Source organism: Corapipo altera, unplaced genomic scaffold (genome assembly GCF_003945725.1).
Source record: "Corapipo altera isolate COAL_440 unplaced genomic scaffold, ASM394572v1 45, whole genome shotgun sequence".
Taxonomy (NCBI): domain Eukaryota; kingdom Metazoa; phylum Chordata; class Aves; order Passeriformes; family Pipridae; genus Corapipo; species Corapipo altera.
Genome location: NW_020884877.1, coordinates 1,523,257 through 1,788,374, shown reverse-complemented (window position 1 = coordinate 1,788,374; position 265,118 = coordinate 1,523,257). Strand labels below are relative to the sequence as shown.

The following is a 265,118-nucleotide window of genomic DNA, read 5'->3' as shown; positions in this document are numbered from 1 at the left end:
CTTCTCCCTACAAATTTTTCACATGACTTCTCTATCCCACTAAAAAATTGAAATGTATGGTATCCACAATTGAAGAACATTGATGAAAGCTTAAAGAGGGCTCAGAGAGGTGCTTGAGGGAAGATTAAGATTAGAAAATAATTAATAATGAAAGACAAAAGGATCTCGGTCTTCTTGGTTTATTGAAATAGTTAAAAGAGCTTGATTAAAGGGCACGGGTAATAGGTTCAGTAAGAAATGCTACGCAGAGGTAGAACCAAGAGAGTAGTTTTAGATTAGATATTAGGAAAAAATTCTTTGCTATGAGGGTGGGGAGGCCCTGGCACAAGTTACCCAGAGAAGCTGTGGCTGCCCCATTCCTGGCAGCGCTCAAGGCAAGGCTGGACAAGGTTTCGAGTAACCTGGGGTAGTGGAAGGTGCCCCTATCCGTGACAGGGGGCTGAAACAAAATGATCTTTAAGCTCCCTTCAAGCCCAAACCTTTCTGTGATTCTATGATATCCAGCTATGTTGAAAATTAACTCAAACTAAAACTAAAAGCAAAGAGCAGGTTTTTTAACAAATAACTGTTTGACTGATTTTCAAGTATGATTCCAGGAGGATTTCAGCAGTCACAGAGTTCTTTATAACAGTTATGTTCCACATTCAGACACCAGCTATTTCAGGACATGCTATGGCTCCCATTTGCAAAACAGTCAGACATGATCAGTGCAGTGGTACTTCATGAAAAAGATTGAAGTTAGATTACCAATTCTGCTCTATGTGGAGGTTTGCCAGTATCCTAAAGGATCCATAGAGTTTATTTGTTTACTTTTAAATAGGAGTCATTGGTCACAGAATGTTATTTCCTGAAGATTTAAAGCTTTGTTTCGAAACAGTATTTGGTTGGCAACTTCTAAACTATTTATGTCATCCCATTGTGACTATATAAATGACCTCATCATACAGTCGTTTTCCTTCAAGAGGCATAACAAGCCAACTAGTTTCTCTCTACCTTGTTCAGAGCCGCCTGCCATAAATACATTGTATTTGGTTATTGCTAAGCTGAATTCCAAGCGCCCCATTCACCCTGCTTTATAGCCTCGTAACAGTCTGGGTTATAAATGATTATCATCTCCCAAATGGCAGCAACTAGTGCTGTTACTGTATCCCATAACTTCTCGTGAGAAAGACACTGAAGCAGCATCTGCTGTAGCTTGAGCATTTCATTAGACAGGCTGTTTACTTTTCTCACAGAGAAAAGGCTGAGCCAGGTACTTTAGCCAGATCTATCAGCCAGATAGATCAGCCAGACAAGTCAGACTATTTGAGAAGGATCATTCATGAAAACTGGATAAACTAGAAGGCTCCAGAAGTGTTGCCTGTGCTCCCAAACCCTAAGGGCCGGGTACTCTTTCCTTTATACCGCCAACTAAAAGACTGAGAGACTATCCTTGAATTCAGAGCAAAATATCTTCTCCTGCTGAATTCAACAAACAAACTGACTACAATTCTAACAAGCTGAGTTAAAAACCCAGGACACCCATGTGAGCTACTTTCAGTGACTTTTTCTCCTCTGCAGGAGCACATCCAAAAAGTCCAGTATATGCACTTCATCACAACAGACAAGCAGCCAGCAAAGAATTATCTGCCCCACTGACTCTCACACACCCATTTCTAATTGCTCTTCAGCACAGCTTTTGGGGAGAAAGGACAAGGCAATGTCACCCATTCAGCTTTCTGAACGAGCACAAAGCGTGGCCAGGAGCACCATAGCAGCACTATTACGATTACAGTCAAGAGACCATTGTCCACACGGTCATGGTGGAGCACGGGACCACAGCTGGAAGCCAGAATGAGTTGGCAAACATCTTGTTCCAACTTCTGCTGTGCCATCTGGCTTCCAGTGAGGTGACTGACGTTAAATGTATTTTCTCTGTATTACCATCTGGCAGCTGCTTGTACAACAACGGAGTAACATGCAGGATTTGGCTAACAGTTATCCTAAGAATCACATCAAGGATACTTGTAACAGACTTGGAAATGAAAATTGCTTACAAGGAAAATTTCCTTAACTGGTGGCATTACACACACGGAGTATTGCAGGTGGGGAACAGGGAGTGGGAAGTTAAGTATACTTATGTTTTGCATGTGTTTATTTTACATGAAAGTTTCTATGGGAAAGGAGGGGACACCCATGCAGGTTTCCAGAGGACACAAACATTGTAGCCAACAAAATGTCTGTTGAGAAGCATCAGCATTTTTGCTATGCTGTGGAAATACAGTTACTTTTCCAAAGTTAAAGAGATGCAGTACCTTTTTTTCCTTTTTTTTTTTTTTTTTTGTTTTATTCTAGCTGTAATGTTGTATGCCAAAAGTAATTTTAATAAAAGAAAGAAATTTAAATAATTTGTTAGTACAAACACAGTCTCAAAGAGGTGGTACTTAAAGTTCATCTAAAAACATCAGGATTGCCAAATGCAGTTTAACTCCAGTATGAAGCATTATAATAATACCTGTAATGCCAGGCCTTCATCTTTATAAAGGTCACATTTGCAAAGCTTAGGGGCCATAGTAACCTTGCTGAGCTTTAAATGTAACAGAATGGGGTTCTTCAAAATATGGAGTAGGATTTTCAATAAATATGATCCCATGACAGCTTAAATCAATCAATTTTCTACTCTACCTCCTTCTGTGCACTCCTGCCTTTTTCCTTGCTCCTGTGCTGGTGCTCATATGATTCTCAAATAATTTAAATTGAAAAAAAAAAAAAAGATAATCTGGATGAAATAAAAAAAATAAAAAGAGGGGGTTTAGTTTTGTTGCCTGTTTTGTGTTTTTTTTCAACTGTAGGAAAAGTAACACTAAAATGCCAGAGGTTTGGCAGAGTTAAGCTGAAGTTATTAAATGTATTTTGTCTCTACTGTCTAAGAAGAACATTCAATAATTAAACCTCTGCTACATTTCCAGGTATTTCTATAGATTAGATGTAGGATATATTAGGTCTCATAAAAAAGGGTTTGAGTTGAGATTAGATGAAAGCAAAAATGTCTGTTTCCCAATGCATCAGCACTTCTGCTGATGGTCATCCTCCTATGCATTTTATTGAAGCATAACAAGCATCAGCTGGAATACTTGTTACACTATTTAATCATCTAATGCAATAGATTGTTATCTTTGATAAATTTCTAAAATTCACTCTGGCTTCAATTTCTCACAGCTTTTTCACAAGAAAGCAAGAAAAAGACGACGATGTGCTCAAAACCCAACGATACGAATGCAAACAGAAGTATGAGGAGTTTTGACTGCGCTGAGAGAGAAAATTGGGAGTGAATGGTCAAGCCCTTTGTCAATAATGCAGTGAGACATCGGTACAACGGGATCACACAGCACAGGGCACAGCTCTGAAGCGCGGGTTTCCCGCTGCAGACACTGCAACAGTAATGTATATAGTCCAGTCTGTACACTGCAATGTATAATACAAGAGTTATTTTATCCACACTGACCTTGCTGTTTCCAGGAACTACAGCCTCCACATCTTTGGCTGTTGTTGCCCTTGAAAATTACCAGGAGCACTGGACAGATAGTACACGTTGGCTCTCCCTCTACTAAATTTGAGGGCATTTCTGCGTCACAAATAGAATAAATTGTGCTAAAAGAGAAGAGGTGTCGTACAGTAACTCTTTGTTTTACAAGTGTAAAGTGACCAGTGTTCTCTATAAACCCCAGTTTTATGAACACAAAGTTATTTATGCAGCTTATAGGGACTAATGATCATCTGTTCCTGGTAATTAGAGACTTTTCAGTTAATATGTTCTTCTCCCCTTTGAAATTAAGTTTAGTGAATATGCTTATCAAATTTATGCAACTTGGACCTCAAAGCAGCTTATACACTCCTACTACAAGCTAAAAAAAAAACAACCCTAACTTTATGTGACAATTGTAAAAAGAAAAGGCATCCTTAACACAAAGGACCTGAGGAAGAGTGCTGTGTTGCCCTAAACTGTGCTTAGTGATAGAGGCAAGAATCAAGATACCACCATGTCCAAAAATGCATGAGCTAAAGGACAAGCAACACAAAAGCAGGGCATAAATTATTCCTTTTGCTTATTTTACCATGGTTCCAGGTACTTCACTACTTGTTACCCAGGTGATGCATCTTCCCACTGGAAGTCTGAGTCTCATACTAATGATTAGCACATGCCTGAGTAATTTTAGCTGTTTTCTTGCTTGATTTTTTCAGAGCATGTATGTATGTGCACACATTAAGACCACGCATAACAAAATTTTCTCTGTCAGAATCAGATTAAAAATTTACTTACAGGAATACATGTAGTAAACCAATAAATTATTCAAAATAACTGCGCGCTTCAACAAAATCAAGTTTTCTCCTTACACCCAGTCCTCTTTATCTGTATTTTAGTAAGATACAGCACAGTTTGCTTCACTTTTTTTCCCTGTTGTTACCCCAGAACATGCTTTCTCTTTGCTGCTTTCCTTACTTGGACTCATTCCTTCCTTTTTGCTTTAGTCTTCCCTATTCTGACCAACCATTTCGTGTTTTAGCAAGTTTGACAACCCTTGGCTATTTATTTATTCAACACATATTTTCAGAGATAAGCCTAGAATAAACTGTGTATTCTCGTTCTAAGAAAACCAGGAAATTATACCAAAAATAAAAGTTCTGAGAGGTCACAGAATTTGATGCAAAGTGGGCAAAGACTATCAGGGGATTTGTAGCCAAAAGCAACATTTGCTACCAGAGTTTTTAGTCTGCTTAAAGCTGGTTGCATTGATAGAGACCAACCCTGGAATTTTAACTTCTATTATTTTGTTTGTTGTTAGTGCAGTGTCATTTTTCCACATGGAGAATGCAAAAATATGAATAATTTGAATTCAAATCATCCATCTCTAATCTTTCTTAACTCAGGTAAGGGTGGCAGTATACTAGTTTCTGTAGATTAATATAGAATGGGAACTGCACAATGTCTAACTCTTTGCTTTGTTATTATTAACAAAAATATAGAACTTCAGGCACCAATTCTGTAAAAATCCAACATCTTGGATAAAAGATTACTAAAAAAAAAAAAAAAAAGTCTTTATATCCAATACTGATTGCCATTTGTGATGTGAATGAAGCATTTCCTGGCTTTCATTTTCACATACTTCTGATGAAAGCAATAGTACAATATTAACACCCTATACCTAAATGTCAAAGCTCTTCTTTGTGGTTTTTGTAATATTTTGTTTAAATATCGAACTGCCACAAAATTGAAATCTGGAAATGCTATGTTTAAGTTCTTTCCTTTTACCTTCATATTGTTTATAGCACAGCCATAACTTTTGCTATCAAGCCATTTGCTCATTTTGGTATAGAATAGAGTGAGCAAATATTGGTTATTCAGCTTCTCAAACTAGACTTAGGTCTTGGGCACCCTGGGTTGACTTTAAGATGCTCAAAGTGGTTTAAAATGGACCAGCTCACACACTGGAAGCTCAACTTACTGTACATTCTTGCTTGAATTCCTGCCACATTATACTTCGGATATGTTCCCAGTAATTTAGAGCCAAATACCTAAGATGAAAGGAGAATCTAGAGAGGCCTACAGGGACCTGAGAACCTGAACCCAAAAGGCTTTTGTTGACTCTGAATCCTTAAAATTGGCTCTGCCACCTTTGTTCCCTTTCTGCAAAAGGCAACTGCACTGCCTGTGTCGACGAGACACTTGCTGCATCTGGGCCTCTACCCATCTCCAGTCCGCTCCCTGAGGCCAGGGATGAGATAGCCAAGCCCTCAAGCAGGATGCCATTCCAGATACAACTGTTCCCAGTGCTGTTGTGACCAGAGAAGGCAGTTTCTGGCTCTGTATGTTGATTACTGCACCACCCTACGAGGCTGCGAGCTGTCCAGAACAGGCATTTACAAGGCAGTCTGATGGCTGCTGAATTCTCTCCACTGGGAAAGAACAGAGAAATGCAGCCTTACTTTTAATGGCAGTTTATCCCACTGGATGTTAGGATGATATAGCTATTTAAGGAATACATAATTTATCTGTTTAAATTAACCAGACTTTTAAACAAATACTTTGCCTACCTCTTTCCCTTGCCTTGCCTACCCTGCTCTTGCAAACCCTTGCAAGCACAGTGTAAGGTTGACCACTCTTGAGATGGTTCTGTTGAAAAGTGATGGTTCAAAAGTGACCAGCTCAGCAGGGTGCACTTCCACATCTAGTTAGTTTTGAACATGTGACAAGTGACTACAGTTGTAATTCCCACTCTTGCAGAAGGCAAAATTGCTTGCTTCAAAAAAATACAACCTTGTGGATGAAAGCATCTTTGCACATGAAGTTGGGTTCTGAGGCAGAATTGTTTCAGGAGTACAGATGTGTCCAGACCCAAACTCCTCCTCCCTCTCTCCATCTCTCTCTGTTCAGAAAGGAGCATTGCACATACAGCCAATGCAAAGTGCATGTCTGTCTTCAGCTGTCCTGGGAGACTTCACATGATGTCAGACCCCTGGTGAACCATCAGCTGGAGCACTTCTGAGCCTGGACAGTCTTTCTTTTACACTCCAATTGGCAAGGCAGAGCATCTTGCCAAGCCTTCACCCTCCTTAGCCCATGCCAGGTGATTTCACAGTGAGCCAGCAATTACTCAGACTGACATGTGGTCAGGTCACGTGTCAAATAAATTTATCTCATTTACAAGCAGAAGGTTCTTCAGTGAATAATTCAGGAAGAAATAATCACCTTCATGGTCCATTTTCCCAACCCCAGGCTCCGTCTCTAACAAGCACCTGCTGAACCCAGCGAGACATTTTGACTACAGAATTAACAATTTGAAAATCAGTGTGTACACTGTGCATGCAGACATCCCCCCCAGGATTTTACTGACTGCTAAAGGCAAACAGCAACCTGTTGGCCCAACCCTCAGTGAAATCACATGAGGTTTTCCTGTCGACTTAAGATGGAGCTGGACTGACTCTAATCAACTGAACCCATGGAGTTCATCATTCACAGGCTCTCATCATCACAAGTAAAATGACTGGGTTTTTTGAAGCTGCTTATTATTTTCTTGTTACCAGCCTTAGGGAACACTATGATATGGCCCAGCAGATCTAAAGCTAAGGAAGGTAAAGTTCTTGTCAGCAATGTTTCCTTCATCCCTCGTTTTTTAAATGAGATTTGCCATACTTCATAAACCCATGGCTAAGTCTGTTTTCTCCTCATTTATGCATGAATCTCAATTATAAAACTATTAAGATTGTGGAGAGAACCTATTTCTTCATTTGTATAATACCCCATTTGTATATCTCATGGGTTACCTTACCTTGTTCAAATGAAACACCTGAAATTTTGGTAATTAGTTTACGCAGAATAAAGATAATTTGTGCCAAATAGCAATTCTGAAGAAAGTGTTACAATGTAACCTCCCCCCGCAGTGTGCTTTTTCATGCTGAGAATGGCCAGTGAGTGCAGTGTAATTGTAACATCCAGTCCAAATCCTCCTATATCTGAAGGAGGTCAGGTAAGACCAAACACCAGTCCATTTTTTCCTAGCTACATCAGCCAGTCCAACAATATTATAATTCCTCCCAAACTGTGTCTGAAGAATAGCAATGTTCTTCAGGAGGAATGCAGGAATAAGCTCTAAACTTTCCACTCTAAATTATGTAGTAGATTAAATAGACCTATAGATTTTGGCTTTATGGCAAGAGGCACAACAGAGAATTGGTTTTCTGTATAACCCTAAGCTGTTTAACTGGCCATTCTCAGACTTGATGTCTCACTTGTTTCAATTTCCAGAGTTCACCACGAGACTCTCTGTATGAAATTGGGCTCACAGCACAGTGGTGCCTGAACTGAACAAGACTTTGAGACATCTCAAGCTACAACCCTGCCACTGCTCTCATTCAGCTGTGAAAGGAAGGCGAGTGTGCTCTAGTCAACTTGAGCTATTCCCCAATAACCTCAAGTGAAGAGTGCAGTCCGTACATGAAAAGTATTGTGAGCATTAAACACTTTGCCTGTTTCATCGTTACATAGAACACAATGCTTAATTAGCTTTTGATTAACACTGCCATTAGTGTAAATTAATATTAACAAGTAGCAATTATTCTCAACATTGAGAAAACATTGATGAAACCGGTCCCCCTATCTGGGTATGACAACAGTACCGATACACACAGACCAAAAGCTTCATTCTGAAAATTCAGTGGAAACTGGCACTAAAAGCTGGAAACCAGCTCTGGGTTCAGGTTTCACAGATTGACTTTACAAAGTCAGTCAAAGCCTCCACGCCTGAACGTTTATTCTCGCACATGTATGTAGATCTAGATCTCAGTTTGGCAGTTTTAGTCCACTCTGGAATTACCAAGCATGATGACATTTCATTGCCAATATAATTTTACAGAGGCACTGGTTGTTAGGATACAGCTTTGTTCACCACAGTTAACCACACTGCCTCCATTCATCATGCACCTACCAGACCATAAATCTGCTAATTAAAGAGAGACACATCTTCGACTACAGTATTTGTACAACAACCTTCCTCCCAGGCACAGATTCAGTGATATTTCCTTCACTGTACTGTGTCAGCTTGATGTTTCCTCTGGTCACAGCTAATTAGGACTGAGTGAGCTATGCTATTGTAGCTCTAAAATGTTGATGATATAAGCAGCTTTTACGCAGGACAGGAGGGTGAGAGACACAGGACTTTCCAGAGCAGCCTCCCTGCTTCCCTGGCCATAGTCACGGCTTTCTGCGTCCTCCTTAAAGCTGTCCACAAGGAAAGACTAAGCAAAATTTGGACCAGATTCAGCTGCTTTCAACTCCACAGCTCATACCCAGCTGCTGCAAAGATGTGCAGTGAATCAGATATGAAAACCTGGTAGAACAGAAGTTCTCCACATCTGAACACTTACAGAAGGGACCGTTTGACTTAGTCACCATTAAGCCACATGCCATTTTCAGTGCTGAAAGCCTATTGTGAGGAGTGTCAGCTTTGACCATAAAAGTTCCCTGCTTTTCTGTAATTATATCAGTGATAGTAAGGGCCCTTTAATGAGAGTATTTATAATCTTTGTCTGACCCATCCTCTTTTCTCCTTAGCCATTACCACATAAAGATCCTTACTTCTGCACAGGGAATTTATACCCCAACCGTGTCAATTCCTCTAATAGTGTATTGTCTGATCCTTTATTAGAGGGAAAATTCAAGATCTGTTAAAACCAAGGAAGAGATCCCATGGGTGTCAGTGATCTTTGGATTAGGTCCCCATGAACATTTTTTCCTGTCGACAAAGTGAAGTAAATTTCCACAGACCAAGAGTTATTGAGGCAACCTGTTAATACCAAGAAATCAAACATTTGCAGTATCTTCTCATCTTCTTAGGTGTTGTCACATTAACTTGTCTCCTGTGGCAGCGATGAACTCTGGCTCTGAGGACACATGCATGCTGTCCAGAACTGACGAGGAGACAGTGAACCTCTTACAAAATGTCTCTTCCCTCCAAAACAGATAAGCAGTACCATAGTGAAGACACACATGGAAGACAAATTGTGCATTAAGGTACACAGCATCCTCTTCTCCCTGCAGCGCTTTATCCCCTACCAAAAAACTCATCCAGAGTTTTCCTGGACAGAGCCAGGATTCATGCCAGGCAGAACCACACAGTCCAAGAACCACTTTTACTCTGGTTTCTCATCCATCCCTGGGAGCTCTCAGGGTGATTTCTGTTCAGCTGTACAAAACACTGTTTTACTAACACCTTGTCTATATAGGCAAATACCTTTCTTGAACAGCCCACAGATCCTTCTCCTCTGATGAGGAGGATGCTCTGTCTATGCTCATTATCTGAGCACAGACAGACCTAAAAATCCCTTTTCCTTACCTCAGCTTTCAGTGCACTGGTTCACATAGTCAGATTTTTTCAAAACTTCTCCAGACATCACAGAATGCCCTCTTATTCAACAAGGAAAAGTAATATTTTTTTTTAACGTTTGAAAGCTTTTAAATTAAAAAGCGATTTTAAATTTTCAGATATTTGGCCCTTCACTGTGAGGCCATCTTGTAGTTCGCACCTGGAATTCATTGTGGTATTTCTCCAAGGATGTTGTGCTACCCAGTTTCTCTCCCAAGCAGTAACTTCACAAATTGACAAACTATAGGAAGGGGTACTGCTGCAGAATGAAGAATCAATAGCTGTCTACTTGGATAGCCTCAAAAAGTGCTTAACTTTTAATTGAACGCTGGAAAAGAAAATGCAAAGCGCAAGAGCTCAAAACAGCACGAAGCCTGCATAATTATCTCTCTCCTTGCAGTTCCTCATGCAGACTGGAGAGTAATTAAACACACATGCAGGCCAGAAAATGATTTGCTGAGATATCTCTTTTGTCAGTTTGCAAGGGGACCTAACCGGGAAGAAGGTACTGGTGAGGAACAGGAGCCACTGCCAGCTGTCTGGTACCGTTATTTTCACTGTACCTTTGCTTTTAGCTTCAACCATCTAGAGCAAAGACAAATTAGATTTTACATCTGCTTTGAAATGAGATGAACAAAGTTCAAGACAATGGTGAACTCAAGCTTCAAGAGTAATATAAGCACATATACACGAGTTTTAAAGCAGTTTGGGGCTGACTTCCTGTACTATACAGGTATAATTTTCATTACAGAGCCACCTACCTAACATGAGCCATTATATAACACAGAAACAAATTAATATAGGAATTTTTCTTACTTTTGTTGCAGAAATACAAAAACAAGTGAAGCTTTTAATCTTAAAATCCCTTCTTTACTATTTATCCTGTTAACAAAAAGGCCTAAATCATCCATTAAAAATATATCTACTAAAGTGTTTCTCCAACATACAACCTCTACCTACCTCTTCTCCCTCCTTTCCAGGAGAAAAAAACATTTCAGCCTGCTTACCAGGGCCTTAAATCATGTCTTTTTTCACATCCAAAGTGAAAGCAGCTGCCCAGGCTGGCTCTCAGCTGGCAGGATTGAATTAGAGCCCAGCAACCACTGCCCTAATAGGAGGCAATATTATTAACTTTAATTCATTCACATCAGCATTGATCAGAAGCATTTACTGAGTATCAGGAAGACACTGGGATGTCAGTACATGGTTCTCAGGGCCGGTGTAATTACCACAGAAACCAAGGATACTGTGATCAGTGTGTAATTATAATGGAAAATTCTGATCTTCTGTGGTTTTCACCCTACGCACACCATCTGAGGACTCACATGTTCAAAGGGTTGTGGTTTCTATGAGTCTGCAGTCCCCCAAAAAATTGTCAGCTACTTCATAAACTGTAGCAAGTACATTTTTAAGGTGATGATGGCAATCTTCAAATGGTATTTCCCACCTGTGAAGCACTGTAGGGCAAGAGAGAGGAGACAGTACTGCTCATAAATTGTGCTGCACAAATTAAAATGAAACTATAAGTTATGGCAGTGTGTGACTGGCAAAATAGTTCAATGCCACTTTAGGATCCCAAGAGCTCTCATGGAGCAAGACTGGAAGACTTTGGTCTCTCCAAAAAAGCATTAGTTTTAGATATCCAAAAGCCTGGAATCCCACAAGCTTTCCTGAAAACTTGCTTGCTGTGAGAGGGGCTGTGTCAGTAGTTGGGATGGGAGAAATCTTCCAAGATGAATGATCCCTTCTCACCTTTACTGGCAATTGCACTCCATCATCATCTTAAAACCTCCCACATAAATAACTGCATCCTGTCTCCTGTTCTCCTCCATTTTCCTGGCTCCTCTTCTCTTGCCAGACATCCCCTTTCTCCTTCCATGGCTGGGGAAGCGCAGGAAGTGTTGGAGGGACGAAGCACAGGCAGATGACTGGTTTCCTTTGCTCTCACTCAAATGCTATATGGATGAAGTCCCTTTAATTAGCATCACTGCCCCACAGCCCAGCAGGAGCTGTCTGTCTGTAAACTCCCTCTATTCCCTTTCCAAAACACTGGAAACAGGCGGGGGCAGCGGGGAGAAGAAGGCTGGTTGCTCACGTGTCCTCGCCATGGCAAATACCGCGCTCAGATTCAGCTCGGTGAACACCAGCTGGCCACACGGGAGCTGCCTGGGACTACTCCATGCCATAAAATAGTCCGGAGTTGTCAGAGGGTAATTCTAATTTCAGGCGTCCCCAAGCAGAGCTGTCTCTGAGAGGTTCCCTGCTTGCCCAGCCCCAGTGGCTCAGCACCTGTAGCTCCCAAAGGATGCAGAGCTCCCGTGAGCACAGCCGGGGTTGCTGCAAGTCCCCATAGCACGGCCAATGCTGCCACCCTAATGCAAAGCAAAGAATAATCCAGGCAGGAGGAGAGAGCTCTGTACCCATCCCTGTCCCTATGGCATAGCCCTGCGGTGGGCACCCGGAGCCCCTCAGGAAACCAAGCTGGGGACACAGACCTGGAGGGTGTTTTGTCCTCTCACATCCAGAGATTTAAGACCAGGCGTGATCAGGTGATCAGCCCTCCTGCAAGGCACAGGAGTTGATCAGAAACTGCACCCCAGGCTGGCAGAAGGGATGCTCAGTGCCAGAGGCACGACCCTTGCTGATGGGGAGCAGGGAGAAGAGAGGCCACTCTCCTTTCTCAGCTCCTGAGTGGTCAAACAAAGAATTAGTAACTTCTTATGTGCTTTTTCTCACAGTCATATGATGTGAAAAATTATCACAGAGAAACCTTCAAAGCATATCCAGCAGAGCATTTAACTGATGGAAAAAAGACTTAACATTGTCTTCTTTATCCGTCCTAAGACATTAGGTAACATGAATATTTTTTTAAAAGCCTAGAAATATGCAAAATTTTAGCAAAATGGCTAAAATAAATGCTCTTGCCTATTAGTTTAATGCTTCCTCTATGTGAGCGTTTCACTAATTCCTCCCCAGAGCAGCGGGGAGGCACATGGCAATGCTGACATCTACTGTCGGCAGCCCCGAACCGCCTGCACCACCTGCCCGCAGGTGCAGCTCCATTAAATCCCGAGTCCGGCTGAGGACAAGCACACATATCAATAATCTGAGGAAACAGAACCCGTGCCATGATGCTACAACCCCAGAGAATGAATGAGCTGAAGTCCAAATATTTATAAAAGGGTGTATTGCCCTGCTCTCGGTTTTGTTACTGGGCTAAGGCACCTTCAAAGTACATATTATCAGTGCAGGTAAACATTTGATTTCTTTAGGACACCCACAGGACTTTTATGCCTTAATTCCCTCCCCTTTCTGGATTTATTTTCTCTATTAAATTTTACACTGTTCCTTTCATCCAATTAGTACTAAAAATCTTGCTTTTTTTTCATCGTGGTGCAGATAGAAAACATGTTTTATTTCCTGCAGCAAGAAAGAATGAACTGCCAGAAAAAGCCCTACGGATTAAAAATGAAGCTTGTAATGGTGTTTGTGCCTCTGCTGCGGTGCTTGAACACTGCGTCTCTAATCACTTCAGTGACATCCAGGTGCCCCTCGTGTTGTACCTTACAGGAACCACCAAGGGGGGGAGGAATAAACCACGAAGCTGCAAACCAAACTCAGAATTGAGAGGCACTGGCAATTAATAGAAGCAGAGAAATTGTGTATGGCTGTGCATCCCCAAGGGAGAATAAGCAGCATCCGCCGTTTCCATGCACAGCAAAGCGGGCAAAGTGGCTTTCAGCTGCATGTCACAAAGTTGTAAAAGTTTATTGCAAGATGAGTTATTCCAGTTTATATCTTAAAGGGTGCCCTTAGTGGAGCAGTCCTAATTATAAGCAATTAATGTACTTATAAAGTGGTGTTACAACCATTCCTGCTAGCATCTCCTCGACACACTATGCACAACAAGCAGCTATTCTTGCAAAATAAGACAGACTTTGGAAAAGATCCTGCTATTTCTGACATATCTCATCAAAAGTCTTTTGAAAATAAAAGAAGCTTAAGGCTTGTCTTTCCTCTGCATCCTTATCTATATTCTGAGCTGGTATGCAGGAGGCTCAGCTGTGGTGTATTGGCACAAAACTCTGTAAGTGCAACACCTGATGAGCATTTTAACTATAATACAAGGTGTATTTAAGCAGGGGTGATGGCTCTGGTGAGACTCCTGGGAGGACAGGAGTAGTTGGGCTGGTCAGAAATTATCCAGTGAAAGAATTTGTCAAGGAAAACTCCTCAGATAGATTGGTAATGGTGGGACTGTGGTATGCTGTTGCTCAATTTGGGCTCAAATCTCTTTCCTGCTTCCTCTGGTGTTGGTTAATCCAGAGGAGCAGTGTTTTTTCTCCCTGCTTCAGCAATGTTGTGTTCCCTTGAATCAGAAACGGGGGATCCTCAAAAAAAGCAAGATAGAAAAGTGGTATCTAGCTAAGCTGTTTTCTATCCTAGTGTTTATATTGCTACACCATCTGCCTCTTGCAACGTGTTTGCTGTACACATGTACCATAAAGAGCTGTTTGTTTGTTGGATGGATGCAGCAAGACGACTGAGGTCATGAGGCCGCCACTATCCCAGCTGTCTCTTTGTGGTTGGTTCTGATTGTCTCCTTGCAGGAGCTCACACATTCCTCCTGCACAGGAGTGTGATGTCTTCTCTGTTGATGCTTGTTTTTATTAAGTAAACACTGGTAGACCCTCAGTAGAGCGGGGAACTTTGTACTGTGTGTGCTGAGCACAGAAAGAGCTCCCATGTAGGTGGGAAGCAGGAGGAGTAAGAAGAGCTGCATGAGGCAATGAGGTGGGGGACAGGACTCTGATAGACCCCCTGCCACCACTCAGCAATGGGGACCTGAGCTTGTCACTGAAGAAGTACTCTGGGGACAGAAGGGACATGGACACTTTCCAGGAAGCTCCAGCCCTTTCCCTGGAGCACAGGACATCCCACTTGCAACCCCTAAGTTGGAGGAGACTATGGCCTATGTGGAAAAGCTGTTTTGAGGGAAATGCAGTGCTTTCCAACAGGATAACAACATAAAACCTCTCTGTCTCTAAAAGGAAAGAAGGAAGAAATGAGTGCACTCTTCTTGTGCCCTGGCTCAGAGCATTCAGCCCTATCAGTGTGCCAGGGCACCAAAACCAGCAGTGCATCAGCTGAGCTGAGACCAGGGCTGGCTGTTCTAACTCAGGTACTGCTTTGGGGGTGCCCACAACTGACACCTTCCAGCTTAAGGAGAGTTGGGGGAAAGTATTTTGAAGCAATGATATAATCCCGCTCTCTCTTTTTCAGTGTATGAGGTAATGAACATCTTTAGTGCTTAAAGGTGCTGTGAGAAGCTGCAGGGCATATGTGAATGCCAACATTTTATGGAAGGGGTGGTTTTATTGCCAACAGACTTTAAAAAAAATCTCTGCAGCTTATATTAATAAGACTGGCTGTTATTGCGTGTCAAGAGTTATTGTGATTTATAAAGTACTTCTTACTTGGTGTGTGATGAAAACCCTTGGCTCTTGGTCCCAGTCACTAATGGGAGATGATAGTGGCTTTATCTGCAAGAGACAACTTGACCTAGAACCTTCTATCATTTTTAATGATCTTTTAGTGCTGCCTTTTGCTTTCACCTGAGCTTAGGGTAGTGTCAACTTTGAGAATGTGAAAAATAGTAGGATTTTTTTTTTTTTTTAAAAAGGGACAACTGAACTGCTTGGTATTAATGTCCCAAACAGCCCTGCTCCATGAGTACAGATCCTCATTGTACAATGCTGCAGAGCTGGTCCTTTAATGACGTGCTCTGCCTGCTGTTCCCAAGCCCCTCATCCAGGACTATTACTCTATTGAGACTTTGACACATGTTAGAGATGACAAAAATATGACAGAGGAGAAAAAGGGTGGAGATGAGTGTAAGTAGATGGGTGGGTCCAGAGCTACATAATTGTTCCCAAGTGTTCTTCTTGGAAAAAAAAAAAATCCTGTATTTAACACCACAAGTGTACTGCTGTAAGTGGAGAAGAGACTCTTTCAGAAAAGGACTCCTTAGGACCGTGCTGGATTATTCTTTGCCCCAAAAGCATGTGCAGATATATAAACTTTAATAAGCAGCAAAGCTGACATGCACAGGGCTCCCTTTGTTACTGCTGTGTTGAGCTGTTCTTTAGATGATTAGGTGATGTGTGGGTATAGGTAGGTAACTGGGCATCACCAGTGCTTCAAAGGTAGGGCTGGCTCCTGTCATGATAACACAACCTGTTATGATAAAACTCCTGTCATGATAAAACTTCTGACCTGTGCATCATCTTTGCAACATGAGCTGTTTGTTTATAGTCCTGTGGCATTCCTAGGGTTAGAGCATGTGGGAATTATTGGAAAGGCAAAAAGCTCAGTAAACTTCCTGGGTGAGGAAAGGTGTCAGAAATTAGCAAAGCCCAGGACACAGTAACACTGCTCTGGCTCCATTTAGCTGCAGGGAAAGTTTTGTTTAAAGACAAATAATGAAAAGCAACTGCTGTATCCTGCTGGGCCAAATGCAACAAAGCTGCTGCATTCCCCTGGGAATTTTGCTGCAGAGCTGCATTTCTTGGCTGTGAATGCTGCATGTGGATGCAGGGCTGCAGGTACATGGGAATTCCTGCCCTTGCCTGTCCCAAGTCCACTGGGCAGCTTGTGAGCTGGCTGCTGGAAACAAGTGCAATAGCACTCTTCTCCAGGGGTAAGGAAAAGATCTTCCCATCTAGGATGCTGACAAAGCTCATAAATACCCAGAAGTGTGGTAATTTTTGGCAGTGAAGGTGGGTGATGTCACTTGATCTGGTTTGGACCTCTTGTCCCTGAGCAGGGCTGGCCACATCCTGACCCACCTGGCATGGAAAAAGCTCCCATCAAGCTCTTGCTGGATTTTCATACCAACAAAATCCCATGAGCTATTTCACTGGCAGCTGGAACATGTGGTAGGGCTGGAAAAACCAGGCTGAAAGGAATTGCTACCAGATATATTGTCACTGTGCTTGGCAATCCAGTCTTTTAGGTTGTGCTTATTTTACAGCTAAACACAAGACTAGTTCTAAGGCAGAAATATGATGTAAAAGGAGGATAAAGACAAAATACACTTAACTGGGGGAGATGAATGCCAGCCTCCTTTGAGATGGGAAGGCACATCAGGAAAATGGCAAGGAATAGTATTCTATAGAATCACCGTAGCAGCCACCAGACTCAAGGAGAAGGGATGGTACCATAACCTTAGAGAATGGCAAATATTTTACAGAGAGAGCCTCCCTCTGAAATGCAGGTGGAGAATGACCACAGATGCTTATAGGAGATTTAATTGTCCTTGCCAGCAAGGCTCATTATCCATACATAAACATATGTGCTGCTTCTCAACAGCAAAGTGCAGTTTCTTCAAGAGAGTATTTTAAATCTGAACTGCTTGAGTGTCAAATTAGTTGAGTCTGGCTCAGTTTTAATTACACCAGCCATTGGTATTGTGCTGGGGGATAAGGGATGATGTGCTACTTCTGTGGGCAAAGGGAGCTATGTTTGCAGAGTTACTGCCTATAAAACATGGCTCTGTCATTCAGCATTGCCACAGGACCAATGTTGCAGGTCAGTAATGAGCCTTACTGCCTGTTTCAGTGAGGTTTTGCTCTGGACCTCAACCAATTCTTAAGAGATTGCTGCCTTTTGTTGATTGAAACTATGTAAAGAGAGAGCTGGACCTGGAGTCTGTGTCCCTCCACCACCTCTAGTCCCGTGTACCGGAGCAGGGAGGTGGAAAACACAGCCAGGTTGGACTAATAACACTTTCTAATCCTCGTTCTGCCTTTGTGTGAGGCACTGGAGAGCTGAGCCCTAGGGAAGCAGGCAATTTCCTGCAGGCATTTAACAAGATGTGGCAGGAAAATGAAGAGAGGGCAGCACCTCTGGAGGCAGAATTAGCAACAAAGGGGTTTTCTCTCCTCGGGCCCGTTTATAACAACCTCAGTGGTGATGAAGATGAGGCCCAGGTGCTTCAAAGAGTGTATAATGTTGGGAGTGGGCTCAGAAAGAGCTGCCTTTGAAGTGTGACTGAAGGTTGGGCAGGGGACAAGATGGGCAAGTGTCCTGACAAGTGGAACAGGTTGGGTGAAAGGAGGGACAGGATTATTTTCTTTCTAAGATATTGTATCAGTGCTAACCAAGAGACCTGTTCACATGTCTTCAGCTTGGCCAGGTTTTTCAAATAATAAACTGTGGTAGTAATCAAACTGCTGGATACTCTAGGGAGTGAATTGGAGTTGAAAGATGCCAGGACACAGTTGCTGTCAGATGGTGCTGGATGAGCAGGAGGATTGTCATGGGCTGGTGTTCACTCCACTGTGTTCATGAGCAGGAGTGAACCAAACCCATTTCATCAAGCGAGCTGGACTTGGCTGGGCACAGCACCCTAAGTTTTCAGAGCTCAGTAATTCTGCGCTTCACATGAAGTTAAATAAAATCCCTGGTTATTTTACGTGTACCCCAGTACTTGGTGAAGGACCCTGGGGGTGCCACCCTTCATCAGCATGAAGGGACCCTGCTGGCACACAACCTCTGCTGTCTGCCCACAGCATGAGCATGGTGTTTCTAAAGCACAATCTCTGAGTTTTATTTTTATCTGCTAGGACTGAAAAAGATGCCCAGGACAGTAGAGATGCCTGTCAGTGAGATGCATCCTTGCATGTCTTTCTCCTGTGAGCAGAAGGGCAGACGTTCCAAGCGTTATTGTTGGGGTGTCTGACTACTTCAAATAGCCAGCTCAGTACATTTGAATGTGGATTTTTGGGGATGCTGAAAGCTTTTTAAAAGTCCATCTCTCCTTGTACTGTAAATTTAGCAGGAAAAGCTCTGAGAGTGCAGGAATGGAAACTCAATGCCTGCAGCAAGTCTCTCTAAGCTCATGCCATTTGTGAATAAAGGTTAATAATGTTTGAAACTCTTAACTCAGAGTTCAGTCTACCATCCTTAGGCAAAAAACCCCCACAAACCCATCCTTTAGGTATTAATTCAGGCTTTCCCTTGTCACAGCAAGGCCATGAACTGAGACTGCACCTCCTGATTGCTGCTTCCCAAATCTCAAAGCACTTGATACTCCTTGTACAAAAATTAGGAGAGGAAATGAGTGATGGCTGTTCCTTCTAAATCAGTACTGAAGCGTGGAATCCTGCCTGCTTGTACTTAAAATATCATGTCAGCAGGGCTGCTGTTTGCTGAGCAGTTCAGGCTATAGCCTGTGTCAGACTTTGCACAGAAGGAAAATAAGGAGCAGGTTTTGTCCCATCACCTATGAAGAACAGCAAAGCAATCCAGCCCAGATGTTGAAAACATAACAAACAAAGCCAAATTATAACTGAGCAAGCTGTAAGAGATTAAAAACAAGAAGACATGACAGCCCATCACAATCCCCACCTCTCTTCTTGCCAGTGTTACAGTGTTCAGGGCTCTCATTCCTGCTGTTTCCAGTTGAAGGTGCTCAGCTTCCACTTTTATTCTGCCTCCCCGCTACCACGAGCTTTTATTCACGAGAAAGGAGATTTCTAACTTCAGTGGGACATCCGGGAAACAAGATGCTGTCCAGAGACAGAGGCTGCAGTCCCAAACACAAGCAATGATCATACTGAATGAACTGGCGACAAAACAAAACAACCACACCACCATCCAACTTACTTTTGCCCCCCTCCTCATTAGTAAGACCCAAAACCCATCACAGATGCACAAAAGAGTCCTCTAGTGAATATGGGGCACGAGTAGCAAGGCTGTCTGTGCCCTGCTGGCTATCCCTGTTCTTATGGAGGGGTGATAACTGCACCCTTGCAGCACAGCTGTAGCTTAAAAGAGTTGGGGGGAGGACAACAGGGTTAGGATTAGGGGAGCAGTTGAGGGGTGCTGCTAATGTCTTGCCCTCATTCTGATTCCACAATCCCCAGTATTTTGCTTTTGCCATGTATTCAAAAATTATGAGACCAATCCTGCAGAAACTAAGGCAGGGGTTTTAAAGAAAAGCACCCCAAACTGGGATTTTTTTTATTGAGTTGTTGTTTGTTTTCCCTCTGGGTTTTTGGAGCCTGCTGTGTTGATGAACCAGGGTTTTCCATAACCATAAGAACTACACATTCGCCTCTGAAAAAGCTCTGAAATCACTTGGGGTACTGACAAAATGTCTGGTGTTGGAGTGGCTTTGGGATTTGGCTGCAGCTGAAGGCAGTTGCATTCACAGCTTTCAATTACCATCAGCTACAACCTGAGGACCGAGGCTTGTTAATAGAGGAGTGGTTTTGGTTTAAGAGCCCCCTGCAACCCACTTCAGAGTGCTCTCTGTGAAGGAGGGAGAGGTCTGAGCTCTTGGCTATGTGTGGTTGTGAAGCTGCTTGGTGAGTCCTGTTGTACTTATCCTTTGGGGAATTTGGAGGTCTGTTTTCCATCTGGTTCTCTGTGCCTGGGATGGTGTTACAAGCCTGGCCCTGGGTGTAGCTGGTGGCTGCTGCTCACAGTACATGGGGTCTGTCCCTTACAAGGTGGCCTGAGTCCTAACTTGGTCCTCTAGTAGTGAACAGTGTGCAAATAAGGACAGTAATAATCCTTGTTTGTGGTAATTTGGCTTTTTTTCTTCCCTCTGTTGCTTCTAAAGAGATAACATCATGATTATGATCCTATGGACTTGCCCCAGTGCTCAGCTTTGTCAGCAGAACACTTGCTGGGCCCAATCTCAGCCTGGTCCTAGTCCTGGTAGGAAAACCTCACTTGTGTTAATAAGATCATAAACCTTCTCCAGTCCTATGCTGGGGTGATTGCCCTTTTGAGGAGTTGACTTGGAGCCTCTAAAATGTCTGGAGTCTCCTGCTGTGTGTAGATCTCTGATAAAGCTGGGAGCTATCAGGATGCCAACAAATATATTGCATTTCTGGCCAAACTGTCAGAGCTTGTGTTGGAGCACAGAGTGGGTGACAGCCAGGCACTACTATTATTATAGAAAGTACCATATCTGAGATTGTATTGCCCTGCCCCTGTTCTCCCAGGTGCTGTTCACACAGAAAAAGTATCTACTTTGAGGCTCTTTCTGCTTGCCAAGGTTACATGGGGAGGAAGGGAATTGCTCCAGGTTATGTGACAGCTCAGGGCAGAGCTAAGGCTGGATGTGGGCCTTGCTGGTTGTTGTCCCAGCAGAGCTTGCATGTAGCTGCTGCAACAGGAGTGAGCTCTCTGCTCTCATATGGCCCATCGAAGGGGAGGAACATCCTGAAAAATAATTCACAGTTTCTCTTCTCACCTATTCTTGCTGACTTTCCTATTTCCCAGGGGACTTAGGTTGCCCAGAGAAGCTGTGGCTGCCCCATCCATAGAAGTGTTCAAGGCCTGGTTGGAAGGGGCTTGGAGCAACCTGGCCTGGTGGGAGGTGTCCCTGCCTGTGGCAGGGCATTGGAACAAGGAGGTCTTTAAGGTCCCTTCCCAGCCAAACTCTTTTGTGATTCTCTGATACCCCCTGGAAATACCAAAGCTGTAGTGTTTGTGCAGGTGGGGATAGGCCAACTCCAACGTTTGGGCTTATCCTGCCAAACCCTCCCTTTGTGCCGGCTGCTTCCCCTGCTCCCCTCCCGCACACCTTCCCGGGGAGCACAGGCTCAGCTCCTCCAGGTGTGCTGCCTGAAAGGGCTTTGCCAGCGTCTTGCATACAAATTGCTGCCATTGAGGGTTTTTTGTTCTCCCATAGCTGTATTATTGTGAGAATTTAAATTTAGTAAGGGAAGGACCTCAGAAGTGTCAGCTTCTGCACTCAGGGATCCAGACCGCTGCTTTTAAGGCTTTCCTGAAAAGTGCATGTTTCAGAAGTAAAACCCATGGAACCGAGGCCAGCCGCTGGCAAAGCAGCCGCCTGCTTGGCTCCTCTCTGCCGCTTTCAGGATGCTCAGGTGCTGTTTCAGGGCACACCAACAAGCTTTCTGTTGCCGGCAAGCCTGCAAGGAAAGGCTGCTCTGCGTGGGTGATTATTTTATTTTCTTGCCTTTTTTTTCTTAGTTTCCCACCCCAGCCAGAGCCTTGGCACAACTTCTGGCTCTCCTACGTTGCCATCTGACTGTAGCACACGCCTTGCACGGTGCTTGGCACGTTCAGAAGGGCAACTCGGGCACGGCTTTTAGCGGGTGATGGTGAAGCCTCTGCCCTGCCCTAGGGATGCAGCAGCCTTGGCTTCACATGTGATATCCCTTCTGGAGCTTCTTCCCTTGGGTCCTAATGAGGAGCCCCTCTCTGCACAGGACAGAGCAGGAAAAGGAAAACCAAAATCCAGCCTTGTGCAAGATGTATTGTGCAGACATCAGCTTGCTTTCAGTGGCATCATTTTGCCTCTTTATTTTTGAGACCAAGCAGAGCTCCCTCTGTATTTGTCATTGCAAACACATAACATCCAGCTCTTCTCTTCCTCCCTCAAAGAAGTTGCTTTAAAAATCACCATCGACTTTTTTTTTCTTTCCTTTAACTGAAGGGAGGCTCTTTTGTCACTCAGACATGCTCGTTGGTTATGCATATGTGTGTGTACTTCTGAGTTTGTTCAGAGGGCTGTGATAATCCTTAAATCTGCTTGTGAGACAGCCTGGTCTCCCCATCACTCTCCTGTGGGCAGCTCGTGGCAGCCTGAAGTTTGAATGGGAGGGGGCACTCAGGGATGGGCCATTATCACATTTAAATGTTTCTCCTACATGCTAGGGAGGGCCTCAGCAGGGGGAAAAAAAAGATTCATATGCTTAATTAGCTGACCAAGATAATTAATACGTGCCCAGCTTCAGGCCTGCAGGGAGTCAATGGATCCAGCTGTTATTTAACAGTGCAAAAGCTTTGCTCCATTGGTGAGGTTAGAAGTGTAGTGGGCTAATGTCTCTTCCAGCTGAAATATTTGGAAAAAGCCATCCCAACTCTGCTGGAGCATCAGGAATTAGGGAACTTTCCACTCCTGGCCAGATGAGGCTGCGTGGGGCAGAGCTTGTTCCTGCTTGACCCTGTGTGCTTGGGGCGGTGGATGGGGAGGCTGAGCTTCTCCAGGTGCCTTCAGGGAAAGTGCTACCGGCTTGGGATCTGCCAAGCCTTCCCTGTGGGTAGACTGGAGGTGAAAAACAAGCAGGTTTGTTCCACGCTGAACATGCCCACGTCTTGTCACACAAATGTGCAGCACGGATGAAAACAAAAAACAAGCTACAGATGGACACTGGCAACCTGTTGCTAAGCACAAGCCTCTAAATTCAAAATAAACATAATGCAGCAGAGCAAGCGTCTTCTCAGTGGGATCCACACGTTTCCACCATGGATATTGTAATGTCCTGATTGTCTTTGCGACGGGACTTGATTTCAATTCAGATTTCATCAGTGTGTAAGATAAATTCCTGAAGGAGTCATAAACTCTTATATCGTTTCTTGGCCCTGTAGGGAAGTGTCTGGGTGCTGATGAGGTATAAGAATGCTGGGAATTGCTTGAAGCTTGGCCAGAAGAGTCTCCTGAAGATGCCTGGATCTGTCCTGAGACTTGCAGATGCTGCTTAGATCATTCAGGAGAAGTTTCTGTGGTCTTAGTAAACACTAATAACGGAGACATCCCAGCTTCCAAGGGCAGTGAATCTATTCCCATGACCGTGTCCCTGTGCTGTTTAGCAGTTTTCCCTTAATGAGTCTCCTCACCCTCCCTTACTGCAGCTGACCCCTCTTACTTGCCCTGTTCAGCAAGCAAGCCCAGAGAGGAGGCAGTTCTCCCCGGGGAGGTCTGAGGGCTGCACACAATAGAAATAGCCAAAGGAAACTGTGCAAATGTTGTTATCCACATATATGAAACTGTCCTGGCTAAGCAAGGTCATTTCTGGAGGGCAGGAGCCGAGGCAGCCTGGGTAGGTGATGGCAAAGGCATTTCTCTAGACCTGCAGCTCTTCTGGGCTGTCTCCCATGGAAAAGTTTTTCTGGAGGAACTTAAGAAGATTTCATTCCAGCTGCTCTCTGGTGCCAAGGCTTTCTTCTCCTACCCAAGGAGATAAGAGCAGCTGCACTTGGCCAGATCTGAGCTCCCTCTTGCCTGGTATTTCATCTTTGGCTGGGATCAGAGATGGCTGAGGAGGGAAAAGCAGGCGTGTTTCCTTGCCTGACCTCACCACCAGCCACATGTCACCTGCCCATGGCTGCCAGAGCACCAAAAAGCCCCAGCCTGCCTCTGCTTGGAAAGGGCTCCCAAGTGGGCACAGGAGTGCCAAAGGGCTGTGGTGGAGCCCCTGTGACCTTCACTGAGCTCTGAGTCATTAATTGTGTAGCACGTGGATCAGTGTGCGCCCAGAGTAATTAGCTGAAGTGAAACACATGTGTTTCCAATCTTACTTGCTGTGGTTAAGGCAGCAATGAAGATGACAGTCAAAGTGAATTATGTCTTTATTAGCAAGGCTCAGGGACATCTCTACAGCTACGTAATTAATTTTAATTGTGCATGTGAGTGACTTCTATCAGGGCTTCAACTGAGATGCTGCATCCGTCTCCCATGAGGAAGACCATAACTATTAGTGTATGGGAAGGTCTGTGGAGAGTGAAGGTTTGGTGACCTATTTTCCTTTCATGTTTGAAAGTTTTCCAGCTGATGGAAATAGAGAAGCTCCTCCTGAGAATGTGCCTCTTCACTGGACAGAAGGAGGGCATTCCTGCTCATCAACAAGGAGCACAGTGTTTTATACTTGGATTTACACAACAAGAGACTGAAAACAGGATTAATGCTCTAGTCCCACAAATATTTTCTTAAAGGCTGGTATAGGGAGGAGCAGAGGCCATAGAAGGACTTTATTCTGTTCTTTTCACTACCATTAAGTTGCTTAAAAACACAGACAAAGACAGCAGCAGCTGGATGACTTTCCCTGCCATGGTTTCTGATCTCCACAGCATCGTGCAGGGATGCTCTGAGGTCTTTGTCAGACAAGATTTATTCATGGTTAAGCTGGTGGAGGAGACATACGTGAGTGCAACACAATTACACCTGGGGTCAGGGAATGCCAGAATGGGAAACTTAGAGCAAGGCAGGTCCTGCACTCACCTCCATTTGTTGTGAAGTGGGTAAAACACCATATGACACACAATTTTTAATTATTTGCATAGTAATGTAATTGTGCTAAAGGACAATGAGTTATAAAGTATAACGTTTATCATTACTCTTATGGAGAAAATATTTACACTGCCTTAGCTTTCATTTGCTGGTGAAATACCTTCTAGTGGCATTGAAAAAAAACAAACCTAAAAACCAAAGCCAAACTATGCTGTTTTAATTGCAGCCTGGCTTTTGATCAGACTTGTATTTTGAAGAAAAAAAAAAAGGAGGAGAGAGAGAAATGTGGCTTTGTGTGTATTCTGTGTTACATTATTATTCAGTAAGCCTTAAACCACAAAAGCTCCTACGGGAAGATTCATTATCGCATTAAGCACGAGATAGGGAGGGGATGCCTTGCTGGCAGCCGCGGACAATATGTTGCTTTTTTACTTTGTTTGGGTTGATCCCCCCTCCCCTCTTGGGAGCTGCGTGCTCTAGAGAAACTGTTTAAGGCACAGTTGGATGGAAAAAAAAAAAAAAAAGAGAAAGAAGAAAGGCAGACAGACGCAAGTGACCGCAGTGCAAAGCGCTGTTTTGGAGGCTGGAGGTTTCTAACGGCTCCCTCCGACTTCAAACACCTCCCCAGGCTGCGGAGAGCCCTCACCGTGCAGCTCTGCAGGCCGATAAGCATCGCCAGTGAGAGCCGCTGGTGCTCGGCGTCCCCCTGTGGTACCCGGCATCCCCCCTGGGCATCTCAGCGTCCCCCCAGGAGCCGGGCTCTGCAGCCCTGCCCCGGCCATCTCCGCCCTCTCGGCTCCTTTGCAAAGCTGTTTTCCCTGCCCTGGTGTTTTCCTCTGAAAGCTTCTCTTTCTTTCCCCAGGGAGCTGGGGGCTGTGGGGGGATGGAGAGGTCAATGGTCCAGCTCTGTCAGGGAAAAGACCTTCTGGAAATAACCAAAAATATTTGCAGGGCACCCAGATGCCCTTGTTGCAAGAAACGGGGAAATAAATGTGTTTTCCTCCCTGAATCACTCAGCTTGTGGGTGACCCATCTGAGTCGGCAGTGGGGGAAAAAGGAGCGGAGATTTTGGAAAACACTCAGCACCTGTCTTCTGACAGGAGGCAGGTTTCAGACATATCTTGTGGGATGCTCACTAATGAATAGCCTGGCAAGCAGGGTTTCTTTTTAAATAGCAGTGTAGGTCATCTTCTCATAGCGATGATACATTTAAAAAAGAAGATATTAAAGCCCATTTATTCTGCTTTGTAAACTAAAATCCGTGTGATGGAGGCCCAGCTTGGATTGTTCTTTTGGTTACAAAACCCCATTCTTCCTGCAAGGGAATTCTGCAGTTTCAAGACTGACTGGTTCCCTAATTTGTGTCTTTAAAAAAAAAAACAAAACCAAAGATACATCACTTGCGCATTACATTTTATTGATGTTACTGTAAAATACATATTTGCTTGCATTCCTAATTGGGGAAGCACAGATGGCAGCGGCTTCTGCTAGAGTGGTACGCTCTTTAAAATATCTGGTAACATTACAACAAAGTGTAGTCATTAAAATGAGTGTCTGTCTGTGTGTGCCAGAGGAGTTTTCGTTTTCAGGAGCAAGGCTCTCTCCTGTTCCAAGGGGGGAAGGCTTGTTTTAACCCATCCTTGGGCTGGTGCCTGACATTGGGATAAACCCAGTGCAGTGGGATAAACCCAGTGCAGTGGGATAAATCCAGCATGGTTCACCTGAGCATGGTGCTGCCATGCTCATTCTGCTTGAGGGCAAAATTATCCTTCCTACATAAAGGTGTTCATGAGGGGGTGATGTGCCCACAGGGTCTGGAGCTGGTAGAACTTGGATAAATTTGTTTTGTTGTCACGTGTGCGACAAAAAGAGAGCTGAGGAGCAGCCCCTGCCTCCTTGAAAATGCACTGGTGCTTACAGTGCCTTGAGGACTTGGCCCTTGGAAGGGCACTGGTGCTCTGGAAGGAAAAGTAAGAAAAATTAAAAAAAAACCTAACAGGTAGCATTGGATAGAGGCCGGTCATGTTCTTCAGAACTGTTCTAATTCTCTCTTCTCATCCAATTCAAACTGTCATGAGCAACCACAGAGCAAGTGAGCAGCATTTTCCAGAGCACTTGCAATGTCTTGGCAGCAATCAGTGAGCATGTGTGGGGAGGGAGGGGAAAGCTCTTTCAGTTGTTTCATTTTAAAGCAGTTTTGTGACGAAGCCACTGCCGTCAGGTATCCTCTGTGCTTCAACGTGCTCTCCTCCCTCACTGGGACCAGGGCATTTTGCCACTGATACCTCAGCCCCTCCGGTTTGGGGACAGCCCTGTGCACATCAGTGCCCTGAGGAGGGTAAAACACTAACAGCTCGTGGGAATCTAGAGTTTCATTAACTTTATGTTTTAAAAGGCTCCACTCCAGCCATGTGTTCACGTGCATCCCTGCCGTTATTAGTTCTGCAGTCTCCAGTGAGGCTGATCGTGTGCCTGGCTCCTCACTGCAGCATTCCCAGCACAGTTGGCCAGACACTTGGAGCCATCAGCTCCTTCGGTTTTAATTAGAAGCCTTAACTATCCAGCTTGCAGAGCCCTGCAGTTACAGGGCCTCTGTGCTGTGGTTTACTGTGGAAATTAGGGTTGGCTGGTAAAAATCCAGGCCTGTGGCGCAAGAGGGAGCGAGCAACATGATAGCGAGGTATGGAAACCATATATCACTTACCTACCCTGCCTGCTCTGCTCCCCTTTGTTGCCACAGCATGGCTATAGGGTCATTATATCCCTTCCAATGGCAAGTTTACCCTTTGTTTGGTTGTTAGCAGGATTGAAGGAGCCATAGGGAATGCCGTGGATGTAAATATGTCTTCTTGTTTAACACAAAGTGTGATTTACCACTGAGTTATTTTCGTTTTTTCCCTTGCTATTTTGTGTGTTGAACTAATTAGGTGTGTGAGGATTTGGGGGAGAGGGAGAAAAGCAGGTGGGCGAAGCCCTGGGGAAGGGTTTCCCTTCATGATGGCAGATCAAGAGCAGCCAGACTTGGGGGGGCTGGTGGATGAGAGCCGGACATGAGCCAGCCATGTGTGCTCACAGCCCAGAAACCAAGCGTGTCCTGGGCTCATCCTACAGCGTGGGCAGCAGGGGAGGGTGAGATTCTGCCCCTCTGCCCTGCTCAGGTGAGACCCCACCTGCAGAGCTGCCTCCAGCTCTGGGGGCCCCAGCACAGGAAGGACATGGAGCTGTTGGAGTGAGGCCAGAGAAGGCCACCAAGATGATCAGAGGGATGGAGCACCTCTCCTGTGAGGAAAGGCTGGGAGAATTGGGGTTGTTCAGCCTGGAAGAGAGAAGGTTCAGGGTGACCTAATTGCGGCCTTCCAGGACCTGAAGCTTGCAAGAAAGATGGAGAGAGACAATTTACAAGGGCCTGGAGTGACAGGACAAAGGGGAATTGCTTCAAACTTAAAAGATAATAGGTATAGATTAGATACTAGGAAGAAATTCTTCCTTGTGAGGGTGGTGAGGCCCTAGCACAGGTTGCCCAGAGAAGCTTTGTTTGCCCCATCCCTGGAAGTGTTCAACGGCAGGTTGGATCAGGCTTGGAGCAACCTGGGCTAGTGGAAGGTGTCCCTGCCCATGGCAGGGGGTGCAACAAGACAACCTTTAAGATCCCTTCCAACCCAGGCTGTTCTATAACTCTATGCTCACATTTTGGAGAGGGGTGCGTTTCCAATGCCTGGGATTGGGAAAGGTGGGAGAACTGACCCACTCTAAGCTTCCCATGCTGTTGATGCGCTGCTAGGAGTGAGTCAGTCAGGGAAGAAGGTTGCCCTGGCTCTCTGCTCCCCCAGGCATCGTGCCCCTGGGGCACTGGTGCCTTGCAGGAAGGACGGGGTGCTTTGGGGAGTGCTGTAGCAGCGGTTCAGCGTGGTTTGCATGGAGCAGGGCAGCAGCAGCAGCAGTCACACACAGCACTGGTTTTGCCTAAGGTATCGATACACCTCCAACCAGAGCAGACACAGCGGGGAGGAGGGTGGGAGAGAGGGGGGTGAGGTACCAGCTGCGTTATTAAGGCTCATCCCAAACCCTTTGAAGTCAATAGAAAAATTATCCTCGACTTTGATACACTTTGGATTGCGCCTTTTAAGTCATGTGAAAGACATTGGTGTTATTAAAACAGCAGCAGAACACTGCTGTTTGTTACATGTGCCTTTATTTTTTAATGGCAATGGTAGGTTTAGCCTTGGGCACTATCCGAGACTCATAAATAACCCATGTCAAGTGTAACACACCTACTGAACAGCCACAGAAGACAGAGGACTTGGCTGTTTATCTCCCTGCATTTTTCAGTAACGAGCCACTTGTACATTAGGAGGGGTAGATGTCCTCTAGCATTCATTAATAAAGCATCCTTAACAGCCAGGCTTCTCCTTGATCATGCAGGGCTAATGCGATAAATATCTTCTTTCCACACTCTCCTGACAACTGAAAGACAGGAATGCAGTCTAACTTACAATGTTAGTTGTGCAAGAATATTACAGGGCTTATTTCTTGTCCACATCTGTCAAGTCCAAGTACGGCACCCACTCGCTGCCAGGATGGCGAAAGCAGAGCAGGGAGGCCTTCTGGAAAAGCATTCCCAGTACAGCACTGGAGTCATCCACCCCCTGTGGCATTGGGGAAACCCCAAGGGAAATGGGAAAGTGTTCAGGGCCAGGTTGGACGGGGCTTTGAGCCACCTGCTCTAGTGGAAGGTGTCCTTGCCCTTGACAGGGAGTTGGAACTAGATGAGCTTTAAGGTCCCTTCCAACCCAAACCGTTCTAGGATTATATGATAAATCCAGGATCATGGCAAATCATTATTCCATAGGAGCCCACAGGGATGTGTATGTCAGCCCCAGCCTACTTAGGCAGCGAGGTGTGGCTTTGAAGGTCAGATGCCACCATCAAATTACTTTGGAGACCACCAATTGCTCTCAGGAGTCAAAGCAGGCCTAAAGCATCTGAATTTGTTCATCACTGCTTTGATACAGTCTTTTGGTTTCTTATTCCCAATGGTTCATTCCAGCAGGAAGGCCTTATGTAAATATATATTACTGATAAATCTATATCTGTAAATATATATTACTGAGATATGTATGTAAATATACATTACTGAGAGATATATGTGTAAATATACATATACTGATAATGTATAGATACCAGCCATGCAGCCATTGGCCTGTGGCCCCAGAATGTCCAACAGCAGCCACGGGGAGGCATCAGTTTAATTTAGGCAGCACAGAACTGAACTGGAGGGTCAAGAAAGACCCTCACATCACTTGCATCACACCAGTCCTTGAAAACCCTACTTGAATGTGAGCTCTTATTTGGTTTTTTTGCTTAATGAATATGTTCCATCTCTTTCCCAGCATGTAGGTGTCTTGCCCAAGCCCTCTTGTTTTTGGAGAGGAGAGCAGGACAGACTCCCCTGCCAGGAGTGCTGTGCACAGGTATTTTTTTTCTCCATACCGCTTCCCCAGCCCTTGTGTTGTTACTCATCCTCTCCCTTCCCACCTCTGCCACCTGCTAATGATCAAGGAAGGCCATACCATTCTTGAATGGCCTGGCAGCTCCAAGGCTGGCACAGCTGGGCAGGGTCATCTCTTTCCCCCCTTTTTATTCTGCTGATTTAACCACAAGGCAAAACAAGGCTTCCCACTCAGGAAGTTTGAGCTGTTTGGTCGGGAACAGGTCTGCAATGGGATGTGTTTACAGTTAAAACAGCAGGATTACTGGGGACTCCTGGTCTAGAGCAGCCTCAAACACTGATCCAAAGTGGGTTTGCTTTTAAGCTATTTAACCCCTTAAAAGAGAAAAAAAAATAAAGGAGGTCAACCATGAAAGAGAAGTTAATAAATGCAGCTCGTATATAAATATTTGCTTCTGCTCCCAAGTGCCTGATTCCTCTAGTTTCTCCTGTTAAAAAGGAATACCCATGGGATGCTTGGTTTAAAAATATTTCTGTTTCCAAAGCCTTTTAAGGACTTTATATAGTCCATACTGCTGAGGGGGAGGGACAAGGAGAGGGGCCTGAAGGGATCTGTGTGTGCAGAAGCAGCTTTTACATGTCCTCTGTTTCCTGAATTAGGGTGCAGAGGAGACACTCCTCTCTCCAAGAAGTTGTTACCCGTTTCCTTCCCCTCCCTGGCCTGGCAGGAGCCAGAGTAGCAAGCCAAGGCCTGTAAGGTGTTTTTCCCCCTTCCCGAGCAGCTTGCTCCCAGCTCTACCCTCTGCTCTGGGAGCAGCCCCATGCCATCCTCAGGGCAGCAAAATCCTCAGAGGAGCACAGTGAAATGGCATCCTTGGAACTGTGAGTGCATTTCCAGGCAGTCCTGCCGCAGCAAGGGCAGGCTGAAGGACAGAGCTCAGGTTATGGTTTTTTCCCTGTGTATGAGCCAGGCTACAGGAGCCAAAACAGGATGGAGCAGACAGGGTTTCAGACAGGAGGCTGCTTTAGGGGAGTGTGGATTAATCCCTCTCCTTAACCCCTTTTTCAGTGATCACAGGCTGGAGGGTATTTTAAAAGAAGCTAAAAAGAAGGCACTTTGCTGCTTTATCCCTATGGCTTTGGATTTTCAAAGGAATTTGAGTATCTAGAAAGATTTTTACTCGGCACAGGCCGTGCGCTCTCAGCAGTCTCCTTTTCTTATACCATCTTTTCATCTCCCTGATCCCTTTCTCCCCATCACTGAACCACATCTGGCTTTCCTGAAAGCAAAACCTCCAAAATAAAAAATACAGTTCAAGCATTCAACCTGTTCAAGCCTTCATCTTCCCTCACTGGGATTCGGACATGCGAGGACAGTCCTTTGCAGCAGAAACCTTATAGTAAAAGTGTTAATTGCTGAAGGTTTGGGGTTTGGTTTTGCTAACCGCAAATGCAAGTGGAAACAGCCTCATAGGATACAGTTGCACTGCAAGCTGGCAGGTGTTAAATAGCACACCCAGGGCTTTGGCATCCTCTGGCTCTGCAGCTTTGTGGTGGTTTCTGACTAATAGGCGCCAGCTTCACTTTTACCTTTGAGGAGCCTTGGCAGATACTCACTGAGCCACCCCCAGGGCTCAAGTCACGCTAAGTTAATACCTTAGTTAAACCCTGGGAGGCACGGTGTGTCCCACAAGCTGATGTATCAAACGGGGCTGCTCCAACGTCTTAAAAGCAGCTTTCCACTCTCTTGCATGTGGGCAGAAGCCCTGAATCCTAATGACATCTACGTGAAACTGCCTCTTTCATGTCAAGCAGTTTCCATCCAAGACATTGAACCGAAATTTTATTTTGAGGTATGAAGTGTACCTGAGGTTAGTTTCTTATAGGGCAGGAGATGGTTGCATGCAGCCATCAAGAAGCAACCACGAGATGATTGTTTCTCCTTTCAGAAAACAGATTTTTCTCAAAGACCACTCAGACATCTCCCTTCTCCCCCCAACCTCCTCTTTTCACCTCCTGATCTTTTTCAGGGGTAGGAACAAAAGTCTGTCTGCTGCTTTGATGTATTTCTAGCACCAGGTGCCCCCTGGGACACCTGCACGTGTGCCGGTTGGGAGAACCAAAGCCTGGACCTGCTCTGGTTTTACAGGATGGGGCTGTTGGCTCTAGCACACACCTGATCCTGTGTCTAAACTTTGAACATTCATGACCTGTGTGTGAAATGAGTTTTTTTTAGTACAGGAAGTTGGTTATTGGGCTTGTCAAGATCAGGAATGTTCCAAGTTTCCCTTTTAACTTCTAAAACAAAACTGGGCCAGCTGGGAAGTTCCTGATTTTCCCAAATATCAAGCATTTCTACTTATATGAAGAGGGCTTTCAAGGAGAGCTTTTTCTAGCCCTTGTGCTTCCAGCTGGAAGGCCAAGTGTGGAACCTGCATGTGTGCCAAGACCCTAGACTGGAAGGGTAGCAAGGACCAGGGCCACAAACTGAAGACGGATTTTCAGGTGGGTGAAGGGAGAACCAGCTCTCCCAGCCCTGGTGCTACAAAGCACTGCTACTCCCAGTGCAATCAAACCAGCATTAAATGTGGGACAGCTCTGATGGGCTTCCCCTGGGAAGCTGTAAGGCCAAGGCTCTCACAATGCCTGCACACAGGCCGTGGTGCTGTGACTAAGGAAGTGGCTTTGTGCTCCTTCTGCAAGTCTTGGGTACAAAACCAGTTCCTTCAATGCAGCCTTTCTCATCCAGTGCCTCATCCTGCCCCATGTCACCTCCTCACCCTTCCCCCTGCACACCTGCCCCTCTCTCTGGTGGGTTGGCTTCCTCCTTGTGCCCACAGGAAGATGCCCACACACCGTGCTGGGGGCCAGGGGACACCCCAACCACACCAACTCCCACTCCCCTGGGTGCCCCTGGCAGTGTTTAGGTCCTGTTTGACAGAGGGCTAACCACTGTTAGAACAAGCAGCACCCTCAGTTTTCATGGCTGGGAGCAGGTGGGGAGAGGGGAGGTGCCCAGGTGGGGGCCTGCTCTGCACCAGCACATCTGGAGCCCACAGCTGGCCAGAGGAGTTGGCTCCAGTAGAGGTAGCTCTTCCTTGCAAACTTTTCTGGGGAGAAATGAAAGAAGCACAAGAAATACAGAGGCTCAGAGAAGGTGAAGGGGGGTTGGTGGAGCTGGAGCAGAGCAGCTGGGGCATCCAACACCTCCTGTTTCTGTTCAGCCCTTTGCAGTCAGGCTGTCTGTCCCTGAGCTCTGGGGTAGCTGGTGGCTCACCCAGCCCTCTGCTTTCAGAGAGCTGTTTTTCATACTGTGTCTCTTCCAGATTGATCTTGGGCAAACATTCTGCAGGACGTGGCACAACAGGTTGCCCTGCAGAAACCTTCTCCAAACCCTGAGAGCTCAATCCCCTCCTCCTCCCTGCCTGCCCTCAGCTGTGCCCCTTTGATGCTGCAGCACTCAAAGTCTCCCTCAGGGGTCTTGGAGCCCAAATCCTGTATAAATTTTGAGCTGTGCATCTGGGACCCCTACCCCCATGGCCTTGCCCACACAATGGGGATGTGCAGGACGTCTCGGGGTAGCTTGTATTTTGGTCCAACAATAGGTGATTAAGCATGGCCCAGCCAAATCCATTGTCTGAACAAAATGAGACTCTTAAAATGTGGTAGGAGGGGAAGAGGAGTGTATTTTTCAGAAGCTGTTAGTACAGCATTTTTGCATTGGTGTATTTTTTTAATATATTTTATATAAAACTATAATATGGGGACTAGCTTTTATCAAAATGTCCCTTCTTGCATACCAGCCAAGGGGGAGGAAAATAGATTTAGGGTTTTTTTTACTTGCAGAACATAAAGGAACTAAAACATCTCTGCACATCTTAAAATCCTAGTTACTCCTTCATTCCCTCAGAAGCCTGAAGATGAGCAGAGTTTAATTTTAAAGCTCTCGTTCTGTGCCTTTGAAACAAACTCTCTGTTCCTTCTGATAAATGATTAAAGTACCACCAATTTATCTTTTAAAGGAAAAGACCACAGGAATTTCTGAGCTCCACACCCTGACTCAGGTATAAATTTGTCCTTGCTGAGTTGATATTCCTGTACTTTAACCACCGTACACTTCCCACCCTAGTAACACAGGGAACAAAAAGGTGTTGCCCCAAAATAATAGTTGCAGTGACAAAGAAATTGTGGCTTTAGTAAAGTTTCCCTGATATGCTTGATGTCCCACTTTCCAGTGGTGATGGTCCAAGACTGAATCCAGTAACAGTAAATTTGGTTTGTCAGGGGTTTTTGTGTGTGTGCACTTTGGCTTTTAAAAAAGTTATTACAACCAATGTTATGGACAAACTTGAAGGTGTAAGATTTTATTCTTCCTCTGCCACCACAGATAATGAAGTTTTATCAACTCCCTTTTATTGTAGTAATCTAAAACTGTATCCTGTAATAGGGTCATAAACATTTAATGAAATCGAATGCTGTATGCATAAAAACAAGAGAGAGAAACAGGATTTAGAGTGGACAAATGGAGAACAAAAGGGAATCCAAGTAGCTCTGGTGTCTCTTGTCCATAACCTCAGTGAACGATGCTTCTCCATCCTCATCTCTGGGCCAGTGTGCTGCCCGGGCACCTCTTGCTTCATTCCCAGCAGTGGGATTTTCTCCTGGGTATAAACTTTACCACGCCTGAAGTGAGGTGCTGAAATGCTGCCCTGATCTTTAGGATTTCTTTTTTTTTTTCCCCTTCCATTTAAACCCTTTATGGATGTTCTGTGGCAACTTTTATTGTACTGTTTCGCTGGGTACTTGAGGAAAAGGGGATGTTAATTCCTGTGAGCCCATGACCAGCCCAAATGCTGCCCGAGTGCCATGCCCCGGTGCTCTCAGAGAGCAGCTGTGCATCTCTGTGTTGCGGCAGTTACAGCAGCTCTGCGCAGTGGCAACGGGAAAAACTGATAATAAACATCAAACTCGTCTGCCTTTTACCACAGAGAACACAAAGTTCAAGGGTAGTGGAAAGTTCTGGGGGTTGTTTTGTAAATTACCCCTCACCTTCTGGCTCTTTAACCTTTTGCCGGGGAAAGTTTCCAGGCTGGAGAAGAGGGCAGGCAGCCCGTGCCCTCTCACATTCTGGGTTTGAGAACGGAGCTTGTGATCCTGCTTCTCTCTTGTGTGGGGGTTGTGAGGATGGTGAAGAGGCTGGGAAGGATGGATGCCATAGGCAGGTGGATCTGGGAGCTGAGTTCGTGGAAAGATGCAAAGCGTATTTTGCTCTGGGAGGGTTCAAGCAGGTCCTCTGCAAATGGGTGCGACTTCACAGGCAACCTCTGCAGTGCCATGGTTCATCATCTGCTCAGGGTCCTTCAAATAAACACACCTAAAAATATCTGCCATCCATTTAGGGTAGCCAGCCTACCCATTTCCATATGTATGTAAATGGCTGTGTGTAAATGTTATACAATAGTTGCTGAGAAGTAGCTGATATTGGACAAACTGTGATAACCTGGCCTGTTATCAAAATGTGATAACGCAGCCTTTGCTGTGCCAAAATTGGCTTACAGCACCCTAAAACAAATAGGCAGAGGAAGGGGTGGGTGATTTGGTTTTCCTACTGGCAAACATAGAATTAGCCAGACATATTCCAGTTCCTTGTGTACAGGGGCTGTTTGTTGGGAACTGCTCACGCTTGGCAATGTGAACCTTAGTTTGTGTGGGGGGGGTAAAATATGCAGAGAAAAAATTATGTGGAACACCCTGGTATTTGTGACTGTGATCTTGGTTTCATTTGTTAAATAGGGTGGCAAGAAATCACTCAATATTGGAAACTTTTATCAGAATAAGGCAAATAATTTTATTCTTTAGTTATTCTCCATGTGTTCTCATTTCACAGAGCTTTGCTGGGGTCTTCTTGTTTCTGTGCTCTCTTCCATCTGTTGCCATGCCTGCAGGTATGGATTAATAGCAAGAATAAAGATTAAAATTAACTGAAAATGTTTAATAATTTTTAAACAGAAAATATGAATATAATCCCCCCCCCCCACCCCCCCAAGTTAACTGATTTCCATTCACCATGCTGGGTTTGTTCATTGTTTGTTTTATTCTTGAGAATACTGAAGACCTCAAATCATGAAATATGTTTCCAAAAGTAGCAAACTTAAGTTCAGGGTGGACATTTTTCAAGTTCGACTGGCAGAAATGAAAATGGAGGAAAAACACCCAACAGTTCAGGATTCTGATGGAAAAGATTCCATCAAATTGCACATTTTTCTATTTCTGGAGGTATATTGTAAAGGACATGTCTTCAGGTACAGTAAATTTGCATAGCTGGTTGATCTTTTTCTGTTTCTCCTATTCTGATCTGATGACCATGACAAATTTATAGCAGTTTGTCCTAAATCCTAGCTTTTCCTGATTTTTTTTATCTTAATGGAGTAGGTTGTGATCCGAAATGGCTAATGTGATATAGAGAGTGATGTGACTGAACTTTTATTCTCCATCCACAGAGGTTTCCCTTTGGGTGTCTCAAAGGTGGGCTTTTTTTTAATCTCCTTTTTTTTAGTGAAAATGGAGAACATCATTGTGAAATGGGAAACTTTAGAAACAATGTAGGATCTGGAAGAACAAGTGCATAAATTGTCAGAGCCAGCTTTCAAAATATGCCTGTGCAAGTGTTACAATCAGACATGTTTCTGAAAGTAAACTGTAGTGGTTGTAAGATAAATGGCAGCCCAGAGGAAAGCAATAAATAGCCCAACCACTCCCTTGCTGCGCCTCAGTTTTGGGCTTCCATTATTTATGAAAAGGTAGACCCCAGGCTGCAGCTCCAAGAAACCTTTTGATCTCTGTATTTATTTTTCAAATAGCCTTTAAAATAATATTAAACCACCCAAAACAGAAGAGTCATTGCAAGAGTGGAAATTGGCTATGGATTTTAAATATGCATGAAGGGCAAAAAATTGGGATGAGTGCACAGTTTCCCTTGAAACATCTCCCTCATATCCATGATGCTGCAAGAAATTGATAGAGCACTGGAAACCAACTCTTTTCTGCACTTTACATTGCTCTTTCTTCTCTGTCCTTGCTTCTTGTGTATGTGGATTATAACAACTTTGAGCCCTTCTGTTCTGTGATGGTCATGGGAGACTTACAGAAAATATTAAGCACTGTTACTATTAATATGTGTGGGAAGGGTAATTTAAACTGGAAGAAACACTCATGGAGCTCATCTAATTCAACTTCTTGAAGAAAAAGAAAGGGCTAAATTCAGATGAAGATATTGGTTTAAGTGTTCTGTTGAATTGAGACCTAAAAGTGAAAATTAAAAGGAAAAAGTCTTAAATTAAAAGGGAAAGTATTTTACGCAGCTGAAAGGAAACCTGAAAGAGCAGGAAAAAAACCCAACCACATCTGCAGTACTTAGTTATCAAAGTAAAAACCAAGCTGTTGTCTCAACAGAAATATAGCTGGTAAAATCATGGTAATTCTGTTTGTGAGTCTATAAACAAGGCTGCTTTTAAAACACAGTTAAAACTGGCTGTTTGGGATTTCCTCCCTGAATTCACATCGTTCATAGAAACTACGTGGATAGCACTGGATGTCTGGATCTCTGTGTAGATTTTGAGCTATTGCAGTAAAGATGAGGGAAGTCAGCAGGGCTAACAGTCCTGACCTTTTTCAGGGCTTCAGAAGTGTCTGTAAGTTCTTCTCTTTTTATACTGAACCCTCATCCAAGAGGTGAGCACACATAAACACACCGTGACCCGTGGGCTGCAGCATTGTCTTTACCCAGCAGCACCTTCCCATCCGTGTGTGATCCCAGTGAATTACAGGCACAGGGGACTTTGAATGGTCTCCACGTTGCCTCTCTCTGACGGGCTTCTCAGCATCCCAACCTCCAGCTGTATCAGTGGGGGTTTGCAGAGGGGCTCCCCTGTGCATTGCAGGAGTGTCCTCCAGTCATCTGTTGCTATGTGGGAAAGGCGACCGTTTCCGTTGCTGCGGATTTATCGCTTGGGATTAATGCGACAGAAATACAGGGAGTAAGATACAAACCTCCCCATTTATGGCACAGTGAAGAGGTCTCAGTGGGCTGCAGTGGAATGGATGTGATCTCTGTTTTCCAAGAGTCAAATGTTAATAAGATCAGGGTTGTATGTCAATACCATATGCTTCATAGGGACTAGGGAATTTGCAAAGCAGAGACACCCCGCTGTGACTCACATCCAAACAGGGCTGGGCTTTCAGAAGGATGACCTGGTAGCATGAGAGAGCACAGGGACTCTGTGTGCAAACATATCCACAGATTACACGACCAAATCGGGTCCTGTGCCTCTGCAAACATAACAGCATCTTCTTGTGTCCCCATGCTGAGAGCTGGAGCAAATTATCCCTCTTTGCAGACCTTGAATAAGCAAATACTCAGGAGGGTGATGGAGTGGGCACTTTTTGAGAATTGCAGTGAAATCTGAAAGTTAAACAGCACGAGATTTGTCTATATAAACAATTCACTCCCCCAGGAATCCCACTATATAGAGACAAGTCTAGTCTGAATAAGGAAAAAAATATTCAAACAGGAGTCGGCAGAGGAAGCGTATCATTTGTGTGGGCATGAGTCAGAGTGAGAACTTACCTGTATTTTCACAACCCCATGATTACCTAAGACATAGCCTGAAAATCCCAAGACTCTTTATTGAAAATCTTTTTTTCCCCCTCCCTTTTTAAAATACAAAGCAATTTAGAGACAAATCATTCTGATGTAATGGATTTTTGCATGCCTGAAATCACGGCTAAGCTTTCAGCAAGGAAAATCAATCAATGATGTGTAGCCCTCAGCCAGGTATACGGCACCCTAGTATTATTTTAATAGTGTTATTGGTGCAGAAGGAAAGCAGGGCAGATATATCTGCTGCTGCAGCTCAGTGTTGAGTGTGGCCCCTCTCTAGATGGAGTTCCCCCCAGTGAAGCTGCAGGGTGTCCCTTCTGTCCCACCAGTGGCCACCACCTCTGGGAAATGGTGACATCTGGGGATGAATGGGCTCCTTCCTCTCCAAGTGACCACCTCATCCTCTACCTGTAAGGGTACACGTTGTAGTTTGGGAGAAACTGTAGTTCAGGCAAGGCTAGGAACCAAAGCAAGATGCAAAAAACAATACTTGTACTGTGAGGGGCAGATTGGTACTTTCTGTAACACCTCTGCTGAAGCCAGTGACCCTGTGTTTGGATGGGACTGTCCCTCCCACTCCTTCCCCACCACTCCCAAATGATTGGGCAGGCAGGGCATCTCTGCATGCTCACAAATACACCATACAGTCATTGGACAAGTAGTTTTTTTTGTGTGTCCCACAGGGACAGCCTAATGCTTCAGACCCAGGACTTGGGAATTTGGGGATGGGATCTTCCTCCCTTCTGATATTGATGCTGTGGCAATGAGCGTCCCTAAAATCTTTGGCCAGTGCCCCCTGATGGCATGTCAGGGGGATTTGTGCTTGTGTCCCCTAAGGATCTCCAGGCGAGAGGAATTTGCTGAGGCTGAAGTGGATATATATATAGCCCTAGGGAGATACAGATACAACACTGTGGCCTCTGTTCCTCTTAGAGAGGCTGCTGTCATGTTGCCTTCTACTTTTTAATTAACCCACTTTTAAACATCATCAAATAACCTTGTAACTTCATCGAGTTCCTTTAAAGCAATGCATGGAGGTGTTTTGCTCACATGGAGAAGTTAAAAGCTAACAGAACAACTGTAAAATGAAATCAGAGTATTCATTTCTGTGAGGGACCTAAAAAACCCCATATATATTTAAAATACTAGAGTAGCTTGAAAATCCTTGTGAGATGATCTGAATGAATCAGTGTTCAGAAAGGGAGAGCACAGTTTACCCCAGTTTCCTTTTTCCCTTGAGGTTGATCCAACTCAGGCACAGGTAGGAAGAGTGTGCATGGATGAAGCTGCTCAGTGTTAAAAAACTCTTCCTTGTTTAATGGTATAAGTTACTCTATGCTGCCTGGAAGCTGTGATAAGAAACAGGACAGTTCTTTAGAGATACCATGCCTTAAATTTTGAAGAATGTTCTACTGGGATGCTTAAAAAAGCTAAAGTGCAAACTAAACAGGCAGGCATAAAAGATGTGCAGGTTACATAAAATATAATAATGTATCCTTCAGCAAAGTGACATGTTGCATATAGGATATAATGTACTATATGAAATCAGTAACATATAAGAGAGTGAAGAAGAGTTTCAAAGCCCAGATGGGAGCAAGGCATAATAGCAGAGAGCAGCACATGATGATATATGACACAATGAGGAAATAAGAAAATTAGATTGAATCTCAGGCAAAATTGAAGTTCTCCATGAGAAGGCAAATATAATCTTAAACAAAGATATTTGGTAGGAAGGAGCTCCTTGCAAGGCAATCCAATCGGAAGTGCCTAAATGGATAGCAAATCAGACATGAGTATGGAATGCAAATGAAAAATAGGTGTATAAATGCCAGTGTAATTCTGGCCTGTGCCGTGACGGGGAGGTGGGATGGGACATGTCTCCACACAGCACACAGGTGACAGCACTTGGTAGGAAAGATTATCTTTGGGAGTCTTGATAATAACACTCCAGTGACTGGAGGTGACAGTGTGAAGAGGAGAGAGGATATCACAGAGAAATCTGGGATGCAGAAGAGACAGACCTCTGCTGGAGCAGAATTGAGCCAGTCTGGCCGAGTGGCCACCAGCACATGGATGGCCACTGGCAAACAGCTGATGCAGGGACACGGGGTGGACCGTGGGCATGGCAGGTCTGAGACTGTTCAAATGAAATGTCTTCTTGAATATCAGGGGGAAAATGGTCAGTAAAGCTGGTCCATCTTCATACAGAAAGAGATTGGAGCCCTGACATTTGTCATGTAAAAGGAGTTTATACAGATTCCGAGTGTTATGTCACGTGCCAGTGGTGGTTTGGGGCTACCACTGACAAAGCTGTAAGGAAGAAGAGCTGAGATGAGCTGGAAGGTTGCTCCACCTCTCCTTTGTCCTGCTCTGCCCTGAAGCCAGGACTGCTTGCAGCTCAAAATGTTTCAAGTACTAGGGGTGGCCAGTGGGTGTCAGTTTTGCTCTATGAAGCAGCTGATGGAGCTTCCCTTATCTAAAGTAAGAAACCACCTCTTAAAGGAGGCAGTGGACAAAAATGTTCCCATGGAGAAGTACAAGGTCAGCCCCACCATTTGGCATGCTGGTTTTTTCGTAGCTCTGACTACTTGAAGAGCAGTCACAGACAGTAATTCTTAGAGAAGTTGTTGTCTTAGTTTTTCATCTTTCAGTGTTTCTGATTTTAGGGCAATGACAACAAAATGAACGTTTTCAACAGAAATCTTTTGTCTTACAAAAGCGGGAGCCAGACAAATGCTTTATTTCAAAGGGTCATCTGTGAATGTGCAAAAGTCTTGCATCAGCCACCTAGGACAACCTTACTGGAAGGTTGTGATTTTGTTATCAGCCAATTAAATCAGCTCAGTATAGTGCAGAAATCACTTAAAGATCAAGTCAACATTAAAAACCTGTAGCTACTTTGGATTCAACTTCCATGGAAAACATCTTTTGATTTTAAGGATTGTTTTTAACAGATATTTTCAACCAAACTTCAGAGCTGAGTGTAAAATTTTACACTTGTTGAATTAAAACTCAGCCCAACAAAGCCAAACATGAAGCAAGACACTAGGAAAAGCATTTGCCTTTCTAATGCAAGGAGTAAGCTGGGACCTGGGGCTTCCATAGGGCTTCATAATCAGCTCTGGGAGGGTTTGGCCTGAGGAAGTTTTGTTCTGAGGAGAACAATAAACCAGTAAAAGCAATGAGGAGAATGATTTTTAAGACAGAGGTGATGACAATATCTGAAAAAGTTTTTCTATTTGTGTCCTCATTCATAATGCTGTAAATTTTGAATCTTTTATTTTTTACTTTCAGAGATTTTAGATGGTGTCTTTTCAGCTGAGTTCAGTACAAGAGACCTATTGATGTTAGTGGTATAAGCTCAGGCCTGTGTAGTGAAGAAAAGATACGTGATAAAATGACATCTTCTTTAGCCATCATTCTACCACCCAAAATCTTATTTAGAAGAATCCCTTATGTTGCTAATAAACAGAAAGTAACATTTCTTCTTCCAGATCTCAGAAGAAAATGACCGTGTATGTAGCCAGGAGCAAAAGATTATCTCTTTAATATAGAGACCAAATGATGTCTTCATTGATTTAAACCCCCAAAAGAGAACTAAAAAGTAGAAATGCCTCCCTCTTAAAAACAAACAAATAAACAGGAAAAAGGAGGCATTTTCAAACCACAAGAATGAAGTTATGTTTTCTTTGCTTGCAAAGTTATGTCTGGGTAATGTCTGGATGTAGAGAAATGTTATTCCTTTTCTACAGTAAAATAAGAATAATAAATAAATCTTTGGAAAATGGAAAGATCTTCTACCACTAAAGGAATCAGTCTCCTAAAAAACATGCTGTGGAGCACTCGGCCAGCTCTGCTGCTGGAGCGAGACACAGCAATGCTTTGCAATAAAAATTAACATGTAGCTTTAAAAGGCTGTGGTCAAACGTTGTTTCGTGCAACACTAAGGGGAGCATAAAAAGATGCTAATCATTTATTTTTATGATCTAAATTGTTATTTGCGGCTAATCAAAGTTAACCTGGCTCTGCTTTAAAACTGATTATGTGGCCAGTTAATTTGAGGAGTCTCTTTTCACAATCAAACCCCAGGATACTTCCATGATGCCACTTTGCTTAAAGGCACAAAGGAGGCATTTAAACCCCTTTTTTTAAATGTCTCTCTCACCCACTTGCATGGCTTCCATCACAGGTCCCTGCCCCTCTCCCTGAGGTGTTGCTGATCCTCAACACAGTTGACAGAGGAGAAGAAATATGATCAGCTTTATTTTCTAGGTGGAGAACGGAAGTATGAACAGGGATATTCACACACTGCAAGGAGCTGATGTAGCCAGCTGGTATCTCCAGCCTCCCTCTGTAGTCACTGGAGAAAGAAATGCTCCTCTGGAGAGTGACTACAAGCAGAAATCTAATTTTGGTGCTTGGAGTGGCAATCTGGACACTTTAGCCTTTTCCATGGACTCCAGATGCAGACAAGGAATAGAAGGCTAAGCAAGGTGCCTGTAGCAGAATACTCCCTGTAAATGGAGGGGGAAATGAATATCCTCCTCCAAAGCAAGGCATTGAAAGCCAGTCACCCACAGTCCAGACTTGGGCTTAGACCCCAGGCTGTCCTTCACCTCTGAGATGACATTGTCAGTCTTTGGCTGAGCAGTGCCACTTCTGGCTGTGGAGGGCTGGGCGTTTTTGTTTTCCCAGACTATTTTATGTTCTGACTTCATTACCCATGAGACTGATGACATACCTTTTCTGCACGGGTCAAAAGCCTGGTTTGGATGAGTTTTTAACCCCCAGCACTCACTGCAGATGTGATACTTTGCACTAACCTGCTCTGAGTCCTTGCATTTGCACTGAATTGCACTGAACAGCACGGATGGGACTGACTAATCCCTGGCCTGGGACTGCCGTGTCTATCCCCTCTGGATCGAGCCATGTTGCAGAGCCACACACCTGCAGGAGCTGCTGTCAGCCTGAAAGATGCTTTACCTGTTTACTCCCTGACATCCATAGCAACCAATTTTCAACCCACCTTCTTCCTGGCTCCCTACAAGCACCGGCTTAATGCTGCAAAAGTAGGAAAGGAAGTGGGACAAGGACTAAAGAGGGTAAAGTACATTCCAGTAGATCCATGCTGCTTTTTCTGTAGCTATGCACACTGAACAGGGGTGGTGTTGTTTTTGGAAATGTGGTGAGTGAGGAGTGAAATGAATAAACAGGACATCCTTCAGGTGTTTTGAAGAAAGGCCCTGCAACCACCCAAGTAGATTCAGGGAAAACAACCTGTTTAATTTGCAGGGAGATCTGCAAGCTCCTGCACGGTAAGGCGAGACGTGAGCTTAAAACATGCCAGTTACTCCCCTCATGCACAGCACTGCTCTTCAGCAGAGGAGAACTGGAATGCCTGACTACTGTGGATGTGGCATTTGGGGACACGGGTTAGTGGTGGGTTTGGCAGTGCTGGGTTAACAGTTAGACTTGATGATCTTAGAGGTCTCTTCCAACCTAAATGATTCTACGATTTTGTGACAGCTTCTGCAGAGCAAGAATGTGCACAGTCGGTGAGACTATCTATCTTTATGGTAAGAGCTTTCCTTGTCGTTCCTTAGTTGTTCAGACTTGAAGCTGGGTTGAACCTGTGAGGACACTGAAGGCACTAACAGACCTTAATGACTCAGCCGGGGCCTCCCCCATGACCCTGCCATGGCCAGGAGCCCATTTCAGCTCAGCCCCACGCTTTGGGCTTTGTTTGGGGAGTGCTGGTCTCCTGCATGGCTATAGCTTGTGCCCCTGCCTAGCCATGAACCTTGCTGAGCCTGACCTGCAGACTGACTTCTTGGCTTGACCTCTGACCTGCCTCATCACTGCAGACTTGCCTGAAGATCAGGGTTCTTGGTTGGACCTGGCCGTCATCTCTGGCCTGGCAGCTGTGGGATAGACCCTGGCTGCTGAGGCTCCTGGGCCACAGGAAGCCTCTGGCTCATGCTATGCACTTGCAGATAGGCTGGATTCAGTGAGGAAATATCCTCATTCCTCATTTCTTTGCCAAGCTTTAAAGAGCTGTAGTGGAAAGCTTTCAGGTTCAGAAATGTACGCCCAGGGTGGCGATATCTGGTCTGTATGTCACCCAGTGTGAGGACTGTGAATGCAGCCGTAGCACAGCAGGTAGAACCCAGCAGGTCAAGAAGCCTTACAAGACCTGCTCCCGTGATGTTTGCAGCCTATTTTGTTTTCTGTGTTGTAGAAGCCCCTGCAAACCCAAATTGCAATTTTTGGCATCTTGAGATTCAATCTTCATGTTAGCCCTGTCGTAGAGAAATGGAAGAACTCCGTTCCCACCGAAGTTTCAGCTGTTGCAAAGCCGTGAGCCTGGTCGTTTGTCACTGAATGCTCCCTGGGACTCTGCAATACTCAACATAATTGACACCTGTAATTTTGCCAAATTTCAGCTCAAGTTAACAACTGTCTATCTGCCTAAATGCCTCCAGCAGCTCCAGTAATTTAAATAGGTCCAGCACACTTCTGTATTGGCTGCTTCATGAGCTTCATAATTCTGTGTTATTCTCCATGCTGTATGGGATGTATGAAATTCTGTTGGTACTGTGGTTTTCAGACACAAGCAAAGCAAGAGTTAATTCTTATTTTTGTTGAAGTACTAAGTGGGAAGCTAGGTCATGCATAAATCCTCATTGTGCTAGGTGCTGTACAAGCAAAGAATAAAAATGATCCCAGGCTCAAGGCTGCTCTGTTAGTAGCTTGTGTCATAATTAAATTTTGTTAGGACACTTTAGAATTTCCCTTCCTCGTAAATGAAATATCCATATACATTTATATCTCCATAATAAAAGAGAAAACCTGTACACTTTTATTGTGGATGATAAAAAAGAAAATATATTACTACTTTCCGAGTAACTTGAATGTAGCAATTGGAATATGTGGGGGTGATGGAAAGGATCTTGGTTTCTTGTACACTTCTAGGTTATATAGACCCTAAGTTGTCCACTTTATAGAAAAAGGAAGAAGCACTTGTTGTGAAAATAGTCTCATATGGAGCATACAGAATTCAGGTGGAGAGCACAGAGCAGGAGCTGGTGCCCTTTAAAAATCAAATATTGTGTCTTCATGAATAAAGCTTTGATGATAAAGATAAGAAAATACAGCAACCATGTGATATATTAGCAGAATGTTTTACAAAGTCCCCCCACAAAGCACCCGCTGGTTTGAAAAGCCTAACCAGCCCAAGTGAGAAACTATTCACAAATTTAGTATTCAGATTACATACTCTGCCTTTTCAACTGCTCTCTGTACAATGAATGCCTGTACAACTACAGTAACAGACACAGATCTACAGTTTCTGTGGCCTTTGAGCTATTATGAGTATTATGCCTCTCCATAAATTACATCTGCATGTCCTGAAAATACCAACTGTTTTAATAGGAATTAATCTATAGGCTTTTATCTTGGTGAAATACACGGGGTACAGTATGTTGTGTCCCTTTTAAAATTAATAGAGTATGCTCTGAAGGTATTCAAGGATGTTCATTATTTTCTTTATAGGTCTCTCTATTGATGCATATAAACATAAAACAGTGCTTCACTGTAGTAGAGAGGAGGAGATGGAATAACAGATAGATTAGTGCTTATATGGTTTTTAGGTTGCCCAACACACAGTTAAGTAAAGAAAGGTCTGTGTTTGTCCTCTTCAAAGTATATTGGGACTGGATCCAGTTTGTCTTCAAAGTGCCCCTTCTGCGGGTAGAGAAGAGAGGGTTCAGTCTAACAGCCAGAAAGCGATGCAGGGGTCTGCTGCTCTGCTGTGTTCGCTGCTGGCCGAGGCAACAGTGTGTCAGATGCCTCTTTTTTAATTTGCTAAGTATAAATAAGTCTGCAGCTTTTGCTGTGGTGAGGTACTATTTATGTGAGCACCTAATTGGAGCCTTTGGGCATGAACTCACAGAACACCTTGACCTTATATAGGCATATAAAAAGAGGAGAATTAGAGAATTTAAACCAGAATTTACATAAAAAGTGTGGTGGTTCTTTTGAATGGTAATTCTCACACATATGCATGTGCACACGCATGCACAGATAGGGGTGAAGTGTTTAAATATTTGGCTGAGAACAGGCTGAGCTCATCAAACCTACCAAAGCACTTTGCTGTCAAATGATGAGGAATTAAACTCTCCAGCACACCGGAGGGGGATTGAGGCCCATGGAGACTGAGCAGATGCCTGGGAGGACATTATGGGTCTCCAGTAGGTGGCTGTCGGCACAGCCTGTGATCCCTGGGACAGCTGGCCCAAGGGAGGCAGGGCTCACAGGAGCTCCAGAAATGGCTCTTTCAGAGGTGTGCCAGAGTGACCTCTGTATTATGACAGAACTCTCTGAAAAAGCTGAGAATCACTCCTGGGACACTGCTTGACAGGAAAAAAACTCTCATTGCAATAATTTCTCCATTTTAGAAAAGGAGAACTGAAACAGGAGATAATGACTTGGCTGAAATTACGTGGAGGACCTCTGGCTGTGTTTGGATTTGAGTCCTGGTCTCTTGATCCCCAAGCCATCACTTGAGCCTCAAGATCATTGCAGCTGCTCAGCGGAGTTTGTTGATGTAAATCACTATGGAGCTCTTGCTGCATCCACCAAGCCTTCTACACTGAAACCAGTGATTCACCCCTGTGCTGCTGCAGCCAGGACACGCTCATCTCTGCAGCCCTTGGAGTTAACAAGCTGATTTTTGAAGGCAAGCCCTGTCACCTTATTCCCTGCCCCTTACTTTTCCTTAGGTCATTCCTACTTGTTTTCACAGCTTTGTTTGGTTTCAAAAGCTGATGGAGCAGCAGGATTAAAAAAATCAGAAATATTTACTGTAGAGGATGGGTCTGGCTTTTCCCATCAGCTTCCATGGCTCAAGCAGGTTCTAACAGCTTTGGGAGAAAAGCTGTTAGCTATTAAATTATTACCTGTAAGGAGAGCCAGCTGGAAGCTTTCAGTTTTCAACATTTTGATGAAAAGCACCATAAAAATCTTGACAACAAGACTTGTAGCATTTCAATGACATGTTTTGCATTTGTCCCTGCTTTTTAATGGCCTGTAAAAGTGATCAAAGGCTTCAAAATGCTGCCGAGACCCACATCTCAGGAATTTTGACCCCCCAAAATGAAGGTGGGGGGGAAAGCAAAACTCAGAGTGTGTGCTCTTGAGGGAATTCATTTGGACAGCTTTTGGGAAGTCATTTCCCATCTGGAGGAGACTGTCCACAGGGAGAGTTATTCGGCATAAACTGTTATGGTATAATTACCCAGCTCCAGCTATGCCAGTCTATTTGCTGGTGTAGGCAAGCCAAGTCTAGTTGTTGAAACGTAGGCGTGGGAAACAAGAAGTGTGCTTTCTAGGCTCAGCTCTTTGGCCTTGGGCCGGTCCCCTAACCTTTCTGCCTCCTTCCTATGCAAAATGAGAAGAGTTAAATGAACCCACTTCACAGGTGTGGTGTAATGACTAATTGGCTAAAATTTGTAGCACTGGGGAGAGAGAGAGCTGTTGATTAACTTCCGTGTCTTGGGCTGAGTGAATAATTTAGTGTCTTTCTCCAAAGTGGAGTTTGTCTCACTCTCAGGATTGGGTGGCTCGTTTCATGTGAAGTGACAGTGCTAAGAAAACCCGGGATTTGCCTTGTTGTCTAACAACAGCATTGCACTTGTGTGTGGTTAGACCAAGAGTTAAGGCTTTTGCTTCAAGATTTTGCAGTTAAGATTTTGCTTGAAAGCAAAATTTCCAGGTACTCAGAGCCTTTGATACACAAAGAATGTGGGTATGTAGTGATGGAGGTACTTCAGTGCATGTCCGAAACTCAGTGGTAAAGTGCATGTGTTACTCCCCTTAGTACCAATGAAAATCAAGGATAACTCTCCATTATTCCCATGGGTTGTTCTGTTGGGTGAAGAGGCTCAAGGGTGTATGGGCAGCCTGAATTATGATGCTTCCTAGTGTTTGCATGCTTAACTTTGCAAATTTAAATTTAATAATACCTGCGTATAGCGCGCATGACATACATAACCTCAGCTCCTTAATGGACAGTAAATTCTGGTGTCTCATGATGGCATTGCCACGGTCATCAGCACCTGGCAGCTCAAAGAGAAGAAACCAGGACAATGCTATTGCATCTGATCCAGGACCCGTGGAAAGCAGAGAAAACTGTGAGGAAGCACATCAGACATTCACCCTCAGCCAGCTGTGGTGGGTTTGGGTCAGGGCTCTGAGTGGGTCTGTGGGGGTGATTCCTCACTTAGGGGGATGCTCCTTCACTGTGGAGATGTTCTCTCACTGTGGGGGTAATCCCTCACTTATGGAGTGTCCCCTCACTGTGGGGGTAATCCCTGATTTATGGGGTGTCCCCTCACTGTGGGGGATATCCCTTTACTGTAGGGGTAATCCCTGATTTATGAGGTGTCCCTCACTGTGGGGGATGTCCCTTCACTGTGGGGAACACTCGAGGCTGTTCCTTCAACCTTGGCTGAGGGGCAGTGCCAGGGTTCCCCTCAGGACAGTAATGGTGATTTTTTTCCCCTTTCCCCACCACATCGACTTCTCGGGAGAGGGGGGGAATGGCACGTAGAATCTTGATTGTAACCGGGTTGTCTCTCAACATAAACGGACCACAAACTCCGCTCGTATTTACCGTGAACGTTTAATTAAGTAACAAGCCTGGCAGCGGCGCACCCCTCCCCGCCGGCCGCCCCCCGGCCGATTATAAATAGAAGTGCTGAATCATGACTCCGCCGGCCCCTTCCCCCGCCCGGCGGGCGCGGAGCGCGGTGCCCGGGCTGTGTGAGGGGTGCCCGCTGAGGGGCCGCCCCGCGGGGCCGCGGCCGTGCCCTGAGGGCGCGCGTGCCCGCCCGCCCGCCCGCGTGAGGCGCGGGGCGCGCTCTGTGGCGGCGGCGGCGGCCGCACTTGTCCTGTAATCGATTGCCGAGCGCGCTGAGCGGCCTCTCGCCGGCTGCGGGCACCCGCCCCCCGCCGCGCCGCGCCGGCCCCGCGGGGCTGCGGGAGCCCCGGGGCGGGGACGGGAATGTGTGTGGGGCGGCCGCGCGTGGGACCGCGGGGGTGTGAGGGACCGAGCGTGAGGAAGGGTGTGAATCTGTGTCCGTGTGTGTGTGTGAGGGAGAGAGTGAGCGTGCGAAGGAGGGAGTGTGTAAATCTGTGTCCGTGTGTGTGCGTGTGTGGGAGGAGGTGCGAGGGGGAGACCGAGTGTGAGGGAAAGAGCGCGTGTGTGTGTGAGACGGAGCGTGTGAGGGAGGGTGTGTGTGCGCGTGTGTCTGTGGGAGGGAGGGAGCGCGCGTGTGTGTGAGAAGGAGGGAGTGAATGAGCGTGTGTGTGTGTGAGGGAGGCAGTGAATGAGCGTGTGTGTGTGTCTGTGTGTGTGTGAGGGAGGGAGGCAGGGAGGGAGCGCGGCCGCCGCCGCCGCCGCCGGATCGGTTTCTCGGGGTTTGACCAGCTGTCCCAGGCTAACCCTCTGCTCTCTGAAGATGGAGGAAGTAAAAACAGGATTACCCTTAGCTACGGCTCCTCCGCCGCCTTAGTCCCCCCACAGCCAACTGCCGTGCACAAACACACCTCCACTGGGCAGAGGGAGCCGACACTAATAAACACACAAACAAAAGGGGGATGGAACTGACTCACTGCCTGCGCGGCTGAGGTAAATCTGCGCCTGGCTTCTTATTATTTCTCTCTTTTTCTATTTTTTTTTTTTAATTTTGTTTTTTCCCTTCCTCCCCTCCTCACCCTCCCTAGTCCCCCTTTCCCCGGCGGGAGGAGGGACAGCTCCGTCCGGTGCCGGGGGTACGCGGGGCTCGGTCCGTCCGTGCGGGTCTGTGTGTGCGGAGGGTCCCCGAGCCGAGCGCGGCTGTGCAGCATCCCCGCGGGCGCCGATGACTTGTTGCTGGTAGCCCAAAAAATAAAAAAATAATTAAAAAAACCCCCAAACCACAAAGACCAGACGAGCCTGGGGCCGGAGCCTTGGCGGGTCTCCCCGGTCCGTTACCCAGCCCGGCCCCGCTGCCATTTCCCTCGGCACCCGCCGCCACCTGCGCGCCCCCGGGGGGCTGCGGCCTGCGGCGGGGGGAAGGGGGAAAGGGAATGGAATGACAAGCGAGGCAGGACTTCCATGACTTTGACAGGTTGTGGCAGGGGTGGGGAGCGGCAGAGATGAGGCGCGGAGCCCGGCGTCGCCCAGGGCCGGAGCGGGGAAGTTGGCCCGGCTGTGGTGCGCGGGGTGTGAGTGCGCCCGCCGGGCCCCCTCGCCCCATCCCGCCCCGCATCCCCTCACCCCATCCCGCCCCGCATCCCCTCCGCTCCCCCCGATCCCGTGCCGATCCGTAAGGAACCGGTGGATCAAGTTTTCCTCTTTCTCTCTCTCTCTTTCTCCCCCTCTCTCTCCCTCTCTCCGCGCTGGTTAATCGCATTGCTGTAGCAGCGGCTGACCTCCCTCCCTCCCTCCCTCTCCCTCTCCCTCTCCCCCTCTCTCTTTTTTTTTTTTTTTTTTGTTCTTCATCTTCCTTCAAAAGTATGTGCCATTCCTGAGCTCCTGAGCGAGTTTCCCCGTCGGCTCATCCCGGGGCTTCCCGGCTCCCCGGCTCCGCATGCCCCACCTGTAAGTGCCGGGGGCGGGTTTCTCTCCCCTATCCCTCTCTCCCTCCCGGTTTCTCTCTCCCCCCCCGCTCCTCCCGCCTATAAAAAAAATATTTTTCCTAAACTTTCTCCATCTTTCTGTGTCTTCAGCTCGAGCGAAACACTCTCCCTCCATTCGTTGTGGAGGGAGAGGTTTAGCAGCTGGGATTTGCCATCACCAGCCTAAAAATGGTGACCAAACTTTTTCTTTCCCCCCTCCTTTTCCTTCTCCTCTCCCCCTTGAAGAAATAAAAAAAATTAAAATCAGGCCGTGTTTTAACTTCGGTTATGGATGTTTCTGTGTTTCTTTTTGTCTTCCTTTCTCTTCCTCCTCCCTTCCTCCCCTTTCTTTCCTTCCACTTCATTGGCTGGGATGATCTTTCCCTGTTGCTTCTGATGTTTCTTTCTTTTTCTCAGTGTGTGCCTGCCTACCTGGACTAGGGGGAAGATAAGGTAATTTTGAAGGGCTTGAGGAAGTGGCTTACCTGTTCTGAAAACTTCTGGGGGTTTTTGAGATTTCTTTTTAAGAGTCATGAAAATCAGTAATTGAAGAGTTTGGTAGCAGCTGGGCAGGTTGAAATTTAAGTGTTATGTGCTGAATGCCTTGGGAATTTGATCTGCTTTATACCAAAGAAGAGCACAGAGAAAAGTATTTATTTGTTGGGGAAAGGCGGGGAGCAGGGGGGAAGGAAAGAGGGTTGAGGGAGGGGGAGGGAAGTGGTTTTGGAGACAAGAAGTGAAGCTGCCTGTTTTCCAGTAAGTAATGGAGAAATTCCAGGAGCCAGGGCTAAATATACTTGGCGATCAATACAGAAATGGCTCATTGTGAATAATTTAGCTGCCTGGTGCACTGAGAGTTTTGAAACTAAAGGCAAAAAAGAGGCTGTGGAGGGAGAGAGGAAATAAAATTCTCCTCTGGTCATGTCAGATTCTTAACTTTTCCACTTAAAAGAACATAGTTATGATTATTGATCCCTCTCTTATTTCCCCCCCCCACAATATATATCAAATGATAGCTAGGGGGTGTCATTCTATACAGTTACTTGGGTTTCGGGAAAGTAATAGCTTGTTCTGTGTCAGCAAAGTGCTTCCAGAAACTTTAAGATTGCTTCACACCACAAAATGTATGATCTGGGAGTTTTAAGTGTGATGTTTGGCCCCGTGCTGTGGTAGATAAATAGGGTTGGAATGAACAGGTGTGTGTACAGGTGTGTGTCTGCACAGAGGTGTGAGACAAAGAGCTGGAACAGCTCTGTTGAAGGGGAACGGACACAGGAGGGTTTATTTTGTTTAGATCAGGATGGAGTCTCTTGTAGTGTGTGTGAAAAGAGCAATTGTTAAAGGTATCCATCTCCTCAAAGTCTGTTCTGGCTGCAAGAGCGGATAAAGCGTTACCATCCCAGCGTGAACAAAACAAGTGGAAAGTCAGAGAAAAAACTCTCAGATCGGGCAAAAATGTGAGTGGGGCACAGAGAGAGGGGGATGGTCAGATCAGGATGATCCCAGTGCCACCTGCCCAGGAGGCAGCTGCATTTCTTTACTCACATAATTTACAGGAAGAGTTCAGTGATTTGCAAACGAGCACATGCAATGCACTTGTGTGTTTCTCTAGGCAGTGGTTGCAACAGCAGTAAAATGGGCAACTACTTAGGGCTTTAAGTAAGTTTAATCATTTAATGGTTGATACTGACAGGAGTCTCTGAGGGTGTACTTTTCTGCCTTGCAGCACTGCACTTTGACTATGGAAGCAGAGGCTGCTGATGGATATATAACATGTAAGTAGTCATTTCATTTGATTATTCTGAATTACTTTTCTTTTTCCCCTATCCTTTCTATAATGCAGTCACCTGAAACTTTAGGTTCCTTGTATATGGTCTTTGCATTGATACTGAATTAATAGCATTTAAATATAAGCTCTCTGTATGACTGAGAAATGCATGGGGATAGGTGCATGGTTGAGTATCTCTAGGTTTAAATGTTTGCTGAGGGTAAATGAACTTAGCAAATGAGAGAAAGTTTGTCTTCAGAAATTCAAATTGCAGCCAAAACCTTTTTATGCCTTTCCCTGTGCATTTCTCTTGTTTTCTTTGTGGGGGTTTCTGTAAGTGCTTTGTTTGACTGTCAGTTAACCCTGAGCTTTGGGAGGAAGGTCTGTATGGTGAAGTACTGTTCCAGTCTTCCCCTGCCCAGCCTGGATTGTCGGTGTCTGCTAATGGAAAAGTAATCCTAACTCACTTGAAACCAAGCAGCTGGGGCAAAGTTTGTCACAGGTGTGTGTGTAAAAGACTGATGGCAGTGGGTATGAGGGGGCCCTTAAAAATCAGTCAAACATTTGTTTGTGTCCAGTGGGAGTCCAGATTTTACAAGCTCTGGGAAGACCCCACCAGTAAAGGAGGGAAGGGCAGGGGTGAAGGGAGCGAGCGGGTTGTGGTTCTTGATCTTTGTGCAGCTCTGCTGAAGGAGGGGATGGAAACTCATGGGGAACTTGTTTTGTGCACACAGGTGACAATGACTATTCTCCTGAGAGGGAGCACTGTGGCATGGCCATTGACCTCACCTCCAGCACTCCCAATGGCCAGCACGCCTCCCCCTGTCACATGGCAAGCAGTAAGTCTCCTCTTAAGCCTGTTTCTCTCTAGCAGAGGGTTGGGTTGGTCTGGTCCTCCGGGTCCTCGGCTTGCTTACCGGGTCTTAACCACTGCTGTAGGCATTGCTAATAGCAGAGGAGGACAAGGGGATTTTGTTGGGTTTTGTTTTTTTGGTTTTTTTCTTTCTTGTTCATGCTGGTGTCTCATCTAAACATGAACGGGATTACTAGTCTGAACTATCCTAAGGTGGCATTTGAGAGCTGGTCCTTACCTGTTCCAGGTAGGAAAACACTAGGCTTGACATATGCTGGTTTTGTTTCCTCAGGTTTTGAAATCCAAATGGAAGCTGGTGTTATTATTACTTACTGTGCTTCCCAAAACAGCTTGAAGTAGCTTTATTTGAAAACAAACACATTTTATTTACAAAAAAGCTTCACTCTGGCAAAAGTATAAAGTTAAAATATCTGGGTTTGATGACAGGTTGTATTTTACTGTTCCATGCGGTAACTTCAGCATCCTGTTCATTACTTCAGCTTTGCCTTTGCAAGTCCAAAAGTGGCTGGGATAATTGGGAGTTTATGGCACTTGGTCGTTGACTCTGACAAACTGAAAGGATTTTGGTTTAGAATGTCGGGGAGAAACTGAGAAAATGTAGAGTTTTGGGAGTCTACTGAGAGTGTCAAGTGCTGATAATATTTCTGTAATTATTCTCATGCTGTCTATCGGAGGTGGATAAATATAGTTTACACAAATTTCATAAAAGCAACATTCTCTCTTTTCGGTGTGTGAGTGCTGTAGGTTGTTTTACTGGTGGCTATGGTGTTACATCAAGATATTTACCTTAATGTAACCTCTCTACTTGTATTCAAGAAACCATGTAATATGCTTTGCTTCCAACATACTTAATTTTCTTTCTGGTTTGTGTGTTCTATAGATACATATCTATCTTTTTAAACAGGGTAAAAAACTGTATTGAAAAAAAAAAACTAAAAACTGTATTGAAAAAAAAAAAACCAACCAAAACCAGAGCTTTTAGGGTTGCTTGCTTGAAAATACACAGTATATTGACTTCAAAGTCTTTCTGATTGAGAAAAAGATGTTACTTTCCTTAAGAATTCTTTCCTCCTGCAAATTATGAGTAAAACATAGTTTTATGAGCCTTTAAAAATGAGGGTTATTACAACGATCTCCCAATTATATACATGTTGCTGGAGAATATGATTGGTAATACTGTGGACTGAACTTTATATGACAACCTCCCATAATTCAGCATCTTTAGACAATTCCAGTTGTATGGCTCTGGGAGTCTGATATACTTTATTATGTTGTAAAAGTTTTACTACTCACTTTCTTCATTTTCTTTGTTTCCTTTTTATTAATGGGAAGGCTTCATTGGAAGGGAAAAAATCTCTGTGTTTTAAATCTTCTTTATAATCTAGACCAAAAAGCATAGTCAAATTGGGGAATAAAAAGATCTGGGATGAAGCAATGCAAAAATTCTGTAACCTATTCAATATTTCCATGTTCATTTTGTTAACATTTTCAATGGTTTTTAAGCTTTGTCAGTTCTTGGAACACACATGTAGCTGCAGCCTCGGTGAATATCTTGTTTTTTTAGAGGTGTTTTTTGGTCTCTCATAGGTGTCTCAAATGTTTTCATCGCTGCTGCTCTGTGTTAAGCATGTGCCGCTGTTGAAGAATTAAGGGCTCTGCCTGACTTTCCCAAACCAAGCAAAACTCAAGCTTCTTAAATTTGTTGTAATTTATTTACTCTTTGCAGGCTTAAGAATGTTTTTCAGAGAGGGGGTTTGTGCTGCCTTAAACATGGGAGGTATTGATCAGAGGTTGTCGGCTTTTGTGGCAGCTGTTATGTTGGTTCATTTAAGGTTTTTGGCCAAATCTTGAATCTGGCATGTGTAGGCTAAATCTCCAGGCTGTGCTTTAGAGCTTTCCACCTGTTTTGCAGGGCATGGGAAATCCTTTTAAAGGTTTGGTAACCCAGGGACCCGTGACCTCTGTTTTTTTTTTTTTCTTTTTTTTTTTTTTAAGGAGTGGTGGGGAGGGCGGGTAAGGAGGAATAGCTGTTTGAAATATTTTTTATGAATTCTATAGCTCCAAATGGATTGATCCATCATCCATAGTTTTAAGTGGAGGAAGTAGCAGTGTTATATTTCTGTATGGTTTGATGTCCAGTGGGTCACTGGAGACTCAGCGATGTTGGCTGCTGTTATACTGAAACCCAGAGCACATCATTCTGGCTGGGTAGGGCTTCCTAATGGAGGAGGTGGGGGATCAGACCCCAAATTCCAAACATTTCACTCCTGGTTTGGTTGCTCGTCATCCCCCTATTTGGCTGTGTGCTCTGGATGTGCACCTGCAAGGTAGAGATCTAAGTTTTCACCTTTGTTCTTGCGTTCCATCAAATTGTTTTGAACCACAGCTCTTAATTTAGTCTGAATTTGTGTCTGACTCAAAAGGAGAAACACCATGAGAAGGAAATTTCTTGGATCTGCACCGAAATGACTGAGTAGTGCTCTCCCAGCAACAGCAAAATTATGTGCTGGGTAAAGAGTTTTTTAGTTCATTAGCCCTTGGCAATCTGTGTTACTACTTCTGTCTGGGCTACTGATGTTTTCAGGATTCAAAAAGGTTTTGGGTTAAATGTTTTGGCTGCTGCATCCTTTAACCTATTATCATTTTCAAGTATCTAGATTATATTTGTAGGTTATGGATGGGGCTGACACTCAATTTTCCTTGTGAATGAGGTGATCCTGAAAGATGAATCATGCTAAATCGCCTGTCATAGCTAACTGATGATCTTACAGATACCTGCCTTTAGCAGAACACTGCATGTGTGTTGGCAGATGCTCTGTTCTAAAACACTCTATTGTAGTTTTATGTAAGCAAAGATTTCAAATACATGTAAATAGTCAAATCTAATAGGTTGATAGATCATCTCACTTCTCTCTACAGCGAAAGACAAATTAGTGTTGTACCTGCTGAGTAAAGATGATATATTTACATAGCCCCAGATCTGGAAGTCCAGGTTTTCTTCTGATCTTCTGCAGGAAAACTCTTCCAAAGGCTGACATCCAGAGCTGGGCGTCAAAGGCCTGCTCAATTAAGTTTGTGTTGGTACTAGAGGGTTCTCTGCATGGCCCCAAGCCCTCCTGCAGACCCCACCGAGTTCAAGGGAGTCAGTCTTGTTGCCTTCAGTGAGTGTTAAACTGGGCTATAAGTGATCAGAAACCTCCGAATGGGAGCTGGCATGCTAATTAAAGGCTAATGGGGAATCCTTATAAAAGAGGCTTTAAAAAGAAATAATTCCCAGTCACCTCCTCATAATACCACACTGAGTTCTTACTGCAGTTATTAGAGAGATTTTTTTTTCCCTGTAGGTTAAAATGGACCTAGAGGAATGTCTGCTTTAGAGACTGCAGGGGCACAGTCATTCAATTAGTTGACTCAATCAACTCTTTGTATAGGATGAAGGATACTTCTCTAAGATCACTTGCCTGGTATCATATGGAAAACAGTAACAGCAGCTATTAGCATCTGACAGTCAGTGGCAGAGGCAATTTCCCCTTAAATTAGGGACTTGACAGTGGGTGTCCCAGTTAACTTTCTTATCTTTCCTTTCACAGACAAAAGGAGCCCTTAAATGAAACAGAGTCAGAACAATCATAAATATCAAACCCAACATCTGATGTTTTAAACTGATTAAAATTGTGGTACACTTTCAAGAGGTGTTTATAGTAGCTTGAAGTGTTACTAAGTTATGAGAATTAATTTATTAAGAAAATGAGCCATGTCGGCTGACTCTGTTGCAGAAAATAATGAGGGGGACTGCATTTTCTTTGTGGTGGGTAACAATCACTCTGTCTGACAAGATGGCTAATTGGGACAACAGTATTAAGTGTAAATGATTTCAGCAGCGATATTTAAAGTGAACTTGGGCAAGGTTTTGTTATAATGTAACCAATACTATATTCCCAGTGATCAGGGTGGACTATCAGTTGCACTGGTTTTTTGTAACATCAGAGCCCCAAATCTTTCTTGATTACTTTCATTTTTCAACTCTGAATTGTCATACAACCCCTGTTTTGTCACAGTTATGTTGCCCCTGGGAGAAAGTGATGTGTACCATATCTCTATCAGCACAGCTGTAGGGATAAAGAAACGTAACTGTGGAGCCTGCCTTTTGGAATGAAACTGCGTAAAATTAGAGATTGTTCCATGCCTCCATGGCAAAAAAGCCTTACCATCACCGGAGTGCCCTGCCCAGGCACATGAGGATGGACCTTACACTGGGATTCTTTTTGACTCAATATGTGTTGTGGTTTTTTTAGTAGGATGAGGTGATGAAGGCTGAACCTCTGCAGGAGGCTTTTCTTTAGGGAGGATGGTTGAAGCTGGTTGGATTGGGCTGCAGAGGGGGACTGAATTGGTGCTTTGAGGCAGTCACTCCCCTGACATGTGCACTGGGGCATGAAGAATTCCGTCTCCAAAACTTCTGTGCTCTGAACTAGGGATTTAGGTCTCCAGTTCCTCCAAATATCTTGGAAAGTGTGAAACATGGCATATGGTGCTAAAAATTCAGACCAGATTACCTCAAGATGCTGAGGAATCTCCTCTCCTCAGCAGTTAAGGAGTAGGGTAGGTCTGGGTATCTTTGATCCTGCCTCAGTGCAGAGAGGTGGACTTTTGACAGTCACTTGAGATGTCCTTTGGTCTTCTGTGTCTGACTTTGCAACCTTGACAGTTTGTTTGGGGAGCTCAGCTGTGGAATCGCGCGATGATGCCCGATACGGACGTACCTGTGGTTTTGCAGGTCGAAGGACAGTGAAGATGGACTTTGCCAAGATGAGCTCAGACATGAGGGATGAGCTCAATAAAGTCTGGCAGGGAACTGTAAGTAGTGAGGTCCTTTGTCACTCACAAGAGCACTGTCTGTGCTTCAGTCTTTTATCTTAGACTCCCTGAGAATTTCCAGGGCAATAATAGTCATCAGAGTTTTAGCCAATGGATTTAGCTTTCTTGAAGTTTAAGGATGAAGATGAAAAGGTGATCACTGGCCTTTAAACAGAAACAGAGGTTTTTGTCCACACCTAAGAAAACAAAGCTCTGCAGAGTAGTGTTACACTGTTTCTTGGGGGGGGGTGGGTGGAAAAAAGAAAGCCAAACAGAAAAACGGGTTACCTGGAAATTAAACACTCCTGAGATGTACCATGAATTGTTGTACCTCTTGATTTTTCACACTGGTGTGGTTGAAATCATGAGCTAGTTCCTGTGATACAAACTGTGTGTAAATGAACACCAAGTAGTCACTGAAACTAGTAGATGTTTGAGTAACTACTATCTATGTAGCTCACACTGCATCGGTGAAAGGCTCCCCTATGTATTTATCTTCTGTCACAGTCCTGGCATTCCCTATGGAGTCAGATACTCGGCTGCAAAAACATTCCTCCCTCTCAGTGAGTGTTATAATGAGGGTGGAGTGAAATGATCGGTTAATCTCATTAAATAGGTTTTTATTCATTCTGATGGAAGTCTCATGAGAGGTCATCTGCCAGGGCTTTGTTGCAGTACACACCTTTCTTTGGGAGCTTCTGTTATTCTCTTGGACTGTCAGGTTCAGTTAACTTTCCCTGGTACACACCCTGTTACAACACTCAGTGTTCTTGCTAGCTCGGTAGTCAGCAAGTTTTCAGTGTTTGCTTCTGGAATTTCAGTTCCTTTTCAGACATGCCAATGAGAGGAGCAATCCTTGTCTTCCATGAAATATGACACTTTGATAGCAGCTGGACAAGATACCCATTGGAGAGTTCTCCCTCTTTCCCATCTCTGGATCTGGGGGAAAGTCCTATTGAAATCAGTGGGTATTTTCTCCTGGGAAATCAAGGCTTGTCTCCAGTTCCTGTGAGCCACAGGCTCTGTCTAGTCCTCCAGCTAAGTGGCATTTTGCAGGTTTGCAGGACTAAGTTTTAGAGTCAGAGATGCAGCTGACTGTACCACCTTTGTGCAGTACTCACCCTCTTTGCAGTGCCAAGAGGACACCTTGAAGTGATGCTATTCTAGCTGGGAAGAGAAGGCATAGCTCCTTCTCCTGCTTTTTTTTCAGTAATCCCAGTGAATGAAATTCCTTGAGGGATCCACCTTGAGGCAGGTCTGTAGAAAATTTAAGAGAAGGCTGAGCCACTGTAGTAACCAGACCTGTTGAAAGTCCAGGTGAGGAGACTGTTGTCTCTTGCCTGAAGCAGTGGATGCTTGTTTGGAGTCTGGGCAGCTGACTGCTGCATCCCAATGGAGGGAAGCAGAGCTGTGACTATCACTGAGAAGCGATGACCATGACAAGTATGGCTCTGGAGAGGCCCAGTCCATCTCCCAAGTCTTGTCATTGTGGGGGAGTCCCTTGGTGTTTCTGTGCCTTTTTTTCCCCCCTCTTTTAGTTTCTGAGTCACAGAGGCCAGAGGTCACTTAGGATGGATGCTTGGATGGTACATGTTAGCCTTTGTCAAAAGGAGAAAATTTTTTTGCAATATCTACTTTGCTTAGGAGTTATTTTACAGTTAATTTTTGCAGCCACACAGTGAGATGCATTCACAAGTACCTTAATACCAGTGTAGCTTATTTCCTGTCCCACACAGGAGTAACTGCAGTGGTCCTAAAGCAGCCTGTTCTGGTGTGATTACATCAGAGCAACCATAGGATTTTAACTCTTCCCATACGGCTGAGGGTTACCAGGTCTGCGTGTGGACAAACCCCTATTCACATTGCCCAGCAAAATGTGCCCTTGATCTGGAGCCAGGTCTACATTACTGGCTTCAGCTGGCACTGCTGTGTCTGCCTGTGGCTTTGAAGGACTGTAATCCCTCCCAGGCGGAGAGATGCTGGCAGAAGCTCCTGCTCTGAGCAGAGCCCTGGCTGGCAGGGTCACCTGCAAGTGCTGTTACAGGTGTTACAGTGGAGAGTGCCATAAAACAGCAGACGCTGTTCCTGGAAAAGCAGAGGGATGATTGATCCCCCTCATTTCTGTGCTGATAGGTCATGTCAGCTTCTGTAAATTAGAATATCTTCTTTGTTTGTTGTTTTTTTTTTTTTAACTGACTTTTGCTTTCTCCCTACCCCTATTTTTGCTTTCCAGTTTTGGGGTTTATTCTTGTAATGCTGTGTGACCAAGGCATGGCATCACAGAGGTGGTGGGCTCTGTGTGCATTGTATCAGCTCCTTTAGCTCTCAGTTGCTCTGTGTTTGTCCTGTCCAGAGAGGTCACTTCCCTTTGGTGAAGCTGAGGTCGGTGGTCAGAACCCTGTGTCCTCTCAGGGATGGGAGGAGGTCAGCCTAGGGCCAAAGCATGCTCCCAGCCCATGTGTGGAGGATGTGAATGTCTGCACCTGCCAGCTGGTATTGAATAAAAAAAGACAGCAGAGTTTAAGTGCATCATCTCCTACACAGGTAGGAGACCCTCTTCTTAGAAGAGTGTGGGTTTTACAGAAGGCATGAGCCAAGGAATCTGATTCACTCTGGACCTGTCTCTGCTCTCCCCACCATGGTTTCACGTTACCCAGAGAAGCTGCACAGACTGGTTTTCTCCACCCCCTTTTTCTGCTGTGGTGTTGGTACCACCTGTGATGCTGTTCTGGGCACAGGTGTAGTCACTGCAGTAGGAGAGAGAAGGGGAAGGTTAGTGGGGGTATTAAAGTCCTTTCCCTGTTTCTGGCTTGGAGAAGGCCTTTGTGGGACTCAGCTACTGTCCACCCTGAAACTTAATGCAGTGGGGATGGAAGACCCAGCCACATCTTGGTGCTGCTGTTTCCAGGCCCTTTGTCCTGGGGATTGGAAGTCTGAAGCATTTTTTGAAGAAGGTAGGACATGCTGAAGTACCAAAAATCTGTTCAACTTGTCTGCCTCTCTTGTCTGCTTCTCATGAAGCTTCTGCTTATGTGAGGGGTTAAGATGGTCTGTGTTTCCTCTCCAGGTAATGGAAGATCTGGGCAGGGCTTACAGCAGAGATGCTCCACTGGCGGTTAAACCGCATACGTGACAAAGACTGACATCCCGATGAGGGGGTATTTTCTTGTTTATCCCCTCTGTTTCTGCACTTGAACAAAATAAGTGTTAGACTGAAGATGTCAGTGCTGTGACCTTCAACAGTAGGCTGGAGTATTCTTGGCTCCTTTTTAATGGTGTTTCCCTTGCATTCCCCTCTGCCTCCCAAACCCCCTAATTCTATCAGAAGGAAGTGATGATGTCCTGGTTTTTCTCAGGGGGCTTGTGTTCCCTCAGTCTATGAAAGTTTTATGTTGGTGAGTGGCACAGAAAGCTGGCTGGAGAAGCCTGTGATATGCTCAAGTCCATGCTAATTTTTCTCATAATTACTCTTTGATCTGGGAATGCGTGTGTGCAGTTGTGTGAGTATTCACACGTAGTCTTTCTTAGACCTCATCTCTGCTTTCAGACATTTTATTGTTGCCTTTTCAAGATGATCTAGCCATGAAACACAGACTGAGAGAATTTTTGGTAACTGTATCTGTGCATCTTTTAAACTTCAGCAGCATGAATAAAACACCCACTTTAGTCTAAGGAGCAGCAAACAGGATGGTGTGAATTCCCTTCTTTTGAAAATGAAAGAAGTTGCTTCTTTCTGTATGAAAACAGCAAGTCTATTTACACAGAAGAGGTATGAGGTCTATTCATTTGAAGATGAGTGGCTGTTCTCTTTAAGTTGTGGATGGTTTAAAAGTTTCCAGGAAAGCATTGCAGTAGACTGAAGACCTTGTTCTGGTTGGCAGCCAGGTCTCTGATATAGGGAGATGGCTCAGGCAAAAGAAGAAAATGGCATTTGGTTTTTAATCTTATTTCTTGAGAAACTGATATCCTGCAGGGTTTGCCTTGTCCAGATAACAGCCCCTGAAGGAGAATAAATCTTATTAATTAGTGGTTTCATATTGTGCTTTTAATTGTCCGTTCCTAGGTACAGGCTTTGTATTGCATGTGCGCTGTCGTGGTGAGGGGTCTCTCTCCCTGCACCTCTGGAGAGTCTGCCTGAGTGCAGAAATATATCAGAATACACTACTGGGCCTTAAATTCACTCAGTGCCTTAATCCTCATCACCTTTCAGATTTAGGCATGTCCTAGACATAGTTGTGAGTAATAGTTTTACAGTTTAATCTCCCAAAATTGGGTCAACCTTACCAGTTGTTTTGACCTTGTTACTGGCACAGGTGGTTCCTGGGTGAGTTTAATACATCTCTGTGCAGCTGTGTGCAACAATCTGGGGTATCAGCTTTACTTGAAACCCCCTGTTTGAAATTTTTCCTCTAGTTTAAATACGCAGGCCTCTCTCTCCATCACTTGGGAATTATTCTTTGGATAAGCTATTTTTCTAGAGGGTAATGTAACAATGTCTCCTTGTTATATCATGCTTTTTAAATTTTAAGGTGCTTCACAAAGGATACCAGTTGAAGAAATACAAATGAGTGAATAAAATTATAGGCTGAAGAGGTGGAGAAAAAGTAGGGAAATCAGTGTTAGTAGTAATTCAGTTCCTGTGGGTGGGAGGCAGTGATCTTCATCATTTGTGTATGTGACTTCAAATTATCAGAGTATAGGTAGCTCTCAAGAGTTCAGAACGGTGTTCTAGTTGTGTATTTAAGGGTCAAGTAGCATATGACGTTAGCAGACCATGAGAGCTCTCTGAGTTTATTCTTGACCTTCTTTTAAATTTGTGTTCTCTGAACGTCACAATTTATTTTACCAAAATCCTGTGTACTTACATGCGAATCCCAGAGCGTTCTCAGAGTATAAATGCTATGACCTGTCAACTACCCCCAAATTACCTAATATCAAGTAGAGAATGTTGGTAGCTGAAGAAAAAAATAGGAGAATGTGTTTGGCCCTGGTTTCCTACAAGCCTGTACATGTGCGATGTAATAACACAAATGGAAGGTGCTCCGAGAGTGTTTCGGTCACAGACAACAGAGAAGTACAGGCTTGAAAAATATTAGAATCATGCAATTCTCCTGAAATTAGGAAGCCAGAAAGAGGAGAGGTGTGTGAACTGTGCCTCAACTGAAGGAAAAACTATTAAGCACCACCCTTTGCAAATGTCAAATGCATGGGAAAAAGTTGTTGGAAGCCAGTCTCCACTAAGTCTGCCACTTGCAGAACCTACTTTTTTGTTAGATGTTTGTGCAAAATCACCTTGCTGGTCTGCCTGTGAGACCAGACATGACTCAGGCCATCAGCATGTAACATGGTTTCAGGTTACTGTCTTACTGCTTTTGCGCTAAAATGCTGTAAAGAACTATTTGCTTTTTTCTCTCACTTTTAGAGTGCTTCATTTATTCAATGTCATTAGAGCTATTGTTACTTAAATTTAGCTTCTGACTGGTAACCATTAAATATTAACAGCAAAATCGATAGTAGTAAGATTTTTGCTCTAGTAAATATATATCACATATATACTGAAAACCAAAGCAAACTGCAGTGCATTCCAGGAAACAATCTATAGTGCTGCTCTGTAACACTTTTCCTCATCTTTGTGTCAGGGTGTTTTATCTGTGTCCCAACTGCAGCCATGTGTGCACTGTAACCCTGCCTGTTCTTTTTGACAGCCTTGAACAACAGAGCCTTAGTAAAATAAAGTAGCATTTTCACTGTAGAAATGTGAAAGATAATTCATGATTGTAGTATAATTATCCAAGATTCCTTCACGACTGTGTGTATGGGGAGATCCTTAGGTTTGCTGGTCTATCTGGTGGACAGCACCCCAGCAGGAGCTCTGCTGGAAGCAGGGAATGGCCCTGTGGTGTTGGTTCTGCTGTGCTGAGGCTGCTCACTGTCATCCACTGTTTTCTCAAACACGGGAATGTCGCTCAGTGCCCCAGCTTGTCGTGTCCTCCTCGCCTCTGCTGAGGCGTCTGGACACCCTTATGAAACGAGTGGGGTGAGAGAGTCCCTGTGGGGAGTCGCTGACGTGTCTCCTGTGGGGAGGTCAGTATTCAGGTCTGGGTGGAGACAAAACCAGCCCTGCATTCAGGAAAGGTTTTTGAGAGAAGGTGGTGATGTGGCAATGGAAGATGATAGCTTAAAACCACTTAAAACCGATGCCTAATAAAGCAAATCTAAGACTATGACCTTAAAGTGGCTTCAAAGCCAGTCTGGGTTTCATTGGAGGGGTATGGACAAAGGTATGAGATGGATAGCACACCCAGTGTGCACAAGGCAGTCTATCCCTGAGTTTGGGTCTCTGTATCATTTTCTTGTGCAACTGTACATGCAGTAGATCTTGGTAGACCATCGAAGGGGTGACCTCAATTCCTTGCTCTGGCCAGGTGTTTTGGAATGAGGAAAACATCCTTATGAGTTAGCAATGAAATTTCAATCTATAATTATGACTGTAGTTTATAATAATAATTCTAATTATATACATATAAACAGTTTAACCTACTATAATGTAATATGGTAACATTTGCTGAGCTTTGGCTGCTTTCAAATGGTGAAAATGTGCTGGTGGTTATTGGCTGGGATTCAGAAGCATTTGTCAAAATTTTGTGTGCTATGTGAACAGCAAAATTTTGTGTGGATTAAGCATTTATTAATTCTCTCCCATTATCTGTCAGATAAAACTACAACTAACTCATTAACCAAAATTAATTGTAAATAAAGCCGATCTGTTGTTGAGGAGGCTAATTAGAACAGTAATTGTGTAATGATGATGCATTTAATTTCAAAGAAGCTACTGCTTTTGGCAGTGATAGAGCAAGGTGTTCTGAAATGAAGCAGGGTGCTTGTCACTGTCATTGTCCTCTTAATTAATGCCACCAGGACTGCTTGTGTTTTGAGCCTTAGTAGTGTCCCCTGTAGAGCACTCAGAAATGTCCTGATTCTTCTCACACTGAAGTCAGTGGTTAAATTGGCTTTTTGCCTCAATGGGCAGAAGGTGCTGTGTGGAAGTGGTGATGTAGGACATTGCACACTCCTGGGTTTATTCCTGCAACAGCTCATCCTCATGGCTGAGCTCTGGGAATAGTGGCTGTGCTTTGGGATTTGCTACTGACTTGCCATGGAGATAGATCTGGAGTTTCAGGCCAACAAAACTGAATTGTGACTCAACGTTTTAAAAATGATTGAGTGAGTAATTTTCCATGCAGTTTCATTACAGTATCTTTTGCCCCAAGGATTATTTACTGTAGAGGAGCTTTCAGCGTTTTTTCGCTGCTATTTGTAATGTAGAATTTTAATAAGAAAGGAACTGTTCAAGTAGGATAATGTTTTTATCCTAAATTGCCTGGTTGTAATGGTAATATTGGTATCACAAGTAAAATCAGCAGTTGTACCTGCTAGGCTGTATGTACTATTTCTTGATTATTTTTTTAATCTGTTTTCAAAATGTATTAAATGCTATTATGAGGTGAGTGGAGTATGTTTTATTTTAGCCAACTACCATTTGAGTCATTAGCAAAGAAATGGGCACTGGGTACAGAATATATGGTTCACTGTACACAGTATATGATTGAGGAGGACCACCAAGTCCATCAGAAGGATGGAGCACTTCTCCTATGAGGAAAGGCTGAGAGAATTGGGATTGTTCAGCCTGGAAAAGAGGAGGCTTTGGAGATGACCTAATTGTGGCCTTCTAGTACCTGAAAGGGAGCCTTCAAGAAAGATAGAGAAAAACTATTTACAAGAGCATGTAGTGACAGGACAAGGGGAAATGGCTTCAAACTGAAAGAAGGCAGGGTTAGATGAGATATTAGGAAGAAATCCTTTCTGTGAGGGTGATGAGTCCCTGGCACAGGCTGCCCAGAGAAGCTGTGCCTGCCCCATCCCTGGAAGTGTTCAAGGCCAGGTTGGGTGGGGCTCGGAGCAACCTGGGCTAGTGGAAGGTGTCCCTGCCCGTCAGCGGGGTTGGAATGAGATGATCTTTAAGCTCCCTTCCAACCCACACCATTCTGTGATTTATGATTCACCCTGTCCCATCATTTTTAATCACTCTACTGATTTATTCATTTTTTTTTTCCTTCTGACTTGGTTTAGAGGGAATTACACAACTGAAGCCTTGACTTAATCTTGAATGTTCCTACTTATCAGACTAGAAGGGAATATTGAACATACATACATTTTACCTATTTTATTTCTAACTTTTCCTCTGTAAAGGTTTTTTTTTTTTTTTCCTTGTGCTTCCTGGTCCATGGGGAGAAAAACCCTTTGAGCACGTTTTAGTTACATCACTAATATTAGAACTGAGTAATCAGGTGGCTTTGGCAGCAGTCTCGTTTATAAATTGTTGGTGAGCAGATGGCTCACCAAGTTGGCATGCCAACTCCAAACTTTCACAATCATGAGTCAAGTTTTAAATCGCAAGATTGCCTTACATGCCATGAGATTTTTTTAATGTGTGTTTGTTTAATAAATGTGATTCTCGATGTATCTTCTCATTCCTGAGCTGTGTTTTGCACTGAAGCATGGCTTTTCAGCAATCCCTGGGGTTGGGAATGCCTTTTTTTCTTAATTTAATGAAAGTGGAGACTTTTGTAGTCACTTACCTGGAAATCTTGCCGCTAAGAAACACCAGTAAATATGGGGCTAGGGGACACAGAAGTGAGACTTGTCAGTTCTGGCTAATGTCAGGTAGTTCAAACGTTTGAGATCATTCCCAATTAAACTTAAAACAACTTCTGGTTTGTATGGACAAATATTTGTTAGGAATAATTTGCAGATATCTGTTATCCTGGGTATGCAAATCAGTGCCAATTTGTTTGTTTCCTAGGTGCAGGGCTTAAGTCATTAGGCAGCATGGAGTACAAATGTTACATTTTGAAATGCAGAAGTGAATATTTGCTGTAAGCAAAATGTAGCAATAAGAAAACAGAGCCGAGCTGGAGTGCTCAGACATTCTCCCTGTGATCACAGTGACGTTCCAAAAGGGTCAGATCTTGATCCACTTGAGAATTTGGACAAATATTACTGGAAGAATTTCTGCTTTTTTCTTTATCTTTTTCCTTTTTAAGCTATTCCTTCAAGTAAATTAACACAGTATATGTGGGTTATAATGCATTGTGGGACCTGTTATGGAATGATAATTAGACCTTATTTCTAAATGATTCCACACAAAGTGTGCTGTTGTAAATGCTAAACAACTGTGTTTCATCCACAGTCATGTAATTGGTGTGTGCAGCTAATTAGTGTGTGTTCAATTTAGGCCCAGATTTTTTGGAAATGTCTACTGTTCTGGTCCTGATTTAGCAAAGCTCTTAAACAGGTGATTAACTTCCATTGGCTTTAATAGGACTTAAGCACATTCTTAATCAGGGCCATTGTGTCAAATCATGTCTCTTTGTGACAATCAGAGCAACCTGCCAGAGCCATAGTAAAAATATCTATAGGTCCTCCTTAAATTTAGATTAATCATTTCTTTAACTTGTGAAACGCTTTGTTTTAGAATCTGAAACTGTGCGTAGATCTCTCCCTCTTTCTCTCTCTCTCTCTGTTTTTAAGCAAATGGTTATTGTCACAATCTAATTGTGTGTATAAAGTTTAAAGATTTTAACTAGCTTGGCAGGAGGCTGTTTACATCAAATCTGCTCAATACACCTTTGAGATGGAGAAGAAGAAAATAGGCATCTGAGAGTGCCTCACTGGAATATAAATGTCACTGCTGATAGATATCTATGATAGAAAATTTGTGTGGGAGTAATAATTTAGTAATAAAATAGGTCAAATTAATTCTTATGCTGAAGGGGATACCTTACAATAACCATTTTGTAATTTTATGTTTGACAGTTTGCTCTGCATTATGTGGATAGGTGGAGCTGAGATAATGTAATCCATTTCCAGTTGTAAACAAGATTTCTTTAAGAGCTGCAGTAGTAAGATACATGTTGGCTGACTTTAAGCTGAAAGGTAATTGCCTCTGAATATTAATGTGCATGTGGGGATTTTGTTTTTAATTCTGGGATTTCATCTTTGCCCTATAGCAGCTCTGAAGAGGCCCTTGTTTTCCCAAACCCCACTTTATGCTAATTGAAGCTGATGGCAAGTGTTGCATTTTGGGCCCTTTGCTTTTATATTCTGTGGCCTGTGTACCTTGGAGAATGCTGCTTTCTTTGGCTGTTGTCTTTTTTTGTTAACTACCTTTTGAGTAGAGGTTTTTTGGAGGTGCTCTTGCAGTCTTACAGCAGCTATGACTGGTTCCTGGGATGGAGGAGGAATTATAGGTTATGAGAAAGGGGAGAAGTTGCTGCACTAATTTAACTGTAGCCTCTTAGAGAAATGAGAGTTAAGGTGCTGATCCTGTGCTCTGTAGCTGGAGAGCTTCCTCTGGAGTAATTTAGGACCTATTCAAAACTCCCTGTGCTTTGTGGGAGATTCACTTTGTGGTTCCACACACTTTTGGAGCAGACCCCTATCATTGTAGGTAGTGACAAGCGTAGTCTGGGAGAGCATCAACTGGCTGCACTTGTGTATGAATTTGTTTCAGACATGGAAGGGAATAGCCAGATTACAATCAAGCTGTGCCCGAGCTTTCCATTTAAATTCCAGCCCTTGGCTTGTACGAGCTGTTCCTTTCCCCAGTGCTTCCAGTGAGGCTTAGCACTGGGAACAGTGGGGTTGGTGTTGAGCAGGGTGTAACTGCAGCTCTGCTCCGGAGCAAACTGCGGTCAAACAGTGCTGCAGGAGCTTGAAAATCTGCTGTGTGCTGGGCTTGAACCTGCGCGTGTTTTAGCGGCACCGAATGTGTGGGCTGTCATCAGTTAGGACTATTCAAAGATGTTGTACCTGGCAGGTGCCCCAGACGCCCTTCTAGCAGAGATGACTGTTCCTAAGGCAAGCATTCAAAGCAGGGTTCAGCCTGCCTTGTTCCCTGCAGCAACGCCAGCAGTTTTTCTGATAAAATAAAACCAAACAACAAAATGGGGTATTTTTAGCTTGGATCGATTCACTGATCCAGTTTGCTGCTCAGTCTCACACAGTGAGAGGGTGGTGTCTGAGCAGGGCTGGGAGCTCCTGGAGCTGTTGTTTCTGCGGAGGCAAAGGTACACTGCACTGTGCTAATGCCTGGCACTGACTGTGCGGTCTAGAAGGCAGCCAGTTGGCTTTTCTGCTGCCTCTGACCCAGTGAAAAGGGAGGTTGCCTCTCTTGCAGAGGGAAGATGAGTGGTGGTATGAGGGGGAACCGCTACAGAAACATTCCTGCACCTTACACAAACTTTGGGGTGTTGAGGTTTTTTGGTTTAGAATGATTTTTTAAGTTTCTGTAGTGCTCCATCTCCAGTGATTTGGTCTGACACTTCCTGAAGTCAAGGGGAGTCTTGGTGATATTTCAGTCATTTTTGCAAGATGATGCTGCTTGTAGCAAAGTTGTTCTATGGATGCCTTTGCTAAAAAATTACTTAGCTACAGCAACATTTGACTGTAGGCTGATGAGCAGAAAAAGTGAGGGTGTGTGGGTTTGTGAATGTGTGTTGCCCATTAAGGAGTCTCACTCAATGCTGGGTGCTTCATTACTATGATAAAAATAACATAAAAGGATTCTAATAACTAATTAGCTTTTTCACTAATGGCTCAAGCATTGTCTTAAGGGCAGTAGTTTAAAAGAGTCTGTTTAATGCAAGTTGACTGGAGGTATGTCCTGTGGCTATTACAAACTTTGTTTTATAATAGCACGTATTTTTCAGTAGCTCCTTTCCGTGCTGTAATGTGGTTGGAGTGGGAGAAATTAGAAAACTGGCCATTTCCCGGCAGATAGCGATAAGTTTCTACTCAGTCAGAATGCTCTATACACTGTGATAGGTTTATAATTATTATCCTAAGATTGATGTTTTTTGGGGGGAGTGTAAATTTGTGCAGCAGTAATCCATTAAGAAATCAATAATCATTCCATCCTGAAATGCAGTTTCTCTACAACATTATAAATACACACCAAAGACTTGAAACTCTGCCTGTTTCCCCTTCTCTGCCCCCCCCCCCTCCCCCCGCTTCCCTGAAATCCAAGTTCAATGTTCTTTGCTGTGTTGGAGAAGCAATTACGTGGTAGGACTTTTCTGATGGAAAAAGAAGAGTGGTAGTATTAGTGTGATCCTGAGAGTCAGTGAAACTTTTTAGTGTGAACTTTGCTTTTACCCTTTTTATCTCGGGGAAATTCCCACTCTCCTCTGCCAGGGTTTCATCCCTGGTAGATGGGGATGATGAAGACTCATGCCTTGTTCCTCTGTAGAGAGCTGTGGAGATGAAGTGTTGTAGAAGTGTGAAGTCGTGCTATGTGTACATTTCCTTTTCCTCACTCCTCCTCGTTCAGACTTGGTTCTTCATGTAACAGTTCAGAGGTTTGACTATCAGACACCACCACGTCCTGCAGGACTTCCTTTTTTTGCTCTGAAATCTCCCCAGCTGGGCAAACACGGTTTTGAAATGCTGCTATAAGTTATCCCCTCATCTAGAGAGCTGGAAACCTACTTTATCTCAGAGTAAAGATGTTTGTAGCTGATAAATAGTAGCTGCATGAGGGAGAGTGAGAGTATTATTTATGTTTCTTCATGGAAAGATAAATTATATGGAGTGAAGTGCTGGGTCAGTCCGATTTTGATCTTGCCAGGAAAATTGTGGATTGGGCAGGGAGGTGCTATTACTGTAGCAAGAGGCACTAAACGTGGAATACTTTTACTATTACATTTTCATGTCTTTTATGTTAGTTCTTCCTCTATTTTGTTTTTGTTAGAGTTGGTTGAAAAATATCTCCTGTTTCCATTTCCGTTTAAATTACTATTATTTTTAGCCTGCTGTTGGTTGAAAAATGAGGCATTCTTTAATGACAGAGTTGTGTCTTAGATCCATGATAGTTCTTGTCCTTCTTTCTCATCTGCCCCAATAAAAGCGTGCTTGGCTTGGAGTGGCTGTTGTAACTCAGACCTGCCTTTTCCTCTTCTGAGAGCATTGTCACCTAGTGAAGTGAGGTCACCAGCCTCTTCAGCTTTGACAGGGAGAGAAAGAGTGTTCATCACAATTCTCCTCTTGAGAATTGAGAATCTCAGGGTATGTCCAGAGGTCTAACAAGTGTAAAATGTGAGTTTTGGTTGTGGTTTGGCACGTGGATACCTTGACTTATCAGAGCAGGCCAGGGGAATACCCACATGGGCAGAATTATCCGTGTATTTCAGTGTTTGCAGGCAGGGAGTGTGGAGGAGCTGGTGATGAGCATACCTGGACACTGAAGCCAAACACTGGTTCTTCTCTGTGTAGTTTCTTTAGAAAAATTCAGGGCTGCTGCTGTGGTAAATTCGCTCACTGTGATCCTGTGTGGGGAGAGCTTTCCCATGAAGTTTGACTGCAGGGCAGCTTGACTTTCCCTGGTTCACACTAAAAAGTGCAAAGTTGGATGCTGATAGGAAAAGGCCCAGATATGAGCAAAAGAAAGAGCTTGTCAGTTGTGTTCAGTAGTTTTTCATTCAGCATTGACTTTTTTTCTAGTGAATTTGCTTCTCCTTCTTTAAGGCCACACACCCCATACTGGGTGCTTTCCCATCAATAAAGAAGAGTTCTTCATTTACCTAAAACTGTCCCTCTTGCTCAGATGTTGGTAGCACTTGAGTTTAGCAAGGGCTGATGCTTTGTGGCCTTTGACTCCTGTTAATTCAATACCTTGTAACTTGCATCACTTCTTTGGCCTACATGCTCATCAATGGCTTTTATACACCACCACAAATGCTAATTTTGAAAATAATTTTTCCCCCTTCTCCCTCTCCCTGGTCAACTTGTGATATATAGAAGCAGCAGCTGATTGACAGCTGATTTTTCTGCAATGATTTGCTCAAGAGTTCATGTAAATGACATGTGGCTTTTCAGCGAAATAGGAAGACTTTATCACATCTTTTTTGAGTTTTACCCATTACCTTTTTTTTTTTTCCAGTGGTTTGCAGAACAGTGAGTGCTAAAAGCCCAATATCAGCTCACAGGATGCTGAGTTTAACAGATAGGACTTTATTAGCTCTCGGTTGCTTTTGTCTTTACTTCACAAGTCTCTATTTAGAGTTACCTGTAAGTGGTTATTTTCCAGTGCGGTTTTCAAAGACAAACCATTTTTTTTTCTTATTGTTGTTGCTGCTGTTTTTCGAACTACTAAAAGCTCATCACCATATATATAACTCTTATGTGTCCACTGATAGCTTGAGTGGCAAGTTACAGAAATGGGTGTAAGTGGCTCTTTGGAAAGAGGATTCTTCAAAGAGAAATATTTAACAAATTGAACGATTAAGAGATGCCATCTCAATCAATAAGTTAGAGTTAATTGGCTGTGTACACAGCATTTTTAAACAACTTCCCTGAAGATTCTGCATATTGGGCTTAGAGTGCCTTTCTAGTGAAGCTAGACTGTGAGGCTACTTTCAAAGGCTGGTTTCTTCTAAAAAGTGCTTATTTTCAATTTTTTTTTTCTAATTTGTAGACCCCGTACCATTGCCTGTTGGCAACGACAGTGCTGCTAACGTATTGTATTCAGGTCTCTGTGTCACCTCATTTTTCTGTTTCTGTTGCTTTATCTGTTCATTATCAAAGTCCCCCAAGTGCAACACGTTGACCACAAGCCACATGTTGGGGCCAACAGTCCTAATCTGCTGGTTCAACTTCATGCTTGTGGATGTCCGTTGTAATTAAAAGGGAAAAAGAACTCCAAACCCCCTTGATTAGTGCTAGCAGGCTATGGATGAGGTTCTGAGAGGATGTTTAGTCCAAAGCCTTCAAAGCCCCCTTTAATGATGAACAAGCAGCTTTCTCTGAACTTTCAGAGGCTGGAGGTGGAAGAAGAGCTTATTCTCTCTTTTAGCAAGAACCACCTGTCTTTGAAATGCCTCCCTTGGGATACTGTAAACCTGACTTTTAGAGATGGCAAGGATTGCTAGGCCATTTCAGAATGGGTCAGGGATACATGCAGTGGGACACTTGAAGAGTTGATCTAAATGACTTGGCTGCTGCAGTGAGGCAGCGACCGAGCCGCAAACACGCTGAAACACCTGTCTTCCAGCTATGAGTTCACTGCACCAGACCAGTGTTTCTTGCTCTGTGGGTTGTATAGAAGTGTTAAATGTGTTTAATGAAGCTCCCTCCCTGTTTTGTTTTCTTGGTTTTTTTTTTCTTTGTCCCTCCACCCAAATGTCACCTCTGAAAGTCACAGTAAAGTGTAAGAAAGAAAGAAATCCCTAGCATAAAATCAATAAAACTAAGTAGTTCAAAGCAAAATGCTTTCTCTTTCTGAATGCTTTTCCTGGAAATTATTCTTTCCTTTTGGCCCACCAAAGGTCCTCACTGTGACTTGTAAGCTGAAGGAGTGTGATTCTGGGTAATAGTTCTCAAATAATTTGAGTAATGCTGCATTCAAATGGAGAAATGTTAACAGATTTTGTCCAGGCTGATTCTCCCTAGCTCGGTTGGGTAAAGGAGCAGGGAGTAAATCATTGAGTAGGTATATCTTCCATTCAGCAGGAGCTGCACATGATGGGATTATTAGTATTTCTAAACTAAAGCCCCTGACAGATCCTTGGATGCTTAAAGCTGTTGTGATGCTTTACCAGATGGTTCAGAAACTCAGACTGGAATATCTCATTGGCTGGTGCTGAACAATGACATTTCAAACCCACACGTTTGTTTGGATTTTAATTTTCAGGAGGATTAAAGCTTTTTGGGATATGGACTGTCTCTTTCCATATATATGCTCAGCACCTTATGTAGTTTAGATGCTTTTGCAGTGTGATTATAATTCATCAGATACCTTATGAAAGAGCAGTTTGAACCGTTGCACATTTTTAGCCATGTGGTGCAAGTGCAGCCAGGGCTGAGTGTGCAAATTGTAACAACCTGTCGTAATAACAAGTTGTTGGTAAGTGTTGCCTCGCTTAATGCAGTGAGGGTATGGACTGCGCCTGCTTTGTCTTGTATCTGGTAATTGTGTGAGCAGGTGATTATGCTGAAATGTGCCACTTTTGATGCTGTTCCCCTCTGTTCTTTTCACTTCTCCAATCTTGTCTTTGAAGCCCCAGTCCTTTAAATACTAGTGTGTTTGCATAACTGGTGTTCAGGGCAGTGTCGATGTTTATTCCTGCTGGATGTTGAACTGTTCGGTCCAGACTCTACCAAATACATCGAATGAGACCCTGCTGCTCTGGGGAGAAGATCAAAGAAAATTGGTTGAGTTTTATTCCCTTCCAGTCCCATGACATTTTGAAAACAGGATGGAGTGCCCCTCTGGCAAAATCTAAAAAAAGTTTAGGGCCTGCCAAGTTAGGCAGTCCTCCCTAGCTGCCCATATATCTGTCCTGGTTAAAACTAGGACTTTTCTACTACTTTTAAACTTCCTTGGAACGAGGATGGGAGTATTACCCATATGAAATTCCTTAGGGCAAAGATTGCTGTTTTATTGTGTGCAGATATATTGGGTGGCAGTAGGTTACCATGTGAAAATGTGCACACATGATTTTGGGATCAGGAGAAGGATTTGAGCTTAGTGTTTGAGGAATGGAGAACTTGTATATAATGCTTGTTTAAACAACAGTGTTAATGTACATTCTAGAGAGCAGTGAACCAGGAGGCTTTGCCGACAGTTTGGGAGGGTTTGCCTTTTTTAGCCCTTTCTTACCCCTGACAACTCTATTAAGAAAATAACATCAGTGAGAAAAGAGTTTGGTTATGTTGAGAAGCAAAAGGACATTTGACATAATTATTTTTATGTGTTAGACTGGTACATTCTATCCCACTGTTCTCCATATGATTCATTCTATTTGTGCATGACTGTTGCACAGTATTAAATAATGTGCTTTTTTTTCCCGTTAAACACGTATTCCCTTAGCTTGTCTCAAAAAGCTGACACATGTTCGTTCTTCACTCAGGGAGTTCTGCATCTGTCGACACTTCAGACATAATCAGTTTAGATTTCAGCAGCTGATTAGTGTTCACCTCTAACCAAACTGAGAAGCTGCTCCTCCAAATGGTAACAAATAATATCCTAATTAGTCCTCTGCATAACGATAGTGGGAGCCTTTAGCTGAAAGCTACTGATCTCGGAGGCCTCTCTGTTTTAGTCCACTGGCTTTACAGACTGTTGGATCAGCATTTATGCTGAGCTTTTATTCCCCCTGCCTCAAAATGCCTCTCAGAGCAATTAATTATGCACCTGAAGATAGACATTAGCCACGCAACAGTATTCCACACACAGTTATGAACGTTTCATTAGTGCCAGCTAATTTATGTGTGATTATGAAAGCAAGAGCAGGAATGCTGGGCAGGACTCCAGGATTATCCTGTAGCGCCTGTAGACGTTGCGTGTCCCTGTGAAGCTGTTTGACCTGGCCAGCCAAGTGCAGCTCACGCTGCCTTAAATACTGCCCTGCTCAAAGCAGGAACCCACAGAGAGCACGGAGCAGCAAGTGAAGGGACGAGGACAGCATGGAGAGTGACTCCTCTCTACTCCAGTGACTGGCTGGTTGTGACAGCCCCAGGTTTTACCAGGAAGTTTTAAATGGGTTTATGCTTTTCTGAGTCTGATTAGCTAGCTAGCAAAACATGCCCATCCCTGTCTATTAAACTCTGTGTACTTCCTCTTAGCTAACACTTATTTTGCACAAGCCTGTTTTGTTTGGTTTTGTTTTTTTTTTTTTAAGTAAATCAATGTCTACAGAGGCATAATTTAATAAATACCACTCACAGGGATGGCACAGTAGCCACTGGCATCTCTCAGGACAAAAGTCATGTGAACAACTATAGCTGGATTAGTGTGACCTCAATAGTACAGAGAATTGAGGAAAGAAAAGAGAGAGGATGGGGGGGGAAATGCCTTAAGATGCCTTCACGAAGCTGTGCAACCAAAGTTGTCCAAAGGCAGGCTGAGCAAGCTGAGCCAGAGTTCATAAATATCCATTAGTTTAAAAAGGAAGTTTTAAAATGTCAATTGGATTTTCAGGTTCAGTTCAATAACTTTTTAAAACCCGCTCAAATTCGAAACTGAGAGGGTCTGTTTTAAAACATAAATCAACTGTAACAGAAAAATCACTTAAATAACAGCAAAAGTGCTGCTTAAATATTTGCTTCTGAAATGTTAAAGAGTGTCTAGCTGCTAAAATTGGGAATGTCAGAAAATCGGCACCTAAAAGCGGAGCTTGTTGCTGGAAGTGCTTTATTACTGTAGTTGTTGCTTTTTTCCTCTTGTTACAGGGATTTTTTCTTCAGTTTATTTAGAGTTCAGTCAAGGGGGATAAGACGGCTAGTAGGTGGAGAAGCAGAAAGGTTTGTTCTTGTCTGCAAGCTGGTGAATAAAAGCTGGTTTGAGAGGTTGAGGCCAATTCCAATTTGCATTCAGGATAAAGTTGACATAAATAATGAATTTAAAAATCATTTAGGAAATGAAGTCGTTAATTATCTTTAATATATTAGCATGTAAAACAAATGTGTGAATAAATGAATGTTAAGCTTTTTAAGTAAGTGTACAGTATATCCCCTGAGGTAATAAAAAGTGCCTAATCTACTATAAAGCTTCCATTTATTTGCAAAATCACTGGTCTCTGTGGCTAATAGTTTTTGCTTAGAAAATAACTGAGAAGTCCAAATACAAGATAAGATAAGCTACAGTATTTCAGCTGAAGTTTCCTGGCTGCTTTATTAAGCCCAAGCTTTAAAAGATGATTAAATCACTTGATTATTAATTGATTCTCTATGTCTTTCTCTTTAATAAAATATATTTATCTTGGAAACAAGTAACAGAGTATACCTAATCTATCTGCATTTTGGTACAGCAGCTGGTGTGATTTACTGAGCAAGTTGTTAGTTAAACTAAGAAGGTAGAAATTGATACAGGTATTATCAAGTGCCTGAGAAAATGTCTGAATGGAAGCTCGTGGCAGGCTACAGTACATGGGAATTATCAGGCTGCAGGAAACTGGCAAAGCTCCCTTGGTCTCAAAATGGGTTTGTTTCAAATATTCGTTAAGGAATTGCCATTAAACAGACAATGATGGCTCTTCTGAGTCAAATGAAAGGCAATATCAACGTGATAAAGAATCAGAAAATTGTACTGGAAGAGCTGACACACTTGGGCTGGAGCAACGAAAATGAGATGACACGTGATAGTGTGCGGTGCAAGGCTGGACGCACGGGGGCTAACGAGAATTTCTGTTGTAACCTCCGTGCCTAAAAATGACAGAGGAGGAAAAAAATGGGTTTAGGTCACACAAGATGTCTCTCTCGGGCACCAACATGATAAAGTTTTGAAAAAGGCATGTGCCATGATGTGATCTTGCAGGTAAATTGTTTCCAGCGGAGAAGGGAAATGCTGACGCTGTTTTACCAGGCTGAGACGCAGGGCAGCTTAGCCTGCACAGAGGTCTGTGCTCCAGCAACCAGACAGCTTTTGTTTCATGAACTCCCTTTTCAAACTGTCTTGGGAATCTCTCTGTCAAGAAGTAAAGGTGTATTCTGCCATGTTTAGTCCATCTGGTAAATTAAACCTTTTGAAAGGGTGTGGGATTGGGCCCACTGAGAAGTACAGGAAGGGGTAAATACCAGGCAAGGCTATTTAAACTTACAGAATTGTCACGAGGAGCATCAGACAAGGAATGAAGCAAAGTTACCCTTTTGCTTCTGCCAGAATGTGGGCAGGAGTCTGACACATTTCTGAATGGGATCATATGGCACCATGGCCTGACGGTGCAGGGCTCAGAGTCACGTAGGGCAAAGAGGCGTCTTTTCACTTCATAGGGGTCACCAATTGTGTGCCTGTCTGAGCCTTAAGCAACGCCTTCCTCATCTTCTCAAATCCTCACTCCAAGGCTGGTGGCAGTCCCTCTCTGCTCTGAAGTCCAAGCCAAGGTCTCCAATGTCTGTGCACATACATAAACTCTCACTTTTCATGAGCCACGGTGCAGTTGTGCAGCAGCACAAACATCTTTTCCGTGTTCTTTTCGTGACTTTGTGCAGCTCTAGCATGAGTTTGCTACTCTGTTGATTGTCAACAGTTGTAGTAGGAAAACCAAGGTTTTCCTTGGCAAGACCTATACTATGGCAAGGAAGCAGTTGCCTGAGGAAGGCCTGGAATGGGTGGAGCCATGATTCTGAACTCCCTTTAGCTGGATGAGATGTTCCATATTAGAGTTGGGACAGGTTGGAGTTAGTGAGGACTAAGAGCCTGTTTCTTTTTTCATTTGCTGTGCTGCAAGGCAATGCAAAACCGCAAGTCTTCGGACATTTGCATTTTAGATGAATGAGTAGCAGCAGAAATCAAGGCTCAGAGCTGTGTCTGGACCACTGGAGATTTAACTGTCCTTTTGCTAGCTGAAATTCTTGTGACTATGAAAATTTTGGCTGAACCACATACCACTTCTTTATGAAACTTACTGCAAGTTTTGTATAAATATTCTGGCAAATTGGCTTTGATTTTTATGGAAGGTGTTCGACAGAATGAGAATCCCCAGCTGGTGCCAAATTTTCATTTGGTGTAAAATGCCATAAGCACAGATCTAATAAGGGCTTCTGATTGAGAGCATCTGATGTTCTAGTTTACTTACTATTGGTTTTGTGTTTGGTTTTTTTTTAAATGTGCAGTCATTTTTATTTAATATAAAGCTCCGTAACAAAACATGGTTTTGTTTCCTTTCGTGTGTATTTATCGTAAGAAGACAACAAATGCCATTCTTCTGTAATATGTTGAAATCATTAATTCACTCCAGTGATCAAAATTCAATTTTACCATCTACCTCTCCTCCACTGTGACATAGGATGGTGTAATGTCACTTCTGTCAGACAGACAAGGTATGTAGCCCAGGTAGGAAATGAGACAAGGGATTAACTGGAGTTGGCTAACTGGAATTTTTGGACGATACTTACTAGGCCAGTGTTTGCTTACAAAGAATAACTTGTAATGTCTTTGAAATCTGTAAATGTGCATGTTAATGAGAAAGAAGTCTGGGATATATTTTCAAAGCACTGTTCACTAATCCTGTTAACAAATAATGTGATTTATGCATGTACCTCCCATGAGCTGCTTTGAAAACATAGCTTCAGGTGTCAAAAGTTTTCTGGATGCACATTTACTGATTTCTTAAAATGCTAAGAGTAGGGATTTGCCAATACTCTCAGGTTTGATAATATCTAAAGTACATACTGGAAGAAACTACTACAAGTGACTACCTCTTTTGGTATATCATCTCCTAGAAAAGCTTGACTTTTCTTGGAGAAACATTTCTGTAGGGGCACATATCTATAGTGCTATTCAGGAGAAAGGCCATTCTAACCACTCTCCTCAAGATGTCTTGTCTGTCAAACCTGAACAATAAGAACTTGTTCATGTATATGCATGGAATATAACTTGGTGGTTTGGTGTGTTTTTGAAGGGGGTAAGATTCGCCACAGATTAGTACGTGCTCACCCTGAGATTTGTTCTGGAATGTGATAATTCATTATCTCATGGACAGCGTGACAAATGGGAATTGTTTCTCACAAATTTGTTTCTGTGTCTACACCTCTTCTCACTGCTGGGTTACTATCACTGCAAGGGCTGCTTGGCAAGAGGAAGGAAAAGCACAGTTTGGTTGAAAACCATTGCTGACTTTTTACCTGTTTCCTTGAAATGGAAGAGTGATACATTATCTCTTTTTTTTTTTTTTTTTTTTTTTTTAATCAAGGAATTTGTTTCCTGGAGGCAAGCTGAAAAATGGCACCTGGTATCCATGTGTGCCAACACACCTCAGAGTAATTGCAGCATCTTTTACATATTGCAGGGGCAATATTAGGAAGACCTGATGGGTACAGGATTTTTCTGTGCCCTGCAATAAAGCTGGAGAAAAGTAAAACAGTTGAGTTGAAAAAGATGCATTTAAAAGCCAGGAAGTAGAGAAGTGTCTTCCTCTATTCTCTTGGTAGTTCTGCTGAGTAATCACTTGGCAAATGTCCGTGACATGTTAGAGGAGCTTACAATTGCTGTTTAGGTATGGGGTCTTTTGAGAGCCCAGAGGCTTTCCTAATATTGAGTTGGATGTAGGGCATGCTGTGTGATAAGAATGGTAAATTTCCTTTTTTTGTAAAACCCTGTCTGTGATCTGCAGCATTTGATGTTCTTAGCTCAGTGCAAATGAGCAAAGTTGATATTTTCGTCTGCTTGGTGGTGTTGAAACTAGGAAAATTGAGGGCACTTTAGGGAAAGTCTGGAATAATTTTGGTTTTCACTTTTCTTTCCTGAAAAAAAGTATCAGAGGGCCTATACTCACTATCTTTTATTCTTTTTGAGCTCCTGGAGCTGAATATTTTGCTCTTGGCTGGCTTTTTAGCAGAGACTGGTCCAGCACAAACCAGTAGATCCAGGAGCTTAGATGGGTTCATCCAGAACTGCTATTTAGTAAGTCTGCTCTAAGCTCAGTTAGAAACTTGTTTTCTTCTCCAAGTTACATTTGCTTGAGTTAACCAGGCATTGAAACAGATCTGTGTACTTCTGTTCTTCTTTTTACACTGCTACTTCGTTGCTGGACCTTTTACCACTGTGAAACAGTTGGCGTGTGAACGATGTCTGTCCCTCCCATACTGATAAAAAATTTCAAAAAGGTCTCCTCAAAATTATCTCTTCTACTGGGAATCAACCTGCCTCCTACAGCAGTTCTTGCAGTGTTTGGGATTTGGTATTTGGCATTTCCCTGACTGCTTTTCATTGGACTGTTTCTGGGATTGTAATAATATGTCCTTGAGAAAGTGAACTGGGATTTATACAAGTTAATCAATATGGGTATTTAGCAAATGTCTTGGATCTGATTTTGGTAGCACTCTAAAAGCAGCATTGGCAGCAGGGGAGGGAGGGATTCTGCCCCTCTGCCCCGCTCAGGTGAGGCCCCCCTTGCAGAGCTGCCTCCAGATCTGGGGAACCAGCACTTGGGAAGGACATGGAGCTGTTGGAGTGAGGCCAGAGGAGGCATCAAGATGATCAGAGGGATGGAGCACCTCTCCTATGGGGAAAGGCTGGGAGCACTGAGATTGTTCAGCATGGAAAAGAGAAGGTTTCAGGGTGATCTAATTGTGGCCTTCCAGGACCTGCAGGGGGCCTACAGGAAAGATGAGAGGGACTGTTTACAAGGGCCTCGAGTGACAGGAGAAGGCAGAATGGCTTCAACTGAAAGTGGCAGGGTGAGATTAAATATTAGGAAGAAATTCCTCCCTGTGAGGATGGTGAGGCCCTGGAACAGGTTGCCCAGAGAAGCTGTGGCTGCCCCATCCCTGGAAGTGTTCCAGGCCAGGTTGGACAGGGCTTGGATCAACCTGGTCTGGCGGGAGGTGTCTCTGCCCATGGCAGGGGGTTGGAATGAGTTGACTTTAAAGTTCCCTTCCAACCCAGTGGTTCTGTGAACATTTGTGTGCTTGTTTGCTCTTGAGTAATCCTCTCCCTATTCCCCAGGGGTCTGAAGACACTCTGAAGCCCATTTGTCTGGTGTCAGCCTTCAGTGTGCACCTGAGAGCCTTGTTCAATGAAGCTTTCTAGAAGGATGACCATGTACTTGCTTTTCACCGGTCCCATGTATGGTACTGGCATTTCTCAGCCACACTTCTGCCACGATCCCTAGTTCAGAATGGAGGAGCCTCACTGACTTTAGCTGTGGAGGAGGAAACAGTGGCTCCGTTCCCGTAAGCTCCATCTTGACCTTGGCTAGACTTTTGTCCCACTCTCCTCCACAGCTTTTCTGTAACAGTTTTAGTTTCCAGAGCAAACGTCTTTGTGACCCGTGTAAGTGCAGCCTCATGTGTTGTTTTTTTCCCCTTGTCTGATGTGCTGAGTTGTGGTTTTGAGTGCTCGTGCTTACTTACCCCCAAGTATGAGCAGTTTAGGCACACATGCTGTGTACTGATGAAGCTATTTCGGGCTCACATCTATCAAACATCACTTGAAGTCTGATGGCTCTGTTCCTTCACTGATCTAGTCTTCTTTCAATTTAGTGTCATTACTTTGCTCTTTAGCAACTGCAAAATGATGTGCAAATGTAATACACTGAAACATGGAAAGGGAGAGTGAACCACAACCACATTTTGGACTTACTAGACTTTTGTCAAACACATAGGCAAGAAGAGCCTGTATAAATAAATAAGTACCTATGTATTTTTTAAAAGAGGTTTAAACTGACCTCTGGAATGATCATTTGATTTTATTCCAACCTAAAATATTTTCACTTTTGGTACTCTTTGGCTCCCGCCCTTATCTCTGTTTAATGTATAGGCCCCTACTTAGATCTTCTTCCAGAATTCTTCACCTTAGCTGTTGCTGTCTGGTGCAGAATCTTGTGAAATGCTTTTCAGCGCTCTGAGTATACAACATCCCCCGAAATTCCTTCATGTCACTGCAGTACAATCCCTGAGAATTCCAGAGGCTTTGCTAAGCATGACCTCTTGTGCCTCAGTCCAGCCGCCTCAGCCTTAAGCACATTGCTTTCCACATTTTCCAAGCATTTCATTCTTGTGGCATGCAGTTTCCAAAACTTTCTCACCACAGTTCATTTTCAGCATTATGGCTGATACTGTTGCCTCTCATCTCTTGACCTGATGTAAGACAATACTAAACTAAAGGCCTTTCTAAAATAATTCACTGAAAATTAAGTGTGTTGTAGAAATTTTGGTGTGGGGTCATTTGTGTGACAGCATCGTTCTTGTGATGGATTAGAGTTAAGCTCCTATTTCTTTTAAAAGAAGTTCAATATGAATAAAAAGGTTTGTTGGCTTGTTATTTATGGGGATGCAATTTTGTGGCCTTTTTTTTTTTTTTGTATGGTATTATCTGAAAACAACATAATATGCTTATTTCTGGTTTGCAGAGAAGGCATTTTTAGAGCAAGCTGATAGTGAGCCAAAGTCTCTGAAACCTTAAAGTTGTGGTTAGCAGACAACCAGTCTAGGAAATTAGGTCACCATTACCTCACTATTTTATGTTTTCTTTATATTTTATTTTTTAAAATTCTGTAGTATAGCCTGTAGTTGACACCTTTGCTGTCTTAGCAGTGACAGCCAAGAAGGATTGGATCCCAAGCTGGCAGCAGGAAGGGTACTGAAGGAAGGGGGTCTGAGGCTTCAGAGAGGTGAATTCAGAGTGTGAGGTTGGTGCTAGGAGTGGAGAGCAGTGGAGGATGGCTGGCTTGTTCAGGAGGGAATGTCTGAGCATAACCTGGTCTTTGACAGTGTTGGGAGTAGGTTGGGTTTAGGGACCCGGGTGGTTTTCGGAGCTCATGGTTGGAGCCACTTCCCTGAGGACTGGCTCGGCAGGGTTGTGCTCCTTGGGGAGGCATTTGCGGGTGCTCCTCCTGCCTGAGTGGGTATTTGCCCCAGCACTCTCAGCTGTCACAGCCTCCACTGCAGCAGAATCATCCCTGTGTGGGTTGGTGGGATGAGGTGGGAGCCAAAGTAACTTGAAAACCCGTACCTATTTATATAGATATAAAAAAATTTGATTTTTCTTCTCTTGGAAATGCTATTAGCGGAGTCTGGGAGTAGCTGAAAGCTTTATTCCCATCTGTTACACTGTGCATGGCTCTTCTAAGGTGTGACCTTATCAAAGCTGGAATCAAAACACAAAGTAAAACTCAAGGCAGGCTTGATCTAGTTGAGATTCCCTTCAGTAGACCATGTCAATGGGGAACAATGGATGTGCTACTAAAGTTCATTCTTTCCTTAAGTGTGGTTTTATCGGCAATTAGTGTGTAAAAATCGTGCCTTGTGGCTTCAGGATCCTTCTCAGGCTTTCAGATTTGCATTTGCTCACTTTACCCAAAATTAAGGGAGATTTCTACTCCAACTGTGATAGTGACTGAGCCAGGGGAGTCATAACAGCCACCTTAAAAGAACAGGTATTTGTGCCTCATCAGTGGGATTATTTGTTAAGTTCCAGCTGCAGATCTTTTATTGGTGAGTTTTCTTCATGGGCCAGGAGCAATTTAACCTTAAATTGTTCTTCCAGGCCCAGGAAAATAAATCTTTTCAGAGAAACCTATCGTATCTTTACACAGAGCTGGATTTTTTTGGTTGCTTTTCAGGTGTGCTTTCTGTGCTTTGTGAGGGCTTTCATGAGTCAGTGGGAATATTGGGACTAACTTGGTCATGTGTTGTAGGGAGAAAAGAGACTGGAAGGGGAAAGGAGGGACCCAATGGGCAGACTTTATACTTACTAGTCTGTAATGCCCTGACTTCGGCAGAGTAGCAGACTGCTCAAGCAGGTGAGGGCAAAATTGGCATCTCCCCCTTAACCCGAGTCTCTCAGCCTGCACTTAGTGCCTGGGGAAAATGTTTGAACCTGGAGATTTGGTGTTTTGGAGGGGTGGTTGTTTTGGGGGGGGGGCAGATCCTGATGCAAGTTGAAAGATGGGAACTGTATTATGTATATTGTTGAATTAGCTCTTAGGATCTTAATAAATACTGCAGCATCAGTCTTCACTTTTTCTTTTTTCCTTTTTTTTTTTCCTACTTCACCTGTGACAGCTTCACTTTACAGGCTCCATTCTTCTTGTGGAAATTTTATTGTGTGACCGTTTCCTTGTTTAGTAATACAGTGGCTTGGGAGGAAGCAACTTTATACTTTTGATCTAATTTTAAAGCCTCAGAATAGGTCATTCACTCCTCCGAACAATTTCTGAAGATTTTCAAATAGGGCATAACTTGATTTAGAAGGTGAGGAGTAAAGTGTCAGGGCCAAAACTTTGAAGGAGCTTTTATGTGTAACCTTATTGGGATTTTTAATGGGCTAAATACAGCACTGTAGGCAGAAGCTGTAAGCTGAGAAGCCTTCCATCTCAGCAGATCCTTGGGGATATGCCCTTGGGAGGGTTTCAGACTGCAAGAAAATGTGGAAAAACAAGAAGATTGCTCTGCAGGGATGGACATAATGTAGGGAGAGGTTGGGAAAGATAAATCCTTCTGGCCCCCTTCATTATGAGAGTAAAACGACACTTTTGGCTAGAGGCCAGTGAAACCTGGGAGATCTAGGATGGTGCAGACAGGACTAGCAACAAGTTTTGTCAGGGAATGGATTGGATGAGTGCAGATCTGCCTCAGCGCTGTGGTTTTTGTTCTGAATACAGAGCGTTAACCCCTCTGCTCCTGCTGCTTTCCAGAAGCAGAAACAAGGCTGAGCTGCTCAACCCCTCAGAGCAGACAGGGAAAAAATGCAGCAGATTTTAATTAAACTTGGAAAAACAAGCGGAGGTAGAGGAATGCTGTGACAGGAGGTGTAGGATTGCTGGAGGAGCATGTTGTTGTGATGCTGACCCGACATACAGAGGTTAACAGCCATCCCGGCTTCCCCACGCAATCGAAATTCAGCAGCATCGTGGGGAGGGAGGGAGGGGGCTGCCAGGCAGATTTACTCACAGGGAACATTGAAACAAACAAAGAAACAAAAAAGTAGGGTTTTTATCAAAAGACACTGAAAATTATTTTCATGAGAAATGCTGCACTCCGTCGTCCTGAGAGGTGGTGATTTTGATTTAAAAATTTGACGTGCCCTTGTGTTGGCCCACCAAGGTATGGCTGAGGTGGTGTTTTCCAGGAGACAGGGAAAATGCCAGTGATCTTGAAAGCCTCAACTCTTAAATGAGCTGAAGTGCAGCACCTTTCTTATATCTGTGGAAACTCATGCTTCTGTAAGGGTAAATTTGTCAGGCCTGTGGTAGGGGAAAAAGTTTGTCTTTGAAATTAGACTTTAAGCACTAGTTTTTCAAAAGAATTTGGGGTTGTTGTGCTCCTCTCGGTGCACCTACAGTGTAGTCAGAGGTGGGAATGCAGCTTCTGGGCTGGCTCCAAATTAGCTGCTGTGTAGAGGTAGGGAGGGCCAGCCCTGCACCCCGACATCACAGGTTTTGAGTATCGACCCTCCCCGCCCAGGGCAGCTCATGGGCAGTGCAGCTGTGTCCCGGTGCCCATGAGGGCAGGAGAGCAACAGATGCTGCTCAGAGGAACTGGGAACTGCTGCAGAGCTGCTCTGGCCAAGCTGAGCTTGCTTGGGAACCTGTGGGCACGATCCCGTGATCTTCAGGGGATGGTATTTAATTTTTTTTTATGGGAGTTGCGTGTAAACATGAGAGGGTAGAATTTGGCCTGTAAATAGGATCTATTTGGGAATAAGCCTTTTCCAGAGCTATGTAATGATAGTTTTCATTTCTTCAGTTAGAAACAAGTGAGGGCCACAATCCTAAAAAGGCTTACATGGAGGCTTTATTTTAAGATTCACCAAATACTGAAATTAGCCTGTAACTTCAGGGCTCTTGAGTGTGCTTTTTTTCAGAGCTTCTGCCCATAGAGCGCTTCACCTGGGAGTTTTTGTACTAACTGCTGTAAGTCTAGGCATGGTATCTTTCTGTTTGCAGAGCCTACAATTTATTTTCAAGTCCAACTTTTTACAATCAGCAGTTAGCAAGGGACATTACTTTATAATGACATGAGATAGAGCTGTCAGGTTTATTAAAATTTCCTATGTCTAACTAGGAGGAATTAGCAGTTGTGTTTTAGAATAGGAGGTCAATGATGAAAACACCCACAAGGGATAACTCTGAACAGCCTGATGTCGTTGAAGCTTTCAGCAACCAAAACACCTAGAAAATAAACTTTACAAGATTTAAGGACACCAGGCATTTAATTTTACATCCCCTGGGGTTTTGTACTGGCAGTGCCCTAAGGAATGATACCATTGATAAAGTTGGGCTTTTGCAAGGAGGACAAACGAGTAAAAAGGGTGCTGAGATGTGAACTGGTATAGTACCATGGATTCATGAATGAAATCTGAATTGCCTTGTATCTGAAGGCTTCTGGGGGCACTGGAGAAGTGTGAAAGGAGTTGCTGATTGCAGTCAGGTTGTCATGTTTAGCACAGCACCTCAGCTTCAGTCCCGATTTTATGCTTTTACTTGCTTGCTTTCAAATATTATCAACCTCCACCCTTCCCATGGTGCTGGTTATAAATCGCACCAAATCTTTGAATCCTTGAGTCACTTTTGTCTGTGACTTTTCCTCCTCTGTGGTATGAAGCACATGTGAGTTATCTGCCCACCTGGAGCAGACCTGAGGGGTGGTGGGGTCTGCAGGAATGAGAGCTGGGTTGGGAGGAGGGAGGTGGTGAAATCTGGCTCCTGGAACAGGCTTAAGCGAGCCACTTCACCTTTCTGTTTCCTTTGACTTCCCTCGGCAAGGAAGGGGTGAGCATCTTTCCCTGCTTGCCTCCAGGGCGGGTGTTGAGTGGGTAGTTAATTAAATCCCCCCTGAATGCGGGACATGAATGTCCTTTAGTGGCTGTTAGCAGTGGGCTGGTGCACATCCCAGGGGCCTTCCTGCCTCGCTGGGGTTGGTCTGCGTGGTGTGTGTGTGCTCTGTGCTTTCTGCCTTCCCGGTCGCGTTTTCTCCTGGCTCCGAAGAACAAGATGTCAGCTGTCTGTGCACTTCAATACGGACCCACATGACCCCAGTTTTCTGTGTGGGGTGCCTTTGTGCTCTGATATATCTTTGGTGGTTCAGTGTGGTCAAAATGTGCATGTCCACTGAACACCAAAAAGTCACTTAGGGAAATCCTGGCTCTTGCTTTTGGCTTTCTTTCTGCAATTTTGTTTTATGAGCACCTTTCCTCCGGTTGGGGGAAAGGCTGGCAAACAAACATCCTCTCACCTGCCAGCAAGGACCACACCTTGGCCTTCCTGAGAATCATAGCAGTCAATAATTTATTGCAGGGAGTACAAATCTGTTTTCCAGCTCTACTCAGGCAGCAACCAAAGAACTCAAACCACTGGTGATAATGCCTATTAGAATAACCTCTAACCTGAGCACAGCCGTTCTTAATAAAAGCCAAATAATCTTTTTTTTTTAAATTTTATTATTCCCTTAAATAGCACAGAAAACCTGTTGATCCTTTGCAGTTTCACTGTAGGAAGAAGTGATTATTTTTTCCATCCCTCAGATCAGGACCCAGGCTGGTGTGGTATTGCCATGCTGTTGTTCCATTCCTGACAACAGGGAGAGGACAGGACAGGACCCTCATCCCTTACCTGCATGTTCTCACATCCTTGCTACCACAGCTGTGCACTGCCTCTTCTTTTGGTTGAATTATGTGGGACCAGGCTAGACTTCAAAAATTGGAAGAAAGCCTGGAGCTGTGAAAAGCCAGAGTTTAAAAACCAAAAGACAGCATTTTCTGCAAGAGGATCTTTTTATTTTTCTAATTTTCAAGTTTGCTGATCTGGTTTAGAACATGGTCAGTACAGCTCTCTAACTAGCTTTTATAAAAATTACTTAATAAGAGTCTTTTAAATTTAAATAAGTGATTTTTCTCTATTACTTAAAAAAAAAAAAGTCCTAGAAAATATCCAAACGTGTTTCTTTAGGATCTTTTTTCTGTCTTTTTATTTATTTTGGTTTTCCCCTCTCAGCAAACCCATAGGGTTTCTTTTCTGTCTCAGTTTATAGGTCTCTTCACCAAGATTGCTCCGTTCAGGGAGGGTGGGGAACTGTGTGAGTCAGCTTGCAGGACTTCTGCCCTAGCAGTACTTGTGGAGTGAGGAGGAACTCCAGCTTCTGTTAATCCGCTCTTTTCCAGCAGTGTGCTTTCGTGCATGCTCATAACCTGGGATTAAACCGGGCCTTGCTCAGCGTCCTGGCTGGAAGCTTGACGGGAAGGCAGACTTTGCCTGATGGATGGCCCAGTGCAGCTGTGTGTCGTGGTATTTTCAGGGCAGATCACGACATGCCTGTAGTGAGTCCTGAGTTAATTACATTGGTCACAGCGTTAGGGTTCAGGACTGTCCCCAAAAGAGCTGTTGTACTTAATGTGCCTGTTGTTTACAAGGGAGTGGAAGAAGTGGATCAGAAACCCTTAAACTCCCTGTCCCTGTCCCTTGCGGAGAGAGCGTCAGTGCTTTAGGGAAAGGGAACAGCCAACAAGCTGTGGCTTCTGTGCAGGCGTTGAGAGGAAAAGCTCTGTGGGTAGAGAGGTCAGATCAGGAGATTGTGACAATCTCTTCTGATCTTAATGTGTCTGAATCCTGCTGTTCTCTGGACTTCTCAAACCATCCCACTCCCTTCATTTTCCATTCGTCATTTCACGGGGACTTAACAGTAGGTTCTGTCTCCCCATGCAGTGCTTTGTGTGAATGCTTGTAACCTCAGTGTAAAGTTGTAGATTATGAAAGCTTCCATAGGTCAGTGTGTCTCTCCATGTCTTTTTCCCTCTTGCTGTTTCTCACATGGGAATAGGGGAAAGAAAAGGGTCTGTTTTTTATCACTGAGGAACAGAAGAGTAAATCTTGGGCATTATTAAAACCATCATCAATGGAAGGATTTTGACCGTATGTGGAAGACAAGTGCACGTTATCTTTCCTTCTTCCCAGTTGAGTCTGTATTTCTTTTTCCAAGAATCAATAAAGTAATTAAGATAAGTACAATATTTTTTTTCTGCCACAAATTAATCTGTAAAAGGGAATTTGGTATAAGAAATCCCAGTGACATAAAATACTCTGACTAAAACTATCAAATCCAAACAGGACCTATAATACTGTAGGAACTTGACTTGAACGCCATATGTAAAACATGGAAATGGAGGCATGGACAAACCATTTAATTTTAGGATTTTTGAAGGGACAAAACAGGCAAGAAAATAGACAGGAGGTGATGGTAGTCTGAGCATCCCTCCCAAAACTGGGAAGGAATAGCAAGCTTTGCTTGATATCTAGTGAGCATGATTTGTTCTGAGGATGATTTAGGACTGTTCTTTTAGTAGTAAATGGTTTCAGCTTAAATGGATGGTAAAAGATTTTCCAGCTTCTGTGTAAGGACCTATGAAGTTCTGCACTGAATAGTGCTATCCACGTGGAGTTCATTTCGAGGAACATGAACCTTGCAGAGGAGAGAGATCTAGTCCAAACTGGTTGTTTCATCTTGTTCTGTAGGCTCCTCCAGAAAACATCATCTCACAGAACAGGTGGGTTGAAATTATTTGCCCTCCGGAGATGCTTATTTATTTGGATTGACTTCACAGGGAGCCTAGACAGTGCTAGCAGGGACTTGGATAAATAGCTGTTAGATGTGTAAAACTAGGTGGCGTAAATTTGCCCTCACAGCAGTAAATGGTGAGGTGATGGTTAAACTCACCATGGAGAAAGGACCAAGACAGACGGGAATGCATGCACAAAACCATTCTGGAATTTCAGGATGGCGAGGACACCTCTCCCGTTGGTTACTTTAATTGCAGTGGTTGTTTTGATATACTATATGCCCATAACAGTAATGATCTTTGTAGCAGCATCCAGAGTGCTGTCTGCTAGTGGAGCTTATGTGCTCTAGAGTGAGGAGTTTGGTTAAATACACACATCACCAGATGATCGTGTCCGAGACTAAACTGGGGATAAAAATGACAGACTTCTCCGTTTGCTCGAATGATACAGCAACTGCTGTGCGTACAAACTTGATAATGCATTATTCCTTCTGGTATTACTGTGGTACCTGGAATCCTTACTGGGCAGCAAAGTGCTGAGAAGTGTTTATGGACCTTTATAAATATGAAACACTTTCACTTTCCTCTGCTTACTTTGCCAATATGACAAACTAAACTAACCAACCCCACTGAAACACTAACACTGCTTACGCAACACTTCACTCAGCCTTATTCCTCCTCATCTCCCACTGCCTATCTCCATTCTGGTTACCTAGTCTTTGGAATTTATGGAGTTGTCTGAGATTTTTAAGGAATGGGGAAAAGGGTTGCAGTCTGGAAAGGGCATAGAGTTACATCATGGTCAGAAATATGTCAAGGGTCTTCCTAGTTCTTACATGGAAGAACACCTCGCTGAGTAGGACGGGTGCCAGTTTTCATCTCCTCGAGGAAGTGACCACACAAGCATCACACCCCACTGCCTTTAGTTCTGTCTCAGTTAAAGCAGATACTCATCTACTCAATTGTTTCACAGTGGCTTTAGGCTTTGAGTCTTCAGTGTGTGCCTCTGGATCTGTAGCTAAACAGCACAGCTGCTTTGCAAAGGGCTGGTTTCACTGAAGGAATCTTTGTGGATTAACATCCAATTTAGTGTTTGTGAGGTTGTCACAAGTGGTAGCCCAGCCTGACAAACAGCATAGTGAATAAAATGATGCAGTGCCTCTCTGTACTGCAGTTCTCTGTCCTCGATGAGGTACAGAGTCAAATATTGGAGTTACTACATCTGAAGCTTCTCTAGATCACTAACCTGTCAATACAGAAAGACTGAAGGTAGTGGGGTGTAGCCATATGTAAGACCTGCCACTGCCAAGTCTGGGCTTGTGAGTGCTGGTCCTGCGTGTGAATGATAGAGAGCTTGCTTTATTTTAGCTCATAATAGTGTCCTGCTCTCTGCTGCCCATAGCTACTGGATTTTTTTGAAGTGGAATTTCCACGGAAAACATGAAAAGTTTGAATAAATAACGAAAAAACAGGCCAGTCTGTTATTTTCAGTGCGTTTCCCACTATCTCTGTTGCATCTTCAGATATGTATTTGTGCAGGCTGACTAGATCTTTCCTTCCCCCACACCCCCTAACCCATCAAACCACGTCCAGATTGCTACAATTCTGAGGTTTTCTGTTGTTACTTCATTTCTTGGGTTTTGGGGTTTTTTGAAATTGGGACTAGTCCATATTCTCAGGAACAAATGCACCGACACCCACTATCATAAGTATAGAGCCCTGGCTACTAATTATTTGTAATTTCTTTTAAACTGTTTTTTGTGAAGCTCCATCACAATATCCATAGTTCCTTAAGAAAGCAGCTGGGTGTTAACCCAGCGAGCAGAAAGGGTGCAGAGAAGCTGCTGCAGCCTTTGACCGGCAGCGAGCAGTCCTGATAGCATCTGTTGTGTGAGGATAAGGATTGGAAATGGCAAGGCCAGTTTTGGAACAACTGTATCCTTGTTTCTCAACCCTTGAGGACGAGGGGGACAAGTGCCTACATGTGTTGGATTTTGTTAGCTGGATCCAGTTGCTGTGTTGAGTTAATGAAGGTCATGCTATTCTGTGGAATGCTGGGAAAGCAGGAGAAGCCGAAACTGAGCTGGCCCATCCCCAGGCAAACTGGTTTTAACCAGGAAAAAGTCAGAGAATGCGAAGAAACTTCTTGTACATCACCTCAGGCGGTTATGTATTCTGTTTCCTAGTTACATTTTTTTTTTCCTGGTATCAATTCCAAAACAAACAAATGGAGAGTGAGAGAGAGAGAAAAGCATTCCTTAAAATAACCCTTTAATATCTTGGGCCAAATTCTCTTCTCCTTGGGCCTGGAGATGCAGTCTGTCTGTGCTGATATTGATAGAGAGCACCCCAGATCTGCGCTGCAATGATTGTAAAATGAAACTCTGATCTCTTTTTGTTTATTAGCCATAGTAGTGGCTATGACTTGACATGTTTTAGGCAGTACAGTACATAACAGGAGAGATGAGTGAGCACTGCAGGTACAGACCTCCTGACTTTTTGCTGTCTCAGCTTTTCCTCACGCTGGGTAAAACAGTACCTTGCAGGAAGGGACCCTGGCACTGTTTAGGATCTGTAGGCACAAGCTTTGATATTCAAGCAGTAACTTGGTTATTTAGAAGTAGTTGTTCAACATAAGTGTTTCCTGTTGGGCTCACTGGGAGAAATGACATGGCCAAAGGCCACTCCCAAATGCTGCAGTTGTCTGCCCTGCCTTGGGAATGCTGAAACCTCGGGTCTCCAGTACAGACTGCACATTTTCCCTTCACTGGGGCGTTTGCATTGCATGATTGTCATACTGCAATGCTTGAATAAACCTTCTTTTTTTGTCTGTGGGCGAACACATCCACTTTCCCCTCCTACTCTGTGTTATTCTAGTCTTTCAGCTAACTTCTGCCTCCAAAAATTTAGGGAGTTGATCATGGCCCACTTTGGAACTGACCATTTGATCCGCTTGAGAGCAAAAGTAGAAGACATTTCTCAACTTCCCTGCACCACTACCCTCTATGTCATTCTGTTTGGAGCTCCTCTATACAGCTCTCAAAGTGCTATATAAGGTTCTGAAGCATATCACGTTGCTTGGCTGGGTGCTGAAGGCAGTAGGGCACACAGCCTCTCTGGAGTGCTCCCGCAGCCAGTGGAAACAAGGGTAAGCCAGCTCGTGTACATCTTAGCTTTGGCAAGGATGAGCAGAGCTGTAGCTCAGCAAGAAATCAGCATTCCCTCTGCAAGGGAAAGGTCAGGAATGCAGAAAGCTCGCTGTCTTTTTAAGAAGGTTGAAAGTTTTGAAAGTTTGCCCACCCTTCCTTACAAAAAGAGGACAATTAGGAGGATAACAATCCCGTTTTCTGCTTTGTGTTTTGCTGGGAATGTGTCATTTAATCTGTTTAAGGAACGGTCAAGTGAAGTATTTTGAAAAATTGATAACCTCTGAGTGAAATCTGTTCCATTTAGTCCTGCTGTTTGCTTGATCACTGACCAGTCACTGGTGTTGTTTGATATCCAGCTGACATCCCTGTTCTTTCCTGCACCTAAATTCTCCAGCCCACAGTTAAAGATACAACAGAAACAAAAACCACCAGCATAGACATTTCATCATTAAAACCTGTGCTGCTGGGCTCAGAGCAGCCAGCGTTCTGAGGAGTTCAGGCTGCTGGGATGTTTTTCAATCAAGGACATCCAAACTCAAGCAAAGAAGAGAGCATTGCTTCAGCAGCAGAAGCACATTTATATATGTGTGTGTGTGCACCTCTTCTATCCAGAAGCACTGGCACAAACGCACTGTTATCAGTCTTGCTGCGAGAGTGGGTGGGAAACTATTCAGAGCAGCTTTTTTCCCACTGGAAGCCTTTGGTGTCTAGAAATCAAAGCTCTCCGCAGATGTGTGCGAGTTTTGATGAGATCTAAATTGGGAATTCTGAAATCCAGATGGAATTTGTGATGAAAACAGATGCGTGATCAACACCCTTTGCCAGCTTAGAAGGCAGAGGCTGTAGCAGTGCCACGGAGAGCTTGGACTTAGTCAACCTGAGTAAGTGCTCCAAGCATCTGGCAGACTCCAAAGGCAGGTAGAGGTTCTTCATTCCACTTGAATCAGGGTCCCCTTCGTCTTTATGACTTTCACAATGTCAGCCTTGATGTTTTCCCTATAATGCAACCCCTCTTTAAAGCCAGCACTAGTCCTGGGCTGTGTTTATAGAGGGAGAGGGTAAAATGTATTCAATATTATATAAGATTTTGTTCCCTGTCTCTTCAAGTAGATTCTGTTTTAGCAGATGTTGTTACTTTTACTTTCCAAATTACTATTAATTACCTATTTTGCTTTACATTCACATCCAGATGCCGTGTTTTTTAATTAACAAATTCTGTTTGCAATAAAAGAAAAAAATAGAGTAGTGAAGCAAAATAATTTCTCTTTCTTAGTATAGGATCAAGCCATACTTTTAACATGGGAAATAGTGAATCATGGAATCAACAGCACATGATGTGGTCTTTGTGAAAGACATCTCAACTGACATGGGGTCATGTTATAAGACATTAGCGTTAGAAATTTCTTCCCACTCGCTCGAACAGTTTCTCTTTTGTGCAAACTTACACCGAGACCTCCCTGCCTTTCTCTTCCTCGCAGCCCGTGTTATACATCAGTTGTTGCTTGAATTTATGTTCCAAGTTTTTCTGCATTAAATTCATTGAACCCAACAGTAGGTAATTCAAAGGCTGTAGGGAGATATTTTTTTCTGAAGGGCTCATAAAAGAGGCAGACTGCTACTTCTAGCCTGAGCCAAAATATATGGAGTGAAAATTGTGCAAGTTTCTTTGCAAGCAGATGTGTCTTGTCCCTGATGGAGAAGGCACTGGCTTTACAAATGCCAGGACTCCTGTAAGCAGTCTATGTCATGCTGAATTAGGATTTGTTTCTGCTTCCATTGACTTCAGCACGTGAACATTAATCTCCAATATTAATCAATTTATTGTCACTGAACCCTCATAAGGTAAAGAATTACACCCTCTATTTTTTAGATGAACTGAGTTGCAAAGAGATTTCAATTCCTGTTTAAACATGTGTTTAGGCACCTAAGGATGCAACTAGATGCCAAGTAAGATTTATGAAAGTGCCTTAACTGATCTTGAGTGGAAGTTTAGGACCCAGAGAAGTGAAGGGATTTATAAATTCAGCAAGGCACAAGTCAAACTGACTTCCCTGGTCTCACCCATGTTTGGGAGCAGAGATAGAGCTGAACCCAGACTTGTACCTGGTGGGCAGAAAGAGCATGTGGCGGAGGAAAGCTGGGGCCTTGTGGAGCCTGTGCCTGGCATTTGGGGACAGCACTGCTCACACAGACACATCCAGCCACTATTACCCCTTTCTGTTTATTCCCACCCTTGTAATTCCATCAGCAGCCCCCTTCCCACCTCAGGTTAATTTTCAGGTGGATCAGTTCCAGATGCAGCAGAGATACAGCTCCAGGACCCAGGGAGGTGTAATGACTGCAGAGTTCCTTTGTCCCCATTGTGACTGTGTAACCAGGAACACAGGGAGGGATTCTGAATTAACCCTCTGTGCTGAAGAAAGGCACAGGAGGTTTAGCTGTAACACTCCCCAAAATATTATGTAACTGCCATCATACAGTTAAGCACATATAGAGATTTCAAATGTTTGCTTTTTTAATTTTTTCAATTTTTAAAAAATTGTGCCTTTAGTTTTAAACAATGCCTGTTTCAGAAATTCATAATTTAAATGAGTTCAATGCTTCCTTAGTTCCTGATTCAGAAGACTGGCTTGAGACTGGTTTACTGGGAACGAGCTTGCTGTGGAAACCACTAGGTGGAAATGACAAGTAATAAATTTGTTGAAAAAGGCAGCTTGTAAGCAGGACCAGAATGAAATTTGAGTCAAGTTAGATGAAAATGTTGGGGCAGAAGACACTTCAGTGACACTGTAATGGCTTTTAATGTTTGAATGCAGAAAACATTTCCATGTTTGTTTCAAAATCATGTTTTTCAACTCAAAAGGGCCAGCACTTAAAGGGGAAGGTTATACAACTTAGAAATGTTTTATTTTCTTTTTATTCAAATAAATGCCTCAAGTCAACTCAAATGATTTTCATAGCAAAAGGAACATTTCTGTTGGTTTGACCCATATGATTATTTCTTTTTGTCTTCGGTAGTGACTGCAGAAACTCTGTTTTCCTTATGTCTCCCACCAGAACTGAAAGTTGGAGACTGGAATATTCCACCTCCATGTGTGTGGGGTGCAGCTGCCTAAAATAAATCCCCAAGCTTTAAGCATCTTAGGCTCTGCCTCATAGTAGGTGCTTTATTTTTGCCCTTGAGTGAGAATCCCATGTTGATGGTATCTTTAAGGAAGCAAACGATCCCAAAGCCCCAGGCCAGAAACTTGGCAACAGAGTAGAAAACGAGGCATTGCTTTATGAACAAGTCACTGTCTGCAAAGACTCTTTAGCATATATGCACAGGTAATGGTGGTTGTGAATGTTCCAGAACATTAAAGGAAGTCAATGGATCCACCGAGCACATGAGAGTAGGTAAATGAAGTGTGGCATGTGATATATAAAATTATATGTCCTCCCTGAGAGTACCCACAGCGCCTTCCCGAACCCCTCAGATCCAACTGGGCACGGGGGTGGTTGAATCTAACACGGTTCTGACCGTAACCTTCACTACTAGAATTGTGCAGGTACATACACTTGATAAGAGTGTGACAAGGGGAAATTGAATGTAAAGTCTGCCAGACAGCCAATAAATTTGCTTTATATCTTTATCTTTTCCTTGCTCGGCAATTATTTCAGCAGGTACTGAACTACTTTCTGCCTGCTGTAAGCGAGGGGACTCAAATGACCTACTGTAAATTCTTGATATCTCCTGTACTTATGAGAAGATATAATCATCTGAGAAACTTGTATATTTACTGTGGATTAAGATGATTTTTTTTAATAATGCCTTTTTTTTCTAAAAGCCCAAGATTGGTCATAAGTAGTGTTGGGTTGCTCAGTACTATATAACTGAAATGTGTTCATATTGTCACCAAATAGATAACAATCTATTTTTAAAATAGTGGGGTGGAGTTGCCACTCAGGTCCTTCCACATTATTTCTGTAATTCAGTGTAGACAGTTAATGACAGCATATAACTATTAGGTTATAGCCCTCCTAGGTTATAGTTTTTAGAACTGTAAAGCAGGAGTTGCAGGGTTTCATATGTTGATTACAGACAGGTTTATTGTTATTCCTTACACTTAAATCTGCTAGGTAAGTTAAAACAGCCAAGTAGGAGATCTGGAATTGCAATGATGTGCAGTTAAACACTGAAAAATTCCTACCTCTTCCATAGAGTACAGCTATTAAACTATTGCTTATTGGACATAAGTATTCCACATTTGTTACCTGCAGAGCTACTACAGGCAGTAGTTTGAGCAGGCTTTTACTATTTCTGACTTCATGCTACGGCGTTCTCGCTTGTCTGCACAGTTGACCCGATCCTGTATGTCATCAGGGAGGAGATGTTTAACTTGTGACACTACTAATCCTTTCCTGAAGGCTTTTCGTTCTTCCTGCACGTTGTCCTTTCGTTGCTTTTGTGAGCTGGAACATGCTTGCTCAGCCCAGTGATGAATTCGTGTAATTACCTATGTATGTACCGAGGTCCTGTTGACTTTAACGTTAAAGATCAGTGATTGCTCAAGTATTGCACTGAATCAGGACCCCCCAGGCGTTTTCACATGCACAGGCTAACTTGGGAATTGGTGCACCTCATTGTAGTTCTGCACCGATGGGAATGGAGAGCAGGCAGGGGACACTCCCGCGGCCCCGCCGGCACCCGGCTGCAAACAGGCATAGCCCTGCAAACAGGGACAGCCGGGAGCGCAGCAGCCCGGGGGGGGGGGGGACTCCTCTGCCCCCAGGTCATTCTGCAGCCCACAGCTCACCTGCAGGCCTTTGCACAAGTGGGATACGTGGAAACAACTCATGATGTTAGACTGAGTTCAGTGTGGGTATTTGGTTAATCCATTTCCAGAGGGTTAGTCTGTGTGCAGGTGTGACACAGGCAGAAGCACATGTCCGTCCCAGTACAGCTGTGTGTGTAGTTGTACCTCTGCAGAAACCCTGCTTGGAGGAGCTCGTGTAGCAGCGTTCTTCCTTTCTCAGCCAAGTTCTCATGCAAGAATAGGGATGATTTTCTGTGTGTCCCCGGTACATGTGCTTGTCTCCATGTTTTTAATGTCGCTGATATAAGTGCAGGTAACGAATGCATTGTGGTAGTGCTGTGTTTCACAGGGAAGGTTTCAGTGCTGTCAAGCCTGAAGAGTCTAGGTTGGTCTTGGTATGTGGAGGCATCAAGTCTTCAGAGAATATGATTGTCCTCAGCTGGAATGACTGACAGTCCTGGGAATCACATTTAAGTTACAAAAACCTTGGGTATCCAGTACATGTGTTGTCACAACCCAGTAGATACATTATATATTCCCCACAGCGACTCATTTGTGTTCCTTTCTAATACAGTTTGCTCTCAGAGTAGTGTTTGCCCTTTGAAAGAGGGGACATGTTGCTGTTAGAGCAGTTCCAGTCTGGGCTTCTGCCGGAGCTCTGTGGCCTTGCTTTCCCAGGTTGATGGTGGAGGGGTGGACCTTTGCTTTCTCCATCCCTTCAGAAGCCATCCCTGCTGCTTCCTCACTGCTTTGATATTCTGCCAGCTGAGGGAGGGAAGAGCCATTTATAAATATTTCTGGTAATACAGTAAGTACTCTCACATGTTTTGCTCACTCATTTTCCGTATCCAGAAATCTATCCGACCAGAATCAGTTCACTCTCTTTTATTAGCAGAAATAGATCCACAACAATTAAAATTGATTAAAAAAAAAAAAAAAAGGAAGAGAAGCAGTAGCAGCGGCAAGCACAACATCGTATTGACTGACTGTGTGTATATTCACACTGGCTTCCAATCCATGGATAATTACCCCTCAGAGATCATGTGCTGTGTACAGTATGGTGATGGAATTATGCACTTTAAAGAGCTTTAGTGAGCCCCTTAGGATGTCAATTCCTTTCCCCTTTTCTTTCTTTTTTTTTTTCTTTCTTTTTGTTGCAGTGAGTAGTGATTTTTAAATGCACATGACCCACCCTCAAAACCAAAGTAAGGTATGTCAGTGATGTTTTGTGTCTCTGGGTCTCACTTTTCTTGAACTGATGCAATGGAAGTGTACCCATGAGATGAAATTGCATGGTCAGGCATTCTCTTGGGATTGATGACCATCATTAGGGAGGGGAAAGGCGAGTAGAACTTGGATGTTACTCATTCTGTTTGGCAGCAGGTACTCCAATTGGAATTCCTGCAAGGAAAGAAGGCTTGCAAGAGATTATGGGTGCAAATCCATAGGAGAGCAGACCTTGTTACTTTGTCTGGTCATGGATCACCTGACCTGAACGCTAAGAACCAATGATGGTGGTTTCTCTGACCTGTTTGTTGAAGTCAGTTCAACTGTTTTGATTTGCAGTTTCACGCCAAAAAAAAAAAAATTAAAAAATTAAATATTGCGTATACATTTCAGCCTAACTTGTTTTTGGCAAAGTGAAAAGCAAGTGAAAAACAGGGCCTCATCGTAGGAAGTGTCAAGCCATCTTAATTTTAGGCAGAAATACCAGCTCCTCCTAGAGGAAAAGAGCCAGTCTGTAAATAGCTCGAACAGATCCTTTACCCAAGCAGACAAAAGGGTGACGTGCAGGAGTTGTTGCTAATGACAAATTTCATCTTTCCAATGGGAATGTGTCACACACCTGGGTTTGGGTTTGTCAAAGGTGTGACTTGACATTCAGGCAGGAGTGTTTCTTGATGTACTCAATGAACAGCTCTCCAGAGCCATTGGAGCTCTTGGGAGAACATCTCCAAAGGCGCTGGCACAGGAGTTGAAAAAGGAGGCACCTACTGAAACACAGTCATCAGGGCTGATGTTGCAGGGCTGCTGTACTCCTCTTGTTCTGGGACTGTGGCCGTGTTTATGGATTTTTATCTGTTGTTGACATCTTTAATGAATGTTTAGTAACAGTAAGAGGTGCTGCATCCTGTTCCAGCAGGCCCTTGTGTCAAAGGGAGTGCTCCCTAAGACAACTTGTTGACCAAAAAGAGACTTTTTAGCTTGGATAGACTATAGCAGCTGTGAGGTCCCCACAGCTGCCCAGCTCCTGCTCAAGGATGAATAAAGGTGGGCCTGGGAATGCTCCCAGAAGTAGGTTGGTGTGTACAAGCCAGGCCTCTCCTCCCATCCCCTCAGGGCCCTGTGTCCCAGGGGGTGCAGTGTCCCCCCAGTCCCCTGGGCTGCAGAAGCCAGAACTAGTTCTGCCATCCATCATTGTCTGTGTGCACAGCTCTGTGTGGTGCTTGGACACTTGGTTTCCGCAGAGTAGCTGAGTTTATGGGGCATGTTTGGGAAAAGGCTGCATGTCTCTCCTGAGGAAGTATCAGATGCTCCAGTGTATGTATCTGTTATGTCTCTAACTTCCTGACTCCTCTGGAATAATGCTCAAAGCCACTTGCAACAGCTTTTGGCTTGTTGGGGGCTGATGTGAGCCCCTCAGCAGCCTGAGCTGTACCAGCTCGGGGTTCAGTCCTGCAGTCCCCAGCCTGTGGGGGTGAAGCAGTCAATGGGGGGATCTGCTCAGTGCTCGTGGGTACTCTGGTGAAAAAGTGGTGGGTGCTTTTTGTGTTTCTGTGGGTGATAGAAAAAAATGTGTGTGTTTGTGTCCCTGTTGTTATTGTGTTAATCTAACTGGAGGAGACATTCCTTACTTATTAGAGATGTAAATTTTTAAGTACCTAATTATGTGTTTTACTTGCCAACTCCCTCCAGTCCCTTTCTTCCATGATCCCACCACCCTCTTCCTTTCTCATTCCCTTAAATATGTGTACATGATGAATAGCAAATCTTCTCATAGAATTCTTCAGGAATATTTAGTGTAGAGTGTTGCTTTTGTTTGCTTTTCTGGTGACTTGGAGATGGCATGGTGAGAAAAGAAACATGTGAGCTAAACCTGTTGGTTTGAACATTGTGTCAGAAAATATCCATAAATTGCAAGTTACTACACAGATGTATAGATTTAATGAGACTGTGTAATGCCATTTATTTATGCTAAAGAATCTGACACATACGGTACTGAAAAAAGTTAATACTCTAAGAGTTATTTTATATTTTTCCATTGCCATCTGTCACTGCCTACATAATAATGATACAGGTGAAAGCCTAGCACTGCTTTAAAAAAAAATCAGAATGAATAGTCATTTAAATGTCTTGCTGCTTTAATAGCTGGTGTGTTTTAAGTTGTGGGAAGGAGGCACCAGAGATACCCTCCCCCCATTTTTAGTATATTAAAATTTGGGCTTAAACAGATTTAGGTTCTTGAAGTGACTTCTGAAAATGGAAAATGATTATAAACTGTTCTGTCCTTTACAATTGGAAAAGTTAAGGGACTAAACCGGATTCTGCCGTGCTCACAGTGTACTGACAATGTCTGGCTCTTGGAGTAACCCTTTCACTTGGACGTGGAGATGTGGGTGAATTTTTGTGCTCTTAGTCCTGCCTTAATGGGCTGAGTTCAGAACTGCTGAGGTCCCTGAACTGTGAGTGGGTCACTCCAGATCCCCAAATCCTCATCCCTCTTGGCCATCTGAAATCAATTAAAAAACCCCCAGTAATTCAGGGAAATGCACTTTTTTAGCCATCTCAACTGAAAATACTTGTCTCAAAGCATTACTATGCTGACAGAACTCGGCATTTAAGAGACACTGGCTTTTAAGTGTTTTCCTTCCACATTACGCAGTCACAGTGTGGTTGGACAACGCTGCCTTCCCTTTTTGTTTCTCTTAGTCACACGGGAGTCCAACACAGCAAGGACTGTGAAGGGCACGGGAAAACGTCCCTGTGCTCAGACATTTGCAGTGATCCAGGGCTGCAAATGGTCCCATACCTGGGGATCTGCACATTGCTTTGTATCAACCACCTGCCTCCGAGGGTGCAGGCAAGGCTTTGGCTCAAACAAGTAAATGAAACAGGTTTTGTTGTTAATCTCCTTTTTACAATGTAGTGACAAAGACAGAAAATATTTTCATGGCAGGTGCTTATCCTATAATTTTCCATGGGTTGATGAGTTGGGGAGGTGCCTCTTTTAGAGGAGGACGTGGCTAGGTCAGTTTGCATTAAGATGATTTAGAGTTTATATAATGAGAAATAAATAAAACTTTTCCTGAAAGCTGTGAATGATGGTGTGTAACTTGGTAATGAAAGCCTTTCACTGATTTAAAATAATGTCTCTAGTGGTAAAAATGCCAGAAAATGAAGCAAAGTACCTGGTCCAGACCCAGAGAAGTGATTCCCTTGGCTTAAAACAATTTTTTCAGGTGTATTTCCAAATATAAATGCAGATCCCTAATGTAAGTTCCTTATAAATTAAATAGTCATTACTATTACAATTACTACTCTTTGCATATGCTGGAAAGCATTTTAGGAAGTCCTGTACTTTTTAAGAAGCAGAGATGACAGTGAGTGAGCAATGAGGTTTTGCTCTCTTCAAATGGATGTTATAAATCACTTTATTTTTGTTTATAAGGGAAGATCCATATATAGCTGTAGTTTGTCAGCACTTTCCATTACAAACTTCTAGTTTTGGTACTATATAGAGCTCTCAGCACCCTTTTATCAAATCCTCTTGGGGTGAATGTTGTATCGTTGCTCAGTGAGTGTTTGTTCTGCTCTCATTAGAATCTGAACTGGTCTTAACAGATAGAAAGGTGTTCATGGTTTAATGTTTTGAAAGACTGTTTCACTACAGGACTGAGCCTGCTTTTATTTTTCCTCCTCTTTGTGCTTTTCAGTGTGCATCAGAAGCAACTCTTCTGAAGTATAAGAGAGCTGTGCTAGGAGAGAAGACAGACAGTATTTAATGTACACGTTGCAGACAATAAGACTTGCTTTAGGGTGGCGAGGGAAAGGGCTGTGTGAGACCCCCCACAGCACCGAACCTGCCTCCTGCACTGCACACCGACTGTGAAATGAGAGTTTACAAAAAGAAAAGGGGCCCTGGAGAACATCTGCTGAGCACCACAGCCCCCCAGCATCACCTGCCCCTCCGAAACAAGCCTGAAGTCATTGAAACAAAGGCAGAAAGTCCTAGTGGCTACAGGAGAGAGCAGGGGAGCACAAGGGCTGGGCAGGTGTTGTGTAAAGGCAGAGAGTTTGAGAGATAACATTTGTCCAGGAAAGCATGTTTCATACAACAGAAAAAGAGAGACAAAAAAGCAAAATCCTACTCCCTCTCACCCCACCAAAACAGCTAAAAAAAGGTAGCAGAATAAATAAAGATATACCCAGCAGTTACTCCTAATTTGACCTTAGGGAAAAATCCCTGAGTCCAACAAAACCTAATAACTGGCTTAGCTCGAGCTTCCATGGAGGGGGCAGCATCTAGGAGCAGAGTACCACTGTATTCATTCATCTTTCACAGGGATCAGGTTCTGACACTGCAAACGGATAGGGAGGATGGGAAAGGGAAGCTCCTCCTTGCATCTGTAGGGCTTTGGCAGAAACCTCGTATTAAGTTAAGCACAATATTTGTTGCACCATAATTGCTTTATAAGCACAGGCAGAAAGGGAGGGGGAGGCTGGGTCACCAGGAGTACTTTTCCTACCCTGGGATATGAATACATGACTCTCGCTTGTGTAAGTACAAGTTGCGTAGATGCATTTGTGGGTGAAATTTGGCCTGAGGTCTTTCTGGAGAGGAATCTTGCGACACTGAGCAATCATATATATTCAATTAGGAGCTTGTACTCTAGCCAGATGGAGCTATGCAGCATGGGTGACCTATGGTGAGCAAATGATCATGCCTAAAGGCTGGGCATCTGGGGCAAATTCTGGGCTGGATACTGCCATCCTCACACCAAGGTACTCCTTACAAGGTGTCCCAGCCTCTGGACTTCAGCAGGGCTCTCACTGAATGTCACATAAAAATCATTGAAACCACAGAATTTGCTCCTGTGACAGAAAAGAGATCTCAGGTCTTAATGCTGCTCTTGCTGGGATGCTGTCTGCTTAAATCAGAGCCCTTCCAGCTGTACCTGTGGTCTTTTCAGCTTCATGTTTGTATAAGCTTTTATGGCCATTTGAGCATAAAAGTTGTTCCACAGGTTTCACTGCTGCAGTCTTCATTCCTTGTGTCTGGCCCCGGTCAGCTGGGCTGGGAGAAGCCGCCTGGTATTTTAGAACCATTGCTACTGAAAGCATGCAGTCACATCCAGGGTGCTGCTCCACATCAGCCAAAGCTGGTTGTTGTGATGGCTCAGTATCCCTGGTCAGGGGCCTGATCCAGCTGAAAACAGTGGATTTTTCTCAGGAGGATCAGTTTTTAGCCAGATTGGTATAGCACCAGTTTCATGAGCACTGGTGCCGGTATAAAAGATGGAAGGGACGGGGATCGAGGGAGGATGGCAACCACAGTTTGTGTCAGCTAAAACCTGACTGAAGCTTGGCTTAGCTATGCAACCACATCCCAATTTAAACTAAACTTGGGTGTAACAGACCCGTTAGTCTACACTTACTGCACACACCACCTCCAGAAGATATGAAATAAGTCTTCTGTTGCATTTAGTGAGAGTTTAAATTGACTTCAGAGGTAACAGGCTTAAACTGAGACTCTTCAATGTGAAAACTAAAAATTTCTAAGGATCCCTAAATAAGCTGATCAGTTCTCACTGAATTTCTGGCGCATTAACCACCTCCATGTGGGCTTGAAGAATCCCATTTGTGGCATGCAGAAGAGGACTCGGAACAAAGCTTCTGAATCATTCCCTTCTCCTTTTCATTAGTTGTGAAATATTTGGTTTGATTTAACTGTTATGAATGGACAGAACCCTGCAGAGGTCACTGTGACAAGGCGGTGTCACCATCTAAGATTTGCACTGGCTCAGTGGCCAAAAGCTAAATCTTTGGGAGTTTGCAATGAACAAATTTGACACCCAGCATTGGGGATGTCCGTGAGTAATGGAAGAGGCCCTGCTTAGGCTTTTGGCACTTGACTTGAGAAAGGAGTTGGGTAATTCCCCTCTCTTTGCAGGTGACGTACACCCTCATTTGTTCCATCCAGATACAGCTTCATTTCTGTCTGAGCCTCCAGAAAGCCTCAATCTACTGTGAAAGCAAAACCGGCTCCCTTGAAATACACCTTTTTAACCCTCAACTGAAACATCTCCCATTTTGGTGTTGGTACGACAGCGTTGCCCACAGGTGTCATTGAAGAGACCTCTTCTCTTCTGCTGAGGGTCACTGTTACCAACCCTGCTGGTGCCCTGAGCAGGCCTGACTCTCCTTTTTCCTCGGCACCACACCTGTGCAGCCTTGGAGTGGTACCTGCTTCACACCAGTGCAGCTCGAGGAGAAGGGGAGAGGCCTGCTCCTTTCTCAAGAACTAAATAGCATTTGCTAAAGCTAATTTGTTTTCTAGTGTCAACTTGTTCACTAACTACTTTGTGGCTATGAGGTGACGACAGAGCTGATTCTGTGCCTGGTTCTGCCACTGCTGGCCTGGCATTCTCAACCCTTCTGTGTGGGCCTTTTTAAAAAGGGAAGGTTTATTGGTGCTCTCTTGTTTACACATTTAATAGATCAAAATTAAGCTGAAAAGAACGTGAAAAGCCTTGTTAAATAAGACCCAAATTCTACCAGCAGCAAGAAACTCAGAGATGAAGTTTTCTTTCGGCTAGGACCATTTTGTATTATCCCAGGAGGAAAGTATGTTTGAACACGTGTTAAAGTCTCTCTACACTTTTGGAGTGATGTAAACACCCTCTTTAAGGACCCTTTTTGCTACCAGAGTGCTCTTAGACTGAACAAGAGCCAGGGCTCATTGTTTCCAGCTTTTGGCATTCCTTACCTTGAACTTTCAAAATCTATCAGGACTGGAGGGTTCTCCCCCCTCACCTTAAATTTTCATTTTACAAAACACTCATCAGTTTGCCATTCCAGCTCTTAAAATTAACTCTATTACACTCAACACTGCTGAGTGCTTTCAGTAGTATAGAAACAGGGAGTTTAATAGTATAGGAGTGCTCCACCTCTGAGGTTTGCCCTGTGTAAGAACTGGGTACCTGGGTTCAAAACCTGTGAGAAGCTGGGTCATTTTTTATTTGTCTCTAGCTGCCAATTAGCAATGTTCATTAATCCAGTGCCTGGGAGAAGTGCATGATTAAAATAGACAGTGTCACTGACCACTGACAAGACAATATGCAGAAGGCTGTGCTGTAGCTGCCTGTCATTGTGCTGCTGTAGTTAAAGCTCGGTCTCATTTTCCAGGGGAAGTAAGAATTTCTTCGTTTCTTTGCATCCTGGTGTAAAGACAGACACATCATCCAGGCTTTGGACATTGCATTGCATTGTGCCCTGGGCAGGGAGCCTGCAGCAGACCCTGGGATTGCTTGTGCACCACCTGCCAGCCGCTATCAGACAAGTTTGGTTAGAGAACACGTTGTGTCCACAGTCACTCAAATGTCCTTCGCTGTGTTCGCCCACAGACTCATCCAAGGCTCCTTGGGGGCGGCAGATTTGAATTTTGCCTCCTCAAGGATGAGTATCTGAAGCTGGGTCAAAGCTTTGTTTCCTGCTGGTGAGAAAAGAGGGAATGGGGGAGGAGGCGTGGGAGGGCTTGAGGGGTCTGGCTTGATGTGCTGCTCTGGGGGCAGCAGGAAGGGGCTGGTGGTGCATGGCTGCTGCCAGGAAAGGCTAACCTCTAACTCAAGACCACAAACCCTTGGTGGCAGTGGCCAGCTTGGTTTTCCAAGGCCACAGATAAAATAAGCAATGACCTAGGACAGCAGACAGTGGAGGAGACAGAGGGGCACAGTCCTGCTGCCTGCTCCCTGGTATGTTGGACAGAAGGAATTTTGTTCTGTAGTGGGAATTGCACTCTTGTTTGCTTGCTTAAGAAAAAGATGACCAGTGCTTTAATTTACACTCCACCTGGGGATCAAATCTCTCAGTAAGACCAAAGGGTTCTTTTCCCCCAGGTCTCGCTTTTGAGGGAAGGAAATTTCCATGACAGAGGATGAAATACTAGGAATACTTTTCTTAGGTGGATCTTCCAGCTTCTGGTTTGTAGCCACACTAATTTGTGAGTGAAGGAAATATTTTGGTACTGAAAACTTGCCAAAAAGCTGTTTAACAGGGAATTGCAGTTTAATTAGCACTTATGAGACATTAAGAATAATTGTATTCAATTTGGCCACTCAGGATAAGGTGTGATTCAGGATCAGCTGGTTGGCACTCTGAAGAAAAAAGAAAAAGGAAAAAGAAAGAAATATTGCTGTGTGGACTGGTGAATATGTGCCATTAACTGGGAAAAAGTGGAAGAAACTTGTATTAACTGGAGGGAAATGGTTTGACTTCAACTTCGTTATTTTGTAGTGAGCTGGATTACAGTTTATCCCTGCTATCTCTTTCTCTGTGATTTTTTTTTATTTAGGAAATGTGCCAAAAACTTAAAAAAAAAATCCATTTACTTATTTATGCTTTGCACAGGAATGAGAAAGCCTACCACTTTTAGCAAGCATGTGAACTAGAAAGGCAAGGGAACACAAGGTGAAATTTTATGTGGAGGCCTGTGTATAAGGAAGGGTAGCCATCAACATCCCTTGAATATTTCTTTTTTCTTCACAGCAGAGTTCATTGTGCTCCCTGAGTGCTGTAGGTGAAAACAAAGACAGTGCCACTACTAAATGAGTGCAGTTTCAAAGGCTGGCTGAGAAAAGAGAAAACAAACTATATGCAATTTAAATGCCTGTTTGTATGCAAGCTACCACACAGGCTAATACACACACCAGTGTGATGTAAGGCAGTGGAGATGACCTGATTAGCAAAGCCCTTGCAACGAGCTGAGGAGATCCCTGCTGCACCAGTGCTCCCTCCTTGGGGACCTGCGACTACTCCCAGCCGAAGAAAACCTTTCCCCAGCTGCCAGGGGTTCTCTGAAAATGGCAGTGGCAGTGCTCCGTGTGCGCCTGCAGGTGAGGGAAGTAGGAAGAGCAAAGAGCCAACACAGCCCCGCAGAACAGCTGGGATGTTGTGAAGGATGCAGCATGAATTGCTTGGGCTTTGTGAGCTCCGTTTGCAGGAGTTGAGGAGCGCTGTGTGTTTGGGAGGCTGTGCTTCAGCAAACAGCTCGCACCATTTGGTTGTGCTGTTCATCCTGTTGCTTGAAAGCTGTCATTCAGTGCTAGGGCAAGATAAAGTAAGTGGTCTTCCCGTTTGAAGGCTCTTGCAGCTTTGTTCTCTCATGTGTGCCGAGCAGGCAGAGGTCCACAGCTGTGAATGGGAAGTCGTGGTACTCAGCACTAACTGCAGTCAAGTGTTAATAATTCCAAGTCTGAGAAATAGAGACAGAAATCTATATACGTAAGAAGACACATAAGATCCAAGACTTTCTCTCTCTCCTGTGAGTACATATAAATATACACACTGGTATGTGGGTTTTGGTTATTTTGTGCATTCCTGTGCCAGGAGAGTATGCAAACTTGTGGCAGTGACCCGGGGTTTTGGGTGAGGAGCACAGGGCACTATTTCTGGCTCTGCCATAGCTACTTGTGTGGCCGAGTGTATTAAGTCCTGCTCCTGAAGCCAGCAAACCATTTATTCGGGCTTCATTCTCAGACTTGCTGAATACCCCAAAAGGCTGCTATTATTGGAGAGAACTGCCATTCCTTAGCTCTCAAAGTGGGCTTTCCATAAATCAGCAGCACATGCTTTCCATGGGGAGGTGGGTCTAGGACCTCAGCTTTCTCCCTGCCAGCCCATGGAGCTGCCAGAGCTCCTTCCCCTCTGCTCTTCCTCCCTTCTGCTCAGCTCTTCCACCAAAGGTAGATCCTCCTGGTCAGGAGGCTGTTGCTGTGCCAGCCACCATACCTTGGGCTCGCCACCAGCATGGGATGACTTCCCATTGCTTCTCCAGCTGCCATGGTGGGACAGGCCCCCTCATGCTCCCCATGGAAACGGGCTCCTTTTGACCTCTTTCAGCCCCTGGCTGCCAAATGGGGCCAGGTCATGCTTGTTCCCTCAGTCTAGGCTGCTTTTTCCTTTTTTTAAAACAATAAATGCATCTTTGTGGTGACAAAAATATTAATTATCTCCTATAAATGATTCACTCAAATATTTCATTGTTGCAGACTGTTTGGATGGTGGTGCCTGTGCTGACACAAGTCTGCTGTGATGTGATCCAGCAGTGTCCTTGCTGAGGATGGGCTTTGCCGTAATAGTACTTTCATTCCTTAGCTCCCATTAGTGCCTTGATGAATAGTGGAAGATGTTTCAACAATTTTTTATGATTAAAAAGCAGCATCTTACCGTTGCTTGGTCTCTGGTGCCTTTACCCTGTTCATTATGCTTTGCCTGGGAGTAACAACAGTGATTTAGAGTTGCAACATCAGTCTCTGAACCTTGTGTTTTCTGGGAAGGGGAAGAGAGAGGATAAAGGAGGAAGTCTAAGTAGTAGGGTTTTTTCTTCTGACATTTCCAGACTGGTTGCTTGAAACTGTGATGCCTCACAGTGATTAGACACATTTATCATAACTCTGACATTGAGTTCCTGGACAGGAACCCCCTCACAGCTACTCTGGAGCACACCTGGACAGGGTTTGGAGACACCAGCCAGGCCCAGGGCACTCGTTTGTGCTCCAGGTCCACTGCTGTCACTGGCACTCGTGCTAATGGCCTTAGTACAGAGGTCAAAGACTACTTAGATATGAAGGCTGAATCACCTCCTTGTTAAACCCCTCAGCAGGATCAAGGCTTAGGGAAGCAAACACGTGGGCTTGCCTTCTGGCTGACACTGTGGATGGAGGCTGTGACTCTGAGATGGACCTTTTGGCAGGTTCAACCTTTTGGCAGGTTGAGGCATCAAAATGGGGGTGTCTGGTGATTAAAACACCCCTGCACTAACACCCCTCTGTGAAAAAGCCTGGTATGTTCATTTCCTTTAAAGACTTGCTGATCCCACAAGCTCTTGGTGGTTAGAGGAGGTTTATCCTGTCACCTGAGGATCACAGAAATCAGCAGTGAGCCCGTCAGTCTTACCAGGCAGATGTGAAAGATCTTCAGCTGCGCGCATTTCACTTGCAAATATAAATAATCCAGCAGTGTAGGTCTAGCTGCAGCCCTGTTTGCCTTGGCAGTGTCCCATTGATGTGAATCAGAAGGTGGGAGCAAAAAGCACTGGAGGCTCATCCAGAGCCTGGTCTCCCCTCTGTCAGGGAACCTGTCCATGCAGGCAGGGTGATTTGGAGATTACTGGCACAGCCCACAGACCTGACTTCTCTGGGTCCCTGCATTTTGAACAATCCTGCCTTGTTTCCTCACATTGTGCCTTTGGGAACCTGCCTCTTGGGGCACTGGGCAGGAGTGACCTGGAGGGAGCAGCTGTGGCTATGTCCTTTGCTCCTGTGGCTTCGCTTCCTTGAGAGGAAGAGAACTCCTGTATTCCAAGCTGAGAAGCAGGAGGTCAGTTCTTAAGCCTGCTGCATCTCTGCAACTTTTGGTAGGTCTCTGGATCACGCCATGCCTGAGTTTCTAAGCTGTAAAATAGGGATAGAAATAAGGAATTTTTTAACGAAAATAAGGGCTTGAATAAATAAGCAGCTGTAACTTGTGATGCTGTCACCACCACAAGGCTCTCATGTTGATTTGAGCTTCAAGGCTTTCATTTAATACTGATAACAGTAAAAAAGTTTGGTATGATATTAGTGATTGGAAACTTAGAAACTGTTTTTAATTTTAACATGTTTTTAAATTTTTTTTATTTTTTATTTCAGCAAATTCAGTAAAGCTAGAAATGCAAAGTGATGACGAATATGACAGGAAGCCCCTGAGTCATGAAGATGAGATCAGAGCTCACGATGAAGGAAGCAGCCTGGAAGAGCCCTTCATCGACAATAACGAGATGGTGGATAACAGAAAGATCCAGGAGCTATCAAGCGAGGGAGGAATCCGGCTTCCGAATGGTAAACTGAAATGTGACGTCTGTGGCATGGTTTGCATTGGGCCCAATGTGCTAATGGTACATAAAAGGAGCCACACTGGTAAGCAGCTGAAAGAAAACCTGATGACTGCCTGTGGCGTCTGATGTTGATGTTACCTGACAACTCTTCTCTCTTCCCTTTTCATTCTTGGGGTTCCAGGAGGCTGGGGGGTGGGAAATGGGCTACATTGGTTTTGTTCTCTTCCTGCTCCCCAAATTCTGGTGATGCTCTGTTTCTGGCAAGCATGGTGCTTCCTTGACTTTGATTTCCAGCCTTTTGTTCTTAAAAGCAGCACTAAATTCTGGAAATTGCTTTTCTTACTGTTCTTGACTGGGGGCAAGATGGTGAGAGTCATTCTGTGGCATGGAAGGGGTGTGTATGTGTGCGTGTGTGTGTGCATGTGCAAGACTTTTGAACCTTTAAGGTGAGTCTTAGATGGCCTTCCCTTGGAGGTGCTCACAGGTGGGCAAGGCCAACAGCTTCCTGGGGATCTCCCACCTCCTTTGCAAGTGACTGGGCCTGGGATTAACAAAGCCCACCGGGGGCACTCATTACTCATCCGTCCTGTTGCCAGGGTGGGCTTGCTGCTCACTGTGTGGCAGCTCCATCAGGGAAACCTCACCTGAACCCCTCCTGGGCTCCCCCACACCAACCAGATACCATTCTGGGGGCAACTTTCTAAGCTCACTCTCTTGCAGCATTTGTATTTTTATTACTATTAGTATTACTGCTCTTTGGAGACCAAAACAGCTGACCAGACTTGGGGGTGCGAGTTCAAGAGATGGATGGAACCTTTGCAATGTGCTGATTGAGTGGTCTGTATGACTTGAAAGATGAAGCCTTGAGCTTCAGGGAATTTTTGGGAGTTATGACTAATATGATACAATGGGATGCCCAAGAGGCTGGTAGTCTCTCCCCTCTCCTGAGGAGTGACCTCAGGTGGGAATGACAGTCACCTCCAACAGAAGTACAGGTGGTGCCAGAAGACAATGCTCTCTGGTAGTGCCTTGGATTCAAAAAAGCACTTAAGCTTGTGCTTAACTTTTATGAGATTTAAGCACATGTAAGTCACCTGAACTGCTTCAATATAAGCTTAACTTAAGATACACACTTAAATCTTATTAAGTTTAAGCACGGGTTTTTGTGGTGGAGCCTCAGTGGGTGATTTTTCTTCATATTCTTTGGACAAAGTGAAAGATACTTGGCTTTTTATCTTTGTCTACTATTATTTAATGGGGTCAGAGACTCACACTGACTGAGACATCTGCAAAGATATAAAAAGTGGGGGCTTAAGGTAGAGAAAGAAAGACTTTAGTAATTCCTTTGTAAACCTGGTAGATTGCAGTCAAGGATGCTCTTGATGGGCAAGAAATCAATAGAATTTCTGTACAGAGAATTAATAAATATATATTACACAGTTAATGCCCTGTATATAAGTTGTATTGATAATAACTTAACATAAGTGTATAATGCAAAGCATGGCAATATCATTTATGATGCAGTCCTGATTTTAGACAGGAGTTACGAGAGGGGAAAAGCATTAGCTGGAGAACCAAAACCTTGATTAACAATTTGACATACTATTGCTAGGAAATGGAAAGGGAAATGAGAACATAACAGGCTGAGTACCCAGCTTTCAACCTCCCGAAAAGTTTTCGTTGGCGCTTGCACATATCCGAGCATATGTACTGTAGGTGCATCAGAGTCCACGTATTTGAACTGCAGCAGCTAAACTAACCCTGCCAAATTTAGATTTAGGTACCTAATTAAATGGTCTGCATTTTTTGAAATACTGAATAGCTAGTGACAAGCTGCCCTTTTCATGGTAAAGAAGACATGTAAATTCCAAGTGAATGGAACAAAATCTCATCTGCGTGAGGGCGAGATGGCTGTATGGGGGTGCATGGGCAGGAATTGCATAACTGGTAGCTTTTTCCTTGGGGCTACTGCTGGTTCCTCGTAGAGCTCTGACTCTTTTCCCATCAGAGCAGAGGAGCTGGGATGTACTGTTCTATACAGATGATTTCAAGCATATAGAAATGGCATTTCTTTTAATGTGCAGCTCAGTGCTCTGCTCTCAGTAAACCAGTTGGCAAATTTTGCAGGGGATTTTTTTTCCCTCCACTTTGTTTGTTTTTTAATGCGTGCTGCTGCTTCACTGTCCACAACAGAAGGAGAAGTTTTCTTGGATTTCCACATCCTTGATTTTAAGGAGTATTTTTAACACACTGGTATATATCTTTTAAAGTGCAGTATTTTAAAATATATTGCCACTTCCTCGGCAGCTGGGCTGGCCCTGGCTCTGGAATGAGCCCTGACCTGTGGGAAGGCTGGTTTTGCAGCCCAAGGGAGAACGGTGGAGGGAAGGGAGGTTGTCCCCAGTGAGTGGAAACGGATGACATTCTTCATCAGCTAATGCAACTGGCATGTGCATCCTTGCCTCTCAAAGCCAAGTTAAGTATGTTTTGGGAGCCGAGTCCTGCCTTACTGTCCTCTTTATTTGCACACAATCAAAGCATGGTCTGGCCAGTTGTTTGCATTGGCAAAAACTGAAGTCCTTTTCCCTTCCCCGAAAACCTGTCAGCATTCTATGTAAATCACCCAAAATCCTGTGGTCCATAGCGGAGGCTGTAATTTGTGTGTGTGCTGGGATGAGTGTGGCTTTCCTTGCACCGGGGATCCAGGCTTGGCAAGAAGCTGTGCCATATGGCTCTGGCTGCACTGTGTGCATAAAGGGGCACACTTTCCTCTAGCCAATGCTCATCTGTTCTTGAAGAGCAGTTGTCTTCCCTGCCACATTATGGTAGTTCAGTCAAACAGACATAGGGGTAGGGAAAATAATCTGTACCATGGATGAGGCCAGAGTAGAAGAGCTCGGTGTCCCATCTCTGATCGTTGCCCCTTCCTGTGATATAGACCCAGCTGGGAATTTCCCATTTATCCTGCCTTGTGCAAGTGATGGTCTGGTCCACGGCACTTCTGTCACGAAGCCCGTGGCACTGCTCATCTGATTCTGCCAAACACAACATTTCTCTGAAAAACTGATAATAGAGGTGAAGAGTTTTTATAATCTTCATGGGCATCAGGAGAACACCTCTCTATTTATTTGTCATTGCTGACAGAAAATAAATAAAATGCTCAGTGTGGGAAATAAGCATTATGCACTCCCTGTGTTAGTGAGCAGGGTAACCCCCTGCCTCATGTGCCACGTCCTTGTGTCAGACAAACAGCATGTGTCAGGTTTGATTTATTTTCCTCCTTTCCCATGATATGTTCTTTTGGTCAAAATTTCATATTCCACAGCACATTGCCCAGGTTGCAGCATCTTTAGCAGAGTTTTATGTTACAGGAGTTGGCTGATCACATAATGTTGCCACTGGATACTCCAAGGGTTTTTGCTTGGGGATGTAGATGGAAAGGCAGAAGAAAATAAGGTCAATAATCCAGATTTTCTGAGGTAACAGAAAGGAACTTTAGTGATTTCTCACCTCTTTATGCTAGTGGGCTAGAATTAAAATTTCCAGCTAGTGGGCTGGAATTAAAATTTCCTTGCTTTTTGGTAAAGCAGAAACCATTTGCTGGTACAGCTATGCTGCTGCCTCTGTGGTCTGTGAGGTCCAAACAGTGTTCTCCCCTGTGCTGTGAATTTTGATCTTTCTTTATACTTCTTTTTCTCCACTGTAGTATCCAGTTCTTTATCTAATCCACTGCTGGATTTTGAAATACTTTTTAAGGGAGGGCTGGGATCACAGAATCACGGAATGGTTTGGGTTGGAAGGACATTAAGCTCATCTTGTTCCAACCCCCTGCCATGGGCAGGGACACCTTCCACTAGACCAGGTTCCTCCAAGCCCCATCCAGCCTGGCCTTGAACATTTCCAGGGATGTGACATAGACATTTTCTCATCTTCAATGTTTTAAAAACATGCAGAGGTGAAACGTTTCCTCTGTGTGGATGCAGCGGGTAAGTTGCAGAGTAAAACCAGGTCCCTGGGTACCGGGCACAGCACAGAGCCAGCAGGGATGCCAGCCTTGCCCCATCCTCACCTTGGGCTGCTGGTAGGTTATTTTTAGGCTTTTTTGAGGGGTGTTAACTGCAGGAGGGTCTGAAATCTTTGCTTGGACTCAACATGCACTTTAGTGCCTGAATCAGTTAAATGAGTTACATTTTGTGCCCATGAGGGAAATCTTCAAGTTCTGTCGTAGTGTCCGTAGTGTTATAACTGAACATATGCAACCCTGGAAGTCTGAATGCAATTTGTTTTTTCATGCAGAGTTCAAGTTTGTGGGACACAATTAATAAATGAGGAAAAACCCAGCTGTGCTGTTCCGTAGTAAAGACTTGTATGCCTAAAGCAGCTAACCAGGAACAAATTTAAACAAATGGCCATATTAACACATTGCATTGGTCTGCCTCTCTTATTTTGTTCACAGAAAGGTTATATTTGGTTTAATTTCTAATTTGTCACCTCGTGCAGGCTTCCTGTCTGTAGCAATGTGAATTGATTTGGCACTGAATCAAAAATCATAGGGCTGAATATCTGAAATTCATATTTTCTACTTAGGTTTTGAAATCTAACCTTTTGAAAAGCCTCATTTTCTACTTAAGCATAAGGAAGGGGAGCCGAGATTTTTGAAATCGCTCTCTGCAGAAGACCCTTTTTACTTGCAGTACTCAGTAACTAAACTCTTCTGATATTTTTGCCGGTTCACTTAAAAGATTTTTCTGCTGTAAGAATGCGGTCATAAATTTGCACAGAGGACACTTGGAAATCACCCAGGATTTCCCAGGAATTTTTCATGAGAGATTTTGTCACTACTTTTTTATAATAAATTGCCCTATCTGGCAGCAGGTTTTTCCCAACAAAAAAACCCTACTAAAATCACTGATTTAAAGTGATGTGCAGCCTCTAAGTGAATCAGGTAGAACAGTAAGTAGGTATGCAGGCTAGCTATGGTCCCTGGAATAACAAATACAGGACAGGAATGGAGCAAAGTCTGCTGCTCTGTGTCTCACTTGGGTAAAGGCAGGTTGGAACTCGCTGCTGTCAGTGTGTTGGGAGCACAGCTGATATTTCATTTGTGCTCCTGGGGCAGAGCAGAATCAGAGCAGTTGCAGCATCTAATGGATCAGGAGAAATGTTTCGTTTTAACTGAAATATTAACAAAAAACATGCTACAGAAAGGTGAAAATCAATATTATTAGTAAGAGCAAATACTTTCTGATGGCAACACGGGCACTGTAATTTTACGTTAAGAGACTGGAAAGAAAAAATCCTGTTTGAGAAGTACCTAAGCTACACTTTGCATATCAAAAGTATGTACCGCACAAAAAAGACTGAGATCTCAGATATACATTTAGCCAGGACAGATTCTGAAGTCCCACTGGACCTGGTTTTTATGTAGGACTGCTGCTTTAGGAATAACTAGGCCTTGATGATAATGAGAACTAGTGCAGTAATTCGTGAGTCTCTCTGTTTAATTTCAAAGGGACAAAAGTTACCAGTCAAGGGTTATGAAAATCTAAGTCTCCTTGGTTGCCAGGTCTATGGGCTCTGTGTCCTCAGTCACATTTCTGTTTTGATACAGAAAACATTGTTGCTTTGCACCGAAAATATCAGTGTTTTGCACTGGTCTGAGATTCGAAGAAGGGTAACTCATACCGAAACTTCTGTGCAGCACTTCCGCGCCGAGGCGGGAAAGGAGTTATTGTGCAGGGAAGCTTCCAATTAAACAGAAAAAGGAGTTGGTTTGCTTTTTGAAATAACATTTGACATATGTGAAATCAATTAGTAGGAATTTAACAGTTCATTTGCCTGGTTTCAGGTCTTATCAGGCAGACAGTGCTTGTAACTTGTGCTATGGAGTCTCCCACCAGATGCCATATATTTATGATGCTATGAAAGGCCCATGTCTTGCTTGCCCTGACTTCATGGGTCCAATTCACCTTTCATCTCACAATTTGTTTACACAACAGCAAGTTAACCTATGTACTTTAGATACTGGTGTAGCTCAAGAGTAGTAATATTTCATTATTATTATTCATTATTATTTTTCCTGGAGGAGACAATGAACTGTGAGGTTTCAGGAGTATTTTACTTAATTTACAAGTAAATATTTGAAATCACAGCTTTTAATTAATATTTTGTTTAACTGTAAAATTATAAAACCCCATGGATGTATTTATTTATTAATGTAAATATACCCTGGCACAAACCCCTCTTGCAAAGCCTTTAGGAAAGGTAATACTTGGCAGCTCTGGTTTACCTTGCCTAGCCCATTCCTGAAGTAACTTTAGATAATTAAATTCCCTGTGTTGGAGGGCAAGGCTTTTAAGGCATTCCTGGTTTTGTCCGGCTTTAGATTCTAAATCCGCAGTTGAAAAGAAACATCTTTTTTGTTTGGTTAACTGTTCCTCCCCCTCTTGCCACCCTGAAAGTCTTTTTTTCCTGCCCCACTCTCTCTTTTTTTCTTTTTTTCTTTTTTAATCACTAAGGTTGGAGGCTTTTCTGCCCTGGTTTAGCTCAATAATAGAGAAATGTTTAATACTTAAAGTAGGCTAAAAATATTTTGCAGTTATGTTGCAGTCACATAGTTTCTAGTCCTGCAAAGCAAAAAACTCGCTTAGTCACCTTTCGGTTGAGTTCTTATTTTAATAAATCTGTGTAAGTACATAGAGTCAAACAGTAAATACATAGCTATAAATGGTGGGAAATGCACTGTGCTTATAATTGTCGTTACTCTCTTGTAGTCGTGTGTGCCACCTTTAATAGGTCTGTATTTTCTAGTGTGTCCCTGCTACCATCACCCTCAAAGACAGGAAAGCATTTTAAATGCAGTCAGGGACTGTCACATAGAGACTTTTTGTGAGTGGATGTTTAATTTGAAGTATGACTGATTTTAGCTTATAAAACCCTTTAGTTTTCACAGAAGAGTAAGGGAGGTGAGTAAGGACATCAGGGTTGTTATTTTGTAACTAGGAAGTAATAATACTGGAGAACAGCTTACAAAGTTACCAGGAAAAGGCAGCAGGAGAAATAATTGGAAGGCAGTCTTCTCAAGGCATTGAAGTGATAAAGAAGGCTTGTTTGCTAGTGTCTGGAGTGGGCATCAGACAGCACAGTTCTTGGAAAACCAACAAAATCTTCTTGCAATTCAGTCTTTGCTTCTCTTTGTGCACTCTTCTATTGGATAATGGCCTCTCAGATTAGCTGTGCTAAATGTAAAAGCTGCTAATCAATAGCACGAAGGTGTGACCAAAATTGCATCCCACAAGCCTACAGCTTAAACAAGGAGCTGGAATCGAATGATTGGACAAAAGTGTAACAAACAGATCAAAGCAACTATTTACCCGGAATGAAGCCAGTAGGAAAAATGAATTCATGCTGGCTTTAAATAGATACAAAGGTTATTTAAGGTAAAATGTGCTGTTGGAGTCTCTTGTGAGAGAGGAGCAGACTATGGGTGATTTTGTGGTGAGTGTTTTCATGTCATCTTGGCCACTGAACTGTGTTGCAGTGGCTATTGAATTCCAGACCGAAGGCTTTCAGCATCTCTTGAGCAGCCAGTTTATTGAGGAGTAATACGCGCTCATATGGGGCCTCCAAAATGTCAGAATAAGTGGGTGATGTAGTGGGTAAAACACAGTAACTGCACAGTTTTACATACAGCAGGAGTAAAAGACTTCAGACTTGATAAGAAACGTGCTACCTTCTTTCATGTTGTCATCCTGAAACTAAAGCTATCATTCCAGAATACTCAGAAACGTGTCAAAGGAAAGGGCTTTGCCTATTTTCTCAGACAGCGAAAGCAAAACAGAAAAGAAGAAAAAACCCATGTATTTTTCTACTGCAGTCTCTTTACATATCTCTGTTATGGACATTCTGAAGTGATATAAAAGAAGATAATGGCTAATCAGATCCTTTAAGTATAGTGTGGGAGTTTGAAAGGGAAACCACAAACTCTTTATCAATTCTAATGAGTTTGTGTTCAGTGTATTGGAAGAAGAGCTTCATACCGTGATTTTTTTTAATCATTACCCTGTAATGTTCTTGATGAGATTGTAGGAACCTTGGTATCTTCTTGAGTGCTTCTTCAGTAGTCTCAGATATGATTTCCAGCTCCCACATGTGAAGTCAAGTTGCAGAGGTATGACACATACATGTCACACCTACCTTCTGCTGCCCTCCTGGCAGTGATTTAAACCACTGAGACAAGAATTGCTTGTGGACATCTGTAAAAGCACTTTTCCTTCCTCTCTTTCCATTTGAATCTCCAGACGTATTTTGGACTTCACATTAGACACAAGAAGTACTTTGATAAAAGCATTTTGTCCAGCAAGGGAGTAATCATTTTAAAGCAATAGAGAAAGGCTTTGAAGAGATGTGAAAGATCACAGAATGTGTTTGTTTTTCCCAAGATCTGTGCTTCAGACCATCGAATTCAACCTCAGAAGTCCTACCGGGATTCGACCAAGGCTCTGTAATAGGTGATGCACTGAAAAAGTGGACAAGGTTGCTTACATCTGAAATCTGATGTTCAAGACCTTGTTGAAATGGGGCCCTACTTGGTGTAAACATGCTTTAAATGGAAGAGAATAGATTTAAATTAGATATGAGGAAACAGTCCTTCCCTGTGATGGTGGTGAGCCCCTGGCACAGGTTGCTCAGAGAAGCTACAGCTGCCCCATCCCTGCAAGTGTCCCAGACCAGCTTGGATGGGGCTCAGAGCAACCTGGTCTAGAGGAGGGTGTTCCTGCCCGTGGCAGGGGATTGGAACGAGATGATCTTTGAGGTCTTTTCCAACCCAAACCATTCAGTGATTCTGTGTTCTAAAGTCCAGCTGCAGTAAAGCACTTGGGCAAGTGGCAGCACAGGTACATGCTTGCATTCAATTGATTTGCTCAACAGGACATAAACAGAGGATTAGAGCTGCCCAAGAATGCTGGAACAGTCTGAGTGTCCTCAACAAATGTTGACATAGAGTACGGTTTTAATAATATTTCACAAAACCTGTGTGAGTTTGTCAGGGCTTTTCCTCTAAAAAATAATTACAAAAAAAAAAAAAAGTGGTTAATGTCTGCCCAATCCCCACTGTCTAGAGCAAACATGAAGGTTTAACGTAAAAATAAGCTTTGGTTGTGTGTGTGTGCGCATGTGTAAACACATGGGGTGAAGGGAGAGGGCAAGGTCTAGAGTTTCTGTTATTTTTTCATCAACTGAGTCTTTTTAATTTGTTTTATGTAGAGTGCAAACTTGCTTGTTTCACAGTTTAATGGTGAAAGATTTTTCTCGATGTTTGCTTCTGCCCAAAGCTTGTGGGCCCGATCCTCACTTGTATCGATTCCCTTCGTGCCACTCTGGCAGTGCAAAACAGCCTTTAGAAAGGACTTTCAATTAGAGTATAATGCAAGCAAGAGCTTTGTTTTGAAGCAAAGACCTTAACACCTTCACTAAGGTCCAATTGTTATGATCAGTTCCAAATACTCATATGGATTGGACCTATACTAAAAATAAGTGCAAACATTACAAATAAGCCCCACATTACAGATAAGTGCAATACCCATACAAAATCACAATTACGGATCTAAATTTTCAGCAGAGCTCATCTTTTATAAAGGATAGAACCTCTGAGGTGAGGAACTTTCAAGAAAATCAGGCTGCACTGATCACCTCAAGTAAAGATCCTCAAATCCCTATTAGAGGCTTTGCCCATTGTGCAAAAGAAATGGCCTCTGACTGTAGCAAGTGCCATGTGGTGGTGGCAGTGGGGACTGTACCCATGTAAGAAGGCACTACTACAAAGAGCAGGATAATGGCCTCTGTGCATCCTCTGATGTGTCTTGACAGCTCTCTCCCTTCCCCTTCCCTTCCAGGTGAACGCCCCTTCCACTGTAACCAATGTGGAGCTTCTTTTACCCAGAAGGGGAACCTGCTGAGGCACATCAAGTTGCACTCTGGGGAGAAACCGTTCAAATGTCCCTTCTGCAGCTACGCCTGCCGGCGGAGGGACGCCCTCACAGGACACCTCAGGACGCACTCTGGTGAGCCCACCTTGGCTTCTCTTCCCAATTCTTCCTTCCTTTGTCACTACCGTCCCAGCGAAGCAGGTAGTGAAAATAACCGTGTGTTCCTGGTGGCTCTGGGTCTGTACCATCCTCCTCAGATAGTGCAGCTCTCCGCTTTGGGAAAGCCTTGATGTGAATCAGAAAAGTTGTGGTTCAGCCACACCTCTCCTTTTGTGTAACTGAGCTCCTCTGCTGATGCTATCACATTTCCCTCTGAATGTCTCCTTGGGTGTATCCAGGCTCCCCTGGCAGATTGTTTTGACGCTCTAGGCCCCAAAGTGGCTGTGAAATTCCAAGGATCAGAAAGGATAACTGTGAGCTCTTGGAAGCCTACTTTGCAGTTCATACCCATTTCTTCATCTAATAAATGCCATATGCTGGTGGAGGTCAGACTTGTTCATCTTTCAAAAATGTCTGAATTGCATTTTTGATTCAGTTACTTCTTGCTGTAGAGTCCTAATTCGTGGCAGCTGCAGCAGCCACCCTAGAGCAGAAGGTGGTCGAGAGAGATTCGATTTCTCTTGCCTTGTTCAGTGATAGTATCTTGTCTCTATCAAGTCTACTTGATACAGTTGCTTGATATGTTCCAGAGAAATACGCGCCACATAACTGCACTCTGGTAGTCACGTTGGAGCTCCCATGATCAGGATCAGATGTGGTTTTAGTCCCTGTGCACCAAGGGGCTGCAGTCTGCCCACTTACTCATCTGCGTAGGACTCCTGAGTAAGATCTTAACTTGCTGCGCTTTTTATCTCCTAGAATGTTCAACTCGTGTGTTCAGGCCATTTATAAGGGGCTGTGTTTTTCATTGTTGAATGAGCAGAGATAATTGGACTGGTTACAAGTGACAGCATTACAGATGAACTTCTCTGAGTTGTTAGCAAACGTGTGACTGATGAAACTCAGTGACTGGAGTGCAGCTGCAGACAGAAATCCTGCATGAGCTTCCTGACTCTTCCTGTGTACTTCTCCTGCAGGGTCAACCTCACTTCATTAGAAGTTGCTGTTTTATGAGCAATAAGTTGGACTTAGGATACAGAGTTGCCTTGGCATTTCCAAGAATAGGAAAGGATAAGCTAGTAAGCTTCTCCAGGTAAACTGGGGAGTATGCAGGAGGCTGTATTGGTGGAAAGTGCTTACAGAAAGCATGAGCATCCAAAGGAGTGCAGGTGTGAGAGAGAACTGCTTGAGTTGTCAGCTGAGCGGATTTGATCTGGAAGTCAGAAGGGAAAATGTCTGTGGAAGTGTGAGGTACAATTTTCACACATCTGACCATAACTGTAGTTTCAAACTTGAAATTTAATAAAAACCAAAGCACGATAAAAATGTTCACAATGAAAATTAAAATGGAGTTGTGACAAGAAGTATCCCACATTACAAAATGTAAACATTGCAGTTGAAGATTTTTTTCATCATATGAATATGGATTTTGTTACCTAGATAGTGCCATTAATAGAGGTTGTTCTTCCTGTATGAAAAGCACATGGCTGATGGCTCTACTTTTTGCGTGAGGATGAAGTGTAGAGGTGTGGGATTTTCCGAAGGCACCTAAGCTGCTTAGCACGAGTTCCGCTGGAGCTCCTTCCCTAAGTGACTTAGCTCGCTGACTTAGCTGTGTTCAGCACTGCTCAGTTTGTGATTTCATGCTTTGTTTTCCGTGGAGAAAGTGTCACCCCCTAAGCACTTAGCTACAGCAGCTTTCAGCAGAAGGCCAGCAGGAACAGACAAGTGTTCCCAAAATACTCTCCAAGAGTAGGGCTCACAGATGAAGAGTTAAAACTTGGATTATTACCCTAAAACCTAAATTCTACATGAAAGTGAAATGCCACTCTGGACGTGAGCATGGTGCCTTTCTGTCCCTGCCATGTAGACAAGCTGAGTTGGCTTATGCACATCTATGTGAGCCTGGATCATGGAAAAGATGGGTAGATGTTCCCTAGAGACTTAAAACAGTTTCATGTCAGTGTACTATAAGAGCACTCTCTGCTTTAATAAAGCACACATCAAGGTCTGTAAGTAGGCCTGGAAGGTACAGCAGATCTAGTAACTGCATCCAAGGCCTTTTCCAACTCAAATAATTCTATGATTCTGTCAATGTTTACATCTACTACTTCTGATCAGAAAAGGAGATATCAGATAAAGTATAGAAAGAAGAAGTTGAAAACTGTTTTGAAATATGAGACTTCAATCAGGTCTCATTCTTAATGTCTAAATTGAGGTGTCTGAATATATTTTTATATTTGTAAGAGGAGAGCTCTATAGATCAGATCCTCAGCTGATATAGGCTGGAATTATATCCCCTAAGCAAGAAAGTACTTCTGTTTTACACCAGTTGAGAATCTGGCACGTGTCATCATAAATGCAAGACCAGTTTCTTTTTTGTTATGTTGTACGTATGTCCTTTTCCTCTTTAAATAGGAGAGTGCTCTTAATAAAAAAAACCAAAACAACTCCTCGAAAAACCAAACAAAAACCTCACCAAAGCAAAACTCTTTTCTCCTTCCCAAGAAGGTCTTAAACTACTGTGGAAGGCAAATTGTGCAAGAAAGGAATTGAAGAATTTTGTTAGATCCTCTTTTTTTTTCTCCCAGCTAGTTTGATTTGTGGATTTTAGAACATTTTGTGTCACCACTTCAGTCAGTGGCACCCTCTCACTACTGCCAGTGTAGTCAGTTTTTCCTCTTCTTAAAGCAGAGTTTTCATTTAGTACAACAGGAAAGGTGAAAAAATAAGGAAGTGTAATTGCAAACAGAAATTAGCAGAAGCATCTCTAAGATATCTCAAATAGCTGATACTACCCGTTAACTTTAAAAAAAAGATAGCTTTTTTTGTTGTTGCTTTGGATGAATGTTTTGTTCATGCTTTTTAATAATAATTCCTGTTTATTTGAAAATGTTTCTAAGCATCACAATCTATATTTTGCCTCCCCTTCTCGTGCAGAATAATATCTTACTGAGTAAGTGTTCCCAGGACAAGTGATTAACAAAATATTGCTCTGCATCTGTAATGCTGCTGCTGTTTAACCCTAAATAATTAAGGACTTATCTTGCAGTGATTTACTCCTGCAATTATTTACCTTTTACAGACATATGGAGTTCTGATGAACTTTGTGTCTGTATTTTCCTCCCACATGCAGCTGCTTTGATTTCAGGAGTATAATGATGCCTTCAGGACGTAGTAGGATAATGCCTGGGGAGAGATTCATGCACAGAATTACACTAAGAGTGGGCATGAACCTCAAGGTACTTACAGGACTTTCAGATGTTGTTTTCAGAATTAACTCCATAGTTTCACAACACAGATAACAGAGGAGAGGTGCCTGAGAGGGCTTCCAGGACAGGAATGTAAGGACAGGCTGTGGAGAGCTGGGGCAGAAGTTGGTAGTCCCCTCCCACAGGATGCACTGGAAAAACCAGCGGGGATTGGCTTCACCTTGCCTGGCTTTTGCCATTTTTAAAGAGGAAAACATCCAGGCAAATCCAATCTGCTGATGGCAGTCACAGAGTACCTGCTGTCTCACCCTGAGACGTGCCCATCTTCTCCATCCTCGCTGGAATTACACAAGACAAAGGCAGATACAAACTAGATGAGACAAATTCTGCTGTAGGCAATTAATGAGCATACCCCAGAAGTTTTAAGGGAGACAGTTGATCTGACAGGTCAATCTGATGGTTAAAGCACCCACATAGACCTCCATACTTTGAGAGACATGAAGTCCAGCCTGATGCTGTTTTACCCCAAAAAGCCAGGCATCCTCAAATGGGCACATAAAATTAGCAGTGAGGTTTTGACCTGGATTTCTTTTGTGTCTAAAGCAAAGCCAAGTCAGCTGTCCCCCCATAATGCTGTTGTAAACATAAACAAGGCTTTGACAGTACTTGAAAAAGTCAAGGCTGCAGTGGTGAACAATCTGGAAGAGCGCAGAGCAAATATGAGTGCGTTAGTTTTCAGAGCAGGGCTTGGGCAGTAAGTGGTAAATGAAGGATGGGGTCACTTGCTAAGGGGAAAAAACCTCCACAGAATAGGTTTTGATTAAGCAAGAACTATCCATCCATTGCACTAAGCAAGGATGGTCCCGTGGGCAAATTGTTTTGTCATTAAAAGACTGTCTTGTTGTGTGTACACACAAAATGGCCACATGAACCTTAATTCTGGAATTTCCTGATTTTTCTTTATGACCTTGGTAGCTTCAGTCATGTTTCATTACTGTGGGAGTATGTAAGCGTTATTCGTATATAAAAGCAGTTTTACTGTTTATTTCTTTCTAAAAAAATGGGTAGCCAGATCATTATTTTTTCCTGTCACAGAAACTTTTCCTCACAATACATTTTAAAATTTGCTTTCAAGCTACTTCTTTCCTGCCTAGAAAATGCTTTTTTCTACCCCCTTTTTTCCCTCCCCCCTTCATCCTGCATTGCTGCTGCACGTTGTTTGCTACTGCCCAGTTCTTCAACAGCTCTGAGCTAGTGGTACCACTTTATTGGCAAAAGAAAAGCAGAAAGCATTTGTTTTGAAAAGAAAAGCTCAGGCAAAAACTCCCAAAAGCACAATCTTAGCAAACTATGTACAGCGTGCAAGATAAAAGGCATGTCTAATTAGAAAGGAGAATGCCCTGTTCATGGAAACTCTTTCCATGTTTCTTGATTTGCAAGTCCATCTTTCTTATCTCTTCTTGTCCATAAGGACTTTCCTCCCAGCCCTTCCTGGGTGGCAATGAGCCATTCAAGGTGTCCCACACACCTGCAGTTGTATGGCAGAATGGGAGAGTGGTATCTGTGTGTGCAGATGTTCTCAGAGCTAGAAGGAACCTGTTTCCTAACCCTGATGACATGCCTGCCTCAATATATGTTTGGGAGAGTCATCCCATCTGTGAGTGGCTCAGCCTGGCTGAAAAATTGGATGAACAAGTGTCAGAATACACAATGCTGTGTGTGAATTCCTGGCTGTGAAAAGCCAGTGAGAATTACTGAAACAGTGGCAAGGATGGTTATTAAGAATAATGAAGAGTCAATGTTTTAAACTGCTTTTTTTTATCTTGAGGAGACTTTTACCACTACTAACATCTCCACTCTCAAAAGGCCCAGTATCTACTCTGTAAGAATGTCATAATTAGAAGAATCTTGGGACCTGAAATTCTCATTGCACTCTGAACTGGACTGACTGAAATACATTGTGAATGGAGAAAAAAAAAAAATTGAAAAGTGAACACAGGTGAGGGGATATTTTGCATACAAATCCCATCTCTCCAAATGTGTTAACAAACAGCATCTTCCTGGGGTTGTGATGAGCTGGCGGGTATTTATTCTGTTGATCTGATACTTAGAGTTCTATTTAATCAGGGAGAGCTGCTTTTCCTCTCAGGTTTTCTTGTGATGTTACAGTTAAACTCGGTGGAATTAACCTCGTCACAAAATCATTTTGGGTTTTTCTTATCATTCTCTGGGTTCCAAACTGTTATTAGCATATGCACAGTACTGCAGCAGCTCTGCTTTCTCATTAATGCTTCCAGTACCCAGAGGCCTTCACTCTGTGCTGTAGAGTGTCTCAAATCTCTGCTATTCTGCTTCCCATTTATTTGTGTGTGAATTTTTACAAGGTAAGCTCCAAATGTGTACCAGGGTAGGAGTTTGTTATGCTAGGTCTTTATGCCCTGGGGATCCTTGTTTAAAATTTAATGCTCTGTAGAGACAACTTGTATCCCATGCTTTTGCTTAAGCCCTATCTGAACTTGATCCTTTAATTAGGGGGGTCCTCTTCACCACCAGAGCACTACTGTGATAAATATTGGTATCAAGTATATGAAAAGATCATCTTTTATGGGCTCAGAATTATCTCAGTGTAGAAGCTTGGCCATGCTAAACCTTTTCTACAGAGCATAATTACCACTGAGAAATCTTAAATCAAAGAAATTTTTTGTTTAAAAATGCTGTGTGATCATGATCATCCCAGCAAAAGTACATTTGGGCTTTGTTTTTGGAGGAACTTGTGGAAAAATATTGTTCTACCCAAAGACAGGAAGCGTTCTCTTTTTGCTTCTTGGACTTTTGAAAGTCTTGAAATTCCATAAAGATTCCCTCTTATCTGTGGTGGTTATGGATCAGGCTTTGACTGTTCATCCCAGGAGATCTGTTTCTGGCAGATAAAAGGGAGAAGCAGGAGAAGTGGTCCTGGCAAGCAAAGGTAGATGGGCTCTGTATCAACCTGGTGAACACCTCCCCCTCTTAGGACTGGGTATCAGCTTTTTTCTTTTCCCACCCCTCCTCCCTCTGGGATGTGTGATTGAGATAAGGGGAACAGATGCCTTGCAGCTCCCTGTTTCTTGTGGTGCCTCCGTGTAAGCAGGAGGTGACCTGTTCCTTTAGTACCTGGGGGCTGCCTATAAATGGGCTGGTTAAGGAAAGACTCACTCTCCTGGAGATGAGACACCAGCACCATGGGATTATTCTCATTCTAAATATCAGTTCACAAGAAGATTAGTAGGTGTAAGATTTGTCTTGGTGTCTGTGGGACAGATCCTGCTGTCTCTCAGTGGACCATGGCCTTGCTGTGTCTCTGTCAGGTCTACCAGCAAGTCCTCCGTTCTTCAGCAGAGAGAAGGACAGAGCAGGTCTGGAGGGAGGTTGCATTGTCTCCTTCTTTTCCTGATCCAAATTTCCTCTCCTTAATGAGATGGGGGGCAGAATTGGTGTTTGGTGTCAGTTTAAGTCTCTGGACCCTTGGCAAGGGAGAGTTTTCTCTTAAAGCAGGAGATCCTGCACCCTGAAATGGAGAACAGTGCTAATACTCCACCACTGCAGCTTCACCATGAGGGGGGAGATTTCCCGGGGCAGATTTCAGTTCTGCAGTGCAAAAAGGTGGGGACAGGGTGTCCTTTTCCCCTTTCTCTCTCACTTCATCCAGAGGTCAGACAGCACTGCAGTACATGGAGATAACAAGGTCCTTCTTTAGACAAGCATCATCATGGTGTAGGATTCACACGAGGTCATCCCTTGTTAATTTTGACCAGTTCCTTTCTTCCTTATGGAATTCCTGTACCAAGATGAAAGTGTGTGTGTTTGGGATGGAACTGCTTAAGTCAGTTTTCTTCCTGTCTTCTGTCTCTCCTCCACATTAGCAATTCACATCCCGGTGTCATCAGCCAGATTGCGTCCCTCTTTGTGTCCCTCAGGCCACATACAACCTGAACAAAGCACCTGGGCCTGCCCTACTGGGCTGCACTTTGGAGAGCAGACAGACACCTCTCCAATGCTGGGTGATACCAGTTCTTAGGCCAAACATCCTACTCTGGAAGCAAATGAGACAGTGACTTTCTTTTTCCTCTGGGTTTTTATTCTGCCACAGGGCTATATGTGGGATTTCACTGGCATCAAAAAAGCATGAATGTGGTAAGACTTCTGCAATAGAACAGCAGTCCTTCTAAATAGCATGCCTAATCTGTTTTTTAAACATCCAGAGACACTGTTTCTATCACCTCCCTAGGGAGACAATTCCGCTTCCCATCTGCTTTTTATAGCTGTGACTCTCATCCTGATATTTAACCTTAGCTATCCTTTCTTTTGTTGCAGATTATTGCTCTTCCTAACACTAGCTTCTGTGACTGTGAGTAATTTCTGTGCTCAGTTTACACTGTGACAGGCTGTAGTCATAGGTCTGGCATTGATTCTGTTCTAGTCTGTGTTTATCTTCCAATCCTCTTGTCTCTTTTTTATTACTAATTTTGAAATTTTTGCTACTCTTATTCACTTATTTATGGAGGACCTAAATTGCAAAGTCATCTTACACTTTGGAAACACAGGCCAGTATAGATGCAGAACCCTTAACCTTATCTCTGCCTCAGTTGCCTGTCAGTAAAACAAAATAAAGAGCACTTCTGCACCTAGTTAAGATGGTGAAAGGGCAGCACGCTCGAGTCCTTGCAAGGTGCACACATATTGCTGCAGTGAAGGTCATGTAGGTACATCATGGAGTATTCAGTGCTGCTGGTGCCCCTGCTGCACAGCGTTGTACATGATCTCCTTAGTTTTACTTAGCCTTTGTGCAGTAGTGAAATGAGATAATTACAAAGTGGAAGGAATAATAACTTTGTATTGTTACCATAACCACTGAGGTATTATACCCTGATACCAGTGTGATTATCTCAGACACAATAGTAAGGTGATTATTAATAATACTAAAGGACTTACTACTTAGCCTGCAATTTCTGCGTCGTTTCTTTTATAAACCCTATCTATTCAGCCCCAAGCCTGTGTGAAGTGGGTATGTGTTGTTGCCTCCTTGTTGTCCGTTTTTCGGTGATGGGAAAATGAAACAGGAAAAACCCCCATGAGACCCAATTTGCAAATTGAGGAACCCAAACACCAAGGTATCTTTGTGTGCATCACTTGTCCTTCTGCACCAGAATTACGACGGCAGGCTGGCAGGTGAGGGTCTAGTAGCTCTGGTATTTAAAGATCTGTGGTCCTTTGCTCCTTTCAACTCAATCTAGAGAAGCCTTGTTTTCCTTGCTGTCAGGGATTGTTTCAGAAATGCACTATCTTTACGCTTGAGTTGGCACATGTATGCACAAACCCCGACTGTAAGGTGCAGGTGTTGCGTGGTTGGGCTCCACACCACATCGGGAAGCTGAGTGTTTCATTGCATTAGAATAAGCTTGAGGGACACGATGCAACCCATCAGGAGCCCTCTTGCTCCACAGTCAGCCCACCAAGGTGGTTTTTGCAGACTGAGATCCAAAAGGTGACAGAGAACTTTTTCGTGCACTTGAGACGCAAACATGGTTTTGACTTGACAAAGCCACGTCTCAACAAAACCAAGATAACTTCTTCCATGTACTCTGAGCAGCAAAACACCACAGCAGCTCTAAGGAGGAAAAAAGTGTTGGTTTTCTTTTTTCCCCTGAGAAAATTATTTTCAAAGGCAAAAAACTTCTACTTACTGCCTCTGAGGAAAGGAGAACCCAGGATTTGGAACTGGTCTTTGACAGTTTTTGAAGGAGTTTGTGTAACCTTTCAACCTGAGAATATTTGAGCTTGGAATCAAACAGTGGTGTGAGGCCTTCTTTCATATCTCAGAGCTGTGTTACAGGGCAGTGTGAAATGGAGAACCACCATTTCATTTTTGGTAATATGAGAGTGTTTTAAGGTATAAGAGAGGTATTTTTGCCATCTGGAAAGGAAGAAACTAAAGAGGGACAAAAATAACCCATAACCCACACCACGGCAGGATTGTGGAAAACTGCTACTGATATATTCTCCTGAGCTCTCAGCAACCTGTAATTATGAATTGGCTTACAGCTAAGATATTGATGGATATCACTTCAGAAGGAAAATGAGAATGTCTAGATTTTTTTGCAGTGAACCTGTACTGAACTCTGTGTGACTCTCCTCCTATTTATAACCCTGTGTGAAGTTCAAGGAAACTTGTCCTGGAGGTTTCCCATGAGAGGGAACTGTGTTTTTACCTGACTAAAGCTCTCTGGATATATTCCCATTTTTTATTTGATCTAAGTGTGAACTCTCTCCACCCTCTGCCCCTCCTTCCTTTCTGGAGTGGTTAGAGAGGTTGATTGCAGCCAGGATTACACAAGAGATGCCAGTTGCACACATGTTTTGCATAACTGTGCTGTGTTGATTTCAGACAGGGTGCCCCAAGTTCCCTCCCTGCCTTGCGACAGCAAGTCAAGATCTCTATCTTCATTCCTGGAGCTGGAGAAATGCTGGTGAGGCCTCCACTATTGAAATTTTGACAAAGAGACCTGGCTGGGACGCTCCCCAGCCACACAGCTATCCCTAGGCTGTGTTTGGAAAGCCTGTACTCTAAAGTCATTTGGGCTGTTTGTATTAAAGGTGCAGGAGTGGGAAGTGCTGCGAGTGATCCGTGGGACAGTGTAACTGAGTAGGATTTTCACTGTAAGCCAGCAGTGTTCCCTGGGATGCTGAGGCTGCTATGAGACTCCTCCTGCCTGGATAGCCAGAGGCTCTGTGTTAAAGATGAGGGAATGTGCTCCCCAAGCATGTGTCCTTTCCTTTTCCTCCAGCAAGACAGACATAAATATTCTCATGTGGTCTGAGATGGTCGAGGGCTTGTGGTGAGAATCCTGACTGGAAAATTAAGACAAGTTCATCCCAGTGCTTATTTTAGGCTAGTTCCATGTGGCTCTTATCTCTAAAAGCAGTGCAGTCTGCTTGATTTCAGTGAGAATAAGGGGCTTTGGCAGCCTAGGTTTTAGCCTGTGTTTTGGTTCCTTTTGCCAAGAAATAGGTACTTTCTTCCTCCGCCTCTTTTCAACTTGGAAGTCAAGACCAAGCTGAGCGGGGCTTTGAGCAACCTGGAGGAGATTGGAACTAGATGATCTTTAAGGTCCCTCCAACCCAAACCATTCTGTGATGACAGTGCAGGGTGTCCCCTCAGCTGAACAGGACTGGGGCTGTCCCAGAGCTGCCCATGGCACGGTGCTGTATCATGGAGTAGAGCTGGCCTCACAGGTAGACAGAGCCCAGGTGATTTAAGGGCTTCAAGGTCTCACTAAAAAATAAATCACATGCAAAAAATACACTGCTCAGAATCAGATGATGAAATTTTTATATAGAAGAGTGACATGGGCCGTAGACTCTCTCTCACTTGGATACCCTTCATGTGCCTGCATTCTGCTCGTCTCCTTGGAGACAGTGTCTTGTCTGAGAGCAGTTAGCCTTGACTAGGAAAGGCCTGACATTTCTGGGATAAAGCTGTGCTGATGAATTTTCCAACAACCACAAAGGCAGGATTTGATACAAGCATAATCAGTTCTGTACAGAGTTATCGTGTGAGCATCTTTCTCTAATACCTCTCTGAGGACACCACTCAAGTCCCTAGTGGGAAAGATGGGTTCAAAGATCTTCGAGGAGAGCCCAGCAATCCCCATCCCTCGGGTATCAGAAGCACTTGAGAAATTTCTCCCTTCCCTTTCCTTCTTCCAAAGAGCTGAGTCAGCTGGACTGGCATGTCTGGAACTCTGTGGCACCGTGGGCAGGCAGCCTGCCAGCTCCATTACACACTGCATCCAAAGGAACACGTCACTCCTCTCCCTCGCTCTTTTTTTTCCCTTTGCAATCTCCACCCTCTGCCTTTTATTTTTCCTTGTTGATCCGTGTAGGTGAGTCAGAGAAACCTGCTCATCCACAACCTGTTCCTTCTTGCCAAATCCTGGAGCAGCACTCCCAGTTCTTGTTAGGTGTCAGGAATAGGTTATGAAAACAAAAACTGATACAGTCAGTGTACTGGGTATGGAGCCCCTACTGTAAATGAAAATTAAATGCATAGTTAATGTACCACTGTATATTCCTAATAGAGTGATATCTTTTATTAGATATTATATCTAATATATAGATATAGATATAGAGTGATTTTATAGGAGACAATTTACTCTGTGCTTCATAAATAATGTTAGAGTTCTTCCTATAAAATACCAGAATGGAACAGGGAAATTATTTAAGGCATAAGTTAGAGAACATTTAGGGAAAAAAGCCATCTTAACTCCACTGAATTTTAAAATAATGTAAGAGTGGAAAATTTCCAGTAGGAAAATGTGTGGTTCACACAAGTGGTTTTTTGTCTGAGGTTTTAATATCAATTGTAGTTTCACTAATCTGAAGAAACTCCCTGGCTATTGACACAAGTCCTCAGAGCTTACACTGTTGATGAGTTTCTCAGCCCGGGAATTAAAGCATCGTGAGTCTGGATCCCTGATATCACAGATACTTACAAATGAGAGCCCAAGGTGATAAATTAGTCTTTTTATTTACCTTATGATACTTTTTTCATGAGGGGGAGGGAGTGGGTGCCCAAACATACAAGCTAACTTTTCCTCTTTGGTCAGCTGACTCCAGGAACTGGGAACTGGAGGAAAACACAGTATCATGTCTGCCTTGAGGTGAAACTGCCCGTGTTGGTAACACTGTAGGATCAGGTGTACCTCGATATCCCCAGCTACATTTCCTTCAAGCAGCATCAAAGGCTTGATTTTTGGCATCTTGTGTTGGAATGAATCTGCCTAGCTGCGAAGAATAGGTCATCCACCAGGAAAGGTGCTTTGTTGGACTTTTACATGCCGCAGTAAAATGTCCACATTAGCTATATTGTGAAAAATACATCCATTATGTTCATACACTGGTCTTCCTTAAGCAGTGAGTTTGTCCCGGGGGCTAATGATGAGCCAGCATCAGGAGGCTGCAAGCAGAATTCTGGTTGAGGTGCATGAGACTTCTGCCTTGATCAACATGGAGCACTGGTGTACAGTCACTGGGATAGGATCCCACCACTGGAGAAGAGAAGGGAAAGGGTCATGGTGAGATACAGTCATTTCTCAGACTTGAAGCCCAGGACAAGAAGAGAGGAAGGTTTACAGCCCAGTCACCTTTTGCAGGGGATGAACCCAGAGTAGTGACAAGAAGGGGCTTCACAAAGGCGCTCAAGGCATCAGTGTCACAGATGGGAATGAACCCAGATGTCCTAAATCCACATCTGCTGACTCAGTTACAAAACCCTCCACATAAAGAAAAAAATAGATGTAAGAAAATGAGAAAAAGATAATTTTTTTTCTCCCAGATATTGAGAAATGAGAAAATTTACATCCTTTTGCTCTTGATTCGGAATTCTTGGTGAAATCACCTATTTTGAAGAGCTTGGTGAAGCCTTCAGTATGATTTTTTTTTTTCCCATCAAGGAATGCATTTAAGTCTGTTCAGAGTTTCCTAAATTCCCTACTCTTACAGGAAACCTTTTAAAAGTGCTTCTGGATACTTAGAGAGCTGCTTTCTGTTCTCCAAATTTTCTGCCTTTACTTTCTGCCCAAGCAGTTTCTTTTTCTTCCCTTCTTTTCTTTTTCTTCCTTTTGGTTTAATTTCACACCCGTATTTAATTTCCTTTCATTGTGTCTACCTCCCTTTCAGTCACGATTACAGTTTTTGAATCTATCCAGGGCTTGTAGTGCAAAACTAATTGCACCAAAAAGGAAACATTCTAAAACCCCAAATCTTTCCTTCCTCCTTACCTTCCTACTAATTCTCTCCACTGAGGAAACCTAAAAAATCCTAGATATAAGAAGTGCTCTGGAACTGTTGTTATTTATTTTTTGTGTTACAAAAAAGTACAGCTAGGAAAGATATTGAGACTAACAGGAATTGCTGACTTTTATTACCTAGAAAACATTAATGTAGCTTCAATATCAAGACATACACACTTGATGTAGATATTTGTGCTAGAACAGAAACTGTCCAGTATCCCAAGATCCTCTCTCAGAGTTAAAGGATCCCAATGTCCTTTAAAAGGTATCTTTATAGTCAGTTTTGGTTGTGCTAAGAATTGTTTTCGTACAAAAGGGTCCTGACTTCCTCCTGCCAAATACTGTGGTAAATTTTGAACGTGGAGCAGGGAAGACTACAAAGTGTAGGTGATGAGCACGGTGAGGAAATGAGGCATCTATCCATCCCTAGTGGCAGCATTTTCATATGCCTTGATGAAGCTGGCATAAATACTCTGGGTACTGGGAAGAGCATTTGGGAACAGCGAGCTGGCCCGAGAAGCCTGGAGGAGACTTTAGCATATGAGGTTTCCCAAAGTATGTGGCACAGCTTGGCTCAGCACCATCTGCTTGAGACAAGTCCCACCCTTATTTTGAGTTCCTCTGCATCGTTGGTGGTAAATATATGTGTTGTGAGGCGGAGAGCAACAGGGGGAGATGGGAAGGCTGCAGAGGTGAAAGGAGGCAGTCAGCTCTCTTCCTGATTGACCTCGTTTGACACTGGTGCAAGACATGACACAACCACATGCTTGAACAACAGATCTTGATGAGGGTTGCACGAAGGCATGGGCCACACTGAATCCTGGGCGGTTTAGGGAAGTGTGAATAAAAATTTTCATGTCCCAAAGGAGCCCATTAGTTTCACAGCCTGACCTGCTTTGGGAAGCAAGATTCCCTTCACTACTGGCCTCGATCAAAATAAGTGAGAACTCCCAACTTCAGTGGAAGGGAAAAGAAGAGCTGTCAATAGTACTCTAACTAAGTTGCTGTTATCTTCCTGACAGCTGGCTCTTAACAGTCTGTTTCCAAAACTTTGTTTCTGACAGTGACAAGAAAAGGGAAAATGTACAGGAAGGGAACGTGTTCTTCCTACTTGGTAATATGAGACATAAAACTGAAAGGTGTCAGGTGCTAAAAGAAATGCTTTTCCTTGTGCAGGAAGGTATAGGTGGAACAGTGGAACTCATTGCCATGGGATAAAAAGAAATGAGCCAGTGTTCAGGGTTTGTTCAGTGGTTTTATGCAGAAGAAAACTATCGAGTGCTGCAGTGAAAGTTAAAACGTTGCATATTTTCTGTTTCCCGTTGTTTATCTAGTATAAAATTCCTGGTAGCACTGTGTTAAGCACTGCCTGCTCCAAATAATGCATAGATCCTGTTGGCTTTGTAATGTTCAAGGGCTTCTGCAGGATATGCAAAGGAGCTGCACTTGGAATAGACACAAACTGTACGCAGCTGATGTGGATTGGATTCAGGGCATTGCTTCCGTTGACAGTACTGATGAATCTGGCACAACATCTACACTTGTTTTACCCAAAGAGGAAACGAAAACCCCCAAACAAACATAAGCACTTGTGAAGGGAGTGTTTGTCCAGCAGCATTCCTGATCTGCACCGAGCTACCCACACCCTGCACTGACCCTGTGAGCTGTTCCTCCCCACCTGCTCTCCAGTGACGTGTGGATCTCCAGTCACTTCCTTACATTCCCGCTGAGCTGTGGCTCTGACAGGGAGTGGACAGGGCAAAGGAGAACAACAGACCAACCTAAATTTGTTTTAATTTTTCCTGCTCACTCTGTTGCTGGGTTAAAATGAAGAGAAGCCAGGAGCACATTTGGGAAGGTTTGTCATGTGAAGTAATTATCACTCTGCTTATCAACTCAGCTTCATATAATGTTAAAGGTCTGAAGTGGAGTGGAAAGTACAGAGCTGGTATGTAGAGTTAAGGTTTAACCTCTGTCTTCAGATGGTTCCCTCCCACATCCAGATAGCATGGAGACATTGCAGGGTGGAGGCTTCTTTCCAAAGTCACCTCTCGTATTCCTTGGAGGGCCTCTCCCCCTTTAAAAGTAAGTGATGGTAAACCTGGCTGCTTTAAAGTGATTTTGAAGCCAGACAGGTGATAAAACACCAATTATTTTGTGGACTTCCTGGTTTGTATTAGTTTATCTCAGCACCAGAGTGCAATTTAAACAGTCTTCTTTCAATAGTATTTAACCGTTTCAGAGTTGATGTAGAACTCCTGGGAACCCCACCGGTGCTGGGGTGCCTGGCATTCTGGGATGTGTTGGTGTGGGACTTGGACAGTGCACTCAGTTCAGTGGCCTTGAAGCGTAAGTGCAGAATATTTGCACTTGAAATTTTCAAATATATATATGTGGGGAGGGGGGAATCTGAAAGCTTCATTGCCATTAATATAAACTATGAACGTAGTTTATATTAATAAACATTTTATTAATATAAAATGACTGTCGGGTGCCTTTTGGCTTCAAAGCTCCTATATCGAAGGAAATGCAGGTAAGCCAAGAAAAATACATAAGGAGAGCTTCTGGGTGGGGCAATATATGTTTCTTGAGATGTGGAACTGGAGCAAGTAACCGTGAATTTCGTCTTTTTCAGAACTAAATGCAACAATAATGTCCCTATCTGTGTTTTCCTTGATTTGATGCGTGATTTGTTTGCGTGGTTTCACAGAGACAGGAATATTTTCCTTCATTTGTCAAACATACACAGATAGAACATACAAACCTGCAAAGCAAACTGTTTGTCTTCTGTGCTGCAAAGGAAGAAAATGAGGTGTAAGGTCCTTGCTTTTCTGTTTTGAATTATTTAATGTGTGCTGCAAGACTGTGGCAGGAGCCTTAAAAGTATCTCTACAGTTTGGAAGATTTCAGTAATTCTGTGACTGTGCCAATGAAACAGGAGTTTGTTTGTTTGTTTTGTTAAACTTCTGGCACAAAAATGCCACCTACTTATTTATAACCCTTGTGGCAGATTGAAACATTGTTTTATTTGTAAAATCCTGCAGATCAGTTAATAAATGAATACAATCTGATGAATCAGATTATATAACAGAACCACCAGTAGCTGCAAGATAAGTTGTAATAAACTATTAAAGTTGTAACAGGCTTTAGGCAGAACATTCTGAAGGTACAAATAGAGACCCAAGCCCTTAGATACTGTACATGAGCACTGATTTATGGTAGATTCTGGCCCTGTGCTTATACACAGACGAGGTATAGATAGGAGAAGTTTCTCCTGACTAGTGCATTTACTTGTTCTCCACGTGCATGTGTTTTTGTGGGTCTGTTCTAGCCAAGCTGTAGCATGGGTGAAGTCCTCAGGGTTTATATATAATCTGGTGTTTAACACTGCTTGCCATGGAAGATCGAGGGAGAACTGAACACTGGTACAGTACTTTACTGTTTGCTGCTTATTTTACAGTGCTGTAAACAACTGGCAGGTAAATGCAGGTGTCAAGCTGCTGTTTTGTGTCCTGGAGGTATTTATAGGAGAGGCAGATGTGTCTAGGAAACAGAGGGGTTGGAGGTGGAGGTTTTGCCGCTGTTTTACTCTCTGGTGATGTACCGTGACTATCTCGCAGTGTTTCACTGCTACTTGCACAGGGCTGCTAGAAGAGTACATGGTAGCTGTCAACAGAAATAACTTATTATTGACTACCACTGTGCAAAAGATCAGGGCAAGCTGGTATTCATTTGCTGGGAAGCTCACTAAATGTTGTGGCTGTTGAACAGCCACGTATATATCAATATATATAGCAATAGGCAATTGATAATAATGTTGACTAAGAGGCATTGGGCCATGAGGTCTCGAAGTCAGTCAAGTGCTCTATTTCGAGCTCCAAGTCAAGAAAGTACCAGTTGCTTAAAGACCTGTATGTAGCTTCTCCTGTTGTAACGCTGCATTTTGGTTTTTGAACCTTTTGAGTTGTCCAGAAACCTTTTTAAGTGCAGATCTAGTTGTATGGTTTCCACTACTGCATGATCTGGTGACCCTGTTGGTTACCATGTGACTTCATGAACCCTAAGACTTGGCCCAAAATATGTTAATCTAAAAAGTGCTTGTAGAATGGAGACATCAGTACTCCATTAGATCCAGAAATGTATCTGCATAGCTCAGGTATTGCTGCCTCTGCTTGGACTCCAACATTAAAAGATTGAGGTGAAATTTTTTTAACATGACTAGAGATTTTGTTCTTTCTGAAAATCAGACTGCTTTAAGATGTCACAGGTTGGGCACTCAGAAGTGAGTGTACTTGACACCCCATGTCTCCTACCCATGTGTTTTCGTGTGCACTGCCAGCCTGGAGCCTTATTTTAGATGTTTCCATGTTGTGACTTCTGCATGCATGTTGTCTTGGACAATCTTGGGCTGGCTGTGGGACTGGATGTTATTTCTGAACTCCAGTATATACGATTGTAGTGTGTGTGTGTGTGTGTATGTGTATTCTCACAGGCACAAAAAAAAAAATCAATGCATCAAAGAGCCCCCATGAATTTCAATTAACACATTTACAGTCGTTAGGCACAGCAGCATGATGCAGCATCAGAGTGGGAGGCAGTTCCCTTTGCAAAGCTACGTGCTGCTCAGAGCCAGCATGGGCTTAGGTCTCGCTTTAATTTTTTTGTGTGATTAGTTCGTTCAGGGGTCTATTATTCATGTAAATATTTTTGTGTGTGAGGCTCTGAACTGGGCAGCTGTAGAAAAGCTGAAGTACACTGTTTAATTACAGTAGCGAAGCGCAGGGACCGTGTGTTGTGTCTCCACATCCTCAGCCCTCCTGCTGAAACCTGGCCCTCCCTGGCTCTCACTACTGTGTCCTTGGTGTGGGAAACGGAGGTGGGAAGGACTGCAGCAACTGTTGTATCCCCCTTTCTGTGACCATTGCATGCTCTCCTTTTTGTTCTGTGTGGTGTGAAATGTCCCCAGGCTCCAGGCATTTGACATCTCCCTGGGTGGACTGTTTCCCAGTCTGAAAGGACACTGTGCTGCACATGCCACATGTTGGGTTTTTTCTGATTTGGTTTTCTTACTATTCCTGCTTTATCCTCTGCTCTGTGACACCATAAGTATCTCCTCCCACTCTTTAATGTTCACTCTTATATCTAATAAAATCCCAGTGTATTATTAAGTCCTTAATTTCTCAGTAGAGATACAGGCCCTATTTTTCTGTGTCTCTCTACTTGTGTGAGCTCCACCAAATTCGCTTCTGTGCATCTGGCAAAGTGCACGAGTTCATTTACATGCTGCAAAGAAAGGAATGATTACCTTAATCATACGTATGAATAACTGAAGCCCAGGAAATCAGAGTAATTTGCCTGCAGTCACAAATTTGTAGTGTAACCAAGAGTTGAACCCTGCGCTCCCTGGTCCCAGCCCAGCACCTTAATCATATTTTCTACCTATGTGTTAAAGCTGCTTGTGCTCTGATAAGTCCTTTTGAAGGCAAAGGGCTACTTTGTGGTAGCCACTGTGCAACTGTAGAACAGTCCCCTTCACCCAGGCGCCTTCCAGTTTTAGGGAAGAAAAAGATTGATGAATTAATAGGGATTATGATTGTGACAGTGGATTCTACAGCCTTACTGATAGGTGTAAGTATCAGCCCAAAAGAACATTTTAACTTCAATGCTACTTCAGAAAGCTTCAGTCAACAAGTACTGGTGTTTGCTTCAACTATGGGAGCTTGGGGCTGAGTAAGAGCTCAGATTTTACAGAAATAAGCCCCACTCAGTGCACTGCCATCAGAGGGTCTCCCTCAGACCAAAAGTAGCTGTGTCAGATGGCCACGTAGTGCAGAAATCCTGGCTGGCTTCGCTTCCATGGCCTGGCTGGGGCAATAGTGCAGAAGTAATGGAAATCTGATCCAAAGCCCAGTGCAAAGTCTCTGGTCCGTGGATTGGGCTGGCCTAAGTCACACGGCTGCAGTGATGCCCATTCCTGTATGAGCAGGTGTGGTGGTGGTTGAGCTGTCACCAGGGCTTGGGACACAGGCAAAGGGATGGGAAGGGGTTCTGCTCTGCATTGCTTCAGGAGAATGTGCTACCCAAAATAGGGAAATGTGGGAGTAGTTAATCCTGACTGCTGAAACCAGCGCATGTTTTGTCATTTATCATGAGGGAGGCAGGATTTTAGCTCAGCAAAGTGTGTCGTAGCTCTTAACCTGTTCCATAAGCCTTTCTCACTTTATATGCTTATGGCAAGGTGTTACCTGAGATACCTTGTTGTTTCCCTTTGACTTACTTTATATTCTACTCTGCACTCCCATTTCTTTTGAGAGCAAAATGCTGCGTGAGTGCCTCACAGTCTGTTTTACTGACCTTTTTTATGACTTTAGAGAAGTTTGTCTAGGTCCTAGTCTACTTTCTGTCTTGAATATTGACCTTAGAGTTACATCATCTCATTGTTGCTGCACGCAGACTTCTCAGCTACCAAAGTTCACCCACAGGACTCAAAGTATTCCTAACTCAGAAACACCTTGCTTTTATGTCCTCCTCCTCTTCCCCATCCTCCCTCCACATGAGCGTTTTAATTTCACAAGCAAACTCCATTTCACTGTGAATTTCGACAAGTGGTTCACCTGTTTCAGGGTAAAAATTGTACTTCAAATTTAAATGTCTTTTTCACTGTGACTGTCATAATATTTTCCATTTGAGGCTGAGATTCCACCGTGGGTTTTCTGTGCCATGTTGTCATCTGTACAAATCTGAGCTTAAATGTGTGGAAATTCTGACATTTCAGTAAGAAATATAAAGTGGTTTTTAAATGTTCTTTAAGTTAGCTGTTTCATAGGTGTGGCCACTGGGTTTTACCCAGTGCCCTGGTCTTTCCCAGTTCAACAACAGACCGAAGATTTCTCAAAGATTTGGGGCTTGTTTGTGTTGAATGTGGTGTGTCATGTCTATGAGAATAGGTTATGGTAATTTTTTATCTGATTGTTTTTCCTGAAAAGGTACTGACTTTGCCTGGGTGCTGCTACCACTGTCAACGGTGGGTGCGTACAATGCCCAGTGCGGTGTCCGTGTACCATGGTCTTCAGTGGGGATCTCGGAGAAGGCAGCTTCGTGTCAACCAAACTGAGCCAAACTTTGAGTGGTTTCACAGTGGAAAGACCTGCTTTTAGTGGGGGCTTGCAGGGGGGTTTGGTAGGTGTAGTGCTGTTGGACTCTTTACCTTCAATTCAATGGCTTATAGGCAAAGACTGCTCGTGCCCAGTGGTGCGAGCCACATGTTTTGGGGGCAAATTCTGAATATTGATCTGCCCTAAGGTATTTGTCAAGGCTGAAATCTCCTTTGGTACTCATATGTTTTCACGTTGGCTCTTCTGCGGGACAAAGTACCCGGTTGAGATCATCACCGGAATTGAATTCTCTGACACACTGTTACAGCTTTTTGTTGGGTAACATGAAATACATAGAAATGTACACCCACTGGCAACATTCATTTCCACAAATATATATATATATGTATTGTCATTGACTACTTTGAGAATACAAGGGGATATTTGCAGCTGTTTCAGTGGCTTGACATTTGTCACAATGACACGATTTCTAAAGTCTAGACTGTAATTGCCGCCTCGACTCGCTGCACCTCTGACCAAACAGGCTGTGAGATTTGCTGGTGACACAAACTCCTGCTATCAGACCTGATTCCGTTGTGGTCTGACCTGATCAATTGCTCCACAACCCAAGTCACAGTCACTCTGTCATTTTATAGCGTAAATCAGATTTTACACGTGTGGGGCTGTGATGGGATTGCATCTCTAGAGCCAGGGGGGACAGAATTTGGAAATGAACCCAAGGGAGTTGTACTTGATCCTACTCAACTCGTGCTCACAAACTTCATTCTTCACAGTTGTGTATTAGGCAACATGACTAACATTTGCCACATGTTGTTTATTCTCTTATCTTCTCCCAGAGGAGGGAGCGTGTGTGCTGGGACTGTTTCTTTCCTTGGGGAATTATGTTCCTCAAATCCCATATTGCGTGTAAAAATCATGCCTTTATCATTAACTTTTATCATCTCTATTAACATTGAAATTTGATGGAATTTAGGTAGATGACCATCCTAGATATTACTGGTAAAACTCTGCCATGTTGTGTGTGAAAAGTTACTGAAATGGTTGCAATGCAGGGAGCAACCATTTGAAGAGGTCTAATAGAACCTCTTTTTTGATTGTTGAATCAATTATTTTTCTGTAATGTGAGCTTGTAGCAGAATATTTCTGTGTTAAATGATAATAATTTAATTAATTATGTCTGCCTTGAATAGCTGCAAGCAATCATCCTTTTCCTTTGTGTCTTACAGTTTATCTAAATTGCTTGATAACCTGGTGTGGCCAAACTGGTTCAGCTCAGTTAACATGATCCCTTCCATTGCACTGGATTTTTTTTTTATTAGACACCATATTAGCTTCTAATGAGAGCATCGGACTGACAGACATTGATGCCATCTAGATGCATGATGAAGCGTTGTAATGGTGATTAGAAAAGTCTTTCCATCCTAGGGAGCCTCCAGTGAGTTTTCCTAAAGGTGCCTCCAGAATGAGCTGGCTGGTTTATGTTTAAGAGCTGGGGCTTGATCCAGATCATTCACATCAAGGGCAGTTATTCTGGGAATGATAATGAGCCTCACGCTGGGGCCTCCACTGAGATTTCCATTACCAGCATCACTTATGGCAACAGTGTAAAGCAAGTGAGCAAAGTAAAATAAAGGCCACAATGACTCTTTAGTCTCAGACACACTTTGTTGATGATCTTAATCTTATCTCTAAATAAAAAAATCCACAGTTTTGATACTTATTAAAAGCAGCTTTTTTTTTTTTTCCCTGGTGGAAGACTTGGTTGTGTCACTGAACTGCACACACAAACTCCTTGGGAAAAACTGAAGCTTTCTGCAAGCATGTTCATTTCATCAAATCCCTTTTTTTCTGAGATAAAACCATGTGAAACTGTTGGACCAACTCTGGTTCCTCAGGCTCAGGCTTTTTCATTTTCCATTATGGGGTGATGTGGCATGTGCTGGTCCTGCAGAGGGCCCAGAGAATTGCCCTGATTCCGGGTTTTCCATGTTTGGGGCTCCAACCCCAGCACCAGGAACCCTCTGCCCAGCTTCTTCTTGACTGCAGCTGTCCTCCCCACAGCTTCCCCTGCTTTTTCCCTTCCCAGGGGTGACGGTGCAGTTTGGCTTCAATTAGTACAGCTCAGATTTCATTAAGTAAATGAGTGTGAAAAGCTTTCAGTATTGGGACAAACCCAATAGAAACATGAATATTATCCAACAGAGGATGTTCTCAATTTCTTTGACCAGAAACTAAAATTCTTACTGAAGATTTTCAAAACTCTGGGAGAAGTTTGACCTTCCCCATCCCTCAGCCAGCTCTGAAATTCACAGCCGATGGTGTTTTACTAGACTTGTAGCACTAACTTAATAGCTCTTTAGTTATTAAAGGATAAATGTTCGTGTTCTACAAGTTTAAATTATATTAAAAGCCTTTATTAGCACCGCTTGGCAAAATACCTTCTGGCTAGCTTTCTGGCCTTGGGCTAGGCCATTCTTGTGGTTTCTTAATGACATGCTATGAAAAGGATATAATTTATGAGAATTTGGTGCCAGGTTTTGCATGTATTAAGAAGCCTTTGCCATTTGTGCATAATGCTGCTGAGCAAAACAAAAAAAATATTTAAAACTGGAGTTACATCTTGCATTCATCTGGCTTGATTTTAATTGTACATGGCTTTTATATTTTTACGTATATATGTTTAGATGTATATAGATTTATATAATATATATTCAATATTATCTGGTCTCTGAATTACTGGTGGTTGCTCAGTTGTGACATGTAACAGTGCAGTTACCAAAGTTACTTTCTGTTTATTTTCCAACCTTCCCTTAGTAGTTTTGGCAAAGTTTTCTCAGTGAAAGAACTCCTCTGGGCCATGTAATGGGTTTCCCCATGATTGGGAGAAGAATTAGGCCACTGGGGCAGCTCGTTTTTGTTCATGCCATGGGCAAAATATGTCAGAAGTTTCTTTCCCACGAGACTTGGTGACACGCAGGCAGTGCTGGGGTGTGATTCAGCTGGCTGGTATTTTTTCCCCTCTCAGCATCTGTTTATTTGCTTTGCAACCAAGTCCGCCTCCTTTTCCTTCTGCTGATACAGCGCCTCAGTGTGAAAAACGCATGGGGCAAAGTACCCGGCGGGTGGGAGGAGGTGTGTGCGGTGGGAAAACAGGGCTGGGGAAAAGGCCTGGGACTCGAGTAACCTTTCTTAGGTGTCTTTCCACCACAAGAGAGTTGTTTGTGGCAAAGGTGAGAGTCTTTCTGATTGCAGAAGCGGGTTGGAGTGGATTTGACCCCATGCTCTCATTCTTTCCGCAGTGGGGAAGCCTCACAAGTGCAACTACTGTGGCCGGAGCTACAAGCAGCGCAGTTCGCTGGAGGAGCACAAGGAACGCTGCCACAACTATCTGCAGAATGTCAGTATGGAGGCTGCTGGGCAGGTCATGAGTCACCATGGTGGGTGCAAACCGTCTGCTGAGGGCACTTGGACTTGGAGCATCTCTTGTGGGTTTTTTTCCGTCTTGTTTTTCTTCCTTCCTTTCATCTTTGTATCGTTTCCAATTTAGAGATTGTTTATATTCAGATAGGCAGAAGGAGAAAAGATAGGCTAAAATCCTCACTCTGTCCAGTTTAACAGCAACATTTTTGCTGGTTTTGTGTTGTCAGTATTTAGCTTTTTAGTATGTAAAAATATACAGAGACGAAAATGAAGCAAAGTCACCTGAGAAAAATTACCCTAAAAGTCATGTCATAGAATCATAGAACAGTTTGGGATGAAAGAGACCTTAGAGATCATATAGCTACAAACCCCTGCCATGGCCAGGGACACCTTCCACTAGACCAGGCTGCTCCAGGCCCCGTCCAGCCTGGTCTTGAACACTTCCAGGGGTGGGGCAGCCACAGGTTCTCTGAGCAACCTGTGCCAGGGCCTCACCACCCTCACAGGGAAGAATTTCATCCCAGTATCCCATCTAACCCTGCCCTCTGTCAGTGTAAAACCATTCCCTCGTCTTGTCTCTCCCTGCCCTTGTCCCAAGTCCTTCTCCAGCTCTCTTGCAGCTCCTTTAGACACTGGAAGTCCTCCTGAGGCCTTCTCTTCTGCAGGCTGAGCAACCCCAGCCCTCTCAGCCTGTCTCTATATCAGAGGTGCTCAAGCCCTCAGTGCGTCTTCATGACTCAGTCCAACAGGTCCACATCCTTCTTATGTTGGGGGCCGAAGCCATGTGTAAAATGTGTGATTCCCTTCCCACTCCTTTCTGATAGTGAGTAATAATTATAAGGATGGTGAAAGTATTCAGAAGTCATTATTTCTACTTTCTGTAATATTATCTTATCCCTCCAAAAAAGGGAGGGATAGATGTAAAAATCACTAGAGCAGAATGGAATTTGATAGAGTTGTTGAAAGCAATTATAACCAAAAAATGTTTGTATGCATTTACATGTGCTAGTATTAATATGTTAACTAACACTGCATGTGTTAATATACATAAGGACTGAAGATTGCCAAAAGATTGTTGAAAGCAAGAAATGTCAAACTCTGTGAATTTGTTTTCAGAAATTTCTGGAGCTATTAGTATGGATAATGAGCATAATGCCTCAGATTGCAGAGTTGAAGGCTTAATCTGTAGCACTAAATGCTAAATGGTAGCTGTCCAAAAATGGTTACAATTTAATTCAAAATTAGTGTTTCATAAACTCTTCTAAAACTGGTCATCTCTTTACTTTTAAAAGTTGTCTTTAGATGTTTGGTACTTGAAGTGTTTAAAATTTCATACTATTCAGAAAATATTAAAATTGTACATTTTCCATTTTGATTAAAAATTATCATATACCTAAGAATACCCAAACCAGTTAGATTGTGGGTGAATGAAAAGGCAAAATACCACTTCCACTTTTTTCCCTTTTGCTTTTCATTGTTGAGTGGAGTCATATGGCTTCATTTGGAAAGTAACTCTGTAGAAGTTCTGAAAGATCATCTCTAAAAACCTGAAAATCCAAGCTGAAATAAAATATATTCAGCATTGCTAATACAGGCTATATTTTGGCGACAAAAATCTCCAAAATATTTTAAATAGTCCTTTTCCATGAACAATTTATTCCTATAATGGTATTTTAAATATATTTAGTAGTCATTGCCAAAATGTTCATACAACTCTATTAAGTAATTACTCTCTTCATAGACACCCTGGACACTAAAATCAACATTTAAAATGTCATGGGTGACTTTAAAGGTGTTGAAGTCAGTGATTATCTGCCTGAGGTGGCTTTTTGCTGGCCAGTGGGCAGGCTGATTTCAGGGCTTTGCTGTTTGAAGGTACCTGTTGTGGGCTTGGTCTGTTGGAGCACTTAGAAGGAGTTGAACCACTGAGTTCATTCCCAACAAAATACACACTCTTCATGCTATGAGGGTGTGCCTGTCTAGTTAACCAGGGAGGTGATGACTTCAGGCAGCCTTTCCTTAGGGAATAACAGTAGGCTGATGTAGCTATGACAGCCAGGAGGTTTGAGACCCCGTTGTGGAGGAGCTTCCCAAATTCCACTCAATGTCTGGGTTTATTATTCAATTATTTGTTAAAATTAGGTTTACTCTTGTTGATAGATTTCTGAGAAAATCCAGAGCTTTTTCTGAGCTGCCTAATGCCATGACGAGAGGGGCAAGTCTTTAACCTTGTCTCCCCAAAGAAGCTGCAGTGGCTGACCTTGCATTGATTTTTCTACCAACTGAAGTTAAACCAGTGCAAACCCCATGCGGGACAGTTCTTTTCTTTACAGCCTGACTGACTTTGCTTGGGCTTAAAATAGAAATGTTCACACAACCACTTCACTTTTCTCAACAAAATTAGCTTAAACCAGCACTTTGAATTCAACTAGTGCCTCTTTCTCCTCCGGGCAAATATGTCTGTGCCTCCCCTGGTGAATGTTTAAGGGGATGTTTGATCTGCTATCTTCATTTCGCTGTTCAGTGAGGGCACAGTGAGGACAGGCAGCGACAGGGAGCTCCACATTCAGCTGGGACCAGTAGTAAATCTCACTTCTCATCCCAGCATTGCTCCCACCCATGAAGCTCAGCATGAGAGTCACGAGCACCAACCTGTAGAGCTCTGCAGCAAAGTCCTTTCCCCTGGGACTGTAAAGGCACCAGAGAAGAGTACAGAAATGATTACTAAGCTTAAAGCTGGGTCTTAGAATAACTCTGAAAAAATGTATTAATTTCCTTCTCTCCCATGTCACACATTGAAATGATATTCTTGGGGATGACTGAGAGTATGCTTTGGAGATTTTGATCACTGGTTTATTTTGCATCCCATTGGGGCTGAGTTTTCCGGACTCTCTTTCCAAATACTTGGTTTGGATTTTTTTCAAGCATTGTGCTCAAGATGATCAGTTTGTAGGCATGTTACAGACATGGGTGCTTTCACCATGGCCTGATCAGTCCTTTAATTTCAATTATCTCTGTCTTGCAGATGGCTAAATCACCTGACTAAAGGCACAAGGGGAAGCAAGAGGAGGGGCAGAAGGGCTAGTTTTATTGTGTGGGTAGGAATGTGCAAGTTTGCATCTCACTCCATCCTCTTGTGGGGTGCCAGTTGCTTGCTGAGCTGCCCCTCCTTGTGGTCCTGTTGCCTGCTCAGCAGGACAGATGCTGCAAGAGAGCTCCCATGACTTGGTTGTTGGCAATTTTCAGCCGAGCAGTGCTGGCCCTGGAGGGAGAAATTAGTCTGCAGTCTCCTGGCTAGGGCATATTGGGGGTGACAAAAGGGACAGTCTCTGAGTGCCAAGAACATGACCTTTGCAGGAATGAAGAGGGAGAAATGTTGAAGGCTAGCGATGATTTACACCCAGTTATGCTTTCTTCTCCGCCTCCACAGAGCAAAAAGTCCAGGGAAATTCTTCTGGTGGGATGGAGAAGGATGCTCTTTTCGGGAGAAAGAGAAAGAAGCCCATCCCTGGGCTGTGCTAAGCTCAGAGGCCAGCTCCACAGAAAACACACAATGGCCTTGTGTCTTTCCCTCTTACATGGTTGCTTAAAACATCGTTAAAATGCTGGTCCCACAGGAGACTTCACACCAGGGTCCATGGGAATATTTCCTGTCATTTCTCTGCACACACACACTTCTTTTAAATAGCAATATTGTGAGCTTCAGAAAGGAAATTGAGGTTGATGGAGTAATACTAATTTATACCAGCTGAGACTTAGCCCAGTGTCTGGTGTTTGCACACAAAAGTATTTATCTGCAAAACACACACTGGGTAATTTTTTTACTTCTTTTTCCCTCCTCCTGTTCATTCCTCACTGGAATGATATAAACTTTTTTAATAGTTCATGTGGTTTTTTACAAATAAAGAAGGAAAAACTCAGAGATAGTCACTTTGAGCTGTATGATTGAAAGACCAGTATCATCAACAAAAGAAAGACTTTGTTCTGAAGACTGTAGAGGTTTGTGAATTGAGAGTTTGGGCTTAGAAACATTTCATGTTAACTGCTATTGAGCATATTTACAGTGTTAGGGATAGTGAATGTTTTCATGGGCAATCCAGGAGCACACCCTGATAGCTGATTAAGAGCATCCCTGAACAAAAACATACTCATGGAGTATGTTTCATGGGCTTTTCATGGAATATAAGCTTGATTTGTAGAATAAAAAAAGTCTTCCTGGGCTGAGACTGTAAGTTCTCAGTGTAAAATGAGTTGCTCTAAGCTAGTTATGACCTGCCAGCTGTTCTTTGGTTGCTCCTGCTATGACGTGTGATGAACTACAACAAAAAAGGAATTGCATTTACTGCTGAGTAAATCTGTACACATGAGCTTCTACCACAGAGCAGCTGATTGGTGAGAACTGGTGGTTGTGTTTGATTGGTTTGGTTTTCCCCTTTTTTATTCTGTGTTTTCCTTCAAAACAAAACAAAACAGAAGTGATGCAAGCTGAGCTATTTTTCCTTTATTTGTATACCTTTTAAAATTGAAATGAAAATTAATGTACCTAGAATTGACAATGTGCTCCTTAGCTTAAAGCTTTGGGTTTCTGAAATGTGACATCTCACCTGTTTGGTCCAGTTTTGCCTGTCATTTAAATGGTTTCAGAAACTAGACCATTTCCCTCTCTCCCTTCTCCCAGGAAATCTGCATAACAAAACACGTTCTGCTAACTTATTCCCATCGTAACACAAATATTGGTGTGATTCATTGATTCTGTTGCAAAAGAGCCATGCCCTGGATTAGAGACTTGAGTTCTGAGGTGGGAAAAAGTGCCTGCAGCATGAAAGGTAGAAAAGAAAATGCTTTTACTCATGATGATTTTACTTTTAAAAGGAGTCCGAGTAGGATTTTTACCTGACTTAGAGAAGAGCAGATGTCTTTTTTAGCACTATTCATTTTTCATGGAAGAAAGGTTTCAGATTCTGTGTAGGAAATTTTACACACATATGCCCAGCAGTAGAATTATTTAATTATTACTTAATTGTTATGAGACCCTACAAATGTTGTTACATTTGGGGCTTATTCAGGTGGCAGTGAAACTAGTCAGGAGGTTTTGAGTGGTTTTGTGGATAAGTGCATTCCTGCAAAGCCAGCATGCTTTGAGCTTGTGTTCCTAGGAGGGATTTAGAGCACCTCCCTGCCACACCACCAGCCTCCTGTGTCCTGTCCCTTTCCAGGGGCTGGAAATCTTTGAAGTGTCACTCAGGTGAACCCGGTCCATGGCAGTGAGTGAGCAGCCAGGGTTTCATGCGTGTGTGTGCATGCATACACTGAGTTTGGGTAAGCCAAAGGACAGTCAGATCCAGTTCCCAGTAAAAATCAGCACACATAATCTTCCCTTTCTTCCCAAATCTCCTTGGTAAATACTCGACTATTGCAGATAGCTCCTGACCAAGCACAGTGTTTAATTAACCTTAAAACTTTACCCTTAGCTATTAAAGTATTCCAAACCTCCCAGTCTGCATTGGGCATTAATTAGGTCACTTGAACACTGCATCCCATTTTGTTGCAACATTAGATTCATTTCATATTTATGGGATTTTTTTCCTCCCTTTCAGTGATGCCAGCAGGACTGCCTTGTAAATGAGAAACCATTGTATTTCTCAGGAGGAGCATCCTGTACAAGTAAAAAAGCAGCAGAGTAAATCATTTTATAGCATATGGTAGATTCCAAGCCTCAAAGTACTCAGCTTTCCATAGCAGCAGAGGCACAAATGGAATTAAATGAATAAATTGCCATGTTTTCTTATTACAAATGTCTGAATTGAGAAGTTCACCTGAGCAGATATTATGTTTTGTAATTGCCTGGTATTTGCTCTTCCTTACTAGAAAGAAGGCAGAGGCTTTTAACACCCCATTTTTCATATATTATGTGCTAGCAAACAGCTGAGTGTTTAAGAACAGGGGACTGATTGTTCCATGTCAGGATCCTGAAGGTGGTACGGTTACATGGGAGGGAAGTAGTCTGGTGGTGTTCATTTATGGCACTGTCTCTGGGAGAAGGTGTCTGTGACACAAAAGGCTGCTATGGTGAGAGACAGGAGGAGGGCTGGCAGAACACATGGGTGTGAGTCCTCCTCTACTACCTCTGCAGTACCCATGACTTCACTGGAAGGTTGATCTAATGCAGTTTACAAATTGTAGGAACTCTGAGCCATGTCATCACAGTTTCTATTTCTCTGCCATACATTCTTCACCTCAAATAATTTTATTGTGTCTCAACCAAGCCATTAGCACATGGAATAGTGGCTGATACTTGTCAAGTTTCTCTTGCCACTTTCTGAAGATGACTGCAGGACAATTAGGCCAGGTATCCCATTCACAGCAGCAGAGCAGAGCTATATGTGGAATCACACTTGGTATATTTTGCAAATGTCTTGGCACTTAGTGCCATGGTCTAGTAACCGCAGTGGTAGTGGATCAAGGGTTGGACTTCATGATCTTGGAGGTCCCTTCCAACCCACCTGATTCTGTGATTCTATGACTCCCTGGGCCTGATCCCCAGTCTTGTACCACTGGCCCTTCTTGGTGTTTATAAGAGGATGTTCAACAAAAACAGAGCACTTTGTTGGCACTTGGGGAATAGCTCTGACCCCAGTGGCATGAAACCCTGTATGAGTCACTACCCTGATCAGAAGCCTGTGCAATTCCTATACTTTTGCTCCAACACCTTATTCCCTAACCCAAGAAGTGAGGAAGAAGAAAATGAGTAAAGTCAGAAGGGGTCATTGATTTCTTGTTGTTGTCTCAAAGACAATGTGTGAGCATTCCCTTGATGTAGTTAGCACAGGAATGATCCCTGCAGATTCCAAAAAAGTGGTAAGACAGATGCAGAAAACCTCCTTTCACAGGTTGTTAGATCTGTGTTTGAGGGGATAAAATATTAATCAAAAATTGATAGTTTCTACATCTGATTTTGAAGGGACTTTCCATGTGATGTTAATCCTGTAATTCCAGTACAGTGTGTGTTGATTTTACATTCTCATGTGCAGAAAGAGGAATCATGGTTTAGCAAACTGATCCTTCATTTGAGAAGACTTGTCTTAGGGAACACACAACCAGGCCCAGGAAACACAACTCGTCGATGCCTTGTGTGATTTTTAATCATTGAGATTAGTGCAAAAATAATAATAATAAGAGTAAGTATTCTGTATGATAAGTGTGAAGTTAATGGAATACACAAAGAATGATAACTAAACATTTACATTGGTGACAGGTGACCATGTGGAAGGGGGAATAATACAAAATGTCATCTACAGAGTGAGTTTTCAGAAGTGTCCCCTCCTCGCTGGGGATCTTGAGTGTCCATAGCAAAACAAGTCTTTTAATATTGGGCTTCTGCTAAATAAGATGGTCCCAATGAGAGGTGTTTTGTAAATGTGGTTCTGCATACAGGTGATCGCTGTCTTGATGCCCAGTGTGTTCTTGCACCTTGCTTTATGTTGTGTTGCACTTGTTGCACAGTCAGCAGAGCTCAAATGATTTGTGTTGTCTGTGAAGTGTGGACCAGACCTGTCTGATATGATTTTTTGGTTTTGTGTAGTACCTCCTATGGAAGATTGTAAGGAACAAGAGCCTGTGATGGACAACAATATTTCTGTGGTGCCTTTTGAGAGACCTGCTGTTATAGAGAAGCTGACAAGCAACATGGGAAAGCGTAAAAGCTCCACCCCACAGAAGTTTGTGGGTAAGCTGGAAATATGCCTTTTATTATTTTTAGTGAGTAGGTGTAGGCAACTTGTTGTTTGTAATAGCCAAAAGAACAAGGGGAAAAGTAGTAGCGCTCTTGGAACTTGGTTGTGAGACAACAATGGAGAGGGTTAAATCACAGCAAGAAATCCTGAAAATCATTGAATTAATTTTACCAACCCAGAAAATTCAAAAATTAGGCCCCTGGTATCATGCAAATACTGTAGAAGACCTTGAGCTTTTATCTTAAGGCTGTTTTGGTTTTTTTAAAAAACTTTTCTCTGGCCCTTTTGAGATTTAAACTTGTCATCTCCCCTCTCCTTGCTCCAACAAAAAAACCCAGCAAGCTAAGACTGTCATATAATTATCTGTCTCTATATGTGTTAAAAAAACCAAACAACAAGTATCTCAAGATGTATTAAATTCCTAAGAGTTGGCAACAACTGGTCTGATAATACTGGCATGAGGAAGTAAATTGCATCCCTTGTGTTGGAAGAAGTGCTTGCTCCAAGTGCAGCACTCTGCACACAATAAACTTACTAATGCATGAATATAAAACAGCATTGGATGGCTTTTGGTTATCAGATTTAGAATCATAGGCCCAGAATTCATATTTTGCTTTGTGTCTTGACATATTAAAATTGCTCAGCTTGTAACAGGAGACAGTGTGGAGAATTTTACTTGGTTTGAGCTGCAACTTAAAGCTTCTTTTTACTGCTACTAAAGCAGTGCTAAACTTCTTAGGAGGGAAGCTGGAACAGAGAATTATTTGGGGTAAGTGTATGCTGCCAGACTCTAAAGTCATGTAATAGGCGTTTTCCATGCTCACTCCCTGGAAGGACAGTCACACAGAACATCAGGGTGTCACATCCTCATTCTGAAGGCACTTAGAGAGAAGATCAGAGAATGTAAGCAATTAACACAGCCATTTAGAGAAGTTGTTGCCCCTCAGCTAAATGCAGATTTAGATGGATTTGTTAAATCACCACTGAGGTGGTTGTAACTAACCAACAGGGTTTGGAATAGTAGGGGGCCAACAGCATGCAGCAGCTCACCTACGGGGCTGACACACTGACCTGGCTGCTCTGGGTCAGCTGACCATTCCCAAATATCAGTGCTGAGCTAAGGTTAGGTCAGGAATGATCCAACCCACATGAGGAATGCTGGGAGACATCAGTATTTCCTATGTTGTTAGTTCTTCTGAGAGGAAAGCTTAATTCTTGGACTGTTGTCTTTAAAAGTGGTCTGAAATGAAGTGCTGTATAGCTGATAAGAACTGCAGGATTTATACTCTCATTTAATTTACTGCTTTGACAACAGCTGGGGTTGAGGAGGGTGGTAATGGGAGCACTGCTCTACTGACAAGCCACATACAGCTTTATGAACTGGTAAACATGGCCCCACCACAGCAGGTTTCCCTGGTGGTGTCTCAGCAAGCTCTATGGGTTCCTGCGGGCTGGGATCACCAGGGGCAGGAGTTAAACACGCTGACACTTCAGCTGGTGCTTCTGAACCTCGGAGACCTTACAGCCTCAAAAGGAAGAAGGACAGTTCACACCTCTCGCTCTTTTTTCTCCCAGCTCATCCATGGAACAGAGCTGTGTTTGCAGTGCCTGGCAGAGGTTATCTGTGCAGGGCTAGAGACTGCATCCAGGAGAGCTGGAGATCTTACTGCCCTCCCTAAAGTCCTGGCATACCCAGGCCTGCTCCCATAAGCAGTGCAGCTTGCTCATGACCAGGATCCCTCACAACTGAGGCAAGCCACTGTTTGGATGGTATAAATTGAATCAGTTTTTGGAAGCTGTAGATGGTAGGTTTTTTTCAGACCAGAAAAGTGATTTTACTTGTCCACTCATGCGCCACTGACCATCTGTTGTTGTTGCTGTTGTCTTCAGAGGTAAATTTACTGATGGGAAATCCTTGCCTGAGAGATGCACATTATTATTCTCTTCAACAGGTTATACTATCTTGTTAGATAAACATGTTTTGTCTATAGGTCTAACAGATTATTTTAGTATTCCATTTTTCTGGAACTAGGAATTCAAGGTTTCAGTTTTTTATCCAGATCTAACTGTAGGAGAAAAAGTGTCCTCTGTCATACTTACTATATCATATTTTTCTGCCTTTTCTGATCTTTAATGACATCACAGTGTTTGAGTTGAATAACAGCAGTCTTCACTTGGCTGCCTTTTTTTTTTCCGCCATGACCTCACTTTTCTTCCCTTTTTCTCCCCAATGAAATATTGTTCAACTCCATCAGGAAGAACTTGTTAATGGTTCTCTTGCTTGCAGGAAATTTTCCTGTGCATACTGCAAGTATGGCACTTGTCCAAAACAACTTAATGGTGTTTATGAGAAGGTCATGTAAGCATAAGCTAAAAATCTTTGCATGCTACATCTATCAATGCTTTACTGCTCTTTCTGATCAGCAATCTCCAAGGGACCGTGGTTATGGACCACAGTCTCTACTCTGGCTGATTTTTGAGGAGGAAAGGAAACAGCATACAGCAAATAGAATTAATTTCTGTGTGAGAGATGTGGTTATGTATCTGCTATTGAGGTAGTAGTCTTACCAAACCTGTTGAAATAGTGGAGGCAGAAAGTATAACTTACGAAGTGCAGGAGTCTGAGTACTTCTTTTTGCCTCTCGTTCAATGAGGGAGAGGCAGACACCAGTTAAATTAAAAGCAGACATCTTCAGGCTGATCGTGTGGAGCAGATTCATGTATTTTCAGTTTGAATGTGGTGCTTACTCTCACAGAATGTCACTGAGGTTAAGAACTGGCAGGATGCAGAACAAGACATTTATGTGGCTTACGATAAGACCATGGTTGTTAGAATAAAAATTAAAAATACACAGGCATCTCAGAACAGATGAAGATCAACCAACATCAAAATTACAGTCAGCTTCCACTTAATGGGAGTCAGGGAGAAATTTAGCCAGGGGTTAATTCTGTAATGGCTTTCTCCAGGATTTTTTTGCAGCTTTCTCCCAAGTGTCCAGTGCTGCAGCGGCTTTAGCTACTTGATGAGATGGACTGCAGGTATCACAGGACAGCTATGTCTGTGTGCTTTGATCTGGCTTTGAGGGTTATTTGAATGTCATATGAGAGACTAACATGAGAGACTGTTTCTTCATCTGCTTCACTAATGTAGGGCAAGAATAAATAGAATTTGAACATAGTTTTACATGAAAATTCAGAATAATTAGTCCGATTAGTTATTTTTAAGTATAGATTTGGCTAAAGAGGAATTTAATTTGGAAACCACACTGTAGTGGTTTGTTGGACTCTTTGTCCAGCTTCTGAGCTCATATTTGTTGGTTCCTTCCAATGTTGTCATTTATTTTACTTTTTTTTGTCATGCTCCATTTCTAAGGCTCTGAGATCTTTGGAACTGAATCATAATTAAAGGAATAAATAATTCAGGTCACTGGCAATTTACAACTTTCTCTACTGTCTGTGCTGGAGTAACTAAACATGGATGATAAAAGGAATCAAAATAAGGTTTGCATCGTTTATCCAAGTAGTCCATAAAGGATAGATAATATTTCTTGATCTCTACAGCCTACAAAGAACTGACAGTGTCTTTCTTGGCTGAATCAGACCCTCAGCAGATCCATTTCTTTATACAAGCACGGGAATGGCCACAGCAGGTGACAGGGACCATTTCCATTTTCATTGCTTTCTCCCACTGTGACAAAGACACCAAATGCCTCCTGGAGCTGTCCTCCAGTTCCACTTTAGCCCCACTTGAGAAGGAGCTGCACTGTTTCCTGGTAGGCTGGAGCCTTGTCCTGTTTCAGAGCTGCCCATCCCATCTGCAGCAGGACAGCCATCACAGACTGCCAGAGCACAGCAGAAACATGAAAAGAGGTGTGATGGCAAGAATCATCCACAGGTCACGTTAGATTACCTAGACCATTGTTGTAGCAGGGAAATGTTGTGAGGTACACAACTGGAACGGTTGGTCCACTTGGAAGCATGTGAACAGTACTGCTGAAGAGAGTAAGAATATTAATGTGCTTCACTTTAGACTTATATTTAATTACCTTGCTAATCAGGGCTAAGTTCCCAAGCAGAAGTGATGCATCATCTCCAAGGATTACATGGCTGTTCTGTATGCATCACTTTAGAATAAGTCACACTGAGTGGACTGAATTATTACAGTCAAAAATGAAATGTGGAGTGATAGCTATGTCGAAATGTACTAATGCAGTTTGGAAGAGATTTTGGATTACAGTTCTGTTTCTTATGGTGTTTTATACACATTGCGTTCCAAGCAATTTTGGCAAAAGGTGATAGAATATTCTTGAGTAATTTAATTCTTGGATAGCCAGACCAGTTGTAAGTAGCAACTCCTTGAATTTATTAACTTACACTATTGAAAAAAAAATCTGGTTTTATGTACCGAGGCAATGAAGTAACAAAGACAATAGAAACCAACCAGAATTTATCAGACTTCGTAAAATCGCCTTTAAAATTTAACTGTGAACAACCAGCTAATATTTGTATGTGTGAACACCCATGAGCACGTACATCTTGTCTCATATACATATAACCTTTTCTATTTAAAAAGAAGTTGTTACATGAAACTTTCCTTGTACAGCCACTCCAAAGCCATCACTGGAAAAGCAGTTGTGCTGAGCCCTGATGTAAGTAGTGGAGAGCTTCTTACAAGGAGAGATGTGAGATGTAACAAGCTGCCCTGGACTGCCATAATTTACCAGCATGTGGTTCTGGTTTCACACATCTGTAATGCCATTGATGTAAAAAGGTTACAAGGATGTGAATTTGGATTCACACAGTGAAGAATCAGCCAGCTTCAGCATCATTATGTATTTATTTAGCCTATGTCAATGAACAGTACTTTTGCCTTTTACCAAAAGCTGTACATGTGGTTTCTCTATTTGTTTTCTTGCCTAAATAGGCACCGGGAAGGGAAGTCTGTGTGTGTGTGTGTGTGTGTGTTTTTTGCTCAGTCCAAAAAGGATAGATTCTTTTATTTGAAGGGGGGGAAACTACAAAGATCAGCCTCCAGAGCTCCTGTAACTTGCTCCGTTCTTGGCTACATGCAGTCATTTTACATTTTTTTCCGCTGGCTAAAGGATTTACATATTGTGTCTCTAAAGGCACCACCATAACAGCCCCCTGTACCTGTTGGTTTGGTTTCTCACTAGGCAACCCTGTTGTAAGGTAGGTATGATGCACCTTGGGCTGTAGGAGGTGTGTGGTACTGCTCCCTTGAATTTTGGGGAGAGTATGTCTAATGGCATCAACTGTCAGACCTTATTGACCTCAGTATTTCAGTCCCATTATCTACCAGTTAACTTGTGTTTCCCAACTTAAAGCACGAGTGCAGTCAGGCACAGTGAAAGGTTTGGAATTGCTCTGGAAGTCACTGCAGCTGCATGCATCACCTGGAATAAAACAAAAAAAAACCTGTTGGTGAGGTTGCTGTTTTACCCATCCCAGGACAGGAGCTTTGTAGGAGGTTAGTAAACAAGCAGAAGGTTAAGTTTAGACTCTGGAATAATTTCACCCCAGGTCAGGGGTTTTCCGTCCCTCTACCCCTTTTAAGTGACACGTTGGAGGGATTACATTGATTTTGCTCATGCATTTCTCTTATCTCGTAGGTGAAAAGCTCATGAGATTTGGCTATCCAGACATCCCCTTTGACATGAACCTAACCTATGAGAAAGAGGCTGAGCTGATGCAGTCTCACATGATGGACCAAGCCATCAACAATGCAATCACCTACCTTGGAGCTGAGGCACTTCACCCCCTGATGCAGCACACACCAAGCACAATTGCAGAGGTGGCGCCGGTCATCAGCTCAGCTTATGCTCAGGTCTATCATCCCAACAGGATAGAAAGGCCCATCAGCAGGGAAACAGCCGACAGTCACGACAACAACATGGATGGCCCGATCTCCCTCATCAGACCAAAGAGTCGAACCCAGGATAGAGAGGGCTCCCCCAGCAATAGCTGCCTGGATTCTACTGACTCAGAGAGCAGCCACGATGACCGCCAGTCCTACCAAGGAAACTCTGCCTTAAATCCCAAGAGAAAGCCAAGCCCGGCTTATATGAAGGAGGACACCAAGGCTTTGGATGTCACAAAAGCTTCTAAGGGCTCTTTAAAGGATATCTACAAGGTGATCAACGGAGAAGGGGAGCAGATTAGGGCTTTCAAGTGCGAGCACTGTCGGGTCCTTTTCCTGGACCATGTCATGTACACCATCCACATGGGCTGCCACGGCTACCGGGACCCTCTAGAGTGCAACATCTGTGGCTACCGGAGCCAGGACCGCTATGAGTTCTCGTCGCACATAGTCCGAGGGGAGCACACATTCCGCTAGGCCTTCTCATCCAAAGGGGACTCGTATGAAGTAGAAGAACTGCACATGAAGAAATACTGCACTTACAATCCCACTTTTCCTCGGACATTGAAACGCCTATTTTGTTGTTGTTGCTGTTGTTGTTGTTGCTGTTGTTTAATTATTATTATTAACCTTATTTTTTGTGGACCCAACCTCATTTGCTCTGCCCAGCTTAAGAATAGAAAGAAGGAAGGGAAGGGATAAAAGAGGGGTTTGTTGTTGCCGTCACTTTCTGGGGAGTGACCTGCGTCGCTTTCTGTGGGAATTGGAAGGCAGTCCGTGTCTGTCTCAGTCAGTTGTACACCATGTCCTATTTTGGGATATCACTCAACCCTTCTAGGTGCTTTCAAGTCCCAACAAGATGCCACTCATTTACAATTTCAGAGGAATAGGTAGAAACATTTCAGAGGAGAGTGTTTTTCTAACGTGTAGTTACTGTGCGGGGTCTTGGTGGCTGGAGAAGAGGGGGGGAACTTTATTCTGCGGAATGAACAATTATTTTTAAAGCAAAACTGTTAGGGAGTTAGGAGCATGAATCAAAGTTACTCTCAAGGGAGAGCTGTTTTCCTGGGTTCAGTGTGTATTGCCCCTCTAGAATGTAAATAAATTATAAAAAAAAGAAAAAAAAAGGAAATGTATGTCTTAACACTGTACCACATTACAGCAGTTTAGTTTCATAAGTCTGAGGGCCTTCTGTGGTGAGTCTGAGGCTTTGTATTTTTATTTTCCTTAACTTATGAAGCACCTTTTTTAGGATTGTTTGTATTCTGTTACTCCATGCCTATGTGTTGTCTCACTGGCTTCTAAGAGAGAGCATTTAGGAATAACATTTAAACTTGCTTTTAGGACAGTAAGTGGCCTAGGAGTGGCTGAGAGTCTGTAGTTTACTCAAGAGGTTCTGCTGCTCTTCTGAAATAATTTTGGTTTAAAATTATGGATTTTAAAATGACAAAAGTACTAGTAAAAACATGTTCTTTAAATATAGGTATATATAGATATATCATTATGTAAATACTTTCTCATTCTATTATCACAGTGTTAACCTCTTGGAAACAGCCTAAACTAAGACTTGCAGCTGGGAAAGTGATGGGAGCCAGATCCTTGGCCAGCATTAATCCTCTTAGCTCCATGGAATTCAATGGAACTGCCCCAACTCCTTCAGCTACATCAGGATCTGAGCCTTGACCGGTTTTTCTCCTTTTGACATCTTATTTGCTAATTTGCTGAACCGGTGATTTCCTTTTGTTTCTAAGTCATCAACTGTGCTTTAATTTAGGGGTGCAAGTGTCAGCAGGTTTTGCTGGAGAGCACAGAAGCCTTTCAAATCAACAGGATGCATATGACCTTCCCTACTTCTTCAGAAAGTAATTAGTGGAGATACAGGTGCCCTGTGTTGATTTGGATTTGCAGATTTCGTTTTTATTCCTAATATATTAATTTCACAGTGGGGAAAACAAATGGAGAAACACACTCCAGAGCAAGTCCTTGACCCACAGACTGGACAAGAAAAAAAAGTCCACCGATCTGTTTTGTTTCCTTTCTTTCTCTCCCCGTAAATAACAAAGCCAGTAACCACCCAGCAAGTTGCATCAGTAAAAGCTGGGCTTAAACCTACAGGACAGATTGCCATTGAAACCCAACTGTTTGTACCAATCACAATTGAAATGTTGTTGTTTGGCAACAAGAGCACAGCTTGAGAATGGAAAGATCTGCATGGGTTTAACCCTCTCTGTGCACACGGTCTCCATGCGCCTGGGAGACCTTTTCCAAAGTATAAAGTTACTAAAGTATAAAAGAGAGAGCAAGATCAGGCCATAATGAATTTCCATCTGCTCCCTTCAATCTGTGCACTCCATGCATATGCCAGTTTGCTGTTCGTTTTGAGGGTACCAGGTTTTTTTCTTTTCTTCCTAGACCTGGTGTATTTGAAAGTAGGAGCTGAGTGGTATTGATTGAAATCTTTTTATGGTGACATTCTTGGCAGCTAGAACCTGTGTTTAGAAAGGATACAGTAGATCATGGCCAGATTACCTGATGACTGCTTCCCAGCACTGCAATGCTATTAAGTATTAGCTGGTAAAGTCTTGCAGTAGCCTATTAATTAGAATATGGAGAGAAATGTCATCTTGTGTAATGTGAGAGCTATCAAGGCTGGGAATATACAGGCTTTGGAGAGACAGATTTAAAGATCTATTCCCAACATTGTTCTTAGTGTCGTTGGGTTCCTCCCCCTCCTTTTTTCTTCATCCTAATGTAGAGGAAACTCAGGCAAATGAGCCACTGCCATCCTCCAGACCATTCTCATTGTCTTGTGCCTGGTGTAGTGAAAGGAGTTTGTGCAGGAGAAAAGCAGAGAAATGCTGGAGGGCATCACTTTTATTCTGTATGGCTGATTCTCTGCAGCTAGGAAGGTTGGCTTAGGAGGTGGCTGGCCGTGTTTTGCATCAGGATTTGCCTGGAAATTCCAAAAAGAAAGAAAAAAGTGATTGTGATTTGCTGAGACAAGGAAGGTCTTTTAAGAGCAAGGCACAAAGAGGAAGGTGCTGGGCCTCAAGGTTGCTGGGCTTGTCTGGGCCTCCAGAAAGACACGTGCCCAAGCCAGAGAAAAGGGTTGCCAGCAATTCCTTTCATTCTCTGGGGGCAACACTCCATTTTCCCCTCTGTGGTCAGTGAAAAAACATGGGCTATGGTTTCTTGGAATAGTTAGCGCTAGGGAAAAAGTGTTAAAAATTTCTGCCTTTGTTTGGTAAAGCACCGGAATACGGGAAAGGCAGAGAATCTCTTGTGTATCCACAAAGAAGTTGGCTGTAATTGTATCTGCAGTTCGTTAGTGTGCACTTTGGTTCGTGTATGACTCATTGATACCTCCTGTAGGGTGTATTCTGTAGATGTTTAAGGGATCAGATGGGGAGGCTTGCTGGTTCAGCTAAGCCCAGCTTCTTGTTCTAAGGGTAGCAAGTGAGATCTGTATGTCCTGGTGTCATGGGCATAGTGAACTGGGGAGGCACTGGGGAGTTATCTTCCAAAACCTATATTTTTTTGAGAATTTTACATTCATTTTTATTATCAGTGTCCTTTTCTGAATGTTCATTAAAGATTTTCATCCTAGAGCTAGGGAAAGGAGAAAGATTGAATTCTAGTTCGAATTTTGAACAAAATTTTGGATTAACATGTACTTAAGAATTTAATTCCTGCTGAAAATTATTGGAGAGTTTTATGTAACACAGTTTGTCCCTTCACAGAAGTGTGCAAAATGGGGTTGCAGAGATTTGTTTGGGTTTTTCTCTTGCTTGCTCACTGCAGATTTCTAAGAAAAGCTCTTGACTTTTGACGAGTTCGTTAGTCATTCACAGTGTACTCAGAATTTCAGTAGCTAATCTTTGGCCTGCACATCCATTTGTTCTGAGTATTTGGTGTCGGAAATCAAACCTGACTGGTTTTTATCGGACTCTTCTGAAATTCTTGGAATCAAGTTTTCGGTTAAAACCACGCATTTGCAAATCTAGACTTGACTTCCTGTGAGCATTCCTCATTTTCATTAAAAATAATTTAAAAAAAAGGTCATTTCCATGCACGTCCCTACCAGTAAACCCTTTTTCTTCTTTTACGTAAAAAATGGCAAGGTTCTGCCTCAGTTTAGAGGATTACAAGCCTAATAATTGACGTAGAAGTGTGACTGCTTGTTCTGTTCCTGGTGTGATCCATATCCTTGGAGCAAAGGGCATTATCTATATATCTACGGTTATGGCCGATGAATTTTACAGCCACCTCTCTTTGCAATCGGTTAGGAGTGCACATCAAAATATATAGCATTTTTCAGTAAAGCCAGCTCTTCACTCAGTAACTTATGAGATTAAAACAATTTTAATCTCCTTAAAAAGTGCTTTCATCCATGCTGTGATGTGAAGGTGTCTAGGCATCAACCTGTATCAGTCTGTATTAGGGAGAAAGAATCTAAATTGGCTAATTGGCTTGGTTTTTAATGGGGCGAGTTTCTGCAATGCAAGGACCCAGCTCACAAAATAGCCGTGTGGAGCTAAAGTATATTTACTACAAGGTGAAGAAATTCTCAGTTGTAAGAGTTTCTAAATTTCCTTCTGTTTACAAGGGCATTCCTAAATTTGTGTTGTCAGGCAGGAGGTCAGTAATTAAATCAAACCCTTCAAAACTGGCCTTTAATGGGACATTATTGCTGTTGTCCAGGACCTGAGCTAGCTTGCTCAGATTTGAAAGAAGCCAGACAATAGACACTCCTTCTTCCAGAAAGAAACTTTGGAGATAATTGAGGCAAAGGTGCTTATTTCAGCCAAGGACAGGAGCTACAATAATACAGTTCCTTTGCTGGATAAATTCCTTTCTTTAACTCTTGCTGTGATTTTAATGTAATGAGGAGGGAGAAAGGAAGCTGCACTGATACCAGAATCACCTAAAGTCAGAGTGGGATTTCAGGAAAAGTCTGATGGAATTGGCTTTGCCACTAGAAATTTGCCACTAGAAGTCTTAACTTGGCTCACAAGCTTTTAAAAACAAAAATGGATGGTAGGAATGGCCTATGGTCTGGGGCAGCTGGAGAGCTTGAGAAAGTATATTTATATATATATAAATATATATATATGGTATTGTATAGTTAGATATATGCTTTATTGTATATGTGCCTTTTCCAAATGCATTTTGGGAGATCATGATGTTGTTCATGATATCCTCCCATACCCTTTCAGAATGCACGGCAAACACCAACCCAAAGGCAACATCCCTTCTCCTGCTCTGCACCCTCCTTGGCAGCTTGACCCGGAGAGAGGAGTTGGTACTTTGCTGTGAGATTTCCTGGAGTCAGCTGGCTTTTAGGAGAGGGAAGGGCTGAAAACTACTCTAGCAAACTGCATTCCAGCTGTCCAACCAGAGGTGGTCTGGGAGCTGGTCCCAGCCGGCGCAGCATCCCCAGCGCGATGCCAAGACCTGCCGTGGGAGCCCCCGGCTGCACCGTGCGCTGTGGAGCGCCAGGGCAACGTCTCCTGTTTTCTCCCCCTCAGAGCTTTAAATGAAGCACACTTGGAAATGGACTTTTCTCTCCTTTAAAGTTCCCACTTAGGAACGGGAGCAGACTTATAAGCACCTACTACTTGCTTCAACCTGGAAAAAGAAATGCGGTGAGCCCATTGGAAGTGGTTTACAAGTCTGCCTGTCAGGCTGCTGCCACCCCAATAACTGGCATAAAGATGAGAGAAGCCCATCAGCAGAAGTTGTTAGGGGGGTTCATCAGCTGGATTCATTCATTGCTGTAGTGATGAGCACGGTGTTTCAGTACTTTCCTGGCAGGTTGGTGACCTAGTTTCAGGTCTAATTATTCACCCTGCATAGATGCAGTGTCTGAGTGTGCTGGCACAGCTGAGGTGTGGAGCCTGCTGTGGGGAAGGTGGCTGGGCCAGCATGTTTTTGGTGAGAGCCCAAGCCTGGTGCCAGCTCCTCGGCACTGCTCTGGGGCGTCTGGGCCTGCGGCAGTCACAGGGAAGGGGAGGGGAAGGATTAGGTAGAAAAGAGGCAGGACTTGCTTCATAGTGAATAGATTCCCTTGTATCCCATTGATGTGTTCTGAGGTATAAGCAAAGGAGAACATCATGGGTTTCTCATTTGACCTCCTACAACTGCGCCTGAAGGGGCTGTTTGTGTTCTTCTCCACCAAGGGTCTGAATTGACCAGAGGATAATCAGAAGGGGGGGTGTGCTAAGGCTTTGCCATGCTGCATGCTTAACAGGCCAGGAAAACAATAAAAATGGTCTCTGTTTAGTTCACCTAGCTTCCCAGTTGATCATGCAGGCAAGCATTCCCAGTTCCTGTTCACTTCCAGCCTTTGGAAAGGTGGTTATCGTTATGCTCACTTGGATCCTCAGCTGTCTCTCTCCTTCTGTAAAAACTTTTCCTTTTCATACAAATCTTGGGACCTAATTAATTAGTGGACAGAAATTACCATTTTAACAAAGCTGTAGTAAAACCCAATATTATTTACAGTTGCAAAACAATAAAAATACTGTGATGTTTTTACTGGCAGTATGTGAAGTATTTCAAGAGTGAATGACAATGGAGTTCATCAGATCATGTCTTCAGAGGGGCTCGTATCATGTGGACACTGTGGGAGAAAGGGAGCAGCCTGACCCAAAGCTGGGGCTGATGCTTCCTTCCTCCAGCATTGTTGATTTAGGCAACTGCACTGCAGCCCAGGAAAACATTTGAGCATGATCAGCCTCCTGGCATCCCCTCGGTGAGATCTGGAAGTGCACCGGAGCCTTGCAGTTAACTGTGTTTAACCATTACCGTGGGTTGTGAGATCAGGGCAGTGGGTGCAGCACAGCAGCTCTGGGCAGGTCTCTGTTGTCAGTGTTGAAGGTGCATTCCCCATTCCCTTACTTTTGTGTAGCAGCCTTAATCCCTGGCACTCGGTGGTACGTGGGTACCGGCAGTCTCTGGTCTGTACTGCCAGTCGTGGATAAAATATGGATGCCTCCCGCAAGGCGTGATGGGGAGCATGACTCTGTTATGGGCACAGCGGAGCCAGTTTGCAGTAAATCGGGCCGTTTAATTTTACCTCAAGTGACATCGAACACGAAAAGCTTCTTGCAGGGGTGGAGGTCACTGAATCCCTACTATGCACTTACTGGGATTTGGCGTTGCTTACTGGAAATGGATGTTCGTTCCTGAACACACTGTAACAAGGGAAGGACTTCTTTGGTTATTTTTGTAGTCGTTTGGATTCTGAAACTGTGATCAATTATTTGACGAATTGTCAAGTGTCCTCAGAGCTTGAACACGTTCACTTCCTCCGCCATGTAGCAGTCTCCTCTGGCTTTCCATGCTTTTCTCTTTCCCCCTTTTCCTTCTTGGAGCTTTAAGTCTGGGCCTGCTCTTATCTCCTGTAGCTTTGGGCTGTCTGGGGGCTTGGGGGGGTTGTTTTTTGGGGGGGTTTTTTGTTCATTGGCTGTACAGTCTGTTTACATATTTTTGTACTCAAGTGTAGTTTTTTATTAAAAACAGGAAAAAGAAAAAAAAACTAGTTGATTTGAGAAAAAAAAATAAGGTACATACTCTTTGTAACACTTTAAAGACCTAGGGTACCTTCAAGATGACTCCACAGTGATGTAATTATAATACTGTATATTTGCCTTCCTTTTTAGTTGGTTTTATTTTCTGTTTGGTTTTTTTTTCCTAAAATATGTATCTTTTTATGAGAAACTGGAAACTTTTAATGCAAATGTTTAGAAAAATTTAAAACTGTAAAGTAAAAAAAAAAAAGGTCATAATTTTTTTTTCCTGTTGGAAGAAAATGCTTTAAAAAAAGTTTTACTACTGTTGTATTCCAGGGTGGGGGTTACCAACCCCAAATTTGCTTCTTATGCTTCATTCTTGGATCCTGCTTTCTAAACGTGCTCATTGCAGACATGGATGATTTGCTTATATTAGTTTTAAAAACAAAAATCACCAAGAAAACCACCTTTTTGGGCAAATTTTCTGTTCAAGTGCAATATTTTCCCTGACGTCTTATTAGTGTACAGTGGTTTCTGTGCTCCTTCCTCAGTCCACACAAATCAGTGAAACAAAATGCTCTGTCTTAAATACATTCAAAGGTATGGTTCGAGTAAATTCATATCGTGACTGACAAAACATGAGGAACTGTAAATTTAAGCTAAAGCCCATAACTTACCTCCTGCTTTTATTTGGCTTTGAAACACATCCACATCCAGAATTAAGGACATACTTGTTCTTGCCTCTTCCTTCCTCTTCTTTTCTAATTGCAGCTTTCTTTTTAAGAAAAGCACTTAATATTGATGTTTATTAAAAACAAGAAAAAATAAAAAGATCTTTTGGTCTGATCTGAAACCCAGTCAGTGGAGACTTCTGTTGACTTCGATGATGGATTTTGGATTAGGCCTAATCTCTTAGCTGGGGCAAAACTGCCATTTACTGTAATGGGACAGATTTGCCTGTGTAAGAATTACAGGACTCGTGTCCTTTATCTACCTGAGAGACCAGAAAAGCTTCTTTAGAGTTGTCCTTGTCTTATATAAGTTTAGATGGGACTTGTTTTACATATCATACATATTTATATATAGTGTATTTTTAATGCCTTTTTCTCCCCCAGTAGACCGAAGCCGCCGCTCTGTAAATATGTATTTAGGTACGTAATAAAAAAAATAAAATCCCCTTGAGATTTCTTTGAAAGGCAGTTACTGCGCATGCACAGTAGCCACTTTTGTCTTTTAAATTTGTATTTAAGAGATTTCTTTTTAATAATAACAAAGGTGAAGAGACTGTATCCCCTTCTGATTGATTGCCAAAATTATCTCCCAGACCCTTGTGTTTGAGGTCAAGAAGAAACACGCATTGGGTGGGTGACTGCCGTGGTGCCCACGGGGTCATGGTCCTTGGACCAAATTCTGGAACCCCCCTGGGGTGGTTTGGGTCCTCCTGCAAATGGGGACCACACTGGGGCAGTGGGATCAGAGCAAGGCAGCACCGTTTAGGGAACATAGGTTCAGGTCGTGGATCTGATCTGTTTGCATCTTCCCTGGCTCATACACTGCCCATTTTAGTGCTGTTTTCCTAAAGAAAGCCGGGTGAGTAATCTGGCAAATAACCCCTTCTTTCCCAGGTTACGATTTTTTCGTTCTGTGATAGATGTTCTGAGCTCAGATTGAGTAATCTTTTAAATTAAAAAAAAATAACAACTAAAAATATGAAATCAGAGTTCTTTCCAAAAGGCAGTGAAGACACTGGGAATCGTCCCATTTCCAATGTGCTCATTGGAACATGCTCTTATAAAAGGAGTTCAGAAATGATCCCTATGACAGTGGTGCATGTGAGCAACCCTAATGTAAACCTGTATCTCTCTGCTAAAAATGTTTTGCCGTTATAGACTGAACTATGGGACTTGTTGTTATTTTTATTTTCTTCTTAGTATACATGCATACATATGGTTGCACATCTGTATGTGTGTACTCTGTACCTGTGTGAGTGTTGTACAGCCATGTGAGAGTGGGAGTCTGTATGTGTGTATAAATAAAGAAGCTGCAGAAACTTTGTAATACTTTGTGAAAAGGATTATATTATAAAGGTTTGTACTGTCTTGAGTGCACAGCTACTGGAATAAATGTAGGGAATCTCAGGAACAAGCATATAATTTGTCCAAGAATTATTTCTTCTCAGAAGTGTAAGTGCAGTTTTTAATTCTGTATATTATTTAATATTTTACCAATAAAAATAAACTTCTGACACGAAAGGGTTTTTCCATTCAAGCTTTCTGGAGACACTGGGGTATGCATACACTTTTCTTTCTTGCAGCAGGAAACACATGTGGTGATTATGCACCTCCCAGGAATCACATTTCTACCTGATAACAAATCGTGTTAATTAACTAGAGAGATTGAGTTGGGGTTTTTTGAGTATGGGTTATGAGACTGGTGAATTGGGCACAGACCTGTTTTTAATATTCGTTGAAGCTAAAGACATTCTTTTCATCAGCTCCAGCATCAATTAGAGACGTATGACTGTAAGATGGTGGCATCAGTCACCTGCCACTCACTTTGTCATGTCTTTGAACTCAGTTACTAGCCCAAGGTCCAACTTTTTCTGGAAAACACTTGGACTGCATACACAATTCCTTTAAACCCTTCCCTCAGCATGGGTTTTTGGCTGAGTTCCCTCTGTTGTAGCTGATGGGGATCTTCCCAGTCAGGATTTATTGGGCATTTCACATCGCCTAAGTTGTTCTTTCTTTCATAATGCAGCTATCAATCTGGTAGCATTCACAGTACAAACTCTTCAGAATAAAAAGATCTTATGAAGCTTCGTAAACTGTTTGTTGTCTGTTTTAAGAATCTCTTGTAAATTCCTGGTTAAAGATTAACCAGCCTCTCCCCATAATAAAAGTGTTCATCCTTCACGTAAGAATGGAAACTTCTTAAGATATCATCTGAATAAAAGTTAATCTTCCTTTAAGTCATGTTTTATGTATATTGTCTCCAAGGAATGCTTCTGTTCAAGGAGCAGAATTTCCCTGGATTTGTCTCACTCAGGATTGCTGTATTACTGGTTTTGCTTCAAGCAGACTCAAGATCAGCTCATGGGACAGTCCAAATCCTTAGTGCATGGGTGAGAAATCATGTTGTGCTGTTGTAGAGCAGAAATGACTGGCTTGACGGTCTTGCCTCAAGACTTACTGGAGATGGTGACGCTCTTTCAGTTGACTTCAGATAAGGTCTGAGAGGCTGAGGGGAGAGCTCATAGGCAGGAACTGAATGACTTGATAATCCTTAAGGCTGTTGAGCCATTTGCAGGGGTGAGACTGTGCATGGCCTCATGTTATTAAGGAAGCAAGTCTTGAAAATCTCCTGGCCGTGATTCAGGGCCAGCATGTTGTGCTTGTGTCTCAGAGTCACACCACGGGGTGCCATTGCCTTTTCCTCTAAATCACCCTGTCAGTAGCTGCAAGAAAATGGCAGGTTGACTTCACCCATTCAACTTTTATGTAGGCAACAGGGAATCATGTCTGATCCCTCCTCTGCAGCACTTTTGGTGGGAAATCCTACTGTATGGAAAATAACCTTTTCCTGCTTTATAGCAACAGACACTTAAAAGTTACTCCAGTGATCATTGTCTGCATAACACTGTCATCGCCGAGTCTTACTTTGGTCTATGGGAGGCAACTGGTTTCAAAATATTTCATCATTGTCTTTATTACTGGATCAAGTGATGTAATTACAGTGGGTCTTTCAGCTGCAGCATCACCCTTCACGTTGGTTGACTGGATCAGTCTCGTAGCCAGGTAAGTGCCATATTTCTGACCTGCCAGTCCAGCACCATTCGAGCTGCAATCCCCCTTGTCACAGACAGGCACGGACGGCACAGGTGAATTTTGAGCAGTGCATTCTGACAAGGGCCTTCTGGGGCTTTACCAATACCAATATAATTTTCTCAGTTAATAAAAGTTAAGTGTTGGTCCCTGGCTTTGGCTTCTATGGCTTCTATTTTTATGCAGTACTTTCAAGAACTTAAGTTTCATCTGAGGGTGAGTTTTGGTTTTCAAACATGGTGAATCAAAGTACATTTTTTTTCCCAGTCTTTGTGCTCAAATGTCAAATCCCAGCCCTGCCATGAATCATTTCCCACTACAACACTGCAGAATATATAACAGAGCCCGTGCTAATGGGAGACAACGGCAGGGCCTCAAAATCCCATTATGAAACTTGCAATAATCGAGGGACTAAAAATAAATTTTGCTTGGATTGCAGTTTGAACATGCTTGGGTTGTTTTTTCTTTTCTTTTTAGTCAATCCTAATGTAGTTAGCCCTCAATAAACCCAGCTTTACCCTTCTGCCCTTCAGTGCTTATTTTTGTCTCTTCTTGGTGCATCGTATAAACATGTAATAATTTCCAGCATGCAATTATAAGTGTTTGTTGTTTGGTTTTTTTGGGTTTTTTTTCACAGCAGAGTACCTCAGGAGACACAGTGACTTCTGGATTCAAAGAAATATGAGATGAAAGGATTACTGTGTAAGTACAGAGTTGCTTAAAATTTAAGACAAGGAATGAAAGCTCTTTTCAAAGGAATATACTTGTGAAATAGCCTTTGTGTTTCCTGTTAATACCTGGTACAGAGATGGAGACCCAGAGCACGACATTTTCCAGGGATTTCTGTCAGTGGAGAAACTGAGCCCTTCTAATGAGACTATATAAATGCTCAATATTATCTCATTATTTTTCATTAATCCGTGCACACCAGCCCGCCTCCACATGCTGTAATTCCATGTTACCACCCATGTTCACATTAAAATAGGAACAGATTATTCAAGACTCCCACACAAATCGTGAACCTCTATCCCTTCTGATCTGTCACTGGCCATCCCTGGGACAGAGGCACCTCTACCCTAGGCAAGAAGTTATCTTTAAACCCAGCAACCCAGCCCTTCAGAGCTAAATGCCTATTTTTATTCCTGGCAAATGCTCCTGTGGTATCCAACATCCGAGCCTGGATGAAACTACCTTGTCAAAACTGATTTTTAACAGAAAATTGCTTTTCAATGAACCTATTCTCTATGGAAAGTGTCTGCTTTTCATAGATTTGGGAGGATTTGGGGATTTTTTTCCTCAATAAGAAAGCCTGAAACTCTAAACCCTTGGAAGGTTTCTGGGTTATTTTGTTTGGTTTCAAGAGGAAATACTTCCCTGCCCTCAACTCCTGTTTTCATATCAGTTCAAATAATGTCAAGACACCCTTTGCTGCTCTTTCCCATTATTTTTGTTACTTTTCCTGTTTCAGGCTGCCTGTGTGCAGTTGATAGGGTGTGGTGAGGAATGTAAATTATTATTTTCACATAGGTGTGGTAGCTATTCAGTTGTAAATCCTGTTTTCAATTCTTCTGACTATTTATTTGTGATCTATAATATTGATCTATCTTCAGGGCAGAGAAGGCTGCAATTTATCAGGAGCAGGGACATTTATTCCTTGCTAAAATAAAGCATTCAAAGCACTCCCAGAAATTTCCAAGATGGGAAAAAAGAGATTTTCCTTGAAACCTTTTTTTCCCTCCCCTCTTTGAAATGAGTTGAGGAATTTGTTTCTGTGGTTGATTATTTTTTATCAGTTAGTTGCAAAATCTGACCAGCCTCTCTTTCCAGATCCATCTCCCAGGATAACCTGCCACTGGCTGTCGCTTGAGAACCGACTACAAAAAAAAACAAATTTAAAGGTTTGCCTCTGAATGCGATTCAGGATGATGGAGAAACACAACTAAACTACAAGAGGGAGCTCTGCAGTTGCTGTTGGACTTGAGTAAAGTTGTCAGGCTGTTCTCAGTTCCACACGAGCCGTAGCAGATGTGCCTGAAATGCAGCTGTATTTTCCCCAGAGCTGTGAAGAGGCCTTTTGGCACCCTCTTGGCAGATGCTCCTGCTCTCCAAACCCTCTTCCAAACAGGTCCTACCTTAAGAAGGGTGAGCTGCTGTACAAGGCACAAGGGGGTACATCACCTGCAGGCCCAGATCCTTCACCAGTACAAATCTGTGCATCCTGAGCAGCCCGGCAGGAGCTGAGCATCACTAAGATGTGAGGGCTGCTCTGAGCTCTCTGGGCTGTTGTGTGTGCTCCTAGGGATATGCTCTCATCTGTGCCTGTCCTCTCCCAAGGACCTGTTCTGGTGATAGCCATTATAACCATAACCATCGTTATAGCATCTGCTTGTGTTAGTGCAGCTTGATTTCTAGTTGCCAGTTCCATCTGTACCTCCTTTATGGATAAATCCGGACAGTCACTGCAGTTGTTTTTTTTGTTTGTTTGGTTGGTTTTTTGTTTGTTTGTTTGTTTGTTTGTTTGTTTGTTTTTTAAAATTTTTTATTGTTTATGGCTAGCTTTAGGCCTGTAGCATCCCTGTGCCTGAAGTTTTGGCTAGTTACAGTCATTGGTCTCCATGAAAACTAAAGTTTAGGCATCACATGCCACATGCTCAGAACTGATGACCACACTTGCCCATTCCAGCCAGTGTACTGTGAAGAGCATGGAACACAGTTGTCCTTGGATACCTCTGTGTATTCTTATCTATCAAAGAGGTGTTTCAAAGGCTGACCTGAAAACAACCCACCTCATAGCAGCTTGAAAAGCTTCTCCTTTTCCTGGAGTGGTGTAAATGTGTAGTGTTTGGGCACCGGCTCCGTTTCCCGAGCGGCGAATGCATAGTTGGGATGCCTGCAGTACATACCGAGTGCTATGCTGCTGCTGTGTGGCCGTGAGGAGGCATTTAAAGTGCTTTTTCCTGGGAGTTCTTTTTAAAAATTAATGTTCTCTTTGTTTGCCTTCAACTTTCCTCCCCTTTCTTCCAGTAAGAAAACAAGAAGTTGTCACTAGGCATTAGAACACAGCAAGATTTAATTCAATACAGGTTGATATTGATTATTTGCATTATGTTAGTTCCTAGAAGACCTTCAGAGCTAGGTGGTGTTCTCGCACTGAGCAAAAACAAGTCCTAGCTAACACTAATGAGTTTAGCATCTAATTATAAAAAGAAACCCAATTTCTTCTCATTTTTTAAAGTCCAAAGATCTTTCTGTAATGCTTCTCTCCTTTATTTGTCCAAGCCTGGATACCAGACTTGGAGACAGAATTCCAGTAACTGTTCCTCTGACATCTTGCTGCTCCTAGAGACTACTCCCTCTGTCCTTACATATGGATATATACAGAGGTAGGTCTCCTTGTGTCCCCTTGAGTGGCTCTTCGGGGTTTGTGGGGCAGCGAGCTGTGCTCTGCAGTGAGTTACCCTGCCCGTCACCCCGAGCCAGCTCTGAGCCTTGGCTGAATCACTGATGCCAGAATGCAACCCCCTGCCTATAAATGGGACCAGCATCGCTGGGCCTTGGATGCCTGACCTGGAGCTGAGATGTCCTGAAACACGTGTTGGTCAAACCAGTCCAGCTGCCCAACAGATCTGAGTGGCTTGGGATAACTGACATCCTGATCTGTATCGTGCTCCCACACATCTGCCTCATCTGCGAACGTTACCGTTCATTTCTCTGGGGTTTTTTTGTTAGATCTTTTGATAAGATATTAAATTATCTGGGTCTGAACCAAATCTACGTTGCTCAAAACACTGCAGCTGGATGTTGTCCAACTCGGAGTTTCTACTGAAAACCGGGACATAGGTGGGCTGTGATCTGTTTAATTTGTGAGCATGGATGGTTTGTTTTCTCCAGAGAGAGGCAAAGTGGTAACAGTATCAATAGGATAACAGTTTTACATTGGTCATATCTGCTGGAAAGGAAGTTTTTGAGCTGGAGACGGTGTGATGCACCCTGTACAAGACACTTCAGCTGCTCTTAGGAGTCAATTCTGTGTAACAGAGGAAATGTAAAGGACTTTTTGGGTTTGGTATAGGCTCAGTTATAAAGGAAATCTTAAGCTCTCAAGGACGAAGAGGTTTTGAAGATAGCCTTACTAGCCAGTTCATTCAGCTTCACGTGAAATCGCTGATACTTCAGTGACCTCTGGCTCACCTGTCCTGCCAAGTTCAGATCACTGCAGTACTGCCCACACACTTCATTTCCTGGTATGTACTGCTGCATTGCCAAGACTTCTTGGAGACCCTTTGCTGTTACTGCAGGCTGATCTGTGCACATCTGAGCTAGGCTGAATAAGCCATAGGTGACCTCTGAATGTAGTTACATCTTTAGTCATTTGTCCTGTTCCACTACCAAGCTTGCACACAGCCAGAACCCCCATCCTGAAGTTTCTTTTTAGGGGAAAGAGATGGCAGAATAAGCCAAATGGCAATTTTTCCTGCACAATAGTCCTCCCACTGCTGCCCTGACAGGATGCCCTCTAATTCATTATTCTCAGAGCCTTTGCACCACTTGGCTTATCCCCAAACAGAGGGTTTAGTGCAAGGCACCATGAGTCTGTCTCGGGAGGTATTTAGGCAGGAGTATTCCACAACAGCTATTTTGGGCTGTTTCCCCACATTGAGAAGCTCGAGTGCTTATCTCGATGGAACGAAAGTCAGGCCTGTTCTTCTAGATAAAATGCTTTCCCCTCCAACTGCCTGATGGCTTATCTTTGGTCTTGCAGAATCCCTTGTAACCCTTCTCCTGACCCACTTAACTTTGTGCTTTCAGAAGAGTTGGGGTGGGGGCAGGGAGACTCGATTAATGAGTAATATTTGCTTTCTTTTAATATGAAATACTCTTCAACTAATTAGGAGAGAAATCTGTATTCTAAATCAGCTGATAATATCTACAGGCAAACCTTTAAGAATGTATTTCAGGTGGGTTTGCTTCATATAAGTTATTGGATTTTAAGCATTTTTAAGAATCTCCTGACAAAGGATTTTAATGATATCATTTGACGCTTCTCACCTTGTTTTCTTTGCCTGCTTAAAAAACAAACCAAAACTGTGTTATCTCTTTTCCATATCCAAAGTATTTTCTATGAAATCAATATTTTAGCAAGCATAGCAATCTACTTCTGCTTGCCTTTTGAGTGTCAAAAAATAGATAAGGACTGAATATATGTAGTCAAGGCAGTTAATGTGTTGTCTCTCACATTTCAGTTTCAACCCAGCAGCAGGTACAGCCAAGGCAAGCTTGTTTGTTAATTTATTTGGAATGAAGTGGATACTTTAAGCCATTTCCTAGTGAATGATTATCTATAAAAATGTTTTTGTCAGCTGGAACTGACTAGTATTAATTCATATAGTTTTTTGGAGAGCCACCAGGTGTGTAGTTAAGGAGAATTCAGTCTGGCTTCCTTCCTGAATATTAGTTTTTATGGTTGCCTCCATTCTATGCAGTGTGGCACAGTATGGCTCAGGCAATGCTCTTCCCCCTGAATTTGTGTGCAAAGAAATCCAATGGTGTGAACAATCCTGTTCATTCATTGCCTCCGGATGATCTGGTGAAACAAGGGAGGATAAAATTTCTGGCAGTTGTGAGTAACATTATTAAGTGGGGGAACTCTGACCTTCCAGGATAGAGTTCTGGAGAGGAAGCCATGAACATTGCAGTTGCAGACATGATTAGGAAGTGGGACTAATATAAGGAGTTTGCCCTTCCTCCCCAGAGCAGTTTAAGGGACTGGTTAGGGGGCTGCCAAGGTGCAGCTGACCAGACGCTTGGTTGACTTCATAGTTTCAGCTCCAAGGAAAGAAAGAAAGGGGTGTACCCACGTGCACATCAACTCCTCAGGGTTGTCACTGGGTTCTCCTTCTGGGAAATGGCAAAACAAGCAAGCAAATCCGTTAATGAAACTTTTTGCATGGCACACAGCCTTTCATGTTCTTGCATTTGCCTTCATTGCTTCCATTAACCTTGTGAAATGTCACCCACTGCTTCCCAAGGACAATTTCACACGTCACCTTTGATTTTATTATTTTTTTTCATACATTCATTCATAGGTGGAGAGGAAGAGTGAAACCTATGTTGCTTAGCCAGCATGGAGCTATGATTTCACTGTGCTGGCATATTGAGTTGCAGCCATGTGTCACAGATCTTTTGCTTGTCATCTCCCATGTTCTCATTATTCCCTGTCACTTCAAAATTAATTCATTGCTAATCACTTACTCCACCCAGACAATACCCATATTCTTCTGCTTGCAAGGCACCACCTAATGTTTCATTTGGGGAGAATGGAGAGAGGGAAAAAAAAGCCTGACAATTGTGCTGTGAACCAATGAAATTAATATATCCCATATGCAAAATTTAATTTAAACAGTATGAATAATGCTCTTTGGTCAGAGCATTGCTTCTCCAGATATTGTAGTGCAGTTTTGTCTATGCAAGGGAGCAGAAAAAGGAAAGGAGTCAAATTTTCCTTTTGAAATTTTGATGGGATCTAGCCCTCCCAGCTCTTGGTGTTTGACTGGGGAAATTTGGTAGTAACACCATGCAAATCATACTTATATTGAAGAGTGACCATCTTCTCTGTGCCGTTGCCAAAGTCACTTCTGGTAGAATCACAGACTGGCTTGGGTTGGAAGGGACCTTAGAGATCATCTCGTTCTAATCCCCAGCCAGGGGCAGGGACACCTGCCACTATCCCAGGTTGCTCCAAACCGCGTCCAACCTGGCCTTGAACACTGCCAGGGATGGGGCAGCCACAGCTTCTCACCACCCTCTCAGGGATGAATTTCTTCTTAACAGCTAATCTAAATCTTTCTTTGTTTAAAACCATTCCCCCTTGTCCTCTCACTTGTAAAAAGCCACTCTCCCTCCGTTTTATAGCTGTGCTCTGAGTCAGGCTGGAATTCTCTGAGTCACGGAATATTTGAGGTTGGCAGAGACCTCAAAAGATCACCTGGGCCAACCCCCTCCTCGAGCAGGGCCACCTAGAGCAGGTTGCCCGGGGTTCTGAGTGTCTCCAGGCATGGAGTCGCTGAGCAAGGCATCCTCCCTGAGCAAGCCATGGTGGTGTTCGACCACCCTCAGGGCTGCAAACATGTTTTTCTTGTGCAAAGACGACGGCGGTGTTGGGAAACAGGATGCCCGCGTGGAGCAAGGTGGAGTGTTGCGCGTGCCGGGTGGATAAGATCAGGGCAGAGCTCCTCTCTTCGGTTGGCGCCAGTGGCTGGGCTCCGCTCCCGGCCCGCAGCACGTGTAGTGTCTTATCTACCAGCCCTGAGCAAGGAAGCCTCAAACCGCGGCTGGGAACATTTTGAAAGAGATTTTTGTCACCCCAGAGGAAACATCATGGGGGAATAACAGGCCCTTGTAGCTGTAAACCAGTGATGACAAGATAAAGGCACCCAACTCATCCTTTGTACCTGTTTAATAGTGCAACAGCAATGAATTTTAATCCCTTTATTTCAGGATGGGAAGGAACAGGGACATTTCTCTTTCTCAGCTCTCCTCACTATTTTGTTTCCTGATGTAATGTATATGTACACCTATTTTTTAATGTATGTATATGTAGGGGGTCTGTATGCACACACAGAAGACTGGGACATGCTAAATGGCGTTTTTTGATGCAGAATTTGAGGAAACACAACCATAAAAATCCACAGAATTCCTACTGTGTTGTGTGGAGCATCTCGGTACCACTCAGAGCCCAGGGCTTTGTTGGGCTCATTTAACCTGTGACCTTTGTACCAAAATATCTCTCCCTGCTCCCAGGATGCATTATGCTTGCAGAGAAGTTCGAGAAAAATGTGGGTGTTGGAAGGTGCCAAGAAGAGGCAAAGTGTGGTTCAGGAGGGGTTCTTCAGGTTGCAAGTTGGGTTGATCTAGTGAGTGATCTGGTGATTGACAGCTGTCTCTTCTGTCCTCACTGGAATAAGGGACCAAGTGTTTAATCTCTATGGAGAACTGGAAGAAGGGAAGCCAGAAAATCCCCCACAAGTGGAATGAGATCGTATAAAAAGCTGCAGAATTCCAAATGAAATTGATTCACTTTAGTCCCAAATAAGCACCTGAATTGGTATGAATCAATACAAATGGCATCAATAAATGTCTCGCACTTTGTTCTAGTTTAGCATCTATTTTCAGAAGGCTCTCAGAAAGTATTTTGATACACCAATGCATGAAATACTGCTGTCAGATAAATTCAGATTATCCCAGATAAGGGTATTATATCACAGAATGAAAAAAGGCAGCAGAGATGTAAAAGCAAAGAAACTGTTAGTGCAGATTTCTTGGGAAATGTCAAAAAGGGTGACTTGAGCAGTGGTGGTGTTTGAATCCCAACACCCATTACTATTTGTATTGCTGCTGTTTGCCCTGTGCTGCTGCAGCAGTGAGAGAAAGAGCTCAGTCTCCAGCGGTACCAAATAATACTATTTTATTTAATTTTGTGAATTTTACCAATACATTAGAACCTACTCTTGTTTTCCTTCAGAACTTAGTCATCTCTGGCACACCTGGAACCACTTCTGTTTTGAAAAGGGTGTTATTGTTACCCGTATTGTAATGACTCCTGAGTTCTTTGAAACCTAATTGCAGAGTACGTTCATCTGTTTTTGAGGTGTTTTCTAACATGAACTGGTGTTGGTGCATGTTTCTACTCACTTTGCATTGTGTGCCACCTAAAAAAGATGAAGTTAACGTGAAAGCCAACCAAAAGCTGGACTAATGAAAAGGTCAAATACATTTATTAAGCATTAAAATTCTGAGAAGTCCCTGTTGTGCAGGAGATCGTAACAAGAAGAGGAAACAGCACAGCATGAACCATCTCTCCTGATAAAGATCTGGTGAGCAGAGAAGAGTGGAGGAAGTGGAGAACGTGTGGTGATTCCTGTTACAGGACGTGGCCCTCCTCCTCCTCCCCATGAGGCAGCGTGCTCAGGGCTTTGGCTGAAATATGCTGGGATTTGGTTAAACTCAGAAATAATTTAAACTTTTTTCTTATTTTATCAGGGGAATGGAAACCTTTCTTTTTATAGTTATAGAAAGGCATCTGAGGCTGAAGTGACCCAATACCAAAAAAGCATCCTCTATTCCTCTAGCTCCCACTGCACTTTGGACATGGCCTGGAAGTAGTCAGTGCCTCATCTCTCCAAGATCACCTTCTCTGGACTGTACCTCGTGTGTAACTCAGACACCTGTTTTCTGAGGCCTGGAATGGGTCTCAGCGTCCTATTTTGGCACCAAACAGGTACTCAATTGCTAGTGACAAGTAGGACTACAAACAAAGACCCTGTTTAAGCTCTTGTGAAAAACTGTAAGGGTTTTGAAGCTTCTGTTGTCATTGTACAGCTTGAGAAGGTTTGCAATATTGAGACTCAGGCTCTAAGGGATGAGCAAAAGTTGATTAAGTGACCTCAAATATAAAGAAATAAGTGATTATTCCTGTCACTCAGTACAATCTGCTGTGTCCCTCCACTGTGAAGGCTTGTTTTTTGTGTCTCTGAATCATTACTCTGCTTTTACCTGCAGGTAAACCCGATGAAGAAGGGGAGGGGGTAGATGTTCAGCCATGTCCATCTGTCCTGCCGCTGTAGCTCATCCAGTAAGGTACACGTGCCAAGTCTCAGAGGATGCAGTGAGAGAGCACAACTCTTCACATCCTCTACCTCAGACTGGCCCTGGGCAGGTGACTGGATATGACTGAATCTCCTTCTCTGATGAGGACACTCAGCAGGCTACAAGCAGGTCTTCCCCATGCCACCAGATGTTGGATTTGCTGGTGAGGTTTTGCAGCCCTGCTGAATTGCACAGCAGCAGTGGGGACTTTGGTGTTTCTTGTTTTTATCCCCTGTGAAGGACACAAAAAAGAGAATTGAGGAGAGGAGGAAAGCAGTCAAATTTCAGCTCAGAGAACAGCCATGGGTGATTAATAGCTGAGAGCTGCTCAGACAGACTGGGTGGGGTTTGCTGATTCACCCATGCATGCAGTCTCGCTGGGGGATTGGGAGAGGTGATGGCATAGGTATGTGTCATGAAAGGCGTTTGGGACAGCAAGGACCTAAGGGAAAAACCTTCTCTGTGCCCAGAGAGGAGAGGCATCACCTCATCTATGGCATTTGGAAAGTGCTGCTGCGTGCACAGAGATGCAGGCACCAGCCAGGAACCTGCATTAACTTAGGGGAGTTTTTGACATGTATAAGGTCACTCTAAAACTTGACTGACAAAAAAATAAAAGGTGAAAAAAGTCACTCCACCACCTTCACTCCATACACAAGTTTCTATCTGGCTCCAAACATAGGTTAGAAGCACAGAAACATAGAGCTGAAGTGGACTGTAAGAAGATCAAGCAGTCTAAGAACACCACAAAGAGACAACAAGTTTAACTGTCGTGATAAAAAAAAATTAAATAAGAGTAATATTTATTCAAGCCTTCATGCAGATCATCTGCAGGGGAGATTTACCGTGCAAAGGGGCTGAGGCCCTGACCTGGCTCAGGCCACCTTCACAGGTGGAGACAGTAAACCCTGTCACTGTGTGGTTCATCACCCCAGAACCCTGACAGGTGCTCTGCTCCCCTGCTTTGTGTTCCCCCCCTCGTGCCCCAGCAAAGGTCGCTGCTGCAGGGCAAGAGGGGGGAATCACCCATCTGGACCCCAGGAGAGGTCTGTGTTAGAGCCAGGCTGCACAAGGACTGGGATAACAGGAACAGGTACTTTCAGGTGCTGTTTTGCTAATTAGTCAACACTCATCAAGACAAGGAGAAAAGTAATTGTGCAGATTGTATCAGAAAGTTTGCGGTTGGCTTGAACTGGTGCTTTATTTTGCAGATACAGGAACATGCAGCAGTTTTAAAGGGCTGGACTTTTTAAAAATGTTGATATATGAGTTTTGGTTTTTTCCCATTCACCACAGAAGGAAGAAAAAAAATCCGAACAAAAGTCTAATCAATGGCTGTTGCTTTGCTTCCTTCCATGCTTTTATTTCTCCTTGTAGCTTGCTACCTAGTGTTTTCCCTGCCTTTGGAGATGCCTCTGAAGAAGCAAAATAGGAAGTAAAAACTCTGGTGATGCAGAGTTTCCAAATATATGTTGCTATTTGGAGATGAAAAGGTAAAACTTAAATCCAGCCCTGAGATGTTTCAGTTTCAGGCTTCCAAATAATGCTCTAACCCTCCTGCAAGCACGCTGGGACAGAAACTGCGTGTGTAGATAGCAAAGACATGATCATTTTCTGGCTGTACTATGAGAACCCCTTACTTAATGCTGCCCTACCCATCACACAACTGGTTTAAAGATCCATGTGATTTATCTTTTTTAAAAAAATAGTCATCTTTCAAGAAACAAAGAGCTTCCTTTTACCTCCTTCAGATGCCTTTCTGACAAGGGCTGGTTTTAGGTCAAGAACCTGCCTCTGTTTTCAGGTGGCAGCTTGTCAGGCAGGATTTTTTTTTTTTTTTTAATTTCCCCCCTCCCCCTCCCCATGGATGAATGATGGGCCTAATTCAGGAACTCTAAAATTGTTATTATTCTCTCTGAGCATGAGAAACACACCTGTAATTTCTCACAGAATATGCTTTGTGGCAGAAAAATCGCATTCCCTCCTGCGCCGGTGCGTGAAACGTATCCTTATGTAAAGAGCAGCTTAGCTCATCTGTTTATTGCTCCATGAGGCTCCCGGCGTATGGAAACGCCTGGCGTGTTTGTTTGTGTGCCGGTGGTTAATGCTCATTAAGCAGGGAGACTAATAGCACTGCCTGGAGCCAGGCAAAGTGGAAGGCACTTGTATGAATTTCCCCAGCTTGATTTGGCAGGCGCGGGCGGTGCTTAACCTGCGGCACCCCTGCTGCTCCTCTTGGCTGTGGGAGCTTGTGCCGGGAGCTGGGATGGCTTTAGGAACGGCCTCTCCCTGCTCAAAAAGGCACTGATGACTGGGTGGGCTGCTGCTGTACAAGGGATAGTGAGGGAGCCATCCCAGCAGTCCTGCTCCGCCTGGGTTTCCTCCGTTTTTCCAAACCATGGTCCCCTCTGCTGTCTGCTGCTCCTCCCAGCCATCCTCCACTCCATTTTCTTCAGGCTTTGCTGGCTAATTTCTCCCCCATCATCTTCTTTTGCATTTAGGGGATTATCTGTGTGACAGCAAATGGGAAACTGAGGCATCTGGCTGTAGAGAGTGTCATGTGAAATATGTCAGCAGTGGTGTAGTGCTAAACTATGAGAAAATATCACCAGACTGACAGGTCAGAGGGAGATCAGGGTGCTGATAACTCACTGCTCTCTCCAGGCAGGAGAGACAAGCCAAGGCTGAAAATCTGGCATAGGACTGGAGGCAATGTGGATTTCCCCAACTTGTTTGCATCTCATGTGCTTAGAGAAAAGGTTCAGTTGGGGAAAAAGATGAGAAGCACTTCTGAAGTTTGATTCACAGGGATAAACAAAATTTAGGTGCCCAGAACAGGTTTTCTTCCCCCCCCCCAAAAAAAATTGTGCCTGTGAAGTGGGGTGTCTGCTGAGCTGGCCCATATCTGTCAGTAAGCATGAGAACAGCTGCGGTCGGAGGTGTCCGCAGAGACAATGCCCAGGGGATGTGCCTTATTGAAGGCATCGGATCCCAGCTCTGACAGCTATGAAACCACCTTGTCAGCTGCACCGGGTGGGTGAAATGCAGAACAGACACTGCAAGGGAGCCAATGTGTTATGTGGTTATCAGGCCGGGCTCCAGTCAGAGTCACTCATTTCTAATGTTAGCATTTTACTGAGGTCACACAGAATCACAGGATATGCCAAGCTGGAAGGGACTCACAGGGATGATCAGGTCCAACTCTTAGCCCTGCACAGGACCATCCCCAAGAGTCCACGTAAAGCTTCTTGAACTCTGGCAGGCTTGGTGCTGTGACCACTGCCCAACCACCCTCTGGGTGAGGAACCTCTTCCTGATATCCAACCAAAACCTCCCCTGACACAACTTCAGGTCATTCCCTCAGGTCCTGTCACTGATCACCACAGAGAAGAGATCAGTGCCTGTCCCTCCTCTTCCCCTGATGAGGAAGTTGTAATTGCAGTGAGGCAACTACAGTCTCTTCTTTTTGTTTGTCATCTTGTTCAGGCTTGGTAAGATTCAGAGAAGTCTTGTCTTGTGACAGCAGTTATGGCAGGTGTGTGTGTGGCCAAGGCTGGGGTCTGGCTTTGAAGGTAAAATGTAGTGTGATGTTCCCTGATGAGGCTGGAGAGTTCCCAAGGGATGCTGGGGGACATGACACAGAAGAGCCTGGACAGGGGCTGGCAGCAGGGTACCGTGTCAGTGGAGAGAGGGCTTGAGGCGCTGTGCATCACTTTGAAGCGAGGGAGAGCTTTCTCCAAGATCCCCTGGGAGGAGAACAGCTGAGGGGAGTCTTCACTGAGGTTTTGGGTGCTGAGGATTGGGGTGGGGACAGAGGATGTGGATGTGGCAGGGAAGCTGTCGTGACTATGCCAAAGAGGCCAAGCTTTGGTCCAGGCATGCACAGAAAACCCCACTTGTCACGCTGGTAAAAAAAAACAAAACAAAAAACTCCCAAACCCCAACAGCTAAAGAAAAGCTAATAGGTCTTGGTGGGTGTGATTTGGGATTCTGCCATATGTGGAGCATCTGGCTTTAAGTCTCTTGGGATAAAATCCATTGCATTTTTCTCTTATAGAAAGGGGAAGATCTCAAGTCCATCAATAAAGACTCTGCTGGGTGGATAAAGAAAGCAAAAATGAGGTCCGGAGAGGATTGTCCTCCAAGCTTATGGTTGAGCAGTTGGTTAAGATGGAGAGTGTTCATACTAGAAAAGCTAGGCAGTGCTTACAGCATCCATAGGGTATTTACATTACAGCATCTTCAGAGTGGTTCTCTGAGAAGCTGTGACAGGGATGTACAAGAGTGTCTGAGGAACTTGGGCACCAGAGTCTCACTCATTTTGTGTGACAGCTTTGGGCTTCTCAGCCTTCTGCAAACATCACCGTCATTTGTCTAGATGAGGAGTGATTATGTTCAAGTTACTGTCATTAGGTAACTCTCATCAGGTCATTAGGTAAGTCTCATCAAGGGATGATGACTCCATAATAAAAGTTGCCTTTCCTCCTCAATGAGGTAGTCTCAAGTGACAATTTCACTTTTTCACTCTGCAGAAAAGATGCATCTCCAGACAAGAGGCTGAAATTAGGTCTTATGTTTGGTAAATATACTTTAACCAATGAGATACTGAATGAAAGCTTTTTGCTCTTTCCTTCTCTTTTTTTTCCTTTTAGATGGAGAAATCCTTCAATGCTCAAATTCTTAATCTGAAAGATCGAAGTGCTGCACTGAGGAGTGAATCTTAAGCATGATGAAATCCCTGGACTGCAGAGTTATAGGGAGGTGAGATAAGACACCTCCATCCTCATCATTCAGTGAAGGTTTCCTAGTCCTTTTGTTGAACTGGGGCAACTGCCCCTTGTTGTGATGCTTGAAAGGATCTTGTCTTGAGGTGTGCAGGTCTTCCTGCCTGTTCACAGCACAGGGAACACCTCCATCCACTCCACAGGTTTCTGCTACGGGGACCAGCCTCTGGCAAGTCGCAGAGCTCCAGCCCTTCAGCCCCTTTCCAAGAGCTTGATCTAGTAAAGTAAATTAAGATGTAGCCACTGCCTCTGAGAGCCTTTGGACTCACATATATCTAGAAGCATATCCATAAGATTCATGTACTGAATGCAAACTATAATAGCACTCATTCTGGAATAAGAGTTGTTTTATTTTATCTTGACTTAATACATTTTCTTATTCTAGCTTAAGAGCATCCAGAAAAGCTCTTCTAGTCAATTTTCAAGTGTCAACAAGCTGTTTTTCTTGGTCTCACAAACTCATCTTTGAAATGGGAATAACTTAGTCTCCCATATGGTGTTGAAAGCTACTTCATAGCGGAAATCTCCTGTATATTCATACAAAATTTTAGAGGAGCAGGTGGAAATTATCTGGCAATTAAAGTTAGTGCTATGGAGCTAGGACTTGGAATGACACAGTCAATCTATTCAAAGTTCTCATCTCCTACTGTCAGCAGTTGGTTACGTGACTGTTCATCGTACTGTTCCTCAGGGGGAGAAAAAGCCCTCAAAGAGATGGCAAAAGATTTCAGCTGATTTCTGATAACTGCCTTTGAGCAGATGATGACATTTATCTGAAAGGAAACAGTTAAAAACGGGTTCTTTAGCAGCTCTGGCTCTGACATCGTTCTACAGACTTATTGGGGTATTAACAAAGAAAAGTAGCTTTCTGTGAATGCAGGAAGTGGCCTCCAGTAAAGTTTACAAATTTCACAGAAAAACGGACATAAAAAGGTCAAAACTCTCCCCAGCCATTCATGTCTAATTTTATTTCTAGCATTAGATTCCTCTACTCACTTAAAATACTCAGGTCTGAGCAATAATATAGGGTGGTTGCCATCATCCTGAAGTGTTCATCATCCTCTTGTAGCAGCAGTCAAAGGTGTATTCGTCACCATTTTTCAGAATTCCTCGGTATTTTCTTGAATGTTTGTAGCTTGTGTTAGATCACCAAAGAAACGTTTTCATCTGTCACAAAAATCACAAACTTATGGGGTTTTGTTTGTTTGTTTAGGTTTGTTTTGATTGGTTTTTTTTCCCTCTGACTTGTTTCAATTTGTGCAGAAGTAGTTAATCTCATGCCTCCCTCAAAGGTTTTGCTCAAAATTTCCAAATTGTCTTGAATGGAAGACCTGATGAACTATTTCACTTCCAGAATGTGTGACTTGTAGGGAGATATAAACACATATAAACGGCTGTTTTGGCTGGAAGTTTGTTTGAAATATTGTTTCAAATATATATAAAAATGAAGCACAGCACTTCATGGAGGCCCCATTAACAGGCAGGAAGATTTGCTACCTATGCCTTTTACATACTGCTCCTGTCTAAATTTCTCTCTGGTGTTATAGTGAGGAGCACTGTGGCATTGCTGTGAAAACTCTGCCATGCATCAAGAACCCCAGGTGAGACCAGTTCCCTGTAAAGCAAATGTTCAGGTGGTTTCCACTGAGGGCCTGGTGCTTATGGAGGTCTCTCCATCCTGCTGAGGCCAGAAGATGATTGGGGAATTCAGTGCTTGGCATGAGAAGTCTTGGAAGAGGGAAGAGTTTAGCTGGCTTAAAATTAAGCAGTGGAAGTTAAAGGGAAACACGATCAATCTCAGCTGGAAGTTGGTGCGTTTTAAATATGGGATGGTTCTTTTTTGCGACCTGTGTAAGAGTTTGCTAATGAACCTGATTTATTATAGAAGCTGAAAGAAATAGCTTTGCACAGCAAGATAAGCATGCTTTTGACTTGGTTCCAGGTATGACAATAGCTGAGAGCCATCAAAAGTAGGAAGAAAATAGCTGCCAACAGTCCTGTCCAACTCGGGTGATCCTGAATTTCTTCTTACTCTGTCAAACCCTGCTCACTCAGTCCTCTCTGATGGAAGTGAGGACAGAATGTACCTTCAAGAGCAGCTTCTGTTCCTAAGCATTGACTGTGCTTTCTTTGTAGGATAATGGAGAGCCTTGGAAAGTAAACTCTCTCCTCTGCCATCCTCTGCATCTCGGACAAAGAATGCTGGGTACCGAGCATGGAGGACACATGGGATGGAAAGAGGTTCGTCCTCTAAGGTTCAGAGTATGCCAGCAGGTATCAGCAACACATCAGAGGTGATAGTCAGGAAGGCATTTTTGAGGAAAAAGGTCTGCTATTGAAGTTACTGAAGAAGTCTTGTCTCCTGCTCCTGACTGCAGCAAGTGGAATTACCAGACCAACTCTTTCTTCCCTTCTCCCTGAAGAAGACAGTGAGAGGCCAGGTAAGCCTTCACCACACCTTGGCAGGAAAAACCTGTGCTGGGGAAATTGGTATGTGTGGACTGGGTGAGTGCTAGAAAATGTGTACTCTTAGACTACAGGATTATGGTCTGAAATAAACTCAGAACCTGAGCTTTGAGGATTTTCTGGCACTGAAAATGCAACTGTTTATGGTGAGGTTTGTGTGTATGCTGTACCAATGCAACTGGATTTTTATGGAGCTTTTCCTCTTGTTCTGGGAGGAACACCTTGCCAGAGAGGTCAAGGACACTTAGCTATTTGGATGACCAGAAAGATAAAGTGATGTATAAAACAAGAATGAAAAATATGACATTCTAACTGGAAAATACAAACTTTGGGAATTTGGGCACTTTCACAGTCTTTTAACAAAACCTGGAAACAAATGGTTAAAAGTTGGCTAAAAATATTTACCTCCTAGTCAAAATGTCTACTTTTTTTCCTTGTTTCCCCATCAGGCTGTTTAAACCTGCTAAGAGATTAGTTTTGGCTATGAGTTTTCATGCATAATCTGAGTTGTACACAAGGGTTTTTTTCCTTCTAATATGGATTTTGAACAATGTTGTATATTTGAAGCTAGTCACATATATAACTAATAGGTATGAAATTGGAGGGAGTTTCAGGTCACTGTTTGAGGGTAAAGATGCTGAAGAAAGACACAATTTGGAGCAGTTAAAATACTTTCTCAGCTGCAGCTTTTGCTCTGTTCTGTGGATTTCCAGGACCCTACCTTTATGTGAAGGCTTATTTTGAAAATTTGAGCATTCAGTCTATGGTTTTAAAGGAGAGGATGAGGGCTTTTTGCCCTGCTTGAGGAATTTGATCTTGATCTGAATGCTGTAGCCTTTAAAAACCTGGAGTGGCGATGTCTGTCTTTCAGAAATCTGTGCAGGTGTGTAACTCGGTACTTCTGTACCCAAAGGCATTTCTTCATGTGTTTCTTCACTAAGACTCAAAATTTCCACACTGAAGTGTAATAATATTGCTTAGGGAAACTGAAGATAGCCTTGCCTTGAAATCCTCCTCATTGCTAGAAGTGCCTGAAGGTGCATGTAGAAACTGCCCTTATAGACATAAGCTATGCAATTATAAGCTATATGTAGTTATAAGTAGCTATAAGCTACTTGGATACCCTAAAAGTAGGGTGGAAATGATTAAAAGTTTCAGGAGGGTTTGGGCAGAGGGAGGAGTCCATGCTCAGGAACACGTCTCCCCTGTTACACACAGATGTGCCGGAGGGAAAAATGGAAGTGGAAGAGAAGTCCCCTCTGGGTTTAAGGCTGGGGGGTCCTTGGGGTGCTGCTGCCATGGCCCCAGGGTAGTGTCCAGCTCTAGCAGGGGTCCAAACCTTTTACTGGCATTTGAAGGTTTGTGTCTGCTTTGGAGTGAATTTTTAAAGTCAGTGCAGAGTGTAAGGTTTGCTGGTTTTCATTTTTAAGGAGAAGAGTAACGAGTTTGTTCATCAGCTGCTGACAACTCTGTCTCTGGGCAAAGAGGGAGGGGGACAAGATGTGTACGTTGGGATAATGACCCCCTTTTAAGACTATCCTGCCTTGGCCAGTAATTTCTGTAACTTTACAGCCAGTGTTTAGTGTGTGGATGGAGATGTTTTCTTCCCTTCTCCACAGCAAAATCCCTCAGTCTCATGCTCCTTTCCCTCCAAAATTCCTTGTGTTCCACTCACCTGCCCCACACTAGGCATGCAGCTCTGTTACTTCCCAGCCCCTTGCTTTTCCTTCCTCTACACCTTTCCAAGGGAGTTCAGGTTTGAGACGTAAGTCTCTTTTCTCCCTCCCTTCCTTCACTGTGGTGGATTCGTCCCAGTCTGAACCTGAAGCCTGAGGTAGCACCGAGATTGGCAGAGCGAAAGTGAGCTCATGCCCCCTGTGGCATCCAGACAGCATGGGTCAAATTCAGCTGTCTGGCAAACCTGTAGTCTCCCCAGGATGCCCCACTGTGCTGGCTGGCAGGGAGGAGGGGCCAGATGATAAATGAGTCACAGAAATGCTGTTCTTGGTGCATAGTGAGTGCCACAGGGCTCCAGAGTAGATCTGAAAACATAACTCCTGGGTATGTGCAAGCCGTCTCTCCTGAGGCTGGGAATGGTTCCCTTGCTCTCTGGCAGACCGAAAGCAGCTGGGGAAGCCATTGTAGTCACAGTCATTATTTATTTTGTTATTTTATATCAGAAAAACTTCTGCTGGGAGAGACACACAGACTGTCCAGTTCTCTCTTCCCGCTTTTAACCCATCAATGTCCTTAAAAACACAGTCCAGATAGACACAGCATCCTCTTTTGAGCCCCTAGCTACAGGTGTGCAAGCACAGGTCCTTCATGGACCCTCTCAGGTGCTTACCGTTGATCCTGAAGATGAAAATTGGCAGTAACTGAGAAGATTTTGGTTTTCCTGAGGTTAAAAGTCACATTTTGTCAACTCTAAACTAAGACAGGTTTTGTCTGGGCGGTATCTGACACACAGCTTGCCGCCTGCTATATCTGAGATTAAGATGTTTCCATCAAAACAAAATCCCCTTATATTAAGATATTTTAGCTCTGTTTTTTTCTCTAGGATACTGAATAGAAGCTATTTAAAGGTATTTTAGTGGGAAGCATCCATGGATGCTGATCACAGCTCTCTCTGCTATCTGTTCATAGGATGCAGACGTTCTTGTTCAGTTTCTAGACATTACATCTGTTTGTTAAACTCAAAGATTGAGTTTTTCTTGAGCTTTTTAGGTCTGACTCACATTGCTCAGGGATCATGGTGCAAATGCTGTTTCTTTTTTGCAAGATCAGTACAATCAAGCTGTATGGTCTGGCTGCGCTCTATGGTCTGGCTGTGCTGGACTGAGTGGCCACAGTGTTTGTCCCTGAGTGTCACTATTTCATGGAAGAGATGAATTAGGCTCATTTGGATTTTGTTTGTGATAGTCTCTGTTACCTAAAGACCACAAGGCATGTGCAGGAGTGTTTCTTTGATGCAGATCTAGCCACACTTTTAAGGAGAATCCCCTGGAGGCTTGCAGTTCACACTTGATGTTGCTTACTAATATTTATTTTCAAATGCAATGTATCAGCTCAAAGAGGAGACTCTTAATATGGAAAAAGTGAATCCAACACTGGATCTGACCCAGATTTCTGGCCAGAAACTCTGATCAGAGTGAAGTAACTACCCTGAAGTTCCTGCTCTCCAATTAGGGAGATGTCAGTGAGCACACAGCTAAGCAGCAGTCTGGTAAACATAGGGATGTTTTTATTAAACAGCTTTGGGATGCAGAAGTATTTATACTGACCTTGTTTTCCAACTCTTCAGAGGCCCAAGGAGAAAGCTGGAGGTTCTGTAAGAAGTAAGGCGCCTTCATTATGTTGCTTCCCATCTGTCGGGTTAGTTTTTAGGATCTATATGTATTCATCTCTCAGGGAGCACTGGGGATTTCACAGGCGAGGAAACATGTGAATGAAACTTTGTCAGTGAAGTGTCTAAGAGCACCTCCATGTATCACAGGGACACGGACTCAGTGACAGGTCAGGGGGTTGCTGGGAAGTGAGCCAGCTCATGCTGGTTTGCTGCTGTACCACGTAACCTGTCACTGCTGTGTCCAGGGCATGGATGGGGGGGGTGTGTGTGAGGTGGGACCTCAGGCTGATGTGCCAAGAAATCAAAGCCTTTGGGCTGCATGAGGAAAGAGAGGTGAGGTGACCTCTCCCTTTGGTGTCTATGACAATAATTTCCTAAAGACATCGTATATGGTTGTGATCACCCGGAGCAGTTGAGAGGACGACAGGCAGTAAGGAATCTGATGGTGGAACCAGTGAGAGCAAGCCCTAAGCCTGGATAAAGGTTATGATTTTCCCAAGCATTTGAGAGACTCATCATTTCCACTTTAAATCCTATGATAACTTAAAGGGATATGTTTCCCACTTTTCCTTTTTAGTGCCCAGTAAAGCTTCCAGTGGGTTAAAGCAGGAGCACCCACCACATCAGTGCCACATGCCCACAGCCACCTGGGGGGTGTAAGCCAGGTCCTGATGGGATCAGCTGGGCACAAGGCTGTGAGGAGCAACCTGGGCTCCCAAATTCAGTGTGGCACTAAGTGCAGCTTCTCGTGAGAGGTGAGGTGACACCAGGCTTGACGAGCGAGTGCCTGGTGGTTCGTGTGTGATTTAATGGAACTATTTAATACCTTTTGGAAAATGTAATTAAAAGTGAAATCACCCAACTGACATATGGTTTATTGGCTCCCTCTAATTAAAGCCTGCCTGGGAGAAAAGTGCTGCGGCAAGTGCAGGTGGGATCCCAGTGAAATCCTACACCTGAAATGCCTTCCCAGGGCATGTGCAGACCAGGGGAAAGAAAGATGGAATAAAAATAAATAACGCTGGCTGCAGGAAATGAGTGAAATGATTTCCTAGTACACCGAGCTTAATTCTACACATTGCCTTCCCAGTGAATAGAGTGGGGCAGTGCTGCACTCACGAGGCGTTGCCCAAGCCGCACTCAGATCTGACAAACATGTCATGAGTTTTTATCATCCTTCTACCCCACAGAGGCCCCATGTAGCTGTTTGCCTCTTGCCCTGCCATTGATAGCCTTTCAGGTATATCCTTGTGACCTCAGTAAGCTTGGTCAGTCCTGTGCCAACGGAGGAGATCTCTGTGGGACTTCACCTTGACGTTGGTGTTGGGCAGGTTAAAGTACACCCCCATGTCAGGTGTGTTGATGCTGATCCTTCCCTGTGCAGGGACAGGGAGGGCACATCCCTCTGTGCACATTTGGGGCACGTGTGGGAATTGCAAAGCCAGGTGCCTTCCTTGGGAGGGAAGGCAGCTCTGGATGCCATTAGGACCAGCTTTAAACCTGACAGCAGCTGTGGTGCACACTGTGCAACCTGGGTCAGCTGTCAGGCACTGAGTAGCATCAGGTCATGTCCACCGAAATCTATTGCTGGAGGCTATGCTGACATCACTGCCTGTGCTTAGGGCAAGGTCACCTGTCTGCTCAAGGAGCTGCAGTATCAGTCTTCTTGACCTCTTTTACTGAAGAACCTTGAAATTAAGGCAACACCTTAGTCCTTTAGAAATAGACTTAAGTATGTTAGGAAGTAGCATCTTGAAAAGAAAATTGTATGCATCCCAATCTGTTGCTTTTCCTACTCAAACTGAAAGACATTATATGAATTTAAAGGAGCAGTGAAACACATGGTGTGGAGCCATACTTGGGGACATGGAAGTTGTCTCCATCAGCCTTTTCCTTAACACCCTTTAGCTATCTGGTCCCATGTGCTGAGGTGTTGCAATAGGGTGTTGGTTGTAGCATGCATCACTAGAACAAAACAATTTTTATTTCAGTATTGCCCTCACAGGTTTTTTTCCTGCTCTGTCAGTGCCTGGTGTTTCACCTAACACCTCACTTCAGATAACTGATGGAGCATGGAGGACTTCTGCTGCTGTTGGAAAACATGGGCTTGCTCAGGTGGCTACATCATCACTTGGCATGAGTAAAAACCTTGATAAAGCAGGAGACAAGTAAACTTTGTTCCCTGGTTCATGAGTTTCGAGGCAGTGTTGGGATTCACTGATGAACAGGTGGTTTGTCAGCTCTTAAAGGCTAAGGGAGTTATTCCAGTAGGTGCAATGATGGTCTGTACCCATCTTCTTAGAGGCAAAGCAGTCGTGGCATCTCATCCTCCCGTACCAAGCCACATTCAGCCTTTTCCATCTCTTTTTCCAGTTCTCTGTGGCAAATTTGCTCTAGACTAAAACAAACTTTGGAAGGAGGAGACAGTGAATGAGGGATAGCTCTGCAAAACTGCCATAGTAAAGCAGGGAGAGCTTTGCTTGTGCTTGCTGCAGAGCTGGGCTCTTTGGCACCCCCCCTTTATTAACCCTTGCTCTTACACCTGTTCTTGTTCTCGCACCTCCGGCGCTCCAGAGCCACTTCTTGCACCTCCCACAAGTGCACATGCTTGTGCTCCAAGAGCTCCCTGGATTTCGGACCTGTGTGTGATCAGAATGAATTAGACTTGGCTGAGGGATGGGATTATTGCAGACCTGTCACTTCACAGTATGTTCCTGTTACAGCCCACACTCATGTCTGCTAGTATTTTAAAGTAAACTTTAATTAGCATCTTCTGAAGAGTGTGAATAAATTGTTTTATTGTTGTTTTGGGTTCGGTTTTGTTTTAAGGCAAAGAGTGTTTACTCACCAAGGACATGTTTCCAAACTCTTCATCCACGCTAGTCCTGGTTTTTCTGATATGTCACTGTGTATCACTGTGAAGCTCTGCGTGGTGCTGTTGGTGGGAGCAAGGCTCCTCAGAAGTGGGGTAGGACATACTGTGGAGGCACATGCAAGTGCTGGAGTGTTTTTGAGTCATGTTGGAGCAATGCTATCAGACTCCTGATTGCCATGTGTCACCCATTTACTAGCAAACTATTCCAGGGGAGTTGCTCCAGGCTAGTTACATCTGTGTCTGCCTTGGTTTAGTGTAGCAGCTCCTTTACCTGAAGTCTGATGGGCATGGCTTGGGTTCAGTGACCTCAAAGATCTTAAATAACTTGTGTCTAACAGTGCTGCAATCCAGCAACACTGAAGACATTCTCCCTTATTGTAAATAACGTCTGTGGTGCTCTTTGCAAGGGGCACTGGGCATGTTTCCCAGACTTCAGTCCAGAATGAGTGAAGCAGGTGCCTAATGTGGTCCAGAGATCTGCTCATAGACAGCAAAGGAATGGAAAGGATTTTTTGTACGTGGCTGAATTCCTGCAGAATTACTTTACTGCTGAAAATAGGTACACTAATGACGTGTAAAAGTTTCTACCCATCCAACCCATTTACTGGACTGAATCTGTGAAAGTGGTGGAATAATAGATTGGAAGGGATGAGCTGCAGACCTGTTTGTCCTCTTTTGTGGAGAGAGCATTAAGGAAGGGCTAAGAAATCAGGCTGGGGTTGGGGTGTTACCTGTGAGTGCTGGCACAGAGTGTGATCCCCACCCCATCCCGTCTGTTTTTAAAGGTGGTGTGTGATGTGAGGAAGGTAAACCTGCTCCCTGGAATACCAGAGGCAAAGAGAAGTAAACTAGCAGCAGGGGAAAAAAAGGGTAAATTTAAAGGCCTGGGTGGTAAGCAAAATTTTTCAGAGGAAGAAGGTGTTGCCTTGGGTGAGCTGTGAGGACTCCATTGGCTTTTGCATTGCAAGGAAATGTACTTGAGCAAATGGGCTGGTATGAAGTATTCAGGCACAGAGATTGACTCCTTTTAGTTTCACCCATGCATGGCTTCGGTTCCACCCATCTTGTTTAAACAAACATACTTGGTGGGGATGAGGCAAGGAAAATCCTGTTCTCTGCTTGTGTTTGTTCTTCCCTCTGCTCTTCCAGCAGGGACACTCGAAACACAGATGGAGATCAAGGCGTTAGGTTTTAACAGATCCAAGTCAATTTGATGTGTCCTTAAAAAATCCCACAGTCATTTCCAGTGGCATCCACAGAGCTGCTAACAGCTGAGCGTGTGCCCAGTCACTAGTTGCTGCATGTATTAGTTTTCTCATATTGAAACCATTCTTTTCCTGTCATGTGGAGGCTTCCAGTGTGGCTTTTTGGTGGCATCAACACAAGAGCATGTTTAGAAATTGCAAAGTGGTGTTATCTGGAGGATCACCATGGGAGCAGCAGGGCGGTGGAAACCAGGTTGTCATCTTGTGCTTCTAAGCAACTTGTTCCCAGTTTTCTGGTGAGACCTCTGTCAGTGAGTGCCACATAAAAAGGCTCCCTGTAGGTTGCCAAAAAAAGGCTACCACCTGAGAATCACATCACCCAGTTTTCTGACCCATCAGTAGTGAAAATAGGCTACCTGTACAGCTCAGCCCTCAGTCCCTTCCAACAGTTCTCCAGGAGACACAACCTACTTGGCAAAGGAGAGCCCTCTGCCTGCTGGGAAGGTCTGGGGAAGAGTTGCCTGCCATTGCTTCCTAATAGGGGATGGGGGATGCAAGAGAACTGGCAGCCCATGCTGTGCTTACCCACCAGTGTGTGGCAGTGTCCTCATTTGCATGAAAATACCTATTTGGTGACTTGCAAAAATAACAAGAGACTTCAAAATTGGAAGGATTATTCTTTTTATGCCACTTCTGCTTTATTCCTTTTTTCCTCAATTACCCCAGGGTCTCATAGAATTGATGGTGGGAACAGACCTCAGGACTCACAACTCCTCTTCAAACCCTGGGGCCAGGAGCCTATAGAGGGTGATTCCAATTTCTCTTTTCTATTGGTTTTGTGTTCAGGAATGATTCTTTGTACTCCTTGGCATTGCTACTGGAGGAGAAAGGGGGTTTCTGTGGCCATGACCTCCCCAGCTGTGGAAGAGCTGTACCAGATCCAAGCCCTGCAGGAAGGGTGGGAATGTCCAACCTATGCCAAGTCCATAGGGAAAACTGTTTCTTTGAAGAAGAGTTTACTTCCTTTCTTCTGTGGCTTATTCTACCAAAATTAAAGAGAGAGAATTCAGAAGTTATTAACATCAATTATCAGTAAAAAGGATTATAAGGGACTGATCTCTGATTGGGAAGCTCTGATGCACATTCCCAGTCTTTCCTATTATTTTACCCTTCTTCTGACTCACCTGGTCTGGTTGCTATGTCTTGCTCCATTCTGGGGCAAGCAGAGCACTCAACACGTTGCTCACCTCTCCTGTGACCTCTCCAGTGCCGCACCTTTGTTGGATGACAGCAACAAAAACAGTGCAGAGAATTCCCAAAAGGGTGAGGACTCCTTAATCCCTTCAGAAAACCAACCTGATACTTTGTGGGTGGGTCCCAGCTAGTCTCAGAGTAAATTAACATCTCCTTCCTCATCCACAGCTCTCTGCCTTTCTGATCACACTAAATGCAAGTGCCAATCCCAGGTGCCTTTGGCCTGTCTGACTCCTTGTTTGCAATGGTAGTGCTTCATGGGATCAAGGGTCTCACCCTCTTAAAATCCAGATGTTTTCTCTTTTCCTAGTTCCACATATGGCTATCTAATCCATGGGTCAAGGTGCCTGCCTAGCAGCCAGCAAGAGTACCCTCATTGCCACTGGCTTAGATTAGTTGACAGTTTTGCTGCTTCTTCAATGACCTCCCTCAATGTTTTCTATAACTCTGTTTCTCTTTGGGCTGAATCCTTCATCTCTTTATTTAGCGTCTTTCTTCCATCCTGTATTTTGTACAGATGCATCACCATGGTACCAAGGCTCCCTGTGGTCAGTATTAGGCATTAATCATTGGAATGTTGGAGAATTTGCCTCCATTTTCGCAGGAACAGGCTAAAAGAAGTCAATTTTCCATGTTAGGTGATAGTTTGCAGGTGAGACTGGACTCACAGACCCATGCTTTCCACTTGGGTCTTCGAGAAAGACATGTTCCATGCAGCAGACTCCAGTCCTTGCGTTAAGAAATCTTGATGTTTTCCCTGGATCTGCAAGGTTGTGATTTATCAAGCAAGAACATAGCAAACCAACATCTTGTTCCACATCTTCACCACAGGGATGATTCATATGGGCTGCTTGTGGCATCTGACACTGCATTTTGGCTGTTCTGCTGGAAAGAGTGAGCCCTTTGTGGATATCTGGTCATTAGATGATGAATTTTTGCTTGCTCCCACCTGAACTTAATTCAGGCTTGGTGCCAAACATCTTCATTAATCCTCTTAGGCCTGATTTGGTTGCACCCTTTCACCTGAAAGCAAGGAATTTGATAATACAGCGATGAAATGAGCTGCAGAGATCTGACATTCAAATCCAGACAAACAAAACTCTCTCGACTTGCTTGGAGAAAACCCACATCAATTACACTGTCAGTTGTATTTACCTTGCACAGTCCTGAACCATCCCAAGGCCGGGAGGTGTGCTGTCACTGTCTGGGACAATGCTTCTGTGGTTAAGGATGTGCCCTGGTTGCTGGGATGGACCAGGAGCACAGCACACAGAGGGGTGTCCGTGGGCTTAACGAGACTGTGGGAATGCTAAGGAGCAAAGCCTCCAAGAGGCAAATGCCACAAAATCTGACTGAGTTCAGTAAAGCACATACTGTAAGCTTGGGCTTGCTGGAAAAAAAAAAAAAATAAGGAAAGGAAAAAAAGAAGGAACCTGCTGGAAAGGAGGAGTTTCCGGAGTTCCTGCATTCCTGTGCCATAAGAGCAGTTCAGCCCAGAAATGCTCACTTTGTTTGGTTTTCCCCAGCATTTGCTTCTTGCTCATGGCCAGCAATTTGCAATGTGCAGCAGAGTTCTCTCCAGTTCCTGCTTAGACTGGAAAATGGGCTCCCTGCAGTAAGCTGGAGGTGACTGGCTGTGCGCTTGTTCAGGGAGCGCAGGGAAGGCTCAAACGCTGGGCTTGTGACACCCATTGCTCATCTCTTTTCCCAGAGCTCTGGTGTGTCCCTTCCCTGAGCTCAGAAACCTGCCATCACGGCCTGCAGAGCCCTCTGTGCCGATGCCGGCGAGCAGCGGATAAGGAGGGCATTGTTGGGCTGTTGTCTACCTCGGCACGTTTGATGGGGAGAACTAAAACAGACACAGGAGAGGATTAGGTGTCAGAAAGTGTCTAATTATGGCTTATGAAATTATCAGCTCAGTGGCTTACGGATGGAAATGTACAGAGGAAGCCTGTATCAGTGCAGCCTCCAGCTGATCCCAGAGAAAAGGGAAGGGAGCCAGCGCACCAGAACAGTCCTCAGTGGCTGTGGAAGATGCAGACAGTCCAGATCCCATCATGTCTGGTTCCTTGGGAGCAGCGCGTGTCCCATGTTTCAAAACAGCCCATCTCCTGGAGGACAGGAAAAGGCACACTGCTGTTCCCTACACAGATTCCCTCTGCCCACTCTCAGCTCCATGGAGCACACGATGGGGATCGACACTGTTCTTCCCACAGCCACAGTGCTCGAGGGCCATGCCTACATGTACAGTGCTCCAAGTATTTCAGAGAGAGGCCTTTACCCCTCCAAATTTGATGGCTTAATGGTTTTGGTTGGGTTATTGTTTAATGATACATAATGATTTAATACTTCTCACTTTTATGGTTTTCCATGAAATGCAGGGATAACAGTAAATGCATTTTGCTTTCAGCTTTGAGCACAGTAAGTTTTACAGTACAGCAGCTGTATGTTTGTAGCCTGTAGGGCAAAGCCTGACCCCAGAGTTGTCTCCCAAGGCATGGCAAGGCCATGTGAATCCCCAGTGGGTCATTACCTGCTTCCCCAAAGGTATTGGAGATTTTGACAGATTTTTTGTGCATATGAAATGCATAAACACAAATAGGAAGTCATCAGGGTTTTTACCAGCAATGCCTTTAAGCCTTTCAGAATAAGTGTTTCAGTGAAACTTCAGAGCAACAACAGGAAAACTAGGACAACTTTTTTTTAAACTTTCTACAAGGTAGCCAAAATCTGTCATTTGATAAGCTGCATCCTTATCAATCAGAGATCCTGTAAGACTCCCTCTTGGTAACTAATATCCCATCTCTGGTACGTTGTATCCATCTTCCTGACTGTTGAGAAGCCAATGCTGCTGCCCAGTCTGAGGGCCAAACCTTGGATCAGCTCACACCGGTGCCATACGGACCATACATGCAATGGCTTTTCCTCGTAGTGACTCATGAAAATAGGTGTGCCCTCAATTTCTTTTGGAGCACTTAACTGGAATAACTCAACTGGAATGGGAACGCCTTGTACTTTGCCTTGTGTGCTTGTACTGGTCTTGTCAGAGCACTGGTGGAGACCCAGAGTTTTAGTCCTACCACAGAAAGATTCTGGGTGCAAAGTTGCATGGGGAGTTGTTCAAACGGGGTTAAGTTTTATGGGAAACAGTGTTTGGTCATTTTGTGTTTTAAAATGGATTGCGAGGGATGTGTATCCCTGGGCTTCAAATCTTTATCCTTTGATTTTTTTACCTGTGCAAACCTGATGAGAGTTTTACTCAGCTTTTCTATGCCATTTCCTATGATGCCTTAATTTTGTAACCAAGATGAAGTTCTCTTGGAGAAAATCCTTGAGCTGCTACAGCAGGTACATAGCCTGGACCACTACCAACCCTCACAGTAATCAGTCAGAAAATCTTAGTAACTTTGAAAGCAACTGAAATACAGCTTGTCAGATTTATGGTGCAGCTTCCTCTTTTCCTTTGGTGCAAAGTTCTGGGGTTTTTCCACTAAAAATTACCTTTTCATGCGCACATCTGCTTTCCACCCCAAATCTTGGTATTTATGTATCACACTACTGACAACCAAGCTGCTCTGGCTGAAAACCAAAGAATTTTTTTGCAAAATAACATTAGTTTGTCCCATGGGAACTGTGGTTTTCTCTACCTTCTGCTTCCATTCTCCTTTCTGGACCAAATTTTGTTGCAACCTGCAGCTCCCAGGATGTGCTCCCAGCTTTCCCAGACAGAAAGAGTGGGTGTGCTAAGCTAGGAAAGTTGTTAACTTTTGAGGTCTTATGAATTTGGGTGAAAAAACTTAGGCTACAAAATAAAAATTGGAAAAAATAAAAACCTCAGGGACAAAAACTGAAGCCCAGTGACACATTTGAGTCATGACATTTCACTGAAAAGTATTTTTCTCCTGTGTAAAATTCTGATAAAACCAGAATTGCACATCAACACTTTCTGGAGGAAAATACCTTTTCTTCCTATTTTCATCCAGTCTATTCCTATAAAAAGAAAGAGGTTTCCACTGTAGTTGGTTTATGTGAGATTTTAACAACCCAGCTGAATGTATCAGAAACCTTCAAAGTGTTTCATAGAAAAGTTGTATTGAGTTTCATAACGTTTGTCCAGCGTCCTGAAAGCTGGGGAAGTATTTTGATACCTGAAAAGTTTGTGCAGAATCGCTGTGTCAGATGTGTAGCTGGCTGGAATCAATGCAACTGCACTGACTGGGGTGCTGCAGTGATTTACAGCGTCGGGCGAGTGTCGCGCGGTGGTTCGAGCTCACGGTTTGCCCCGTGTACAGTCACCAAAACTGGGGGCTCCTTGATGCACCCCGGCTTCTGCTGCTTTCTTTTATCAACACAGGGAAAGCAGTATGATGTGGCTGAAACTTTTTACAGAGGTATGTTTGTTTTCCCTGAAGGGATAGTGCTTTAATTTTTTTTTGTGCCTTTTTTTTTTTGAGTTTAACTTTTTTATTTATTTATTTTTTTTAAATTTAGCTGTCTCCACAGTAGTGATTTTCTGATATTAACTGATTTTGTGAATTATAGCAACTCTGCTGACATACTGAGAACTGGGTGTACGCTAGTCCCATCTGAGAAAAAAATGGGCTTTTTTCAATTACAAAGTTCTTCTTGGAGTCAGAAAACAACGTGTTCAGCTATGCCAATCCATGGAAATCACTGGTTGTGTTTATCCAGCAATTAAAGGGGGATTACAGCTGCCTCAGAGCTCGGCATCCCGTCCCCTCCCCTGCACACACCAGGAGCCTCAAAGCCACATTGTTCCCTGTAGCCGTCAACGCCAGCCCGGGGACAAGGCGGGTCGTGAAGATGGGAAAGGGTAGGTTCTGCCAGGGAGTGGGATTAAAAAAAGAATAAATAACAAAAACAAAGGAAAAAGGGTGGGGGAAGGAATGATAGTTATGTTTTCTTCTTCCAAAGGTGTTTTCTGTGTCCATCCTTGGTGCAGGGCAGCAGGAAGGGAAATATCCCTTCCAAACACACCCTGGCAATCTTCTTTCAGGGGATGTTGTGGAAGGTGCTGGGCAAGAACATGGGCAGAGGTTGTCCCTTGCCCTGAAAGCACTGACTTAGCATGAAGGACTGTGGTTGGAGGTGACATCCTGGGGGCCAAGGCTCCTGCTCTGCTTACAGGTCTGGCCAAACCCTCGGAGTGGGGATGGGGTGAATCACAGAGGTGAATACCTGTCTCTTTGAGCAGGATCCCTCAGGCTCTGTGAGGCAGGACGGCCACCAGCAGAGCTGGATTCCTGCTCCCCATGGAAACAGCCTCCCGTAGCGCCCATCCCTGCCTAGACAGCCCTAATCCTCCCTCTGCGGTCACCCTGAGAAGCCTCCAGCTCTCTTATCAGCAAGGATCTTTTTTTGGCAAATATTTACAAGAGGCTGCTTTGCAGAAGAGGCAGTGAGCCAGGGTGGGTGGCAGGGGCCCACACTGAGGAGAAAGTCCTGGCAGGGATGGGACAGGGGTTATAGTGTGGCCATGGGGTCCCTGCAGTATGTTCCCTGTCGCCCTCCTGTGTTGGGGTGACCTGGCTGTGCTTCCACGGGTTCCAGAGGGAAGCAGAGGAGGAGGCCTGGGCGCTAGGGACAAGGACACAATGCACACATGGTGCCACCAAGTTTGGATAGAGCAACTCCAAGTGTGAGACTGTGAGAAAAGCTTGAGCAACCAGCAAGAGATGATCCTGCCAGCAGTGTCTTGGAGAGACCAGCAGGAGCCAAAGTGAATCACGAGGTGCTTCCTGCCCAGCCCCTCCATCCATGGGAGGTGCATGTTGGTACAGATCGGGCTGCAGGTCCAGCCCCCAGAGCTCAGTTTTTCTCAGGGCTCAGATCTGTGTAGCCAGTTTTGGAGCTGAAATTCATATTGAAACCTGTGCTCACCCCACCCACAGCACACACGAGATTTGGGCAATCTCTGCAAAGAACATAGAGATCTTCAAAGGAATTGAAAAGGAACACACCACCACTAATAAAACCCCCACCCCAAAGCCCCAAAACCAAGATTTGGGCAAGTAATGAGTCCTGTCCCTGCTTTTGATTTGACCTTGTTCATGGCCACAGATGCACCAAACTCTGGTGCCTCACTTCTAAAGATGACAGCACCTAGGGCCATGAATGCCTGTGCATACAGCTGTAAGCTTACTTTTTCTTTCTTTTCCCTCTGCAGCCATGCAGCCAGTCATTCCTTATGAAGGAAAGGTGAATGTGAAAGCTCAAGAAGCTTTGTTACCCTGCCAGTGTGTAAAATAAATGGGGACCTGAGAAGCATTGAACTGGAAGCAATAATCAGCCTCTGTGATAACATCCCACTCCCTGGATAGGCAGCATCAGGAGCATCTGTGGAAATGAGTTGATGCTATATAGTCCATTACAGTAAGTAAATGATATCTGGAGCCTTTCACAGCATTTGTTGGCTTTTTGCATCTCCCTCTATTGCTCTTCCTCATTGTGCAAGCTGGCCAGTGGAATCATAGAATCATAGAATCAACTGGGTTGGAAAAGACCTCTGAGATCATCAAGTCCAACCCTTGATCCAACACTGCTGTGGTTACCAGACCATGGCACTGATGCCACATCCAGTCTCATCTTAAAAACTTCCAGGGATGGTGAATCCACCACCTCCCTGGGCAACCCATTCCAATGGCTGATTACTCTCTCTGTAAAAAATTTTTTCCTACTATCCAACTTGAACCTCTCCTGGTTAAAGCTTAAGACCGTGCCCTCTTGTCCTACTACTGGTTGCCTGAGAGAAGAGACCAGCCCCTACCTGGCTACAACCTCCTGTCAGGGAGTTGTAGAGTGATGAGGTCTCCCCTGAGCCTCCTCTTCTCCAGGCTGAACAGCCCCAGCTCCCTCAGCCTCTCCTCACAGGACTTGTGCTCCAGTCCCTTCCCCAGCCTGGTTGCTCTTCTCTGGACCTGCTCCAGCACCTCAATATCCTTCCTGAACTGAGGGGCCCAGCACTGGACACAGCACTCCAGGTGTGGCCTCACCAGTGCTGAGTACAGGGGAAGAATCACTTCCCTGGTCCTGCTGGCCACACTGTTCCTGATCCAGGCCAGGATCCATTGGCCTTCTTGGCCACCTGGGCACACTGCTGGCTCCTGTTCAGCTTCCTGTCAATCCAAAATCCCAGGTCCCTTCCTGCCTGGCTGCTCTCCAGCCACTCTGTGCCCAGCCTGTGGGGCTGCAGGGGGTTGTTGTGGCCAAAGTGCAGGACCCGGCACTTGGCCTTGTTGAACCTCATCCCACTGGAATCAGCCCAACTCTCCAGCTTGTCCGGGTCCTTCTGAAGAGCCCTTATACCTTCCAGCAGATTAACACTCCTGCCTAGCTTGTAGTCATCTGCAAATTTGCTAATGGTACACTCAATCCCCTCATCCAGATCATCAAAAGAGATGTTAAACAGGACTGGGCCCAACACTGATCTCTGGGAGACACCACTGATGACCAGACACCAGCTGGATGCAGCACCATTCCCCACCACTCTCTGGGCCCAGCCCTCCAGCCAGTTCCTGACCCAGCACAGAGTGCCCCTGTCCAAGCCATGGGCTGCAGCTTTTTCAGGAGAATGCTGTGGGAGACGATGTCAAAGGCTTTGCTGAAGTCCAGGTAGACACATCCACAGCCTTCCCCTCATCCACCAGGCGACTCACCTGGTCATAAAAGGAGGTCAGGTTGGTCAGACAGGACCTGCCCCTCCTAAACCTGTGCTGGCTGGGTCTGATCCCTTGACCATCTTGTAGGTGCTGTGTGATTGCACTCAGGATGATCTGCTCCATAACCTTGCCAGGCACTGAGGTCAGGCTGACAGGCCTTGGAAAAGGAGATGTGCCTTCCCTTGTTCAACAGCACAGGGACCATTAAGGTTTTGGGTTGGTTCCGAAGTCCCTTTGGGCACATACAGAATCTTGGAATAGTTTGGGTTGGAAGGGACCTTTAAAGTCCAACGCCATCTTCAACTAGATCAGGTTGCTCAGAGCCCCATCCAATCTGACCATGAATGTTTTCAGGGATGAGGCATCCACCACCTCTCTGAGTAACCTGTCCCTCTCTGGGCCAGCTCATGTCCCTTGTTATAACAAGGCTGGTTACAGAGGTAACAGCTTTTGCTGGTTTTTTCCCTGGCTTTTCCCTCAGCTTTATGTCTCCTACCTGCGGCAGCGGCAGTGCCCGGCAGACTGTGTGGCTTGCAGGGGCATCTAGTGGCTGAATGCTGCAGGAGTGATCAGGACCATACAGTGATTCCCTTACCCTCCTCTGATATCAGCCCTCTCCTCCTTACACAGCTTACTGACCTACAATCAGCACCTGGAGATCATTAACACTGCCAGTTATCTGATGTAAAAGATACGTCTCTTGCCATCCCCCCCAGGTCTTCCCAAAATGCCTGTTTTGGGCAAGAAACACAATTTTGCAGGTGGCTTTAATCCTCCTTCAGCTGAAGGTGTGGCACTAAGGCTTAATGGCAGTGACATCCCTGCACACATTGCTGTGGCTCCTCCATGTGCTCCGAGGAGCTACCGCCAGGAAGCCTGGACACAAAGATCACTTTGGAGGAAGCCTACTACTGCTCCAAAATTCTCTATTGTGTGATTTATTTAGCTCAGCCATATCTCAGCTTAAAAAGACCAAGGAAATCACAGAATAGTGATAGGGAGGAAGAAAAGCTATGATACAGGTGACTGGGACCAACTCTGCTGTTGCTGGCAGTGAGATGCCTGTGGAGAGCCGGAGGACAGGAAGAGGACGGCGACAGTGCGGTGACACCGAGCACTGCATTCACTTTCTTTAAATCTCCAGAGGACGATACCTGTGTCAAACACTCCTTGAAAGAAAGATCACAATATAGTGTATTGGAGGCTGATAAACAAGGCCCTGTGACTCATGTCTCCCGGATTTTATAGGAAAATGCACATAAAAGCAATTACTGGGGTGTGAATTATTTCATTTCTTAATGGCCTGACAGCTTTGACAGTTTCTAGCTTGTTATCTATCACAAACCCTCTTGATCTCCTAACTTTAACATGACTTTTAATTATACTTTCATAGGAGTAAAAGGACAGACAATCTGCAGTCTGGTTTCCATTCAATCAAACTTATTTAAACAACAAGGGAAACTTTTCCTCCTGGCGAGTGATTTGGATGTCTAATGGGGTTTAAATATATGCTTAAAGAGATGTTTAAAAAAACCCCACAGATAGTTCAGAGTTTGCTCTTTGTATGATTTCAGGGTGGAAAAACAAACCAAAAAAAAAGTCTTTTAATTCAGAATTTAAAAATTAAGAAATCATTTGATCCCCACACGCCTGAGTTCCCAAAGCCTTTGTGATGTACCTTTCTGTGAGTGCAGTAAGCTTCACTACCTCACCTGGAAGACCCTTTTCCTTTCCAAAATACAGGCTTGTCTTCCTGGTCTTGCCAATTCTTGGCAGCATCTTGGCCCCCACGGCCCGTGTTCCTACTGCTCAGCCCTGGTCCGAGAGCAAAACCAGTGCTAAAAAGCTGGATATGTTAAGGATTACAGAGAACTTGGCAGCTGTAGAAATGGACATCATGTGCACTGAAAGATGCGAGCTGGAAATCAAGTGTAAAGCAAAGTTAGGAAGGTTACAGTAAAAGCCACAATGAACAAAGTTACAAAATAAATTTACTGTGTTCTTCCAGGACAGTCATTTAACTGTTAGGAGGAACCATGTATGTATAACCTATTTTCTTTCTCCTTGTGTATGTGCATTAAAACACAAATTTGCATTTTTTTTAATGCAAATATCATTGTATCATATATATCATATTTTTCTATATGACCTATTATAAGCATCTCTTACAATATTGGAAAAGAGTACCATATATGACCAGGAGGGCTCTGGAGTTGCAGAGATATTAAATAGACCCCATACATCAGTTGTTTGTTGATCTGTCTAGTGACAGGCCACTGTTTATCTTATGATAAAATAGCATGTTAGGGAAATGCCTCTCTCAACTGCATTTCTATGGAAAATGTTTTTGTAGAGAGAAGATTCAAGGAAAAGGTAAGATGAGAAAAGGGAAAAAAGAAAAAAAGTAACTCGAGAAATTCAGGGGCAATAAATCACCACACCAGATGGTATTCATCTGTGAATGCTGTGCAGAGCTATCAATTTAAAAAAATTGCACAGGAGTGTGCCATTAAAATGCAGACAAAATATCTGCCCAGTTTCACTGCCCATCTTTGTGGTGCCTGGGCAGGTACGAGGTGACTTGGTTCCACCTGCCAACATCTCTAGATGCCTCAGAGCCCACTTAGTGTCGCCACTGCAGCCTTGGAAACTTGATTAATGGGTTATGTGTCTATTTACTAACTAATTCTCTTAATTATAGCGAGAAAGTGCAACTAAGTAAGCGTATTCTGAATAATATTTTTAAAATCCAAGAGACGCTGATTTACAATGATCTTTCTGCTGTGACACTTCTGCAGAGAAAAATGCTTTGTGGCGAGCTCGTATACCTTTCATCCTAGGTTTTAGAGGGCTTTTGGCTGTGTTGGCTCTGTGGATGAGGAGACAGCCTGTGATCCACCTACACGTGGTTCTGAAGGTCAGGAATGAAGTCTCATGTTGCCATCTGTGTGTGATCCATCAATCTGTGATCCAGTGGAGGATCCTTTTGCTGTCAGGACCACTCTACAGACCCATCCTGGTCTGGCTCATCAGGTAATTCCCATGGCTGGGGTACAGTGGGTAGGAAATAACATGGTTTAATCCAGTCTTGAGTCTGCAAGATAGAGCATTGTCAATGAGAAAGCATTCCCAGCTGGTTGGTGGGAGCTGCCTGCACTCCCAGGGAAACATGTTAAGGACTAAGCTGTAAAATACTGGTAGGTTCACTCAGTGTGCCAGCTATAAGGACAACAACCCAGCTTTATCTAATTTGGGATTTTTATCAATCCTTTGAAAGCAAAATAATGGACATAAGGGAATCCAGGACAATATGCAGAAGGTAGCAGATGGATTACGATACTTGCACTGAGAGCCTGGGAAATTGTAGCCTGCACAAAGTGGGAGGTCAGTGACATTAAGCAAACCCTCTCATCTCTTTAATCCTATTTTCTCTCTTCCTTACCTTGCAGATCGCAGGGTGGGGATAAAGTCTGTGAAAGTGTGAAGGTGTGGCAGGTACACAGCTGCATAAAACAAGGGACTCTTTCCACTTGGTAACCTGTGATGTGGTTCTGCTGCCATTTAAGATTTGGTAAAGAAAGGGAAAATAAAGACAACTGTGGATGTGGTGGTGCACAGGCATTTCTGCTCCTTGCACTCGGAGCTCCCTGCTGTGCTGGTGACACAACTTAATAAATGGACTGAGAAATGGGGCCTTGGGGACCAGCTTTCTTCTGGTGGGGAGGAAGGGGGAGTGGTGTGTGTGTGTGGGGATGCAGGCTGAGCTGGGTAAAGTCTTTGTATTGGCTTAATTGGGAAAATATTTCCCCCCTTTTAGTTTGAAGTGGGAGGCGCTGGCTTCATGCCCCGTGAGTCCTGTTTAGAATATATTCAGTGTGGGTACTGGTTTTTTATATTTAATAAAAATAAAATAAAATAAAAAGGTGTTATTGCATTCTCTAGTCCAAAAACGATGATTTGTAAAGAAAACAAAATTGATCTAAAGGCCACGGGAGCAAATTGAGGGGTCAATTTTGACTTTAATTCCAACAATTAATTAAGGAACTTTTCTGGAGAGGTTTGTAAAATGAATATTGATCTCAAATCTCAGGCGCTCTGCAGTCATGTCTCCGTCCTGGTTTATATCCTCCCATCTTGATTTATGGACTAGGTTTAGCAACAGCAGAGCTCCATGGCAGGGCAGCTCAGCAGCACCGTGCGAGTGCCCATCCCAAGAGCACACAGCTCATCCCTACAGCGGAGCTGGCAGATTTTAATGGGCTGAGCCATCCCTGTTTCACGTTCAGCAAGTGCTTTGGTGGCCAGGTGTCATCTACTGCTGTCCTGCCCCAGCTCACCCTCTGGACTTCCAGTAAATGTTCATCTGAGCAACATTTTTGTCTGCACAGCAGTGTAAAATGAACTAAATTCTGGATTGCTGGGAAGGCAAGACTGCATTTGATATTGGAAGATGCAGAAATAGTTGACAGCCAGTTGATAGATGGGGAGGGGTCTGGAGGACAAGTCTGATGAGAAGCAGCTGAAGCAGCTGCAATTGTTCATCAAGGAGAAAAGGAGGCTCAGGGGGATCTACAACCTTCTACAGCTCCCTGAAAGGAGATTGTAGTGAGATGGGGTTTGGTCTCTTCTCCTAGGTAACAAGCAACAAGACAGGAGGAAATGGCCCCAAGTTGCACCAAGGGAGGTTTATATTGGATATTAGGAAATATTTCTTCACCCAGAGGGTTGCTGAGCGTTGTAACAGGCTGCCCAGGGAAGTGGTGGAGTCACCATCCCTGGAGGGATTTGGAAGATGTGTGGTGTGGATGTGGCACTTGGGGATGTGGGTTAGTGGTGAACAGTGCTGGGTTAACAGTTGGACTTAATGATCTTAGAGGTCCTTTCCAACCTTAACAATTCTACATTTTAAAGGAAAATTGTCTGTAGAAGGATTGCCAAGGTTACTTCAGGATTTTGAGTTGTTTTGCTCAGTTGGGTTGGGATTCCTTCAGGGCAGGGCTGGGTTCTGTCACTATCAGGTCTCTGTGATGGCTGAAGAAGGGGTACTCAGGGTGGGTGTGGGTGTGGGGAGGCAGAAAGGCTCCTCGTGGTACCTGCTGCTAATGAGTTTGGTCCATTTGGGTGTCCTGCTCCACAGCACGGGCACTGTAAGGCTGGGCAGAAGTAGAGCCTTCACTCCTGAAGAGTGTGCCTTTTCTCTTCCAACATCCCATCCTATCCCTCCCATGCCATGCTTGGTAATAAAAAGGAAAATACTGAAATACTTACAGAAAATTGAAAAAAAAAAAAAGAACACTATCTCATAGGTGATTTTCTCTTTCATTCTCTTTTCTGTGTTGCCTCTCTTCTTCCCACTCCTTGTGGACACTTGTTCTAAGCTAAGAGATGTCAGAGGGGTGGATTTGGAGTAAAGGACACAGCTCTGTTTTCAGCCTCTGTGTCACAGACAGAAATTTTTAGGAAGGGTTAATCTGAGCAGCTGCCCTTAGCACTTCACCGGTTTCCCTTCTTCTTGCAGATGCCCTTTATACTGATTACAAAGCACAGATTTCTCCAGCCAGGTGAGGTGAGTTTACCAGGAAAATTGTCTCCATGCAGAAAAAGTTTGGTGATAGCTGGACATAAACCAAGTAGCATCAGCTTTAACAATATTACTGCATGGAGAAGCCTGGGAACCAAATTTCCAGCCTCAGAAAATATTTCTACCTGCTCAATATAAATCATGTTCACTCTTTGTGGGAGGATAATCAGATTACCAGGTGAGAGGTATTTAGCATGACTTTAGGAGATTAGGTGGAATTCTAGTCACAGTATAGCATGTAAGCAAAAATCAAGGGGTTTAACATTGGGAACTGTTTTGTGGCTGAAAAAGTACCCCTGACTATGAAATACAGCTGATATTTAGTGTCTTACTATTTTATTTACTACTGCATTTACAGCACACCCAGGTAGTTAGCCAACTACTTATAAAGCATATTTTATGTTTGGAGATACTCAGCATGGCTATAAAATTATTTTTAAGGGCAAACATGGTATGTTAACGGCATTACACACACTTGAGGTCCCTCTGGGAAAGAAAACAAATAAACGCCTGTTTTCTGAGTAGACTCAATCATCTCGTCCTGAGTTTTGCAGATGAGCTACACAGCTCAAACTGGTTGACTTCCTGGCACTTGATGGGAACCATTTAAAAGAATAAACTTGAAGAGATCAATACCCCTTACATACTGTAAGTGATGTAGCACCAAGTACTACAGGGTTGTTAAAAATTCTGTCATAAAGGACTGCTCAGAAATCAAACACAGTGGTTTTAGGGACTTAGTCCCATTTTAGTGTGGGGGGGATTTACCTGCAGAGTTGGAGGCTGATGATAATCTTCCAGGCAGGTTTTCCTCAAGTTTTATTCCTGATTTATATGGCTTGCAGGGAAAACAATATCGGATGGAAAGCTTGTGAGAGGGCAGAGATGAGAAGAGGCGCCGGGGAGAGAGGCACCCACGTGTGTGTTTATCCATTTATGAAAATGGGGAATCCAGAGGCAAACAAGCTCAGCAGTCCCTCGGTGCAGGTAATTGAAAGTGAGCGCTGCAAATGCACACTCCTCTTTCATGCTCCAAGGGTTAATAGTCTTCTGGGGCACATAAGAAAAAGTTCCTTTGAGATCCATATGATATCTCCTGCTTATCCCTCAGCCATTACTTTGTTTCTCCTTTCAGTAAATCCTTATTATTTAGGACAGAGTGTTGTTTTTTTCCCTGGCAAACTCATGCTGGCTCACCCTTTGCATATTATATTCATCAAGAGGCTCTACTGCTTTCCCTAAGGATCTTTGCTGCTATTTTTCCTGGTAGTGTGAGGAGGGACTGGGAGTCCTGGGAGAACTATCAGTTCATTTTGAAAGGATTGATATGAACCTGGCCTTCTTCCAGTCTCTCCACTGTAGAAATTGTAATTTATCATTGAAAAGCACAAATTATTTTTGTTAGCAGTTCAGCTCCTTCACTCTCAGTTCCTTCAACTTTTCTGGATGGATGCCATGGAAACCTAAATGATTTATTATAATTCAGTGGTTGGGATTGAACAAGCACCTCTTTATTGCTATCTGTACAGCTCCATCAGCTCTGGGCATGGCACAGAGCAGGCCAGCCCTGACACCCGGGCAGAAGGGATGGTAAGGTCTGACATATAAAACCAGGTCTTAAACTTGTTACCCATTTTCTAAACAACTCTTCCTTCTTTGCCTTTAGGCACTTCTTGCTGTGTATTGGCATGGAAATAGAAACAAGAACAGAGTTCTCAGTGAACACTCCCTCCTCACTGATGTTCACAGACTTTTTTCCAGTTGCCTCATTTTCTTCAGCTCAATAGAAGAATCTTAGCAGAACTATTACAATAAAATAAGCATTGACACTGTACTGGCCTGTTGCGTGTAGGAACACTACATGTGCTACACGAACAAATTTATAAGCCAGAGTAATGCAACAAGTGTGCTGTTACCTCACCTCTGTATGCATCTTTGGACAGGTAACATGTAGCACTCATGATGCTGCCTTATGTTAACAGCAGGATGTCCAAATAATACAGAACAGCAAACTTTCTCTCCTGAGATTATTTTGCTGGTGCAGACACCAGGACTGAGGCATTTCAACGAGAAGATGCAGATCCCTGAGGCTTATCATAAAATATTTATATGAAGAGACCAGGACCAATAAATTTCAGTTATAAATGTTTACAGCTGAAGGTAGTAATAAATAAACTTCCAAAAGCAATATTTCAGTTTGCACTTATTGTACTTTACTACACGTTGTATTTTCAGGAAACTATAATAATTATAGCAGGACATGGAATTAGCTCATGTTTAATGAATGATTACCCAGTTTAGTTGTGATCATTATAACATCAGGGCACAATTAAAACTGTGAAATGTTGTTTATTCTGGAGAGAGATGGGACTGTTTCTCCACAGCTACCATTTATATGTCCAACCAATGCATAATCTGTTCATTAAATTGTGAGTGAGGTGGGTACACTTTAATGAATTTATCAGATGACTCATAATTCTTGCATTTCCAGTCCTCTAGCTTCAGCTGTGCAGGCTTCACATGGTCTTTGGCAATAGAGGGTTAAAGCCAGGAGAAAATTTACTCTACAGTGAGCTTAGTGCCCACCTCCTACTGATTTGCAAGAAACCAAGTTCTGATCATTGCAGGTCATTCTACTCCTTCTCCTGCCCTGTGTTCGCTGCACCCAGAGTGGCTGCTCTCCCCTCACTGCTTTGGGCAATGCTGCATCACCTTTAACCTGTGTGTCTCTTGTAGGGCAAGGCATAGCTTTGTTTCAAGTTTTCATCTTGCAATTAAATGCTTGGGATGAGTTTTAAAGAGAAATACCTTACCTGGTGACACAGAGGGAAATGCTGTGCTGACATCTGTGTTGAGTTGATTCAGCCTGGCCTGGTGCAAGTGGAATGGTTTATGCTACTTAAAAATGAGTCACTCTTGGTGCCAAGCAAGCACCTGGTAGTAAATTTGGTTGTCTGTCTCATCTTCTGGTGACTCCAGCTGACCCGTGACAGGGGCCAGTAAGCTCTTTCCAGAAGGAGAGAGCTCCTGGGTTGTCTGTCTGGCACATCAACCTTGGATAAGGAGGGAGATAATAGTTACAAATAACTCAATATTGCCTTCACATGTGAGCCGGAGGACTCTTATCTAACCCAAACCCCTAACAGATGGGCTTCCTCTTGTGTTAGGAATGGCAGATAGACAAAATTGTTAAGCACAGTCCTCCAGCTCCTGTGGGCAATGCAGAGACATCCAGTAAGGATGATTTACTCTACCTTGTCATAGGATGTTGTGTTTCTCCTCCTATGGAGGCTTCTTGCTTGTTGTTGGCTGTAGACAGCACTCTGCAGTGGTCTGTGACTGATCACTGCTCACCAGGCAGACAGCTTTTGTGTGGCTAAATATGATGAGATGACATCTTTTGTCTCTAGTGTTTTTAATATTCTTCGAGTGTCTCCTGCCTAGTTGCACATTCATAATTTTTCTCTTCTTTTTTTTTTTTTTCTTTTCTGTCTGTCTTTCCCCAGAGCTCTGTGTCTGGCTGCCTTTCTCTGGTCCACAAGTCTCTGTGGAAAAAAGACTGACTTTGGCAGGAAATGTGTTCTTGGCCCTTCCCAGAGAAGACATGGCATACTGCAAGAATAGATGGGAGCTGTAGACAGCTTGAACCATGGTGCAAGGTGCCTCCAAAGCCCTTCAAAGGTAGGTCTCAGCAATGACTTGGCCGTTCTGGTATTTAGGATACCCCTGAGTATATGGAGATGCCTGAGGGGTGATACTTTAGAAGTGAGGCACCTCTCTAACTTCAAGGCAGGAGTCTTCATGATAGTGCTGTGACTGTGTTGGTTTAAAGATATGGGTGAAACGAGGTCTGCAAGGACCAAGTATGGTATTGAACAGGCTAATTCCTGTTTTCAGGAGGAAAAAGAGATACCTCAGGACACGTAAGCACAGATCAGAAACAGCTTGTTATTAAACCTGCACCTTTCAATGTTTAGATGCAAGTTGAGTGCTGTTCCTCCATGTCTAGTTAGATTAGCTGAGAGAAAATGAGATGGCCACAAATACAGGAGAGGGTTTACTGGTGAAATGAGAGAGGTGGCTGTCTCCTGAGAGGTACCAGCAATCTCTAGTGCAGACAACTTTATACGTTTTTCTGCCATTAATAGATGTTACAAGTGTTTCCCAGATGATGTCTAGATGCACTTGGCGGGTGTTGGACTGCTTCACCTGCTCCTCATGAAGCTTAGCTGTTTGGAGGCTGGGAAGGGACAGCGATGGAAAAATGGTGAGAATGAGTTTACTTTTCTTACATTCTTCCTGCTACTTGATGATCTTCCTTGTCTATTTTTTTTTTTTCTTTTCTGAGAAGGCTGCCAAATTTCCCCCCTCATAGTTCACATCTCCCCTCATAACTACCTGAGATAAATTTAGCCAGGAAACCAAATTGGTTGGGTTGCTTTCTGGGGGAAAGCAACCCATCTGCAGGCTTTGATCTTTGCTATGGTGTTTGGAATGTGGAAGGAGACAGAAAAAGGAGAAGTGGGCAAATATTGAAACACCTTCTGTGACAGCTCCCTTTAGCAAGCACTTCACCCAAGAGCCCTTTGGAGAGCTTTCAGCTGCATTGTCTCAGGAGTGGCCCTGGAATGGGCAGATGAAGACAGCAAAGGCTGGACTAAAATTGTGGCTGCCCTCCACAATTCTGAACAAGTTCTTGTACAAGGTTGTGACCCTTGTACTCTAAAAAAGGGTTTTTCAGACAAATTTTTCCTGTTAAGAAAGCAGAAGGAGTCCTTCCAAAAGCACATGGGTAACTCTGCTGCTCTTAAAGTCAAGAGCACAGTTGAATGCTTCGGTGTGTTAGGACCTTGGAGTAGATTTGAGACTGTGTGCTCTGCACCTGCCCTCACAAAATGATTCACTTCAGGCTCTTCTTCTGCTGCTTGTCAGTAGCTTTGTGCAGGACAGCAAGACAGATGGAAAAATGGGCAAAAATGATGAAAATATTAATACATATTCAGGTTCTCATTAATTATTGAATTACTAATTCACTTATTGAAGGATAATTATTAATATTTATAGCATCCAGATTGCTAATGATAGTTTAAATGTGATGGCATAATTTAGCAAATATTTTTAAAATAAAACATTTAACAAATAACATTTCCACCATTTTTCCATCTTAAGAAAAAGAAGTGTGAAGGCCTCATGCATATATGCAATCTTTTCTGATTTTAAAGCATGCTTTTGAATATTTTATTATTATTATGGATTGCTTTATTGCAGATTTTGTCCTCAGGTTGTTTCCAAATGAACTTATACACTCTCTAATGCAGAAAGAAAACTTGTGGCAAAATAAGCTTACAGTAACAGCACTATAAATCCACGGTGTAAGCACAGTAGTAAGTAAATGAATAATATGGTTCTATTTCTTTCTACTGATTTCTCTTTCTGAAGTCTCTGTAGCACAGTGATTGATGTATATGGAAACCATTTAGCACATATTAAAGTGGGGAGTCAAAATATTATTTTAAAGTTTTCCAAGATACATTGATCTGAATTTATGTCAGAATCTCCTGAAAGGTTACATTGGTCCGTGTTTTTCACTGTAAAAGTTCCTATGTGACATGGCAGTAAAGTCTAAGTTATACATGGGTGCCAAAATGCAAAATTCCACAAGTTTCTGAAACAAAACAGAAAGGGAAATTTGCAGTTTCTGCAAAATGTCAGATTTGTAAAGGCTTGTTTGTGCTTCTTTGTTAAAAAATGATTTGTTAGGGTTTTTATCCCCAAAAGGTTTATTTTATTGGAAAAAAATTGGTTTTGAGGGAGGTCATTCACCTGATCTTACAACAAGCCTATGCCTGCCAAATTCTTAAGGCAGGAACTCTTCCACCAGATGTTTGCTGTGAGTGATATTATAATGTTTTCTCAAAAGAATTTAACTGCAGTTCATGGGGAAAAGCGATTCTTCGGCTTCCTTCACAAAAACATCACGTCAAAAATAGACTTGAGATCTTGTTATTTATATTACTGAAGTACTGAATGGCCTTGCCTGAGAACAGACTGTTCGAGCCTCAGAGAGTACCAAGTTACGGTGGGAGATGGTCTTTGCTCTGAAGAACTAACACTTGAGGGAAACGAGAGAGCCAAAGAGAAGGCAACAAATGGAGCAGCCTAAAACTGCCACACGGAAGGGATGGAATACAAGTGTGCAAACCTGAGCCATTTTACAGAGAATCCCACCATTTTCTGCTCATTCATCTCTCCTCTCCATCCTTCCTCTCTGTCAGCCAGGATGGGCCTGGGATGTTGTCCTGGTGACAAGAGGCAGAAAATTTGCTTCAGTGGTTGTACTGAGAAATGAGCTCGTTAAGGAAGAAGACCTAGAAATGTCCCAGGTTGTACCTTGTAACTCAGCTGAATATGAGCTGATAGGGAATGAGGATGACTAAATTTATTCAGTCAGTGGGTGGACATTCCTGTCTTGCAAACCATGATGACTGATCCATCATAAAGAGTTGGGCTATCAAATTGCTATATAGCAAATACCAGCTGAAACACCTCTTGAACATCTGAAATGATGCCTCTCTGCAAGGCCTGGGGGTCTAGCTGGCCCACCTTGTGTGATTGCTTTAGTTAATTCTTCATAGGCAGTGCTAGTGAGGCTGGTCCTTTAGGAGGTCATCTACCCTGAAGCTCAGAGAGGAAGCTGGCTTGCAGGTTCATTTTATTTAAATGTGTCTATTATAATTTATTTATTCAGGGTAGGAAAAAAACAAAACGATTAACTGAAAATGTGCAGATCTTCCAAAGCACTTGGATAAGTTTCTAATTTCCTTGTTGGTGCTCTTTTCAAGCTTCATGTGCCACTCCATGCAACTGCTCTGGGCTTCAGTTTCTTTTGCCCTGGGTGATATCACAGCTGTAGAGTCCCTGCCATTTATTTACTGGAGGTTATGTGGAGTTTGCAAATAATATTTCTTTGCCTAAAGGACAAGGTGATGCTTCTTTAGCAGCTGCTCTTCTTTGAACTGATCTGAGGGCTTTGTCATCCAGCAAACTCTCTTTGGGATTCTGCTTCCTGGTATATATCAGAGGCTATTTCTTGGCATGACATAATTAGAAGCAAAGCAGTTTTACGGCGGAAGGCATGGAGGTGCTCACTAATCACAGCCTTCTCCCTCCTCAGTGCTGTGCTTGCTGACAAACCCCTCCTTGCTGGAGGCAATTGTGTTTTCTGGGGCAAATCAGGTCACCAAGACCCCCACGCTTCCTTGTGGCTAATGCAATCAGCTGGAGCTACAGGAGACGGCTCGTCAGGACGGCGCTCACTGTGGGTGAATGTTGGCACCCTGAGAGGGACAGGCGGTCATTACCTGCCCACCTGGCAGATTTTGGGGATGGGAGTTGTTCTGGCAGGGTGTTCATTTGCAAATAGATGCTTGTGTTCATCCAGGCATGAAGAGGGAATGGGCGTTATCTTCTCCAGAATGAGAGGTTTTGCCAGCCAGGTTTGTACTCCACTTGAAGGGAGGTGAACTTTCACAACAGCTCCTGCAGAGGGGAAGCCGAACTACGTGAGGCTGTCACGTATCCCACAGACAACACCAACGTTCCTCAAACCACTGATCATTTTAGAAACACTTCTGAATAAACAAGGTGGTGACTTTGAGTCTTTTTACTCAGGAGTGTAAATGTGAATTGAGATTTTCTTTGTATGGGATATAGGTGAAGCTCAGATGCGATGCACTAAATGTCTGAAAAGCCTGACCTTTTTAGCTCCCTCCGCAGTTCAGATCATGGTGATCTTCCAAAACTGAAGCTCTTTCCACTCTGACATGTAGAGTTTGAAACTACTGCTTGTCTCAGCCACGGGACTAGGATGGGTCTGCCACGCAAAGACCTTGTTTTCTGTGAAGTATTTGTAGGGAGATGTAGTTTGTTCAAAGAGACAGCAGTACCCTTCCTCACCTTTATCATTACAGCTAGAAGCCAAAATGGAATATTTTGGTTTTTTCAAGTGTTATGTTCCTGCAAAGAAGATTCAAGTGAAGCTTCGTTTGGTAGGACTTCTCCAAATGATCTTATTTAAGGTTTTCCATAGAGAAGCTGCTGTTTTTATCCTGCTTCCCTGCTTGCACAAAGGTCATTGGTTCAGCACTAGGGCATGGCTGATTGACGCAGTTTCTCAAGGGCTGATGATGCTCAAGGGCAGACACATGGCAAAACATGGAGGTATGGGAACAGCCAAAAATGGTGGCAGTGACATAGCAGGTTTTCCTGCTTGTACCTGTTCTTATTCTCAAAGTTAAAATCTAGCATCTTCACAGGAGGAGCAATGCAGGACCAGAGCAGTGCCTTATCCTTTACCAGTAGAGTCACACATGGTGAGGAGGAGAAGAACCATCAAGAAAGTAGTTTTCCTGGAGAAAACATGTCTTCCTGGTAGATGGCTTGGCCAGCCAGCAAGGATTACAAACCTCTCTAGGAACCTTTTCTTTATGGCTAGTGAGAAGGTGATATTGCTAGTGACAGCGCAGAAAGATTGGCTGAAATAAAATAAAGAGGTTTCCATGGTGATCCCTTCATATTGTAGTAAATTTTCATCTTGCAGTCAGCTGGGTTATGCTTCTTCCCCTGGAGGAAGAGTCCTCAGCTTCCCCCACATTATTAGTTCCTACTGGTGCCAAGGAAATTCTGGCAGACCCTGAGTAAAGCCATCCACATGGACATCTCTGCAGTGGCCTTCTTAATTATCCTAAAGAGTTTGGACTGCCTGGGCAGCCTGCAGGTGCTTTAGAAACAATCTTGCTTTCTGGTTTGAACTGTAAATAGATAAGGAATAGATACAAAGATGTGGCTGTGGTTAAAGATAAGAGAGGAAAGAAGGAGATCTCTTCTCATTTTACAGCTGAGGAAAGAATCATAGTTCAAATGGCGTAACTGCCCCAAAACCAGAAGCCAGGTCCTGTTAGAGGAGGGAGTTAAATTTGTAATTCCCAGACTCTGGCACAAAAGACACCTTTTCTCCCAAGGTTAATGCAGGGGAAGGCAGTGACCTGCAGAGAGCCCTCAGGCAGGGAAGGGAAGCTCTTTGCACTTGGGTGACCAATGCAGTGTCACACATGAGCGTAGCAAAGGGCGAGAGAGCCTCCCAGGCTCTGGGCTGACAGGGGTGAAAGCTATCACACGAAAAAGGACCTTTCATTTTGGAAGATGAGGAAACCCCTCCAGCCGTGGAAGCCACTTGCTCACAGGTTCCACGTAAGTGTGATCTCTCCTACCGTGCTGATAAATGAGCAGCCGCAAGACGTGTCTCACTGTGGGTAGGCTCAGCGACGAGTTTCCCCGCTCTCGTTCCTGGGATGATGGCATCTTTCCATCTGTATCTGAATTGGAGAGTCATGAATGCAGTGCTAGTCAAGCTTTGCCACCCAAAACATGCTTAATATGAAAAGCGTTTCCCTAAGAAGGTGTTTCATTGAATGCAAACAAATGCTGCCTTAAGATCATGTTAATTTATGCTACAGAGCAAATCTCTTCTATCTGCTTCATGCACCACGAAAGCAAAACATGGCCACATTCAAATATCTGTACCTTTGTACTGTTTGCTGTATATTACATACAATTCAAATAATATACTGGAGATGGAAAAGCAAAGAGGGATGCATGGCAGAGATGTTCTGGCTGCTGCAAGCTGCAACGTTCCAGGGTGTGCAGGGACTCTCAGGAGAGCAAAAAAAGGTGTACGGGGGTGAGTTTCTCCTAAACACCAAAATTGCTGGGGTCATCTACCTACTCCTGCTCTGCTGGGAACTCATCATAGAGAAAGATAAAAGGAATCTGCTTGAACAATGGGAGCTTTTTGCTGGATTCTTTCTTATTCTGCTGTTTGGAGGAAAATTTAACTCCAAATTGGCTGGAGAAATGGACCAGCGCTTCACAAAGATGTCTTTTGGGAGGACCCAGGACAAATGGGAACTTTGTTGGGAAAAGGAACTGGCATGAAGTTGCCACTGTGAGCAACAAAGTCATCCCATTTCCCACTGCTGTCAGTGTGAATTGGGGCTCAACCCTCTAGTTAGGGTAGCTGCAGTAGGGCAGCTATAAAAACCTGTTGGGCAGCCAGTATTTAATGTGCAACCAGTGATGTTCATATTATTATGTTAACAAGAAGCTATGATTCTTTCTGCAAAGAAAAGAGCTTTTAAAAATGGGGGGGAAAAAAGAAAGAAAATAGAAAGCAGTGAGAGATCACATGCTGATCAACTCTGCAGAGAGAGAAAGTCTTACTTTAATAATAAAGAAAAAGACATAGGTTGGAGGCTGTGATCATTCTCCCAGTTCAATGCTGTTGAGGTGCAGTGTCTCAGGGCCTGGTCTGCTTGGGGTGATTGCCCATATCTCCCCAGGAGTGTCATGTGGGTATTACCGGGGCAAATTTGCTTTGCAAATCTACCTTTGTGTCTTTGGATTAGCTTTATTTGCTCAAGGATTTTGGAGGTAATGTGGAGGAATATTCATGCTTCTATTAGTTAAAAATCTCTGCTTCTTTTTAACATCATACCAGCATGTCATTCAAGACAAACATCCAGAGTGGTTATATTGGGGATTAGAAATGCAAGGTTTTTTCTTTGCTTTGAAATAGTTTCTCTTAAAGTTACTTAGCTATTTAGTTGCTTGCCTTTGCCAGAGGAGCCTTGTAATGGTCCCCTATCAGCCAGTTTTATTCCCAGAAAAATGGTTTTTCATAGATTTCTTTATTTAAAGAAAAAGGAAACTCCTTCCAGTAGGAATGTTCGCCTCAGACCAGCCCTGTCTCCCTTCTGCTGCATGTCCAAAGTACCTGGGACAGACTAACATCCTTAGCATGTTGCACCTTGTAAAGGGGACTTTCTGTCAAAGATCACAGGCAGATTCAGGGAAGAGTCAGAGGGTCCTCAAAGCACAGGAGGAGGGAAAGAGAACCATTTACAGTGTAGTCAAATACACTGAAATTGCACAAAATTGTGAGATCTGATCGCAAAACTATCTTTGGCTACATGGCAAAAGGCATCAGTTTTTTCACAGGCAACACTTCCTGGAGATGGACTAGAGCTAGTAAAGCAGCAGAAGAAGAGATGAGGAGTGGGCTATTGCCACAGAATAGGCCATAGTGGACTACTGTCATAGAGGGAATTCTGAACACCACACGCATTTTCTTGGTACACCGGGGTGAAGCCAAGAAGGTACTGCATTGCCCTTCCTCAGGCTGCAAAGCATCAGAGCTCTGCTTGGTCTTAGCACCAGGCTGGCTGCCTGGCACCTTGATGGATATGGTGGCACAGAAGCAGGAGAGCTGCAGGAGAACATTAGCCAAAATATACTGCTTGGATGGCCCAGACCTCAGGGTTTATCCAGAGAACTACACAAGGTAAGCAAAGTAGTTTTGCTGAATCTCTGCTTTCAAAGAAGCCCTGAGGTGCTTTCTGATACCTCGGGGTCTCTGCCCTCGCAGGCTGTGAAACCAGAGAGGGACTGTGCCGCCTGCTCTGCTCTGGGAGGGGACTTTGCTGTTCTCAGGCACACAGCTCACATGGTCAGGGTTGGCATCCATCCAGCAGAGAGCACAAGCACCATGCTCAGAAATTCCCTGAGGTAGGCAGTCGCCAACTCCAACAACGTAGCACCTGCAGGAATTTGTTACTCTTTATTAAAAAGAAAAGGGGAAATTTTTTTACAATTCCCATTTGTTAAAAAACGTGCAAGCACCTCATTAACTCCAATGGTGCGGTATTTTTGGCTGGCTACATTGCTGAGCATGTGTTAAGCTCCGATGAAGTGCAAGAAATTACCTTTTAAACAGCAGTGGTATCTTCTAAATGCAGTTATCGCCTCCCCAGCACTGATAAGGTGTGAAAAATGTTCTTCCCATCTACAGTTGTGTAAACTGAATGCAATTAGCACCTCTACATGTGTTTAAAATCATGACCACAGGTCATAAGTTTCGTCAGCCTGCAATACATTAGCACTTTGTTCCATCTTTGGGAATCAAGGGAGAAAAAAAATCTTGGCAAAATTAGTGCAATGAATACAATTAAGTGCCATTAACATTCCATGAACTATTTTTAATGAAGTAAATCCAGCCCCAGATTTGTGAACCTTTTGTAGCTCCGGACAAGAGTTGCCTGCTGTATAGGAATGTGTCAGAGGAAAATCGCTTTAGTCCTTGGTTAAACAGCTCTTTTAATCTGGAGTAGCAAAGACAGACTTTTCCCTTCATCCTTAGGCTACAGGCACCCCAGGATGCTGCACAGAGTGCAGGATGCACCTCCTTAAAACGCTGCCTTGTTTGAAGGGAGAAAATGGAGAGAAAGAAGGAGAAGAAAAGCACAGTAGGTATTTTTTCCTTTGGTCCAAGTAGAAAAGTTGTGTATTGATCATTTATTATATCCTTCTCAGGCTATTAATCTCTAACTGCACTAAAAGAGATCCCTACTATGTCTCTGTATGGAAGTCTCTGCTTGTCCAAATAATTATTGTTTGCAGTCTCCAAACTTCTTTTCCTATTTTCTCCTTCCAAGTTTTGCTGATCAAAACTTATTATATGGACTGTTGGTGTGATTTACAGAAGAGCTTCAATAATTTTTTTTATGAAAACATGGCATATAGAAGGTCATCTTCAGACATCAAATACTTGCACTTTTCTGATGAATATTTGAAAGGTGTAAATAAGAAGGCAATGCAGACACACACCTCAGTGTGACTGAAAAATACTTTCATCCCAAACAGCCTTTTACGATAAATATTGAACGAATGATCAGTCCAGGCTACTCCCTGTGCTGGGACTTGTCTGGTCCTCTTTACCCAAAACCATGCTTTTCAAGAAGTTTTGCTGAAATCACTGGCAACTCTCCACAGCAGTGAGTATCCCTACAATGGAGCTGGAATTGGAAGCTGGATGCAAAAGCAGCAGCTTCTCTATCTCACCTCTATTTGTTTTTTTAAAGCCAGATATTGATTTTTCACTTTCGAGAGGTATCTCCAACAGCTGTGATTTTTCTTTTTCAAATTTTATTTTATTTCCCCTTTTTCACTAAATTTGTAATTGAAAGGGACAGATCTCCATTTGGGACACCTGACAGTGGATGTACAGGACTTCTCCCACTGCTGGCAGCAGCCTCATGCTGGTACAGAGACTCTGCCTTGTCAGGGCAGAAGGAAACCCCATGCCCATGTCCTTTCACTCCCTGCATAACACAGGGCATAAAGGCTTACTCAGTGATCCCTGCACAGAGCCAAATAACTTGTGGCTGAACTAGGGCATATCTTTGAGAAAGACACTCTGGATCTCGCTGGGATCTGTTCTTGACCACCCCTTATTTTCTCTGCATTTCCACAATTCAGGGCAATCTGCACAGGATTAACTGCACTGAGAATGATTAGCAAAGAGCTCTCTGAGAGTGATGTCCTGGTTCTGAATGAAAATCCAATCCAATGAAGCAAGAGAACTCAGGTGTCTAACTCAATGGATCAGCAGTTAGGTCTGGCTGTTGTTGGTTTTGCTGTCTCTTTGACTGGCTGGTGGGGCTGATATGAGATCTACAGGTCCCAGCGTGAAAATAATCTCTTGGGGAAGTACACCTGTACTTTTTCTCTTATTAAATCATGTCTTTTAGCAGTTCCCTTACTGTGTGAGGATAAACGCTTCTCTGCTTTGTATTATGCATGTGTAGTGATACCCCACAGTGTCTCAACCCTATGAGAGTGAGAGTGGCAACATCAATCCAACCATGCTCCTTTTATCAGGGCAATTCCTGCTGGATTCAGGCTCTAGGAGTCATGCTGGCTGCCGCAGTGAGACCTACCAGTGGAAAATAGCATCCAAGCATGATGAGCTTGCACCTTCTAGGTAGTGTGGTGCAAAGGTCCCTGCTGGCCAAGGGGGAATTTGAGGGACAAACTGACTGTGCCAAAGTGTTACCTCTTCACCTCTCTGAATGGCAGTGCCATTCAATGGTGGTCGACAAAGTAGGTCAGGAAGAAATTAATCCTTTTGAAGGAAAAGTCCTAAAGCTGGAGTTGAGAAGAGACAAATCAGCACTATTAAGAGAAAGTGGATTTGGGGCTGTGTGCCCGACTGGGGCCTCCTGGCGCTGTGGCAGCCTCTCGCCTGGAGCGCAGCGTTCTGCAGTCCCACGCGGATGCAGCCGGGAGAATGAGGCACTGACAGCCATCCATTCTGGAAATTAAATTTCACTCCCTCGGTTGTTCTCGGCTCACGGCCCTGCTCACTTGCCAAAGGATTTCTGATCTTGCAGATTATTGTGGGCTGAGTCCAAAACCTGTGAGATCAGCGAGAGAGGCTCCAGTAGCCCAGGGAGGGAGCTGGGTGCTCCAGGGGTGGGTTTCAGCTCGCACATCTCCAGCTGTGGGCAGAAGGGGTGGGATGAACTGAGGGCCTTCCTCTGCTGCTGGAGGGCTGCAGGTTAGCCTATAAACCATTGGATGTTGTGGGATCCAGGAGCCAATCCTGCTGTCCCACTACTTGAGCAGGACAGGACAGGCAGTATTTCCCTGGAGCCTGCCTGGCTTCCCTTCTTCTCCACCCCAGCGTGAGACCTCTCACCAAGGACTGAACTAATGGACTGAAGAGATCAAAGAATCTTGTTGAAAGCAGGGGGAGGGGACTGCAATCAGCTGTAGGGTGAAGAATTCCTCCTTGAACGGTGGAAATCCCAGTTACAATAGCCTACATCTGTGAGCTGAGGTCCCTCAGAATCTGGGAAAGGGAGAGCAAAATGTGAGCAGTTAACTGAGGCTGGGAGAGTACTGCTGTGTCAGCAGGGCCTGAGGGGACCTTCTGGCCTCAGAAGCAGAAAATTCCAAAAGCCAAAAGCACGATCCTTGCTTGTGAGTCCTGCTGGGTTTTCCAGTGGTACACTGGGGAAAAACAGTTAATTTAGGTTAATTGCACAATGCAGATATTTATAAAATGGTATCTATTTAAACAGAGGAATGTACTTTTTCCAGATGAGGTCTCTGCAAAGCAGCAGTGTGTCACTTGACCCAGGCCTTTAACTGGAACCATCTTGGCAATTTAATGAAATTAAATGTCTGGACTGTGGGGAGTTCATTAGTAAGTAATCCAAAGGCTAAACCTCTGCGAGCTAGTTCAGCTCTCAAATGCTTATTTGTATTTGCCAGATCCAGTAAAGTGAAACCCCTTAATAGGCACTGGCAGTATTTGTTACATGCTCTCCTCCGGTCTGGAGGTGGTAACACAGGCACTGGGTGATTTCATATTTCTACGTGAGATTTTTATGAAAAAACCCCTTGAGGACAGCCGCAGGATCCTCTGAGTGTCACTGGGCAGGCTCAGGTGGCTTTGCAGAGGTGCTTCTGCTGTTCGATGCCTCAAACCTCTTACTTCTGGCAAAGCAAGTGAGGGAATCTCATTTCTTTCCAAAAAAGCTTTCAGAGATGGTTCTGCTGCCAGCAGTGCAGCACTGAACCTGTGAGGGACTCTGGCTTTCTTGTCACGCTGGGCCATGGCTGGGATTACGAGCTGTTTTATTTCATGCCGTTTGCCCAAGGGTTTGGACCAAGGATGTAAAGTGCCTCTGGGATTCTGGTGGGTTGTTAAAAAGGATGATGAATTGCTGCTTATTTCCTTTGAGTGGGGATTTAGAGGAACAAGGAAGGTACGGATCTTCCTCCTGCTGTGTAAAGGATTTCTGGATTTTCAGAAGTGGATGTGCTAAAGTTTCACTCTTTAGTTCACCAGGCGTAAACAAGATTTACAAATAAGTGATCTGTGGCACCACTAAAAGTTTGAAAGGGAGCTCACTAAACAATAGTTGATATAGTGAAAGGAATAGCCTAACTCCAATATAGCTGAATTTATTTTTCAAGGTAGCATGTAAAGACAAACCAAATCCTGTGTTGGCCCTTTGGGCTTGTCCACCATGAAAGCCTTCAGGGAAGGCTCTGTACAACCCATCCTAGGAGTAGCAGTTAGTTTTTAAAAAACTCTCTAAAGCTCTTGGTGTGAATTTAGTGCAAGTCCAACACAAACTCCTTGGGCTGGAGTCGAAGGGCTGTGGATTAGATCCATGCAGGAAAACTTTCCTGACCTCACAAGGAAATGGGGTTTCTGTAATAAAATCCATTTTGGGGGGAAATTCTTTTGGGGCTTTACTGTAGCTGCTGCACAAGTTCTTTAAAAGTAAATAATGTCATTGGTCAGGTGCTTCTTGTGAAGAAGTTGAACACTGAATGTTATGGATATTGCATCAGTCTGAGCAATATATCCCAAATATTGTCAGATCTGCAGTGATGTTAGCAGGGCAATTTTTGTTCTGCAGTGTGCAAAATGCTCCAAGAGTCAAGTAGATTTCGAAAGGATGGTCACTGCCAAACAAGCAGGAAAACTGTGTCTGGTTACTGGGGGTGCCTGAACCTGTCTTGATTTACACCACAGCACTACATCTCCAAAGGCCTTGCACTAAATTAGGAATTGCCAAACACAACTTCCATGTCTTAAATTTACAGTGTGGAAAAAGACTGGACATTTTATCCAGAGGTAGGATGCAAAATGTCTTGTGGCAGATACAGGCTGAAGCTCATGTAGCAATCCTGTTTTCTCTTCTATAGGCTTGGGTTAGCTGCTGAGCTTTGCAGACACTTCTTCTCCTTTTCCTTCTGGCTCAGTGAAGTTCAGTGGCTGATAAAGAGGAAGAATTAGCCACAGCTCTAAAAATCTCCATTCCCAATGTGGTATTGGGAAGAGCATTCATGTTCCCCTCTCCGTGGGTCCTGCACAAGCATGGGTTTCCAGCTACAGCAATGAGAGAGGTGCTTTTTCATTCCTAAACCCTTCTGTCCATATAAAACAGCATCCCGGCAGCCACATTCAAGCAGTCTTTGTGTGGGGCAGCCCTGCTCTCAAGGTCCAGGCAAGACAAAGTCCTCACACAGCCCAGCTTGTGTCTCAAGGTGTTGCTGCAAGTCCTGCATGTCCACGCTGTGGCCATGGCATGGGAGGCCCCATGTACACCTGCTCACACACTGGGGTGAGTGGCTGGAGCAAAGTGTGGGTACCTCTCCCTCAGACTGGTGTTTTAGCAAGAGACAAGCCAGTACTGTGGGAAACCTGTCCCACGCTGTCAGGAGAGGTGTGGGGCGCTCCCGAGGGAATGCCTGGAGCACACGAGTTGGGGTTTGGGTGGGAAAGGCAGTGCGTTTCCCTGTGAGGGAAGCAGTAGGCAGGAGGGACAAAAGCAGCACAGCAACGACATCTTGTGATGCACAGCGATGGCTGCATGTGCCTGCTGCTGGGAAGCCCCTTGTCCGGCTGCCCAGCTGGAGCACTGAATGGTCTTCTTGCTGGAAGGGCAGGGAGGGTGGAGCTGATAGACAGGGAGGAGTGTTGTCCCCACCCAGAGCCAAAGTAGGATTTTAGCAACAGTAGAACAGGGGTGGGAGTGAAAAGGCTACAAAGGACAGTCCTGCAATCTCTTTTTCCATTTTTCTTTCAGTATGTCATTGCTGCAAAGCAGTGGAATCTCCCAGGTGCTCTGTTGAAGCCTGCATTTAACCCACTGCAGATATCTACAGATATCAGGTACACGAGGAACATTTCTTTTTTTTCCAAGAAGTATGTTAGTGCAAATATTCTGTCTTATGTCTGGGGATCACTGTGGCTAAGGGTCCACTTTGAAGATGTAGACCTCCATTGTATCCAAAACAAGCTCAGTAGTACTCTTTCCTTCCCACTTTGATCGCACCAAAATTACTCCAGACTTGCACTCTGGGATTCAAAATTCAAAATTTCTAGTGGAAAGGCAGCAGCAAAGTCTGAAAGCAGGTTGGGTTGGTGCCTCACTGCTGCCCAGCTGCTGAAGAGCAGCCTTTGTAAAGTGCCAGCCCCACCCACCAGGCAGACAGTTCTTCTTGAGACCCTTAGTTGAATTAGGATCGCTTTTATACTGAACTAATGCCAAATCAACACGTTTTGGAACTTGCTGGTGGATGAGTTTCTTTTCGAGGCTTAGTCTTTTTTCCCACCAGTCCTTCTTTGAAGAGCTTGTCAGATGGAGGTCATGCTTTGAGATGTGTCAGAATTCAAGGAAAGCCTTTGCATGAAGTCCTGCAGCATTCTGCTGCTGTGCTTTAGGCCATCATGAGCAGAAAGCAGCTCCTGTCTGACCCTTGCTGCATTACATCTCAGGGTAGGATTTTTAGAGACTCCTGCAGCACATACCAGCAGAAGTGCTGCTGAAAGTCAATGAGACTTTGTTCAGAACAGCCTCAGGTGCTTTTGAAAGGCTTGTTCTCTTGTGGGTTTCTTTAAAGACTTGTAAATTATAGTTAACTCCTATGGCTTAGGTGTATTAGTTGATAGAGCCCAGGATTACGTTCCTGTCCTCTTTAGGATCCTGCCTATGCAGCCTGGATTGAAAGGTTGGCAGGGCTCAGGAGTAGCGGCTCCTGCCTTCAACTTCAGTGTCCCATTCCCCATCCTGGAGGATGGGTCTGCCTGCTACAGCTGGGACAGCGCTCCTCCACCACAAGAACTGAACATAAGCTTTTGGGGAAAAAAATAAAGTTGATTGAGCTGTGGTCATCATAATCCAGGTAACCTCCAGCTGAGAAACTGTGATACTGGCAAGGCACCTCTGCAGGGAAAATAAGACCAGCTGTGGTTTTGTCTGGTTTGTGATGCCAGCTCCTCTCTTTCCTGTGGAAATTGAGGTGCCTGTTGCACTCAGACTGATGAGAAAAAAGAATGCCAGCAGGGATTGTAACAAGGCCACTTGCCTACAGAGCCATCATATGTGCCTGTGAGGGTTTCCTTACTGACTTTAGTTTGTGGGTTTTTTAGGGAATATCAGTCCTTCCCATGTTCTCCACAGATAACCAGGAAGACGTACCCCCCATAAATGAGTTAAAAACCTGACAAGTTCGTATTTGACCTATTGTTCACTTTGGAGCAACTTCTGAAATTAGTTGCAGGTAGTGAAACAACTGCAAAGTTTTTATCTTCATCATTGGGTTTTCCAAACTCCTCTGCTCAGAAGTAGCTCATTGCCTGCCTCAGCCAAGGCTTTTGTTTCAGGGGCAGATTAAATGTTTTTGGTCTGAAGGTCAATCAGGTAAAACATGGTCTACAGGGAATAACAGAGGACTGAAGGTACTAGGTGAGGGGTGATAAAAGTATTTTGCAGAAAAGTCACTAGTTTTGTCTGAAAAACAGCTCAAAACATCATAGGCAAGGGTTGGTGTTTTCATCTGGATGCTTGTGCAGCACCTTGCCTGTGGGGCTATCAGATTCCTCAGTTTTGTTGTGGTGTTGGACTTCAGTGCTGGACTCCCACCAGAAAGGAGGCACAGTTGTTCCTGTCCTGTGGGCCTGAAGGGAATGCTCAGTGCTCACAGGCCCTTTGCAGTATTGTGACAACATGTCTCAATTCTGCTGAAATTTCACAGAAAAACCTCAACAAAAACCTTAGCTGCCTAGCTAGATAGCTCCACAGGCAGGTTTGAAATGAAGGGTTGTCCTCTCTTTGTGTGCTGCAGTAAAATACATATTCCAAAATATATCCAAGTGGTTTGCTGCTCTAAATCTTCCTCTGCTGGAGTGGAAAACATCTGTATGATTTAATTTGTAGTATGCTGGGGGGACTTCACAGTAAATGGTACTGAGCAGAAGACAAGGAGCTCTTGTCTGTGTTCCAGGTCGTAGATGAATTCTTTGCGATGATTGTTGGGTTCTGTGGGACTCTCCCAGCATGGTTGTCCCACCCCTGGATGTGACATTGAGTAATGGAGCTGCAAGTCAGCATCAGACCCTGGTTTGGAAACTATTTTAAGATTAGGATTAGGGTGAGGTTAGGGTTAGGGTGCTTGACTCATTGCCTTGACCAAAGCACAGGAAGAGCAATAGCCATGGCTGCTCCCTTCTGTGTTTGTTTTCATTGAGGATGTTTGAGAAGTTGTGGATGCCCCATCCCTGAAAGCATTCAAGGCCAGGTTGGATGGGGCTTTAAACAACCTGGTGAAAGTTGTCCCTGCCCATGGCAATACCTCAATGGTATTTCATGTCCCTTCCAACCCAAACCATTCAGTGATTCTTTACTTACTCCAGAAAGTGGCCTAGGTAAAATCATACTGGGGATGCAGCATGTCAAAGGTTAGTTGTGTCACCTTCTCTTTTTAATCTCTGCATACAGCTGCTGATAAATCAAGAAACAGTGATTCATAGTTTAGCTTTGCACTGAGAAGAAGCTGGTACTGTGTCTTAACAGTGCCCACACTGAAGACTAAAACCTTTCCACTGAAATTGGGAAGGACAGTTGGATTGTTCTTAGTCGTCTCCAATGCCTGTATGGATGGGTTTGAGGATGGGTGACAGTTGTGATTCTATATCTTAATGATTTTTCTTTTTCCCTTACACCTACAGATTGAAGTGTCTGCGGTGTTGTTACTCACACAAAGGGCCACCTCAGAACAGTGCTCAGAGGTCCACAGGTGCTCAGGCTTGCCCTTGGGACTGTGAGGGCAGCAGAAATAAATGAATAAAAACAGGAGAGCCACAAGAAAAACGGTGAATAAGTGCACAAGGCGTTGTGGAACAAAACAGGGCTTAGCTGACCCTGGCACACTGTTGAGGAGATGCCTATCTGGATGCAGTGGGAAAAGCTTGCCAGGTGAAGTGCTTGTGAAGTATTTTAAGGTTGTGGCATTGTTCGTCTTACAAAGATAACTGAAGTGTGAAACCCCTGGTGGATTTTTTATCTCTTAGAATAGATACTTGCGTGCTGCTGATCGCTGCACCAGTGGTGCTGTATTAATATAAAATATGTCAGCCACCATCCAGGAGAGCTCATTCCTTAAACTACGGTGCTTGGGCAACATCTGGTTCTGTGAATTCTGAAAACAAAAAGAAGTCTTGTGCCCACGTGAAACCACTTGGTCATTCCTTGGGCAGACCTGAACTCTTTGCCTGATTTCTGCCCCGTCTCGTGACTTCTCCAGGCCTTATGGAAAGTTGTGTGAAGTAGCTCTCCCCACAGAGGGTCCACAGGGAGGGACTGGCTCCTGGTGCACATTCACCTTTTATTATTTTCCAACAAATTCAAAACAGAGGAGGCTTCAGTCATTTTGCTGCTCATGGAACTGACTCTTCTCTTGACTAGCGAACTACTTGTATAACTGAGCAGGAGGGAAAACCCGCCCAAACCCTCTCTGTGCTGACTGCTGCCTATGAAAAGATCTTGACAACCTCTCCTGTGAAAAGCTCTCACACCTCCACTCTGCAGCATGCCTTTCATGCTTTAACAGGTGGGTAGTCCTCAGGCTACTGAAGTGCCTTTCCCTTGTTTTCCGTGCTGCTCAGGTCCTGCCCACCCACCCACTCTCCCACGGTGGAGGTGGACCCCCTGGATGCGTCTGGAGCCCTCACTTCCAGTGATACAGGAGTGAGGAGGTGCTTGAGAGGCCCTTATTTTGCTTGGGCACTACGAGCTTGTCAGGTGCAGTGACTATAATCTGTAGATCATCGGACTTCTGCGGAAAGGAAGATATTTTACACTGAAACTAAGCTTGGGCCAGATCCTCCATCCTTCCCTGGACAGGAGTTCAAAGCAATCCCTTCTCTGATCCTCAGTTCCTGCTTCATATTTGACTGTTATAAAAGAAGTGTCATCCACTGATGTAATGGGATCACAGAAAAACAAAGAGGCATGAAATTATTTTCCTTCTTTCCTTGTTGTAAATTAAGCAGTTTACCCTTTTAATTACACGTGAATCACCAATACCTGCTTGAGTCTGCTGTTAATAATGAGGAAGATTATCCAGGACAAACTTGCAGACCTCTTGGGTCTCTCTTACTAATGATGAAGTAATGTCCTTCATAAGATTTTACCACGGAGACCCCAGGGAAGCTGGGAAAGGAGCACAGCGTCAGCTGCTCTCAGTGTGAGGAGTCTGGATGAAGTGATGATATCCCCCAGTATGAGTTCTCCATGAACAAAAGGAAGGTTCCATTCAAAAAAGCTTAGGATTAGCATAGGATCAAGTTGTCAATGCAGGCAAACCTTGGAGGAGGTGGACAGACAGCTATCCTGAGCCAGCAGGAGCATCCCCTCACTGGGCTCTGCCAGCAGCAGAGCTGGAGCTCAGGACAGGGTGTCCTTTGATGGACTTCACTAAGTGACCCTGCAAGGTGAACTTTTTGTTTGTTAACCTCCCAGGTGAAATCTGAAATTACTTGCACACTATAGCAAATGTAATCAATTATAACAAAGCTAACAGAAACACAGGATTCATCCTGGTTTTCACTGAATTGTCTTTCAAAGTGAGTTTGAAATACTGTTTGTTTTACACAGTGGGTATAAATTCTCTTTCAAAGTGATTGAAGCGTGGTGAGAGTTGTCCCTGTGGTTTATCCTCTGAGAAGGCTTGGCTGTAAGACAGGAGGGGTAAGAGATGACAAACTTATTATTGAGAAGAGAAAGAGTTGAGCTGTTCAGACTGCTGAGTTCAGGATTGTCCAGTGCCAGTGGCAGGAGTCACTGAAGGTTGGATCGGGCTTTGAGCAACCTGGTCTAGTGGAAGGTGTCCCTGCCTAAGGCAGGGGCTTGGAACTAGATGATTTTTAATGTCCCTTCCAACCCAAATCATTCTTTTATTCTATGATTCTGACTGGTCAGGTATTAACAGGGTCCTAACAAAGATACCAGAAGATGACTGCAACTAGCAGGGTTCGTGGAAGAAAGAGGTTCTTGTTTTATTCCTCCAGCCACAGCTCTCCTGGCCTGCCATGATTCAAATTGGCTGTCATAGATTGTGGGTTGGAAGGGGACCTTGAAGACCATCTAGTTCCAACCCCCCAGCCATGGCAGGAACACCTTCAACTAGACCAGGGATGCAGAAACATTTCTGAGGGCAGCACTTCCCGCCACAATGAAACACTCTCTAGAAACTAGATTCAAAGCTGATGTTATATGTTCTCTTAAAGCCATGTAACCTGAGGATCTTATTGTTAATTAAAGATACTTCAAGTATAATTAAAGATAATTGAGTATTCATATCTATATATAAAAATATATATAGATTAATTATATGTAAGTGTCTATATATAGTTATAATAAGTATAATAATTAATAATAAGTAATAACTAAAGATAATTTAAGATTATACTTTTTCCAGTTCTTGGGCAGTGTTGGTAGAATTGGTGTTTTCCTTTCAATCTGGCTTATAAACTGCTTGTCTCATGTCTTGGTGGGTGTGTAAGGTTGTCTCCAGGCAGATATTTGGACTAAAATGTTTCCAAAGGCATTGAGTGGCTCTTAGATTATCAAGACTATGAACAAGGTTGGAAATATAAAAGTTGTTGCCCTGGTGTTCGTTATGGAGGCAGCTTATGCTTCCTGGGGGAAGAGAAGTTCATTCAGGTGCTGATCTGGTGTTTGGCAACAACCCCTCAGGATTTTCAACAGTGAGGAAAGCCCTGACATCCCATAAGATCTTGTCTCTTTGTACATGTCTCAGGGCTCAGTTTTAAGAGCTCTTTAGTCACCTGGTGCTGAAGTGCTGTTGGAAGTTCAACTCTGGATTTCAGTGGGTTTCTTATCTTCTGGTTGATTTAACAAATGGAGTTTGTTCACCATTGTTGTGGGTGAACATGTGGGTTCGTGAACATGTGAACCCCCACGGTGCATCCCGCTGAACGCTGCTGCCCCACGTTACATCCAGCCTTAGATTCATAAGACTAAACCAGACTCCTGGGCTTTCCTGCACGCTGAGCAAAGCCATTCTGCACTCCAAGCTCTGAGCCCTCCTTTTGTTGGTACACAAGTCAGGTACATTTTTCCTTTTGCAAAAACTTTCAAAGGTGGGGAGATAAAAATACTACCCCACTTTATGGGAAAGCAAAAGGGATGAGAGTCACAAGAGGACTGCAAGATTCAGGGACTGAGTCTTAACCCATGCAATGCTCTTCAGTTTTAGCAGCATGTCCTGCTTCTGAGAGATGATATTGATGGACACACAGCTTAGAAAATGATTTACAAAGCTATTGTCGACCTACCTGTTCAGACAAATAATGGGTGTGTCTATTGCTTAAACCTGTTTTCAGAAGCACTAACGTAGTATCAGAAAGCATCAGCTTCATGGATACATCAGTTTGAAATGTGGCATTAGTTTTTCCTATGCCTTTCCATTACCTTTACTTTTTTGGAAGCAAAAAGTTTAAATACCAAGGAGAAGCAATAATTTGGGACTCGTAGTCTAGTTTAGAAGAATAAAGCTGAAGCAAACCTTAGTCAGATTTGGAGCTTGATGCTGATATTAACATTTCTCCTCTTTGGTGGCATGAATGCTGCTGTAACAGCCTCATCCGCAGCTAAAATGCCCACCTAGAAGAAACAGGATGCTGAAATCACAGCCTTTTCTGGGTCACCCACTCCCTCTCTGCAGAGGCAAAATGAGTCCTAAAAAGCATCTACCAGGAATGGATCCAATGATGGCTCCTCACCCTCCCTAGCCACCTGGTGTTTCTCACTCTCATCATCATCCATCTCCTTATTGTATGTTTAAAGCTCTCGATACTTCCACCATTCATGAGCATCTCGAAGAAATCATTTTCTTCCTGTCAACAGCAGTGATTATTATATTGTATCCTCTTCTTCAGACCTGATCTTCCACTATTTCTCCTGGACCGTGTTTCCTGGACATGTGCTCCTGCCTGTGCTCTTCTTCAGTCTGTGTCTTTGTCTTAAAGTCAATGCAGTGCTTATCCAAGGGCTGCTTTGCTTCTTAATGATGATATTTAACCTGCAATAATCCTGCAAGAGCTTCTTCTACCTCATATCAAGGACAAATTTTTCAAATTTTTATCCACATGTTAGGACCAGCCTACCTCTTTCACAAAAGCTGGAGTCAGCACGAGAGATTGAAGTTAAGCAGCATTTTTCCTATTCCGTAAGATATCTTTGCTTTGGACTTGGAGTAGAATTAGTTCTGCATTTATCACAAAAAGAATGTAATTTTTCTGCCTAAGTTAGGAAAAAATGCCTGATTAGTCCCCTAAAAACTCCCAAGTGCCTATAACTCATGGTCATGGCAGACAGAGGGTTCAGATCCAGCTCCATAACAAACTGCAGTGGAAATCCTACCCTAATGCCTCTGATTGCTTTCAGATCATTCCCCTCATCTACGATTTAATTTGATCTAACTATAGCTCCCTGGCAAATGACAATTCGTAGTTAGGTGATTTTCAAAGTCTAATTGCTCCAGAGTTTTCTCAGTACTTCAGAATTTCTTAATTGTATTAGCAAAGGTGAGGATAATTGCTGCTTTCATATCCTTGAAACTCCTCATACAAAAGAGGCTTATGCAAGAATCTGCTCATTCTCTCCAATAAATGATCTCTCTGTTATTAAGGAGCATGTATTGAAGGACTGCTGGGAAGCATTCCACTGCACCATTATGTACTTGAACAAAACCTGAAACTTGCAGGTACAAGACTAAATTATAGTCTGGGGCAATCATCAGAACACTCTTTTTTTTTTTTCTCCTGGAGGTTTCAGAAGAAGAATAAGCCCCAAATCTAGAAATAACCTAGTATTTTGCATTTGGGGGTCTTCTGGGTGGGGAAAATATCTTATTTATAGGTCAGTGGTGCTCTGACATTGCTGCTGGTCACAAATAGCAACACTATTCTTTTAGGAACTTCTACTGTGTGCGAGTCATTGGCTTTATTTTTTGTTTTGTTCATGAAATCCTTGAGCAGGGACCATTTCTTCCCTGGGTTTGTATATCTTCAGGATCTTGAGCAATAAGCAGGGTTTCCAGATTCCTCGGTATTGTAGCCATGTGCCTGTGCCTCAAGTGCCATAAATCCACTCAGGCATGGAATTAGGCGTAATGGTCTTCCTTAAACTGCAGCAATTAAGCATAAACATCTACGTGTACAATCAAATGCCATGTATCACTTCTGGGGCTACAACTACCATTAGAAAAAGAAAAAAGAAGACGAACCATGTACTTTCTAACATGCCAATTTGATACAGTTGAGTGTGGGAAGGAAGAATTCAATGAGGCAAACACTTAATCCAAGAAGCAAGTTCTACAGAAATTGCTGATAAGGTAGACAAATTTCACACCCCCTTCTGGGGGAAATACTATATTTCACGGTGCTTTACAGATGATGAGAAATCCTATTAAAATCCTGAAAAAATATGTATAAAATTAAATGTGGAGATTTAAAATGATCAGTGTTTTTGGATGCTGCATAAAAAGTAAAATGGCCACCTCTTAGGATTAGTCTAGCAATAATAAGTGTCATAGGGGTTTTACACACGGTGCTTGGGAAGAAGTAATTTTATTATAGCTACGGGACCAGTATCTCTAGTACCACATGAAATAATGCTCAGAAATGGTACAGGTATTTCTTCCAGTTGCCAGACAAACTCAGAGGATAAATGAGATGGAGGCTCTAATGGTGAGTGTTTGAAGGTCTGCAAGAATATCAAACCTTTCAGGTTCACTCCAGGGCTGTAAATCAAGGTGGGCTATGCCATCACTTTGAGGGAACTGAGCTATAATTTAGGAGCTTTTTCCAGTTACCATGACAGGCTGGAGTACAATGGTATGAGCTTTAGAGAGGTTTAAATTATTGCTTTTTAAAATCAGATGCCAGAGCTCTGACTGCAGAGCTGTGCTGATGCAGCGAACAGGAATGTGCCACCTACTGTATGCAATGGCCATCCGGGCAGGAGATGGATCCACACCCATTGGTATCCACCTCAGCAGCTGTGCCTTTTGTGTCAAACACTTCTGTTAGAGATACTTCTGGATCCTCCATCTACATTATGTCTTTCCAGGACTAGATATGTCTCAAAGCAGCTCTAAGACACTCGGTAACAATGTGAAATTTGTCCAGCTCTAGAGACCTCTCACCCCGAGTGAGCTGCCCTTGCTCTCCAGCTACATCGGTGCATTTTCCTCCACTGTGTTGCCTGATCGTGTTTGGTTTTACACAAACCTCCAGAGTCAGGACTGTGATAGGCTCTGGTTTCTGTGGAAGAGAATAGGCTCTCTACCAGAGTCCTCCTGGGGACACATTGACCTCTGGTGACCAGCTGCTTCTGTACTCCAGGAAGACTTTGCCCTTCTCACACATTTAACCCTTAACACTGGAAACCTCCTGAACACATGGAGTACTGAATCTCCCCTGAGAGGAGCTCCTCCTGGTCACTGCAAGACTTGGCATTTAGGGAAACCCTTACATTCCTGGGAGTTAGTGCCGTGTAATGACCTAATGGAGGAACTCTGCTCCTGAGGGACAGATGTTTATGGAGGCCACAGCCAACATTTTTGGGAGCTTTTCTAGCACTTTTTCGAATGTGAGTGATGTGAAGCAAGAAATTCTCCTGTAAGAGTGTGACACTTTGGATGAGAGGACAAACATGGACTCAACTCAGCCATGCCCTGATTCCTTGATGTAAATCAGGTACTGCTGAATTCCTACATTCCTGTTTTTGTTATCTGTAGTACTTACAGAAAATAGAGAATATTCCGAGGCATGATTCCTAGTGGTCTGACAAAGACTGTAGCAGATGAACTATATGGCTTTATCCGCCATGGATCTAGGAGAAATCGGTTTCCAGCAGGCTTATCCTCCACCTTGGCACATCAGCATGCTCCTAAATCCAAGCAGGAGCTTTCCTGTGATCTAATATGAAACTAATAGCCTGGAATAATTTGCCTTGGAAACTTAATTCCAACTTCTTTGCTGAACTTCAATAAGGACCATCGCTTCTTCATGACAGTAAGTACTGGGAGGTGCTAAAATGGTCATAAATGACCTTCTCTGGTGAAGGATGACAAATGATTGGCTTGTGGGGACTGTATTGGTTATCAAACACCCAGAAATATTCGAGGAGAAAAACTGCCTCCAAACACAGATTAGTTTACTAAAAATAGCACCAGGAATGTCTCTTTTGTCAGATGGTGTGAAATGATGTAAAAAACAAAGCCTTTTTGAGAGCCTCTATTACAAGGTATGTATGGGATGCTGCTACAATAGTCATTTATACAGTTGCCTGCCAGAAGATCCATATATTTGTTACCAGCAATGAATGTCCATGCTCTTGGGGGAAAATGTTTGTCCTCTAATTCTGGCAAGATAGGTTACCCATTTTGCAGGGAGGGAGAGGCTCTCAAACAAGAATTCTGAGTTGCTCCCTCTGCCTCTGGAAGCTCTTTCCAGAGCATTTCAGGACTGTGCACAAGCCAGCTTTGCTCGTGTGAGGTTTCACAGGGCTACATTGATTTTGGGAATGGAAAGAGGACATTCAGATGAAAAATTTGACTGTCATTGTTCAGACTGGAAATTCTGGTTGAACCCAAGGAGATGAGACAGGCAAGCTTACATTTGTAGCTTCCAGGAGGGCAGGAAATACAGCCTGGAAGGACAAAGAGAAGCCTTATAACAAGGAAAATTAGAGCTGCTGGAGTGTTGTGGTGGGGTGTGGAGGGGAGATGAGGGTGGCTTATCCCCACCTGTTGCTGTACTGGAGGAGCAGGAGAAGGGAAAGGAGATTCCAACAGGATGCAGTGGCTGGAGGAAGCCCAGGAGAGCAGAGTCTCTGCTTTCTCCCTGCTCTGCTGGCATGGCTACTTACCTGACCCATCTATCACACCAGGAACATTTAAAAATTTCCATTTGAAAAACTTTTAAGAAGGGAAATATTTTTAGTCACTGTAGGAAATTAAAAGTAGACTTGAAACAACTTTCAGGCATGATGCTGGCTATTCAGTTGTGAAAATACATGGCTGTAGTGAAGAAGTATTTTTTGATTATTTTCAACTGAAAACTAACTCAGTGATGAATGACAGGAGAAAACACCATGATGTGCTTCCCAAGTGTGTAAACATGCACTTAAAAACATGCTCAACTACATGAGGGGTAAAAGAAGATAAAGGTTGGCATGAAGTAGCAAAAAACTGGCAAGTGACTTTTGGCAGGGGAGCTACTGCCATCATTATTGAACAGAAAACCTTAGGAACTGGTTTTGCTCTCAGGAAGTGTGATGTCTGTTCTTATAAATATGCTCAGAAACATATTTTAAGCTGTTTGTACAAAGTGAAAGGGGCAACTGTGGGAGAAACTGTAAACCCACTTTAGATACCTTACTCCTGTTTTCCAAGAGAGCTGAGTGCAAAGCCGGACAATCCTCCTGCCAACAAAAACTGTTGGAGAGCTTCTGAGAGCACTGAAACTTCTCATGATGAAAAAGCTGGATTTGCAGCTAATCAGCTCTGCCATTTCAGTGAAGGACATTCTCAGGCATTTCTTCTTTTGAACTTCTCTTTTAATAGCATTTTTCTTACCCTCCCGGAGATACTTTCTCTGCCCTATTAAATCTCCTGGAGCACCGTTATCTCCAGGTTGCAGCAAGAAGACCATGGAAGCCCCAGTGGTGTGTCCCTGGCTTTAGGAGACTTCACATGGTCCTCACTGCCCTGCCATGCTACAGGGTGTGTAGATGTAGTACTTGGGGACATGGTTTAGTGGTGGACTTGTCAGTGCTGTGTTAACACTTGGACTCAGTGATCTCAAGGGTCTCTTCTGACCTACACGATCCTGTGATTCTGAGATGATGTGACACCTGTGATAGGAGAAGAGGAGGAGAGGCCAGGACTCCTGACTGGGGGATGGTTGCAGGTGAAAGTGATTTGAAAATTATGTAATGACATGTGGCTAAAATGAGCAGGTAGAGTGTTTATTCTTGATTGCCTGTATGAGTTTTAAGCTGGGGGACCTGGCTGTGTCTCTTTTCTTGGCTGTGACCTAAGGCTTCCTGTCTCTTTGTATGCGATCCTCAAAGAAGGGGTACCTTCTGAAGAGGTACCTTCTGAAATATCTGTCCTTCACCTCTTAAAACATTTCTGCCCCCTCGTAGGGGCACCTTCAGCAGAGGTGATGTGGACCTGTTTTTTCCCAGCAGCCTGCTCACCAGCTATGGAAGAGGAAACATCTTACCTGGTACAAAGTCCTTCTTAAGCTAGGGGGATATAGGCTTCTCTCCTACTTCTTGTCAGCCTCAAAGGTGGGCAGAAATAGCATGTTGTGGCTTGGTTCTGTTTGGGGGAGCAAGCCAAAATCAGATCTTATCGAGGTACCAGGCTTCCACCAGCCCTGGGAACTTCTGAATAAAGCACCTTGAGTGCCTATTCATACTGCTGTGATTTGTGCTGTGTTGCTATGCCTTCTGGAAGTAACTTAATGGTCCCTTTATGGCATCTGAGGAGACAGGATTTGACATACCTTAGTCAGCGCTTTGACGAGGAGAATGTTTTTATTTAATTAATGCTGCTCTACAGTAAGGGAGACGAGGCCGTGGAAAGCTGAGTGGGGAAGAGAACAATGTTGCCCAATCCAGCAATGCAGAAAGAAATTATAAGTTTAACAGGGCATGAAATTATCCATTCTGTTTTCTTCAAAGTTAATTGTACTTCACAATACAGCCTGCTATGGCTGACAAAACCCTGTCAGGGTTGCCCACACAAGAAACCCAAAAACAATTGCCTTCACTGTAGGACTCTGATGTGTAGCTCTGAGGACTGTTAGCAGATTATTTGCCCCTGACACCAAAAAGGACCAAAGACTGCTCCCTGCTCTGCAGAAGAGTTATAGATCCAGATAGAGAACCTAGAAAATACTGAATTTCCTCTCTGAAAGTGCCAATGACATTGGAAATGAGAAACTTCATGGCTCTCTTAGAGATGATAGATGATAGTTGGTAGTAAATTGATATGATGCTCTAAGGAGTTGGTTTAATTCTTCCCAGGGAGAGAAGCTGGGTGGCTGAGTTGTGCGCTGCTTTGGGCATACAGATGAGAGAATGGAACAAGGATGTTGCTGCATATGTGGAACAGGGTTTTGTGTCTGCATCCTCATTTTGTCCCATTCAAATAGTTGAAAATTTGCCTAAACATGGAACTGCTTCAGTGTGAAATTATTTAATTCCAAGAAGTCTTAAAATGTAAGTTATAAAACAAATGGCTAAAGGTCCAATAGCTGGATGAGTGAGAAAAGAGTGAGCAGAAATCCTGCCAGCTCACCCAATCCAAACAGTAGGAAAGTTTCAGACCCTTGCAGTCAATTTCTAACTGAATATGAAGTAAAAAAAAAAAATCTTTCCAAATACTGACTTCTATCTCAGCCTTGAAAATAGCCCCATTCCCACCCCATTTTAAAGCCACACTGCTATTTTTGACTCAGCATCCTTTACCTCTGTTGTCTTCTCTATGCTATTGGTGGGAGGTGCTTCAGCAGAAAGGTTTCATGACAGGAGGATTTATTCCTTTTGCTATTGTGCAGATGGAAAACTGGCTGCTCATCCAGTGTTAATTGGACATGGACCAGTGGCAAGTGGCCCTTTTCTGCAGTACTGCCATAAGGAGAGATACTATTGAATGTGATAGAAAGAGAAGGAACCTTTGAAGTTAAAATATAAACATAAACCACTTGCACATCCGTGGCAATTGGCTGAAATTACAGATGTTAATGATCTTATATATTAAATTATTGGGAACCCCTTGCTTAACCAGCCCTGTAGGTCTCACTGTGATTGTTCTCTCAGTGATTTCCTGGGGACCAGGTAAGAATGCTTGGTAAGTCTCCTTTGTTGGAGACTGTAGCTGAATCATGAGCAACACTTTAAAAGGAGGAAATAAAACATGGGACAGATCTACAGGTGTTTCTACAGAAGCCTACCTTCAATTGTGCAGGACAGTGTGGATTTCTGCCTGCTTCTGATAGGAGACCTTGCCAGCTCATATTTCTTCTGTGCTTTAGTGGTCTCCAAACCAGGAGACCTTTTTATAACTGATGTCTTTAGACAATAGTAGGATAGCTGAAGGCTCTTAGTTTTGTCTTGTCCAAACTAGCCTGATTATGAGAAATATGAGGAGTGAGTAGCCTGCAGCACGTGGATTCGTTCTGCATAGCCTGGTAGAAGTGACTGCAAACCAAAGGTTCATGGCTGGTTGCTTATTCATGAGACAGGAGAGCTTTCAAAAAGGAAAGGCTGACAGAACCACAGTTTTCCTTCAGCAACACTTTGTTGTGATCAGGCGTTATTTGACGCTGGTGGGAACTGTGGCCATAGCAAACCACACACCAGGTGCTGACGAATGGTTCCTGACACAGTTTAAAAATAAGCTTGTTGTGGATTGTTAAACTCTTGCAGTGTCTGTCTGCTGCCTCTGCTTTTGTTCCTGCTTAGCTGACTTGGCTTTTAAATAGAGACTGGATTTCACTACAACAAATTGATATTTTGTCCTATGATACAAAGTTGAATTGTGGTTGATTGCTTGATTCATTACTTCCAGCCAAACAACAGCTGAAATATCAATTTATATTGTCCTTCCTTCAAACCTATGTTAATAGTGAGCCTTTGAGCCTCTGTTAAAGCAGCAGAACAAAAGGCATCTGGGGGAGATCTCCGGTCACCTGCTGAGAGAGCAGGGACTCTGAAAGCCACGATCCAGTATGCTCTCCATCTATTTCTTTGGAGAAACCCCTTCAATGTGTCAAAAAGTTTTTAAATAAAAAGCCACACTCCGTGTTAAAAAGGGAAGAAATTCCTTTTTCCTTGCTTACGCTCCATCTTGCTGGTCCTGGGTCTGCCTGACATACCCTTTCCTCCCTGAAAAACTCTCTGCTAAGCATAAGTAGCAGATGCCATTCTTCCTCAGCACATCTTGGGATATAATGCAGCCCATAGCAATTAAATTTGTTTTGACTTGTTCACTCCACACTGATTCAATACTGGGATTCTCCAGGCTGAGGGAACACTAATGGTTTTTCAGCTTTTGGAATGCGATGGATCATTTAGACAGTCACTGATAGTTTCATTTTGGTTTGGTTTTTTTCCTTACTCTTCATAAAGTAGACCAGAAAACTGGATATTTTTTTTTTTCATTTTTCCCAGGCTTTTTCTTAAAAATAAACCTTAAATGTAACATTGTATTTGGCTGTATTATTATCTGAAGTCCAAAGGTCCTTGATATATTTTTGTAGAGGGCAACTTAGCCTGGGATTTAATTTCAAATATGAGTATGTCCCCATCTTTTCAGTAAAGTTTTCCAGTTTTCCTTACTTGCTTGGAATCTGTACAACCTTTGCAACACTTCATTTATGAACAGTGACATAACAAGATTAACACTGACCTTTCTGTAGCAAAGGTACCCCCTCTACCTCTCCCCCAAGGACCATAGGCTGCTGTTGAGTACAACTAGCACCTCATACTTGAAATTCCATATTAAACATAATGCATAGGTAGCCTGGTTAAAAAAAAAAAGGAGAATTTATTTGGTTTGTGGAGCCAAATTTCTCATGCAATGAACACGTGCAAAGTAAGATAGAGCATACATAAATTAATGGACAGTCACCGTGGGGTTATTGCTGAATTAAGATAACAGAGAAACTACCTTTAAAATTTGAAGATGGTGTTTATCTTTCTTTCACTCCTTTTTTTTTAATTTGTTTTGTTTATTGTTATAGTTACTTCACTTTTTCTAGTATATGAGTACTCTGAATGGCAAAAGACAATCTGTTGCAGTTGTCAAGCATGGAGTACCTTTGGTGGTCGAAGAGGGAGTTGAGAGGTCTCTCTCCTTCAGCCCTGTGTTGAGGAAAGACTGTGAGGAAAGGGGATTTGGGGAGAGAAGCAGATGTGATACGTCAGAGATAGGACCACCTGAAAGGCGAGAAGATACACATAACTGCAGAATTAGGATATCTCAGGAATTTACATGGGTTAATTTAAACTGTATTTGTGCTGCAGTCCAGCCTCAGTCAAACCAGTAGTGCTCATGGCAATTTGCTACAGCCTTTATTTCAGAAATCCTGCTCCTCAGGGGTTGGAAAACTTGATTTCAGGGAGATATAAATTTAACTGGTATAAGGCAGCCACCATGGGATAATGTGTCAGGAAGCTGTGATTCATTAATAACCCCACAGTGCCTGTGCATTAGTAGACAACAGTTTCCTTATAATAAGATTTTTCAGCTTTGGGCTTAAAAAAACCCATCATCCAAATGTATGCAGGCATCCTGCTTTTGGGACCTGAGGTATCATCTCTGAAGCTGGCTAACAGTAACACGCTCAGCAGAAAGCCCATGGCTCTGAAAGCCTCCCTGTGGTCTTCACCATATGGGAAAAAGTCTGGGTAGATCCACATCCCAGCTCTGCATGGCTCGCGGTCGCACAGACTGCTGCTTTAACTGTGAACAGAAGTTCACATCGGCTTCAGAACCCTGCCTGAACTTCTGGAAAACTAGAGGAGATGTGTCCTTTCACCAGGGTTTTGGGCAGGCGGGCAGCAGGGTTAATGCAGTCCTTCTCCTGTCGGTATTGCTGTAAATCTTGGCTGGCACCTTGGCCAAGTGAAGATGGGACAATGGGTACGTGGGAGGCAGAGTAGTGTAAGAAGTCGTTAGTTTTTGAGTTAGCAGTGAAAGTTCAGAGCATTTTCTTGTGTGTTTGGACAGAAGCAAAAAGCTTATTTATGATCTATTTTCCTTTCCCCCAGATTTTTAAAATCCAAGTTTATTTAGAAGTCCTTTGAACAAACATACTGTGTGTGCAAAAGGAGAAGGGGTAGGACTATATTTTAAACCATGTAACATTTTGGTAATCTGAGACTGAGATGACAATTTAATACAATATCCCTGCAGGCAATTTTTCTTAATTGCTTGATTTGAGAAATTTTTGATTTTTTAGTTCAAACCAGAATGAAGGTGGCTGTCCCTGTTTCATGATCCAAATGTTTAAGATACCAGCTTCAGTTCATGTTGTCAATATGTTTGAACCTGTTTTGTTACTTGAACTAAAACCCAGTTTAAGATCTCAGTAAAGTTGCTACTGACAACATTATGAAACTTCTTCTAATAGTTAAAAAAGATCCAATTTCTTTTTCCAGGTCAAAACCTTGATGAATATTATGCAGCGTAGAAAAAAAGATTTCAAAGAAATGGGTATGTTTCCTTCCTTGTATTAAAACTTCCTGCCTAGGTCTGTTGAGCAGCTCTTAGCAAACAGGAATATTTCATTACTGTTGATAATATTGGCAGGTACTTTTGATATTGTACACCTGTTTCACTTAGCTCTTCCTTAAACTACTGAGCATAAACAAACTGGGAAGAAGGGAAAGTTCAACTTTCTTTTGGAAATCTTTTGGCCACCTGAGAGAAGGAGAGATTTCTATCTGTTTGGGTGGGGCCTTGGTACTGAAGATACTTTTACATTATTTATTTATTTATTCATTCATTCATTCATTTATTTATTTATTTATTTATTTATTGGTAACTCTTCATCCCCGTGACTGGAAATTTCTGCAAGTGTAGGTAAAACACTGACATCTAGTGCCTAAAACAAAGCATCCAAACATGATCCGAGACTCCAGCTTTGGGTCTGCTGGACTGGGTGCTAACTGCCCACTAGTATTATGGGCCAGAGTATATTATGGATATTATACTAATGTTTAGCTCTGGATCAGTGAAAGGAAGCCATTGCTTTGTGCATTTGATGTCAGAACATGCAGCTGGAGGGTGCCTGGGGAGACAGAGTGGGAGACGAAGGTCTCTGTCTACTGTGGTGCTGGAGTGAGGGCAGCCAAACACCAGCAAAAACAAACCTGTGCCTTATGGCTTATTGGTTCTGAAGATATATTACCTTTGAAATTCCTTGTGTTATTAAATAGTAATGAAACACATTTAAATACAGAATATAACAAGGGAAAAAAAATCTGGGTTTGTCAAAGAGCTTGTTGTAAAGATTAGCACATCCCTTGGAGTCTTGCTAGATTCTGAATAAGCAAACAAGGTGCTGATCAGCCTGGGAGGGCACAGCTCCTCCTCTGAGCTGAGGACCTTGCAGTTGGTCTCCATTGAGTAATTCCCTGTGTAGCTGTGCCAAGCTCCACATAAGAAGTGGCTCTCTCTTCTGGCCTGAATTTTGCCTCTTGGGAGCTGTTCCATAAATAAATTATTCTAACGATGGTTATCTAATCTGTTTCTAAGTTCAAACTTCACATATTTGTAGCCATCTAGAGTGACATGGTCTTGTGCTATTGCTAACCATGCCTTTTTCCAGACAGAAGGAGAAACTGAGCTAAACACCAGGTGACAGGAGCAAGTTCTTTAAGTGACCTGTCTCACCAGATGCTTTGCCATCTCCTCCGAAAAAGAGTCTCCTGATCTCTTTTGGAGTTGCTTTTGTCTTTCTGTAGCAGTCTCATGCTGGTGGTCCAGAGGCAGCCTCGAGATCTCCTAATGAGCCACCAGAGGTTTCCCATTCTCAGTTTCCAGCTGATGGACTCCTGCAGCAGAGCTGCAAAATATATTACTTAACCTTTTTTTTGCCTTCATTATTACACAGGTCCTTAGAACTATTTATTTCCTTCTGTTTATGATGACATATTTCAATGATGGCTTCTAGCAAATGCTTCCAAAGAATCTCAAAGACCTACAGTGCCAGGGACCAAAACTCTCAGGAATTAACTATCCTGGCAGCAGGACTTGTCTCTCCAGCGTCATTCTTTAAGCTGCCCTTCAACATACAAAAAACAAGCAAACAAAAACCCAACCAACCAACCAAAAACCCAACCAAAAAAACCCACAAAAGCTACAGCAAAACAAACAAACCCCATAAACTATGTTTCTGCCCCTAGATTTGATCATTTTTTCCCCATTATGAAGAAGCCTATGCAAAGTCTTCTTAAAATGCTTTTCTTGCCAAGTGAATTGTTAGAACTCTTTACTTTCCTATTTCTCATGCTTCTTATTATTACTTTCTTCTTAAGCCAGGACTGCCAACTGGTTTTTAACTGGCATTTAAAAATTATTATTATTTTGAATAGTAATTTCGAAACCATTGTGAAAATGGCAGAAGAAAGCTTTTGTTTGCTTTGTTACCATTGCCCCTCATTCTCTTACCCCTCCCCCCTTTTTTTGTATGCTTAATGAGATTCTTTTTCAGTCATTCTGCAAGAGGAGTAGTGCAGACATGCACAGCTAACAGCTAACACAGGTTTGCAGAGCTCTTTTCTGTAGTTCAGGGTTTAGTGTCTGGACTGCTTAAAAACATGTTATTGTGCCCCTGCAAGACCCCAGATCATGAAAAAAGCTTCTGAAATTCATGTTCAGGCTGATAATGTACCGACTTAAATGTCTTTGAAAACAAAGGAAACTTTCTAAACAAAAATCATTTGTCAGGAATTTCCATGTGCAGAAATCAGCAAGGCAAATATTAACTGGTGTGTTATTTCTACAGGTGACTCTGTACAAAACTGAATGAAGCCAAGTTGCTTTTGTGTAGACTGCTTTCCTAAAAATCGTTTATCGGACTTCATGGATGCAATGTTCCGGAGATCCTTCACCTTATTCCTGCTATACTGTGCTGATGGGATGACAGAAGCAGAAAAGCAAGCCCATACCATAGGCTGGGAGCCACAGTGAGTGGGCTATTAAATCACATAATACACCAATAGTTGGCTATACTTACTTCTCAAGAGGAGGTAGTTAAGCCTTTAAATCAGCTAGGAAACCAGCTCAACAGCCTGGAATAATTATAGGACATTTCTCACTCATTTTTATATAATCCATTAAGTATATCCTGTATTTATCTTCCTATCTCTGCTGTTATATGTCATTTGCAGTTTCTAGTCTAAATAACTATATTTATGGGATTAGCCAGCAGACAGGCTGATGAGATTTGGTACCTGGGATCTAAACTCAGGAGCAAGGATTTCCTTCAATCCCGCATGAATAACCCATTTTGTATTTGTTTTGCATCTCTTGTTGTCTAAATGAAAGAGTAAGTATGTTCTAGATACTTTTGTTTTATTCTGGCCATTAAAAGTAGGAACTACAGAAGCTTTCTATGCCAGCCTGTCTTTTAGGAAACCTGAAATAATATCTGAGTTATTAAAGTTTAATAGCTAGTGGAGGGAGGAAAGTAATTACTTCCCATAACATCTTTCTCTATCAAGAATTTCGTTGTAACCCTTGCTGTAAAATTACTGCACTGGCATTATAAACTGCCATGTAATGTCTTATAATGTTACTTCTTACTACCACGGAGAAACCTTTGTTATGACTTAAATTATACATTCATAACCTACACCAAAAATGAAGATGAATATAATGAAACCAGATAGCTAATGTGTCAAGGTGGCATTTGAGCTGAGAATTATAATTTTTGAATACATATATAAGAACAAGAAATAAGTTGGCCAGATTTTTGTCTTGCCAAAAAGGGGCAAAACTCAGTTGTCTTCAATGGCGTTTTACCCATTTTCTATCAATAACAGTGTTAATAAATTTCAGATTTCCTTTTGACTTCACTGTTGGTTTTTTAGAGAGGTTTTTTTGGCATGGTTGCTGGTGATTTTCCTTATTCTGTTACTTTAGATAGGAGGTGAAAAGCCTGAAGTTGGGTTTGTCCTTCCTTTCTTGAACTGATAGTCCCTTGTTTAAAGTCTCCCTTCACCCTTTGCTTTTCCACCCTTCCTCATACCACAGTATTCAGTGTCATTCCCCTGGAATAAAGCCTGGCCAGATGTGGGTAGGATGGCAGTGAAGAGTTTCCCATGAAATGTTTTGCTGTTGGAAAAGATGGGCTTTGTTCAAATAAAACAAAATGAAGGAATATAGATGTAATGTACATGTCAGATGTAATCAGCAGTGGGCAGAATAATGTCATATATTAAATCTTTATTAACCTGTTAATTCTGAGGTTGAAATGCTTCACTTGAACTCTCTTTAATTTAGTTTTGACTTTCTGCTTCTTTTTGTTTAAACCTTAAATATAGGATGTTGCACTGAAGACTTCATAAGATAGGAAAATAGGATTATCTGTATGAAATTTCAGCTTTATTAGAAATTATTTGGTGGTTTTGATTAAGACTATTTTTTTGGCCTTTTTTTTTTTCTTTTGGGTCTTTGATTTGTCCTTAAACGCTGTATTCTTGGGATGGAAAGTTAATTTATGATCTCTTCTGGACCACCACACCAGTATGAAAACTGAATTGTTTTAAGGGCATTCAAACACATCAACTTCAGGTTCTTCGGACTCAAAGTAGCTTCTCTCTGTCAGCTACAGCCTGAATCACTTTTATGTTTTCTTTCTTTCTTTCAGAAGCAGCAGTCATATTATAGCAAGGTTGTTTGCCTTGCCAAAAAATTTGCTAATGCCCATCAGCAGATACAGGTTTCTGACACACGCAGTGATTCTGCTGATGGTGTTTGAAGTGACCCATGTAATTGGTGAGCATCAACTGGCAGTTGATGCTCAAGTTTCAGCATTAAACTTGAACTTTGCTCATTTGGGGTCTTAATTGTGCTTTGAAATGTTTGATGGCTTGGCTGACCTTTCTCTGGGTTGACTGAAGGCTGAGATTTGTCTGCCAGGAGAGAAGCTGCTGAGGAAACTTCGGAGCATAGCACTTGATTGGTGTCAGTGAGGCAGTGTGGTCTGGTATCTCTTGCTTTAGAAATGCCCTGAAGCTTTTTATGGGTTTTGAATGGAGCTGTAGGAAAAAGAAGACACTGGATATTTTACAAGAATTTTACAGAGTGGGCGATGAGTATAAATTGAAGAGCTACGTACATTGAATGCAGGGATTGCACACTGTAATCCCTTTCTGTACTTGTAAAGCATTTGTAAACCTTCCTTTCCCTACGGGAGATCTCCCAGGGGTGTGGCAAATTTCCCTTGCTAGTGGGAAAGTCCAGCATTACCATCTACCCCAGACTGCTTCCCTGCTGCCCCGGGGATGGGTGCCCTGGCTCCCAGTGCTAGGCGAGGGCATATCAGGTGGGACGGGGTGAAAATCCTTATGGTTTCCAGAACCCTCCCTTTCTGACCCAAAGCTGTATGGGAAATCAGCAGTTTTCTCCAAAACGAACAATTTTATCTTTTTTTTCTTCAGGTCAGATTCAACATTACATAGAGGGACAGATGATGCCTACAATGAATGCAGATATTGCATCTGTAGACTTTCTCCCAGCCCTATGAATGTTTGATTTCCATGCCAGCCTTCTAGCTGTGTGCTGACATTTGTTCTGCTGGTCCCCACGGAGCTCAGGTCTGGCACTGTGTCCTGAACCACCCCGTGGGATGCAGCCCCTCATCACTGTGTAATTAGTCTGGGAGCCACGAGACACAAACCTTGCCTGGCCATGTTTGTGCAGGAGGCAAAGGGCAATATCAAACACAGAAGGTAAGCAGCAGGGCAGGCAGCTGAATTCAGGCTGAGGGATGATTTGGGGCAGTGTGACTAATAAAGGGGGGCTCATTTGAGGAGGCTGCAGTGCCTGCTTGTCACTGGGGGCCAGGAGACAAACCATCCCTCGGGTTGCTACTCTTCAAACTACCATTCTCAATGACAAAAGGGAATTTGGGGCCTGAAAACAAATCCTCTGAAGTCCTGCAGTAAGGATGCACAAGCTCATCCCAGGTTAGCTGCCTCCCAGCCTGCAGGTACTATATATATTCCCACTGGACTTGTGAGCCCTCTCATTAGCAGCCCCCAGGAGAGGGAAAAACCCTATGATGCTGGGAATGACATCGATAGCCAGGCATGTTGCACATTTTGGTAGAGATTATGAAATCACCTACTACTAACCTTGATGCACCTGAGCTGGCATCTTACCTGGGACTCCCCGAGAGTCCCACTCTCAGCATAGCATTCCTATATGTTTAAAATCCTGTCCCCTTGGCAGACACCTTGTTAAATATTGGCCTCCTGCAACAATACTTTACCTTGTATTTATAATCCCAGAGCATACAAAAGAAATACTGAGATGAATATAGTTGATTACCTTACCTTCATCCTTCAGAGCATTGGGTTAAGCCCAGCCACTGAATAATTGCACCTGGAAAATAGGTTTTATTGGAAGAAACAAGAGTAGAAGGACTCTGCGGAGTATGAAGAAGCGGAGATCAAGACTGGTTGCCTCTGTAAAACTATTTCAAGGCTCTTGGCTTGAGACTATGTCATTAGTTTGTGTCAGTGATTAATTTGAAAAATATTTATTCAGTAATGGACTATCTGTAGTTTAGTCCATAATCTACTTACCTGCCATTGCCAGTGCATCGCGCAGTAGCATTGCAGCCAATGCTGAACAAAACTCTGTGTGGTGCAGCATCACCTTCTGACTTCTTCACGTGCCATTTATTTACTTAGCAGGGATAAGTCCTGGAAATCTCAGTCTCTCAGCAAACCAGTTATTTTTCCTGCTCTGGCAGGCCTTGATCCTCAGCTGACTGGTGATGCTCTGTTGAGACTGTGGTTTAAGCACTGTTCAGTCAGAGCCACTGTGCAGCAGGGCAGCGGCAGCGGCTGAGGAGCAGAGGAACTGGAAGGCCACAAGTCTGCAAGAGGACAGTAGAAGTTGAGGGCCAAAGTTGTTCATTGAGTTGCAGATCAGGAAAAAACCTGAGTGGAGAGACTGAAACATTCTTGTCAGTTAGGCTGCCAGCATTCAAGTGTAGCTTGCACTTTTACCTGCCTGTTATATTTGCTGCTCAAGAGCCTGAGCTGTGCAACAGGAATGGCTGTATGGTCCATTTTTAGTAGCATCATACGCTGCTTTGTTTCCCTTCATCCCAGCTGTGTCTGCTGCCCATGCACCCTGAGCTGTTTTCCAGGGGCCTGGGGCAGCACCCAGCTCAGCTTTCCCAAGTATCTGCAGCAGCAAATCCTGCTGCCTTGTCATCCATCAAGGACACCACCTCTGAGCAAACATCTGTTTTACCTGAGTTTAGCACTGACTTGATGCTACCAAGGAAATTTTTCCATGTAGAGAAGGAAAACAGTCTCTTTTCAGTTGGCATACCAAAGTCAAAGCAAGGAGAATGTGTGTCAACAGCACTCAATGTTGTGATGGGCTCTCCGGGTTTTTCTTGTGGGTGTAAACCTGGGGTGAAGGGGGCATGGAAGCAGAGTGTAGGACCCTGCCAGGGATGGGTAATTGCCTCTCTCTTTGGTTCTGTGGCCACATGTATCAGCAACAAGTGGCTGCGGGGCAGGAATCAAACCCACCCATCCCGCCTCCAGCCGGGGGGGCGGCTGAGGGATGCGAGGGGCTGGATCCCCGCAGCGCTCTGCTCCCATAGAAAACAGGGTGCACATCCCAGCGGTGCCAGAGCTATTGAGAGGAGTAACCCGTTTTTCAGGCTGCGTTTGTGGCCCGTAAGCGTTCGATTTGGGCAGTAGAGGAGCCGTGAGAGGGCAGTGTTGTACTGCGGGAGCAGCAGCTGCGAGAGCGGCACCGAGACCCGGCGGGCTCCGGGAGCGTCTTGACTGTGTTTTGGAGTGTCAAGCCTTGGTACTTTGCGACTGAGATTAGTTGTAATAGACATTCCTTTCCCTCCTGTCTTTCTCCTTTTTATTTTCTTTTTATTTTTTTTCTCCTTTCTCCTTTTTTTTTTCCTCCTCATTTCTGCTTTTCTTTTGAGGCAGTGCCCAGACCTTCCAGCAGTGTTTATGGAGCATCCAAGGGCTGGAGGGTGACTCTTTGTCAGCTAAACATCCGTGGAATCACTGGCTCACAGGTGGCCCAGCCAAGATATCCCTGATGCCCCACCACATCCCGTGTGTTCCTGAGGTTTTTGCCAGCCAAACTTCAGCATCACAGCCACCTCTGCTGCATGCCCGATGAGATTACCCTCTGGCTGTCAAGCCCTGGAGTAGGGTTACGCGGAAGGCTTTCCCTCATTTAAGAGAATAAAAAGCCACACTGGTCGCAGCAACTGAAACAGGTGGAAATGTGCCATGTTATTTTGTCTTGTGCAGTGCAAAGCTACCCCTTTCCCTACCCTGCTTTGTTTTATATCATTTTCAATTATTAAGTGGTTGCAAATTATCTTATTTGTTTTCCTTTCATTTCCTGGAACCCAAAGCTTTCTATAGGTGCAAACTATTGCACATGTGATGGTGAGCTGCCTTCAGCTTTATCTGCTGCTCTTGGACAAATGAATCCACGATACAGCAGAGCACTTGCAGATAATTATCTTTCTTCTGTGAAAATTTACCTATCAGTATAAATGGCATCTGGAGATGGGAAACCAGAAGTTCGGATACTTCACCTTTCTTTAAGGAGATTGTGATTTTTCTTGTGCTGTGGTAGCAAAGCCACGAGCTCGTTTTTGATTCCTATTCTCTATGACAAAAATAAGAGTGGGAGGGAAGGACAAAGTTTGGAGGGACCAGCTCTGCCCCTTGCACTTATTGAAGGGATATCTAAGAAGGGGGGTGGGAGGCCAGGTCTTGCCAAGGCAGACAATACGATCATCTCCTGTGCTCAAATAGCTTAAATGGGTCCTTACTGTTCAAGCCAACCTCTTATTTCACTGCAGTTGTCTGTGTTGTGGAGGCTTTCCTCAATATGTCAAAAATCTGATGGACTAAACAGCCCCAGCAATGTCTGGATCAAGAGTTATTCCTTATCTAAAGCATACCTGCTGAGGGGCACTCTTTCTGTGATGTTTTTCAGGCTAAGAAAAGTGAATGACCAACACAAGCTTATTCCCCCCCCCCCCCCCTTGTGTTCCTTTAGGTTAAGGTTTTGAGAGGATAATCTCTGGAACTGAATCCTGCTTCTGAGCTGATTGATGCATTGCAGGCCCCACTCCCTTTGCACCCTCAACAGGAGGAGATACCAGAAAACCAACCAGCGGCAGCCCTGTGTTGTTGGAGATAATTCATCTGCAAAGGCAGTGACATTTGTACCATCACCTTTCCTTGATGGCTCCCAGAGCTCTGCTCCTGTGAGGGAGCTCAGTGCTGAGAGGTCATGAGGAAGACTAACATGCTACTTTGTGAAAATCAAGAAGCTGTGCTGAAAAAAGCCCCTTCCAGCACTGAGTTTACAGCAGTCCAACTGGCTGGCAGGTGCTGTTTGTTTTACCTGGTAGCTTGGTTGCTTTGATCTTTATTAAGTCTAGCAAACCTTTAAGAAGAAAGTGGTTCACCTGTTCTGCATAGCAAAAAAAAAAAAAAAAAGGTCCACCCCAAAACATGGTGGAGGGAATCTCTGCTTATCTATCTGCATCAGTAATGCTAAACTGGTATTTCAGTGGGAGAGGGGCTCAACCCTGGGCAGGTTTTCCAGTGTAGTTGAAAGGAATGAGGTGGTATCAGAAATGCTACTTGCTCCGTGTGCTTGTGGCTTTGTTAAGCACAGAGATCAACAGAAGCGTATATGTAACATTTCTCTTTACCCCTGAGACTGTGAAGAGAGGATGGGCTATTTTAATGGCTCTCTGTTTTTATTGAAATCCATCTTTTTTGGGTATCATGGGGTTTACAGTGACTTAATACCTTTCCCTAACACATCTCTCTATCAACAGAGACATCTGTGTTTACGGGGCAACATTTTTCACTTGCTTGTCAGCATGTCAAGCACTACCAAAACACACAGTCTCCTTCTGAATCCCATAGCAAATCATTCATTTATTTAAACATCATGTGGTGTCAGTAATGGTATTGGAGATGGGTTAAGACAGCCACGATTCTGCCTACCGATGGAGAGACAACAGGCTCAGAGCATCTACCTGGGAGGGGCCATCAGTTAAGACGGAAACTCTTCTTGGCACTGTTTTGTTGTTTAATTTTTTGTTTGTTTGTTTGTTTCCTGTGGTAAACTTGAAAAGGAAAAGAAAAAAAATGCTAGCTTGCTATTAGCAAGTCAGTTTAATGTTCTCAACAGCACTTTTTGACATAGTGGGAGGCGTCATCTACTTAATATCCCACAGCAGAACACCTTTTCAATTCACATCTCTTTTATAAGCACTGGAGGAAACGATTCCCCCAGATATTAAAGCCTTGTGTTTCATTTCTGAGGGAGGCTTATTCATAACAAAGGAGGAAAAAATTGATCATCCAATCCACAGAGGGGAAAAAGCACATGAGAGGATAAATTGCAAGAATTTAGATGGGCAGACAGATTTCTACAACTCATATACGTAAAAATCTGTGCCTGGTAGACTTTAGCTGTGTTAAAGGTCTTGTCATTTTAGATGCAGTTCTCCAAACCATCTAAATATTTCTGTCCATTGGGAGAGAAGGAAATTTCATTTTTCATCAAAGCACAACGGTGATCCCATTATTAAAAACAGAGGGAAAAGATATATTGAGAAGTCAAAGCAGTTGCAGCCACATAGTTGTTTTCAATAACCTGGTGAGTCACTACATACAACAGCCTTTCATTTCTCCCTGTGGTTCAGACTAAATTGTTTATTAAGATTTCGGTGCATTATTTAAAACACACACACTCACAAAAAAAAGGAAATTGGAACTCTTTATTTTAAAGACTGCTGCAATAAAAATTTAGATTATTCAGATTTGTCAAGTGCATTGTATAAGGCAGTAAACAGCAATTTTTTTCTTAATACCACAAGATATCCCCAGCTTTTCCGTCTCGTTCATTGTCATACATGAGCAGGCTGTTCATGAGGCGTTGCTACAGGGAGGAAAAATATTATAAAAGTGAAAACTTGATCCAACCAATGGCTGGAATTGCAACGAAAGACCTAAGTCAAAGGTAAACAGCAGCTTAATGTGATTCTTTAAATCCAATTCTTGAAAAGTGATGCATAACAGCTGCAAAGGGGGATCTGTACTTCAGATCCTCACCCATGCAGAGGTGTGGAATAGAAGTATAGCTATATGCATAAGTAACTGTAATACACACTGAGCAGCCAAAACAAACAAGAACAAATATTTGATATATTTCACTGTTTTTTAAATCACAAGGTCGTGAACTTGCTTTTTGTTTGTTTTTGTTTTTTTCAGAAAATTTTTTTCAGGAAAAGGAGGCCAGCTGAAAGTGTACTAGAGCTCTATGATGGTTTCTTATGCCATGTCAGGGAAGGATTTGCTGTGCTCTCAAACGTCTAAGTATTGTTTGGGGCTTGTTTTGTTTTTTTTTCCTAACTCTGATGCTTGTCAAGCAAATTGAACCTTACAAACTTAATTAGCTAGGGGCTGAACATTTAATCTTAAATTCTGAGTCTTCATTAAGTTGTAATTCAAACCTTAGGAGGGAGGCTTGCTTGTAAGGACAGATGTAATTTGTGGCAGGCTTTTATGGCAGAAGAGGGAAACTACTGAAATTGGGAAAGCTCAGAAAAACTGTGCTGAAGGCAGTAAGTGGTCAAGTGGTTGTGCCATGGATAGTGGGACAAGATGTGGACTCGAGTCACCTCTTACATGATCAAACCTGGCCTGGTTGAATGGGGCTTTGGACAGCCTGCTCTAGTAGAAAATGTCCCTGCCCATGGCAGGGGACTGGAATGAGATGGTCTTTCAGGTCCTTTCCAACCCAAATTGTTCTGTAATTCCACAACTAGGAATTTAGCAGAGTGATATGGAAGGGCTGGAAGGCTTGGTGGGTTGCAATACAAGAGCTTTCCCTTCTTATGAGGGTTACTCCAAATCAGGGTGGGCTGTCTGGGGGTCGTTTGTTTTCTTCCTTTGGGTGATCTTCCAACAACAGCATTGTAATTTTTACGTGAAAAAGGGACAATTTCTGAATTTGGATCAGTTTTAGTCCATTGAGATACTGTAGAAGTTGAGATAAATTTCTAAACTAGAGATGGTAGAGAGAAAAAAACTAGGGAGGGAGAAAAGTCAGATAAAACAGAATGTTAGGTTTCCTTCTACAAGCACTTCTATGACCTGGGAAGTTGTGAAGAAATGTGAAGGTGCTGTGATTTCTCCTACACCTTCCTTTCCCCTTTTTCCTTGATAAGAGCTATCAAGTGGCATCTTTCTGAGGAATGTGCCAGACTCTCTGCACATGGAATAAGGGCAAAGAAGCAGCAGAATGAATTCCTGTGACTGCTCATGCCAAATCTGTTCTCTTGTTCTGTGTTGTCAGGGTGGTGAGACCTTTGTCATAATTTGAAGTAGCACTCTTTTTTTCCTGACTGCCAAATATCCAGAAAAGCAGTAACAGAGGTTAAAAATAATTATGAAAATCAATTTCAAAATTAAATAACAAGACTTATATAGTACTAGTACTTGCTGAAAGTTTATTTTTCTAGTGCATGCTCTTAAAAACAATAAAAACAAAGAAAAAGTAGCGCAGGAAGAGAGCAAATGGCTGGATTCCAGGAAAAAAAGAAAAAAAAGAAAGGGTAAAAAAGGGAAAAATTGGGCGGAGATTTACATGGCTGCCCGCAGACAAGGCAACCAGCTGGCCTGCTGCCTGCTCCTGGCCTGCCAGTGGAAGTTTTGCCCTTGCCTTGGCAGCAGCACCCTGAAATCCTGCTCATCTTTGTGCTGCGGTTCCCTGTGGGCTCTGGCTCCAGGGGGAGGCAGGTGGGGGTGCCCTGCATGGGAAACCACCCACATGTGAGGCACCTGCCAGGCAGTGCCCAGACCACCAGGTACCACCTCAGCCTCAGTGGCACAGCCCCATTGCCTCGGCTTTTGCCGCTTGGATGAGAGCAAGGGATTTCAGTCCCTAAATTTGTAGCAACACCTAAATCCCCTTTGGTGCAGTTTGCTAAGTTGAGTGCTTCTGCTTACATCCACAGCTTCACGACTCCTACAGCTACACAGAAAATTAAGAATTAATAGAACTATTTAACACAGGAACAACAACCTGAAAGGATCTGACTGTGCAGTTGTTCCTACAAATCAACTCAGCACGTGCTTATAAGCGAACGGGCTGGTCCCCTGCAAGCTTGTCCTGGGCACGTTAACTGCAAAGCTTGAATAACAGTGGCTTTTGGAAACTGATTTTGATAACCAGACTCAATTTGTAAGGTATTTGGAACTAATAAAGCTACTGTGGTCCTGGGAGTGCCCTTTTCCTCAAGCACAATGGGAAACTCTTCTCATTGGGATTGCTATAGAAACAATGAATTATCAGGCAAACGGGACCATCTGGCAAATTGTGCCAGACCAGGGATGTGTGCTGATAAAGCAGCAGCATTAATTTTCTCTATTTTGTTCTAAGTAGACCTTGCTTTGCCTATAGAAATATAAGGAGGCAGGTGAGCTGGAGGGTCTATTATTTATAGACACATTTTGTGCTGTATAAATGAATTTTTCATAGGAAAACTTTGTGTGAAAAGAGGCTTCAGAAACTGCTTCGAAAATAATCGTGACTGGGAGCTTCAAGTGTGCTTTGGAGAATGGGTGGATATCCTTTAGTCCCTCTTAAAATTTGTCAGATGCAACTCTGAACGTGTTGAAAGCACTTGGGTACTTTGACCCCAGGGGAGAAATCCCAGCCCCATTATCGTCAGTCTTTAGCACTGGGTTTGTAAAATATTGAACCATGGCTTGTATCACCTGCCATCTTGCAAAATTGAGTCACCCATAAGCAAATGCAAATATTATTAGTATGTTGATGTGCTTGTGTGGCTTGAGAAGTGATATATGAGAACCAGACTGAATTATGATCCACCATGAAAAAAGAAGCAGGAGCCCTTCTGGTATCAAGTTGGATGAACACTGTTGTCTTTACTACTCCACTCAATGCCATTTGGGGAGAAGTGCATTTATTTTTAAAAAGAAGGAAGATGTGAAATATGGCAGGAAATCATTGAGCTGAGAGGAGTTTGGCTGCAGATGGGAGACACACCACTAGGATCATGAAGAAGGTAGGGGGAGAGGTAGGAAAGAAGATGAATGAGAGAGGTCTCGGCAGGAGTATTTGGATTTCATATATGACTCCACTGGGAGGAAAACAAAAACATGCCCACATTTTGCACAAGGATGAGGTACTGCAGCTTCTACTGGGCTGAATGAGAGTGGTGAGGCACTGGCACAGGTTGCCCAGAGAGGTGGTGGATGTCCCACCCCTGGAAACATTCAAGGTCAGGTTGGATGGGGCTCTGAGCAATCTGATCTAATTGAAGATGTCCCTGCAGGAGGGTTGAAAGCACCTTTAAATCCAACCCAAATTACTCTGTGATACTATAAAATGTGAGGCCCTTGGAAAAGCAGGTTACCAAGGAGCTTGGTATATACAGGAGGACTGAAAAAAAAAGGAACAATATGATGTCCTAATTCAGAGTGGACCTCATAGACCTGGTTTAAGCCTTCTTAAACCGAGAGTGTACTTAAATCCTTTTGCTAAAAAACAAGTACAGTCTAAAATGTTTTCTTGAGATCAGACTTTAGTTTCAGAAAATACAGTTATGAGGTCTGTGTTGTGTTGGGTACTGTTGAAATTTTGTCTTTATAAGATATTTTTTTTATGATCTAATTGTCTGGCCTCTTTCGGGTTCCCAGAGTACTCTTTGTGCTCCAGGGGAATTTTTGTTACTCCCCAAACAATAATTCTGGAAAAAAACCCCACAAAAAAAAGGCAAACTAGTGCATTGCACCACCCCACAATGGGCCCACTGTTGATGCCAGATTAAGTGTCCCCGGTGAATGGCTGAGCTCACATCTCTCCTCCCGCCTGGAGCTCCTCTCTGCTCTGCCTCTGGGGTTATGATATCATCTCTGAGGTCCTGCAAACACAGCTGAGCTCCACACTGCTCCCATTGTGGATCCCACTTCTCTAAACGTGGGGATGGGGATCTCGGCCAAGCGGCAGAGCATCTTCTCTGCAGGAGGTGGGGATTCATCCGGGCCACTCTTTTTCTCTCCACAGATGTTTTTCACAGTTATCCATGAAGGCAATGTACTTCCAAAGCACTGCTCAACTGGGCGTGTCCATATATATCCTATATTTATTGTCCTGCTTTTTCATGTGTGAAGGGAAAATCCTGCACCTATAAAGAAACTTCCATAATTGCCTTGACATCAGTTTGAGGTGGGCCAGTTGGCACTTCCCAGGGTCCCCACTGTCTGGAGGTGAGAAGTCATCTTCTTCTTGCACAAGCTTTCTTCTTGCTTGAGCTTTTGGCTGCTCATCATGCGTAAGTGAGGCTGTGCTGGTAGACAAGAGGATACCCAAGTGAATACTTCTCTCACCTGAAATGTTTGTATTTGTTTCAGGGCTGCTTGCAACTCTTTGCTGACCCACTCTGTGCAGAGGTGGCTGCTTCCAGCTTTATGCACTCTGGCACGTGTTGCCTAATGGACCAAGGCTTCTTGTTCAGCACAGCTGACAAGGAGCATCTCTGTCACCACAGCTGACACATGCTTGCTTTGTTAAATGACATAAGATGCTGCTGTGCAAGGCACAAGTTCTCCCACGCTTTCAGCTAAACAATTTACTACTGTGCTTTATATATCCTTCTTTAGCCCAGCAAGCCAGAGGGACCTGGAGTTGGTTATGTGTGTGCCAGCCTAGCCAGCTCTGTCCCACCTGACACAGCAAAAGCAGTGGAGGCAAGGTGATGCATTGATCAAATGCCCTACATGTAAGATTCCAACCTGCTCTGCATGACAGCTCTCAAACTGCCTGCTGGGATTTAGCCCTGCGTGGCATTTTTTGCTGTGCTCCATTGTAGTTTCTCCAACCCTCCTACCTCTGCACCATGTCGGGCATAAGCAAATCCAGGGGTTTGGAAAGCACGTTTGTGGCTGCAAAATGCAGTATTTTCTGCAAATCAAATGTTCTTCAGTGACTGGGAACACAACCAAAGAGTTGGGGGAGGAGAGGAGGAAATTAGGCTTGATCCCACAGAAACCACAAGCCCAGTTTTTCCTTGGAAGGCAATTAGCCAGTCACTCATTTGGTTAGGGTGGCTGCGCTACTTTGTAAAACATGACCTTTTAATGAGCTTGAGTTTAGATCTGGGCAGTGGATCCGAGTTACTGCTGGTCTGTTCTGGCAAAGGAAGAACACCAACAGTAAATTATCATCAGGAAAGGGGAATGGGGTGATGCAGCTGTCAAAACCGTCTCCCTGCACATCCAAGTCATACAATCATATGCTCAGTCCTGCACCACCACACTCAGCCTTCCTCCCAAAGCCATGGGGATGCTGCAGCATCCTTGGATGGGCAGTGCTGACTCAGGCACACGGTCCTGTGCCCAGTCCCTGGCACTGCTTTCCCCCGGATATTTTACAACTGGATATAAAAATCCCTGAGTTCACGGCTGCAATCCCTGCAAGGGGAAGCAGTTAAAAGGCTGATTTTTGCTCTGAACAACAAATGCCTTTTATTGCTTTTTTTTTAAATGTAACTGTCTTGGCCTTAAATGTCTAATTGGTTTCTAACAGTCCCATGGAAGTGGTAGGGCTCTCCACAGGTTAAAGGTGGTGTTTTTCAAGAGGATCAAGTTGTCCACCAGGTCCCCAAAGCCCCACTTGCCCTGGTGTGGCCGCTCCTCCTTCTCTCAGTGAGGGAAGGAGGGCAGCAGCAAGCTGTGTTCTGCTGGCATGGTCCAGCACGTTCTCCCAGCCCTCAGCTTTCTGGGGTTGTCGGGGGGTTATTCCATCACTCAGAGCATTCCCTGACAGTCATGGGAACTGCTGCTCCTTCAGGGGAGAATAAAACCCCCAGTCTGCTCTAACTGAAAGAGGGATTTAGGAGTTTGACTCCAGGCATATATGTTTAAAGATATTGCCCAATTATTTCTTAATTTTTATTAGTTACAATTAGTCATTTATGGCCCCTTTTAATTCAATCTCTCAAGAAAAATATTACTTTAGGGAAAAAAAAAGTCATTTAATGAAAAATTAGCAAAAACTACAGCTGCACCATAAAAGATAAATGCTTGATGGGGGAAGGAATGTTTCAAATCAATGTGGGCATGCGAGTTGTCGGGTGGATGGAAGGCCAGCTGTGATCCTAAGGAAAGGGTGATACTGGAGAGGAGCAATTCAGGCAGGAGAAAGTACAGAGTGTAGCATTGCTGGGTTCATCATCAGGCCTGCTGTTAATTACTGGCTTTATTAATGATTTGGAAGCAGTGGGAAGTGTTATGCTAATTGCACTGGAAAACGACACTATGTTGGGAAGAGCTGAAAGCAGTGGTGAGAGCAGAAGAAAGAGCAGTGAGAGATGTGAGGAGGGCTGAGGGGTGTAATAGAGGGATTTGATTTGATTCAGACTCTGGGGGCTTTTCCACGGTTTTCCCCTGGTAAAAGAGCACTGACACTGTTTGTGGATGTGGAGGGGGCCCATGAGAGGTCAGACAGGAGGGTCTGATTTGAAGCAAACACCATGGGGACCCTTCCCACCAGCCTCAAGGGAGGGATGGAGACTTGCCTGTGGTATCAGGCGAGCGGGGTCCCTGTACAACAAACTGATCAGCTTGGAGGGGCAGCTGACTTTAGAAGCCCCCAGATTATATAGCAGAGCATAATCTAGCGTGTTTAAAAGAAATCTGTAAAAAGTTAATACATTGCTCTGCCTGCTGTGAAGCCCAACTGAAGGAAGGGGGAAAACCAGAGCCCCAAGTCCAGATTAATTTAGAAATTACCTTTAATGATCAACTTGAGAAGCCATAGGACAAAGCCAAGGGAGTGAGGTGCCACGAGCTGTCAGGGAGGAAACCCTCTGCCCACCGGATGCCAGTGTTGCTCAACATTAAATCACATGGAGAAAACTCCTGTGGCAAGAGATTATTTGGTGCTTAAAGACACCCATTGCTCCATCCACCCAAACACCTCCCCTTTCAGCAACGCACTTGCAACTTATTTGGTGGCACAGTTAAATCTTTTTGCAGCTTGTCATCCCAGAGGTAGGCAAAGGTGGCAAAGCCAAGGACAAAGGAGCGTGTAAAATTTTACTTCTCCTAGGCGGGCCCTAAGCGAGCCCAACTGGAGTTTTATTGCGCGGCTCCTCGGGCTGACAGTCTCCATTAACCATCGGTTAATACTGCAGCGTCAGAGCAAGCCCGGAGTCATGGCCCTGTGCTGTTAGAAAGCGTCCTTCATCCCGCAAGAGACCTCAGGGTGAGAATATTTTGCATGAAGAGCCACCGGTGCAAGAGCTGAGCCTCTTGGTTCTGCATTGCAGTCAACGTGTCGTGTGCCGTCCCTCCACGCCACAAATAAATCTACAATTTCTCAGCTGGGTGCCTTTGGAAGCCTCACGCTAATACGCTTATATGGGAAGAGAGACCAGACAAGGTTCAAATAAAGAGCTCATGTAATAAATAAACATGAGGTCAGTATGGGAACAGCAATAATTGCTTTGTATGACAAGATTTGCATAGCAAACATTTGTGATTAATGTACAGCCAGCATTAGGTAAGGAGCCTTCACTATCGTTGCTCCATCTGCACCTTCCAATCTTGAAGGTACAGCAGCTCCAGCCAGAGCAATTAGTCACTGTTTACTGAGAGGCAGATAGAGCAAAATTTCTCTAGTTCAATATTTGAGTGAGTTTTGTCTCGCAGTCTCCCGTTGGATCCATTTCTGCGACAGGCTTCTTTCCTGGGGGTGATGAGGAGGGATGATTAGCATTGTTGCTAATCCCCTTGGCAAGGACACAGGCTGGCTCCTGGCCCCTCCTGCTGGCCTCACCCTTTTCTTTTCAGGGAAAACCCTAAGAAAGATGCTGAAGACCCTGCACATCAGGGCCGTTTCCCGTTGCTTTTTCTTTCACCTGGCTCTGCCTGCTGGTGAATTGCCCCTTTGCCGCTGCTGATGTACACAGAGCTGTCATGGGGCAGTGGGATGCAGCACCAAGAGCAGTAAAACCTCCTCCTTTACAGCCTCCTTTCTGCAGAGCCCAGCTAATTCTTTCCAGCTCAAACTTTCAACTCTTTGGAGAAAGTCGTAATCCGACTTGAAATACTGTCTTGATTTGGAGATTTTTTTTTTTTTTTAAAAAGACAAGCAAGCCTCTGGCTTCATTGGAAAGGAGGCAGTCTGGCTGGAGGGGCTGGGGTTACTCCTCCTCTGAGCTTAATTCCTATGGGAAATTGTTCCATTGGAGCTGGCTGAAGGAAAGACAATCACTGCTGCACTCTTCCACTTAATCTTCGCCAGGGTGCCGGGGAAAGCTGTCAGCATCACTGGGAAGTCACTCCAGGAAGTATTGTGTAGACTAGCTGGAAAGGCAGGAGGAGAGCTCCTTCGTGTTTATGAGATCCACAAGGGCTTGAGCAGGATGAGGAGGCTGCAAAACTCAATGCATACATTTCGGGGACATGAAGTAAAGAACTGAAGGTGTTTTTCTCTTGTGCATTTGCAGCTCTGACTGAGGCTCTGAGAATGCCAGTCAACTTGTCAAGACTATTAAATTGCAGCTACTGTTGCAAACCTGTGATGAGATGCTGAGATTTTCAGTTGCTGTCTTGCCAAAACGTTCCTTGCTGAGATGCTGGTCCCTGGACCAGTTAGGATGTCTGTGGGCATTGCACCCTTGTGCTGGGGTGGGTGGTAACAAGGGGGATGCTGAGCTGGTAGTTGCAGGACACCTGCACTGTAGCTGTCCCCACCTGGGTGCTTTTAGGAATGTGCCAGAAGGCTGGCAGGGGCCATCAAGATTGTGGATGCATCGGTGGAAGATGTCATGGCACTTCTGACCATGGACTTGCAGGTGGGCTGGAAAAAGTGGCTGCTTATCCACTGCTTCAGAGCAAAGTCCTCCCACAACCCCATGGAAGAGTGAGCTCCGAGGTGCCACCACCCTACCCTGTTGCCCTTATAACTTTGCCCTCCTTTTCAGCCCTTCCACCCTAAAGCTTCCCAGTCACTTCTGCTGAGTGTTGGGAAGCCCTAAATTCACCCTGGAGCTTAGAGTGCAGGTGGGGTGCTGAGGTCTTTGTACGTGGTGTGGAGCTGTGAGCACCCAAGTGAGGGCTGTGTGGTGAGGCAGAACCCAGAAGCACCCAAGGGAGGAGGGTGATGTGCCATGTCCTTGTCCGGATCAGGCGGGGGGTGGGGGGTGGGGGGAGGGGAGGCTCCCGCAGAGGAGAGAAGCCTGGGCGGGCTTCACGCTGCTCACGATGCCCTTCTCACTTCAGCTCCGGCTGCCGCTGGGACGGGCTCAGCCCGCACTGGGGCCGCCGCCACTTAAGCGGGACTCTGTCGGGAGGCGTGCCCGTGCCCCCCTGGACAAGGGTCGCTCCCCGTCCTGGCTGTGTCGGGAGGTGTCCCTGTGCCCCTCTGAAACAGGATCGCTCTCCCCGCCCCGGCTGTGCCGCCTCACGGGACGGCAAATTTCACTCGGGGGATCGTTCCCTCGGGGTTTTTCGCAGCCTCCTCTCCGCCCCTCACGTTGTGGGGGTGCACCTGGCTCTCGCTTTTGGCGGAGCGGGGGGCAGAAGGAGCGGGAACGTCTCCCGGGCAGCGGCACACGCGGCTCCGCAGGTGCGGAGCGCCCGTGTGTGTGAGGGGGGGGCGGCGGTGCGGTGCGGGGCGGTCCCGCGCGGTGCTCGGCCCCCGCCCGCCCCTTCGCTCCGTCCCGCCGCTCCTCCTCCCTCACCCCCCC

At 43.7% G+C, this 265,118-nt stretch overlaps 1 protein-coding gene and 3 long non-coding RNA genes across 10 annotated transcripts in view; all 4 read left to right on the top strand.

The window, feature by feature from the left end:
• The window catches only part of LOC113944143, a 5,850-nt gene extending 2,212 nt beyond the window's left edge, over nucleotides 1-3,638 (top strand). The window contains exon 2 of the long non-coding RNA XR_003526593.1: nucleotides 3,199-3,638. This is a non-coding gene — a long non-coding RNA (uncharacterized LOC113944143). The remainder of the gene's footprint in view (nucleotides 1-3,198) is intronic.
• Nucleotides 3,639-50,439: 46,801 nt separating this feature from the next.
• On the top strand, nucleotides 50,440-169,926 carry IKZF2 (IKAROS family zinc finger 2). Of its 7 annotated transcripts, none has more exons than XM_027637183.1 (9): nucleotides 50,440-50,751; nucleotides 52,140-52,175; nucleotides 53,449-53,497; nucleotides 54,225-54,329; nucleotides 112,125-112,391; nucleotides 122,206-122,373; nucleotides 145,854-146,039; nucleotides 153,557-153,700; nucleotides 159,338-169,926. In XM_027637183.1, the coding sequence occupies exons 3-9, from the start codon at nucleotides 53,464-53,466 to the stop codon at nucleotides 160,060-160,062; spliced, it is 1,629 nt and encodes a 542-aa protein (XP_027492984.1). In that variant the 5' UTR covers nucleotides 50,440-50,751; nucleotides 52,140-52,175; nucleotides 53,449-53,463; the 3' UTR covers nucleotides 160,063-169,926. The 7 variants fall into 7 exon arrangements, with proteins under 7 accessions (XP_027492984.1, XP_027492988.1, XP_027492987.1 ...); XM_027637184.1 differs by lacking the exon at nucleotides 50,440-50,751 and adding an exon at nucleotides 51,620-51,705; XM_027637187.1 differs by lacking the exon at nucleotides 52,140-52,175 and having other exon boundaries at nucleotides 112,125-112,313; nucleotides 145,854-145,991.
• Nucleotides 169,927-209,695: 39,769 nt separating this feature from the next.
• Nucleotides 209,696-213,436, top strand: LOC113944263. Its single transcript, XR_003526623.1, has 3 exons — nucleotides 209,696-209,746; nucleotides 210,607-210,748; nucleotides 213,320-213,436. It is a non-coding gene; the product is annotated as an uncharacterized LOC113944263 (long non-coding RNA).
• Nucleotides 213,437-221,891: 8,455 nt separating this feature from the next.
• LOC113943962 lies at nucleotides 221,892-230,289 on the top strand. Its single transcript, XR_003526525.1, has 3 exons — nucleotides 221,892-222,120; nucleotides 227,266-227,351; nucleotides 230,190-230,289. It is a non-coding gene; the product is annotated as an uncharacterized LOC113943962 (long non-coding RNA).
• The last annotated feature ends 34,829 nt before the right edge of the window (nucleotides 230,290-265,118 follow it).

Excerpts from the sequence above, each read along its gene's own strand:
- IKZF2 (XM_027637182.1), top strand. The coding sequence starts at position 53,464 with ATGGAAGCAGAGGCTGCTGATGGATATATAACAT. Across the intron at positions 54,330-112,124 it reads CCCCTGTCACATGGCAAGCA|CAAATTCAGTAAAGCTAGAA; the intron begins GTAAGTCTCCTC and ends TTTTTATTTCAG. Across the intron at positions 153,701-159,337 it reads CACCCCACAGAAGTTTGTGG|GTGAAAAGCTCATGAGATTT; the intron begins GTAAGCTGGAAA and ends CTTATCTCGTAG.